This window comes from Chlorocebus sabaeus, chromosome 22, assembly GCF_047675955.1.
Source record: "Chlorocebus sabaeus isolate Y175 chromosome 22, mChlSab1.0.hap1, whole genome shotgun sequence".
NCBI lineage: Eukaryota > Metazoa > Chordata > Mammalia > Primates > Cercopithecidae > Chlorocebus > Chlorocebus sabaeus.
The window spans coordinates 25,218,281-25,506,638 of record NC_132925.1 but is presented as its reverse complement, the minus strand read 5'-3'; the positions used below and the strand labels follow the sequence as shown (position 1 = coordinate 25,506,638).

At 36.2% G+C, this 288,358-nt stretch overlaps 1 protein-coding gene across 4 annotated transcripts; it reads right to left on the bottom strand.

Annotated features, from left to right (window-relative positions):
• Positions 1 to 49,526: 49,526 nt before the first annotated feature.
• ALCAM (activated leukocyte cell adhesion molecule) lies at positions 49,527 to 259,275 on the bottom strand. 4 transcript variants are annotated; one of them, XM_073009696.1, is made up of 16 exons: positions 258,521 to 259,275; positions 106,697 to 106,797; positions 103,122 to 103,341; positions 95,484 to 95,548; positions 93,869 to 93,956; positions 92,714 to 92,896; positions 87,061 to 87,188; positions 85,365 to 85,497; positions 81,796 to 81,908; positions 79,329 to 79,464; positions 79,083 to 79,220; positions 76,396 to 76,524; positions 74,453 to 74,491; positions 74,047 to 74,164; positions 54,468 to 54,580; positions 49,527 to 51,954 (listed from the first exon to the last, which is right to left on the bottom strand). In XM_073009696.1, the coding sequence occupies exons 1-15, from the start codon at positions 258,591 to 258,593 to the stop codon at positions 54,493 to 54,495; spliced, it is 1,752 nt and encodes a 583-aa protein (XP_072865797.1). In that variant the 5' UTR covers positions 258,594 to 259,275; the 3' UTR covers positions 49,527 to 51,954; positions 54,468 to 54,492. The 4 variants fall into 4 exon arrangements, with proteins under 4 accessions (XP_072865797.1, XP_037859175.1, XP_072865798.1 ...); XM_038003247.2 differs by having other exon boundaries at positions 76,396 to 76,528; positions 79,087 to 79,220; XM_073009697.1 differs by lacking the exon at positions 74,453 to 74,491.
• Between the last annotated feature and the right edge of the window lie 29,083 nt (positions 259,276 to 288,358).

Below are 288,358 nucleotides of genomic sequence, written 5' to 3'. Positions count from 1 at the left end.
TCATGTTGGTACCCTGAAATCAGACATGCAGGGAGAATGTAAACTCCAAAAACAATAAGCACTACAAATCAAACAATAAACACTGCATCTGGGATTGTCTGACTTGGTTTGGATTAAAGGAAGTAACTGATGTTATACCATTGAAAAATGGTTTTGCCCCCCAGAGAGCTGTTTTATCACCAGCTCTGCAGGGTTCCCAAAATCTTATGAGTGTCTTAGGGTTCTACAAGAAGGAATATCATCTATGAGGTGTACACAGATTGATTAATACAACAGGTCTATAGGTAGCATTTCTACTTATGGAATAGAGAAGCCTGCCCTGGCCAACCAATTTTGAGTGCTAGATACACCAACACAGTCTCTGAAAATGAACTCAGTGCCCTTCAAAGTAGTCCTTTCCCAGTCTTCTGACCTCATACTTCCTGCGATAAGACTGAATTAGGAACACTATGAGAATGAGGGCAAGGGATTCTGTCATCTATAATGGAAATTATAGGACACTGGAAACACAAAACTCCAACATATGTGTCAAAACAAGCAGGATAAGTCCTTAGCAAAACAACTTTATAAGGGCAGGTCTCCATCTCACAGATTGTTTTAGTTTCTTTTTTGCAGATGATGTCTCACTATGTTGCCCAGGCTGGAGTGTAGTAGCCAGTCACAGGCATGATCATACTGCACTTCAAACTCAAACTCTTGAGCTTAAACTATCCTCCTGCCTCAGCTTTTCAAGCAGTTGGGACCATAGGTGCATATCATTACACCCAGCTCAATTTCTACTTCTGATAAAAACTGTGGAAGGGCTTACTCAACCATCAATCCACCCCCTTATTTGTGAGATTGGAAAACCGAAATCTCTATTTCCCAGACTTCCTTGCAACTTAGATTATTTATGTTAATTACATTCTGCCCATGAAATGGACTAGGTTAAGTTTTGGAAGTTTTAAGAGAGGCAGAGTTTGTGGAAAAGTGAGATTTTCCTGAAGCAATGTTCCAATGTCCAATGTCTTTTCTTTTTTCTTTTGTGTGTGTGTGTGTGTGTGTGTGTGTGTGTTAAAATTCAAAGCTTGAATCAAAACCTCAGGGTTGTTCTTCAACTCAGCTCTAGTAATGGCCTCCAATGAAACAGACTCTTGTGGGTCAGTCCTATATATATCTGGAAATCATTCCTACAGGCTAAGCCTAGAGCAGTCTGGCTGAGCCCTTCTGATAATTTCTTTTTCTTTTTTCTTTTTTTTTTTTATCGTTTAATTATCTGTGTCAAGATTTTTCTTCTGAATATAACTAGAGTCATTTCCGTTTTCAACACTGATAAGATATTTGGAGCAAGAAGTTAACACTTAAGAGTAAGCATCTGGGATTTTCTCACCTGGTTTGGATTAAAGGAAGTAAGGATGTAGTACTATTGAAAATGGGATACACAAAATAGATGGGGTACACATGACCAAATAAAGTTACTTAAATTATTGTCCACTGCCACCTGAAGTAAAGGTTAGGCTTTGTTAGAACAACAGGTTTCTAAAGTAGGCTTGTTTGGAGACAAAGAGGAATACAAAGTGTAAATTGGTCTGAAAACTTGTGATTGCAATCTATATAGGAGGAGGAGAAGAAGGAAAGATGGAAGGAATGGAAAAGGAAGTAAGGAAGAAAGAAAAGGCCAGGTGCGGTGGCTCACGCCTGTAATCCTAGCACTTTGGGAGGCTGAGGCAGGCAGATCACGAAGTCAGGAGATCGAGACCATCCTGGCTAACACGGTGAAACCCCATCTCTACTAAAAATACAAAAAATCAGCCAGGCATGGTGGGTGCCTGTAGTCCCAGCTACTCCGGAGGCTGAGGCAGGAGAATGGCGTGAATCCAGGAAACGAAGCTTGCAGTGAACTGAGATCATGCCACTGCACTTTAGCCTGGGCAATAGAGTGAGACTCCATCTCAAAAAAAAAAAAAAAAAAAAAAAAAGGAAGAAAGAAGAAGGAAGGAGTGAGAGATAGGAAGAAGGGGAGAGAAGGAATGAAGAACGGAGGGGAAGATGGAGGGAGAAAAAGAGGAAGAAAATAATTAAATCAAGGTTTTAAATTCTTAGCTTCAGGAATTGATAAGGACCAGGAGACTTTGTCACTACTCTAAAATGATGTCTTATCAGGATGATTTAGCTAAAACTCAAGGGCAAAGTCTGATCATGTAGGCTGCTGAAGCAGCTCTCCTGTGTATTTTAGGGCATTTTTTTAGATATAGGTGGGAATCCACAGATGGATTCTAAAGAATCTGAGTTCTCTGGCCTCCAAATCTATGGTCCTCCCATGTTAGCAGAAGCAACTCCTCTTCCTTGTCTTATGAGGCTGATTCTACTCTGTTTATAGATCCTGTAAGTCCTCACTTGGGGTCATTTCCTTGAGAAAAACAACTTTTCTTGTGACCCCACCCTCAATGTTATTGCTTTTTGTGTTACAATCAGACCTCAGCATGCCCAGGGGGCCCCAGAGAAAGTCTTCAATGGTATGGAATAGCTTTACAGCAAAAATTTTCAAGATTTTGCTATTTTCCTTGCAACAACATGAGGAATAGGCATCAGAATGGATCCCTGAGGTTCTAAATTAGGGAAAAATAATCAAAATTAGATTAGGTGAAATTTATAACGTACATGCATTTTCCAGAGATTTGTAAATCAGTGTGTGAGCTCAAGCATTTGAGAGTGCTTCTGACTCAAGGTTGTCTTATATGCAATGATGTAAACATTCAAGGAAGGTTTTAGTATATTGTAGTAAGAGGAATACAAAGATTTAGGAAGGTAGGAATGATGGAATCGATTTATTTTCTGTTACCCATTCGGCCTGTAATTATGTCTGTGATGGGACCCAGATAACACACTCTTCACCAAAGCACTCAGAAATGCAAAGTGAGAGATACTCTATAGATTATCATAAAGCTCTGTAGACACTGTTTCCTGTAGGCCAGCATTAAGGTGGGAAATGCTGACATATAAATGGTCTGACTTATTTCATTGAGTTAACGTATCTTAGAAATAGGACTGTAATAGTTCCATGTGTCCAGTTGGCTAGGGTTTGGTACCCTGTTATTTAGTTAAACACTGATCTTGCTGTTGCTTTGAAGGTATTTTGTAAGTGGGTTAACATCCAATATTAGTTGACTTTAAAAGAGATTATTCTTTGAAATCTGGATGAGCTTCTTTCAAAGAGATTATTCTTTGAAATCTGGATGAGCTTCATCCAAAGCCTTAAAAACATAATTAAGATGTCCCTGAGGAAGAAGAAATTCCACCTGTGGAGGGCAAAGTTGGCTCCTGCCTGAGAGTTTCTAGCCGGCAGTCCTGCCCTACAGATTTTCAGACTGACCAGCAACCACAATCACTTAAGTCAGTTCTTTGAAATCTCTCTTTCTCTCCTGCGCCTCTTCCTGCTGTAGTAGAAATCAAGTCCAGAGTCATAATCAAAATGCTTTTATAATTAGAAATCACTGGCAATATATTAAAATAATTGGGCAGAAGATTGTTGCCCTACAGATTTATGTAAAATTAAGACAAAAACAAAAACAAAAAAACTATAGGTTTGGCTTGTGTACACCTCACTTGAATTGCTATCGCTATAATGATTAGTACTTCTTCCCACTTTCCGGACCTGTAGCAATTCCAGACCACTTTTTCTACAGACATTTGAATGAAGAGATAATGTGTCCCCTTGACATTGCCACACGTATGTAATGTGAAGTTTCTTTGTGGTCTTTCCCAAATTGTCCTGCAGCTGTTTACCAAAGTTGCTGTCAACTAGAAAAGACAATACTCAGGCCCTGGGAAGCCAGAACACCATCGCTAGACAAGTCATACCAGGGGCTTAGGGCATAGGGTCAGGAGGTAAATGGAACAGCCTGAGTCCATGTCAGAATAGGCCTCATGAGTTTGTAAATACACGCTGAGATTATTTTCCTTGCTTCTGAATGCATAGTTGGTATACACATAAACTGTAATTAGCAGAATCCTAATAAATGGTCCCTGACCAATGAAGTAAAGGTTATTGAAAGAAAAGGGGCATATTTGAAGCCCCTAAAGCAATTGTTCTTCTCAGATCCAACACTGAATCTTTGAGGAAATTGCAGAAATGAGTACCAACATCAAAGTTTTGAAAAGATGCAGGAGTGATGTTATGGTTTACATTGTGTCTTCCAAAAGACATATATGCTGATGTCCTAAACCCCAGTATGGGACTTTATTTGCAAATAGGGTCATTGCCGATGTAACCAGTTAAATTATGATGAGGTCATACTAGTGTAGAGTAGGCTCTTAATTCACTATGACTAGTGGTCCTATAAGAAGAGGAGAGAGACAAAGAGAGAAGAACGTTATGTTAAGACACAGAGGTGTGCACAGAGGAAGAATACCACGTGATGTGCTAAGCAGAGATGGGGGTGGTGCACCTGCAACTAAGGAAAGCCATTCACGGCCACCACCAGAAGTTAGGAAGAGGCAAGGAATCCTCTATCCTACAGGTTTCAGAGAAAGCATGGCCCTGCCAACACATTTATCTTGGACTTCTAGCATCGAAATCTCTAAGACAATAAATTTCCAGTTTTAGACAAGTTTGGGGGTGTTTTGTTACCGCAGCCCTAGGAAACTAAGACAGGTGCTATTCTTTCACATCTTCATTTAACTTTTCTGTTTTACCACTGAAAAAAATAGATAGTTCTTGGAGAATGATGTTGGAATATCTTAACAGGTCAGGTAGTCACTTGAATTGGAACTGCTTTGCCAAACATGGACACCTGACTGGAGTAAATCAGCAAAGCATTTTAGCAAACTGACATGAAACTATTGAGATGAAAAATGATTTTTAAGTACCAACAAGCCAGGATTATCAGAATCAATTTTATTTTACATGAAAGAGTCAACAGTATATTTTCACAATCTTATGAATCTCTGTTAGCTTTCTGATTCTCTATCATGAATTAGTCAACAGGGATGTTGATCATGTTATATTTCCACAGCATATTACATTTGCCTACGACATTGAAATATCAGACTTATTGTACTTGGTAAGTATAATACGCAAAATATCTTGGGAAGAAAAACACATGCATGTTAATGAAGGATAAACCCCAAGAAAATTCTAGAGCATGCCAGTTCATTGAAATTTCCGGATCCCCAGTTTTCTGGGGCATGTCAAGTTGTACTCTCCAAGGAATGACCATTCCTGCATTTTGTACTACCAACCGCAGAGAATGGTTAAACATTTAGTGAGCATCATTGATTTGGGGTGTAACATACATCATATTTGTGTGTGCTCCTCTGACCAGTTACCAAGTAACCTGTACAACTTTATTTATGGCCTGGAGAAGGCTCCTTAACTTTCCCAGGTTGCATTCCAAATACCCTATTACTTTAACCTTAACACCAGCTTATCCAATGGTGCTTCAATTTTGTGTGTGTGTGTGTGTGTGTCTCTGTGTGTGTGTGAGATATTAGAATGTGGGGTGAGGCCTGTCAAAAACCTTCATATGAGTATTTCACAGTTTTTGAGCAATAAAATGTGTTCTTCAGTAGTTACTTTCCATTTGAGATACAGCTCTGGATTGTTCCTGGTCCTGGTGGAGACCAAACATGTGTTCAACCTAGGACAAGTGACCAGGAACTGAAAATACTCGTCTTACTTGGAGTGTTCTCTATTCCACTAAACCATATCTGGGCATGTGCAGCAGCAGCTCATTATGCAATGTAAGTGGTATATAGGAGATAAGACTTGAGCAGCTCCTACAGGCACATGAAATTTGCATAACCAAGTGATTGACACACACACTTAAACCGGATGCACTGCTCTTCTTGCTCTCATCCCACACTTTTGGTTTTGTAAGAAAGTTTCCTATGACAAGTTGACTGAAGAATAAAACTTGGGAGCCTGATTTACCAACGCCTTCCTAGGCTATTTGGAAGATTTGTCCGTTTCTAGAAATAAATCAGTATTTCTCCTGGCAGAGTTGTCTTAAAAATAGAAATTGTTTATATTTGAAACATGCCAGAATCCCTTCTTGTAACTCTATTTTGGATCATAAAACACACATATAAATTATCTCATAATTAATTTCTGCTTTGAAGATGTTATTTTGGTTTGATTTGTTTCTATAATTAAAGATGGGTAGCTGAAGTCCTGGTGCTTGACTTTGACAAATTCACCAATCACTCACAAGGCTGAAGGAGTCAGAGACACATGGGAGAATACAAAGCTTGGAATAAGGCCGGGTGCGGTGGCTCACACCTGTAATCCCAGGACTTTGGGTGGCTGAGGCTGGGGATCACCTGAGGCCAAGAGTTCAAGGTCAGCCTGGCCAACATGGTGAAACTCCGTCTCTACTAAAAATACAAAATTAGCCAGGCATAGTGGCACATGCCTGTAATCCCAGCTACTCGAGAGGCTGAGGCGGGAGAATTACTTGTACCCAGGAGGCAGCAGGCAGTGAGTGGAGATCGCACCGCTGCACTCCAGCCTGAGAGACAGAGGGAGACATATCTAATATATTAGATATGTGTATCTATATATTAGATATCTATCTCTATATCAATCTATATATATATCAAATATATATATATATAAAATTTCCAATTAGACATTTCAATTTTACCCCCAAAGTTCTAATCGATCTATAGTCACATCATTTCCCTTTCACTCTTTCAGCATCTAACTCTTCCAGCTCTCTTGGCTTTGTTATTTTTCACTATTCGACCATCAGCTTTTGCTATATCTCTCCCTTTGCACTTCTCTCTAGGTCCAGAGCAATGTAGCACTCATTCCCAGCCTCACCTTATGCTCAGCAAACAATACAGCTTCTGTATTTGCCATTCCTGTGAGAAATCAGTAAATAACTGATTATATTTCCCTACTGTAATTTTTTCTATCATATTTTTACCTTGCTTAGCTTCACATGACTAGTGGAGCAAATCTCCATGGACATGCAGCTATTTTTTTTAAATGTCTTCATTGTAAGTATATAGTTTATAGCCTTACCTCTAGGTATGGCCTCTTCATGACAGAATATGGCAAACTTTCTATTATTGTATAGACTAGTTGGGAAAGGCTAGATTATGTTGTAGTGATAAAGAAATCAAAGATCTCAGTGACAAAAAAAAAATCAAAATGTGTTTCTTGCTCCTTCTATGTGTCTGTAATTGGTCAGCTGGAATTTTGTGCTTTTTTTTTTTAACCACACTTTAGGACCCAGTCTGATGAAGTAACCACCATTTCAAACAGTGCTAGTCACAATGGCAGAGGAAAGCTCTAGGGATCTGACAGTAATAACTGAATGCTTAGGCTCAAAAATGACATAGATAAGCCAAGCATGATGGCACACACCTGTAGTCTCAGCTACTCAGGAGGCTGAGGCAGGAGGATGGCTTGAGCCTTGGAGGTCAAGGCTGCAGTGAGCTAGGATCACAGCACTGCACTCCCCAGCCTGGACAACAAAAGGAGACCCGTCTGTTTATTTTTAATTAAAAAAAAAAAGAAAAAAAGTGACGTATATATTCTGTTCATACCTTATCACCCATCCATAAAGAGACCCCAAAGTGCTCAGAAGTGGTAAACCAGAAACTTTTATAGACATTACTAGCAATTACTACACTGTGTTAATAACCTTTAACCGACTTCTTATCTCTTTTCCCCGCTAAACGCAGAAGTGGTGGTCTAAGGTTTCGGCACTATTTGTCCCTTGTTTACTAATTTTATTGTTTGCAAGCATATGTTGCACAAACAGCTCTTTTTACTCTGCCATCTATATTACTTCCCTTTAATCTCCAGTTTCCTTTTTCTAAAAATTATCCCCAAAATATTTTAGCTATGCCATAGAGGAGCCCAAAGTTGAAATGTGAAACTTTTCCAAATTCATTCTAAAATGTGGTTTAAAACCTTTTCTGCATAGAAATTGTCAGAAAATAATCAGCAGACTCTCAGTCTCTTCCACTCTATTATTCTAAGAAATGCTATGGTCTAGTCAGATATTGATTTGTGGTGGAGAGAATCCAAAATTAATTTTTGTTGCTTGCAATATTTAGTTTATCTGTAAGGGAAGTAGAAGTAATTTACGGCTGGATTATAGTTGATTACAAAACAAAAAAATGTTTCCCTTCTATTTAGTTTAGAGGTGATTGGTAGCTAGTATCATCATTTATTTATTTATTTGTACCAGAGCACCCCATTCAGATCGGCACATAGTAGCTGGTCTCTAATTATCAGTTAAATTGTATGATGAGACACAGTTTGATTTGTTTTTCAGAATGTCTAAGCAGACCAGCGGAAACAAGGATTAAACTATTTTTTGCAAAGGCCCCACACACCCCCAAATGTATAATTATTAGTACTTTAAAGTATACAACATACTTTTCATATGTAGCTTTACATTTCCTTCTCAGAACAACATTACACATACACCTTATTTTCTCAAATTTTAAAATGGAGGAAACAGATTCCCAGAAGGATTAAAATCACTTTTCCCATTGTCAGTGATAACAGTTTTCAGGGAAACTGGCAACAGGAATTCATATTTTCTGAACATAAATCCAGTATTTTTAAAATTAATAGCCTATTGTTGTAATTCTGGTAACCAGATATATTAGTTAGAATCAGGTTCGACTGCATGTAACAACAACAGCAACAGGATAGAAGTTGCCTTTTACTGACGTCCGTATTCTGAGCTGGGTGGTATTGAGCGGCTCTGGTGACACTATGGCACTATCAGGGACCAAGCTCCTACGTTTACGCCTCACCATCTTAGTGCATGGCTGCCATTTTCAGTATCATTTTATGTCCCAAGAGAGCTGCTGCAATTCCAGGGTCTCCCACCATCATCTCGGAGTTGAGGGTTATGTGAAGAACTGCAGAACACTGGTAAAAATGAGTCCTCCCAAACTGAGTCCGCTGTTTTTAAGCAACCGTCTCTGAAGATGCCCACAGCACTTCCAACTGCGTCTCACTCGGTCACAACTTAGTCACATGACCGCACCTCCACACCTCACTATAAGGGCTGCTGGAAAATCCGGGAAATAATAGTCTTTAATTCTGAGAGGATGTGTACTCAAGGTAAAACTCAGGGGTTTGTCATTAAGAAGAAAGAGAAAATGGATATTACATAGGAAAATGGCAACCTGAGCCACAGTTGAGTACCTGACTTTAATCTGAATTATTTTTCTCCATCTTCAGCTTCAGGTCAATAATAATTAAACGAGAGAATTGTTATGAAATTGATAATACTACATTTCATCAGTTCTGAGGTATAACTCTTCACACACACCTCTTGATGTGATGTCTTACTATCAACAGAATCTTAACAAAATCAGTGGATAGAATTTTTATTATCACCATCTGTCAATTGCCTTACCAGCCCCTGATTCTCTGTGCCTTAGATTTTATAGGTAAGTCTATAGGGACTGCCTATATGTGGGCTTACAAGAACCCTAGGACCTGAGCCACTCCAGACTGAGGTAGGACAGAATCATACACCTTGTCCTGCTTTGACATTTATTCATTAACTTACCATTCTTCAGTTTGCTTGATACTTCTAAAATATTTGCTAAGGGCCTGAGGCCAGGGCCTTTGCTGGACCCTGACATGCACCAGAGAATCATGCTGCTGTTGTCATGGATCTTGCATTCTTGTGGGGACAACACACCAGAGAAAATAAACAAATTATATAAAAAATATACCAGAAGCAATAAGTGTAAGGAAAAGTAGAGCAGGTTATGAGACAAGAAGCATGTCCATAAGAGGTGGGGGGCCTTTTAGAATCTGGAGTCAAAGAAGGTCTTTGTGATAGGTGACATTTGAGTAGCGACTTAATTGAGAGTGACCCCTGTACCTACAGGGAGGAAGGACATTCCTGATAGCATGGAAATTAGTATTAAGCTACTCTCTTATTTCCAGGATCTGATCCAGTGACCAGTGAGTGAGTTTTCTTTAATTAGGTCACATTATTACCAACATGATTTTATTTATCTGCCTCTTAAATGTCTACAAGTTTCTCTGTAGCCAGTCTCAGTCCACTTGCCAAAATACGACTGCTCTTAGTGGGCATTCAAAAGCCACATTTCTAGAACATGAACTCGTCAACCACTGTCTTTCACTATGCCCTCGTGCTACACGTTCCACTTGCCTGATTAGTCTCCCTCTTCCTGTGACTGATTGTGCTCCCAAGGGTCTGTCCCTGCCTAAAGTATCTGCTGAGTTTCTAATTATAAAGCTCTTTTTACAGCTGGGCATGGTGGCTCACGCCTGCTATCCCAGCACTTAGGGAGGCCAAGGTGGGAGGATCTCTTGAGGCAAGAATTTCAGAATCAGCCTCAGAAAATCAGCCTCGTCTCTACAAAAAAATGCAAACATTAGCTGGGTATGGTGGTGCGTGCCTATATCCCCAGTTACTCGGAAGTCTGAGACAGAAAGATCACTTGAGCCCAAGAGTTCAAGGCTACAGTGAGCTATGATGGTTGCCACTGCACTCCAGCCTGGGCAACACAGCGAGGCCCTGTCCAAAAAAATAAAAATAAAAAAATTGAGAAACAAATCTCTTTATACTACTTCTCCAACTCCGATCTTCTGAGTCCAGTCCAAGGTTGGCATCTAGAATAAAAGATAGTAGGCGTTTCAAGTTTTTTTGTCTGCACTTTCATAGATTATAGCTTGTGCTTGCCTTGAAGCATTTATTTCCAGAGGCAGAAATCTTTTATTGCAGGGAGTCCACAGGATTCCAAAACTTGGTCAGTATGATTACAGAAATACCATGGAAACGTTCTTATCATAGGTCTATGTTTATTCTTGAATAAAAGGAGATTGATATTTATATAGTTCATTGATATTTGTTGATTTTTATGTTTAAGAATGATGTATTATTTTAAATTCCATGAAGAAACGGATATTCTTTTTTCCAGTTTTCTCTGCTACAATATATGCAAGACGCAATTTATCTAATAATCATCCAAAAGTTTTTAACCTTATGATCTTTTCTGTAGATTAATGACAATAGCCTTCTAAACTTCTTGTTTCCAGTGTCTAACGTCTCATCGTAAAATACAGATCACTTCATATTTAGTACAGCATTGTTATGTTAGCTTTCGCCGGATAACAAACTACCCCAAAACTAGTGATTTAAAATAACAATCATTTGTTTAGATGAGAAAATCTTGGGTCAGCTGGGTGGTTCTTCTGGTCTGAGCCTGCTTTGCTGATTTCTATCAGTCTTTCATGCATTTGAAGCCAACTTGCAGATCAGTCTGTGACTGAATAGCTTAGGGTGGTCTCATTGGCTATCAGCCAGGACTACCAGGAATAGTTGGGTCTTGTGTCTCATCAACCAGCATACTAGCCCAGGCTTCTTTGCATAACTGTGGCAGGGTTCCAAGAGCAGCAAGCAGGCAAAGTCCCCCTGTTGATTCTTCACGCTTCCTAGTGAGCCACAGACCCAAACTAATCAAATGGTGAAGCCTGACTTCAAAGGGTAGAGAAACAGATATCGTATGTTGCTGAGGAGAGCTGCAAAGTCACATTAAAAAGAGGTGTGCATGAATACTGATAGCAGTTTTATTCATAATTACCTAAAATTTGAAGCAACCAAGATATTCCTCAATAGATGGATATATAAACAACTGTGATAAATCCAGGCAATGGAATATTATTTAACAATAAAAAGAAATGAGCTATCACACACCATGAAAAGACATGGAGGACTCCTTTTTTTTTTTTTTTTTTTTTTGGAGACGAAGTCTCGCTGTGTCACCCAGGCTAGAGTGTAGTGGCCAATCTTGGCTCACTACAATCTCCTTGTCTCAGGTTCAAGCGATTCTTGTGCCTCAGCCTCCAGAGTAGCTGGGACTACAAGTGCGTGCCACCATACCTGGCTAATTTTGTATTTTTAGTAGAGACAGGGTTTTATCATTTTGGCAAGACTGATCTCGAATACCTGGCTTCAAGTGATCCGACTGCCTCAGTGTTCCAAAGTGCTGGGATTTTAGGTGTGAGCCACTGCATCCGGCCAACATGGAAGACTCTTAAATGCTTCAGTGCATTTCACTAAGTAAAAGGAGCCAATCTGAAAAGGCTTCATATGTTGTGTGATTTCGATTAGATCACATCTTTTTTTTTTTTTTTTTTTGAGACGAAGTCTCACTCTGTTGCCAGACTGGAGTGCAGTGACATAATCTAGGCTCACTGCACGCTCCGCCTCCCAGGTTCAAACGATTCTCCTGCCTCGTCCTCCCAAATAGCTGGGCCTACAGGTGCACCACCACACCCAGCTAACTTTTTTGTATTTTTAGTAGAGATGGGGATCTCCTGACCTCGTGATCCGCCTGCTTCGGCCTCCCAAAATGCTGGGATTACAGGTGTGAGCCACCGCACCCAGCTGATTATATAGCATTCTTGAAAAGACAAAACTATAAGACAGTAAAAGATGAATGAAGGCCAGAGGTTTGAGGGAAGAAAGGAGGGATGAATAGGTGAAACACAGGGAATTTTTAGGGCAGTGAAACTATTCCTTCTGATACTTTAATGGTGGACACATGACATTATACATTTATCAACACCCGTCGGATGTGTGACGCAGCATGAGCCTTAATGCCAACTATGGACTTTAGGTAGTAATAATGTGCCAATATGGGTTCATGAGCTGTGACAAGTGTATGACACTCATATAAAATCATAACAGGAGAAACCACGAGTGTCAGAGTGTAGGGGGAGGAGAGGGAGCACCTGAGAAATCTTTGTATTTTCTGCACAATTTTTTATAAATCTAAAATGCTTTTAGAAAAAAAAAAGTCTATTTGAAAGGGGGGTGGGCAAGTTGTGTGCATAAAGGGGTGATGATAATTTTTGACTACTTTTGCATTCTATCACAGTACCTAAAAACATTCAAAATTTTCCAAACCTAATTCTCCAGATTCATCTCCTAGTCACCTCCCCTTGCCACTTGGTCCAGAGACCTAGAAATCCCAACCCGTTCCCTGAATACAGTTGAATTTCTGGGCCCTGTTGTGTTTTCTTCCCTTAGCTGGGAGACTTCAACATCTTCTTTTTCGTATATTAAAGTTCTTTTCGTTTCTTCTCCAGACTCCATTACTTTTTCCATGAATCCTGTCAGCACCCTATAGTCTAAAATAATTCCTTCTTCCTCTGCATTCTGACAACGTCCTACCAGTGCTGTATTATTTATCCTGGCTGGCCTTTTATTATACTCAGTTTTCACATCTGTTTCTATCTATTCTCCTTGAGGGCCAGTCCCTTGTCTTAATTTTCTTTGATTCAACTATAATGCTGAGCGCAGTGCAAGACACATAATTGGAACTGACTGAATGTTGATTGGAATTAGCAATTAAATTTAGAAACGACGTGGTAACAGCCATGGAAGTCTTGAATTTTGCCTTAGACAAAAAGTCTAAGTAGTTTGGATTTTCTGATCTTTCTTCACTGCTAATGACCCAAATGGCATTTTATTTGCAAGCTATAAAGAACACTGTGGAAGAAGTTATTAACTTACACAAATGATAACAACAGTATATGGTTTTATGTAAAGTATGTGGTAGAAAAGGGAATCAGATCTATTGCCTATAAAGACTATCATATTTCACTTATGGCTTGTGGTAAAGGAAAACACATATAAATTATTAGCTATTAGAACCAGCAGATTTCTACTGCAATTGACATTGCTGATATTATCAACATTGTACTAGGCATAGTTTCATATGAATGAATTAAGTGATCAATACAGTACCACTTGGGGGTACATTTTTCTTTATTACCATGACAGTTGAAAACAGTGGGGATTTTAGTTTTTAATTTTAATTGATAACTCAATGACCTTCCACCCAGTATTGAGCTATAATGGCCCAAGGTCTGCTCACTTTTTCAACATCATTTCTGTGCAATTGAAATAAAATGATCAATTAGTCTTGTAAGCACAGCATCTGTGTTTTGAGGGCAAGTTGAGAATGAAAATAAAAATCAATCTCCTGGATGATTCTCAGAGAGGCACTGGCTTTTTCCCTTCAGGAACGTTCCCATCTCTCAGCACAAGGCAACTGCCAGAGTTAGGACAAAAGTGACAGATATGTGTAAGTTCAGTATGGATCTGTGGTAGCGTGTTCACCTGGTAACAATGGATATAATTGAATGCAAATCTAATGCTCAATTAGTTGAGAAATACCCAGTAACCTAAGGAGAGTGATATCTAATTCACATTACACACCTGAAAGAGAAAGAAAGCCAGGACCCTAACTGTTTAATAAATACAGGATGTAACACTGTCACTATGGGGGGTTGAGCTGAGCTGAGTTGTGACAGGAACGGAGGAGAGAGAATCTCTATTGACGGGACTCTCTTTCCTCTTCAAAACTAGGTAATAGCTTCACATATTTCCCTGGGTTTTGTAATATATACTTGTCCATACCAATACTTGTAGGGATATCCTTCGTGAGTACTGTTTATTTGCAAAATGACCCTCAAGAATATATGTATTTTAAAGTACATACATAAGACTAATATAACTAAATAATAATCTATAGTAATAAACAAGAAATAGTCTGTAGTAATAAATAATATTCTTAGATTAATGGATGTAGCTCATTATGTAGGAGAAAATGATCAGGATCATGATGCGTGTATATTCAACTGGCTATCACTGTCCCATATGACAGCTCTACCCAATGGAGTGGAAAAATGCTCAAGCAAGATATGTCAAGTTGAAAAAGATCCATGGATTCACTGTCACCCCAAATTTTGGTTAAAAACATGCCCTCCTGTTATTTAGTTTCAAAGATGTAGACCAGAACTCATAAGATTTATTTCATCACTATCAACACCAGACGACCGTCCAAGCAGTCATCAGTATTCCTCCCACCTGAAACTCTCTCTCTCTCTCTCTCTCTCTCTCTCTCTCCCCCCCCCCACCACCCTAGTCCCAAGGAAAAGAAGGACAAAGTTTTTCACATCTTGAATCAGAGTGCAAATATTTACCTCATTTAGATGTACTGATTATTAAATGAGCCAATCTTTATGAAGTGCCTCACACATGGAAATCTCACAAAAATGCCTGCTGATGCTGCTCCTCCTCATCCTAGTCCCTATCATCCTCCTCATCCTTATTGTCCTTCTCTTTTTACTACCAATGCTACTGTGTCTGGCTCCAAAGTATTCTATAATTAGGTATTAACAATTATGCATAATGAGTCAGCTATAGTATACTGAAAGAAGCTGATCTTGGACTTAGACCAGCATGAGTGTGAAAGCCACTTGCTGACCACCACAAGAGTTTGGCTAACTGACTTTAACCTCCCTGAATGTCCATTTCTTTATCCATAAAATGGGACAGTAATATTTACCTCATAGGATTGCTGTAAGTAATTAATGTAATGTGTCTAGGAAGTAATAGGAGATTAACACATGTCAATGCTTTTGTCATTTCCTTCTAAACCTCCACTATGAGAGTCTCCACTCTAGACAAGAGGATGCCACACTTGAATAAGTGGGCTGTAGCCCCAGACATCATTTCTTACTCTTGAGTGATTGATGGAAACATGTTATCTCTTTCCAAGCAGCAGTTGCTGTTGACTGCCACACAAGTGTTCCCTGGAATGTGCTGTTAGCAGATAGTGATGCTTTATTGCCCCCAGTCAGCTGACCATTTCTCTGGAGGAATGAGGAGACCCAAATAAAGTGGGTGAACCAATGCTGTCAGCCAATTCAGAATATGGTTCTAGATGGATACAAATGGAATCACATTCCTGACTACACCATTTTCAGCAATTTTATATGCTTACACAGCCCTGTAAAGCTCAGTTATTATCACTGCACACCCAAAATGCCCTAATTTTTATCTTGATCTTTAAAGCCAATTATATTCTTAAATTTGTTTTGCAGAATTTCTTCCAGGATATTTCCAGTCATTCTGGATTTAAGCTATTGCACGTCTTTTAATCTATTCCCACAATTCCTTCATATTCTATCTCCCACCTGGGTGTTTCATGAGATTGTAAGTGAATACTAATATGAGTCCTTTACTAGTCCTTCAAAAAGGCAGAATAATCTTGGGAGCATGGGCATGGGTTTTACAGTACATTGTGGTGCTTATCTTCTATCTACATGGGACCTACATCAGTTTAGCCTCAATTGTCTCAACTCTGAAAAGGAGAGAGTAAAGCACACTGGTAGAAAGAATTATTGAAGCTTAATTGAATACATAATAGAAAATGGCTAGCACATGTTTGATGCTCAATACTTTGTGATACTCAGAATACTTTTACACATACAGACTTTCTTCATCTATCTTCTGGATACACCTTCTGTAAAAACTCTTACTCTGAACTTTTTGCACATTTTCCTTTTTAAAAAATGGCTACTTTTATTTTTTTTAATTGCTAGATTCTATCCTCAACTAGCTCTGTTATAAATAGAGAAAGGCAAATGGTGAGCAAGTGACAGTGGACACTTCTCCAGTTGTGTCTCTGTGCGTGGTAGTGGGACATGGGAAGAATGGAGCCTTCCTGGGGAGGAAGGGACCACACTGTGTCCTCACCTTCTGTAAGACCATAGGGGGCTTGACAAACAAGAATATTTCCTGGGCACCCACTGGGCTCAAAGCACCTGATTAGACCCAGTGAGAGATTACAAAGGAAGGAGAAGATGGGCCTCCTGCCTGACTGCTCAGCCAACCAGCTGCTTAGAAGCCTGAGAGAAGCAGGGGAGTCAGGGCTGGCTGGAAATTGTCACACCACAATGCATTATACTCAAGAGGAGCTAATTTTAAGCTGGCAAGTTGTTCTATCTGTTAGCACAGAAAATATTAATTCCTGGAGTAAAGGAATTGGGAGTTAACCAGATCCAGGGCACCCAGGGGGCCTTGTAAATCACAGAGCTGCTGAACAACCTGGAAACTCCGTTGAGAACAGTGAGAGCATGTATTCCAACCACAAAGGAGCACAGAAGCCTTTTGTAAGCCCAGTGAAGGTAGATGCTGTGCAATCAGTCCACAGAGAGGACAAAAGCTAGGACGGCGGTTACTATAAAGCCACCGCTAAAATTCTCCTGTTGTCTTTATTTACTCAACTCTTCCTTTAAAATTTCCTGATTTGTCACTGTCATTTGTGAATATTGCCTGATTAAAAGGAAAATCTGTTTCTCCAGAGATGGGGTTGGGAATAGATAGGGGAAGCATGTAGCCTGTAGAGGCTGAGCATACTCTTGGGTAGCTCTGTTGTTTAATCATTCCTCTGCCTGGCCAGAGAAGAACTCTGAATAGCAGGCTGTTCCACTTGGAGATAATGTGGAGCATGATTTCCCCTGCTGTCTCAATTATTTCTGAAATGCAGACGTGCAAAGACCAATTCACGTGCTTGTGTTTAGGAAAACCTGGGCCCTCCCAAACAGTCATGGGGGGCTTTGTTCTCCTGGTTTTCTTCTGTGAGTTTCACTCTCCAAAGGATAAATAGATTCTTGTAGAAACTAAACTGAAGCTGGAAGATTAATCCAGGTGGCTTACATGTCAATCACTTTATAGAAGCCTTTGAAGGTGGATGTGTGACAAGCATATCTAATTATTTATAATGACACTTTTATTACTCTGGCTCTTTTCTCCTAAGGATTTTCTGATTTCAGAGTACTTTAGAAGTTTATTGCTATTCATCACAGCTTATTTATTTAAAAATTGGAGTGAGATGATACGCAAATAAGCAAGCTGAAACTTCTTTTAAAATTATATTTTATATATGTTTCTATTATTACATTTTTATTTGCCAATAGCAAATCTTTTCCTTTTACAGTTGAATCATATTTATTCTTTCAAAGGAAAATTTCAAAGTTGTAACTTAATAATTAAAGACAACCAACAGATTCAATAATGCTTAGAAGCAACTTTAGTTGAAACTGTCTTTGCAAAAATTGTAACAGTGAGGCAAATCGAAACTGATTTAGATTCTTGCTTCTAACCTCACAAGCGAACGGCATTTGTTAACTTTAAAACAAAAAGGATAACAGTCCCTTCCTAAAACTAACCCCCTCTTTGCTTGGAGACCAAAACCAACTTTGTAAGACTTATAAAAGGCCATGAGGTTAGAGTTATGGGAGGGGCCTGAATTCTGCTAAGATGTATGCACAGTTCAATGATAACCAGCCATTGTTCCCTAGTTTGCCTTTCTATAATTGTTTGCTACACCAGAGGTCATTTGATTTGTAACTTCCCCTATTGCTCAGTTAGGTAACACCACTATTGTCACAACCTAAGATTGGTCTTTGAGATATTTTTCAGACTTTTGCGTTCTGGCAACTGACTGACTCTACTCAGACCAATAACTCATACCAAGGAACTGGCTCAACCAGTCCTGTAATGCTTACTTAGAAATCGACTCAGCGGGCCGGGCGCGGTGGCTCAAGCCTGTAATCCCAGCGCTTTGGGAGGCCGAGACGGGCGGATCACGAGGTCAGGAGATCAAGACCATCCTGGCTAACCCGGTGAAACCCCGTCTCTAGTAAAAAATACAAAAAAATAGCCGGGCGAGGTGGCGAGCGTCTGTAGTCCCAGCTACTCGGGAGGCTGAGGCAGGAGAATGGCGTAAACCCGGGAGGCGGAGCTTGCAGTGAGCTGAGATCCGGCCACTGCACTCCAGCCTGGGCGACAGAGCGAGACTCCGTCTCAAAAAAAAAAAAAAAAAAAGAAATCGACTCAGCATGCCAAAATAATACAAACCTTCCTGTGATTTCATCCCCAACCAATTAACAGCACCTTTTCCCTAGCCTTCTGCCAACCAAATTATCCTTAAAAACTCTAGCCTCTGAGCTTTCAGGGAGGTGTATTTGAGAAATAGATCCTGTCCTACTGCTTGGCTGGTCCTGCAGTTATTAAACTCTTTCTCTGCTCCAACACCGCTGTCTTAGTGAATTGACATTATCTGTGCAGCAGGCGAGAAGAATCCAGTTGGGTGATTACTTACTGTAGGAGGAAGAACTTCAGATTTTATACAAAAATACCAGGTTTAGTTTAGATGTGCTGCTTAATAAAATATTACTTAACTTTCACAGCCTTGTGTCTTTAAATATAAAACAAGGATGACATATACTTGACTTAATTATGGTAATAAGGATTGAAATGATCAAGTACATGAAAACTACCAAGTGAAAGAGTTTTAATAACTATTTTTCCCTGGATACAGAACATATGGAAACTAATGTTCACAGGATAGCTTCAAACAGAGGTTCATATTGGAGATCTATGGATAAGAATTCAAACATGAACTTCTTCAGGAAGTCCATGAGTTCCCTAAAATGATGTGTGAAACCGTGCACATGTGTATGTTGACTCTCTGTATTGCAAGTGACAGAAACTGAAATCTTAGTAACTTATCCAAGAGAGCTTAGGCCAGGCACAATGGTTCACACCTGTAATCCCAGCACATTGGGAAGCTGAGATGGGTGGATTACTTGAGGTCAGGAGTTCAAGACCAGCCTGGCCAACATGGTGAAACCCGTTTCTACTAAAAATACAAAAATTAACTGGATGTAGTGCCGGGTACCCATAATTTCTGCTACTCAGGAGACTGAGGCACAGGAATCACTGAAACCCGAAAGAAGTTGTGGTGATTCGAGATTGTGTCAATGCCCTCCGGCCTGGGTGACAGAGCGAGACTCTGTCTCAAACAAAACAAAACTAAAAGGAGCTTAAATAAAGTACATTGGGAAGCCTGGGTATCAAGAACAGGTGGAACCAGGTCCAGGAATACAGCCAGGTTGCCACTTCAGCCTAGTGGCTTGCTTTCCTCCTTCAGTAGGCATTATTCACAGCTGACCAAATAATATATGCTAGGAAACATAGATGATCACATCACTCATACAAGCGAGAGACTGAGGCTGATTTTCTGTCTTCCCAAGCTAAAAGTTTCAGGATAGGACACCAATGGTCGTGTCTTGATCAGAACCAATCACTGTGGCCAAGAGGCAAGGTATTTAAGATGATAGTGGTGACTAGTTGCAAGATATAATTAAATAAGATTTAAAAAGGTTCCCAGAAAGAAAAAGGTGCCTGGGTCTGGTCCTGAGGTGAAATATTATTTTGTGGGAATTCTTTCTTCGATTTTCAAATGTTTTCACTTATCACAGAAGGACCACATATTTATTGATCTGAGAATTAAAAGAATGTTCCCTGTTCCATTGTGGCAGATATCTGTTAAATTAAAGAAACACAATGTTTCTGCGATCATGTAAAAAGTTTTCATTTACCTCAGTCCTAGGATTATAAAATTCATGCAAAGTATTGTTTATTAATAACCTTCACATAATCATTAAACAAATTATTAATATTTAACAAAAATATTGTAATTGAATTGTACAAAACTCTAATAAAGTTTTAATAGCTCTCAGTGGGCATCCTAGGCTCAGTAAAGAAGGTTAATATCTGTAAATAGATGTCAATATTAAATAGCAATAAATGTTTACATTCTTACTGTATACACATTTATTTATTTTTGAGACAGGGTCTCCCTCTTGTCACCCAGTCTGGAGTACAGTGGCGTGATCTCGGCTCACTGCAACCTCTGCTTCCCAGGTTCAAGCGATTCTCCTGCCTCAGCCTCCTGAGTAGCTGAGATTACAGACATGTGCCACCATGCCCAGATAATTTTTGTATTTTTAGTAGAGACGGGGCTTCTCATGTTGGCCAGGCTGATCTCCAGTTCCTCAGGTAATCCACCTGCCTGGGCCTCCCAAAGTGCTGGGATGACAAGTGTGAGCCACAGCACCTGACCACCATATGCAAATTTGAGCTAGACACTGTCAGAAAAACAGTTGACAGCTTGCTGAAAACATGCTTGTAATTCGTGATGGTTCATTTTGTGTGTCAATTTGTCTAGCCTATGGCGCCCCATTGTTTGGTCATGTATCAGTCTCTACATTTCCTTGAAAGAAATTTTTAGATGTGATTAACTTTTTAAAAATCAGTAGACTGAGTAAAGCAGCAGATTAGCTTCCATAAAGTGACTGGGGCCCATCTAATTGTTTCAAAGTCCTAAGAGTAAAGACTGAGATTTCCTGAACAAGAAGCAATTCTGCCTCAAGACTGCAGCATAGAAACACTGACTGACTTTCCAACCTGTGAATTTTAGACTTGAGACTGTAACATCAATTCCTTCCTGAATTCAATTCCTCCATGATGCTAGCCTGCTCTACAAATTTTAGACCTATCACTTACAAGTTACCATAATTGTAAATGTTTACTCATTTTCCCTGAGTATCTTTCATGTACACATGAGATATGTATATACACACACAGCATTATATATAATGCCTTCTACACACACACATCACACACACACACACACCACACACACACACACACACACACATGCTTTTCTGATGGACATGATACAGGGTTGGTTATTCCCTTGACTTTGACCCACTTCATGGGCAGCAACTGGAGTGGCTCATTTTACTCAGCCTGCCACTGGCCACTCCTGGTGAGAAGGAGCGTGGGAGCAAGTGAGTGCGGGAACCAGAGCGAATGAACGCTGGAACCAGTTGGTCGCTCCTCTCTAGCAAGAGCAGGCTCTGTGCAGACCCCGCAGCAACGTCCAAGTCCCTGCTCTCTCAACACCCAGATTCTTGTCTGGTGTCCAGGAAGAATCAGGCCACAGGAACGGATTGAAGGGATTGCGGAGGATTTTATTGGGTGATAGTTCTCTGCGGAATGGGAGTAGGAAAGGGGATGGTGAGGGGGAAAAAGCCGCTTTTCCCTGAAGTCGCACCCTCTGAAATTAGCTCTATCCCTAGTCTCCTAGGCTCAGCCGCTTGTATTCCCAACATTCAGCAACTTGTATTCCCGCTGTTCAGCAGCTTGTGTTGCTCTGCCAGCTGGAATCTTTTATGGGCACAGGTTAGGGGTGTGGCAGGCCAAAAAGGTAACATTTGGGTAGAAAAATGGGGTCAGCTGTTTTCACTTAGGGCTGTGATTCCAGGTGTAAGGGTGGGGTTAAACTGGGAACCCAGCTGTTCTGTATCAGACATACACATATATAATATATAGGAGAACATACTCCTATATACTCTTTATATTTTATGTATTTTGCATTAGGGTTCTCCAGAGAAACAGAAACAGAACTAATAGGACATATATATGTATACATATACATATATATATCCATCAGAAAAGCGTGTGTGTGTGTGTGTGTGTGTGTAGAAGGCATTATATATAATGCTGTGTGTGTGTGTGTGTGTATACATATCTCTTGTGTACATGAAAGATACTCAGGGAAAATGAGTAAACATTTACAATTATGGTAACTTGTAAGTTTTATATATACACACACACATACATATACATATATATATATGTATACATATATATGTCCTATTGGTTCTGTTTCTGTTTCTCTGGAGAACCCTAATGCAAAATACATAAAATATAAAGAGTATATAAAATTAAGAAAAAAAACCAGTAACTCAAGAAGAAATGAGCAAAAGTTATTAAATTGTTTAACATAAAAAGAAATGCTAAATATATTTAATTTTGCTTAAAATAAGAGAAATCACATTAAAACTAAATTAAAATGTGTTTCTTATACATCAGAATGGCAAAAAAAAAAAAAAAAAAAAAAGAAAAAAAGAAAGAAAGAAAAGAAAGAAAGAAATGCCCAGTTATACTCATTGGTTGTGGGAAAACAGGACTCTCATACATTGCTGGTGTAGGAGACCAGAATATGCCACTCCAAAATATGCCTTTTAGCCATAAGGATTATTTTGAACAGATTATGGAAAGACACCGAAGACAGAAATGCCCTGAAAAGTGAGGTTACCCTTTTGTAGGGGAAATTTAGATTTATAAGAGAAATCTCCATTTGGAAGGGTGTGTCCTCGTCTGTATCAGTAAGAGAAGGATGATTTAAAATTCACTAGAGATTCTTATCCATAAAGAAGGCACAGTATTAAATCTGCATAACAAACTTATCCTTGCTTACTGTACTCTTCCTGATCACCTCCCCATAAACAGCCTCCCCATTCCTCTTTAATTAATGGGATGACTGTATTTTAGTCTGAACTCAAAAATTATCTCCTTGAGATTTACTCATTTTCCCCAGTGTGACGGTTAATACTGAGAGTCAGCTTGAATGGACTGAAGGATGCAAAGTACTGACCCTGGGTGTGTCTGTGAGGGTGTTGCCAAAGGAGATTAACATTTTTAACATTTGAGTCAGTGGACTGGAAAAGGCAGACCCACCCTTAATCTAGGTGGGCACCATCTCATCAGCAGCCAGCATGGCTAGAATATAAAGAAGGCAGAAAAATGTGAAAAGACTAGACTGGCCTAGACTGCCCAGCCTACATCTTTCTCCCGTGCTGGACCCTTCCTGTCCTTGAAAATGGAACTCCAAGTTCTTCAGTTTTGGAACTTGGACTGTCTTTCTTTGCTCCTTAGCTTGCAGATGGCCTATCGTGGGACCTTGTGATAGTGTGAGTTAATACTTAATAAACTCCCCTGTATGTGTGTGTGTGTGTGTGTGTGTGTGTGTATATATATATATATGACCAAACAACAGGGCACCATGGCCTAAACAAATTGACACACAAAATGAACACCACAAATTACAAGCATGTTTTCACCAAGCTGTCAACTGTTTTTCTGACAGTGTCTAGCTCAAATTTGTATATGGTGGTCAGTTGCAGGGGCTCACACTTGTAATCCCAGCACTTTGGGAGGCCCAGGCAAGTGGATTACCTGAGGAGTTGGAGATCAGCCTGGCCAACATGAAAAGCCCCGTCTCTACTAAAAATATAAAAATTATCCGGGCATGGTGGCACGTGTCTGTAATCCCAGCTACTCAGGAGGCTGAGGCAGGAGAATCACTTGAATCTGGGAGGCAGAGGTTGCAGTGAGCCGAGATCACATCACTGCACTCCAGACTGGGCAACAGAGTGAGACCCTGTCTCAAAAAGCAAACAAACAGAAAAAACAAATTTGGATACAGTAAGTATTTAAATATTTATTGCTATTTAATATTGACATCTATTTACAGACATTAACCTTCTTTACAGAGTATATATATGTATGTGTGTATATATACAATATATATGTGTGTATATACAGATATACAGATTTTGGTACCAGGAGTGCTTCCAGACGAACACAATGTTAAGGATGGAGTTCTTTTGTTGGTTTTAAGGTTTCTGGAGTTGGCTGCTTAATGTGATTAGATTAAAAAAATGTTAAAGACTCTACTTCTAATAGTATGGAGAACAATGATAGTCCTTGGTGTTAGCTGTTTAGAGAGTTATGCAAAATAAATGCATTTGACACTCCTGACTCACCACTCTTGAGAGGCAAGGAGTTTAGTGACTCTATCCATAATTTTTTTGTCCATATGTGGAGAACCAAGGAACATAATTAAGCTGGTTGGTTGCTCTTAAGTTCAGTGGAAAAAGTAATGGAAGAAAATGGTGACATTAGGGATTCTAACTCTTGGCTTCAGAAGCAGATACTAAGCCTCAAATCTGCTAAGATCGCCTGAGTGAGAGTCTTATCTCCTATAGAGAAAGAGTTGAAACTGGAAAAACAAACACAAACTCTTATCATGAAAGTGGCTGACTTGCAACAAAAGTTGCATGCATAGCCTTGCCAGGTGTCTACTGTTGAAGCGAGGGCATCAGTTGGAATAGAACGGAACCCTGCAACATGGAATGGGGATGTATGGGAGGACACTGATGAAGTTGGGGACACTGAGTTTGTGAATTCTGGTGAAACTTGTTTTGCCAGAAGAAACAGCTTCCCTGTCCCCAGTAGTGGCAACATCCCCTGTACAACCTGACCCAAGCTGCCATCAGCCTTTCCACCTTCGTCTGAGGAGATAAAACCTGTGCTGCCTGAGCCAGCAGTGATTGCCTCCTCTGAGGCAGTTGCCAGGCAAGATAATGTTGACTCTCCTTGGGAGCCACCCCCAACACCCCTGTTTGCTTCTAGACCTACAACTAGACTAAAGTCCCCACAGGCCCCTAGACGTGAGGCTGAGAGTGTAATCCATGAGGAGGTGCACTACACTCAAAAAGAACTGCTTGAGTTTTCTAATTTATATGAACAGAAATATGGAGAACAGGCATGGGAATGGATATTAAGGGTGTGGGATAATGGTGGAAGGAATGTAGAGTTGAATCAGGATGAATTTATTGATTTGGGCCCACGAAGTAGGGACTCTGCATTTAATGTTGCAGCTCGGGGAGTTAAAAAAGGTTCTAACAGTTTATTTGCTTGGTTAACTGAAATATGGATTAAAAGATGGCCCACTGTGAACAAGCTGGAAATGCCTGATTTCCCTTGATTTAATGTATAGGAAGGGATCCAAAGGCTTAGGGAGATTGGAATGGTGAACTGGATTAGTCACTTTAGACCTACTCATCCCAGTTGGGAGGCTCCAGAAGCTATACCCTTGACCAATGCCTTCCAAAATAGATTTGTGAAGGCAGCACCTGCATCTTTGAAGAGCCCTGTAACTGCTCTTCTCTGAATGTCAGATCTAACAGTGAGAATCATAGTCGCTCAACTAAAAAATTTAAATACAATGGGAATAATTGGATCCTGAGGTGGCAGGGGCCAAGTGGCGGTGCTCAACCATCAAAGGCAAAGTGAGCGTAGCTACCGTAATGGACAGCAGAGGCAAAGCAGCAACCAGAGTAGTCTGACTCATGTAGAGCTCTGGCATTGGCTAATTAATCAAGGTGTTCTTAAGAAGCCTACTGCATTCCTACTTAATTTATAAAAGCAGAAAACTTCTAGGGCAAATGGACAGAATAATAATTTGAAACAGAATAAATAAATAAAAACAGAATCACAGCCCCTCAATCAATTTCCAGACTTGATCCAGTTTACAAACCCGGAACCCCTTGAATGAAGGGGAGACCAGGTCCCCTTGGGGGAAGGACCCACTACACTACTGACAATTGAGGCTGTTAATCTTTCTCCCATCCTTCCCCAAGGAGATCCTGGCCTTTTACTAGTGTAACTGCACTGAGGAAAGGGAAATGATCAGCTGTCTTGGCGACTACTGGACACTGGCTCTGAGCTGATGTTGATTTCAGAGGACCCAAAACGTCATTGTGGTCCTCCAGTTAAAGTAGGGGCTTATGGAGGTCAGGTAATTAATGTAGTTTTCACTCAGGTCTGACTTACAGTGGGTCCAGTTAGTCCCTGGATGCATCCTGTGGTCATTTCCCCAATGCCAGAATGCATAATTGGCACAAACATATTTAGCATCTGGCAGAACCCACACACTGGCTCCCTGACTTGTAGGATGAGAGCTAGTATGGTGGGAAAGGCCAAATGGGAGCCATTAGAGCTGCCTCTACTTAGAAAAATAGTAAATCATAAACAATATTGCATCCCTGGAGGGACTGCAGAGATTAGTGCCACCATCAAGGACTTTAAAGACACAGGGGTGGTGATTTCCACCACATCCCTGTTCAGCTCTCCCATTTGGGCAGTGCAGAAGACAGATGGATCTTGGAGAATGATAGTGGATTATTGTAAGCTTAGCCAAGTGGTGACTTTAACTGCAGCTGCTGTACCAGATGTGGTTTCATTGCCTGAGCAAATTAACACATTCTCTTGGTACCTGGTGTGCAGCCACTGCCTTGGAAAATGCCTTTTTTTCCATTCCTGTCCATAAGGCCTACCAGAAGCAATTTTCCTTCAGCTGGCAAGGCCAGCAATACACCTTTATTGTCCTGCCTCGGGGTATATCAATTCTCTGGCTTTGTGTCATAATCTTACTCAAAGAGACCTTGATCACTTTTCACTTCCACGATGTATCACACTGGTCCATTACATTGATGACATTATGCTGATTGGATTCAGTGAGCAAGAAGCAGCAAACACACTGGACTTATGGGTGAGACATTTGCATGCCAGAGGATGGGAAATAAATCTGACTAGAATTCAGGGAACTTCTACCTCAGTAAAATTTCTAGAGGTCTAGTGGCGTGGGGCCCATTGAGATATTCCTTCTAAGGTGAAGGATAAGTTGCTGTATTTGGCTCCTCCTATAATTAAGAAAAAGGCACAATGCCTAGTGGACCTATTTGGATTTTGCAGGCAACACATTCCTCATTTGGGTGTGTTACTCTGGCCCATTTATCAAGAGACCCAAAAGGCTGCCAGTTTTGAGTGTGTTCCAGAACTGAAGAATAGGTTCTGCAATAGGTCTAGGCTGCAGTGCAAGCTACTCTGCCACTTGGGCCATATGACCCAGCAGATCCAATGTTGCTTGAGGTGTCAGTGGCAGAGAGGGATGCTGTTTGCAACCTCTGGTAGGTCCCCATAGGTGAATCACAGTGAAGGTCTCTAGGATTTTGGAGCAAGGCCCTGCCATCTTGCACAGATAACTACTCTTCTGAAAGACAGCTCTTGGCCTGTTATTGGGCTTTGGTGGAAACCGAACATTTGACTATGGGTCATCAAGACATAATGTGACCCGAACTGCTTGTCACGAACTGGGTGCTTTCTGACCCATCTAACCATAAAATGGGTTGTGCACAGCAGCATTCCATCATCAAACGAAAGTCGTATATATGTGATTGGGCTCGAGCAGACCCTGAAGGCACAAGTGAGTTACATGAGGAAGTGTCTCAAAAGCCCATGGTCTCCACTCCTGCCACCCTGCCTTCTCTCCCCTGGCCTGTACCAGTAGCCTCATGGGGAGTTCCCTATGATCAATTGACAGAGGGAGAGAAGACTAGGGCCTGGTTCACAGATGGTTCTGCATGATATGCAGGCACCACCTGAAAGTGGACAGCTGCAGCACTACAGTCCCTTTCTAGGACATCCCTGAAGAACCAGCAGTGAAGGAAAATCTTCCCAGTGGGCAGATCTTCAAGAAGTGCACCAGACCGTGCACATTGCATGGAAGGAGAAATGGCCAGATGTGCGATTATGTACTGATTCATGGGCTGTAGCGAATGGTTTGGCTGGATGGTCAGAGATTTAGAAGAAACACGATTGGAAAATTGGTGACAAAGAAATTTGGGGAAGAGGTATGTGGATAGATCTCTCTGAGTGCTCAAAAACTGTGAAGATATTTGTATCCCATGTGAGTGCTCACCAATGGGTGACCTCAGCAGAGGAGGATTTTATTAGTCAAGTGGTTAGGGATGACCTGTTCTGTGGACACCACTCAGCCTCTATCCCCAGTCACCCTGTCATCACCCAATGGGCCCATGAACAAAGTGGCCATGGTGGCAGGGATGGAGGTTACACATGGGCTCAGCAACATGGACTTCCCCTCACCAAGGCTGGCCTGGCTACAGCCACTGCTGAGGGTTCAATTCGCCAGCAGCAGAAACCAACACTGAGCCCTCGATATGAAACCATTCCTGGGGGTGATGAGCCAGCTACGTGGTGGCAGGTTGATTCTACTGTACCTCTTCCATCATGGAAAAGGCAGAGGTTTGTCCTCACTGGACTAGACACTTACTCTGGATATGTGTTTGCCTATCCTGCACGCAATGCTTCTGCCAAGACTACCATCCGTGGGCTCACGGGAATGCCTTATCCACCATCATGGTATTCCATACAGCCTTGCCTCTGACCGAGGCACTCACTTTACAGCTAAAGAAGTGCAGCAGTGGGCTCGTTCTCATGGAATTCACTGGTCTTACCATGTTCCTTATTATCCAGAAGCAGCTGGATTCATAGAACCGTGGAATGGCCTTTTGAAGTCACAATTATGATGCCAACTAGGTGACAAGTACTTTGCAGGAATGGGGCAAAGTTCTCCAGAAGGCTGTGTATGCTCTAAATCAGCATCCAACATATGGTACTGTTTCTCCCATAGCCAGGATTTATGGGTCCACGAATCAAGAGGTGGAAGTGGGAGTGACCCCACTCACCATCACCCATAGTGATCCACTTGCAGAACTTTTGCTTCCTGTTCTCATGACACTACGTTCTGCTGGCCTGGAGGTCTCAGTTCCAGAGGGTGGAACGCTGCCACCAGGAGACACATTAGGGCATCTCTCAGTATTATCATGCCCTATGATTAAGGTCAATGGGAATCTACAACAGCCCAGTCCAGGCAGGACTATAAATGGCCCAGACCCTTCAGGAATGAAGGTTTGGGTCACTCCACCAGGAAAAGAAAAAAAAAAAAACCCACAACCTGCTGAGGTGCTTGCCGAAGGCAAAGGGAATACAGAATGGGTGGTAGAAGAAAGTAGTCATCAATACCAGCTACGACCACATGACCAGCTGCAGAAATGAGAACTGTAATTGTCATAAGTATTTCCTCCTTCTTTTGTTAAAAACATGTTTGTTCATGTATACACTTGTACTAAGAAAATATCTTCATTTTATTTCCTTTTTCCTTTATCATATGACATGGTTTATTGACTTCATATCCGCATTTAAGTGTTGGTAACTTTACATAATAGCATTTGGGTTGGGGATTGGTGGATTTCTAGTTGTGTGAAGGATAGTTGTATTATGGTCATAATTATGACCTTGTTATTGTCTTTATTTGAAGATTATGCATGATCTCAGGAGATGTGTATGGGTTGAAGCTGACAAGGGGTGGACTTGTGATGGTTAATACTGAGTGTCAGCTTGAATGGATAGAGGAGGCAAAGTACTGATCCTGGGTGTGTCTGTGAGGGTGTTGCCAAAGGAGATTAACATTTTTAACATTTGAGTCAGTGGGCTGGGAAAGGCAGACCCACCCTTAATCTGGGTGGGCACTATCTCATCAGCAGCCAGCATGGCTAGAATATAAAGAAGGCAGAAAAATGTGAAAGACTAGACTGGCCTACACTCCCAGCCTACATCTTTCTCCTGTGCTGGACCCTTCCTGCCCTCAAACATCAGGCTCCAAGTTCTTCAGTTTTCAGACTTGGACTGTCTTTCTTTGCTCCTTAACTTGCAGATGGCCTATTGTGGGGCCTTGTGATAGTGTGAGTTAATACTTAATAACCCCCCTTTATATATGTGTGTGTGTATATATATATCCTGTAGTTCTCTCCCTCTAGAGAACCCTAACTGATACACTTGGGTATCTTTCATGCACACATGAGGTATGCATGTTAATGAATTTCTGTTTGTTTTTCTCTTGTTAATCTGACTTTTGCTACAGGGATTTCTTCCAAACAAGACTGCAGAAGACTGCAGGGAAAAATTAATTTTTCTTCCCCTACACTGTTGAGAATAAAAAGTGATACAACTCTGTGATGTAGTACTTAGTAATATCCAGCCAAATTGCTTACACATTTACCCTTTTTTCTTTTTTTTCTTCTTCTTCTTTTTTTTTTTTTTTTTTTTTGAGACAGAGTCTCACACTGTTAACTGGGGCTGGAGTGCAGTGGCCTGATCTCCACTCACTGCAACCTCCACCTCCCAGGCTCAAGCGGTTCTCCTGCCTCAGCCTCCCAAGTAGCTGGGATTACAGGCGCCGGCCACAAGACCTAGCTAATTTTTTCTTTTCTTTTCTTTTCTTTTTTTTTTTGAGATGGAGTCTCGCTCTGTCACCCAGGCTGGAGTGCAGTGGCCAGATCTCAGCTCACTGCAAGCTCCGCCTGCTGGGTTCACCCCATTCTCCTGCCTCAGCCTCCCGAGTAGCTAGCTGGGACTACAGGCGCCCGCCACCTCGCCCGGCTAGTTTTTTTTTTTTTTTTTTTTTTTTAGTAGAGACGGGGTTTCACCGTGTTAGCCAGGATGTTCTCAATCTCCTTACCTCATGATCCTCCCGTCTCGGCCTCCCAAAGTGCTGGGATTACAGGCTTGAGCCACCGCGCCCGGCCGCGACCCAGCTAATATTTTGTATTTTTAGTACAGACAGGGTTTCACTATGTTGACCAGGCTGGTTTCGAATTCCTGACCTTGTAATCTGCCTGTCTTGGTCTCCCAAAGTGCTGGGATTACAGGCGTGAGCCACTGCACCTGGCCACATTTACCCTTTGACACAACAATTTCACTTTAGGTATATATCTTAAACATACACTGCTTAAATAAAAAAAAAAAAAAAAAAAAAAAAAAGACTTAAAGTGTGCACAAGACCATTCACTGAAGCTCTATTTGTAATATCAAAAAATTGGTCATGTCAGTGTTGGTGCTCAGAAAGCAATACTCCACAATATGGTGGTTTTTTTTGTTGTTTTTTTTTTTTTTTTTCCAGGTAGACGGGCATGAGCAGGGCGGGAGAGGCATCTCCCCAAATCACTAGCAATGTCAGGTGATGGTTTGGCAATGATCACATTGCCTTTCTAAAAGCGATAAATTGGTAGCCAGCACCAGGGAGAGACCATTTCCTGATAGTCCACACCCGCTGCACTAAAATGTGAATCAACTGCAGATGCCAGGGAGAAGCAACTTCCTGAGCATGTACGTTAAGAGACAAAATGGTGGAGTATGACCTTCTGGGGACATCCCACCGGAAAAGGGAAGAAAGTCTTGGATGGGCATGTTTACCACTTCCTGGACAAGCTGCATGTGCTCACTTCCCAGGCGTAAGAGGGCACTGTGCATGCGGGCAGCTCACCCTAAGGGAAGAATCATGGGAAAGGGGCCGGCCTATAAAGTGCTAGGATCAAGGTTACACATTGCACTTGTTCTTCAAGTTGTCCATTTGGGTCTCTTCCAAGAGTACGTTCTTTTCCTTTCTTTCCTGTTCTAAAGTCTTTTAAAATATATCTCCACTCCTCATCTGAAACTTGCCGTGGTCTCTTTTTCTTTAGTGGAATTCTTCCTTCTCAGGGGGCAAGAACTGAGGTTGCTGCAGACCCGTGCAGATCCACAGCTGGTAACTTGGATACCTGTCACCAGTAACATTTTGACATGCTGAAGTGAAGAAACCCCAAAGTCTCTATAACCTTCCCCCAGCTCCCCACCATTTCTCTGAAAGAAGCTGAAGTTCCTTTATCTGTGTAAGATCCAGACTCACCAAGGAGAACAACTGTTTTTTCTTCCCCTCCCTATTATCTCATTATCTATTGCAGAAAAAAGCAAGATGTGACCACACCTGAGTAGATTCTTTTATGAGCATCTGACTGTCTCTGAGGGTTATTTAAATTCTGAAGAAAACTACTTACAAGTCCATGTCTGTTCCTGGATCCAATCTTTCTCCCTAGCAATTTATTACCTTTCCATAGAATTCCTCTTCTTCCTGTACCACAACCTACTTTATCAAGATCCAAGTCCCCATTCTTTCTGTAAACTCAAGATTGTATAGAAGCTTCTGTACCTCACTGGGAAGTTGGGTCTTCAGAGTAAAGGTTCCCATGTATGAACATTAAATAAACATGTGTGGCTTTTTTCCTATTAATCAATCTGCCTTACTTCAGTGATTTTTCAGGAAACCTTTAGGAGACCCAGAGCCTACGGGCCACACGTTGACCTAAAAGAAAAAGGCTGAGGCACAAAATGTAATTCAAAGAATTTACTTAAGTCAAAGCAAAGACAGCTGCCCAGAAAACTCAGAGCCAATAACCTTGGATATTAACTTTATTTCTCCTTTGTTACAAGCAAACTTTTAAAGGTTAAGAAAAGAGGGAGAGAAAGTGGGTTGATACAAAGTTGTTTGTTAGGAATTCTTATTGGTTTACAGAAATAACATGGCTTAGTGATTGACTACATACATTATTAGGTTATAGGGTGTGTGGTATAGTCTCTGGTATGGCATTATTAAGTTGTGGCAATATCAAGCTGTTTCAAGAGATGGAAATAAACACGGTTCAATAAGGTAATAGGACATGATTGCTATCTCATTTTCATGTCTCTCTGGGCCTAATAATTTAAAAGGACCTGCATTTCTCAGATAAAAGTTATTTTCTTTATTTTTAAAAATAACCAAAACAACCGATAGGGAACTGATTAACTCAGTCATGGTGTAATTGAAACTACCTTTGTGAAAAATACGACAATGTGAGAAATCTGACATAGCTGACTCCATCTTGCTTCTAACCTCACTCATTCTTTAGTCATTCTTGTCTTTACTCATTCTTGTCTTTACTCATTCCTGGGCATAGGCCAAGCTAAGTATCGGAGGAATTTAGTTTATATTTTGACTTTAAAATATGTTAATAGTCCCTTCTGAAAATAACCCTCGCCTTTCTTGGGGGCCAACACCGCGTTTGTGAAACTAACACATTGGCTACAAGGTTAGAATTACAGTTAAGCAGTCATGTAGCTGGAGGTCACAAGATTTGTAACCTCCCTGGTTGTTCCTATAGATAACATCATTATGGTAAGATCTAGTTCTCGTGTTTGAGGTGTTTTTCAGACCTTGCATTCTGATGAACCAGCTAGTACCACCCTGACGAGTAACACATACCAAGAAACTGACTCAACCAGTCCTGTTTTCCCCACTCAGGAACTGACTCAGACAAGAAGACAACATTGACCCCCTGTGATTTTATTCCCCAGCCCAACCAATCACAGTAGTCCTCATTCCCTAGCCCTCTGCCTGCCAAACTATCCTTGAAAAACCCCAGCCTCTGAATTCTTAGAGAGGCAGGTTTAAGACACATTTTCCAGCCTTCTGCTTGGCTAGCCCTGCAATAAATGAACTCTTTTCTCTGCTGCAACACTCTTGCTAGTGTCATTGCATTGGCTTTTCTGGAAAGTGAGCAAGAAGAACCCACTGGGCTGTAACATAATCGCAGAATGGGGTACCATGCAGCTGCAAAAATGATTGAGGCTGATCTCTACATACTTATATGAAGTGATTGCTGGAATATATTACTAGGTGAAAAAAGACAAGAGGCAGAATAGTATGAAAAATATGCTACCCTTTATATAAAAGAGTAGGAAATATGGAAACAAGAATATACAAAAATACATGTATATGTATGTATGTATCTGCATGTGTGTATATACATATATATGTGTATACATGTGTATACATACATAATCACAAGCAGAAACATGTATACACACACACATCCCACATGTATTTGTTATATTTTCTTCTTTTTAAACTTTTATTTTAGGTTCGAGGGAACATGTGAAGGTTTGTTATATAGGTAAACATGTTATTTGTTATATTTTCAAATAGAAAGAATTGAAGAATAACTAAAAACATCCAATATAACAGTTACCGATCAGGGAAGGAAGCAAGAGACAGATTGCAGTGCAAACTTGTGTTGTAATTTTGACATTGAAACCATGTAAATGTTTTATATAAGAAAAAATAAATAGAAAAAATTTAATAAATTTAATAAATTTTATTTTAAAAACAATAGAAATGAATAGAAAGAAAAAATAAATAGAAAAAATTGAAAACAAACAAATATAAACTCAACCATTGGATAATAACACAGAAAAAAAAGTTACATCACGTTAAAAAATTTCAAGTGTCAAGTTTTAGTAGAACATATATTGTAACTTTAAAACCATTATAGGTATGTTTAAGATAAAATGAATAAGTAATCACATTGATGTATTTAAGGAAGGAGATTTTCAGCATGAGAAAATTGAAAAGAGACACCCGTATAAAGTAAACTAGGTTAAATAAAAATCTTCAGTCTTGAATTTGAATGACAAATTCATTTTTTTCTCTTAAAAAAACTTTTGTTTGCTGACTCTGTTGCCAGAAAGTGCCCAGTAGCAAGGAGAATTCTTATGTTTTCTAAACATGATTTCCACTGAAATATTCTAGGAATTTTGATGAAGTAGCTGATCTTAACTAGGCCTAGGGCAAAAAATGGGAAGATAAACCTGGGACATCTTATTGTAAGTAGGAAATAAGGAATTTATCTAGACCAATGGTCTCATATAACAACAACAACAACAACAACAAAACAAAAACCAAATGGAAAGGGCTCCCTCCCATTGGCCTACAATAGGACAACTGAGCATCAACAATAATATACAAATCACATGACACACAAAATATATAAGATTCCATTTGTTTAGTAAGACTCTCAGGAAAAAAAAAACTTGTTGGTCTCCATTTGGGGCTCTCTAGATCCAATCTGTTTGCTTTAAAAATTAATAGAGGAAGAACCAAACATCCATTTCCTTTTCCTATGCAAGCTGTGTTTCGGGTAACCAAGTAATTAACTTGTGCATGCTCTTCTATATGGAAGAATCTCCTTTAATACATGCAGAAAGAATGATGGAATTAGAAAACGGTCATATTTCAATTACTGAATTATCAATGGAAGTCATCAGTGTATGCTGAACCATTAGTTAAAAGGTTAATGGAAATCTTCATGATGGAATGATCGGTCTGACAGAATCTCAAAGCCCAAATCTAGCTGTCACTAAAAGTAGGACAATCAAACATCATATGCCTTCTGATATGATACAAAGGAAACTAGGTATTACCACCTGTCGGGGATGTTTACCTAAATAATTGAAACTAAATCAACTTAAGCATCCAAATCTATCAGTTAACAGGGAATACAGAGCAACAAATGAGCTGAATACGGAATGAGAAGCAGTATTTGAAGTTCGACATGAGGAGGGAGGGTTGAGGGGGAAGGCATTAAAAGTAAGAACCAAACCACAGAGGCAAAGAAGTAGCAAATAATTTCTGTGGCAAGTAATAGGCATTGAGGCTGTGTTCTGGAAGTCCTTGAATGACTGGCTGAGAAATGTGTAAACATAAATAAATAAAATTAACAGTAACCACTTTTAAATGCTTTCTGTGAATGAGGAGTTGGGTTTCTTGTACTGACTTACTTACAACAATGCTTTGTGGGAGGCATTATTTTAATTGTTTTACAAATGGAGAACCTGAGGCCTCAGAAAAGTAAAATAGCTTACGCTTGGGCACCCAACACTTAAACACAGACGGTTTCAAAGGTTCAATGTTATTGCTTTCTCTATTGTAGAACTGCAAATTCACTGAAGAGAGAACAGTTGACTCTCAAACAATACAGGTTTGAACTGCACGGGTCCACTTATACACTGACTTTCTCTGCCTCTGCCTCCCCTGAGACAGCAAGACCCTCGTCATTCTCTGTCTACTCAACATGAAGATGACAAGGATGAGGACCTTTATATGATGATCCACTTCTACTCAATAAATAGGAAGTATATTTTCTCTTTCTTACCATTTTCATAATACTTTAATTCATACTTTCTTTTCTTCATACTTTCTTTTAATTCATACTTTCTTTTCTGTATCTTATTTATTGTCAGAATACTGTATGCAATAAACATAGTGTACAAAATCTGTGTTAATCAACTCTTTGTGTTATCAGTAAGGCTTGCAGTCAACAGTAGTCCACTAGTAGTTACGTTTTTGGGGAATCAAAAGTTATTGATAGATTTTGGACTGCATGGTGCAGACTAAAAATAAAATTCTAAGCCCCCCAACTGATGGAATGTACCCCTTTTCTCAGCCAAGGGGATTCCAAAAGAAAACTGAAAAGCTAGTTTAGGTCATCATGGGAAGGTGGGGTTGGACATGCCTCATACTCTGTTCCCTTTGGAATTCAGGCACAGTTGACTAACAATAACATTAAAACAGAGATCTTAAGACTGACAAAACAAACTCTCTGTAGCAATAAGATACCAAATTCCAAACTGACTTCAGTATAGCATCACAGGACAGATAGCAGGCCCTGAAAGAAATAAAACATTTTAACCCAAAATGTATTTCTTTTACATATTTTGAAATGGCCCTGCAAAGCTGTCTCTTGTGGGAGAAATTTACATTCTAAAGAGAGTCCCCTTCCCTTTTCAGGTCTTTTCCTGATCCTGAAGAGGTTAGCTGAGAATTCAGTACTGATTGAAAGTCTGAATAGGAAACATTTGCCATCTATTGCCTCTAAGGGCAGTCCCCTATGAGACTTCATTTACTTAATAAGAACCTTGGCCTCCATAGTCCCTCATCTTATCCCAGACACTCCTTTCTATTGATTCCAGGTCTTCAGATAGTAACTTAACTCTTTCAACCAACGGCCAATCAGAAAATCTGCGAATCCATTTATGACCTATAAGCCTCCCTTGTTGCAAGTTGTCCCACCTTTCTGGACCAAACCAATGCATACCTTACATGTATCAATTGATGTCTTATAGCTCCCTAAAACTATAAATCCAAATGAAACCAAGCTGTAACCTCACCACTTTGTTCACACATTCTCAGAACCTCCTGGGGCTGTGTCACAGGTCACAGTCCTCACATTTGGCTCAGAATAAATCTCTTCAAATATTTTACAGACTTTCACTTTTTCCATCAATGGTGGGGATTGGTGCCCTTAATCCACCCACTGTTCATGAGTCAACTGTATTGCTTATACTTTTCCAGCTACCGTGAATCATTCTTTGTGATTTATCCTTGGCTTATTTATTATATACTGTGTTTCATTGAGAATACCAATTGTAAGACTCACAATTGACTTATGTGGTAGGAAAGAAAAATGTTGTTAATCAAGCTATAACACATTGTTTTATGTATCACTTAGAATTTTTGTTTTCTGCCGATTGAAAGAGTTCTGATAGTATTGATACGAACAGGAGATGGAAATTCTGGGGAGAAGAGGACAGTTCCCGGAAAAGGCTCCACCCTCAAGCCTGAAGACCCGTGGCCCTAAATGAGAACAGGCATTCTTGTTTTCATGCCAAAAAGTTGCCTTTTGGTCCACCATGACCCCTATCCTGCACCCATATAAACCCCGAACTCTAAGCTCCAGAAGCAGACTAACAAGCCAGCGGACCAGCAGACACACAGTGGAACGATGCGGCAGAGAAAGGGAGAAGGGGAGGAACATCTGCACTCTGAAAGGGGTTCAGTTTGGGGTGGTCAGAGAGGAATCTCGCCGCTGGGCAGCCCAACTCCAGGAGAGGGTCACCTTCCCATTCCATCCACCTCTTCTGGCTCCCCGTCCATCCTGCTGAAAGCCACCTCCACCATTCAATAAAACCTCGCATTCATCCTTAGAGTCCGATTTTTCCGGGACACTGGACAAGAGTGCAGGATACAGAAAACTATCACACTGGCTCTCTGCTCTCGTGAGAAGGCAGAGGGTCCATTGAGCTGGTTAACGCTCAAGCCTTCTGTGGACAGCCAAGCTGAAAGAGCTTTGTAACACTGGGGTTGCAGGCACCCACCCCTAGACACTAGCAGGGAGCTGGAGCCCAAAGCCTCGCCAGGCCTCTGCACCTGCCATTCTGCATGCTCTCCCTAGGGGTTTGAGCTGCTGGGCAACCAAATAGGCGAGCCACACCTCGGTCACACGTCCTGCTAGGAGAATCAGGAAACTCTCCCGTTTCAGTATTATTTAGGCACTAGTTTTTAATTATACATATAATTACATACATATAATCAACAATATTAGTAAACTATGTTGGTTAACAATTGCTAGAATTTCTCACAATTCTGAGTATGACTCTTCCACATTGCTTTTCAGTTGACAGTCACCAAGGTCTACGCTTCTCCATACATTTTTCTTTGTCCAATTAACGGCCAAACTAACTAAAGACCATGGGTGTTGGGCTCTTAAGTCAGTTTTGCAATGATTTCAAGGGATTCTATCTTAGAATTTTGTTTGGAACTTGCTCAACCAGCTTGATCCATGCCCTTCTCATCTCCACCCACAACATTTGTATCTTATAGATTAAAAAAGTGTCCTTAATTTTCCTCCAACATTCTGAAACTTAATTTTGCAAGTTTTGATGCTGGAACTTTTGAATTTTTTTTTTTTTTTTTTTTTTTTTAAACAAAGTGACAACTATATTATGTTTACTGCCAGGCAAAGTAAGGGTTCATCAGCATAATTTGCATCTCAGTTATAGAGAAGGTAAAATATGAGAAAGAAAAAGGCAGACCTTGGCATTGCTGAATTATGATAGTTTAAAAAAACAATTTGCTTAAATATCATAAGCATGTGGAAAAAACTCATTAGAGTAGTGAGTAGATTGTTGAGTTACATGGTCTCCTCAGTTACTATGTGTTCTGTGATATTTCTTCCTCTCTTCCCCTGACTTCTTCCCTTTTTGCTTTACTTTCTTTCCTATGCTTATTTACTGAGGGTCTATCACAACAAGATATTTCTTTTTCTTTTTCTTTCTTTTTTTTTTTTTTTTTTTTTTTTTTTGAGATAGAGTGTTGCTCAGTCGCCCAGGCTGGAGTGCAGTGGCGCGATCTCAGCTCACTGCAAGCTCTGCCTCCCGGGTTCACGCCATTCTCCTGCCTCAGCCTCCCAAGTAGCTGGGACTACAGGCGCCTGCCGCAACACCCGGCAAATTGTTGTGTGTTATTAGTAGAGACGGGGTTACCGTGTTAGACAGGATGGTCTCGATATCCTGACCTCATGATCCACCCGCCTCAGTCTCCGAAAGTGCTGGGATTACAGGCGTGAGCCACCGTGCCCTGCCATGAACCAGATATTTGTAAGTATAGGTGCATGGAAGTCATTAGAAAATAAAATAAAGATCACAACTTTATTCAGCTGAATTTTAGTCTTAAAGAGAAGTATTTGAGTAATTGTAGGGAAAAACAAAGGCATTTTAGGTGAATGAGCTATTGCAAGTAAGTCAACAATGCTGAAATAAAAAAATATTTTTTCATACTATGGAATATGGACTCTTCAGAAAGTACTTTTCTGAACTTCTCATTTCTTATTTACATGAATAGATCGTGTGTGTATTTATATGTTTGCATTGCACTTTAACATCTAAATGCAGGCTGGGCACGGTGGCTCATGCCTGTAATTTCAGCACTTTGGGAGACTGAGGCAGGTGGATTACCTGAGGTCAGGAGTTTGAGACCAGCCTGGCCAACATGTGAAACCCCGTTCTATTAAAAATACAAATACAAAAAAAAAAAAAAAAATTAGCCAGGTGCCGGTGTCCTGGTGTATGCCTGTAATCCCAGTTACTTGGGAGGCTGAGGCAGGAGAATCTCTTGAACCCAGGAGGCAGAGGATGCAGTAAGCTGAGATTATGCCACTGCACTCCAGCCTGGGTGACAAACAAGACTCTATCTCAAAAAAAAAGAAAAAAAAAGAAAAGAAACAACAACAACACCACCACACACACACACACAAGAAACCTAAATACAGATGAAGCTACCTTCTATAGAATATCATGTATTCTTCAAGATGAACAAGAAAAACTGCCTAAAATGATGATCAGTGAAATGCAAAAAGGACACTAGCATGGAAAATGAAATTTAAATGAGGTTTATAAAATTATCTTGGTTATATTTCTCTAAGGTGTTGTTTGTAGCCTGGATGACCCTCTCATTTAGCACATGAGTTCTTGGTTAACCAAGTTGCTTTTGGAGTTACTTTACTGTCATTCAGTTGTGTTCTGAATTTTCTTTTTCCTCCTTAAATCCACGGAGTATATGAGTATATCATTCCAGAATTCAGAGTCATTTGGAACTTGAAGTATTTCTTTGGATTCTTCATGTGTGAAAAAAAATCTATTATTTGGTATGAGGGATATTTTTTCTTTTGCTTGAGATCACAGGCTAAAGAGCATATCATTTCCCAGCAATTTAAATTTAAATGAATTAGTGTGCTAACTTTGATTTGCCTCTGTTCCTTCACAGCCACATATAGCAGTTTGCATTAATCAAATTAATAATAAAGGGATTAGAAATTGCTAGCTTCTAAGGGAGGAACATGTCAGTGGTATTAAAAGTTGCATTTGGAATGATTATCCTTGCATATTAATTATAAGCTGCCTGGGATGCAGAGGAATTTCAAGGAAATGATAGTCTAACCATATGCTATCTTAATTTCAGAAAAGATCCTTTAAGAAACGAATTTCATTGTGATGTACTTTGTAATCAGCCCATGCATTAATTTAGATAGATGACCCCAAATCCTTTAAATCCACTGTCACTGGCAATAATTAAAAGGACTCTATAAGGCTGTTTACTAAGTTTTGTATCAGGACACAATGGAAGATGGATTTGTTTACAAAATTGAAATTGTAATTGAATACAATAGAAAGCTCATCTCATTAGTTGTAATGGCGATTGGATAATTTGTGCCATCCACGACTTGGTTTGTGTGTAAGACTTGAATAAGAGAAGAAAAACAGGAGGAAAGGTAAGAAAGAAATTACCACTAAGAGTTTTTCTCTACAATTGACTAATTTCTTTTGGCATTCTAACGGATGTTACTTATGGCTCCATAGTGCAGGTGATGATTCTTCCTTTGTTAAGCCTAGGCATAAAAGTAATAACATGGCAAAAATTAGCAATTATTAAATTTGTTGCTGTATTGTTCACTCAACGACTTTCAGTCTAAAGAACCAGATCCCCAAGAAAAAAGGGCCTTATTTTTAAGTTCCCTGCCCCTGGATGGGAACTGGCCCACTCATAGATAATAAACAGTTCTATAGTCACTTAAAATCACAAAACATGGACTCAATTCAATCAGGGTGTCTGACCTATTAATCAACAATTCAATCTTCATTGTAAGGTGTGGCTTTTCTTTTTTTATTTCTTACAACTAAGGCTTGGAGACAGAAGTGAGGTCTGACTGCTCCTTTTCTCCATTCCTGCCCAACGCTTGCTTTGCATCTGCAGCTTTGATTCTCTCAACTTGAAGCATGAGGAATGAGAAGGGAAAATAGTAGGGAGGTAGGAAGATTCTTGTTTGATGATGCCTTCAAAATCTCTGATCAGTGAGGTCCTTTAAAGCTCTTTCATTAAATTATTTAATTTTTTTCCTCCCAACATAGGATACCGGGTTATATACTCAAAATAGGCCAGGATCCAAAGAAAGCAAATAACTAAACTGAATTGAAAGAGGTGATGTCACCTAAATTTCACACTGTCAATCTTAGCTGTGCTGAGCCACCTGTGTCCACATTGTTTTCAACTGCAGTAGACAAGGATAAAGTAAGATGAACTCATATACATTGAGTGCCTACTATGTAGGAGGTAACTGTTGAGATGGGATAGTTCCCTTGACCCTCTTTGTGGGTGGGAACTGGGATGGCTTGTTTTACTCAGCCTGCCACTTGCCACTCCTTGAGAGAGGGAGCATGCGATTGCACAGCAAGTGTGGGAATCAGAGCGAATGTATGCGGGAATCTGCTGGTTGCTCCTCTCTGGCGGGAGCAGACTCTGTGAGAGACCTGCAGCAGTGTCCAAGCCCCCACCCTCTTGGCACCTGAATTCTTGTTCAGCCAGGAAGAATCAAGTCATGTGAATGGATTGAAGGGTAGTGTATGCAGAGGAATTTATTGGGCAATGGATGTGGCTCTCAGTGGAATGGGGAGTTGGAAAGGGGATGGTGTGGGAAGGAGGTGATCCTTACCTGAAGCCTCACTGTCTGAAGGTGGCCATGTCTATCCATAGTCTCTGATGCTCGGTTGCTGCTTCTCCACTCACTATTCAGCAGCTTGTATCCCCAGTGTTCAGAGCTTGTATTGCTCTGCTAGCTGAAGTCTTTTTAGGGGCACAGGATAAGGGTGTGGCAGGCCAAAAAAGCAACATTTGGGTGGAAAAATGAGGTCAGCTGTTTTCACTTAGGGCTGCAGTTCCAGGATTAAGGGTAGTGTTTATCCAGGAGTCCAACCATTTTGTATCACTGTGATCCTTTAGCCTATGACAAGCTTTGACATTGCCATCTACCCTGCTGACAGAAGCACAGATTTGACTTTAGCTAAAATGAGAAATGCTTCATATATGTGGAGATAATTTCCAGGAGTAACTAAAAGCAGTTAGGCTAGTATTTGCATAAAGATTAATATATTATACCAAATACCACCAGCAAGTGAGCAGCTCTCAGAAATTGCTCTCCCAAGATGGGAAAAGATACTGCTTGTGACTGTCATTAAAAAACAAACATAAAACAATTATTTTGTTCACTGTCTCTAATTTGGAACATATCCTTTCTGTTGAATTGGGTTTCTCTGCTATGTAGTAATCTAATCTGTACTTTGTAGTGGGTCCCACAGTCATTTCCCTTTTTTATAGTTTTACACAGTGTGTATTAGTCCGTTCTCATGCTGCTAATGAAGACATACCTGAGACTGGGTAATTTATAAATGAAATAGGCTTAACAGACTCACAGTTCCACGTGGCTGGGGAGGCCTCACAGTCATGGCAGAAGGTGAAGGAGAAGCAAAGGCATGCTTTACATGGCAGCAGGCAAGAGAGCTTACACAGGGGAACTCCCATTTATAAAACCATCAGATCTCATGAGGCTTATTTACTACTGTGGAAGAGTATGGGGAAACTGCCCTCATGATTCAATTATCTTCACCTGGCCCTGCCTGTGACACATGGGGATTAATTATTACCATTCAAGGTGAGATTTGGGTAGTGACCCAACCAAATTATACCATAGGGTTTTGCTCTGTTGCCCAGGTTGGAGTACATTGGTGTGATCATAGCTCATTGCAGCCTCAAACTCCTAGGCTCAAGTGACCCTCCTGCCTCAGTCTTCTGAGTTGCTGGGATTACAGATGTACACCATGACACCCGCTTTTTGTTTTTGTTTTTTTTTTTTGGTAGTTACAGTGTCTCGCTGTGTTTCTCAGGCTGGTCTTCAACACCTGGCATCAAGAAATCCTGCCACCTCGGCCTCCCAAAATACTGGGATTGCAGGAGTGAGCCACCATGCCCAGCCCCCATTTTCTCTTCCATGTGTGCATTTTATCCTTTAAAGAGTAACAAGCTCTGACACAATTAGTATTGCTGCATCCTACAGATGATGTAATTGAGGCTCAGGGGTTTAGGTATTATGCTCAAGGCCTCACTTCTAATAAATTGTAGATCCATAGTATTCATTTAGAAGTCCAATCAAAGTCTGCTTATTTCTAAAGGTATTTCTATTAAATCATCAAGTTCATCTGTCCCTCAAGAATGCCCTGTGCCATTTGGGAACACAAAAACAAAGTACGCCCGTCTGCCCTTTCATTGTTGCTACTGTTGCTTCATCCAGGATATGGTGGATAGTCAGAATCCAAAAGCTTGCAGGAAAGTGGGTGAGGATGTATGCATCTGTAAGTATGTTTAATAACTACTTCCCATGTACATATCATTTAAATAGACTATCCATATTATTTCCATCTCCTTTCCCTGAACCTTGTTGCTGAACAATTTTATAGGTCTAGAGAATAAGTGTCTGAAATGTGAAAACATAAGGAAAAGGTTAATGAAAGCAGTGAGAAAACTTTTTTGATTTCTTTTAGGACTGTTGCCGGTGATCTTTTAGATTCATGTCTCCATTTAGTGTCTGGACACCTGAGTGCTTGCTGATTTGTATGATTGTCCTAATGACCAATGACATGAATTACTGAAAACCTAATTAGGCCTTTTGAGCTCACAGTATTTTTTAAGAGACTCTGACATTTGGCGAGGAGTGCGGTGTCAGCAGAATATCTTGCCTGAATATAATTTCTAATTTGAGGAAAGGTATTGGCATGTAATTATGTGGGCACAAAGAAAGAGCAATTGTATGAACCCATCTTGAACGATGAACTTTGGGAACAATGAAAAAGGGCAAATGTGGCCCAGACCAGGCAAAACATATCACATGCCCAATCTGTCAAGAGACTTGTGTATGATTTATATACTTAACAATGATCTCTAAATTGCTACCTGGCATTACTACAATAGATTCTTATTTGTTGATACTAAAGTATATTCAATAGTATATTTCTATATGTTGAGGGTTCTGGGTGGTGAATGTTGGTCCCAGAAAGCTCAAGGGAGGAAGGAAGCATTTTGACAGCACAAAAGACTTATCAGTGGAGTTTTAATAAAATGTCCCTGACTTTTTATGGAATGACTGTTCTTGATATTATCATGACCAATGAGTCAATCAGGAACTCAGTTGCCTGTGAAAAGGTGTACTAGTTAGTTATTGTTACATAATAACAATGTAAAAGTGCAGTGGCTTAAAACGACAATTATTTATTATTGTGGCCCATATGTCTGTGGATCGTCTGAGAGACAGCTGATGCAGACTGGGCTTTAGTGACATTGGCTGGACTTGCTCATGTAGCTGTAGATGGGCTAGGAGCTCTGCTCCAGGCTGGCCTTGAATGAGGCACCTTATGTGGTACAGATCTGCTCTGTGTGCCTCTCAACCTCCTCTTGGCATTAGCAGGGTAATTTGCTTCTGTTTTTCTCATGGCAGTGACAAATACAAAAGGGCAAGAGGAAACGCAGTAGGCAGCTTCAGGCCGGGGCTCAGAACTAGCGGACTGTTACTTCCACATGATTTTGTTGGCCAAAGCAAATCATATGGCCCAATGTAGGATCAAGAGTTGGGAAATTATGCTCTGGCACTTTTGTGGAAGGAGCTGCAAAGTCACATGACAAAGGATATGGATATAAGTCAGGGCAACTAATGCAACAAATGGATCATCTAAGAAATGACAGGATGCTTTTGGGAAAAGCTTTTAACTTAAGGAGGCATCTTCTGGTACCTGCACAGACAAGAATGGAGGGAAAAGACTCACACTCTGGTAGCTTCCTCTAAGAAGCTGCTGCCTCCTCAGACCAGAGAGTCATCCCTGCCTGCCTGGGACTCACCTTAAAACTGAACACAAACTTCCCCCTTTTGTAGAAGCCCTGGGAGGGAAAAGGAGAGAAGAAAATGTGAGCCAGGGACAAACCCAACTGTGTTGACTGGTGCTGATAGTCACATGCTTCATCACACAAAGGCATCTTTTAGCAAATGCTCAGTTAATTGCTATCATAAACACATGTGATTTAAATCTGGAAATTCAAGCTGATTTGGAGACCCAAATCATAACTGAACCGCTCCCTATACTCGTTCAAGCTTCCAAACCTCAGCTGCTCCATTCTGGACTTTAATTTTTAAAATGGAATGCAAACTATTTTGGTAAAGCCCACTTGATTTTGCTCCCAACCACAGGATTTCCCCATTGGATCAAAAGCTTGGAAAAATCATTTTAAAGGAGAAACTGAGAAGCAGATTTCCCATTCAGAACCTATACACACATTCATATGCGATATCCAATAATAAGAGTGAGGAATGATGAGGCTGAACCAACAACAGTTGCCCCGCCCCTGTACTGGACTTTCTTTGGTGCAATGCAAGGTACTACTGGGCAACGATGCTGAAGAGACTAATGTAAAGTTCACTCCATCTATGTCATAGAAACTTCATGAAATCAACTGTATTTCTCAATCAATGTAAACCTCTGAAATGAACACTGAATACATACATTACTATTATTACCAGGACAACAAAAAACATAGTTAAGTGCTGTAGTGGTAACTGTGAAGTACATATTTGATATTCTAATGAGTTTATTTTATTACATTCAAGAAAAGTTAAACCCAGATTAACAGAAGAGTAACAAAGCCACTACAGGCAATCTTTTAATGACATTTCTCTGTAAACAGATACATCAGTTAGGAACATGCAGGCCGATTGATTTACTGTTTATGTGGTGTTGTTGCCAACGTGACCAAAAACCAATCACCTTTTCCACAGCTTGTATGCAGCTTTTAGTAAAAAAAAAAAAAGCTCTCTAAATTAAGAAATATTATAAAAAGATTACTACTTTTGTAGTAATTTAAAATATTTGCAGTAAATAAACCTCCAAATATTTCCAATAATCCTTCTTCTTGGAATCAGATTCAACAATAGGTTATGACTATTTGCTTTCAATTAAAGACTATTTTAAGGTTATTCATAGACAATTATAATCAAGCTAAGAAAAAGAAACTTAGTTATTACCAACAATGTAGTAGCCCAAAATTTCAGAGCAAACTTGGTTTTTAGAAATGGTTTAGCATACAAGGAATGATTCTAGTGCTTCCATAAACCTTTTTGTAACAGAAATATTCCATTTCCTTAATAAGTCATTCCGGGGAGAGTTGTGAATCAGTTTTCAAGCAGTAACCACATCTTATTTAACTAAACATGTGGTTTCCTTACTGATGAGAATTCAAAGAATTACACAGAGCTGTCCAAAACTGCTATCTCTGTGCAAGTGAACCTCTCAGATGTTATGTGAATCAAGCTGTGAATTTAAACTGCTAATTGAAGCTAAAATTTTTATGGTCTACCTGAGAAAGTACAATAAAAAAAAAAGATATTTTTGGGAAATCTTAAAATGTTACTTTATGAACTCCAAAATAGTCCAAATTGAGTTTCTGACAGTGTCCAAAGGTACTTTTTTTATTTTTATTTTTCCCTGAGACAGGGTCTTCTCAGTTGCCTAAGCTGGAGTGCAGTGGAGCAATCATCGCAGTGTCCACCTTCTGGGTTCCAGTGATCTACCCACCTCAGCCTCCCAGGTAGCCAGAACTACAGGCCTGTGCCACCCCACCTGGTTAATTGTTTGTGTCTTTTGTAGAGATGGAGAGATAGGGTTTCACCATGTTGCCCCGGCTGGGCTCAAGCAGTCCTTCCACCTTGGCCTCCCAAAGTGTTGGGGATACAGGCATGAGCCACTGTGCCTAGCCCCAGAATTTTCTTTTTTTAATCAAATACTGTACTTACTGGAGACTGTAGCCTTTGCTCTCTGATAATACATGGTCTTTCAAAGAATGAAAAAACAGTATTTTGAGCCTTTGTGATATTGAGGCTGTCACTTGTTTCTTGGTAGTATAGAGATTGTATGATTAGGTTTACTCAAACCAATTTTATTGCAACTATTGGGTCTAATGCACTGTTGGACCTTTGACTTACGAACGCCTCTCATCAAAGCATCATCAATATTTCCACCTCTTAGCTGCTTTCTATTTCTGACAAATATTTTGTAGTCCTTCAATTTCTTTTCTGTTAAGCAAATCCTATGTTCTCTCTTCAAAAAACAAAAAAAGGGATAAAATAGCCCACTGTGTGTGTGTGTGTGTGTGTGTTGTCTGCCTCTGTGTATTTGTGTGCATGTGCATGCACCTAATTGAAGATCTTTTCTCTCATTTAGGGGCTTGATCATTACAGGGCAAAATCTTTCCCAGAGATAGCCAGTAAAAAGGCATAAGATAAATAACTGGAGAATCAGATCTGCTTTTGGGGTCATGTGCCTGGGTATTCATTTTCCAATGAATATTTGTGCATGTTAAAATCAGTTATCAGGAAAAAATGTGAGAAGCAGAATTAGGATAAAAAGAAGAAATTGGATTAGAATGAGGATGAACAGGTGAAGATTGTGTGCTAAGAAAAAAATGGGCCCCAGTTTTCTGGCTTCATGTGAAAATACAGAGTATTTTTTAAAAAGTTTTAATGAAGAAGTCTACATAAGAAATATATATTCAGTGTTTAACTGAAGTATTTCCTATTGTGAAAGTATAATGTTTACACAGCCAAATATACTGCAGTAACTTTTCAAATAGGAGTTAGTTCAATTTAATTCCTTAGACATAAGATTAAAATGCAGCTAACATTTATGCCATCATTTATTGTTTTCAAAGCAGTTTTAATGTATGTCTTATTTATAATCATACTACCTTGAATATCAATGGCGCTAGTTGTTAGAAAAACAAATAGGTTATTTAATGCTAATCTATCTTTTTGTTAGTCTCTCCAAGTGTAGACAGATGTACGTTCTTATAATGGGATGATAAACAATATAATGAATCGAGTCTGAACTTTAGCAACTTGAGCATGGGTCCTGGCTCAACCACTCTGTATCTGGAATTGTGAAAAGGTTATTTGCATTGAGTCTTCATCTTTAAAATAGACATCACATCTCTCCTATCAGATAAATTCAATGAAACATTATTTAAAACATGCACCAATACAGTATCTGTCTCATAATAGGCACTTAGTATATAATGGCATATGTGATGTTTAAAAATATGATGTGGAATATATTATACATTCTAATAACATGTCTAATATGTTTAATCCAAATACTGTTGAAAAGTTATGCAATTTTGCCCTTCTGAATGATTTAAATATTTCAGAATAATCCTTTTATCAATGGTATAACCAGTCTATGTGTCAATTAATGTTTTCCAATTTTACATATTATGAAAAGGAGCATTCTTTAGAGGAACTTAGGGAAGTACGTAGACTGGGGCAAGGATTCAGATCTAGTTTGATACCCAACTTATCTACTTTGAAGCCAAGTGCATTTGGGAATTATGGAGTTCCTCTAAATCTCAGGTTTTCAGCTGTTAAATGAGGCGGATATTTAGTACTGTTTACAACTGTTAACTCTTAACCATTAATGTATGAATGACCCTAGCACATAGTACGGGCTCAATAAATGTTAATTTCCTTCTCTTATGTACACAGCCGGCTTTACCTTATTTTGGAGGGAATACGTTTTCTGAAAGTTCAGGCCTGGGTAATTCCAAATGACAATCGGAATAGAACGTTATTGGCAGAAGTGAACAAATATGAAAATGTTCTCTTAATTAAGGTCCTAGGACAGTTACCTGGGACATCCAAGAGTAAGTATGATCCTATCCTTGAAGACAGATGCATTATAGAATCAATCACTGGTGAAATCTGGGGACTAGCTGAGGTAGCCCACCTGACCTAGCAGGAAGGCGTGGGGAATTTTATTTTTCTGCACTCCTTCTCTGGAAAGATGGAGAGTCACAGTGAGTTTTTCACTATTTGATAAAGACCATCACTTTCCACACATGAACATTCTACTTTAGACAAGAGTCAGACAGCTGTGAGAGACCTGTGAAGACATATTTCAGTTTTATTATCTTTTAGGCATAGACGGGCATGTTAATCCATTTCCACATACAATTCCTATTATCACATACAGGGAGTGAACCTTGAACCTGCAAGACCTGTTTCCTGTTGCCAAAGAATTAAATGGGAGAGCCGAAACCTCAGAAGGTGAGGATTTGGAATTCTTTTTCTTCTCAGCATCTCCGTGCACGTGGAGGCCATTAAACGAGTAGGCTTTCCTCTTTATCCAGGCACTGATTTGATGGTAACAATGCTGACTCTTCTTTCCCCGGCAAACTTTCTGCTTTAGGTCCAGAGCTCTGAGTTTCTCATGTTCTGCTCTGGATGTTCTGACAGCTGTTTTTGGACTTAATGAACAATTGCAAGTGGAAACCAAGAAATAATTGTAGCATCACCCTCTCTTTCTATTGTCATGTTGCTTCTTTCTGCAAATATATCTTAGAAGTTAGACTTTAACCTTTGATCTCCCGTACCAAAAGAAAAAATAATATTTATATGGAAGTAATTTTATTTTAGTGTTTGTGATTTATTGTGGAGAGCAGGTGTTTAAAAATTTTAGAATTTCTTTAACAAAATTCTAAAGAGAAAATAAAAAAGAAATCACAGTATTTACAGAGATAACAGAATGGCTTAGCCATGCAAAACAAATAACTTTGGTTTTTTCCCCTTTTACTTTGGTTTAAATATTGACCAAGATTTAATTTTTTTTCCTGCCAAATAAAACTTCAATAAAAGTTTAGAGGCAAAATAACATATTTTCTTTTTTTCCCATAATATTTTATACAGCATTGAGTCTAAGAATATTTTATGCATTTAATTCATACCAATGCACTACAGGAAGCTTTTATTAAACGGAGTCACTATTGCCCAGACAGTAAATGGTTTACAAATGTACAATAACATATGTTTCTAAAGAATGCAGAAGTGGCAAAATATTATTCCTATTCTCATCTGACTTTAATTTTCAATTTATGTTCATTGCCTTCATCATTTTTTTATTTCGTGAGTCTAAGAAACAAACACCAGTTTTCCTTTTCCTTTCAAATAACATAGCTGTATATCTAGAAATCTGATGTTCATTGATCTTCCCTTGAAAGTTGTGTAAATCCTGGGAAAGAAATGACTGTGCAGTGTTTTCCCAGAAACCAGGCTTCTGCTTGAAAGAGCAAAGTTTAAAAGTCTAGTCACAAGTAGCCCATATCCAGTCTACTTCAAAAAGTTTCCATTTATACCACCACCCCAAAAATTTCCTCGAGCATAAAACATGTTTATAAAGTTACAAATTGGAACGTAACTAAAGATACATAGACATTTTATTATTACACTTTCATGTACTGCTTGATAAATTATGTATCAGTTAAAAACACTAAATTATCTGCAGGTGCATTCAATATCTGTAGGGTAGTTAACAAAAACACACACACAAAAAATATATATTCTATATTCTGTGGAAAATAACACAGCTTTGATAATGACCACTGTTAAAAACTCCAATTCTGATTGATATCTTTTTAAACATGAAGTAGGTATAATTTTAAGGCAGTGGATAACCCAAAGGATTTAACACCAATTTGTAATTACAGGGATTTACATTGTGATCTATGAAAATGGGAATGTTGACCATGATTTTTCCAAAGTGTCTCTCACACATGCTGTGTTTTTTCTTTTGACAGAAAATAATTTATTAGCAGGTGTCTGTAGAGGTAAGTGCTACCGAATTCTGTTTTATGTCTTTTTTAGAATAGGTAAAATTGTCAGTTTGGGAGTACCGTTATGTATGTGTGTCTATATGCATCTGTGATTTACTTCTGAGAGTCTGCTGGTGGCACATCAAAGAGTCGGCTCTTATGGGGTCTATCACTCTGACTCTCGGCCTCCCCTCCCTTGTGATAAAAATCACAGTTTTTGATTAGGGCAATGTGAGTGTCCCCAGTCTTCACAAGCTGCCACCTTTGGGTTTTAGGTGCTTGTGAGAAAGTTTGGGGCATTACTGATAGCAATCAGAATCAGAAATGTACCTGCTCAGATTATCCATATAAACAATTGAAATAAAAACATTACAATATACATCAGATTAACAGCAACTCCCAGAACAAAGCTTACAGTGTATAAAAATAGCTACGTAAAAAATTTACATAAAAGGCAAACCAAAAAGAAATCCTCAGTGCAGACATTTACGGAAAAAAAATTGAACCAAACACAACATATGACCTATTATCATGGCTGCCAAAACTTGGTCTTACTGTTTGTAATTAAATTTCCTTGTTTTACTTGAGATAATTCTCTAAAAACCTGTGACAGCTTGGTAGAATGAACTGCTTAATACTTGAACCATGAATTGCTGTCAATGTCTTTATTTATGTCTTAAATACAATCCACGTTCATGCTTCAATTGGTCTATATGATTTTTATCTCTGAAATGAAAAAAAAGCATACTTTAGATAAGCTGCCGTAGCAATAATTTTTTTTTTTTTAACATCAACAGACACTTTGTACTAAAAGTAATTTAGTGAATTACTTTACAGGAGGGCCTTTTATAAAACTCCATTGTCCCCCAGCCCATCTATAATCTCAGGCATTGCTGCATCCATTCTACAAATAATTTTTGGAATTATTCAGAGTGTTCTTTTTTTTTTTTTGTAAAATTAATACTAATCAAGAAAATATTTCATTGCATTTCTCTTTAGGTTAAAAATATACTCATTCCTTCAAATCACACTATTTCATGGGATGTGCCTTCAAGTACAGTTTTTCATTGAGAAGTTACTCTATACAATTTTGAAGAAAACAGTAGTTAAAATCTATGTTTACAAAGGACTGGGGAAAAGAACCCTAGAGAAGTGGAAAAAGCAAACAAACAAAAGAAGTCGTGTGGGAATGCTGCATACTTGACCTCCAATGAAAGGCAAGATAGAGAAGCAATCCAGTTCTGATTTCTTTCACTCCATCAGTTTAAAAACCTGGCTTTCAGGTTTTAAAAAAACAAGTCTTATTTCAATTATTCTATTGTTCTCCCCTGTGTGCATCCTTTTAAATTCAGTACTTTCCCACACCCCATTCTTACTGTGGGATTAACTTGGATGACCCACTCAAATTGTGACTTGTGGTTTATTTATAATGAACCCGAGGTTTACTGTGGCAGTCGGGGCTTTTCATATCATATTGGTAAGCTATAGTAGCAGTTATTCTAAAAGACACATTAAATAGTTAGTGCAAATGGCTCTCCTATTTGGTTGGTTTAAGGGAACACAAATAAAAAGAAAAACCTCAAATTGCAGGTGGCAATGCTATGGAAACATACTCCTTTTTGAGACTGTCTTAAAAATCACACACAGCTATTTTATATGTTAAATATATATAACATATGTAACAGACATATGCCTCTACATATGTGCATATAGATACATGGATACATATATACACATATACATACATATACTACCTATAAAAGCATATGTGTATATGTATACACACATGCACAAGTTTGTTAGACTTTTCATTAAAATGACTTGGGATATTGGCTGTATAAATACACTCACGCTTTTATTAAATCCCTAGATTAAATTTTTTTTTTAAATTTTTACATTTTGAGACAGAATCTCATTCTGTCACCCAGATTAGAGTGCAGCGGCGCCATCTCAGCTCACTGCAACCCCCACCTCCTGGGTTCAAGTGATTCCCCTGCCTCAGTCACCTGAGTAGCTGGGATTATAGGTGCTTGCCACCAGGACTGGCTCATTTTTGTATTTTTAGTAGAGACACAGGTTTTCACCACATTGGCCAGGCTGGTCTCGAAATCCTAGTCTCCAGTGATCCGCCTGCCTCAGCCTCCCAGTGTTGGGATTACAGGCATGAGCCACCGCACCCGGCCTAAAATTTTTATATTTTAAAATTATTTTCATAATCATTTATTTAAAGTAAATTTAAGGTATTAGAATCTGTTCTTATTGAACCCAAATACTAATTCAAAAAATAAAGCTTCTTTGCACTTAAAGTTTTTGCATTAAAATATAAAATGCTAATTGAATGTTAACATCTCATAGTTGGTTTTTATTATTCAGAGGATAATGATTATTTTGAGGAGGGAGGTGGGGAGACAGGTAAGTTTCCATTCTTCCAAAAACATTTTCTGAATCACAAAAGTTTCCTTTTGAAAAACTCTGTTCCTGTTTTGAGAGGATGTGGAGAAATAGGAACGCTTTTGCACTGTTGGTGGGAGTGTAAATTAGTTCAACCATTGTGGAAGACAGTGCAGCAATTCCTCAAGGATCTAGAACCAGAAATACCATTTGACCCAGCAATCCCATTACTGAGTATATACCAAAAGGATTATAAACCATTTTACTACAAAGACATGCGTATGTATGTTTATTGCAGCACTGTTCACAATAGCAAAGACTTGGAACCAACCCAAATGTCCATCAATGATAGACTGGATAAAGAAAATGTTGTACATATACACCACGGAATACTATGCAGCTGTAAAAAAGGGTGAGTTCATGTCCATTGCAGGGACACGGATGAAGCTGGAAGTCATGATTCTCAGGAAATTAACACAGGAACAGAAAACCAGACATCGCATGTTCTCACTCGCAAGTGGGAGTTGAACACATGGACACAAGGAGGGGAACACCACACACTGGGGCCTGGTGGGAGGTGGGAGGTTAGGGGAGGGAGAGCATTAGGAGAAATACCTAATGTAGATGATGGATTGATAGCAAACCACCATGGCACGTGTATGCCTATGTAATCTGCACATTCTGCACATGTATCCCATAACTTAAAGTATAATACAAAGAAAAAAAAACCTCTCTTCTTGTTTTGAAAGCTGTAATTATGAAGCATCTTAACGTAAAGGCTTTCATCTTTAAGGATGTTTCCTACTTGCTAGGGAATTATTTCTATGAAACTCATACAGACTACTCACCTGGACAACTAGGACAGTTTCTCTCTTAGGCTTCAGTTTTGTGATTGTTTTCTTCTAACTTTTTGTTTTCTTCCATATTACCGAGGTCCTTGTTTACATGTTTTGATGCAGTCCTGTAAGAGAAATAAACTTCATCACATTGACACATACATGTTCAACTTTTATGTTTAATTTTAAGATTTGAATTAATGTGTCTTTGAAAAGCAAATGTTTCACAGCAAACCACTAGGCAAAAATTTCATCTGTGAGCCTTGACTGATAACAGAGCACATTCTGCTGAAATAAGTTTGGTGATAGGTTTGCAGTAAATGTATGCTTAAAGAAAAAAAAAATCAATTATTTTGAACACAGACTATACAACACTTTGTTGCATCATGTTTTTAGCTAGGTTATTTTTCTCTCCACTTTCTGGGAAGTAACTCATTTGATAGTGTAAATTTTCTTTCTAAGTGAATTTTCTGCAAAAAAATTTCTTAGGACATTTCATGAAGGTCTTTTCCCTTTTGGTGTTCCCTATCATGTATCCCAGTTGAACCAAAGCCCTAAGTCTAACTTTATAGATTCTGTTTTACTGAATATATCAGCAACAAGATTATTGAGAACAAGTTTATGATAGAACATTGACAACAGAAGCTACAGCAACTCTAACATGGCTAGTTCTCAAATTATGGTCCCAGACCAGCAGTATCAGCATCCCCTGTGAACTTGTGAGAAATGCAAATTCTTGGGCCCTACACCAGAACTACAGAAACAGAAACAGAAACTGTGGGGATGGGACCTGCAATCTGTTAACTCCTCAGATGATTCCACTGCCTGCCACAGTTTGAAAACCTATGCCTTAGCAGCTACTATGATTACCCATGCCTAGACTCTATTCATTAAGACATGAAATCAGGTTTTCTTAATTACACAATTAAGGCTTTGTGGCTAACTAGGAGAAATCAGAGCAAATGGTAGCTGTATGTCCAAGAGTCCTTTCCTTCCTTCCTTCCTTCCTTCCTTCCTTCCTTCCTTCCTTCCTTCCTTCCTTCCTTCCTTCCTTCCTTCCTTCCTTCCTTTCTTCCTTCCTTCCTCCCTCCCTCCCTCCCTCCCTTCTCTCCCTCCTTCCCTCCCTTCCTTCCTTTCCTCCCAGAATCCAGAATAAGAGACAATTGCAGACCATTATAAGCCCTTGCAGGGCTTACACTGCCCAAAGGCTACTACAACCTGAATTCTCACATAATAGTTTTACATGCTATTGTAATTTGTACATAAATGGAATCATCTCACATGCATTCGTTTGTGTTTGCCTTTTATTTAAACTCAACCTTAAGTTTGTGACATACATGTATAATGGTGCATATGATTATAGATTGTTCATTCTCATTGGTCTATAGGATGTCATAGGGTGAATAAACCATAATGTATTTATTTATTTTACTGGTGATTGCTATTCTTGCTCTTTCTTTCTTCTGGAATTTCAATTTTATACATAACTTATACATTGTGTGTGTTTCCACATGTTTCTTATGCTCTTGTTGGTCTTGGTTGTTCTTTTTCCTCTCTGTGCTTTGATCTGGGTGTCTTCTATTGATATGTTTTCCAGTTTCCTTCTCCTGTGCTCTGTTGTGGCCCATTTGTGTTAAATTCATCCACTGAAAAGTTAGTGTTTAATATTATGTCTTTAGGTTCCAAAACGTCAATTTGATCCCTTAAAATCAAATTGACATTTTGGAACTGAAAGATTTCATTCTTTTTATCTTTTGAATTATCGCATTTCAATTCTCTATTCCTTTTTTTTTTTTTTTGAGTATCTTTTCTTACACATTTTCTTATATATTATTTGTAGTTATTTTCATTGCCTTATTTATTAACAACAATATTCAAATAATTCAGTTGTTTGCTTATCTTATTTACTTTTTCTCTTGATTATTGATTGTATTTTCCTGACTCTTTGCATATCTTGTCCTTTTATATTTCACTGACTTGATCAACAAAAGAACTGTAGAGACTCTACAGAACGCTATTTTCTACCAGATATGGCTCCCTCTTTCCTTTGTCAGGCCAAGGGGCTGATTACCACAGTTCTGTCAGGTAGTATTGACCTACGTTGGAGCCCCACTGCAATTTTAGTAAAACTTGGTCTACCTTTGGCTTGCTCCTATTCCTAAGGCATGGTTCTTTCAGGCTTCTAATTGACATCCTAGAAAGTATCCATTTCTTTAGCTCTAAAAATGTAGAGAAATCCAGCTTTTCCCTTCAAGCTCTTAGCTCAGTTCTCCATCCATCTGCCCCATGAAACACTGTGATGTGGGAAATCTTGTTTCTTTGACTTGAACATAAGATCTTTGAGAATAACAACCTTGTTTTATTTATATTTTATCCATAACACATAAGACCGTGACTAGAACATGGTAGGCATCCAACAGATCGTTATTCTATTAAGTTGAACTGACGTGATCATAAAATGTCTATTTCCTTCTACTATTCCTTAATATATTAGTGCTCCCCAATATGAAGTCCATACATACCCAGCTGCTTTTTTTATAAGGAGGTGGACAGAATACTACATTGAAATGACAGAACTTGAGTAATTGTTAATCCAACCTTTCCAGATAGTTCTGTACACAATTATATGCATAAACATGTCTTTGATTATTCTAATAGCTACTAACTCTATATTCTAATAACTATAATTTCTATAAATCAGTAAGAATTGTGGCAATTTTAAAAAGCCACATAATCCCCAAAATCTCTTCTCTCCTTTTTTTTCTTCCCCTTGTCTTCTCTCACCCCTCTAAATTTTTTCTCTATTCCATTCCTTCTTTCTTTTTCTACTTCTCCATTTGCTTTCTCTTTTTGTCTGTTTTCTTTTAAACTCATTTCATTAACTTTCACTCCTTTCATCTAAAGTAAGAATTATAACTTGTTTGGAGCAAGTAGACAGTGATAGATAAAAAAGTCAACATTCAGTAAGTAAATCCTAAAAAATAAAATAAAATAAATCAACAATGTAATACATGAGGACAGTGACTACTATAATATAATATAAATTGCATATAATTAATATAATACAAATTGCAATTTTAATTTGTTTCAACTTGCCTTGACTTGTATGGTAAGAATAAAGCCATATTCTCATTAAGTGTGCAAATGATTTCATAACCTTGAAATAAAGCATGGACTACAAAGAGTTATGTTTTGAGTAATACTGAAAAAAAAAAAAAACAAATTGTACTTTGTTAACTCTTATATTTATAACAATTATAAACCCTCAGAAAAGTACAGAATGAACTATTCTACTGTATTTGAGTGACAAAAATAAGATAGAAATTGAAAGAAAATTTTACATGACTTTTCCTCTGAGGGCACTTCTCAGCTTGGGAGGTATGGACTAAGTAGAACAAAAGCTGGAAATCAAGCGGGAAAAATCTTAGAAAGCAGACAGCCACAGTGTGGCAAGAATTCCAAATTTGTGTACATACTATGATAAGCTCCTTGGATGACCCTGTGAATAGCATATGTGGGAGAAATTTCAAAGAGCTTAGAGGGAAGCAATACCAGAAGGCTTAGAAACCTGATAGATCTTTAGGCACTACCCGCACAGTTTGGAGTTGAACTTCACCAAGCCAGAAGTGGTTAGTAAACACATCAGTCTTTGTACTGAAACTCTAGAAAAACCAAGAAAGACTATGTGTCAAAACTACACACAGGCTGGGCTCAGTTGCTTACACCTGTAATCCCAGCACTTTGGGAGGCCAAGGTGGGTGGATCACCTGAGGTCAGGAGTTCAAGACCAGCCTGACCAACATGGAAAAACCCCGTCTCTACTAAAAATACAAAAATTAGCCAGACATGGGAGTGTGTGCCTGTAATCCCAGCTACTTGAGAGGCTGAAGCGGGAGAATCACTTGAACCCAGGAGGTGGAGGTTGCAATGAGCCGAGATAGCACACCTTGCACTCCAGCCTAGGTGACACAACAAGACTCCATCTCAAAAAAACAAAACAAACAAACAAAAAGAACTAGACACTAGATGTTCATCCTAAGACAGACATGGAATACAAACTGTAAAATTAACCATCACAAGGGCAAGGTGACAGTAGAAAGCAATTAGCCAGTAACCTAATTGTCTGCTAGGAAAAACAACTCATATCCTTTAGAAAAATATAACAGAAATTACAATCTAAAACATATCACCCACAAAATCCATTATATAATAAAAAAGTTTCAATACATATACAGAATAGAAAAATGTAACACAAAGTCCAGAGAATGTCCTTAGGTGATGCAGATTTACAGATTTTGGAATCAGCAGGCAAGAATTTTAAGTCAATTATTATAATACCCACTCAATGGCTTAAAGGAAAAGATGCTAACAATGAGAGAGCAGATGGAAATATCAGCAGCAAAAAATGTGAACAAAAATAATTATATGACTGAAAACTAGAATATCGATATTGAATGATTCACTAAATGCACTTAACATCAGATTGGAAGTGGCACAAGAAAGCATTAGTGAACCTAAGGAAAAAAATGTAAGTTATAGGTTCTAGAAAACAGAGAGAAAGAAAACAGTAAAAAAGTGAGGAGATGGAGTCCGGGGCAGTGGTAAAAAAGGAAAAGTGAGCAGATCTTCGTGGCCTGTGAGATGACAGTCAGCAGGCTAACATATGCTGACATGTGTGGATTTGAAGTCAAATAGAAGAGAAAGAGAATGAGGCAAAAATATATTTGAAGAAACAATGAGAAAATTTCCGAGATTTGATGAAGTCCACTAACTTGAAGATCCAAAATGCTCAGGAGTCCGGAAGGAGGAAATGCAAAAAGAAAAACACACTCAAGTAAATCATAGACATACTAACCAAAAGCAAATATAAAAAGAAATATTTGAAAGTGCCACAGAAAAATTTCTCAGGAGAACAATAACATAAATAACAGGTGATGTCTCGTCAGAAAAAAACGCACACCAGAGATAATTAAACATCTTTAAAATGTTGAAAGGAAAAGTTTTCAACCCAAAATTTTACATCAGTGAAAAGATCCTTCACTTAAAGGGAAAAGAAAGACATATTAAATTAAATGGAAATAAAGTAGAAAAAAATATCACTATCAGACCTTTCCTAAAGGAAGCACTAAAGGAAGTTCTTTGAAGGGAAATAACACCAGATGGGAACTCAGATATATGAGAAAGAATAAAATAATATATATTGTAGATATGTAAAATATTTTAAAAGACAACTAACAGTTTATATGCTTTATATGCATATATACGTAAAACAGTTGATCTTTATAATATATGCAGACAAAATAGATGTGACAATAATAGCAACAAAGATAGAGGAAGTTAAAAGGGATTATGCTTCAAAAATCTTAGATTTTTAACATGAGTAGATTGTTTTGAGTTCTTAGTGTAATCCTTATAGCAAGCACAATAAACAAACACAAAGAGGTATAGTTAAAAGGCCAGTAGATGTATTAAAATGTAATACTAAAACTTAATTGAGTAATTCAAAAGAAGGCAGGATGGAAGGACAGAAGATACCTAGAAAACAGATCGGGAGGTGGTCTTACATGTAACTGATAATTAAATATAACTTGGTGAACTCTTCCAGTTAAAAGGCAAAGATTGTCAAACTGTACAAAGTAAGCAAGACTCTACAAAATGCTCTACACCAGAGGTTAGCAAACTTTTTCTTAAAGGTTTAGACTTGTAAATACTTTAAGCTTGCAGGACATGTGACTTTTCTTCCAACTGTTTTTAATTCTGCCATTATAGCGTGAAAATAAAATATGCTATATATAAAGAAATGGGCATAATTGTGTTGTAGTAGAACTTTATTTATAAAATTAACCAACAGCCCGAGGTCAGAGTTTGCTCTCTTACTCTACATGAAAGATGAATTTTAAATATAAAGAGATAATTGAAAATAAAAAGAAAAAGATATATAGATATATATGTACATACTACATATATACATGCCATGTGGCTATATTAACATCAAACAATGTAAAATTCATGGCAAGGCATATCACCAGAGATAATGAGAGATATTTCATAATTACAAAAGCTTTCATATATAAGGAAGTTATAACGATTGTAAGTATATGTACCTAATAAAAGTATAAAGTAAAAACTGACATAACTGAAGGGAGAAGTAAATAAATATGCAATCTTTAGTGAATAATTTGATATCACTTTCTCAACAATTGATAAGACGATTACACCAACATTTAATATGTATGATCCTGATGAAGTAAATAGTTCAGTTGTCCCTGGTATCTGCAGGGTACTGGTTCCAGGACCCCTCTTGAATACTAAAATCCACAGATGTTCCAGTTGCTTCACTGGGCTAGCTCTATTGCCATAAACATGTATTTTTAAGAAAAAGGATAAAAGAACAAGTATTTTCTGTCATTGGAAAACAGGTAGCAAAGTACTGTGATCTGTGTGATTTCTAAGAGAAAAGCCACAAGCCGCACTCGATGACAATCCAGGGTTTGTGCCTGGAAGTATTTTCTGGTGGTGCCAAAAATGAGGACCCAAGCAGAAAACAGAGTTTTCACTGAGTTGAGGAGGTAGAAATCACACTTGGCTGGAAGGAGATGATGAAAATTGCAGGAAAGAGGTAGAGTTATGCAAAGAAAACAGCATTAGAAATTTACATAAGCATTCCTTTGATTCTTTCTCCAAGTACTAATTTGGATACATCCATCCTAATCTAGTTTAAATCAAACTCCAAAAAAGTTCAGCTGATCCATAAGTAACTTGGCTAGCTGCCAAACAAAATTCAAAACAATATAACATCTAGATTTCCAACATCCAAACAAAAATTACTAGACATACAAAGAAATAGAGCAATGTGACCTATAATTAGGAGGAAAAAAGTTAATAAAACCCTACAAATAATTGAATTAGTAGTCAAGGATTAGAAAATAGGAATTACGAAGATTGTAAGAGTTTAAAGGAAAACATTAGTATAATAATAAGAGAAAGAGAAGATTGAAAATAAAGTTGAATATTTAGAACTGAGAAACACAGATCAGAAATGGTAATTTCATGTATGGGGTTACTGGAAGATCAGATATTGCAACTGAAATAAAATCAGTGACAATTAAGTTACAGACATAGAAATTATGCAATATGAATCTTTTCAAAAAAAGCAAACGCATTAAAAATTGAGACAGAGATCTGTGGGACAATTCCAAGAAGTCTAATGTATGTATACCAGGAGTCTTATGAAGCAAGAAGGAGGGTAAACAGATATAAAAAAATTGCTGAAAATTTTTCCAAATTTTCAAAAGCAGTGAAAAATAATATCCAATTACTTCTTTTTTCTCCAGAGATGGGGTCTTGCTCTGTTGCCCAGCCGGGAGTTCAGTGGTATAATTACAGCTAACTGTAGCCTTGGACTCCTGGACTCAAGTGATCCTCCCACCTTAGCCTCTATTTTATTTTTTTTCTTTCCAGACAAAGTCTTGCTCTGTTGCCCAGGCTGGAGTGCAGTGGTGTAATCTCAGCTCACTGCAACCTCTGTCTCCCAGGTTCAAGTGATTCCCATGTCTCAGCCTCCTGCATAGCTGGGATCACAAGAGTGTGGAACTAAGCCTGGCTAATTTTTGTATTTTTAGTAGGGACAGGGTTTTGCCATGTTGGCCAGGCTGGTTTCAAACTCCTGGGATCAAGCAATTTGCCTGCCTCGGCCACCCAAATTGGTGGGATTACAAGTGTGAGCCACCCACACGGCTGATCTCCTTGTGTAGTTAGGACTACAGGTGTGCATTACCACACCTGGCCAAAATCCAACTACTCCTCATTAAAAACAATACAATCCAGAAGGCAATGGCACATCTTTAAGGTGCTCAATATTCTAAGAAGTATCAACCTAGGAATCTGTACCCATGAAAATATCAAACAAAATTAAATGATAATGATAAGAACATTATCATAAAAATGAAAACTCAGAGAATTTACTGGCGGTAGACATGCACTCCCAGTGATGTCAAAGGAGGTTTTTCAGAATGAAAGTGATAGACAAAGGCTCAGATCCACTAAAAATAAGTAGAGTGCTGGAAGGAGTAAATAAGTAGATATAAAAGAAAGTTTTCTCATAACTTTTAATTTTTAAAACAGATAATAGACCGCAGAGCATAAAATAATGACAGTGTGTTGTGAGGCTTAGTACTTAGAAGTAAGATAAATAACAACAATGGCACAAAATACATGAAGGGGAAATGGAAGTGTATGCTTGTTACCTTCTTATATAACATGTGAAGTGATTTTGTATAATTTAAAAAAAGTAAGTAGGGGTAAGAAGATTTAAATAAACTGTCATTCGCCTTAACCTAATCCTAACTGACAACTATAAAACACTACATCCATAAGCCCCCAATAAGTTTTTTTTCAAGTGTCCATGGAGTATTCACAAGGAAAAACTGCATGCTAGGCCAAAAAATAAATCTCAATGTACTTTGAAAGACTAAAAGATTATGTAGCAGGTTGTGTTGACAAAAAAGAATTAAATGAGAAATATTTGGAATTTAATACAGGTCTAGTCACTTGACTTCAAGGAAGAAACCACAGAGAAACATTAACTGAATGAATAAGAAAATACAATATACCGATGTTTGTGGAATACAGGTGACAGTGCTGAGAGGAATTTATAATTTCAATGCTTGTCTTATAAAAGAAGAAAGGCTAATACTAAGAATCAAAATTTTTATTTCAAGAAATTAGAGAAAAGAGAGAAAGTGGAACTCTAAATAAGAAAAAAGTAGTAATTATAAGAGTAAAATAATAAAAAAATAAGTAATAGAGATAAAAAACAAAGCAAAAAGTTATTTGAGGTCATTATGAAAATTGATAACATCCTATAAAGACTAAGAAAGATAAAAGAAAAAAAATTAGCAATATCAGATAACAAAAAAGTGTTATCACTATAGAACCCATAGGCATAAAAGGGATAAAAAAATTCTACTTTTTTTTTTTTTGCAAAAATGTCAATAATTTAAATGGAATGGATAAATTATTGAGCAACCTGCCAAAACGTATTCAAAAAGAAGCAACCCTATATCCATAAATTGAAATTTGGCCAGGTGCGGTGACTCATGCTTGTAATCCCAGCACTTTAGGAGGCCGAGGAGGGCAGATCACTTGAGGTCGGGAGTTCAAGACCAGCCTGACCAACATGGAGAAATCCTGTCTCTACTAAAAATACAAAAATTAGCTAGGCGTGGTGGTGCATGCCTGTAATCCCAGCTGCCCGGGAGCCTACGGCAGGATAATCATTTGAAACCAGGAGGCAGAGGGGTTGCAGTGAACTGAGATCGTGACATTGCACTCCAGCCTGGGCAACAAGAGTGAAACTCTGTCCAAACAGGAAAAAAAAAAAAAAAAAATTACATTTTGTTTTGAAGCAAGTTCTCATGAAGAAAACTCAAGGTCCAGTTAGTTTCATTATTGAATTCTATCAAACATTTAATGAATTAACAAACTTGGAAAAAGAAGAGGATGGGGCCCCTTTATCGATCCATTTTATAAGATCCACGTTACTCTAGTACCAAAACTTGATGGGAATGTTATAAGAAAATTACAGACCAATATTCCTCATGAACATAGACAAAAGAATTGTTAATAAAATGTTAGTAAATAGTATCCATCAATATATAAAAATTATGACACATCATAATAGACTGAGATGTATTTCAAGAATGCAAGACTGGCTTACCATTCGACAATCAATGAATGTAATTTACCATATTAACAGAGTAAACAATATGACTATTTTAATAGATATGGAAGAATATTTGAGAAAATTCAATGATTTGTGATAAAAAAAACTACTGGTAATCTAGGAATAGTGAAAAAGTTATTCAACCTGATAAAGGATATTTTGTAGTAAAGAATTTGGCTTCATCCAAAGAGAGATCTGACCTTTGTTTTCAGTTGCTGGGAGCCAACATCTAAACTGTTGGAATTTTATGAGTTATATAAGCTTTCTTATCTATGTTGCTCCCTTAAATTATACCTGATAGCTTATGCTAATGAGATGTCTCAGGGCAGGGCCTTCTACACTAATCAGTCTTAGGGTGGGGTATAATGACACCAGAAAGGCTAATCATAGTTTAAGGAGGGAACTTTGAGCTACGTGATATCAGACTGACCTCAGGAGGAGACAGGCTGGAGGTTAAGTTCAGCCAATTAATCATGCCTGTGTAATAAAGTCTAATGAAAACTCTGGACACTAAAGTTTGGGTGAGCCTTTCAGGTTGGCCATACTCCATGCTTTCGTCACATGTCGATGCTGGTAGAATAATGTATCCCTGAGGACAATGGAAACTTCACATTTGGAATCTCTTAGACTCTGTCCTATTTATTCTTCCCTTGGCTGATTTTTAATGTAACATTTTCTTGTAATAAATATAACCAGGAATATAAAACTTTTAGTAAGTTCTGTGAATCTTTCTAGTCAATTATCAAACCTGAGGACTGTTTTGGGAAACACCAAAACTTGCATTTGGTGTCAGAAGTAAGGGTGATATTGTGTGTACTCTTCCCTCTTACTTTGTGGTTGGACCCTAACTCCTTGCAGGTGGAGTGAGAATTCTTGGGCAGAGTAGGTAATCTGGAGAACTATACCCTTAACTCTGCAGTTTGACTAACTCTGGGTAGGGATATACAGCTAGCATCATACATAATGGTAACTATTGAGCAATTTCCCCTCTAAGGTTGGAAACATGCAAAGACGTCCGTTCTGAACATTTCTATTCAGACTTGTATTGGAGCTGCCTATGAGTGCAAAATAGTGAGCAAAATAGATAAATGGTATATAGAATAGATGGGAAGGAGTAAAGTTATCCCCATTTGCAGATGCAATCATTGTTTACATGGGAATCTACAAAATAACTAATATAACTACTAACAAGGTAATTTAGTAAGATGTAGTATACATTTCAACATAAAAAATTAATCACATTTTCACATACTAGTAGGAAAAACTGGAAACATTACAAAATTAATTGCATTTATAATAGCTGCAAAAAGCATAAACATATAGGAATAAACTTTTAAGAACATATCAAGTATCTACATTTAAAATTTGAAATATTACTAAGAAAAAATTGAAAAGAACCAAGTAAATGAAGAGATACGTGATCACGGATTTGAAGACCAAATATTTGTAAGTTATCAAATCTACCCAAATTTGTTTGTATATTAAAAGCAATGCTAATGCCACAAAAATTTTTTTTGTGGCACAGAAATTTGCAAGTTGCTAAAATTTATATGAACATGTAAAGAAATAAGATCTCTGAAACAACCAGAAGATTATCACAGTTGAAAATCTCCTACTAGTACGGTAAGTTAAGTTTTGACATATGTGTTAAGACTGAAAGAATGTCCTTTTGACAAAGTGCTGCAATGGCTTGATAAATAGATATAGCACAACCAAAAATCAAACAAAATCCCACCTTTATCTCACACGAGACACCACATTTTAGATAGATCATATCCTTAAATGTCAAAGTTTAAAAGTTTCTAGGAAATAACATAGGAAAATACCTTTGCCACTTTGGGATAAGCAAATATTTCATATAGTAGACACAAAAAGCACTAACATAATAGGAAAAATTGATATGCTATTCTTCATCAAAAGGAATAATTTCTGCTTATCAAAAGACAGCATTAAGTACAGGACAACCAGGCTACAGACTAGGAAAAAATATTCAAATATATCTATACATGTCAAAGGATTTTAATACAAAATATGTTAAGAATTCTTACAAATCAATTACAGAAAGACAAATACCAATAAAATCATAGGCACAAGATTTGACTTGTTACTTCACAAAGGGAGATATAAGATAACCAATACATTTATGGAGCTTAAAATTATTAGATCTCAAGGAAACGTAAGTTAAAACCAAAACTAGTTATTAATTCACACCTCCTAGAATGGCTAAAATTCAACAGAATAACACCAGATTTAGGCAGGAATGCGAAGGAACTAAAACTCTCATATGCGACTGGTGGGAGTTGTAAGCCAGATGACTGTTTTGGAAATCTGCATGGTAGTTTCTCATAAACAAATGTCTGCTGGAAGATCAAGCAATTCCACTCCTATGTTTTTACCCAAGAGAACAGAAACATATGGCCAAAAAAAACCACTTGTATAAAAATGTTTATTTTAGCCATACTATTCAGAGCAGCCCAAACTGGAAACTATCCAGACGTCCAAGAAGAGAATGGATTTTAAAGATGTGGCATATTCTAATGGTTAAACACTATCAGCAATATAAAAAAAGAAGCCACTAATATATGTAACAACATGAATAATCTCAAAAACATGTGAAGGGGAAGAAGCCCAATATAAAAGAGTGCCTTCTCTATAATTCCATTTGTATGAAGTTCAAGATGAGGCAAGCAAACTCTGGTCTTAACAATTAGCACAGTGGTTTCCTAAGGAGACAGGAATGATGGGGTTGGACAAAAAAGAAGTCTAAGGGAACTTTCTGGGGTGATGGAATGCTCTGTATCTTGACAGGAGTAGTAGTCACTGCTATATACTGAACGTTTGTGTCCCCCTGAAATAGATGACATGATCATCACATGTTTAAACTATAAAGGTGGAGCCCTTATGAATGAGATTAGTGCCCTCATAAAAGGGACTTTGGAGAACTCTCTTGCCTCCTGCCATCATGTGAAGTCACAGCAAGAAGGCACCTCTATGAGCTAGAAGGTAGGCCCTTACCAGACACTAGATCTGTTGGTGCCTTGATCTTGAAATTCCCGGTCTCCAGAACTGTGAGAAGTAAATTTCTGTTTTTGTTTTTTTTAAAGCCACCCAATTTATAGTATTTCATTATAATAGCATAACAAAAAACCATAACCTGGCTGGCTTTAAAATATAGGTGTGTATATATATTTTATAATTTATAAAATATACATTATGATGGTTATTTAAAATTTTTCTCATTGGTACCTCTTTTTAACAACATTAAATATGAGAGAAAATTTAAATTACAAGATCATAGTAAGTTACCGTGTGAAGAAGCACTAAAGGTGACCCTTTAGTCTAAGCTGCAAGGCAGAGAGGGTTCTTAGCCTTGGGGTCTGCAAGCCTGGGTTTTTATCCTCATGTGTTAAATCTGAGCTGCAAGATCTTAGACAATCCCTCCTCTTAAGCATGCCCGTTCATCTATAAATAGGGGAAACAACAGGATTTCCTCGTAGAGCTGGTGTGAGGATAAATGTGATAGTGTATGTGAAAGCAGCTGGCAGGTGACATGCAAGGCGTCACCAAACTGAAAGTGACTCAGGGAGCTAATGGCCAAGGCCATAAAGCTACTGAGTAGCAGAAGAGAATTTAAATCTAAGTCTCAACTCCTCGTTCTGTGAAATTCCCTTAAGTGCAGTGCCTTCAAAAGGCTAAAGTCACTTTCAAATACATTTTCAGAAGATTTAAAACCTTTTTTGGTGAGATTTTCCCAATATTCTATACTTGTTTTGAGATCTCAAAAGGGGTAAGGGACTGCTTTGGGGGTATCCCCTAAGTATACCTTTAATTGAACCATGGTACATTGAGAGAATGGAGGAAGCAGGACAAGTGAAGGGGGATGACAGTGGTAGGTGCAACCAGTAAATCACAATCTGGTTGGTATCATTTGGAAAAGTTCAATAAAATGCTATAATAGAATTTTATATTTAGAAAACCAAAGCAATACTCACTTAAAATGATTCACATATAAAAGAGTACATGAGATTTTAGGTTTTCCAAGCAGGCTTTCAGTTTGTATAACAAATTGAAAACTCTCTTAGACGGGGTGTAAAGAATCCTTATATCTTGATAGTTAGAGGAGTGTTTTCTGTGAGCATGCCTGCCTTACACCACAGAAGGTACCAGAGCTGTTGGTATTTAGGACTGGCATTTTGGCAGTGTAGAGTTACCACTCCTGGCAAACTGGCCATTGGCACCTGTGCAGGTTATTTAGGGTCATGCCCAGGAGTATGGTTATTTTTTCCCCTTCTTCGGTCACAGCTCAGTAGGAGTCTCCCCTTGGGCCAAGTTTAATGACAAACTGGAGGAGGAGAGCAGGACACTAATCCCCACTGAGAGTTGTCAGCAATTTCTTGATTGAAGAAGGAAATAGAGAAGAATAAATAGTTGGTCTTATTACTACAACTTACAATTTTATAACTTTAGAATTTCTAAGACTCTACAAAGAAATTCCTCACTAAAATTTTATATCTTTAGAATTTCTAAGACTCTACAAAGAAATAGGGAATGCTTGTGTCCTCAGTGAAAACAGAAAATGGCTTTTCCATCTTGGTCAATAGTGAATATGACAGCCATTAGGTAAAAGGCTGGGGGATCAAATAAATGCAACTACACTGAATATGCATGAAAACAGGATGCCGCCTGCATGCACTCAGCATCACAGCTCAAAATGTTTCTTTAGGGCAGATGATGGGATACATACAGCTTGGTTCATGCCGGAGAATGGGATATTTTTGTTCCTTCACCTTTGGAAAACGTATTTAAAACAAGTGTGATCTTTTTTAAAAAAATAAAATGAAATGAATATATAGAGAGGACATTTTGAAATATGAACACATTATATTTTGATGCAAGCCCTTTCTTCCTTGAGGAAACTTTCAGGTCACACGCAGTAGAAGAGGAGAGGGCCATGGATGGTGCTGCTGTGTGAGTGGCCAGTGACCCTGTGATTGACTAGATGGAGACTCCGGCATTTCCACATTATTTCCTGTCAGTCCCCTCTATTATTTATGGTTTGATAAGATAGTGAAGTATATTCTTTTCTTCCTTCTGGCAGCCTGCCAGGTCATGGGTGGAGAAAGAGAGAGAAGTCAATGTTTGGATTAGTCTGACTTCTCAGACAAGTGGAGAGAGACAGGCTGCGTCAGCCCTGCCCTTAAGATCATGCCCTTTCCTCCATAGTAACAATTAAATGCCAGCAGCCAATCAAAGTCAGAGCTAAAATTTTAATTCCAAAAAAGTCCGGGTAAGGGAGCAAAATAGATTTGAAAATACTATATGGAATTTGGAATAAGATACTACTTATGACATCTTGAGCAGGTTAATCCCACTGAGACTTAGATACTACAAAATGGGGTTAATGGTATGTACATCATTAAATTGTTGAGGATTTAATGTTGTTGAGTAAACAACACCAAAAAAAGAGAAAAACGGTAGTTTCTCATGTAGTGATAAATGAGAAAAGTCACTTAAAATGTGCTGTAAGTGGTCCTCCAGCACTATCTTTTCAATTTATTCAGTGATGAGTCCCTCTTCCCTTATGAGAACATGTATTTGCTTTTAGCTGAGTATTGACTGGGAAATAGAATACAGTTAAAATCAACTTTCTTGCAAGATCGTGTTCCATATATTAAGGGACACCAACAGGAAGGATTCTAGAAAGGCTTAATTAACAATGTTAATTTTAACAATGTTAACATAACATTGTTTATTGAGGTTTCAGTGTTGTAGGCAAGTCCTCTTTAGCCCTTCAGCCAATTTAGGATTGTCTGTTTTCTTCCAAGAGAGTACTGGAATAATAAAGCATGGTATAAGGCAGAACTAACAAAGGGTATTTCTGACTTTTAGATTTCCAGATTATGTATATATTACACACTAATTTTCATGAAAATAGTCTTGAGTTCCATAGTTGCAAATGGTAAATCTCTCAGTAAGTTTCCAAGATTTACACAATGACTATTTTGAGATTACAAATGTTCAGTTAACACTTGCGTCCAGTTAGTTATAGGAAGTATGGAGGTCAGAATCTCTTAAACACAACCAATCCAGAGATTACGGTCTTAATGTATTTGTGAAGAAGTTTGTGGCTACATTACTCTACCTTTACATTTTTCCTTTAACTTCAGCTCTTTTAATTTTTCATTAGTTCTTGTACTATGAGATATGCAAGATAGGAATAGATCTTAAATAGGAACATTTATCTTCCTGTAGAACTAAAAACCATGTTTGGAGGACAGGGTGGAGAGAAATGGAAAACATAGTAGAAAGTAACCACTGAAGTATCTCTAGTTCTTCAGTGCTTTTCCACCTGTTAAACGACTAGATATAGGGTGGACTAATTAATGCCTTTTCCTGACTCTGATAGTTAATACCCTACACACATGGAAAAAAATCAGAGTCATCTATTCTCGTCATCAAAACATCTTCAGTTTTTTTTTTTTTTTAAACAAAAAATTTCCATTGGGAAATCATATGGATTAAAGCAGCCAAAGAGTCATGAGTCCTTACTCCTAAATGAATATGTCATTTCACAATAGAAAAAGAACACAATTGCTAAGTCTTTCTTGCTCCAGTTTTCTATTTTTGAAAATTATAATAAAAATATGTAGCTTCTATTAGTGGAATAACGAGTGAATGATGGCTGAATAACCACTAGGTATATTAACAAATGTACTCTTAAATTTTATTAGAAATAAAAGACTGTTTCTCTTATCTCTCTCCAGTGACTTTTAAAATTATCAGTGCAAAGAATTTAGCTAAATGTTGCTAAAATTTCACTGCTTTGCTAGTGTATCACAAAAATGGGCTTAGACATTCTTAACTTGAAAGATCTTATTACGAATCTGAACTTACTCTGAATGAGCAGTTTGAAGGGTTAAGAAGACTAATTCGTATTCCAAAAATGCTGGCTTATTTCAGAAGGCACAAGCAAGGAATAATTAAGAGGAATGCAAAGCACTTAGCGAACCTGAAGTATTCCACAAATTCTTAATAAAAAGCCTTGACGCTTTGGATGATAATGGCAACTTATTACTTTGATTACCAATAATATTAACTCTGTCAGAGTTAGTGAACTTTTCAATTAGGTAACAGTTATTTAGATGAATGGTCAGGTCAGGTGGTAGAAGTTGAGCTTAATTTAATGAAATATTTTAAAGGAAATGCTTGAGGCTTTCACCTAAAGACACCATGAAGCCAGTGTCCAGCATTTATTTATCCATGATTTTAATTTGGGGTTACCACACGAAGAAACAAAGGAAAGAACACATATACACACACAAATTTATTTTATTCATAGAGGGACAAATGGTGTCTGATGAAATACTGGATGTTGGTGGTGCTCCAAGAATTTAACATGTATTTGACCCTAATGTAGAGAATTATAGTTTGTTTTTTTTTTTTCAGCTAATTTTCAAGATACAGGGAAATTTTATTTTCATTATTTTAATAAATAAAATTACTGTTGAGTGAATCAGAAGTCATAATAAAATGAAGACACCCTAGAACCCAAGCTGTTGGATTTGTGAGTAAGTTATCACGGATTATAAAGGGAAGACAAGATTTGAATATCAGGAAACCTGTACACATAGGAGAACTTCTATAAAATGGATGTTGCCTCTGGGCAACTTTCTGTTTTTCCTTTCACTTACATAGCACAGGTCTTCCAACTTTTCTATAGATGCCATGGACACAAACCCATGTGAAGTGTTTATGGATAAAATGTTCATTGAGAAAAAGAACATATTTGTTACCAAGTTGTGATAGTTAATTTTATACGTCCACTTGACTGGGTCATGTGGTACACAGACGTTTGGTCAAACATTATTCTGGCTGTGTCTGTGAGGGTGCCTCTGGGTGAGATTAACATTTGAATCGCATCAGCAGGCTAAGTAAAGCAGATTGCCCTCCTCTATGTGGGTGGGCCTCATTTAATCAATGAAGATACGAATGGAACAAAAAGGCTTAGTAAGAGGGAACTTCTCTTTACCTGACCACTTGAGTTGGTACATTGTTTTTTCTTGCTTCCAGTCTGGGACGAAAACATTAGTTCTTCCTGGGTCTTAGCCCATCTGGGTTTCAGACTGGAACTTACACCTTCCTGGTTCTCAGGCTTCTGGACATAGACTGGAACTACACATTAACTCTACTGTGTCTCCAGCTAGGAAGTTGTCAGGAACTGCAGATCTTGGTACTTCTCAGCCTCCATAATCATGTCAGTCAATTTCTTATAATAAATCTTTCTTTGCACACACACACACACACACACACACACACACACACACACACACACACACTCTTTCTCTCTACTGGTTTGATTCTCTGGAGAATCCTGACTCGTACACCAAGTATTGGTGCGGGCTGCTTAAGACTAAGGAGAGAAAGCCCAAGATGAGGAGCAGTTGTGCTATAAGGTGAGAGTGGGCATCATATACATCAGTGACAACACACAACAGGAGAAATGTTTCTGCCTTATGTGGCACAAAATAAAGCACAATGAGAGAAAGTACGGCCTACCCATTAAACACAAAGATTCTAAAACATCACTGCCTTAAATCAAATAACAATTCTGTGCCTTCCAAGCTATGTAACCTTAGGAAAGTCATTTAGCCATTCTCTGCCTCAGATTTTTCAAATGTAAAATACGAATAATAATGGTATGTACTTTATAGATGTGCTGTGAGAACACGAGCTCAATACATGCTCATGATGCTATGTGACTTCACCATTTCAGAGCTTCTGCCTCCTTTGGATGGCAGCTCCATTTGAATATTGCTTCATTGGAGTTGGCATCTTTACAGGGTGAGATCATGGGTCCTGATTTAAATCTGATTTTTCTTTTGATTTTCTTTTAAATCAACTTTCTTATGTTTTTTAAAGGGGACATATCAGACATAAGGAAAATATAAAATGAAGTACAAAGTTCCATTAGCTATAGACATCCCATTGCAAAAATTAATTTACTCATTTATAAGATAAGGTGGTTTAAAACCTGTGTTTGAAACTAGCAGCATGCCACAGAATCACTAGTGAAACTTTGTAAAAGTGCAAATGCTGGAACCCCACCCCTATCAATTGCATCTGAATCTAAGGTTGGGAGTGAGATGATGAGAAGTGTAAGGCATGTGTGTATGTTAAGAATCTTTATGAGTTTATCAAATTTTCCTTATAAACCACATTAGATAATTGGTAAGGTTCATACTATCTGTAATATCACATAACTAATAATGTGTAATCTAACATCTCTAAAGAATTTTTAAAGTAGTCTTGGTACTTTAATCCATTTTTAAAAATTCAAGTTGACATAATGACATGTTTTTCTCTGAAATAGACTCTCATATGGATCAAAGTCAACTAACCAGAATATGTGAGTAATAACAATAAGATATTGCTACCTCAGTAGCAGTTTCATTGCTGGCCAGATGTGTCACTGCAAAGACCTACCTGGCAGTCCCTACAAGATAGATGTAGTAGGTACTTTTAATTAATCTTCTCCAGTCTCAACCAAAAGGTCTATGGTGGTTGACCTTTAGGAAGTATATGCTTTAAAAAATTCACTCAAGCACTGAAAAAATCAAATAATTGAATTCAGACTATTGATTGAGACAAATAAAGGGACACGTGCGAAACAGTATCCCAGGCCATGTCCCTGACAAGGGCAATGTAGTCAAAATTAGTTGAAACAAAATATATAATCAACCTGATTTGGGGGATACGTCTTCCTTATTGTATAAGTTATATGCACAACTGGAGTGAGCAAAATTAGTACATTGTATTTTCTCCCAGTGAAATTCAATGAACGATGAAGATCTTTTTTCCACAACTCACTTTGACTTCTTCATGTACAGCCAGTAGACGACACCAGCAACAAGGGCAGCAAGGAGGAGACCAACAACGATTCCCACAATGAGTTTTGCCTGGTCATTCACCTTCTCTCTGTTTTCATCTGCAACAAAGAAGAAAAGTCCATGCAATTACAGACAATGCCAAGGATTTTCAGAAAGTCAGTCTAGCTATTACTTTGTATTAAAAATGACTAAAGCTCACTACGGTAATTAACATGCAAACTTGTGATTTTTAAAGGGTAAAATTTTAGCATTCTTACTATCTTGTCTCATTTGGTATTTCAATTCAAGTTGAAATTGTGGACAGCTAAGAAAATTACTTATACCATGACACTTCATAAATCTTGAGCTGATAGTTAAGGAAGAAGAGTCGGCAGCATAGTACCTACCACTTATCTCGTCTGCCTCATCGTGTTCTGGAATACTTACTGAAATGAAAAATGTTATATGAAATTAAAAACAAAATTTGTTGATATATGAAAGTCACCTTTACCATTATAGTATGATGTAATAATACTCAAAGATAAAATGTCTATTCTACAACTAAGAGTAAAAAAAAAAAAAATCACACTTAATAAAGTATGACCTTGCCTACAAAGAAATTAATCTTGTTTTAAGGAAAGGAGAGGAGCTACAATTGCAAAGATATTAATCTACTATAGAAAATTTCATAACTGTTGGCCTATAGAATTAATCTGAAATCCATATTGATTTTTCCACTATCTACCACCTTTTAATAGTCATTCTTTTTTTAGGGAAACAAACAGGCACCTAGGAAGTCTACAGTGTGGTGTTTATCAACTTTTCTCAACTTTCCTGCCCTGATATAGGAGAATTCATTGTCTTTCTCTAGTGTCAAGGACTTATGACTAGAGATGTTCTCAAAGTAGTAGGAGTAGAGGTTCAAACTGACTGGGAATATCTCCGAGATTAAGAAGCAACATATATGAAGTTTGCAAAGCCCTCTAAATGACTCTGATAGTGCAATGCTCTTGGTCCATTTTAAGAATTACCACTGTGCTGAATTATTATCTAACATTAAACTTTATAAATAATCTTCAAAGTGCATGGGCATGTATCAGAACTGCCAGTGACATTTGATAAAATGCAGATTCCCAGACCTCTCCTCATACACACTAAATTGGCATCTCAGGAGGTGCTCACTGAATTTGAAAACGACTGTATTAAATGTTGATAAAGTCACTGCAAGGCCTAGAAAACTGAAGCATACCATTCAATGGGTTAACATAAAAAGAGAAACTTGTGTTCAGGAAGAAAGGGTAGGTTCTCTTTCTAGGTGGGACAAATCAATACTCACTGAATTGCATTCTGAGAAGTCAATGCTCCTATTTTAGAGTGAAATTTGTTTGGTTCTTTTCTCCTGTCAATCCATTAGGCCTTTATATTCCAGTCATAATTTGTGAGGGACCATTATTTTTTGACGATTATTTTCTCCTAGCTCTTGCTAATTCCCAGCTAGTGTAGTCCTAGCCTGCTAATGTCATATTCAGGTTTCCAACTGAATGAAGAATGAAAGTATGGCAGGTCAGTTAGCATCCTGTCCAGAACTGAGCCTCATTCTAGGCCAGTCCTGATTTAAGGTTGACAAAGCAATAGGAACAACTAGAAAATTGAAGATTATGGACAATTTCACATTAAATGACAATTGTTTTCTGAAGAAGCTGTTGTTGGTATGTCTGTATTACCCTGATTTCAACATCGACAGATTTTTCCACATTCTCGGAGATAGTTTCGCTTATCTGATTTTTGGCTATAGTTCAAATATGATATGACAAAAGGAACAATTTTGTAAACTAGATTCATGAATTCTAAAATCACTCTTGCTAGTTTGCTAGATGACTTTAACCATGTGGCATGCTAGTACCCTTATGTTGATAAGGGTAGGATAAATACCACAAAGGATTAAAAGGCAAAATAATAGATCAAAGGGAATTAAAAATTTAACAGATTTAAAACTGTCACAAAAATGTTTTAAGATGATCTTTGAATTACCTCCACTCTGAACATAAAGCATGAATTAAATAAGAGAAACGTATTTTTTGTTCTCTGTTGCTTTTGCGAACGATTCCTGTACAGGATAAGGCCTCTGACCCATAAAACATGAAATGATTTAACTGTCAAGACAAGGATAGTACAAGAATGGACACCAGGAAAAAAGAAAAAATAACCTTATGATGATGATACAAAATGCAAAATAAATAAATAAAACTTACCATAATGTAGTACAGGAAGATGGAATTGAAGATTTTAAACTAATGAAGAATAACTTCAAATTTTCTTACTTTTGTAATGCCAGAAATAAAATACTCACTAGCAGAGACATTCAAGGAGTTTACTGTTCTCTCCAGTTGGTTTTCTGCTGTGCAAGTTAATGTAACATTCTCTTCAGGGGAAATGATAATTTTACTATAATACCTGCCATTGATATAAGGAGATTCCTCTGTCTGGAAAAAGAAGAAAAAAGATGGGTTTAGAAATGAAAATGGATTAAAAAGCATAGGAAAGAGTAATAATGAATGTAATAGGATAGGTGTGGGGCTCTGTAGAGCGTTCTAGTGTTCAAAAGCTATGTAAGATCATAGATCAACACTCGTGTATGCGAATGTCTACAAAGGTTAGTAAATCCATAATGAAATTTCTGGGTTTTTGTGAATTCTAATAATAAAGTTAATTAAACTCTTATTTTTAAATAGAATCTCAGGTTTAGTCAATATTTTGGCCTGATGATACTTGTTTCAAAATAATTGGTGACTATCTAATGACCAATTTTCTGTCAGTAAATATATAAATTTAATTATTTTTAAATTTAGTCACTGTTCTTTATTGTGAGAATTAATTCCTTTATCTTAAACCATTATATCAAAGTACATATGTATGTATAATTTGCTCATGGGTACATGAAACCATTTTTTTCTGAAGTTTTCTGTTGTAAATACAGAGGATGGATGATTTTTCAGTGATTGCTGTCCATCTAATGTTTGTGAAGTGTTAATGAGGGTAATCACTGCATTTAATTTCTTCAAATATAAAATACAATTTACTTTAATCTCATCCCTAGGATTTGACTCCTAAACCCAACATGGTTGAGGCAAATGATGTACTTGCACTCATTTCTTGGTCAACTTATGAACTCATTCCCTACATTTTTCTCTTTCTATACTGTTTGCTTTCTCCTCAACTACATGGTAAGTGCCTTGAGGACAAGAGCTAGTCTCATGTTTTGGGTATCTTCTAGTTGCGAGGGGAGGAGGAGGGGCAGAGACATTTTGTAGTTGTAAAATAACAGATTCACCATAAATCTGAGAGGGAACAAATAAAAGATTATGGATACATCAGCACAAACCTAGAACAAGAAAAATAGCATATCACCCAGTGGGCCAGAATCAATCTTTCTCCTTGACAATGAAAGATGGCATTATTATTTTTACCCTCATAGTAAATTTACCTGCTATTTTTTCACTTCCTACTAGGAGTTTTCATCTGACTTTCTCGTTGAATCTTTGTTTTTGTTACTTTAAACTCTACAAATTACATTTTCTCATTTCTAGGATGGTCTTTTAAATCTTCATATCTTTTCATTAATCAAAATTTTACTGTGTGCTTATGTTTCTGTGTTCTATGTCTGTATCACCAGTACCTAAAGGTTCTTTTTTTTGCTGAATTTATCACTTAAATTGAACTAGAGAGCAAAAACAATTGAGTAGAAAAGAAGCAATCATTTTTGATGCTAAAAACAGATCTGCACATTGTCTGCAATTTAGATGGCTCAAGTCTTCATTCCAAATCAAGAAAACTGCATTTTCCTAAGTTTAAGGAGCCTAGAGCTTCTTTGCCTCCTCTTACATGCTTTCTCACTGTGTGTCCCCATCACACTTAACCAAATCAGGAGTCATTTACTTCAAGTGTGCCTACTCTTTTGGGGACTTTCCATACCTAGAGTTAAGCAGCTATATATGCATCACCTATAGTTGAAAGAGCCAAAATCCACTTTGCACTGCAAAACTGCATGGCATAAGCTGGGACAGTGGCCCAACTTCCCTGGACAGAGGAAGAGTGGAGATTTTAGCTTAAAATTAATTTGCAGCTCTTTGCTTTATATATGGCGTCTCGAATTTCAACTAGGTCAAAATCTGAGAAGAAGCACAGAAGATTCAAATAATCCAGTGGTACCTCTGGGTGCTCCTGAGAGGCCTTTACTGATTATACTGAGAAGAGGGAGACATGAAGACTGTTGTAGAGAACAATGGAATTAACAAGTATGTCAGCAACCCAAGCAGATTGGCAATTTACTGGGATTACAGTTCTGAAACCCTCCAGTGTAGGCCAGATTCTCATCTTTCTTTTAGGGGGAGGGTCAAAGACTTAATAGTAAGAGAAAATAACAGGTAATGTTAATAAATCCTTAACCCTTTACTATCACTAAAATAAAAAGGTATACGTAATAAGGTCTGGTTTATGAGCCTTTTGTTCAGAAGGGTACATCCTAGACACTATGTATGTAGCTTGCCTTATTCTGGCCTTTGCACTGCATAGGCATGTCAGACCACACATTCATAAGCAGTAACTGTTCTTCTCCACCATCCCTACACGAGGACATAGTTTTAAGAAGAAATACCCCTTAACGTGCATAAATTGAGCACAGTATTGGAGCCCAGTTATACTGAGATGCATGAGCTTATTTTGCAGAAAAGTGTATATCTTAATGTTTTAATCACTCAAATTTCAGGAATGAATGATCATGAAGTAATACCCAATTTATATTCTTTTAAAAACAGATACTGACCATGACACAATGGTTCCTCCCTTCTCCATGGCCCTGGGATAAAATTTCTCTTTGAGCCATGTTCTTCCTTTGGGAAAATTAAGAAGTTAGCAAAAGCTTCCTCTGAGCATGTACTGCAAATTTTATGGGGTAACAAACCAACCTACAGCGTAAGTTCGTGAAGAAAAAAAAAAACACATTGGACAGAGTGCAGCATGTAACAAGAAGACAAATACTTGCTTGGTTTATGACGCTTCCACTGCCAGTAATTGTCCATTGAATGGCTGGCTTTGGAAAACCTTCCACATGGCAGATTATTGTTTTAGACAGTCCACTGGGATCAGTTTTCTTTGTCATTTTTATTTGAGGTTTGCCTAAAATATCATTACAATTAAAATAAGATGTTGAACTGAGATCATAAAAGAAACCAGGTATAAAATTCTCAAAGAATAATTTGAGTTAGTGCCCAAGTATTTTATTACCTTCTACAATGAGAGTCAATGACTCTCTTTTCTTTAGTCCTTCAACCTCCTGCAGAGCAGTTTCGCAGACATAGTTTCCAGCATCCTGATAATGAAGACTAGAAAATGATGGGCTAGATCGAAGCCTGATGTTATCCTGATTAAATAAAAAGTAAATTACCTCATGTGGCAGAATTAAAACTCTCAATGTATTTATTAGATAATAATTAAGCCTAAAACGATTCTTCTGGGAATAATAAAAATGCAAACATATTCTTCTTAACTTCACATGCTTTCAAAATAGATTTCCTTTTCCTTTTGTAGTTTTAGAGTCAGAAATGCCAGATTTTTATTTCAGGCTCTTTCATTTACTGAATTTATAATTTGGAAAGTGTTCATAAACGTTTAAGAATCAAGTTTCATTGTTTGTGAAGTGGGGTAATAATATACCACAATTAAATTGTTTTGAGGACTTAATTATACAAATAATATATTGTGCTTACATTAAGGGGAGTTTTCAGTTTATAGTACCTACTCCTTATAGTACGTGTAGGTGATATAGGATTGACAGACATGGAGACTTGCGGTACCTAACCGATGATGAGCATACATGCAAGAAAGTCATTTTATACACTTATCAAACACATAAACTGTTGATACAGTTATCAACACATGGGACCTATTATAGAGTATTATGGCTTGAATGTGTTCCCCAAATTTGGTGTGGAAAACTTAATCCACCAAAATCACATGTTGATAATGTTTGGAGGTGGGGGCCATCAAAAGGTAATTATGATTAGATAAGGTTATCATAGTGGGGCCCTTATGATAAGACTGGTGGCTTTATTAGAAGAGGAATAGAGAGCTGAGCTGGCATGCTCTTGCCGGCTCACCATGTGATGCCCTCTACAATGCTTTTATTCCAATTTCTATGAACAAAGAAAATGTAACATTTAATTTTAAAAACTTGCCTGATATACAGAAAATAATCCCATTATGTCAGGAATTGAAATGCTCCTAAGCAGGCAACTAGGCATGATCCTAAGATTATGTGGTCTTTGTCCATTAGGATATTTTTTCCCACTCCCCATTAACTAACCAATAATCAGGGAATACTGATCATCACTATTTTGAATATATGAGCTGTTCATGACAGTTAATTCATAACAGTGATCGCAGTTGATGTAAAAACAGTGTAAGCCACAGTAAACTTAGTTTCTGTAGTCCTACAGTAAAATATGCAATGAGTGTTCAAACGATTATGAATTAGTCTAGTTGCCTAGAACTTCTCTAGCCTTGTGATCACTGATTACCATATACATATCATGCTAGATTGCAGCATAGGAAGTGGCACTTTATTTTAGTGAACAAGTTGTGATGAGGCTGTGGTTGAAAGAGAGTAAAATAAGAAACTGAGCTCACAGAGTAACACAACAAGTAACAGAGGATCGAGTGCTAAACGGGATCAAAAGGCAGGCAGTAAAGCAATACAAAATAATTTCATTAATATATTTCCATTAAAAAGAAACTCTAGAAAAAATATTTCTCCACAGTTTCTTATAAAGGTAATTCTTGTTAACTCCTATTTCAAATGGTATGTGTGTTTTCCGAACCCATCAAGGGTTAAGGGTTCTTGTCACATGTCATGCTCTGGTAACAAATGCATTGGGAGTTTGGATATACTAGCCAAGGGTTTAAGTGGAGGGATCACACACAACCTTTTCTTTTGGTGATAACCTTGTCTCAGATCGCCAATTATCAGTCACACTTCCTTATTCTAAAAGGATAGCCAATGGCCTACATTTCAGACAATTACAGGAGTATAAGCACTTGTTCAGGAAATACTGAATTAACGCCTAGTATGTTCTAGGTATTCTACCGTAGCTCAGGGATAAAAGGGATTCCTTTCTAGGAGTTCTTGATCCAGTGGAATCTGTTTTCAGAAACTTAAGAGTGGTCTCAGCTGCAGAGAGACAAAAAAGGTGTCTTACAAAGCATAGTATTTATACTCAGTAAGGCCTGGCCTTGAGTCTCTGTCAGTTATGAGCTTTCTGATTTCTTTTCCTTCAATTTTTTTATACGAATAATGTGGGAAAATAATAATCCTTGTATTTCACAGGGTTGTTGTAAATATCACATAAGGATAATGTGGGCAAAAACACACTGTGAATTGTTAAGCCATGTGGTATATAACTATGTTTGTATGTGCACACATGTGTGTGGTGTGTGTGTATAATTAGTATATACACATAATTGACATAACACCCCAAACTAAGTTTCAGAACACCAATTATGGATGTCACCCTGTTGATAAGCACCTCTAAAATTTTATTGTTATTTTATTTATCTTATCAGAAACACAGAGGGAGAGCGAGCCGGTATATAAACACAACCATGAATGTATCTACTTGAATACAATATAAAGTGCATAAGAAACCTAGAAATAAATCAATCCAAACAGCAGGGTAGTGCCAAAAATATTACTTACTTTCATCCATACCACAGTTGCATTCCTGCTAGCGGATATTGTGCATGACACGGGTAGGGCATCACCAATCTGTCTGGTCACTTCTCCACTTGGGTTTAAGGACAAATCCAAATCTGTGAAGCAGAAAATCTGTTCAAAATGCTAACTCTGAAATGTAAAATAGTCAAAATATTTTGGAGAAGAAAAGATGAAAGAAAATACATTTCTTCAAACTGCATTTGAACATTCAGAACTGATTTATAGGACTGAAATAATTGGACTATAGCATGATTAGCCTGGTTTTTCAAGCCAGCTTTGAGACTAGTTTAGACAAGAGAATGGTCAATCTAATTGATTATCCATTTATTTACAGTTAACATGATTGATATTTTGAGGGGACATAAATATTCCCCTTGGGTCTATCACCTTAAGAAAAAAAATCTTAAGTCACTTCTGGAAGAAAATAAAGAAAGATGATGACTAGGTAAATATTACATAAAGAGATAGTAAGGCATAAATGTTGGAAAATCAAGCATCTTTAGACAGCAGGCGATAAATCGAAATACCATGAGATAGTAGTTGTGTTTCTTCAGAGAAAATTGACTATAGTAGCAGATATTTTTAAAAAGTGCGATTCCATTTCTCATCCAGTTGATGGAAAACAATTTTTATAAAAATTTTACTCTCATAGTCTGATCTGTATAAGAAAATTTCAACTCAATTGAACAAGTATTTATTGTACAGCTACTATGTCCCAAGCACTGATGAGAGATGCAGCGATAAATAATGAGCTTACAAGTCAATGAGGTAGAGGTACTATGCTAACTATAACACACAGTCCATGAAATCAGCACCTAGTAGCAAGCCTGACACTGATTTGGAGTTCAAGAAATATTTGTTGAAAGATGAAAGGCAGGCTAGAAACAGAGGTACAGACGAAGACTTAATGGAAGTATAGAGAACAGAGCCAAACTGGGTTTCAAAGCAGTAATAAAGGCTTTGTAAAGGGAACACTATATGTTCGTGGCCTCAAATGATTGAGAAGGACTTTGATAGAGGAAGATGTAAGGAAAACTTTGGTCACATAAGAAAAGGCAAAAAGATGCGAGAGCTTGGCAGATTTTGTAATGGTGAGTAATTGGGTATAAGTGATGACAACTCATGAAAGTTAAACTCATACAGTTCATTGAGACTAGACTGAAGAGGACCATGCTTGCCACACTGGGAGTTGTGTCTTTGTTCTACAATATGAAGACTTGCCATTACACTCCGCGTTTCTCCTTGATTTTACATGTCATAATTGCAATTTGTTGACTGCAACATCATTTTTAAAGTTCGTCTCTCCTATCATACTGAAAGCACCATGAGGGTAGTGATTGTGACTTAGTTTGTCACTGATATAGCCACAGTGCCTGACACATGGTAGACTCTCAAACACTACTATTGAATGAATGAAGGGAAGGAGCATGTTTTCTCAGTTTCTCATTAATATTAAACCATGTACCATCATGTAGAAAAGTGGAGTTTCCTCAGAATATTTGGGTGAATTGTATTTAGATAAAAATTTTATTCTGGATGAGTTAGAAGTTTTTGTTAGCTGGATAGCTAATTTTCCAGAGAGGAGATAAACAATTTTACAGGACAATGATGGACTTTGTAAGCTCTGATGAAGACTCTATGTGTGCACATATTGGCAGGGAAATAGTAACTTTCATCAGCAACTAGGAATTTGTAGGCTGTGAGACTTGATGAGCAGTCTATTCTGCAAACATGTGCAAGAATGGGCTGATGCTTCTCTACCCACACTTCCTTTAGACATGTTTGAAAAGGAAACAAATCTTGTTTCTGGAAAATAAGCAAGCAATCAAAGATAAGTGGGTAAAAATAGGATTTTTATGTTTCCATATAATTTAGAATCAGATGTTGATTTACTTGAAATACTTTTTTTCAGCTTTTGAGGAGCAATAGAGTCAGCAATAGAGTTAAAATCCAATGTTAGAGTCCACCTGTCAAAACCAAGATGCATTTAAATCTAATTAAATGCACTAAAATTCAATTAAACTTTTACACACTTTTGTTTAATTTCCCCCCATCACAGCTAAACACGTAGGCACTATATGGCTGCAACCAAGTCTTTTGCTTTGTCAGTCTGCTATCTATCCTTCCCTGCCTTATCTACAAGCAAACAAACAAGTGCCCTCTTCTTTTAGAGACCGTGTACCTTGCATCTCTTAAAAATAAGCATGTCACACCATCTCTGAGGCACTAGATTATTGATTATTGACCCAAAGACATCATGAACAATGATAATAGAGAGCTATTCCACATGTGGTTCTGTCTGCTGGCTATATTCTCTCTCTTCATTATTTTATTTTATTTTTATGGAACAGGACTGGATAATATTGTTATACTGGAGGCTACTGCTTTCTCTGTAACTAGCCCCTGGTGGTAGACACATTCAAACCTAAGCAACATAAGCAAGGAGCAAATGGAGAAATGGCCCAGCTGTGAGCATAACAGTCCACTGTTTTTACAGGGCTCCCAAGGGAGCACTCCCAACATCAGACAATCAGAAGCAACCATCTGGTTGCTTTATTCCCCAATGCACCCCCCTCTATCTCTCTCAAAATTTTAGCTCATATCCCACATGTTTTTAAAGTATTATGAGTCAAATGAAAGAGTTAGAACTATGTACTCAAGACAATTTCTAAAGTCTTTTTATACTCAGTAGGATTGTAGTGGACAATGTCTAGAGGAAACCTTATTGAAGGTACTGTTGAGTGCAAAGGACTTATTAGGAAGTTTGTACTATACCTCCAAGCAAGACTGACATTTGCTCAAAGCGCTCTGAATTCTAGTGTCACCAGGGTGTGGTATAAATTAGTTTACTGTTTCCATGATTCATCAGGTACATCAATAATATGGACTGTCATGAATTAGAACATAAAGAACTCAAGTTAAGTGTCTGGTATTTATGTATGTCTTTTTCTGTTACACCGAAGCAAATATAACTTTTGGAGTATTTGGAGATCAAAAGCAAATTGAGAGTTATGTCCACAGTGATTTTCAAGAAGTTCTGTTTCCAGAAATTTCCTGTCCCTCTATATAGAGTACATTTAGCCAATAAATAACTTCTAACGATCTCTACTTCCTGTTCCCAAAACTGAGTCTATAGTAACTTTGTATTGCCTGAGTTTGGGTGTTAAATTTATTCTGTAACACAAATGATAATGCTGGGTCAACTGCAAAGCTGGTGTACTTCAAGAACATGGAAATGTTTTCTTAAAATATGCGGAGTTGTTCCTTTAAGGTCCATATGAATATTGTTTATTGACACCACAAATTGAAGACACTTAGAAGATGGAGATGTACCACTGCCAAATGTTGCGGTTATCAGAGCCATGCAAGGTTTCAATATTGCAGTGCAAATCTGGATCAAAGTTGAGCTTATCCTGATGCTCTCTCTACCGCATCTATTGCAACCAAGTTATTTAAGAAAGATATATCTGCAGTTTATTTGAAAAGATAGCTACATTAAGCTATTAGAAGCCTTTGAAGTGAAGCTGCTGATGAAGAAGTAAGTGACTTACAGTGAACTGTGATGGCTGTTGAAGCAATCATGCTTTTTTTGTCTATCAGGGAGCACTTGTAGTCTCCTGTTGCATTGCGCCTCACATCTGTCAGTGTGTAAGTATTTGAGCTTCTTATTCCTTCGGGCTGTCCCTTTTGATAGAGGCAAAATGTCAGATGATTATACTTGATCGCTACAATGAGAACAGTTGTATTTCTTGATGAAGATAGCATTTTATCAGGTAAGATTAAAAAAAACGGAATGTGTTTCATTGATCACACAAAAATAGTACAGTTTGTGTTACCAACATCTGATTCCTGGGCAAATAATTGATATTTTGGATCTAAGGAATTTGAGAGCTGATTTATTTTCTATTGACGACATTTATTTTATTGACAGCATGGCTTTTGCTCGAGTTTCAAGTACATTTTTAAAAAGTCCAATGCTTTATTTTTATATTTATGCCTTATGTAATTTGATAAAAATATTTGAGGCAGCTTAAAAGGAAATATGCCATATATCCAGATTAAAAGAAAAAACACAAAAGGAAGGAAAGAAAGGAAGGAAAGTAAAAAGGAAGAAAGGATGAAATGAGAAGAATGAGAAAGAAAGGGGAAAGGAGGAGAGAGAAGAGAGGGAAAAAAATGACAAAAGAAAAAGAAAAGAAATTAAGAAATTAAGAGTAGGAAAAATATAGATGATGTAGGAATAATATATGTTAACAAAGATATTCAGTAGATATTATTGAAAAAACTGAGACACAAATTTGGCTCTGTCATCCCTGATAGCCAAAGCGGAAACCGAACTAGCTTCAAATTTTCCTTCGCAAATGAAATAAAAACAGCAATTAATTTATCAGGAGAAACAAAGTTTTCTGTCAGCATAAAGAAATTACTTATACTAGTCTTTTGAATAATGTAGTGAATGATATTCTTAAGTACTAATGAGTACTGTGATAGATGAAATTTGTAAGCACATCCCTGCAGTAAATGTAACATTGAGTTGCATATGGCTTCCCTCAATGCGAAAGTGATGTCAAACACAAAGCTACAGGAGTGCAAACAGGCATCCTCAGACAGAGCTCTCTCCTTGTCTGTTTCCACATCCTTATGACATGCAGAGCACATCCAAGACGAATTTTCCAAAGTATCCTCTATGCATATAATTTCCTTCAACTATGATATGGAAAAAAGTTGAGGAAATGGCATTTCAAGATTATACATAATGACCAAAAAAAAAAAAAAAAAAAAAAAGAGCCATAGCATTATCCTAAATATAACGTGCAACAGAACTATCCCTACTTCAGAGGGTTAGAGGTGTGTTCGGGGCAATGCTATGGGCAGATTTAGAATCCACATCAGTTCATTCACTGTCTTCAGTTTTCATTTTGTAGTTATCTGCTTCTGAAGAGCAGATTCTTACAGTTTATTTGGATAATTAAATTTTAAGTTTTTGCAATTGTGGTTTCCTGTGGTTGACTTTTTTTTTCCTCTTTGTCCTTGAAATCTCTCAGCATTGAGAAAAAAGGCAAGAACACTGGCAGGTGCAGAAAAAGCTTCCACATGAAATTTTATAGGTGGTGTCTCTTGTCCCCAGCAATAACATTTTTTCTCACTTCCATCTATCCATGTAAGAACAATTCTTCATGTCAGCCGGAAGTCAAACAACAAGATAAAATGATAGTCATTCAACTCAAGTAATACTTAAGCACTTACTGGTAAGTAAAACAAAAACTCCTCTGGGGGAGGATTGCCATTTCCTAAGCATTTAAGAGTGACGTTATCCCCTTCTTTGACGGCAGTTTTTGGTGGCAGCACTTGTATTGTCACCTGCTCTGTAGGATCTGTAAGAGTTACAGACACAAGTTAACCATTTTTGTCAAGTACCGCATTGCTCTGTGCATACAATGTAAATGACTAAATTATACATAATTTTCTCAAGAAGCTAGTAATGGTAATTGCTTAAATATACCTTTTTATAGAAGGATTGAAGCTAATAGCTACTTGCTATACAAGTACTAATCTTAGTTAGGGCAAACTACAAAGAAAACCTGTTACATCAAAATCAATTTCTTCTTAGCAAAATGTCTTTAACTGAGGTAGGAATGGTGGTAATTATTTTATGTATAAAAGACCATAGGAACAATCAAACTGCATGGCTTTATTATAGGGAAATTTAATTATATATTATACACATCATACAGTTTGGAAGGACAAAATTCAGCTAGCAAGCAGCTAAAGCTATTAGATACCACTGTACTCATATTGCATAATAATACTTCACATGAAATAAAAAGGAGACATGAGTTAACACCAACAAGGATTTCCTGCATGCAGAAGAGAAGATCTGCTTAAAAAAAGATGAATCCTATGAACTGAGGGAGACCCTTGACACAATTGACAGGACTGTAAATGTATTATAATTTTGTCCTGTTCACTGGAGCCAAGATGCAACTTTCATTCCATTTTGGTCATATTTATGGAGAAAATAGGGCTAAAGGGTATGCTTCAGCACAGGCTACTGCTCAATAGTAGAATGCTAATGAAATTGAATGCTGGATACAGTGAACCATATCTAGCAAACAGGAAATAAAATGAAGTGGTGCTGGCAGTTAGAAATGATCCACTGACGTATCCATTTGTTATATTGCTGGATAATACAGTGAATAATAAATTTTGAAATCATATAATGCCAAGGTATGTTTTACAGAATGTTTTCCACAAGACTTAATAATTATTGAGGCATGTGTCTATATTTCCAAGCTGGTGACACTAAAAATTATCTATAAAAACCTACTTTTTTCTTATTAGCTAACAAATGAAATGAGTAAGTTATACTTTTGGAGGCTTTGTTCTATGTCTTGCGGTCATTTATTTACCTTTCTATAAATAAAGTGCCGATAAAAAAAACTTAAAGGGTTGTTACAGAAGGTTGTTATAGAAGGTTGTTACAGATTGCTTCTTTGCCTTTTCTCTATGCTTGGGCATCTCTGAATATTTGTCCAGTGTATTCTGAGGTTAAATGGTGATTGATTTAATATACTTCATATTTGTTTTTCTGGATTTGCCTGAAGTAGTTTCCTAACCAGCAGTTCCCGGTGAGGTTGAAAAGTGAATACAATTTGGTTTTGGTGCCCTGCTGACCTTCTGTTTCTGGGCCTCTCTTGCTTTCTTACTTGGCCTTTCTCTGACTGGTGTTCAGGTTTGGCCTGTGGCATGTCACTGCGGCACATCTCTGATCAAGGCTGACACAACAGAACAGCCCGGGATGGCCATCTCCGACTTCTTTCTCTATTTTAAAACTCCACTTCTCTGTGTTCCCTTTTCAACAGGCTCTGTTTTGTATTAGAGAGTCATCAAAGGGTTAATGTAACACATTTGCATTTTGACAGTAACTCTGCATGTCCACTAACATGCTTACCTCAAAATTAATGATCTCTTGCTCTGCCTTTGCCCCGACTTTGAATTTTACTCTGCCCATTAGTAAATCATCATTTTGCCCATTACTCTGGCTTTCTCCTTTGCCTTCTCTTATCCATTCAGTCACCATGTCTTGATGATTAATACTTTACAATATATTTTGGGTCTGATTCTCCCTTTCTATTCTCACTTACACTTCCCTAGTCCATGTCCTAATTAACCTACACCTGAAGCAATGCCATCAAATTTCACTTGGTTCCTCACCTTGAGTCTCCTTCCTTTTGATCCTTTCATATATATTTCCTCTGAATCAGTTTTCTGAAGTAGCGCTTTGAATATTACAATGATACTCAAAATCTGTTACACATTCCCAATATATAAAGATTAAAAATAAAAATTCCTTAGCCTGGTATCCACAATTTGGCTTGAACCCAGCTCAAGTGAGAGTCTTATCTCTTACTCTGCTACATAAACCCCTACAAAATAACTAACACTGTCTACTGAAATTTTCTTTTCAGGTATTTATTTATCCTACAGTCCTTCATTTATTCATTTGTTTGGCATTTATTTTGTGCAAGCCTTAAGTGCTGGAATTATAAAGTTTAAAACCCTGCCTCAATGAACGTTTCCTCTATTTGTAAGTATACCAAACTTAATAATTAGGAGTATGACCACATAAAACCTGCATGTGACACAAGCATAGGGATCCTGGTAGCCATCGATACAGGAGATTAGGAAGCTTCCTGGAGGAACTGACCCCGGAGCTGGGTTTTGACACATAAATGGGTGTTTGCTAAATGATAAAGGTGGGAAGACGACAGCATATGCATAGCCATGTAAGTATTACTCTACAGAAGGAATCAGGAAAGAAGAACAGACCACAGTGGATACAGGCAGTGATGAGGGCTGAGCACTACATAGGACCATGGCTAAAACGAACTCAAGTCATACTGCAGTGTGGGGAGGGGGAAGGATATTAATCTGAGAGCTCTGGGGAGTCACTGAGAAATTTTTGTCACATTTGTGTTTTAGAAAAATATTTCTGGCCTCAGGTTGGAAGGCAGTTTATTTGGGGGTGAACAGAGAATGGTGGGCAGACAAGATAAATACTATTTTGCAATTCATTGGAAAAATACTACTTTGAAATCCATTGTAGAAATACAGGCAATGAGGAATGGTGGCATAAACATAAGCAGTGTCAGAAGGCAGAAATCAGATAAAAACAAAGATTAAAGAGCTAGATTCTCTAAAACCTCATTCCTGATTGAATAGGGTAAGAAAGGAGTGGACTGGTACATTTTTCTCAAGCTTTCTCAATATGAATTTGCCAATTTTTTTTTTTCTTGAAATGGACTCGTCTCTCCTTTCCATTTAGCACTCTCCTTCTGTTCTCTGAAGTCTTCCTAAAGCAGTGGTTCTCCACTTGTAGTCCTCAGATCAGCAGCATTAGCACCATCGGGGAATTTGTTACAAATGCACAGTGTCAAGCACTTTCCCACACCCACTAAATCAGAAACTCAAGGCCAGAGTGCAGTAATCTGTACTCTAAAAAGTTCTTCATGTTCTTCTGATGCACACTACAGTTTGAGAACCACTGTCCTCGGGCACCTGAGCCTTCAAGACTCTTCATACTGAGTTCCTGAGGCTTTTACCCTTACAACCTTGCATTGGCAATTTCCTTCTGATGTAGGTGTTTTGCTTCTCTATTGGAGTAGTACACTCTTTGAATGTGAGGACTGTCTTAAACTGCTTCTTCCTGCTTCGCGTTTTCACCATGAAGCTCAGCACTGCATACACTGTGGCTTCTTAAAAGCCATGCCAAGTGCACCTTACACAGCCTGCATGATAAAATCATTTTCTTCGCATCCATTCAAGGATTTCTCTGTCTACCCAACTCTGTATGCCTCACACTCACAGATATTTCTGTTTCTTCTGAAGCCAGTTTCCCAATTCTTATTACTTATCTTGATGTTCTCTCCTGTCTTGTACACCTACACTTACACCAATATGGTTCATTTCCAATTGGATATTTCTAACAGAAAGAATTCTGGGCCGGGCATGGTGGCTCACACCTGTAATCCCAGTACTTTGGAAGGCTGAGGTGGGCAGATCACCTGAGGTCAGGAGTTCGAGACCAGCCTGGCCATCATGGTGGAACCCCACCTCTACTAAAAATACAAAAATGAGCAGGGTGTGGTGGCACGTGCTTGTAATCCCAGTTACTCAGGAGGCTGAGGCAGGAGAATCACTTGAACTCAAGAAGTGGAGGTTGGAGTGAGCCAAGATTGTGCCACTGCACTCCAGCCTGGGCGACAGAGTGAGACTACATCTCACCCAAAAAAAAAAAAAAAAAAAAAAAAAAGAAAGAAAGAAAGAATTCTGCCTTCACCTAAAAAAAAAAAAAAAAAAAAAAGTTTGATTTTAGATAAGCTATACATAATGATATACTAATTTCTTGGATTTAAATCAAGTTGAAACTTACTTCCCAAGTTTAAGGCAAAACTACTTTTTAATATTAGGGCAACTTTGGAAGAATTTCACCTTTTTTCCCGTGTAAGATATTGTGCCCTAGGGAACCTAAAAAAGAAATGTAGGTGAGGTGATACTCTCGAAACGCTCAGCAGGCATTCTTGGCTTTTCTTTAAAATAGAAGTAGAAGAGCTAGGTTACTCTAGAACACATGCCAGTATCACAAAAATTTTAGATAAATTAATAATAATAAGGAGAAAATCCTTTATTGTATTTTCCCCCCAAATATGTTTTTTTTTTTTTTAGACAGAGTCTTGCTCTGTTGCCCAGGTTGGAGTGCAGTGGCACTATCTCGGCTCACTGCAAGCTCTGCCTCCTGGGTTCACGCCATTCTCCTGCCTCAGCCTCCCAAGTAGCTGGGACTACAGGCGCCTGCCACCTCGCCCGGCTAATTTTTGGTATTTTTAGTAGAGACGGGGTTTCACCGTGTTAGCCAGGATAGTCTTGATCTCCTGACCTCGTGATCCGCCCACCTTGGCCTCCCAAAGTGCTGGGATTATAGGGGTAAGCCACCGCGCCCGGCCCTGCCACCAAATATCTTCAGCTCTATGTTTATACTGTGATAATGACCATATAGCAATAATAATGAAGTACTTAATAATGACAATTTAATGTGTGATGTAGTATGCTATTTTTGATTTGTGATTTCACTTACTCTCTATAACAACTCTATCAGTTAGGTATTACATTTTTCCCATTTCAAAGTAAGAAAACTGAGATGTAGAGTAGTTAAGCTACTTTTCAAGAAATGGTAATTGATAATGCTGGGACTAGAATGCCAGCATTTTTGCTCCTAATCATTAGACTATCTTGGCACCTGTCTTACAAGGAAAGCACAGCAATGGAGAAAAAGATTCTATTCTAATATCTACAGCTAATTTAGGGCAAGGCTCTGTGCCTCACTTTACTAACTAACATAATGAAGTTAAAACAGATGACCATGAAGATTCCTTTGTAGACAAATACTCTGTTTCAAATACATGATTTAGTTAAGTAAAATGTCTTGTAATACAACATCCTATCAAACTTATGCAATTGATCTCATTATTAAAATAATTTTTTTCATTAAAATGGTAATCTCTTATTTAGAAAGCCAGTCAGTCGTAAGTCTATATTTGTCTGTCATTCATCCAGAAAATGATCAGTTAGAAATCTTATCTAAAGGAATTTAGTGTGTAGTGGAATTCAGAAGAGACAGCTATAGATAAAAAGTAGAGAGTGAAAGGTATTATAGGATAGATAAATGTTTATTCATGCTATGGTCTCCTAAAGAGGAAGAGATTATTTGGGTGCCATCAATTTGGGGTGCGGATTGGAAGCAGAATTCAAAGAGTAATTGGATTGGGACCTCAAAGATTGATAGTATTTGAATATTATTTCTAATACATTAAATAACATAATTATATATTGAATAACTTACAGTAAATATCAAATACTGCCTGTTCAGAATGAACTGTTTTCTGGCCAGATGGTCCATAATATGTGACAGAGCAGGTGAATGGCATTTGTATGTCAGCCTTGGTTGTCTTGTACTCCAGGGTGGAAGTCATGGTATAGAGCTGAGTCACTGGGTCCATTTCTTTTTTAAAAATTATGACCACCGCTGAAGAAAATAAAGAACACTGATGATAGGGTCTTTCATCTGACAATCACAATCCTTAACGAAACAGCACCACACCTTTGAAAAGTGTTTTTTTTTTTCCTTCTAACTGTATTTAGCAGGAGAGAAAATTGACATATAGTGAGGTTAGATGTCATTTCAAAACCGTGAATCAGAGACACGGAAATAGAATCCTGGAATCCTATTTCCCACTCACTTTAATTAACTTCTAGTCATGCCATATACAGAAATTATTTTCTCTGCTCTTGATTCTTCTGTACAAGGGCTGAAAATGGTGTTTAAAAAATCACGTATTAATTTAGTACATACTTAAAGTAACAGAGCATAAGAGTCACAGCTCAAAAGAGGGCAACATATTTAGATCCTGAATAGTTTAAAGTGGGGGTCTCCAGCCCCCAGGACTGGTACTGGTCCATACAGCAGGAGGTGAGCGGTGGGCAACCACAAGAAGCTTCTTTTGTATTTAGAGCCACTCCCCATGGCTCACATTACTGCCTGAGCTCCTCCTGTTAGATCAGCTGTGGAATTAGGTTCTTATAGGAATGCAAATCCTGTTGTGAACTGCACATATGAGGGATCTAGGATGCATACTTGTTATGAGAATCTGACGCCTGATGATCTGTCACTGTCTCCCACCACCCCTAGATGGGACTGTCTGCTTCCAGAAAAACAAGCTCAGGGCTCTCACTGATTCTACATCAGGGTGAGTCGTATAATTATTTCGTTTTATATCACAATGTAATAATAATAGAAACAAAGTACACAATAAATGTAATGCCTGTAAATCATCCTGAAACCCTCCCCCCACCCCGATCCAAAGAAAAATTATCTTCCATGAAACCAGTTCCTGGTGCCAAAAGGGTTGGAGACCACTGGCTTAAAGAATACCTAGAAAAAAGAAACTCAGAACAGGTCCTCTGAATGTACTCCCTGTCCCCCTGCCCTCATACCCACCTCCTTCAAGGGGATGTAGCACTTTTCCATTCCTGTACCATGTGATGTTGCCATCTGGATAACTGTCTTCTGAAACACAGTCACCCAACTGCAAAATAAAAAGGCAATATTACTACCTCAGTTCAATCAGGGGCTGTCAATTTGGAAACTCCAGAAACTCAGGCAATGCAGAGTTATTCCAAAGGTTTCTTGACCGGTTTATTTTTCAACACCGACAAAAGACTGAATATATGCTCTCTGGTATAAAAACAACGTCTTTTTAAGACATTTTTAACAATTGTATTTGAAAATATAGTTTTGACCATTTTGAAATGTGCAATAGATGGTGTCACTATTATAAAATCACATTCATTTGAAAGCATTGCCAAATTCATTTTGACACTGTTCATTTTTGACATTAACCAAATAACATTACTCTGTTAACATTGACTATTACCATGAATCATAGATCTTCATATGGAAGAATAATTTGGTGTTAAAATGGGGCTGCCTCTCCAGTTTCATACTACATATATTTCAAGATGATATATATTATCATGCTCTATAATTCCCCTCACTTTCTTTAAATGTATATTAACTTTAATATTTGGTATTCATCAAATAATTTTATGCAGTAAAATTTAATCTGACGCAAAGAATGTAGGACTTGGGTTTCCACCTCCCAGCAAAGGAAAACTTTGGTATTTTCATTAGATTATTATTCAATATGGAACTACAAATTTGTCCCCCACTTTAATTCCGCTTCCCTTCACACATCTGCTAATGCGTTGATCAAATCTGATCTCACCTCTTTATTTCAATCTTTCAATAGTTTAATTTGCCAACAGAATAAAGTCCAAACTCCCTATTTAGTATGTAAGATTTGTCATGATCCAGCTTTTCTTTGCCTTTCCAGATCGATCTCTTTCAATCCTTTCTTGCTTTCTGTCTTGGCACCCAGTTTCATCAATGCCAAAACTTGCTGTTTCCCAAACACACCGTTCTCTTTCACATCCTATTATTTCATATTGTTGGAAAGCCCTTTCTACCTTTGGCTTGGCGAAAATCTATTCAACTTTCATCATTCTCTCTCTATATTTTTTCTACACAGGGTCTTGCTCTGTCACCCACAATGGAATGCAATGGTGCCACACGGCTCACTGCAGCTTTGACCTCCTAGGCTCAAGCAATCCTCCCACATCAGCCTACCGAGGAGGTAGGACCACTATGCCCAGCTAACTTTTCAATATTTTTTATAAACAAGGTCTTGCCATGCTGCCCAGGCTGGTCTCGAATTCCTGGGCTCAAGTGTTCCTCCCACCTTAACCTCCCAAACTGCTAGGCTCACAGGCATGAATCACGCCAATTGGCTTCATCCTTCTATTAATCCATCAATTCAAATAAGAAAGACTCCTCTTTTCAGAAACGACCCCACCTTCCTTGCTGTCCCCTTGGTCACCTGAGACTGTGAGCGTGTTGTACCCTCTGTGCCTTGTGCATAATTTCTGATTGGTAGCTGCAACACTGTCATCTCCACAAGAGCAAAGCCTATCTCATTTGTCCTGGAATGTAAGGTCAGAAGAAGGCACTTACAACACTGGGCTAAATAAAGGTATTAATGAAAAACAATTCTTACCTTTTTTAGCTGCTCTGTTTCGAGAAACAGTGCTTTGCTTACAATTTCAGGTTTAGATGGTTGCTCTAAAGTTAAGCAGAGAAAGATTTTAAGTACATACGTAAGAAAAATGGGACTTCTGTGATTTGATTTACAGCAGAAACAATTCATTTACTCAATACAGAAGAATAGGCAACAGAATAAAAATAGATTTCGTTATACAATCTGGACTTAGGGAATCTATAGGTCTATCCCTTTCAAATATTTACTATCTTAAATATTATTTTCAGTGCTTGTAATTCCTTTGAATAAAATATCAATAATGCTTTCTGAATGCTTTATAAATAGTGAATATGGATTTCATAGTGAAACAGGGAATAGGATATATTGCCTCTAATTGAGTACCATGAGCACTTCTTACTTATCAGTAACTTCCCCCTCATTAAGTGAAGACATTAATGTACATGAAACAGAATCACAAAGGGACTTGTTTAAAATTCAGATTTCTGAGCCCTATTTGGCCTACTGAATCAGAATTCCTGAAAAACAAAATCCCATAACTCTACATTTTAAACAAGTTTCTAGGGGATTCTCAGTCACCATAAAGTTTGAGAAACACTGTTCTAAAATCATGGGAAATAGAAAGCAAGTTAAGGAATTTATAAACCCAAATTTCTGAAATATCTCTAACTTTACCTCTTAAGCCAAGTCACAATATGAAATTGTAAATGTGAGAAAATCTTTCAAATGTGGAACCTGAGATGATGGACAAAAATATTTTAAATATAGGAAGTTCTAAGAAACATAAATTTTAATAAAAACTTCAGGAGCAATTGATTAAAAGTTGCAGTAACAATTTATTACTTAAACTGATTTTAAGTTATTTTATTCTTAGCTGCTATTTTCTATCAATGATGGATTTTGCGCTTTTTAAATAGCTCCAACAATTCGTTTACACAAAAAGTATATTGCCTCATTGTCACTGATTTTTGTGAGTCTCATGGACCAAAATTATTTTATTTTCTTATAAACAAATGTATTTAAACAATCAGCTACTTTTTCTTTTATAGTCTTACTGTTTACCAACTAATACTTTTAATTTTGATTACCAAAGTAAACTTGGCTTTTGTATAATTATTATTCAATTTGTAGTTCAGTTATTAGACATGTTACCTCCCCAGATCATTATAGAAAACAAGGAAAATGACAAAATGTCTCTGGGGTAGCAAAATGAATATCTTTAGACTGTATGAGAAACAAATATAACCTTCTTTAGGTTAATATCTAGTTAATTTCCCCTCATATATATGTTTTATATTAGATATTAGAATAACGAACAAAAATAATAAATCCTCCCACGTGTTAAACTCATGTACTTTATAAGAGGGCCTACTTAACTATTAATTCTAGAAATATAATTCCACAGGTACAATTTTCACAGTGATGATTTCTAGTTTCCAAGTACACTGATTGGGAACAAAACATAAACAAGATAGAACAATAGAAAAAATAAATCTAGAAAAATAGAAAGACACAACAGAGGCGATTAACGTTAACACAAACTAGAAGTGACACCTGACGACCTGATTAGTAGGATGGTGACCATAAAATGATAAAAAACTGATCAAGAAAAAAAGCTTCTCAAAATAGACACCAGTTTCTGGGAAACATATTGTGTGGGGGTTAAAGTCTTTCACGTCAGAGTAAACCTTGTCATTATCGCTATTCTAATAGAATGTTATTAATGTTCATAATTGCAACTCTGAGTTATTGATGAAACACTGAATCTTATTTGGAATCCATGTCTTAAAAAGGCAAATATATCTAATACATTTGAGAGAAGGATGCATCTGAAATATTTAAACAAAAATAAAATTCTTGGGGTGTAAGTAAGTAAAAGTTTTCTGTAAACTGAAATCAGTTATTTAGTGACACCCTCTCTGAGAGCTCAATAGATGTAAAATATGCAGTTAATTTATGTGGCTAATCAAGAATCAAAATGAATGAAAAAAAGGTCAAGACATTCTTAGTTTCTCCTTCAAGAGTATTATCCCTGGATTAAGTGGTGATATTCAGCAATTCTCCCCATAAATTTAGGTTCTAAATACACAGATTTGGTAGGTCGCTTTGCCAAGTTTCACTACGTTCCAGTTCACCAAAGTAAAATATCAAGACTGTTGAGCACATACTCTTTCTCTAATAGAAAATGTATACCTTTACTTTGCTTTATAAACCCTGTGATGTTTTATCGATGCACCCATAATCATAAACACTTTGTATTTCGATCTTTGGTCCTTTACTCCTGGTCATATGTGTTTTCTTGCCATAAATGCTTTATAAAGTTCTTTATTTTTTCAGTGAAATGAAACTGTAGCAAATCTAAGGAAACCCGATGAAAGGATGTTTAAAGTTTAATCCTGTTTACATTACGATTCATCTCTCTATTTGGAAAAGAGGGTCACAGTGAGTATTGTCAATGTAATGGTAATACTTATTTCATTTTCCTGAGTTATTTTCTCCTTAAATGTTTGTTTCGAGCCCTCTATATTAACTATGTATCTTGAATGTAATTTTCTTTTATATTAGGTTGTAACAATTGATGGGTATTAGTTGGAGGACGATAAAAGAGGACATGTACTATTTTAGCAAAATTGCATATTGATTCCAAAGTGTTAAAAAATAGTCTATGTGAATTATATCTTAACATGACTCAAGGATTCATAACCAAGGACATAATTGAAAGGAAAAGCAATGCTACAAATTTACTTGCATCATTAAAGTAATTTAATCAAGGGTAAGGATTTAAGCCAAATTTTGCTTCTGAATCTTCTTGCCTGAGTTTCTCTAAATCACTCAACTTAATATTTATCAAATGGAAAAATCATGCCTTGTTTATTTTCTTTTTTTGCTAATCTGGCTATCTTAAGTAGTTAGAAGCTATAATAGGGCCACACTACAGTAGTTTAAAATTATAGAATAGGGAGATTAAAAATATCTTACCAGGTTTATTCTAAATCTGATAGTAGTTTACAAGGTGTGTGTGTGTGTGTGTGTGCATGGATGTGTGTGTTAGAGACGGAGGCAGCTGATATTCATGGCAACATGTAGTGTGTGCCAATATCTTGGCAATGATATATAATGCTAAGACTCAAATGATTTTTTAAAAAATACTTTTGTTTTAAGCTCGGGGGTACAAACGCAGGTTTGTTACATAGGTAAAGTTGTGTCATGGGGGTTTGTTGTACAGACTATTTCATCACGTAGGCATTAAGCCTAGTAGTACCTATTAGTTATTTTTCCTGATCCTCTCCCTCTTCCTACCCTCCTTCCTCTGAAAGGCCCCAGTGTGTGTTGTTCTCCTTTATGTGTCCATGTGTTCTCATCACTTAGCTCCCACTTACAAGTGAGAGCATGCAGTATTTGGTTTTCTGTTCCTGTGTTAACTTGCTATGGATAGTGGCTTTCAACCAAATAAATTGTAGGGCTCTCACTAATATCCATTAAGGGCTGATCATATATAGTGAAAAGTTAAGCTACATGTAATATTTAGTGCCAATTAAAACATTTCATAAATAGTGCCCTTACTTTTCCCTCTACTTCTTTTTGTTTTATATCATCCTCAGAGTTATACAGGAGATTTTATAGCTGGAGAAGAAAGAAATTGTGGTAAGGGGCTGGGGAGTGGTCAGAAAGAAATATACTGAGATAGATAGCTCCTTTTGTTCTAATAACCAGACTATTGCTGGTAAGAGCTATGAACATTAGACTTCAGAGAATCTAAAAATCAGCAAACTACTAAAATGTATATTTTTTGGCATCCAGCTAGCTCATAGCAAGGTGAGAATGTAGTGAAGAAGGCACAACTGCTCTGTGTCACCCACAGCGTTCTAGTATTACTATAAAAACCCACACATAGGATAGTTCAATTTAGTAAGAGAGGAGAGCAAGTGAAGGCAGATGCAAATGGTCGTGTTGACTCAAAACTGCTCCTCCCAGTACTTTGTCAGCAATCACCCCTCATAAATCATGAAGTACTTCAAGCAAACTACTGTGGGCAAAAGGTATCTTTTATATTTAAATAATCAAAATGAAATATCTGGTGTAGATCTCATTGTTAAACAGATCATTTTCTGCATCTTCGCCCCTCGACACCCCCCAAAATTTTACTTTTAAGTTGAATGACTTTTAGGAGGATGGTGAAAGCAAAGACACTTAATTCTGATAAAGCAGTTGGAACAGTATTCAAATGGGAGGAATCCAAATAAAAGTTCTGAAATACCTCTGTGCGAAGTCACAAAACCCGGCCCATCATCCTCATAAGACCTGGTGCATATGTACCACAGAGCAGACTCCGCATCCCCAATACCACAGAGAACCACCAGAGTAGACTAGACTTGCAATTAGCATGGGGTGTGGTTTTCAAATTTTTTTTAGAGCTGGAGCCACTCCTCCCTTTTTTTTTTCCATGAACAAATTATCATGAAAAACTTTGAAATGTTGAATAGACCGAAGTCTCATTTATCAGGTAGAAATAGTTCCTCGCCTTCCTCAGCTGTCTTCATTAACTCCTGAAGAAGATCCTAGCAGCAGAATGGGAAAACCTCCCGTCTCATCATCGAAAGTATTCATTTTACTGATGAGGAGTGAATCTTAGCCCCAGACTGGGGAGGTGACTTGCCCAAAGTCAGAAATTGGCACCAGATCTCACAAAGTAAGGTCTCCTGGTGACCCGCTCAGTGACTGCTCCATCTCACCACTAACAGCCTTCTGGCTCTCTGGGTACCCATTGGACTTCTAGACCTTTTTCACAATCACTAGAATGAATCTTTGGGCACCTTTAAAGGTTGACACTTGCTTCTGAATGGTTTTATTAACCTCAAATGTGCACTAAATAAAAACACAGTTCGATTTTGATGCCATTCAACTAAAATAAAAAAGCTGATTAGTGGTGACTAAGAAAGCCACTTTTTTGGATTTGAGCTGATTTATAGGTATGGTTTCTTGCATATGAGGAATAGCTTAAAATTAAACAAGCAAACGTACATTAAAGATAGCAAGGTCATTCGCCAGGGGCTCTAGTTTGAATAAAAACAATTTGACTTAGCTCTCATATGAGGATGGCAATCAGCAGCAGCCTGATCTGAGACTGGCTCCCATTAACCACACTTGATTCTATGGTACACGGTGCACGTTGCTAGGTGATTCAACAGAGGGAAACAGAGGACTGATTGATGGGCTTAGTAACTCTTAAGTGACTGCAATATATACATGCAGATCCTGTCACAGCTACTTTTTTGCTTCACAGAAAGTGACCCAAAGTAAATTCATTCAAAACAAAACAAAACAAAACAAAACAAAACAAACAAAACAAAACCGAAGCCCCTATATGCTTTTTGTAAACACTGTCTTTATAGTAAGTTCTGCTGCTCATTTTACTGGATTCGGAGGGTCTCACGATTTCTAGTATAAAACACCATTTTCAAGAGTGTGTAACTTGTCTATGTAAATTCTCCCTGGCCCACATCCTGGAATGCAAATTCTGTTTCTGAGAATCACTTTGTTTTCAACAACATCAAAAAGAGAAGGGAGTAGGCGGGTGCTGGCGGTAGGTGGGGTGTGAGTTTGTTTTTACAATTATAGAAATTCCCTGTATTCCAAATCAGCTTATAAATTTTGTTGAATTAGGCCAACTGATTTTTTTCAGATTTCTGAAAAAATCAGATTTGGGCTGATTTATAGGTATGATTTCTTGCATATGAAGTATAGCTTAATGCTTTTTTTTTTCAAAAAAATGTTTTGATAACTATCACAAACAATTCTTCCAAATGAAACCAAATGAATTTTCTCAACTCCCTTATATACTACCATCTCGATGTAGGAAAATTTTAACACCTTAAAAATGAAACCTGACAATGACAAATTAATACACATAATCATTAGAGTGCTGCGACTTAACCTCTGCACCTACTGCGGTCCATTTTTGATGACAGGTTATATTATGACATTATAACTTTCACCAAAAACCTTTTGGATTACTCACTTTAGAAAAGTGTCCTGAGCAGTGCACTATTCATCTTTCTAATAACGTGAAAGCGAAATAGAAGAAAAGAAAAGAAAAAAAAAAAAAATACATGGGCCACTGGCAAATGTAGGATGCAGACTATTTGGGATGTTTTATGGAAACAGGCATGACTGCAAACACTTGGTACTTGGTTTGATTCATAAAACGATCGAGAAGTGTGGATGGTTTCTGGAAAGTGCCTTCTAAGCTGAAAGGTAATTAACTGAAACATGTAATATGCTTTTACAAGGTTCTTCTGGGGAACAAAGGTTTCCTTTGATAGTATAAGCATGCTTTGAATCTGCATCATGAGCCCAGAGGAGCTTTGAAGTCCACATAAATACTTGAGGGACAGACCTACTTAGTTGCATAGGCTATTACAAGAGAAACAGGAAAAATCCATAGTTACTTGCTGCAGTTGGAAGGCCCTCTGGGTTCCTTTCTTCCCTATTTATTTTAATAATTTCTAGGCGCTGTCAAGTTATCAGAAAACAGAGGGGGAAAAGTTGTAAAGTGAAACCTTCTTCCCTAATTAAAAAAGACTGAAAGACTGGCATTCTGAAACTTTAGAGACCTGTTTCTTTCCCTGTAGTGTCTAAAATATTGTGAAGTAACAGAGGTGGGACTTTTTATTTGAGTTTTAAAAGATGAAATGCTTTAATTATAACTTCTCGAGTCATTCATTTGCACAGCTGTTTGCACAATAACATTAACTATATGCTATCATTATGCAAAGTAATTTTGTCATAGTGACTATAATTATTCCAAGTTTCTTCTACAATTTTCTCTTCTTCCATCCCTACTCTACTTTCTCCCCTTGGTGTATCCCACATAAGCATTCAGGGTGTGGTGAGTTTTTTAAATTTTAGGATAATTTTCTAAACCGAGTGAATACTTTTTGAAATCTAAATCAATAACTAATCAATAAAGGTCAGGATGGAAATGTATCTATATCTCTAATATATATAATATATAAATTGTTTATATGGATATATATAGGATACTTATATATGTGGATATATATAAATGGAAAATTTAGATCTCTGTTAAAATGTAGTTTGAATTTGCTTATATTTTATGTTATGTATGAAAATGGCAATTTCATATGGTTCAGCCAAATACATGTGTATGTATGCATGATATACATGATTACATATGTATCATATATCTACGTATGTATCACATAACACTTATTTGTACATGTCAGTAAAAGTTAAGGTCACTTTTATCAGTAAGATCGCTAGTTATCAGTAAGATCGCTAGTTATCAGTAGTAGTTGATAACTTAACTAGTTATCAGTAGTTAAGATCGCTAGTTATCAGTAGTAGTACTTCATATCATAGTTCACGACATTTTCACATGACAAAGCAACAGAGAATATCATTTTAGTTCCTCACTGCAAATCTCCTATTTGAATTTCATACTCTTTGTTTTCTTTGCTGATATTATACACGAGCAGAATGAAGATCTCCTTAAGTCCCCTTATATAGATACCTGCTATAGAGACACTACAGAGAGTTCAGTCTTCTTTCTAAAGAACATGGTCTGGTACTGGCCATCGATCCCACTTAGCAGTGACACTGCTGCAGACTACTTACTGAACACCTTGACTATTGTAGGTGCCTCAAACACGTTGTCCTCAGTTACTAGCATGCACACAAATCTCTTTTCATCACTGATCCTTGCATTACTGATAGACAAAGTGTAGTTTTCTGAGAGGCTCAATCTGTCTTTGTATTCTGGTACATCGTCGTACTGCACACTTTTCTTTGTAGAGGACCTGAAGGCAATAAATACAGGGGAGCCATCGGGCTTTTCCTAAAAATTAAAATAATAATACATTTTAAACACAAGCATATTCAGATGTTTCAGGATTACATTCAAAATAACAACATTTCCTTGGCCATATTCTACCAATATCTATATTTTTTGTCTACGAAGAATAATTTTGTATACAATTCTCACGTAAATATTTGATTACAGAAAATTCTTCATAAGAGAGAGCTGTAAGATCTTTTACAGGTATCAATTTATATGAGTAAAAATGACAGGGTAGAGCTCTAGGAATCTGAGATTTTTTTTTTTTTTCACCGAGAGGATAGTTTTGAAACTTACATGGGTTGTATATATTTAATATAAAATAAAACATACATAAATGCAAACAAAGGTACAAAATGATGTTCAGATAACCATCACAGCAGGCATACACTTGAGCTGCAAACACTAGTTTGGATATTTTGGGCAATTATCTTTGGAATATTCTTTACTTTAATCCACATAGTTTAAATGTCCACACCTCTAACCAAAACTGTTGTAGCTGACCTTTATACATAGAATAGTTTAACCAGTCTTGATGGAGAAATAGTACTTACCCTTGTAAAATGATTATGTCCATTAAGGAATGAATCAGATTAACTAACACAACCCATAGCTTTGCTGAATCTTAACAATGAGCTCAAAAGGCTTTCATACAAAAACTTATCACCAAAATAAGATATACTCTGCACACACAATTATGCCAAGACATATAATGCATTTCTTCCTCTGGTCACACAAAAATTCTCTCATCTAATAAGCAATTTAATCGAAAATCAGGGGCAGTCCCTCCTTTATGTACCACACAAGACCTTGGAGAAAATTAAATGTGATACATGTTATAGTCCATGAGAAATTTTAAGATTCCAAGGAGGATTAAGTTTTAAGAATTAATAATATCAATTACTAAGTTAATACTGGAGTCCAAAAGTTTTATTTGCTTAAATATCTGAATATATCGATAACATTCTTCTTAACTCTTTTAGATTTATCACAGGTTTACAATGCAAATCCTCGTCTTAAGTCATTCCTTCATTATGCAAAGTATATTAGACCACTACCTTATTCATTGCCTTAGGCAATAAATAACAGTTACTAATTTTTGAGCACTTAACTATATGGCAGATTTTTTGGGGGGCTTTCTATGCAGTAATTAGTTTAATATTCATAACAGCCTTATAAGTTAAACTTAAATATTAGCCTCATCTACAGACTAGACGATGGAGGGTGAGTTTGGTTAAATAACTTCCCGAGGTCTTGGCTGGGAAATCTTAGCAGAGCAAAAATTTGAGCTTAGAGCTTGGTCTTATTATGGTTACACTGCACCACTCTTGATAGCCTTCAATCCCTCTTCTGCACCAGGCACTATGACAGATAATGGTGAGGAGGTTTCAGGAGTAGGGCTGGGAGGAATGAACAGGGAGCTATGATCTCCATTCATAGGGAATTTACAATATGATCCAGGAGAAATCAGGTCATTTCTTCTCTATGTTTACTTCGGCTAATTTTTCCAAAACTTTATTTTGTCTTGTAGGTGGTTACATTAAATTAGAGCATATTATCTTATTTCTGCAAATCAAGATTGACTTTAGGGCATATAGTGCCTCAAATGTATCTCAGTGTATTGCTGAAGTCTTTTGCTTACCTAAGAATGTGAAAATTGCCATGATTGTTTGATTTCCAGTGCCACTGTGCCAGTTCAGTTTAGGTGAACCCTACTCCCTGAGTGAATGCTACTCCCTGCGTTATAGTTAGAATTTTCTATGATCATAAAAGTTTGCCATCACCTGACTCCATTTATTTTGGCAGCAAATTTGATTGAACAAGTGCATTATGTGGTAGTCTCCTGGGCACTTGGAATTTTGAGGGCACTAGTAGACTCTGTCCTCAGAGGCCTTAACGTCAAATTTCCACATTTATAGGAAACCGGAAATAGTTCAAAGTTACCTCGAGTGAGCTAGATACTAAATAGAAGGAGGCTACAGAGAAATGCTATGCTGCCTTACCACTTTCCTTTCCTTTCCTTTCATTTCCCACTCACACGAGCATAGTATGGTTAGGATTCTGCAGCATCACAGACATGAGTTCACTTTGTTGAATGATTACTACACGGCAAGTACTAGGTAAGTATTTTGATATCAGTTTCTTCAGGTAATCTCACAACAACACTATGAGGAAGATATTTTTATCTCATTTTATGGATGAAAAAATAGGGATTAATTCATCTGTCCAGAATCTCACAGTGAGCACATTGTGGAACTTGCTGATTTCAAAACCTATATTTTAAAAGGCTGTGCACCCCTTGAGTGCAAGTTTAAGCACATTTCTTAGAGTGTGTTCTGCAGAATGTTTGTTCTTGGAGATATCTGAGGAGAAAAGTTCTGTGGTCAAATAAACCTAAGAAATGAATCAAACTATGGCCCTCAGACAATTCTTAATGCATTTTACGTATGAAAGGCTCTGAGAAGTGGTGCAACAAACTTTTTGTAAAGTATTTGACCATCAAATTCTTTTCCTTTGCAAATACCTTTTAACATTTCAAGGAGCTAGGGGAATTTTGCTATTGTGTCCAGGGACACAATCTACTTGAAGTTTGCAGATTGTCCTGAGTCTCCTGTGGTCCAGCACTAGGAAATTGTACCACACAAACATTTTGCATTAATATTGATTAATTAAATTGAGATATTTTATTAGCCAAAGTTACGTAGTCATTCCACATCTCCCTACCAGGATCTCTACCCTCCATTTCCAGACCCATTTGTACCTTCATACCTGAGAAAATTTGATTTTGCTATCTGCAAGAAATATGGGAAAAAATCAACATTGTTAAATATAAAAACGACCTTTTATAAAATGTGTTATATATAAAAATGTGTTATATATCAACACATTTTTAAGGCTAAATGTCAGAATCAAGCTTGTAATACTGACGATTAATTCTGAAATACTGTCTAAGGGCTCTATCTACTGATCTATCTTGTCTCTGCAATAACCACGTCAAATAGAACATGAGCAAACAAAGAAAGGTTGCCATCCTCCACTGAGTTCAGTCCTATAATACACTTATTTTATTCTGGAACTCTGCCTTTTTCTTTGCCTCTAACATGTAAGGTGGAATCTTTCAGGCTAACACATTCTAAGAACTATGGGTTTATTTGCTTTATTTTAAAATATCATTTGTTATGTAAGATAGGAATTATTTTTTGCCATATTCCACACATTAATTTTACCTTCCTACATTGGTACTCACAGTTCAATATTGCATTCAGGTTAATTTGAAATTCACTGTTACTCACAGAAAGAATTTTATTTAAAAGAACAAGGGCAATTAACCAAGTCCCAGGTAGGTCACACTTACATATTTCCATTTGCCAAACATGAGATTCTGAGGTACATCAAGTCGGCAAGGCATGATAATGGTATCTCCATATGCTGAATTTACAGTGTACCATCCAAGACCTTTGGTGGGGGGGAGAAAAAAAAAAAAGAAAAGAAGAGAGAAAGAGAGAGAGAACAAAATTTTAAATGTTTTCTTGAAATGACAAATAACTTCAAGATGCATGTCGATGAAGGTCGTCATCTGCTATAGTTTTATTTTAAATGGTATGCAAAAGGTATGAGACTGGAATACATTTTCCATTTAAAAATTACCACCTTTCTATTTAGCTACTGAATCTTTGAATCTTTGAATATTACACAATCAAAATTTGTAGATCTCCAATTTTACCAGAGAACAGATAAGTGGTACATTCCAAAGGAACATAGTGGAATCTGCAGATGAATTATCTTCTTCACTGTATTTCATAGAAATAATTTCCACCATATTTTACAGAAATGTGGGACTATACAAAGACTAACACGACTACAATTCTCAAAACTAGCTTTAACTATGTTTGTATTTTTCATTTGAAGATATTATCAAATTTTTCTTCTGTAAAATTCAAAAAAACTATTAAAAACTGATAATTAATACACATAAGACCACAACTGAATTTTATTTATAAGGGGAAAATGGATTATTCTGTAGTAGTATAAATTAAAATACTAATTTTAATTTTGTATAAAATATTAGCATAGTAAGAATTTACAGTGTGAACATTCTTCATAAAGTGCTATTTACAAAGTGATTATGTGAATTTTTGGAAGACAATATAATTTAAACCACAATTTTGTACATACAGAAAACTTCTTCATCTTATTTAATTCTATATTAAGAAAAATATAAATAATAAGTAATTAAAATGTGGAAAGAAGCAATTTTTGCATATGAATGAAAAGTACTATTCAAATCTGGATATATTTATGAGGGTTAAAAAACTCAGGCATTTAAATTGGCAATAGTACTTGGGAAACATTTCAATTTTTTTAACCTTATTTTACTTACAACAATCTTTAAAATTTAGAACTTTCACAACTGAATGTCTATTAAGGTGTATCATAATTGAGTATAGAGTGTGAAGGGGCTATTTTAAACGGTAGAGAAAAAAACAAACAAATGATATTTTGTCCACCAGGTGGTGCTAAAATGCAGAGCGACAGCAATCTGCAACACATAAATAAAACCATCTTCTGACTTTCTGAAGAAACAGGACTGGGAGAATACCATCTTTCGATTGTTATCTATCAATCACCACGTATACCAAAATTTCATTGAAGGCTCAGAATTTTGCACCAGTGGACAAAAACATAACAAAGAACACAGACTTCATGTAAATATGCAACATAACAACTGGTTTTCAGCATTTTTAACATTGTTAAGACACAGAATACAAAATACACAAAGCGAGAATGCATTTTCACTTACTATTTGCAACATGAGGTTTACTTCAAATTGCTTATCATATGTTCAGTCTCATAGTAACACTTTATCTCAATTTTAAAATTGTTTTGTGTTCTCCATACTGCAATTATAATCCCTTTTAACATCAAACCAAGCATAAGACTGTACATGAATAATTTTTTTAATTCAACTTTGTTAAAATAAAAATAATGGAGGTTTAGACATGTGGCTGCAGACATGCAGACTAATAACATTCAGGAAATTGCTTTATTGCACATTACATTACTTGTTCTCTGTGATATTTGGCTCCTAGATGTGGAATTTCTGCTGTGTGTATTAAGACTTGTTCATACACTTCACGGGTGGAGGTCTGCAAAGCCAGGGAAACCATTTTGTAATTTCATATTTTGTTTCCTCATCAGCTTATAACAAGTCACTTGAATATGTAATAATTTTGAGAGGATCTATCTCTATACCTTAATTTGTGTCAGGGCATGCACCTGTAATTGTCTCCTATTATTTGAAATCATACCTTCCTTTGGCAACTAACAGTGCTTTCATGATTGGCCAAGGAGTGAAAACACTTTACAGAGCTTAGGTACCAATGAAGTGAATCCTTTGCCAGGTAAAGGGAAATAGGAAAATTCCTTTTCCAAGAATGTAATGCTCTGCCCTTTCTCACAGACCGTTTTTCTTTTCTCTTCCCTACAGAACTTTAATGTGCTACATATACATCATATTTTATAATGAGTCTTAAAGCTGTATGAATTTCAAGTACATAGTGTATTGGTATGATGAAAGCACAATCAGAACAGGGAAGAGATTGTGTATTTTTAAGCTTTGTATCTCCAAAAACAATGTCTAGCATCTGATGGACACCTACTAAAATGACTCGAGTTCTTTCCATTTTGGTTATCAAATTAACATGTTGGAAAATCAGAGAGCAGTTGACAACACCGGAATTTTGAGAATTCTCATTTCTGTCACGTTTTCTGAAGCCATTCATATCTTATCTGGGGTGTGTAGAGAACTTGGATATTGATTCTGGGTGGCAATCTCTGTCTTGAGAAACAAACAGCAAACACATTTTATGGGAATTCATGGATGGAATGACAAGAGAGAACATTCTCCCTTTCCTTGAAAGAGAAATTAAAAGTTATCTGTGCTCCCTCATTTGCAAATGATACCATGAAATGTCTCTTTCCTCACTTGTGATGACCATAAACTAAACACTTCAAGTATCAGAAATTCATGAATGGCGTCTTTTAATGACAGCTTCAAATCCAAATCCAAATCCTCAGACAGGAAAGAACTCTGAAGAGCAGAACAAACACAAAGAAATAAGGTACCACACTGAACAGAGGGCAGTAAGTAAAAACCCAACAGTTATAGACATAAGTATCTTCCTTTCACGGGCCTAGGGCACAATGAGTGGCAGTAAGTTGGGCTGCATGTTAGGAGCCATAATGGTGCTTATTTTAGAATCAGTTTTCAAGTCTGCTATAATAATCAACTTCTCTCTTCTTGTAAGAGTATATTAACTCCCACGTTCATCTGATAGAAGCACTGAAGGCCTGCATCTGTGGGAGAGCTAAGATCTTGTGCCCCCTAGGGATAAAGTCGCTACAAAGACCATTGTGATTTGGTAATAAATTATGTCCTAATTTTTAGCGATGTCTTAATCTTTGAGACGAAGTGTCAGCGAGACCCAAAGTACCTGTCAACTCGAACGATTCTGTTTACACTTTTCATAGAAGGAAGAGCTTTTTATCTTTGAATTGCCAAGTCTAAAAATTGAGTTTAGCTTACTAGAATTCCCTTGCAATTTTCACCCTCTAATATTTATTAGTTAAATTATTCATGGTTTTGTAGCCTAGAGATTATCGGGCACTACTGGAAATATAGAATGCCTGTGACGTCCTTCTTCAAAGAGGCTAAATGTCAAGTGTAAACCAATGTGTGAGAGCATAAGTGTGTTCAGTATGTGTTATAGCTATGTATATAAGCACAGGTCAAAAGAAACCTTAAATTGGACTAGAACCTTCTGTATTAAATGTGTTCTATAAATTTAAGACATTTTTATGACTTATTATTACTGTAGCTATTAAAATGTCAACATACAATAAGACAGAAAATGTGTCATACTTGAGAAGCAGTGTGTAATTATTTAAGCATTTTTAAATAGAAGGTTATTAACCAAAGGTAAAGAACAATAGAATTAGAAAGGTTACATAGAAGTATTAATGGAAATTCAATGCAGTGAGAACAGGAAAAGAAAAATCTCTTAATGAAGCAATTCTGATATATAGACTCTCAGGCAAGTGACCATAACATATAAGCTAGTTACAGTAATATGTTTTGTATAGAAAATGATTTAAAAGAGGCACTGAAAGCAGACTCAGGTAATGTTTTGAAGTTAGCTAAACATTTTATTTCTAATTGAAATAATAAAAATGTAATTTTGGCCGTTTTGGTGACAAATGCTTTTTTCCATAAAACTAATTGCCAGATTCAGAGGAATCATTCTCTTTGCATTCCTGACAGATAGACATTTGAATTGGGGTAGATTAAAATTCAGAATCTGCTACCACATTTCAAGCAGAAGAACATCAAATAATATAGAAAATGGAATGGTAATTAGACAGTCTATTTTCACATGCTGTAATTTAGCATGGTTAATTATTATTTATTGCACCAATACATTAATAGCATCATCATCCTTAAAAGAAAATTTGAGCTCTAGCTCTGCTCAGTGTCATAAAGGGGTTAACAGCAATTACAATGGACCCAGAACTTATAAGAACTAAATGCCAGTTTCACAAAAATTTTACAGAGACTTACTTGAACAAATGAACTATCACTGAGGAGGTAGACAGAAATGAGAAGTTTATCCTTAGAAATTACTTTCATTTTTTTTTTTTTTTTACTAATTTTGACAGACATGCTAATGCTTCTATTTGTTTCACTAATGAATTAGGATACGTACAACTCTAAAGAAAATGTAAGTATTTTGTAACACTAGTTTATAGTGGTGTTTCTCAACCTGGTCACTAGACCAAATGAGTCTTTACTGTGAGAGTGCTGTGCTGTATACATTACAGGATGTTTAGTAGTAGCCTTGCCTCTACCCATTAGATAACAGCACCACTCTTCTCCCAGTTATGACAGCCAAAAAGTCTCCAGGCATGACAAATATCCAATGGGAGGCAAAATTGCCCACCAAACCTTATGCAGTTGAGAATCACTGGTTTAAACCTTCAGCCACTGGTTTCTCACATGTGATTAAACTGGGTTTCCAATAAAGGAACTTTCAGAAAAATAGAATCTTAGCATAGGACTAAATAGTCACTGAATACAAGTGAAGGGATAGAGGCAGAAATGGTACATGATAGTATCTGGTTATTATCAAATTTGTTTGCCTCACAGAAACATACTAAGCCACAACGAGGGATTAATTCCTGACTTCAGGAAGTGGATTCCCAATCTCTTTACAAAAACGACAAAGATATTTTATTTTAGCAAGTCTATTTCCTGTATCACAATCAAGTATAAATTATACATACTGTATACATATGCATACTGTACTTTCTAAACTATGCATTTCACATATATTGTATTTAATCCGATAAAATATCATAGTTCTACTGATAGAGTGAAAAAGATATTTTTTCAAACCTGAGATTTTATGATTCAATCACACAGAGTTATCTCCTCTCTCAACTTCTCCCATATTTTATTGTATAAACAAGAGTTTAAGATTATCATCAAGGTCATAAGATACATAAAGTAAGTTATCTGTGTGTGCATTTGTGCATGTGCGTGTGTGAGATACAAGGGGCTATAACTGCCAAGTAATTTGGAAGGGATGCTGAGTGAGAGAAGTTACCTGATGAAATCTAATTTCATTTTGTGAAACAGAAAGAAGGGCTTTTTCTCCTTTCTTTTTCTTTGTTAATTTTCCTTCAACAAATGGGGGTAGTTGGAGGCCAATTTGGGTCTGCTGCATCTGAGGTAGGGATATGTTTGTTCAAAATTCATTTTCTGCATTGCCTTTCTCAAGTGTTATACATTATAATGTAGACATAATTGAGTACGGCCTACAAATAAGACAAATATAATTATTCCTTCCTCTTCCCCCCACCACTTCCACTGTGGAATAATCTTCAGGGGGAAAATGCCCATGTTACTAAATTATAAACTACTAGTAGTACCCAGAATTATGTTTTAAGATAGGTACTCTATTTTACCTCCAAGTTTGATACAATATGATGCTCTAAATATTTATCTTTCTATTAAACTATGAGCCAATGTAATAATCTATAGGTCATAGAAAGAATTACACAAACAATAACATTTTAAAAATACATTATCGATATTTACATTGCTGTGCAGAAAATTACCTTCTTAATTTACCTTAGTCTGATAGTTTGTTATTCTTCAAGTATGAAATGATCTATGAGGCTGGATGAGTCACAGTTTCACCCAATTAGTTTAGGCTTTACCCCATCTCTACCTAATTTTTATGGTTCCTTCGTCCCATCCACTCTGTTCAGATTCCTATGTTTCCTTTAAGGCCTATCTCAAAAATCATCCAATCATTCAATCATGCATCAAGTATTCACTGGACACCTGCTACAGGGCAAGTTTTAGGTGTGCTTTGTGAAGAAAATGTGTAAGTAAAACACCGAGGCCTTTTCCTTAAGAAACAAGATGAAATCAGTGTGATGTTTTTGGTTGGTAAACTAAATGTTGTGGGACTGTATAGAAAGAAATCCCAGCAATGAGATTGAGGATATTGGTAAAAGCTTCTTGGAGGAAATTTCATATGACCCCATCGCTGAATTGAGGTTTCTATAGATGGGAAGATAGGAACTACCTCAATAGCACAGTGCGTGAGAGGCACTGAGTGACGCTTGGTTTTCTCTCTTAGGGCAAACTCAATTTTTATTATAACAATTCCTACAGAGCAGATCTTTGATCTTCATAAGGAACATGTCCTAAGACTGGCAGTTTTCCCAAATTCATAAGCGCACATAAAATTTCTCTAATAAAATGCAATAAAATGTTAGATCTCTATTTTCTCTTTACTTTCATCATCAACACTAGCATTTGAATTCCTTTTGGGGCCATTTTAAAATTATAAGCAAAAAACTTATTGAGAAATGATCAAAAAGCAACAGAATTGATTGAAGTTGTGAACCTTATTTTTATTTTTTGAGTTGCCTCATGAATTTTAAATCAGAGTATGTGCAGATTCTACTGCACTCATTAGCATTTCTTAACTTGAGATCCAGGAATGAACTTTAAGGCATCTACTATACTATGCTTTGAAATTTTAGGGAATACAGCTACAGGGTAGTGAGAGGGGAGCACTGTGGTGATTTGAGATTAGTGATCCCCAAAAATTGTCCCCTCTTAAAATTGTCCTCCCAAAAGCTATTTTTGCTTTACAAAACATTTTAATGGAATATAATATAGATGGAAAAAAGTACACAGATCTAGACTTACATTTGAAATGTCACTAAAAGCACTGGGCTTTAGGGTTTCCTTGGCAATGATCCTCGCGTTCTTTGTTCTGAGCAGGAGACTGAGATTCCACATACTTGACTACAATGAAACCCCTGTGTTACCAAGTCATCATTCCTAAATGATGAGTATTTTTGGCTGGGCTATGGGGTCTATGCCAACATGCTAAGGCACAGTCCCTTAAGTGCTGATGAACTTAAATAAAAACATTTAAAAATACTTCATGCTCTGAGTGCGTGGGAAGGGGGTGCTTTGTGGGGGATGAGCAGAAAGATTACAATGAACCAAAAAATCTAGATTTTCTATGTAGAAAGAACAATTGTCTCTATTTTGTTTTAAAGTAGATTTTCATAGTAAAGAGGACTAAACAGGAGAAATGTTTAAGCATGTTTTTCTTTATACTACATATTTTGCTCAAAAACATGTATGTAATTAATAATTTATGTTAAATGAAGTTCCTAAAGTTGACTATTTCCTACTATCATACTTCTAATCAGGATTTGAGGCTAAGTCTTTAAGGTGCTCATATAAGGAGAGTCCTTCACTCAGATAATTAGTCAATACAATAAAAATAGCCAGCAAAGTATGATTTTCCTTCTGCTCCCCTCTCCCCTTATTCATTTTCTCAATTTAGTTCTTGCTAAAGAACTAAAGTTTCTTCAATTTAGTCTGGATTCTGATCCGGTTGACTTCATTTGGGAACTAGCTTAACTGGAGATGTAGAAACTTATATTTGAAATACCAGTTATATTAATTCAGGTTAACTAATGCAAAGAAAAGATGAATACATTTAGATTCTATTGCTCTGTACATTTTTGGAGCATGAAAGTCTAAGTTTAACTGTTTCAGAGTATCAGTTCTACTTAAATGGAGAAAAATTACACTTTCCTGTGCATTTTACCGCATAAGTTGTATTGAAATTGTGAATACAATTCAATTATTTTAGCAAGAAGAAGAGTGTACTGCATTCGTAAAAATATTATCAACAGAAAGGCAGGCATAATGCTTTCCAAAGGATCTTAATTAAATCATCTGAAGTAATGGAAAGTTTGGGAGTTTAGAATGAAGTCTGTCTTCAGAAAGAACTCACAGTTATTGTGACATTATTAAATTTGTTTTTTGCAAATAGTTTAATGTCATGACAACAAAAAGATCTCTTGATTTGAGAAAATCAAAGCTGTCTTTGATAACACTCCCAAACTCCAAAACAAAAAATTTCTAATTGCCTTAATATTCCTCAAAATGCTTTAGAAAAAATACATCACAAAGACTTTTAGCCAATAAGATCATCGTTTTCACAGAAAGCGTCTGTCAATAATAGCTTACATGAACTGTATTGCTTTAGCATTCAATAGTATTAGAATTACTGACTTACAAAATGTTGTGTTATAATTGAGGTAGTGAATTACCAGGGATAAAAAAGGGAATTATTAGGGCTACTAAATGAGCAGAGTAGTAGATTTCTGCTTCTGAATTGGTTGAGTGATCTTGTCCAGTATTCTAGTTTCTGGTATATTCCACATTAAGTATCTAACCTCATACTGAAAAATGTTTATATCAGTTGAAATACTTTTTGCTCTTTTCTTCACATGAATCACAATTAGCATTGCTTATGTCTCCTGAGGATATAGATTTGTACAATCAAACATGGTAAGTAATAAAGGTTAAAAAGGTATTTAATAGGTTTTTCCACATATTTGGTGTAGCTTGCTGGCTGATTTCCGAAACTTAGATTTGTGTAAATTCCATGCTTTTAATTGACAGTTCCCTGGAGGGGTTGCAATATAAGTTAAGGTCATAGGAAGAAAATTACGGCTTTCTATGGCATTTTGTCCTTTCTTTAAGAAGTGAAGTTAGCTTACTATAAGATCAGTTTTCCAGCTTTGAGGAGAAAGGAGAGATGGAATGTTCATCCAAGATACATTTTTGAAAGAGACTAAAAGCACAGGAAAGAGGAAATTAAAAATAAAACAAATAGTCGTATACAGTTGGGCAATCAGCATAATCTGATATCTGAAGATAAAATCATCTTTCTGCCTTAAGAGATGGCGTGTCACCTCAAGGACTGAGTGAGAATGGAGAGTCACAGCCATTGTAGCTTGCCCACAATGGTAGCCCAGTGGGGTAACTCTGGAATGCATGAACTTAGAGAGTCATACTGACATCTATTAATATTTTAACAATAACTTTTCATGTGTTCCATTTTTCCTGACAGTCATTCTTCTTAATTGAAGAGTGGGAGGAAAGATGGGAAAAAGAACAAGATAATTTAGGAAGGCAGTGAGTAGAGATGAGAAATATAGGAAGCTGTATTGAAAGGTAGTTTTATCATTTCTAAGGGTATGAAATCTACATCTGAAGGTGTCTCCAGTTTTGAAATTTTCCAGTACTTCCAAAGATTTTAACTCTTTGAAAACTTCATTTTATATCCCAGAGGCCAAATGTAATTTTTTAATGTCTCATATTTATTCCGCAATTTAGGAAATGGTTAAATGAACACCCCAGAAGAATTTTTGGAAGGCTAACTATCATGAACAAGGTGGCAAAACATAAACAAAACACTGGATAAGGAAAACAAGTTCTTACAGCAGGCCAATGGCACCTATAGACTGATTGCACAGGAACTTGAACATGTGGACAGTGTTACTAAACCCTGACATGAGCGCCTCTTCTGAGAATGTGCCTGCATTCCGTTGGTTTCCCACACTTGGTAATATTTGCATCCCGTCTCACCTGTCTCTGCTTCTCCTCTTCACATCTTTAGTTAAACATTATTAAATAAGTGGTTAATCTATTTTGTTTATTATTTAAGGGAAAAAAGTCTCTGTGAAGTCGAGTGGACATGAAAATGTTCCTCATAGATCCTCAACTGCTGGGAACATAACTTACCCAACTGCTGCATTCCGTCTATTACCAGATTTGGGCTAAGATTACAATTTTACCAGCTATTCCCAGCTAGTAACTGAATGCAACAAGTATACTAAGACAGGCAAGTTTCTTGGATACAAGAGACTCCTATGAGGGCTGACTATAGATCACGGATACCCTGATTCCCTGATGAAACTTCCTCAGACTGCATGACAGTCTAGAACGCTTCCACCCAACCTTCCTGTCCTCTCTCTTTCACTTGGGACCATCTTTACTCTGCAGTATGCTTATTCTCCACCCCTCACCCCGCCCCACCATCTTCCTCCTCATTTTTTCTCGCATAAGTGTTTTTCCTAATACATTCTTTGTATGTTAAATCCATTTTGACATCTGCTTTTCAGAGTTTCCTAACATCTGGGGGAAATTAGGCAGATCATAACCATATTGACCCACTGACATTAGTAGACTATGAAATTCCAGAAAATAAAAGATTTCAGTATGGATGTGGTGAAAAAAATCCCGCCTTAATTTAGTAAGGGGTTAGTTAAAATAAAAATAAAAAATATACAAAAAATGAGCTTAACATTGATTAAAGACTTAAATATAAGACAAACCATAAAACCCTTAGAAGAATGCACAGGGGAAAAGCTCTTTGACATTGGACTTGGTAATAATTATTTTGGGTAAGACACCAAAAGTACAGGCAACAAAATTAAAATATGCAGATAGGACTATATTAAACTAAAAAGCTTCTACACAGCATAGTAAACAGCCAGCAAAATAAAAAGTCAGCATGCGAATAGGGAGAACATATTTGCAAACTATATACCTGATAAAGCGTTAATATCCAAACTATGTAAGGAATTCATACAACTTAATAGCAAACAAAACAAAACCCACAGAGAAGCAGATAAAAAAAACAGGCACATGACCTGAATAGACATTTTTCCAAAGAAGACATATAAGTAGCCAATAGGTATATGAAAAGGTGCTCAACATCACTCATCATTGGGGAAATGTAAATCACAATCACAATGACATATCACCTCATGCCTGTTAAGATGGCTCTTACTGAAAAAACGAGAGATACCAAGTATTGGTGAGGGTGTGGGGAAAAGGAAATCCTTGTACACTCTCGGTGGCAATGTAAATTGATACAGCAATTATGAAAAACAGTGTGAAGATTCCTCAAAACGTTAAAATAGAACTACTATATATTCCAGCAATCCCACTCTGGGTATATGACTAAAAGAAAGGAATTAATACTGAAAGAGATGCCTGTACTACCCTGTTCACTGCAACATTATTCACAATAGCCAAGATATGGACCCATCCAAAGTGCCCATTTATGGATGAATGGATAAAGAAATTGTCTATATAGATATAAACACAATAAAATATTACTCAGCCTCTACAAAGGAGACCCTGCTATTTGTGACAAAAAAGGAACCTGGAGAACATTATGCTAATTGAAATAAGCCAAAGAAAGACAAATGCTACATAATCATACTTACATGTGGAATCTAGAAAAGGAAAATACACAGAAACAGAGAGTGGATGGTGATTACCAGGGGTGGGAAGATGAGGGAAATGGGGAGAAAGGCTGCAAAGTTACAATTGTATAAGACACACAAGTCTAGAAATGTAAAGTACAGCATGATGACTGTGGTTAATAATACTGTATTATATACTAGACATTTTCTAAGAGAGTGGATTTCAGGTACTCTCATCACACACAAAAAATGATATCTAGTGAGGGGAGGGATATGTTGATTTGCTTAATTGTAGCCATCATTTCACAAGGCATATGTATATCAAAACCTCATGTTGTATATGTTACATATATATAATAAAAGATTAAATAGACCTAGAAATACATTAAAGCAATTGGTAATAATACTGAATGTTTTTATGGCGTTTTATAGTTTGAAACATTCTTTTATATACATTGTACATTTTTTCATTTAGGCTTCACAAAAGTCCTATATGATAAGCAAAGAAACCTGTATGATGTACATATATTATTATCCTTCATTTCACTAATAAGAAACTGTTCTGCCTGCAAAGTCAGGAGAATAAGCTGATATCACGAAGCCGGTACGTGATGGAGCTAGAGCTCAAAATGAATTCTCAGCTCAAGCCCAATTCTCATCACTATTGGATATACAAAAAATGATTCCATTTCCTTATTTCATTTTATATTGTGGATAATTCAAGAATATCATTTGGAAAGTATTAAAATGCTTTCCATATTTAGACAAATATTTTAAAAAACATATAGGTTAGGACTAGAAAGAAAATGAACTAACATATTTTATCACTTCTTTCTCAATGGGATACTATGTAGCAATTTGGCACTTGCTCCCTGGAAAAAGAAGTCCTGTCCATGGCAGCTGTTCTAATTTTCAAAATAAAATAGAAAATCATGAATATTCAAGAAGATAGGCATCTTTCAGATCAGGAACCAGAAGTCTAATGAGACTTTTAAATGTAGGTGGGCACTCAGGTTACAGGCAGAGGAGCCCTATATGCATTTCTAACACCAAAAACAGCAGGGGTAGCACAATAGACCTCCAATAAATGGGGAGGGGGGAGGGGGGAGGGATTGCGTTGGGAGTTATACCTGATGTAAATGACGAGTTGATGGGTGCTGATGAGTTGATGGGTGCAGCACACCAACATGGCACAAGTATACATATGTAACAAACCTGCACGTTATGCACATGTACCTTAGAACTTGAAGTATAACAATAAATAAATAAATAAATAAATAAATAAATAAATAAAAAACGTACTGAATGACCAAAACGGCAAGGTTGAGATTAAAGTCTTTCTAACTTAAAGACCTGTGTCTTTCCTCTCTATCAAAAACACTTATCACAATTACAACTTTTCAAATGAGTTGCAAATTTATGTCCACGCAAAAACCTGAACAAGAATGTTCACACAAGCTTTACTCATAACTGCTAAAACTTGGACAAGATGTCCTTCAACAGATGAATGAAAAAACTGTGGTAATCCAGACAATGAAATATTATTTAGCAATAAAAAGAAATGAGCCAGCAAGCCATGAAAAAACACGAAGGAACCTGAAATGCATACTGCGAAGTAAAAGAAGCCAGTCTGAAAAGGCTAAATACTGTAGGATTCCGACTATATGCCATTCTGGAAAAGGAAAAACTATGGAGATAGCAAAGAGACCAGTGGTTGCCAGGATCTCAAGGGAAGAGGAAAGAATGAATAGATGGAGAACAGGACATTTTTAGGGCAGTTAAATTATTCCGATATGATAATGAATAAACATTATCAAATGTTTATCAAAACCCATAAAATGTACAACACAACAGGCAAATCGAACGTAAGCTAGGGACTTTAGTTAATAATAATGTATTAACATCGGCTCACCAACTGTAACAAATGTACCACACTAATGCAAAGATGTTAATAATAGGGGAAACTAGGGGCAAGGGGGTGAAAGACAGGAAATTGTGGGTGTATATAGGAGCTCTTTACTTTCCACTGAAATTTTTCCATAAACTAAGAACAGACAAAAAGAGTATATTAATTAAAAACAACTGATACACATCATTTTTTCAACCTATGCAATATATTCTACATTTAGACAGTCTCATCTAAATTCCACTGCTATAGGGAGAGGGAAGGACACAAACATCTTCAAGGGCAAAGCTTTGGCATCCATTAGCAGAGGTGATTCCAGTCTAGGCAGCTGAATCCCCAGGCAGATTTCAGCAGGTGCTGACTTTCCAACAGCACCCAAACCACTGATGAACAAGAGTGTCCTGGGTAGCTGTGTTGAGGCTTAGCAATTGCTGTTTTATGATTATGTTTTTCAGATATTCCCAATCCCACTGAGGTGTTAATACATTTGGTTCATCTTTCCATTTTAAAAGAGACAATGGCTTTGATAATTTGTTCATGGTTACTGCTTAGGGAAATAATGACTCTCAAAATTCCCCTAACTGAATATTATAATATTACATCTTTGGCTCTGCTATTTTTAACAGCTTTTAAAGACAATAGTGCCATTTGGGTTTAAAAAAATGTTCACTGTTCCTACTCATTAAAGGAATACTAGGTTATATAGATGAACTGTAAGAGTCCTAGCAGGGCTTCAGATTATATCATGTATTTGGTTTACAAATATCATTTGGTTATGAATCTATAACTGAAAGAACTCCCAATGCTTGCCCCAGGAAGTAATTAATTGGAAACCAAACAAACAAACCAAATGGAAAAGACTGAAATGTTTTGTGTTACTGTCTGAAAATCCAAAGGTAATTTTCAATTTTATTCCCACTTGAGACCTACAAAAATATGCTATAAGTGTGTGTTCTTCAGCTACAATTCTACCTCTCTCTGTATTTACAACAGGTGATAAGAACACTATGCCTGGAATCCATTTAAAACATTTTCTTTATGTCTTGTGAATTGCAGGAAGCCTCAACATGCAAATATGATTATTAGTACATGTTCAATTAATAGGCATATATTAAACACACCTTAGGTAAAGAGCATCATTTTAGAGAGTTTGTTATGTAGAAATCCATAAATTTGTGTTTCTAATTTTAAAAACAGGGAGCTGTTCTACAAAGAAAATTTCCAATACAAAATCTTATTTAACAGTCACCAAGGTAAATACATAAGATCAATAAAAATAACTGATTATGCTTTGCTACAATTATACTTCAGAAAGACACAGTTATGGAAATTTTCTATTTGTTCTAAAGCCTTTGTAGCTATGAGAATATTTCGAATGATTTATATGGGAAAGCCAATGAAATCTTTTGAAAATGAAAAAAATTAAATATACCTGAAGAATAGTGTAGGTTAAATCTTTATCTAATATTGTTGTTATAATCCAGACTGTAAAATATATATGCCAAACATCAAGAGCTGCAAGGTTCATCTCATTAGAATTTAATAAGTTATTTACTATTGACCTGTGCCAAACAGTCCTCAATATTTTTTCTAAGAATATTTTTCTGTGAAAATATTTTTATTTTTAAAAATAAAATTTCCTTCATCTAAAAGGCTCTGATTCATATTAATTCAGATAAGTGGGACATAAAACTATTGATTGGCTAAAATAGCCAGATATTATATTCCTGCTGGGCATACGATATGGTTTGGATTTGTGTTCCCGCTCAAATCTCATGTCCAATTATAATCCCCAGTGTTGGAAGAGGGGCCTGGTGGGAGGTGACTGGATTACGGGAGTGGATTTCCTACATGTTGTTGTCAAGATAGTGCGTTCTCATGAGAGCTGGAGGTTTAAAAGCGTGTGGCAGCTTCCCCTTCACTCTCTTCCTTCTTCTCTGGCCATGTAAGACGCCCCTGCTTCCTCTTCACCTTCTGCCATGATTGCAAGTTTCCTGAGGCCTCCTCAGCTGTGCTCCCTGTACAGCTGGTGGAACTGTGAGTCAATTAAACCTCTTTTCTTTATAAATGACTTTGTCTCAGGTAGTTCTTTATAGCAATGAGAAGACGGTCTAAAACAACATATAAATGTAAATAAGCTACCTCTTCCAAGGAGATACAAATCCAGAAGATAGAAATGAAACACAATTAGCAGCAGAGCGTAGCAATGAAGGCATTGTTTCTGGCCTCAGACCCGGTCAGGACGAATCAAGCTCTGCTACTAATAAGCTAGGTGACTTCTAGTGAGTTACTTAGCCAATATGCACTAATGTGTCCCAACTATAAAACTGAGGACAATGACAGTGATACAGAAGGGAAATGCTGGGAAGGGAAGAGCGTGGTCCCTTTACGTGATACAGAATGGGGAAGGGAAGTGCTGGGTAGAGGAGGGTGTGGTCCCTGGCTAGGGCTCCGCCCCCAGGCCTGTATCCCCAGACCTAGGTGAAGACAGGCATTTTTGTTTTCCTGTCCAAATGCTGCATTTCCCAAGACCACCCTGGCCTGCCATGCCCCCATCCTTGGCCTATAAAAACCCTGAGACCCTAGCAGGCAGACACACAGGTGGCTGGTCGTCCGGAGGAGCACATCAGTGGCGGAACACACAGGCAGCGGGACTTCAAGAGGAATGTATTGACAGGCACCAGCAGGCCGGCAGGCCGTGAACTTGCAGAAATAGAATGAGGCAGAGTTTGGCGGGGGCAGTTGAAGGAGAGGCTAGGCTGTTGAGTGGCCAGACTCCAGAAGAAAACCTTCCCACTTTATCCCCCTTCTGGCTTCCCCCATCTGCTGAGAGCTACCTCCACTAAATAAAAGCTTGCACTCATTCTCCAAGCCCATATGTGATCTGATTCTTCCGGTACACCAAGGCAAGAACCCGAGATACAGAAAGCCCTCTGTCCTTGTGACAAGGTAGAAGGTCTAATTAAGCTGGTTAACACAAGACGCCTATAGACGGCAAAACTAAAAGAGCGCCAGACACTGCCATAGGGTCAGAGCCCCATAGCCTGCCCATCTGTGTGCTCCCCTAGAGGTTTGAGCAGTGGGGCACTGAAGAAGCGAGCCACTCCCCCTGTCGCACGCCCTGTGAGGAGGACAAGGGAACTTTCCCCTTTCAATAGTATCATGCTCGTAGTGTTATCATGAATATACTAAATTAATAATTATAAGTTGCTTTAAAAAGTGCTTTTCATACAGTAAGTGCTGAAAGTTATTATGTCTCTTTGACTTTTATTTATTGGAATAATAGAGATTACATGCCAAACGTTGCAGGAGCAGAGGAGGGATTGATGAATAGGCTGGAGAAGGCTTTGCTTGGAATGGATATTTATATTGAATCATCACAGATAAGAATTTCTTCAAGTGGGAAGCAGGATGAAGGAAACTGCTTGCAAGAGAAAGGCTGAAGCAGGGACATGATCATGTTCAGCCAGTGTGGCTGAGGTTTAGGGGCTGTAGGAGGTGATGGAAGGAAAGGCATCTGGGAAAGAAGCAATGGGGGTGATACTTTGAAAGCCTTATATAATAACTTAAAGAATTTGGACTTTATTCTGTAAAGAATGTGGAGTCGAAAAAAGGATTTTTGGTTCATTATAAGGATGGCAGTGTGGTGGTCAGATTTTTGCTATTGAAAATTATCTGTGACAGCAGTATGAAGGCAAACTAGCTGGGGAAGGGACTCGGGGAAGGTAATCGTGTTAAAGTGTTTAGGTTATGTACTCATAGTGAAGTGGGGCAGTGGGAATGAAAAAAAGAGGCACAGTGAAAAGGAGACAGGAGACATTTCTAAAGTAGAATCGATAGGAACCTCAGTCAGTTTGCTACATTTTTCAACTACAAAGTTCACATTTCCCAACATAACTAAGTACACAGCTCACATGAAAAACAGCTAATACCAAGTCTCTGTAGAAGCATATCATACACTATGTGTGAAATCACACACTCACTAGGCAAACAGGAAAGCTGTCGTTTTGTGTTAGCTCTTTGGAAAAGCTTGAGACTAAATAAGTAGAACAGTCCAAAGCAAATATTAACTCTGGTGGTGTTAGGTGCTTGGATTTCTAAACGCAAATTGTTAATGCAAAATGCATTTTGGCCTTAACACATGTGAGCCCTTTTTGCCACACACTATAAACTACAGAAAGAGAAAAACCCAAAGTTGGAACTTAAACAGTCCTAAAGAAATATTGTTGTTTGTTTTCTTAAAGCTTTGTGCTTACCAATTTGAGCTTGGAAAAAGAAAATGCAAAAATAAAATGTTAATAACAAGTCCTGTAAAATTGTGCTTTTTAATCGTACTCATTTTTCTTTTTAGGAGAAGTTTCTGAATTTATTTGGGAATCCAGAAGTCTTTCTGGAAACACTGATGAGCAGATCGAGGACCTCATGTAAAGCTGTGATACAAACTACAAAGCCAATTCTAGGTGATAGTGTGACCAAAGATAGTTGCCAAAGACTATGGCTGTTAACTTTGGTTACTAGTGAATTTCAGTTTTGACTTGACATACAATGCTTTCCCTGCACAGGGAGGCAGTGGCAAATATCATTTATATGTCTTCCAAATACCTCTTTCAAAAGTTATTGGTAACTGAGAGATAGCAGTCTCTGATGTTCCTGTCTTTCTTTCCCAGCTATACAAAAGGGTAATTGAGCAAACTGTGCCCTGATCTGCCGGGAAGTCAATCCATCCCACTAACCTGCAGCTGCCTGGCTGATGGCCTTTCTCCTATTCACCATTCATTTGCTTTTCTGTACTCTCCTCAAATGCCCCGGCTCTGGGAAATCATTTCCAAAAGCATGGCCTCAAGCCCTGAAGAACATGGACTCTGATAACCACCCAGGTCTTCATTCTTATAATGCTCTCTGCCACTAATGTTAGGTAGTAAATGATAAGATACCTTTTTAAAAAATTCAGCATAAAGTATCTGTTTTATAACTCATACTTGAAAGAACACTAGTGTACTGTAAAGAGACTAGAGAAAACAAGGTTCTTGTTTCATTTTAACCTCATTGTGACCTTGCTTTCTTGGGCTTCAGTTTATTTATGCATAATATGATATAAGACAAGGCTTAAATAGTCTAGGATTCAGATTCTCCAATATGAGAAAAAGCATACAGTTAATTTTCAGTTGGAATTTCTAGCCCTACTACTTTTATGCCTGGACTGGCAAAAAGAGAGTATGTCAGATTTCTTATTTTCATCTTATAATTTAATTTGCTGTTGGAGTTTTCAATGAATATTTTAGTAACTTGACATTGAACAAACTTTGATTTTGGTTTCTAACTCTATATCAATTGATAAGTGTTTTTAGCTGTAACTTGAGTTTGCTTTAGATTGGTTGCCACTATCACTTAAGAATTATTAAAGACTTTTATTGCATTGCCTCAGCATGTAATATGTTTTGAGTAGTGGCATGCACCATGATTTATATCTTTCCAATGCTACTATCATAATAAGCTTGTGAGCTTAGAAGCCATGTTGCATGCAGGAAATTCTGATCCAGGCATAGTACTCTTTCATTTAAATAGGGAAAAAACTGAATTAATATTATTCATCTTAATTACTACCATTATGGGTAAGAAAAATTAACTACATTTCAAAATTAAAGTAACATTTTATGTATTCAAGATCATTCAGATATGATTTTCTAGGTATTTGAAATCTAGATTCTTATACCTTATAGATTTTTATTTTTAAATTATTTCAGATAGAGAACATATGGAACATTTGGAGCATCTTGCATACTCTTCTGATGTCAAATAAAATTACATGTCAAAATACTATTACATAGTGCTTAAGATTTCACTTTCCAAGTACATCATCTGTTAAACCAAATATTATTCAGAATGTAAACATCTCCTTGATAACTGTTATTTCTATAAGCACATACTATGCTATAATTCAGTGAGAATTTCAGGAATTACTGAACTATTTCAACCAACTTGCCAATACACTAAACAGCCCCACCCCAAAGAGGATCTTGAAATTCCTGTGCTTTGTTTACAATAATTTATCTTTTCTCTCACTATTCCTGTCAGTTGTCAGTCACTCTCGCTAATGATAACATCCCACATTTGCACAGCACCTCAGAGCCTGCGAAGCACTCACCCATTTACTGCTCCCTTCTGTGACTGGCTCATACTCCCTTTCCAATTTGCCACTAACGTGCCAGGCCTTTGAAAACAACATAATCAAACTTTAAAAGAGATTCGATGTAAAGAGTAAACAGTCTCTGTGAGAGGGGCCCAAGGAGTTTCCTTGTGAATAAAGTTTGGTTCATGGACATCAGCATTTACTTTGACTGCTCAAAACCTGGGTGTTTCCCACAGGGCTGGGCTCTGAATGGTTGAGTTTGGCAGATAAGAAGACTCTAGCTGTAGGAAATATTTCTGTTATTGCCCTTTTATAAGGAAATGTTTAGTGATTCTAGGATGTATATTTGAAATAAGTGACCTTAGAGATAATTTATTGCAGTCACTCATCCTATAACTAAAGAAGCTAAGGACCAGAGAATTTAAAGTGTGGAAGATAGAACTGAGTTAAGGAAATGACTCTTGTGACTTAATCCAATATTCTTTTTATTAACACCCCATCATGTATTTGTTCTAAATAGTCTTGGTATTTTAAAGATACTGAGTTTCTGTAAGTTTGTCACAGTGATATGAAATGGAGATAATATATTTCAAGTGCATTACTATAACATTCAATGGAGCATGCAATAGAAAATTAACTTTCATATATTAAATTTTAAATATTGTATCAGTATTTTCTCCATAGTTGCTGAAGTAGGAGAGGAAACATTTCAAAAGGGAGATCTTTTAATGTCATCTAAACACCCACCACAAACAGAGCTTGCATCATAAAAATACAGAATCCTAAGAAAAAAAAAGAAAGAAAAGGAAAAAAGAAGAGAGATGGTGAGTGAAAGAAGCTAGGAAGGAGATGAGAAAAGAGGAAGAGGAAGGCAGGCAGGCTTACAGGAAAAGTTTGCCGTTCTTTGTATATTAATATAAGTATGGCAATTTTTTGTGTTTGTATTGTGAAATAATGTGAAAACTGTGGTGGTAAATCAAGTGTAACACTTAAGAAATAATTTGGGAGACATTAACTGATATGAGCTCTAAACAAAACCTGCAGTGAGGACCCTGAGTAGTCTGTGATGGAAGCCCATCTACTGCACACTGACCTTCTACAAAGAGGCTCTGAAAACAAAGTGGTTGTTAGGTGAGGTAAATTGAAATAAGAAAAGATAGCAGATATTACGTTAAAAGGACCCATATTTATTAAGGGTATCGCAATTCTGAAATCTAATTGTGAAACGCAGTTCTCCCTGAGGATTCCTACAGTTAATTGGAAAGGATGAGAGACAATGTAGAAAAAAGAGGTAGCCATATTTGAACTTAGATCGTTTTGGGCAAGCTGTCTGTTCTGTCTAGAAATCACATCTGCTTTCCAGCAGAGTACCATGAGAAAATGCTTTTGGTTCTGTTTGCCATCCCTGCTAATGTTTACCCTACTTAAACTTGATAGACCAATTACATCAAACAACTACCTCTCCGCCCCAGCAGATTTTAATCAACAGAAATTAATTTGTATGTAGAAAGACAGACATGAACTGATTTATAGAATATAGTTTTAAGGCAAAAAATATTTATTTTCTTTAGCAAGGTAAGATTAAAGGACTCTGCTGTACATGACTGAAAATGAAAGCCATGTTAAAGTTACATGATATTTTTGGCCTGGAATTTGCAAAGAATTTGTAAAATAAACTTTATTACTGGGCCTGTTTACTAAACTGGCAATATTATAGTATGAAAGAGTCACCTAATTTCTTCCTTTTTTGCTACAACTTAACATTCTAGTTTGATCTTTTGCTTTAAATGGTAATTCACTTTAAGTTTTGGTCTCTTCTCACCTAAAGTCACTTGCTCTTAAGGAATATAAAATATATGTATATTTAAAATTATTTTCTAGTTCTTAGATATTAAAGATATGGGGTTGCCACTCCACAGGGCTTTGAAAAATTCTACTTTGCTTGAGTTTTTACAGTGATGAAAACATTATTTCTCTTTAGTAGGTACATTTTAATCACTGAACGCAGAAAGTATCTAGTGATATTTATACTATTGTAATTTGTTGTCATTCATTTGCCTTAAGAAAGATAAGTTATATCTTTTGTATTGCTGAAAAATACATCATTTTGGACATATATCAATACAATAAACAAAACTCTGAAATACATTAATATTTATATAATTTCTTCAAGAATTTTCTCACACTGTTTTAGCAGTTCGTGATGGAACTAAATCTATTAGAAAAAATACTAAAGGCATTGTACAATATTCATATTACATTCTCGTATCCGATAAGACAATGGGAACTTAGCAAGGAGTCAGGGTCATCTTAATTGTTAAACTAAAGTTTTCATTTGAACTTCTGTTTTATTATTGGATCATCGTGTGCCCCTGAAGGTTTTTATATTGGAATGTTTTACTAGATTCCTTAACAGCCATTTGCCTCTCTTGGATAGTGGAGCTCCAAGCACAAAACTTTGAAGTATTATAAAAAGCAGAACACTCCAGGAATCTTTACAAATGGAACACGACTAATACCTTATACCCACATGATATCAAGGCAGGTAAAAGTATATTATACTAATAAAGAGAAAGATAATTAAAACACACACATGCACACACACATACACACACATTTGGCAGGCTGACAAACAAAACATGGTGGTGTCAAGGATACCAAACTCAAGACAAATGTCATTATTCTTCTCTATGTAGTGTTGAGACCTGGGTCCTGAATTTCTTAGCACATTATTCACATGTTTACTTTTTAGAAGACTTCCCACTTATGCTGACATTTCACATTGTGTTTTGTGTGACCAGAAACTACAGAATACATAAGCAGAATACTATAAAGAGTGGGGGAAAAAAACAGCAGTTTGGAACTCAAATGTCCTGGTTTTGAACCCTGACACTAGGCTTCTTAACCATAACCACTGTACCTCCCTACTTCACAAACTGTAAAGCAGGGACAATCATGTCTATCTTTCAGCATTAAGTAGATAATGAATGTATGATATCAGTAACTTGGAACATGGTGGGTTCTTCACAAAGCATAATCCAATTTCCACTTTCTTTTCTTTCTTTTTCTCTTTTTTTTTTTTTTTTTTTTTGAGATGGAGTCTTGCTCTGTCCCCCAGGCTGGAGTGCAGTGGGGCGTTCTCGGCTCACTGCAAGCTCTGCCTCCCGGGTTCACGCCATTCTCCTGCCTGAGCCTCCCGAGTAGCTGGGACTACAGGTGCCTGCCACGACGCTCGGCTAATTTTTTTTTTGTATTTTTAGTAGAGACGGGGTTTCACCATGTTAGCCAGGATGGTCTTGATCTCTTGACCTTGTGATCCACCCGCCTCAGCCTCCCAAAGTGCTAGGATTACAGGCATGAGCCATTGTGCCTGGCCACCCAATTTCCCCTTTCAAGCAGTAAGAATCAAAAAATTCTGATGGGCAACATATGGGTTCAGTGACTATATCTTCTAAATGCAAACTTGGGACATGATCTTCCACGTATGAATGCACTTATGATGACAGCAGGACAAAATATTTGAAACTATGAATGCCACCACAAAACCATGATGGGCATTTATTATGCCACAAGGAATGTAGACATCAGGAGAGTATCCGAGTACATTTACTTTTAAAGAAATTGTATTTGCTAACAACCCATGTTGTTTCACTTAAAAAAATAATAAGCAAAGCTAACTAGTGCACAACACACATCCAGTAAGGCATTTTCTCTGAAGAAATTACATGCATTATACAGTTCATGTTATTGTGAGTTGTAGTGTTGGCCAATTAGGAAATTTATACAAATATGAAGGCAAAAAGAACTTCCTTATCCTAAATGGCTAGGGAAGTCTTCTCTTTCTCCTCTATTTCCTCTTCCTATATAGTATTTAAAGAAAAAATATTTTTTTGTCTTCAGTATATTCTGTGACCTTTTAAAAATCCTATTTTCCTAGTAAAATGCTTCATAGCTTTTTAAAGAAACTAAGAAGAAAACATTCTTATGGTTTTGGGGGTTTTGGTGAGAATACACTTTATATGAATTCTTTTCCTTAAGGGTACCATAAACTTTCTATTCTGCATTGATTAGATTCAAAAATAGAGTAAAGACATTTTTTCTTTACCTGCTAATAATAGTTAGAATGAGGTAATAGGGTGAAAGAAGAGATGGGAAGGTCTATTTAGTTCTTTCCATATTTGAGGAATAATTTTATTACACCTCTTCATTGCTCTGTTTTGTCTCTTTTCTGTATGCTCCACCACACACACACACACACACACACACACACACACACACACACACACCCCTTAATTGACTACCAGAATATCTAACTGCACCAATGCACTAAGTAGAATGAGAAGTAATTTCTTCAGGATGGAACTCTTCTATTAATAAAAAATGACCTCACAATTCACTTAAAGATAATCTTATCTACCTTAGTCACTCTGTTCTGTTAATGTGCCTAACATCGAGAGTGTCAAAAGACCTTGCAGAGAACCAGTGAATGAGAGGGGGCGTGCTGAGTGACTTCTGGGGTGACTGGTACGACAAGTCCAGCAAAAGCAAAGACAATGAGGGAGATACAAAATAGGCATTTCCTCTTCAGTGACTCAGGAGGACAGAAAGCTTTTGTAACAGCCTGTTTAGTGTTAGCATTCAAAGTATTAACTTTCCTTCCTCTTTCCCTCCATCCTTATCCCATTTTTCTCCTTTTCTTTGCACACTACAAAATAAGAAGCAAAGCTCTCTGTAAATTCTTGTAACAGAATTGACTTTTCTGGGGAGATGACTTTAGTCCATTCTGAATGGCTTTAAGACAACAATATAAAATATTATTATATAACAAAGATATATTAAGCATTTTGGTTCCATATAAACTAAAAGATTTAGCTATAAAATTTTTACCTAATTTGAAAATTTAAGATATATTCCTCTCTGTGAAAAAAAGTATTTCATTATAGGAAACTACAATGTATAGGGAACTTGAGTATTGTTATGCTCTGTAATGTTTCACATATGAAGAAGGCCTTTTCTGCTCATATTTTTTTCTCATATGTCCCTTAAGCTTTTCTGATAGCAGAAAAATGAGTATTTTAAAAATCCACATACTTCCAAAAACAGTTAAAGTGAAGCTATCAGCATTTTTGCTAAGCACTTGAAACTTACAATGAATGGAAATATTTGGGCTTTGAGAACAGTCAATTGTTGAAAGTTAAGAAAAAACAAGAGAGAGAAAGCAGAACTAGTTTAGTTTCCTTTTGTAAAACATCCATATGCATTATCTAACGGAGACCCTATTCTACAATACTGTGATTTTCAATTCCCTTAACTTTTCTTTTACTTTTTAGGTAGAACCATCAACCTGTTCTTCTTTAATCATTAATTTGCAGCCAAAGGTAGTAAATGGCACTTTGATCTTGTTTGGTAATTTTAGACGTAAACGGATTCTGAGTACATGCTGTGTAAAATGTATTATTCCACTCTGCTTTGCAAACTTAAGTACAACCTCAGGTTCTTCATACAAAAATAAGTTCTTATTTATGTTGCTGTCATCTATTTTAAAACTTATTGTCTCACTGTCCCATCGCCTGAGTTTGAATATGTCATTTTTTTGAACCAGGACTCTATACTCTATCTTTCACAGATTCTCTTTCTGTCTATACCCATCTTCATGGTTTTTTTTTTTTTTTTCCGTTTGTGGAACAAAACAAATTTAACCCTGTTCATTCTTCTACTGCTCATCACACTGAAAAGTCCTGCTTGTACTGCAGTTTTTAATCAAAAAGTTTCCGACTTAGAGAGAATCTGAGCTACCAGCAGCCCCTAACTGGTTTCAAGGGCTTTCAGCACCAAAGAGGAAAACAAGGAGCTAAATTACTTTCTGGTTGCTCCAGATTTCTGATATGGAATGTGGTATCATATGCAGTGCCAAAGAGTCCACATAGCTTTCACAAGCTCATCACCACAGATGACACAGATTAAGTGGTGTTATTTTGGTAAGGAGTTTATAAAATGTTCAAAGCTTCCAGGCAGAAAGATCTCTCTCAGTCTGTATGAGTAAAGAGAAAGTTATGCTTAGATGCGCCAAGGAGAGAGGAGGTATCTGGGAGTTGCAATAAGAATAAGATAAATGGGGGCATCATAAGAGTAAAGAGAAAACACTGGGCCAGGTGCAGTCATTCACACCTATAATCCCAGCACTTTGGGAAGCTGAGGCAGAAAGATCACTTGAGACCAGGATTTCACAGACCAGCCTGGCCAACATGGCAAGATTCCATCTCTACAAAAAATGAAAAGATTAGCCAGGTGTGGTGGTGGTTGCCTGTATTCCCAGTTAGTCAGGAGGCTGAGGTGGGAGGATCACTTGAGCCCAGGAGTTCAAACCTGTAGTAGGCTATGATCATAACATTACATTCCAGCCTGGGCAACAGAACAAGACCCAGGCTCTAGAAAAATAAAGAAAGGAAGGAAGGAAGGAAGGAAGGAAGGAAGGAAGGAAGGAAGGAAGGAAGGAAGGAAGGGAGGGAGGGTGGGTGGGAGGGAAAGAGAGAAACAAAGTGAGAGAGAAAGAAAGAAGGAAGGAAGGAAAGAAAGAGAAAGAAAAGAAAGAAAGAAAAAGGAAGAAAAGAAAAAAAGAAAAGAAAAGAAAAGAAAAGAAAGGAAAAGAAAAGCAAGCAATCATTATTGCCTAACAAAATCAGCAGGATGTGTTTCTTAAGAGGGAGCAAACCTTGTTTTCTTAGGTGAATGAGTTCCTGCTTAGGCAGAGAAAAGAGAAGAAAGGAAGGGAAAAGAAAGAAGGAAGGAAGGAAGGAAGGCAGGCCCATTATAAAACAAAAGATTCATTGTTATATTTTACAATATAACAAGCTAGTGATGTCACATTTTATTTTTCCCTTATAAAATACCAGGAAATAACTCTGATTAAAGGAAGGTTGAAAACTCATGACTTTATACTGAATATACTGGATTAAAGAAAAAAAAAAGAAAATTGATGACTTTAGAAAGAAAAGTAAGACTAATTTTACACCAAGTATATAATAGCTTTTTTTCTTTTTCACATTGAGCCCATATATCTCACAGAGATTTCCTCATTGACCCTTCTTTTCAGCATGCAGTTAGTAAAGAAAAACTAGTTTCATTCTATGGTAGAGGAAATGAAAACAGGAAACTCTTAAGTGGTTTTGAGATACATGTTTTCTAATGATTTTAAGCACATCATCTTTATCCAACCAAAGCAGTCCTGGGATCAAATGCTGGCTTTACTATTTACAGGTGATGAGCTTGAAAAGCTACTTAAAATATCCTAAACCTTAATAATAATGGGGATAAAAATGGCCCGTATTTCTTAGAGTTGTTGTGAGGTAAAAAATAAGCTAATATAAATTACTTAGCAGAGAGCCTGGTACATCAGAAATTTTCATTGCTACTGTAACAAATTATCACAAACACAGTGGTTTGCACAATGCAAATGTATTGTCATATAGTTCCTGGAGGTCAGAAGCCTGACATAGGGCTCACTGGGCTAAAATCAAGGTGTCAGCAGATTGTTACTTTCTGGAGGCTCTAAGGGAGAATCCATTTTCCTACCTTTTCCATTTTCCAGAAGCTGCATGCGCTCCTTGTCCTACTTTCTGCCTTTTTTTCCAAAACCAGCCACACTGTATCTACCTCTTCCTCACTGCGGCCAGGAAATGGCTCTGTTTTAAGCCCTCATGTAATTAGGTTGAGCCTAACTGGATAATCTATGATCATCTCTTCATTTCAATGCCCTTAACCTTAATCACATCATAAAGTCATTTTGCCATGTAAATTAACATATTTCAGGTTCTGGGGAATAGAATCTGGACATCTTTGGGGAGGTCATTACTCTGCTTACCAAAGCCTAGCACATCAGAATGTGCTCAATAAATGCGATTATTATTATTATCACCATCATTACTATTTTATTGACGTAAGCATGGTCATACCCCTGTAGATTCTTATAACTTAGTTATTATTTAGTGACTGAGCCTCTGAAATTTGTCTGATGAGGACTGAGAGATCAAATGATGGGAAATGATTTGCAGAAGGCTATCTGAGCAGTTAATGCTGATTTTGTGTAATTCATATCTTCTGATACAACACAGTGCTTTTCTCACACTACAGTGCTGAGAACAGAACTATAAAATGTACACCTAATATTTACATATAAGTTGAAATTTAATTTGTATCAAACCTAAAATATATCTAGCTAAAATACTTAATTTGCACAACTGAGAACATGAAAAAAATCAAAACAATAATTTTTCTATTTTACATATAAATGCTCTTAAAAATCCATTAGGTAGAATGCTTATAATGGCTAAACTATATTAAAGTCAGGTTGGAATTAAGTTTGGAAAAAGTGAAATTTTAGAGCACAAATGTTATATTTCTATGCTTATCTTTTTATTTGCTTTTCCCTTTTTTGTTTCTATAGTTCTGAATGAATATACATGTTCAGTAGGAAAAATTAATACCCCAAAAATAAAACAACTTTTCTCATTTCTAACGTATGACAGCATTACATTGCTAACATATTATTACATTTTTATCTTCCAAGGATTTCCATATTAATTCAAATGAGCTACCCACCAAAATTATTTGACATATGTTGGGTTATAGTTTGAAAATGTCTATCCATATACCCTGCTAGATGGAAATAAGCACAGACTGATTATATCTTGCAAATAAAATTTAAATAATCAAAGAAATCACTCCTAATCATTACATTTTTGGGCAATTATGCATTCTGTCTTTTTACTTTGGCACCCCATCGGAAGAGGTTGCTTCATTAACAAAAGAATTGGTAGTATCTGACCAAAAATCTGTTCAGCAATGAATTTAGCCATTTGAAATTTCCATAGGTGATATTTCTAGTTTAGATGTGATATAGTTTCACTGTATCCCCAACCAGTTCTCATCTTGAATTGTAGTTCCCATAATTCCCATGTGTCATGGGAGGGAACCAATGGGAAGTGATTGAATCATGGAGGCAGTTACCTCCAGACTGCCATTCTTGTGAGTCAGTTAAACCTCTTTCCTTTATAAATCACCCAGTCTCGGGTATGTCTTTGTAGCAGGGTGAAAACGGACTAATACAGTAAATTGGTACCGGATAGTGGGGTGCTGCTGTAAAGATGCTGAAACATGTGAAAGTGACTTTGGAACTGGATAACAGGCAGAAGTTGGAACCAGTTGGAGGGTTCAGAAGAAGACAGGGAGATGTGGGAAAGTTTGGAACCTACTAGAGACTTGTTGAATAGCTTTGACCAAAATTCTGATAGTGATATGGACAATGAAGTCCAGGCTGAGGTGGTCTCAAATAGAGATGAGGAACTTGTTGGGAACTGGAGCTAAGGTAACTCTTGTTATGCTTTAGCAAAGAGTCTGGTGCCATTTTGCCCCTGCCCTAGAGATCTGTGGAACTTTGAACATCAGAGAGATGATTTAGGGTATCTGTCAGGAGAAATTTCTAACCAGCAAAGGATTCAAGAGGTGACTTGGGTCTTGTGAAAAGCATTGTTTTATGTATTCACAAAGGTATGATTTGGAAGTGGAACTTATGTTTAAAAGGGAAACAAAGCATAAAAGTTTGAAAAATTTGCAGCTTGATGACGTGATAGAAAAGAAAAACTGATTTTCTGAGGAGAAATTCATGCCAGCTGTAGAAATTTGCATAAGTAATGAAGAGCCAAATGTTAATTGCCAAGACAGTGGGGAAAATGTCTCTATGGCATGTCAGAGACCTTTGCGTCAGCTGAGCTCATCACAGGCCCAGAGGCCTAGGAGGAAAAAAATGGTTTCGTGGGTTGGTGCCAAGGTCTTGCTGCTTTGTGCAGTCTTGGGACTTGGTGTCCTGAATCCCAGCTGCTCCAGCCTTGGCTAAAGGGAGTCAAGGTACAGCTAAGGCTGTGGCTTCAGAGGGTGCAAGCAGCAAACCTTGGCAGCTTACATGTGGTGTTGAGCCTTCAGGTGCACGGAAGTCAAGAAGTGAGGTTTGGGAACCTCTGCCTAGATTTCAGAGTCTGTATGGAAATGCCTGGATGTCCAGGCAGAAGTTGGTTGCAAGGGTGGGGACTTCATGGAGAACCTCTGCTAGGGCAGTGCAGAAGGGAAATGTAGAGTTGGTACTCCAAACAGAGTTCCCATTGGGGCACTGCCTAGTCGAGCTGTGAGAAGAGGGGCACTGTCTTGCAATCCTCAGAATTGTAGAACCACCCACTGCTTGCACTGTGTGCCTAGAAAAGCTGCTCAATGCCAGCCCATGAAAGCAGCTAGGAGTGGGCCATACCCTGCAAAGCCACAGGGGCAGAGTTGCCCAAGGTTATAGGAACCTACCATTTGTATCAGCATGACCTGGATATGAGACATGGAGTCAAAAGAGATATTTTGGAGCTTTAAGATTTGACTACCTTGCTGTATTTTGTACTTGCATGGGACAAGATAATGTTTAGAAACCATATCCTAAATCATAATCTATAACCTGCTTTTTTCCCAACCATTCCTCCCGAACAACACACACACAACACACATGCACACACACACACACACACACACAGCTTCAAATGTGAACAGAAAATATACAAAAAATAAAGAATCGTAGAACACACGTGTGTACTTAGGAAAGAAAAATACTTTCACTTCTGTTTTCAAAAGTACTACAGGCTAAGAGGATTCAGTGGTACAAAGCAAATCTGAACAGATATCTTTATTTATACACCAGCTTCTTTCCTTAACAGGTAAAGCTATTTTATTCAGCATAGTCACTTGACATCATTCTTCTAGTACAAGGCATCAACTGAATGCTTGTAAAAGGGTAGGAACAGAAGAGAATTGAAACAGTTGGTATTAAGAAAATGTGAGATAATAAAACTTGTCTGCAGTGCCTCAATAAGGAAGACACTTGCAACCTAGAAACTCTCCACAAAGAAAAACTTCTGCAAGAGAGGCCACTTTCAGCCTAAGACATACTACATTTTTTAGCCTCACTTCTCCAAACTTCTTAGTTACTTTGCTAGGTAAAGAAAATATCTTAAAATGTACATTGGAATCAGATCTGAATGGTAGGAACTAATAGCAGCAGCACTAATTCTACTTTCTAAAGTGTTAGTGGCACGACTGGAATGTGATAAATAACACAGGTGAAAATCAGTAAATGGTGATATAGATGAACAGGTTCAAGTAATATATAAAAAAGAATATCCAGATCAATTTTATATTTTTAACAGGAATACTTTTTTTCTCTATGTCAGGACAGTATTCAGAGAATGTAGCTTACATTTAGTACAATCAAATCTATTGAATTATGCGTAAAGTCAGCATAAAAATGTGTATTTACACTGGTACCTCTGCTATGTATTTTTCCCTGGATGATACAATGTCCTTGATGAAAAAAATTTCAAAATACCTAAAATATACCCATTTAATTATATAATTATATTAACAAAACATGCTTTGACATTTTAGATGGCAATTTTTCTAAAAGGCATTGAACACTGATTTATCCATCAAACTTGATAATATGTTGAATATAATCTATCCTATTTTTGATGATATATGATCATAACTACTGTCCTGTATTTAAGAGAATGAATCAGCTCATATAAAACTAGTTCTGGATAACTATCATTATCAATAGGGCCAAAAGTCTAACTTTTGACTGAACGATTATGGTATACATAAATTTGCTTTTTTTCACTGTAAGTCATCGGAATATAATATATACTTGGATATGAAAGCAAAGTGGTACTTATTGATATCAAATGGGAGCTTGTTAGAAATAAAAATCGCAGCACCCCACCCTCCAAGACCTACTGAATCCAAATTTTGATAACATTTGCATATGCTTTGTATCCACATTAAATTTGAGATGCATTGATTTTGAGCATAACACTTTCCAACAAAAAACTCTCCAGGGATGAACTTCCATTACTAGCATCTGTGAAGTCAGGGTTTTATGTTCTTAGATCTCAACTTTTCCCCTTAATACTCTTCAGTCCACCTTCATGGATGTCTTCATTGTATAACGTACTCTTAACTAAAATTTTCTTATCTTTGTGATAAACTCTCGTGCTTTAAACAAGTTTGTTACAGACAAATGGATCCATTATTCAACTTGGCTTAATATCATGAATTGTAGGTTTCTAAATCCTTAAGGAACACTATAAATCATCCAGGTTCAATCTAATCTTGCATTTTGCAGAAGAGAATACTGTAGTCCACCAAGGTGAAATGACTTGTTTACCACAGTAATCAAGCATTAACATCCTGTATTCTATCTTAATCACAGGTCTGCATATTCATTCATTCCCTCCTTCCTTCCCTCCTTTCTCCCCTCCCTCTTTCTCCCTCCCTTCCTTTCTTTCTTTCCCTTCTTCCCTTCCCTTCCCTTCTTCCTCTGTCTCTCTTTTACTTTTTTTTTCTGTTGAAATTCATGTATTCATTCTTTTCCCACACATTAGTGTAAAAGCTCTTTAATAGATTTATTCTTTCTTTAGATTCCTCTAAAATGTCTTTATCAAAATTTGTAATAATGTTCCCATTTATTTTTGCCTCACAGTTCCAGCTTTGCTACTGTACCTGTGTCTAAATTAAAGCTTTATTAGTTTTTAATCAGCTCTCCTGGTCTCCATTTCTGCCTGGATTGGCCTTTATATTCAGGCCGGTGGCATTCTGTTCAAGCTCTTTCACCACTGATGGCTGTATTAGTCTGTTTGTGAGGCTGGGTAATTTATAAAGAAAAGAGGTTTATTTGGCTCACAGCTCTGCAGGCTGTATAAGAAACATGGCCCCAGCATCTGCATCTGGTGAGGGCCTCAAGCTGTTTCCATTCATAGCGGAAAGGGAAGGGGAGCCAGTGTGTGCAGGGATCACATGGCAAGACAGGGAAACAAGGGTTGGGAAAATTGCCAGACCCTTTTAAATAAGCAGTTCTCCCAGGATCTCACAAAAGTAAAAAGTCACTCACAGCTCCCAATCCCCAGAGAGGGTATTCATCTATTGATGAAAAATCTGCCCCCATGACCCAAACACCTCCCATTGGGTCCCACTTCCGACATTGGAGATCATATTTCAAAATGAGATTTGGAGGACTGAAAGATCCAAACTGTAACACTAGCTCAATCTAGGAACTCTCATGCAAGCCCCTTGGTCATTGTTGGCTCAATCTGGGAATTCTTCTTAAACCAGTAACCTAACCTTTCCCTAGTATATAATTAGCTCTCCTGAGCTGGTTTTGTTTTCTTGCTGAAAGTCTTTGTAGTCTCATTTCTGGGGTTAGAATAAAAAACTCAGTTTTACTTTCTACCCTTTCTGATCCTACACTTACTCTTAAGAGGTACTAATGTTAGCCATGACAAAGTCATAATTGCTAGGAGAACATAATTTCTGGTGAAAGAAAAAGAACTTGATAGCTCTTATGTTTCTAGTCCTCCTACAACTCTTAGATTACTTGTCCATTTTCAATTTTTTTCTCTATTCCTCCGGTGTAGCTGATAGAACCTGAAGGCAGAAACATTTCATTTTCTTCTCATAAATCTATGACATAAACTAGGGAAAAGGAAACATGGAGTTGGCTCCACAAATTTGATTTCAGTCGTGGCCTTATGTTAGATGTACACTCCTTCTATTAGAAGCAAGTTCTGTGCAGCTAGCCAAGAGCAGAAACCACATAAAGATTAAGAGTAAACCATAATTGGTAATAAAAAGTATTAATTTACCTGGAATGTCCATTGGGCATAACTCTTCCCATAAGGATCTGGGAAATGGATATGGATGGGAGAATAGAATGGGAAGGATCCTTGTTATCCAAAATGACAACAGACCCCAGAAGTTTTTCATGGTTAGTTTTTTTAAAAAATAGTTACTCCAACTCCAAAATTTCCAACTCTTGCATCTTAACTGGTTTCACCAAATAAAAGCTTGTTTTTTACAGAGCTTGTAGACAAATCTCTTGCCAAACTAGGCAAAACTCCTCTTCCTTCACTAGTAACCTATTTTGAATCTTAGCCTAGAAAAGCATCTAAATATATATATACACACACACATATATATAAAATAAATGTCTTATGCTCTGTGCAGAGATAGCCGAAAAAATAATCACTGCTAAAAATAATCATTTAAATGCAAGTATTTATTTTCAAAACATAATTCATCCATTTAAAGTTGGACCTTAAGCTAACCAATTTGAAAATTACTGTTGAAAGATAAATGGAAGCTATTTCTTGAATCAAGTTTTCCATCTATATTTTTATAAATATATTTGGATTGGTTAACTGTAAGAAGCTGACTTTCCTATATGTCCCCTATCTAGTGGATTAATTTAACTGTCGGTATCTGCATTCTGTTCTGTGGTAAATTACACAGTAAAAAACCAGTATAATTATAATGGAAGCATACTTGCTAAAATGTATAAGTTGAAAATGTCAAATGATATAAAACACATTCTCCCCTTTTTAAAAACAAATTCCTCCTAACATGGACTGTATTGTATAACTTGTTCTCCTCCTTTAAGAAAAATTACTGAGTTACAGTTAAGTACAATATAAAGATAAAACTGAAGTTTGCTGAATGCCCATTTGGAAGGTAGAAAATATATCAAGCCTTATAAACTGGTACAATAGTCTTATTCAGAGAGCAGCAATTTATGTGAAAATTCAGTAAGTGCTACAACACCTCAAATAGCTGAGTACAGTAAGCATCCATTATGCATGAAAGCATTTTAAAACATCAAGCTGCACTTTAGAAATATCTATCACTATATTAGGCTCTTCATTCAATAATTTGGACTAGTGTCTCTCCCAGTAGGACTATCACTAATGACACTGCCCAGTGGGATGCCATTTTATGCCGCATGGAAGGATCAATGCTTTCATCTGAAAACATTAAATTTAAAAGGTTCAAGGTTACTATAAATAGGTTAACCATTTTAATGATTTAGTTAACAGTTATAGAAACAACTGTTTAATTCAAAAAGTTTCATAGCAATAACTTTCTATGAAGAAATCTGATCTTGCTGTTATTTTGGCAGTTGGTAAACCACCAAGACGAGCAAGTCCTTGCTTAAATCTGATTTTAAGAACTATTCTTTTTGGTAAATTGATGTAATCTGTGTCCATTTCTACAGCAGAGTCAAAGCTTAACTTTGCAGGCCATTATTTTCATACATATAAATTTGTGCTTGTACTAAATTGACTTTACAAGCTGTTGAATTAACATATGTAATTATTCAGTGATTAAATCAAATACTAGGCAGAAAAATATGAAGTAGTCATTTTTGAGACAAAAACGAACAGTTACAGGCAATGTCATATTGCTTAATCCAAAACCAAAGCATGTAAATATATAATTTCATTAATATGATTTTCATACAATAACACAGATGATTATAGTAATAAATATTTACTATGTGTATATTTATTAAGTAAATGAATAAATGACAGTTGATCAAACTTTTCCACATATTATTATAGACCTAATGCCAAAACTTAACATTTCTGGGTTAAAATATACCTGGTTAGATACCTTTTTTTGCATTCTGGGAAACATTCATATTTTTTGGTTATGCAGTGGACTCTTTCTCTCTATCTCACACATGTGGCTGTGCGCACACACACACACACACACAAAATGCAGTTCTGTCTGGAGTCTCAAAAATAAACTAGATTATCTACTAGCTTTGTTTCAGGACTATAATAAGATTTCTTCCAAACATAATCAATGCAGTACTCAAAGCAAAACAGAGGCCTTTTTTTTTGAGCAGGAGCAGTTTGTATGTGGGTGTTGATGCCAGCCATTTGGACAAAACATCCACAGGCATCTTTTCATGATGCATTAAGGACGCAAGATTTGGTATTACCAGACTATGCCTACTTTTATTTCTAGTCCTTTATGTAAAGCATAGTGTAGTTTATTTTCATAACTTGAGATTTGACAGATAAAAATTGAACAATGAATAAAAGATTATTCTATTTTAATTTTTGAACAAATATTTATGGGACCTACCTGAATATTTTAGAATGTTTTCAAGATTTGCGTTATTTCCTATTCCCCACCAAAAAAAGAATTCTTCCAGACTTTAATCTTGTCTATGGGCTCAGTGAAAAGTATTTGCTTTCCTAAGGTATGAGCATGTACTGGTTCACTAACTTCCCAATTGTTTTTCTGGCTGAGAAAAGCTTTTATTCTGGTGGCACATGTCCACGACAGCTGTTTATTCCACATGTTTCCATTGAAAGTATATTAACCTGAGCAAATGGGGATAATTATCACAGTGTAAAAATGCCTTTGGATGTTCATGATTCCTCTTCTGTCCTCTCCTTTGATTGGCCTGACCCTCGTATTACTATGTATTAATATCCTTAGATCTTCATGGTACCAAGGACATTCTGAAAGTTATCTATGTTGACTTTGGCTGAGAAAGCTTGAGTTTTGGTAAATATTTTTCAATTAACTATGTAGAAATCGATCAATAGACTATTTCCTCCCATGACCATATGTATTAATATTGACTAGTAATAATTTGATTCACAGACCTTTTGGTCATCTGAAATTAAATCACTGAGATTTAAACCTTTTTTTCTGTAAAAGTCTGGGTATGCCAGCATGCCATTTAGATTTAGCTGATGAAAGGGAATATCACAGATATCTGGATCATAGATATTCTTGATGTGATTTCCCAATTTATACATATATGCATATAAATATATATATAAAACAAAAGTTATATATAAAAGTATATATAACAAAAGTAATTCATCCAGTAGAGCAAAAATGGAAACAGTTACTTCGTAACTTTCCTAGTTGTACTATTTCAGTATTTCCTCACATGGCTGATTTTCTAATATATAATATGTATTTGATATATAATGGCTATGTTTGTCTACTTTTGTTAGGAAATTGCTTCTGACCAAGAATGCTTTCCATTATACCTCTAATACTGTATGTAATATATTAGTGTTAGGAGACAGCTTTCTGATCACTGTCAAATATCTTCATTTTTATAAATAAAGAAAAAATATGATAAGGGGACAGTAAGAGACTTGTCTAAGAACACATAACTTGTTAAAAAGTACTTGTCACTTAATTGGATTTTGTATAATCCCAGGCAAGTTAAGCTCTGGCATTCTATACATAGCAAACTATAAATCTGATAAAAATTGTTCATTATTATGTGTAGTTCATCTCATCCCCTTTCACCCCAATGTAACTTCTGTTTACATGTGTTCTATAATACACATTCCTTGTTTGATCTCCATGGTATCTTGATCTCCTGCATGATCCTTCTCTTTCTCTGACTGCAGCTGTTTAGATTATACCAACCACATCCTTTTGTAGAGGGATCTTTTAAAGACTGTATATCCAGCTTTGGCAATACTCCTATGATCTAGCCCCACATTTGCAATTGCTCACAAATCCTTTTCACCTGGATGTTTCACAGACATTTCACAGGCACAAACAGAACTAATTATTTTCTTATTTTTCTCACCCTATCATCCATAAGCTTCTCCTTATATTTTCTATTTAGTTACTAATTTGACCATCTATACAAGCAACAAAATTGGGCACTTGGGAGTCACCTTGGAGTTCGCTACTGCTCTCAGCCACCCACATCTAATCAATCACAAAGTTCTCCTAGTATCTTTCTTTTACTGATATCTGTTATCTGTCCTCCCACCCTTTCCTCTTTTTATCACAGCTCACTTTAATGCCTAACACATACTAGGCACTCTGCAAATATTTATTAATGAGTAAACAGGACAGAAATGAGTAAATGATGACTAGGAAACAGCTTCTCCCCTCATTTACCTTATTGTGACAAAGAAATAATACATGATGCCTGCTATCTTCCAGCAGTGGGCATATATGAGAGGTAAATCCCCAAGTTGGAAGTCAAAGAAATCTTTCTGAAAAATGAAAGCCTAGGTAAAATCTAAATTTATTTACTCATTTGTAATGTAGTTGGTTTTCTACTAATTCCCTTAGCTTGAGAATCAGGGGGAAAATTGGCTGGGGACAAAGGGAAATTTAGTTGTTTCTATGAAGACCAGTCTGGCTTCCCTTCTCCTCAGGTAGCCATGACCACTTACATGTTCTTGGGTATTATTTTTTCTGAAGCACCTCAGATCTTTGTATTGGAAAATTACTGACTCACAGAGAAAGACTTGAATCCACACATTCTGAAATTTGTGATTTCAGTCACAAATCCCGAAACAATGAACTAGCAAATTACATTGCTTTTTAATATAAAATTTATAGAACAACATCATTCTAACAGATGCTGTGTTTTAATATAAAGTATAGGCTGAACAAACACACTTTATCAAAAGCTATAGGATAAGCTTCAGTCTTACCCTTCTTGTGTGGTGTGTTCCAGTTCTGGCCTGGTCTCAGACATGTGGTATCATTCAAAATGAACAGAACTGTCTGGTGGTTTTTATATTATTTATTTGTTCTGAAATGGACAACTATACTAAAGTAATGATAGTAAAAATAATAATAATAATTCAAATTTTCCTAATATATTCTATGGAAACAAAAAAAAAAGCTCTTACTTGAGATTTTTGAAAATTTTCTTTTAAAATATGAATTAAGGGCCAGGCATGGTGGTTCACACCTGTTATCTCAGCACTCAGAGTCCAAGGTATGCAGACAACTTGAGGCCAAGAATGTGAGACCAACCTGGGCAACATGGTGAAACCCTATATCTACAAAAAATACCAAAATTAGCTGGGTGTGATGGCACACACCTGTAGTCCCAGCTACTTGGGAGGCTGAGGTAGGAGGATAGCTTGAATGCAGGAGACAGAGGTTGCAGTGACCAAAGATCACGCCACTGTACTCTAGCCTGGACAACAGAGTGAGACTCTGTCTCGAAAAACATAAAATAAAATAAAATATGCGTTAATATTAGTGGAAAATGATCAGGTTTCAAGTAATGTTTCTTGGCTCTTTTGTTAATTTATTTTCCATTAAGCTTTCTTTTTAGGGTTACTTGGTCTACGGTTATGAAATCTATTAAATAATACTTTTGTTGACTCTCAAATTACCTGATAAAATTCAGTAGATAGTGAAAAAGTGAATAAATTTAATTCTCATTTTGAAGTTAAACATATAAACTATTTATCTTTAATGAATTGGCCAAATAGTTCAAATAACACCTTTATGATTTTATAAGGAAAAAATTAGGAAATACCTAAGTAACAGATAAAGAAAAAACATAACTTAAAAAAAAATTCAACTTATTTCTTTTCCTCCAAAAAAGAAAACCTCTGATTCCTAACTCTGTCTTAATTCACATAATGTAGTATGTGGAGAAATTCAACCAACAAAATGTCCTCAGTTTGGTTCCCTTTTGTAAGGACACCATTTAAAACCTGTATTTATGGACTTCTTGTAGAATTAGTCTTCTTATAAAAGATAAGAAAAACTTACTAATTTAAAATTACATACCATCTTTCATGTTTATTTTACTTCTTTTTAAGTCATTTTAATACCTAATATTACATTTTTCACTTGGTGACCTATAATCAGCACTACATACGTTCTGTGCTTCAAAACAGAAGTGTAAAAACTAAGCCATCAATTCCATCAGTGAAAAATGAAATTGCAGTTGTTTTCCAGTATAGGAAGACAAATAGCATTAAGCTGTGAATAATCAAAGTCTCCCCTGGTTCTGCTTGCAGTCAGTGAGTAAGATTTAAAAGTTGATTATAGTCTGTAGTTATGGACTCAGTTTTTGGTTTGGGAAAACAAAATATTTTTATGTGTCTTATATAGGAACCTAGTCTAATGGCATTTGCTTCATTAGCTCCATTAAGCAATCTGAGTCCACCAATTTTTTCCTTAACTTTCTGGCTAAAAGATACATTTCACTTTTCACCCTAAGGCTGCTGATGGTTTCTATTTTTGTAAACAGTGCTAGTAAAAAAAAACAGAACAAAACAAAAAACTTCTTATATCCCAAGGTTGTGCTACTTTTAGCCTCTCTGGGGGTCAACAGATAGGGCAATGAGAGGAGTTATGCACTGTCACAGCCTGAACAAAATCTCATCAATCAGACAATAGGGTTTTACTCTCTAGTGCCTTCTTTCCACGAGAGCGGAAACAAAGGAAAGAATCCCCTAGAAAGCAATTCTGCTGATTTACTTTATGAGATCAGGACAACAAACAATAGTACTTATATCTCTAGTAAGCATTTCCCAACATGGATATTGTTCTCAGAAAATAATGTTTATGTGAATTTTACGTAAATTTTACAAAGCGTTCAAAGTAATAGCAAATAAAAGCTTAAAAAAACTAAAGTCAAGTTTTCTGCTATGGATGGAGAAGAGAAAAGTTCTCACCCCAAGATCTGTTTTGCTACACGTTGGCCTAGCATGTCCCTACAACAATTCCAGATGACTGCCATGTTGAAGCCATGCTTTGGAGGGACTTGCATCTGAGCACTATGATTTTCTGTTAAGTCAAAGGTGCAGAATTCTGCTTCATTCTCAAACCACCTCTTAGAAACTGTTTCAGACTTCACAATATAAACACACCCCACTCAGAAACATACACACCTGACACACAATCACTCCAGTGACAAGAGCTTTTAAAAACACCAGAAATGTATTTATTTATTTTTTGAGACAACATCTTTCTCCGTTGCCCAGGCTCTGGAGTACAATGGTGCGATCTTGGCTTACCGCAACCTCTGTCTCCCGGGGGTCAAGCAATTGTCCTGCCTCAGCCTCCTGAGTAGCTGGGACTACAGGCACGTGCCACCACGCATGGCTAATTTTTGTATTTTTAGTAGAGACTGGGTTTCACCACGTTGGCCAGGCTGATCTCAAACTCCTGACTTCAGGTGATCCACAGAAATTTGAGGACAATGAATGAATAAACGTTTAAATTATTCTTATTTCAACTGTGTGTTTTTTGGGGGGCATCATTAATTTGTTTGTTAACAGATTATGCCAAAATGTGTATATTCAGATTGTTTGGATGGAAATTAAGGAATGTAAAGATTCTATAAATAAAGGTTAACCTATTTTTTGTGTGTGTGCTTTGGGTGTACGGAGTGGTAAACTGGTCACAAATAAATTGAATTCCCATAGTACAATATATGGTTGAAAGCTTTGCAGATACACACATTAGGTGTAATTGGATTTGAAGGGACTGATAAACACCATGTAAGTTCATAGGGAATGGCTATTTAATTCAAAATCTCAACAGCGAATTTTCCAAAAAATCATAAAACTGACAAGCAGATGTGAATGAACTGGCAAGTTGCATGAAGGCGTGCAGGCAGAATAAATAGTATACGATGGTCATTATAAAGAATGTTAACAACCTAAGGCAGACTGCATATGCAATGTTGGTATACATATAATTTCTGTCAAGTGGTCTAAAAGCATATGTCCAAAGCTCATTGTCTCTCTTTCTAGAAAATAATGCAAAAAGCCAGAAATTCATATGTTCCACTCTCTTTCTGCTGTGCTCCAAGCATTTTCATGTCATTAAAATATTAGCAATTTAAATATTGTATTCTATGTATAATATTTTAGGAGTTATTTTGATTATTTAAACTCATCAACTGAAAAATAAACTATCTCCATTCACCATGCTGACTTTTGCTAGTACCAGTTTTAGATAGTTATACTTTCTGACCTTATCCTGCAGTATATATTTGCCTCATTTTGGTAAGGTTTTTCTATTAATAACATGAATGACTAGAAGAGAAAATTATCATAAGTCATAAATATTGCATACACACAAACTACAAGAGAAGAAATGTTTTTTAGTTTTTTTAAACCAAACAATGAAAATTTTGAAGTGAGATAGAATATGAATTTTATTTAAAGAAGAGTTTCCTGTGATCTTACTGTGAAAATACTTATTATTTTAGATATACTTCTATCAAGCTCTATTGTCTTTTTTCCTCAATCTGTTATAGACTAGACACAATATATTCTTTTAAAAAACCTGTAAATGTTCAGTGACTGGCTTGATGATACACCAATAAAATAGAAGGGTGATAAGTGGCACTAGGAAAGTTATACATGTTAATGCTAGAACTTAAAAACCGAACCAATCTGAGGTTATTTATTATAAGCTCAGAGAAATCTAAATCATCATTCATGCCGCCCATAAAATATTTATTTCCAAAAAAAAAATCACAATCTTGAGATTTCTTCTCAAGTATTCTTTTAAATATTATAAATGGATACAAAGTGGCTAAAATATATTTGCATAGTTTAGTTTTTTGTTGTTGTTTTTTGTTTGTTTTTGAGACGGAGTCTTGCTCTGTCGCCCAGGCTGGAGTGCAGTGGCATGATCTCTGCTCACTGCAAGTTCCGTCTCCCTAGTCCACGCCATTCTCCTGCCTCAGCGTCCCGAGTAGTGGGGACTACGGACGCACACCACCACGCCTGGCTAATTTTTTGTATTTTTAGCAGAGACGGGGTTTCACTGTGTTAGCCAGGATGGTCTCAATCTCCTGATCTCGTGATCTGCCCGCCTTGGCCTCCCAAAGTTCTGGGATTACAGGCGTGAGCCACCACGCCCGGCCCAGAGTTTAGCTTTTACCTTTAGTAATGACTAGATAAACTCTTATTATACCGATCATCTCACAGATAACTATAAACACAGGAAAAAATGTAAGAAACAACTGCTCAAAAGCACTGAAATGTAACCAGTGGAAGATTCTACAGGGTTGTCAATTCTCGGAAGAAGAGAATTGCACTGGTGAGTTTCTATGTGTGTTTGTGTATGTGTATGGACTGCACTGGGAGTCATGGAGATAACTAAAAACTCTGTTAAAAAATCTTGACTTTCTGACTTGAAGAGGGGCTACCTCAGCTACTAGAAATATTGCAAGGGGGAATCCTGGAGAGGAGAGAACTATAGAGGCAATGCATAAAATTCTGTAAATAAACTCTCCCCAGATTTCTGTCTGAACCCCAAATCGTATATGCATGAACAGACTCCAAGCAGCCTGTATAAGATTAAAAGAACATAACAAAAATGTAAGCTGCTGCACAAGAATAGCAGCCTTGAATCCAAGTTAATTGGCTGTTACAACAAATACACAAAATTCAACACTCTTGAGATCAACAGATTAACAGAATCCTAAGAAGCGGTAACAAAACATTGACAATGTCAAGGATACAATAAAAAATTACTAGATAGTAGAAGAAACAGAAAAATATGAGCAATTTTCAGGGGGAAAAAATCAAGGGAGAATGATCCAAAGATAACACAGATGTTAGAATTAGCTCACGCTATTTAAAAATATTTACCATACTAGTCTCATGATATCAAGGGAAAAAATGGCTTATAATGAATGAATATAGAAGATATATTACAGAGAAATGGAAATTATAATAAAAGAACCAAATGGAAGTTCTATAAGTAAAAATTAAAATATCTAATATTGTATATTTGAACTTAATAGCAGAATAAAATGACTGAAGAATCAGTAAACTTCAAGAGAGATAAAACATATTATGCCTAAAAAATGGAAAAAAAAATAAAAAAATAACAGTGCTTCAGGAAGCTGAGCATTGATATCAAAAGTTGTAACATAAATGTCTTCAATCCAAGAATGAGAGTACAGAGAGAATGAGGCAGAAGAAATAATGGCCAAAGTTTCCCCCAACGTGGTGAAACACACAAATTTATAGATTTAAGAAGTTCAGTAAACCCCAAGCTGTTTAAGTAGAACAATGCCAAACTTAGGCACAGCACAGTCAAACTTCTAAAAAACAAAGACAGAAAATATTAAAATGGGCAAGAGAAAATTGACCTATTACATAGAAGAGAATAATCAGAAACAATTGAGGCAAAAAGACAATAAATCAACATCTTTAAAGCACTGAAAGAAAAATATCAATTCAGCTAGAATTATGTATTCAACAAAAAATATTTTACAGAATGAAAGCAAAATAAAGACATACACAGATGTCTATAAAAATATACCTATATTACTAGAAATGCTAAAGTTAGTTCTTCAAACTGAAGGGAATTAATACCAAATGAGCTCAAAACTTCTGAAAAAAATGAAGAGCACTAGAAAAGGTAAAAATGTGGCTAAATATAAAAGGGAATTTTCCTTTTCAATTTTTCTGACTACATATACATTTGTATTAGTTCGTTTTCATGCTGCTGATAAAGACACACCCAAAACCGGGAAGAAAAAGAGGTTTAATTGGACTTACAGTTCCACATGGCTGGGAAGTCCTCTGAATCATGGTGGGAGGCAAAAGGCACTTCTTACATGGTGGTGGCAAGAGGAAAAATGAGAAAGAAGCAAAAGCAGAAACCCCTGATAAACCCATCAGATCTTGTGAGACTTATTCACTATCATGAGAATAGCATGGGAAAGACTGGCCCCCATGATTAAATTACTTCCCCCTGACTCCCTCCCACAACACATGGGAATTCTGGGAGATACAACTGGAGTTGAGATTTGGGTGGGGACACAGCCAAACTGTAACAACATTTGAAACGTTTTAGACATGGTACTTAAAATGGGAAGAAACTGTATATGTCTTTGGAGACTAAACGAAAGAACAAAGTGAACAAATGATTTCTAGGTTTCTGGCTCGAGCAACCAAATAGGTGGATATGCCACTTACTGAGATGGTGAAGATGGAACAGGCAGAAATCTGTTAAACAAGATGGAGTACTTATTGGGATATAATAAATTTTAGGCAAAAGCTATGAGACATTCTGAGGAAAAATTTAGGTTTGGACATGAGTGAAGTGTTTTGGTTTAGAGGTATATATTTGAGCATTATTAACACAGACATGACAATGGTAGTCATGATTGTGAATGAAGAGAGCTGGTACAGAAACATATACGGGAGGCTCAAGGAATTCCTGCATTGGAAGGGTAGGTAGAGGAATGAGCAACAAAGGAAACCCAGGGTTAGGAAAGAAACCAGTACTGTACCCTATGTTGGATGACAAGAACATGGTGTTTCAAAGAAGAAATCATCAACAGCTTGGAATGCACCAGAGAAGGCATGAAAATGAAAACTCAAAAATCCCATTGGATTAGAAATATAGGCCATTGTTGGTCTTAGGAAGAATCATTTTCGTGGAGGGCTGAAACTTGAAATGGATTTAGACCCTCAGGAGAAAGGTATGCATAGAAAATGAGGATGTGGGAACAGAACAGCAGTTATAGATAGCTGTTTAGAAAAAAGTTTGGGTGTAAAAGAGGAAGGAAGAAGGTGATAGAAGAGCTGGGGAAGGTAAAGTTATGGAAATCTATTTTTTTTCTTAAATTGGACATTTCAGAGTATGATGGGAGCCAGGATCCAGTTCAGAGGGAAAGGGTGTACATAAGCGTGTAAAGTTCCTGAGAAACTGGGAGAAGCAATGACAGATATGAGTTACTAGTTTTAAAAACTAGCCCAATAATCAGAAACAACATTAAAAAGTGTTTTTCCTTAAACTTATTCAAATAATCAAATGTTTTGCTGAGCATGAAATTTATAGTTACATTTGATGCTAAAAAAACTTTACTACCAAATTATGTGTTCGTGATTAAGTCTTCTGTGTTTAAAACTTATGTGCTAGTTAATGAAAAGTTATAGATATATTTTGTCTACTCAGTAAAGACCATTTTAAAGGGAAATGATAATATAGCCAGCAAATTAGTTTCAAGCAAGCACACAACTGAAGCAGATGAACAGAATGCATATTGCAATTTACTGTTTTCTTTTTCTAGATTTACCTGACTGATTTCTCCTCAGAGCAACCAGAATATTTTTTAAATCTCATTTTAAATTTTGCTAGCATATAAACTAAATTCACATGGAGGATATTATATAGAGTTATCTGTACCATTTTAAAATGCATTCATTGAGGAAACTATAAACTTAAAACCTTCTACATTAATAGACTATGCTTGACAGTTTAAATTCAAAATGCAGGCTTCAAAACAACCCCCCCACCCCCACCCCTCAGCCTATTGACAATGTAAGCAAATATCCTCAAGGAGAAAAGTAGGTTAGAACAAGCCTTGCCAGGTTTTCAACCACAGCAAGGACTAAATGGGTGACGCTGGCTATATCTACAAGAATATGGCAGAACTATTCGAACTGTACGATGAGATGAACCCACCAGCCACATCTCAACCACATAGTTGTTAAATAACTAAATTTTTTTTTTGCTCAAATTGAGCTGCTACAGGATGATTTTTTGTTGTTTGTTTTATTCATTTTATTTTATTTTTTGTTTGTACAGGGATAATCTTTAACTGGAAGTTGAATAAATATACTAACTGGAATCAGTAAAGCATTTTATATGTGACAAAACAAACAACAACTAGTAAGCCAATAGTGGTTTAAAGACAGTAATTCTTACAAATTATAATAAACTATTACAATTTTTAATTTAAAATTATAGTTTGTTCACTGTCAATGACCTCAACTTTCTTCATTTTCAAAGTAGTAGATGGGTATCACTTACTTCCATACGTAAAAGAAGAAAGAGATTGCCCTTGACTGTAAAATGATAATAAACCTTCTTTTATTTCTCTCTCTCTCTCTTTTTTTTTTTCCGCAAGAAAAGGCTTAAGTCTGAATATTTTTGTTTGTCAGTAAAGGCAGAGCTTTTTAGCAAATTAGACCAATAATGAATGTACATAAGGTTGTGGTAAATCTCTTAAGTATTACCCTCATGTTCTGGGGACAATTTAATCAGACTGAACATCCTCTCATCCCAACCAGAAAAAATACACTCTCATAAAATTTTTTATATAAAACCTCAATCTAGTCTAAGAATTATTTTATGGAAGAAGTCAGACCACATACGTAAACATACAAAGTTGCTTCATGCATAACACGGAGAGGATTGACATGCATAGTGCATATCAACAGTTCTATTCAGTGCCTGATTACATCTTTAATTCAAAATTACGGGAGGGCAAGTAACAGAACAGCATCAAAATTCTTGTAACAAAGTCTACATAATCTATTTGATGTTGTTGGAAAAACAGCATATGCTTTGGGTAATTGCTAAAACCTCAAAGGATACTTTCCCAATTACTGAGAATGAAACCAAATGCTACAAAATATAGCTACTACCTGTGGTAGTGATAGACCCACAGGCACTGATGGAACCACAGGTACATATTCATAATGATGGAGTTGTTAATTATGTAGTAGTTGACCCTTAAAAGCATGGCTCAACCTTGGCAGTAACCTTTTGAATAATTAGATGTGACAGACACAAGAAGGCAGCCACCTTAACTTTAAAAAACAACTCTCTGGCTCCCCCTTATTATCAGCAGCTCACATAGTCTAGTGGCTTAATCAACCTAAATACCTTTCTAGGACTTCAGTGGGTTAGAGTGGTGTGGAAGATGGAATGTGCCATGAAATCCTGTGGATGGGAGCCCTATACGCACACTCCTTAGTCATAATGTGCTTTGAGAGAAACTGTAAGCATATAACAAAGGAATTCACTAGGGCCAGACTGCAGGGTTTCTGAGCTGTGGTGTGTGTTAATCTGAGATTTATAGTCATGCATATTGTATGAAACCTGTCATAATACTTGTGTAATTTTTATCCAGCTATGCTCACCAGTTTGTATTTAAGCCTAGGGTAGGCAGATAGCTGGATTTATAGAGGTTTGGGTTTGCTAAGTAAGAAAAGTGAAAGAAAAAAGGGACAAGAGAGTTATAGTTTGTAAGGATCTAACTATAATAAAAGACCATGGGAGACAGGCTGGGGAAGGAGGAAGTAAGAACATGCTGGTAGAAGGCAGCTGGATGTTTAAAAGCAGGTATTTTCTTGTAACAGCAGGACTTTTTGAAGTAAGGTAATTAAAGTAAGCTAGACATATATGTTGTTGTGGTCCAAAAATGGGCTGTTTTAACCCAAAATTAAAACTCTTATTTGGTTAAACATGCTTGAACTCCACTTCTGGCTCTACTATATTAATATATTTTCGTATTAAAAGAGAATAGTTGTTAAAAAATTACTATGGGCCCACCTTATTAGTATTATCTTGTATTTACACAGCACCTTATATTTTACTAATTATTTTTATACATTATTCCATTTAATCACCCTAATTACATTTTGAGTTAAATATTTTTATATTTATCCTTATTTTGCAGATAAGAAACTTGAGGAATCTTGAGAAGATCAGACAATAGTTGGTGGCAATAAAATATCACTGTACTTGAGAATGTGTGTTCTAGCTCTCACTACGTGAAATATAACCTTTGGTAAATTACTCAGTGTTTTGATTTTTGTCATCTCAATCCATAAAAGAATGCTCCTTGCCTGGAACAAGAAATTGCCTGAAAATGATCTTTGCATGTTTACAATCCTATTTGCTCCTCAATTTCTAGATCTGAAAAACAGGTATATTGTCACATTGTTTTTATTTGTTCTAGACAGAATAAGAGGAAACAAGTTACAGACATTTAAGTGGATACAACAATTAAGAGGGTGCTAGCTGCTGGTGTCCTGCTTCACTGCAGAAATGATAACCTTAGGATTATCAAGGCAACTTGTCTTTGTATTAATTCCAAAGGGGTATGTAATGTCACGTGAAGCCCTAAAAGATTTAAACTGTAGAATTTAAAGCTTTCCCAGTCTGTCTTCTTCCATAAAGGGAAGCAATTAGGGAAATGGATTTTCAGTTATTAGTGATTCCTATGTATACTGCCTTTCCCAACCAGAAAAATTCAAATAAAGAAATTAATTCATAAAGGAATGAGCATCAATAGCACTGCCTAAAAAAAAAAAAAAAAAAAAAAAAAAAAAGCTAGGGCTACATGAAGGTGATAATCTATTTAGCCATAAGAAATAAGGAAATCCTGTCATTTGCAGCACGTGGATGAACCTGGAAGACACTGTGTTCAGTGAAATAAGCCAGGCACAGAAAGAAAAATACCGCACAATCTCACTGACAGGTAGAATCTAGAAAATTTGATCTTACAGAAGTAGAGGGTAGAATGGTGGTTACCAGAGGCTGGGGTAGTCAGTGGGAGAGAAGGTTAGGAAGACGCTGGCCAAAGAATACATACTTAGAATTAGGAGGAATGACTTCAAGAGATCTGTTGTACAGCATGGGGACTAGCGTTAATAATGACATATTGTATTCCTGAAAAATGCTAAGAGAGTGGATGTATAAGGGTTTGGGACCCAAAAATGATAACTATGTGAGGTAATGCATTTGTTAATTAGCTCGATTTAACCATTTCACAATGTATATATACTTTAAAACATCATGTACATGATAAATACATGTGATTTTATGTCAATTTAAAATACATAAATTTGAAAAACAAAAAGTTGTTTTTCATGATTAATCCAATGATATCACTAAAAAACACAAAATGAATTCTTTTCTTATTACATTGCAGCTGATCAGCTCCAGCACCAATTTTGTGAGCTATCTCAACATAACAGACTTCACCCCATAAGATGACGAATCTAAAATGAAGTCAGACTTACGTAGAAGTTCTCCACACCATCAAATTTGTCTTGCTAAACTTGACCCCTTTTATTTGGACCCGTTTTCCATTTGTGCACCTTTTTGTGGGATGACAATCAGGCTTTTTACAACCAGGAAGTTCTTAGAAAATGACATTTTTCCATCCCATAAATTTCCTTTTCCTATGTTTACTTTTTCTTTTTCTTTTAACAGTTTGATCAGACTGGATTTAAATTCTGGCTTCCAAAAAAGAACTATTTAGTTACTGAACAATAAAAAATTTTATTCCCCACACTTTCAACTTTGATCTGTTCCACACTATAAAATCTTCCAAGCAATATTCAAATTAAATGACGATAAACCAATAAGTCGACCCACATGTATAAGAATAAATGGCTCTCCTATTGTTTTCTTTCTCCTTTACCCAGTCTCATTCTTTTTTGGCAGTTGAAGTTGAGTGTAAGGACAGGAAATTAGCATAAAAATAAATGTAACCTTTCACAGAGTAGCTTGGAGGTTTAAAAAAGTATACCCTAACAAATAGTGCAATGCTCTGAAAATGGGATGTTCTGACTCATTAAATTTCCTCATGAATTTAAAGTAAACTAGGGAGGAAAACATTTTTAAAATTTCATTCCTTATTAAAAATATTTTGAATATGATTGAATCCCCTTCTCGGCTTATTAAGTATAATCTATGGAAGAGAATGAACATATTTGATGAGTTAAATTGTGCAACTCAGAATCATCATTATAAAGATCAACTCTTATTGTACACTTATAGGCTGTCTTAGGAGTTAGAACTGATTATTTTTAATCTTCAAAAAATGCCACAGAAGGTTCCTTTGTGAATAAATCCCGTTTATCACTCACTTTTTCTCTTTCCTTCAAATCTGAGTGTTACAAAATGCTGATGAACTATAGTTAATCCCACTTGTAATAACTTTATACCAACTTTTTAGGTACAGACCATTTTCAATTATTAAGAGGTCAATTATTTTAATTATAATTTAACCCCTAAACACTTGTAACTTCTATGAACATGGTTGTTTATCCTATTAATTAAGCCATTGTTTGACACCAACATATTCAGTATTTACTGTGGCACAAAATAATAATTTACCATATGTGTTTTCTTGAGTTACCAAGTAATGGCATAAACTCTTTCTCATCTTGGCCTTTATACTTGATTGCAGCCTTCTGAGACTTTAGGTAGTAATTGAAAAATGCATGCCTTTCAATTTAAGTAAAAATTGTAGACAGAAATTAAACCCATAATTTGCTGAATAGTTACCAGGTATCAACCATGCTAATACGTGTATATGTGTACATATATACATATACACATATATACGTGTGTGTATATATATCTGTTTATATATGTGTGTGTATATATGTATATATGTATATAAACACACACATATATAAACATAATTCAGCATACCATACATGCACTTATATATTATATTAATATACAATATAGCATACATATATATGCATAAATATTGTATTATTAATATTGGTAATGCCCCTATGAGGTAAGAATTATTATTTCTGTATTTATAGATATGAAAACTAGGGCTCTGAGAGGTGAAGTAAGCCAGGGAATTTAAGTTCCAATATGAGATTATGATTGCACTGTCAGCTAGAACGGCAAGAAAAAGATTCCTTTAGGACTAAAATCCGGTCCTAAATGTTTGATAAACTGGGATAATATGAAACAAATTTGAGGGATATTAAAAGGACATATTCCAGAAGGTGATAACAGCAGTTTAAAAGTTTGGAGTGGAGTTCTGCTTTCAAGGTTCCAAACAGACCAACTTCCCTACAGATACAAATTCTAAACTACAAATTGTGGAATGAATATGTATATACAATACATTTGGTACAAACATTTATTTATTTATTTGGTCCTCAGACAAAATCCTGTAAAACCAAGAAACTCACCCAAATTACCCATGGCCATTCCTTTTCTAGGTTTTGACTTTCAATTTTTTTTTCTACTTTCTGTTTACTTTTGGTGTCTCTCCATTGCCTTCAATTTATATAAATAATGGTCATGGTGTTACTGGTTTAAAAGAAACAGAGTTTGGAACCACCACAGCACCTGGAAAGTGAGGAGAACTGGAGAGAGAAGAGGGACAAGTGCTGTGTGTAAACTCTGCCTAATATCTAGCAGAACTCTGAACTGTGCAGTACAGACTCTTAAAATACTAAGGCTAAAACATCTGAACAGAAATTTCAACTACCGCCTACCACAGTGGTCACAAAGTATTGAATTGATTGCCTTATTAAACAAACAAGTATCAACAACAAAAAAACTCACAACACTCATTGGGGGCATATAACAGAATCCAAAGTCTCTACAATAATTCAGGATATCCAGTGTATGATACAGAATTGATACACATATGAAGAAGCAGGACAATGCTCACATATAATGACCAATCAAAAGAAACTGTAAACAGGTAATGACCAACCAAAAGAAACTGGTTCTTTTGAGACCTAAATGCTTGAATGATTATGCATGGATTTTAAAGCATCTAACTATGCTCAAACATTAGCATTCATGCTCAAGATTAATAAATAAATAGCACATGAAATCAGAAAAATAAAAATCAAAGTTCTAGTGCAGAAAAATACAATACCTTAAATAAATGTTGCAGCATTTGTTCAAATACGCATGAATGCATATAGACACGCTACTTCACATTTTAAATACAAACATATCACAAAACTGAACTGAACTGAACTGAACATTATCTTTGTGTACTCTTGGTCATTGAATATGGACATGTGCAACCTTGGTAGTAAGGAATTCTTTTTCAGAAAGGGAATAGAAATGGCAAAGTAAATTATACCAGCAACCTTTCACATGTACTGCCAACAGGGACATGAAACCACCATCTTCTTCAAGATATATGTTAGCTGATTTTTCTGCAATGCTGACAGGCTGAAAAAAATGATGCATATTCTATATTCTTCTATGACAAATTAATATTAATGAATGGATGCTGGTCAAAGCTGTAGATACAGTCTGATCATTAAAAGAAGAATTTACTATTTATCACTTGGAAAGAATGTGGACTGTCAAAGCCATGCCATCAGATCTCAGCATTACTATTGAAGAAACTAATGAACCACTGATTGATTAACCAAACTTTTTACTAATTTATTTTTATTAAATGGCAATTAACAAGGTGGATTTATTACATATTGTATAATTATTTATCCTGGTTTGTAGTAGTGCCAGAGAAAGAGAACAGCAAAGCCAAGAATTTGATAATAGATTGTCTCATTATTTCTTGACTAACTTGCAGGTACATGTTTAGTCTGAATCAGACGCTCCCCTATTGCTACACTCAAAATGTGTTCTTCCACATCAGCACAACTTATTATAATTACGATTTTATTGCCTTCATCCCACACCTTACCTAAACTTCTTGACAGTTGATATAAATTACCACTTCTTATTCATGGGGCAAAACACAACAACATTGAAGGGATTCTTCAAATTTGATTCCCCTTTTCGGATGTCAACAAAACTGAAATACTGAACATGAGAAATGAAGAATGAGGAAAGAAGTTTTATAAGTGTTTGAAGGCAATAGTGGCAAAAATGTATAGTATTACATGAGCCACAGTGCTATTCTGCAAAATGAGATACCTCATTTTAATTGTTTTTAAGTGTAATTTTAACTATGTACACTGCAGATACAAAATAAGTTTCAGGGTTTAAAAATCATCAGAAATTAAAGTTAATAAGAACCAACATGAAAATGTAGAAACCCCTAATCACTTCTGATAATTTTAAAGTATCTCCAGACCTCATTGAAGATCCTATAATATTTTTCTAATTAAGTACTTGTCCCAAAAGTTTAGGAGTCAAATAAACTCAGAATGCCATCTTCTAATTAAGATTACAATATGAGAAGTTAACAACTCATTAGGAGTACTTAAAAAGGGGAGCCATATAGTCAAAATTTCCCTGTGTGCCTCTCACATTCTCCAGGAGTGAGGCTCTTTTAGGCTAATAATGTTCAATACCAGCAATCCATGTAGAGACATTTCTAGGTTAAAGAAGATCAATCCATTAATCCTGTACTAGATGAAAATATCACCCTTTGTGTAAAACCATGTTCACGAAATAACTATTTAATTTGTAGGCTGACATTCTGAAGGAATCTACCCACAAGTGCAGCAACTCTTACTAGATAAACATTTCTGTTCTCAATAGAAATGATGAAAGAGAAACTAATATTTACTTAGCACATAGTATATTCCAGAGAGGTTTCTAGGCACTTTTCTTACATTGCCTATGTAATTCTCACCAGAGTCCTGAATATGTATTATACTCATTTTAGAAATGGGAAAACTAAATTTAAAGAGATTAAATTACATCTCCAAAGTTACACAGCTATTAAATGGTAAAGTTGAGAATTAAAATCCATTCTACACAGTTGCAAAGTCCCTTCCCTTTCTCTTCTACCCGCAAATTGATAAAACGCCATTTTGCTCTATAAATCAGTTTCTGACAGCCTTACTTAATGTAAGTCATTTCTGCAGAGCCTGCTCGCCCTGTGTGGGACTGATAAAATCAAAAGCCTAACTTGTTCAAGCTGTTGAGACTAGACACTGAGTCTCCTTGAGAAAAAAATCCAACATCCAGATTTCTAGCATTGGAAGCTAAAAGTCAAATATCTACTTGCTCATTTGAACTGGATCTAGATAGAATCAATTCAGGTCATTTGTCACTAATTAATACGTGCTGAAACAATGTTCTAAACATTCAGGGTTATAAATGTCTCAGGGATGCCAGAGCACAGTCACCTCTTGATTAAGTTAGATGGACAAGTTAACCTTTGGGCCACATCCTGGCACATGAAAAAGAATGATTTTGATAACTAATGAAGCTAGAAAGAGAAGATTTTTAAAAAAATATCCAGAAAGAACAAATGGATGTAAGAAAAGCACTGAAACACTTCTTGTACAAGGAACAGAATCTTCTGAAAATATGCAGCCTTAATAAATCAGTAATCGTTAAATAAAAATGTGAAGATCGCACAATGTGAAAGAATGCTTTTGCCTGATCTCTTGTCTCTGATTGCTGAAATGGCTACTATTTGCACTTAAGCGTGTAGTGACACTGACCTATTCATCCACACTTTCTTGGAGAACATTCAGGACGCACAGAAAGACACTTATTAGGTGGAGCAAGCACTGAAAATTAGGGGAATCTAGACCCACAAGGACAGGAGCTCCTCCAAATTGCTGAGCAGTTAAGAAGGCATAATCATGGAGCAGGGATAATAAGTCATCATGTTCTTTGAGCTAGAACTTAAGGGCCAAGAAATAAATGGTAAAATAAATTTGAAAAATAGATCATTTTAAAATAGAAACTGTGTATAAGGACTGCTTTCAATGAAAGATGAACGCAAAATTAATGTTTTATGGCGTAGATGACAATTTAGAAACTAGTATTACTGTTAGCGAAGTCATTGTAGAGCTGTTTCAGAGGTAACAACTCTCTTTTTCTTGCTGTACCGTTCCTCGTATTTAAAGTCAGAACCTATTTACCTCTGGCAATGCACAGGGGTCTAGATTTCTGGTCAGATTTAATCTGAAATATAGATACTTTTGTGAAGGATTAAAAACTGTAAAAATTTCAAATTTTTCGAAACAAGATTTCATTAAAAAATACACACTAATGTTTATGTACAATACCAGTAGGAGTAGAAACTTTAAAAAACCAGTAGGAGTAGAAGAAAAACATTTCCTAAAGTTGCTGAGGATTATCAACCATGATAGGTTCAAGCAAACAAGTTAATTCTTTAAAGCTGGGAAGAGAACTGAAGTATGAGCTAGACAGGGCTACTTTCAGATTTTATGCTAAAACTGGTAACAAACTAGTCGATCCACAAATACTCAGTGAGCAGAAATGTGGTATGCATAGTAAATGCCATTCCTTCGATCCTTACTATTCTCTCTTTTTCTCTGCATATTTTTACTATGGCTTTAATTATCATTCCACAGCTCATCTTCTGCTGAACCCATCTTGCTCATGACTAATATTGACTAAATCATGTCTTCTGATTCTTCTGAACCTACTCTGACTGCTCAGAATTTTCTGAAAAAGATCATGTAACAGTGTTGACTGACACCACTATGAATTTATGTTTGCACACCTTGTTACCTTCAATTCAGAAAAGATGTTTTTACTCTTTCAAAATCACATCGTTGTATGCCTGCTTTTGAATCTTTTCGCTCTTTCTTACCACAGATCTTTTTCCTTGAGCTCATGAACAATATATGCAAGCTTTTACTATTTTGACAATACCTTCCTTGCCTCTTCTAACTTCTAAGTGATACTATTTTTTCTCATTTATTTCATTATCACAATATCTAAGTATATACCCTATTATTTCATTTATATGAAATTCAGACTAAGCCAATTTATGATGATAGAAATGGAAGCACTGGTTTTCTATGGGCCGGGTACAGGGGTGATTGACTGGAAAGAGACTGGGTGATGAAGATGTTCTATCTGTTGCCTAGCTTGTTGGTTACGCCATTGAATGCATCTGTCAAAATCTGTTAAATCCTACCACTAAGATCTTTATGCAAATTATATTTTAAAAATATTCTTCAAGGATCGCATGCATACTAGTATTTCCTCTACCAAACAATTGTCTTATACTTCCATTTCCTGTCAACTAATTCCACCATAATATTATCTGTAGTTAATTTTGCAGAGACAGAGTCCTCACATTAAAATACTTTTAATCAACAAATGCAGTCTTCTGGGAAGGATTACACCTTGCTAAAACTTTTCTGTTTTCATGATAAAATACAGTTTTCTATACAGTAGAAAATATACTATATTATTTCAAGAGGCCCCAATGCAATAAAAAGTTGTTATTTGTCCTAATATGCTTACACATATGAAGGAGAAAATATAAAGGGGAAAGTAGGCTCCTGACTCAAACACACTTACAATCTCTTTGTGGATTGAGATTGTCCTGCCTTGAGTAACTAAGAGTCACCTGTACATCTTTGCTAAATAGAAAACATTTCTTTTTAAAGTTTTCACTTTACCCCCATAACTAAACTCTTTGTATATAGAAATTTTATCTGTTTGGGAACCAGGATTATGCACAATATAAAAATATTAACCTATAAATATTTTAAAAATGTGATCCATTAAATTCCATATCATAGTCAAAAATTCCTTGAAATGAAGCTTTTAGTAAAAGTTTTAATTTGTAAAAAATCATAATTTTACCAATACTATCTAATAATATAGTTGGACAAGAAAAAAAAGCATTTGACTAGCTAAGTCATGATTGTCCCCTGTCCCATGCACTATTTCTCTCTCTGGAAGTTGACAGATTAGTTCTTTGAGAGCAGCAATTATTTCATAGTCATTAAATGTGAAATAACAAGTTGCACATTTCATTAATCTTGCTTGTGGTGAACAGGATATCTGTGCAATATAAAAACCTTCTTTATGAAAGATGCAAGTTTTATAAATTGTCAATCACCCATATAAAGTAATCTGCAGTTTCTAGGAAATTGCATTCCTTCTATTGACTAAGGCACTTCAGGGAAAATACTTCTGTAACATAACAAAATCTCCCAGATTTCCAAATAGCTTTATTATGTCTCTGAATCCACAGTCTCACTACCCTACAGTTAAATTTTATAACGCATTCACTGGGAAAAATGTAGTAGACATCTGTGTTACCTTCAAAAGTCGACAAAAGATCATTTAAAGTAATTGCCAATTTTAACCTTTCAAGAGAATTAGTCTAGCCTTATGATGCAGGTCGTATCCATTGAATAACCCTCTTTTTCTCACATCACTCCAAATTCCCAATTCTTATAAACTGCAAAGCAAAAATTTAACAAGAAAGTTTTATTGTTCACCAAAATGCCTTAAGAAAGCATGTTAAATTTTTCATTGTAGAAAATTCTGTCTCTAAAGTTATGTAACTTAAAGGGAGCTATAACATTTAACTTATTAGTCTATAGATGAAGGTTTACTGGACACAGAAATAGACAAATTAGGAAATACATTTGTGAAGATAAAAATTCCATCAGAGCAGGCTGTAAAATGTATGCAAGAGCAACAACATTAAAGAGAAAACCATCTTAATGGCTGCTAGCTGAGATAACGTTGTGCTGATGCAGTAGAAATAGGACTGAGGGAGGTGAAATATTACTGAAATTTCAGTACTGGAATGGTCCTTTGGGGTATACCTTTTCTAATCCAAATTATTAAGTGAATATTGATTTGTATCCCTTTTCGTGACTGAAGTATGGATTTGTGAAAGGTGCACAAGAAAATAAGGTTAAAATGTATTATATTTGTTATGTAGTACGTCAGCTATGAAAGACTAGCTTTTAAAAATAATATCCAAGATACAGATTTAAGATGGTCATGCTGACACTTTATTTTTCTTGTAATATGGATCTGATCTCTCTCAAGTTAAATTTAGAGAGTGCATAGCTAATATTCTGTATGTCTTGGAAAACTGCCTGGATAAGAAGACTGTGAGAAACAGATGGAAAGGTTAGGCCAGCAACATAGTATTTTTCGAACAGAATGTCACTATGCAATGAAAGCTTTGTAAGTACATATATTGTATTCAGTCACCTAGGCTTTAACTAATCCCTATGGCATGGCTTTCAACTCTTTGATGATGTTTTAAAAGTAATATTGAGTTTGAAACATCAACTTAGATGTTTTATTAACTTTCTGTTTTATAATTTACTTTGCTATGGGCAATAAACACTTGAATAAAGTTTCTCTTCCCAACTAACTCATATTCAGTGGTTAACAGTATAATTATTTTTAAACACATAACTTTGGACACTGTCAAGTATGGGTCCTTTGATACATAATGTACTTCAATTGTACACCAGACTGACATATTTTTAAAAGAGCATAAAAGCATTTGCTGAAACTAGAAATCCAAACTAAAAACAATATTTATGCATGTATATTATTTCTTTATACAATGAAATGCTACATAAAATGTATAATCAAAGATTTGGGGTGACACCTATCAGTTTCACCCTCCTCAAAATAGTTGTTCTTTTTCTCTTTTCTATTCTCTCCAAATCCACATGCCACCTTATCAAAGGGCATAAGAGCCAAGGAAACAAAGTATAATAATATTACTTACATTGATTTTAATACTTGTCCCTATGATAAGTATTCATTCAATGGCTGTTGAATGAAATGTGTTCATTAGCTGATCAAATTACTATTTTAGGGTGGCTACCCATTTCTAAATTTTTATTAGTTTTTGATAAACAAGATATTGTTTAATACTCATATGCTTCTAGAAATATTGGCACAACTATTTGCTCCTGATACAGTATGTCCATATTCAAAATTTGATTTTTTACTATATTTCCCCAGGATTATGAAAATTCTCAAATAATTTCCTTGCCTTCTAGAATAATTAAAGTGTATCTAGTTTGAATGTTTATGTAAAAAAGCTGGAGCTGACCTGTTTCCCTATGTGGGAGAGCAGGTACACAGCATTAACAGATACAGTACCTTACACCCTAGACTAGTGCTTGGCATACAGTAGGTGCTCAATAAATATTTGCTTAATCAATATTTCTATGTATCCCTATTTTATCCAGGATCAAATAGGAGGTGGTAGAACAAGGAAGGTAAAACAATAAACTAGTAGTTAGGAGAAATGGTTCTAGTTCTTTCTGTGTTCCCACCAAGAATAAGCTACTTACTGTTTTTTGTTTTTTGTTTTTTGTTTTGTTTTTAGCATGCAAAGGGTTTATTAGAGAGTGCCCTTGGGAATCAACATCTGTGGAAGGAAACAGAAGGCAAGAAGGCATCAATGGGCAAAGAGAAGTTGGACTGCAAGGCAGCCTCAAAGGAAAGCCTCGATGACCTTACTGGGAATTCTGAAACAAGAATGACCCGTCAGAATTTTTACAAACTGGCAAAGGGGCCAGGCCCTTACATTTTCCCATCAATTGGTCATTGGATGTAGGCCACCTGCAAAAGAGGCTCTACCTTGGACAAACTAGCTCTCTTTAGCAGAGGCATCTTTGTAAGGAGATGACAGCTGTAGACTTTCTGCAAGCAGCACTCTCAGCAGCTGCGGTATTAGTTTTTGATTTCTTTTTTTTTTCTTTTTTTATTAATTTTTTTTACTATACTTTAAGATCTAGGGTACGTGTGCATAATGTGCAGGTTTGTTACATACGTATACTTGTGTCTCAAAGTATCATCTCTATTTCTCCCTTGTTTATTGCCAATGATAGCCACTCATCCCTCAAGTCTCAGGCAAAGACCTACTTCTTCACAGAATTTTGGTTAAACCTCAACCAACATTGATCTCTCCCTTTCCAGAACACTTACAAGTTTATCCATTGACACTTAATTTTATTTAGTTTGACTTCCAGTTATGTAATGGCTTAGACCACTCTTCAATTTCTTAACATTTTACATGTCTTTTATTCCCAATAAGGCTTTAATCCAGAGGTCTCAAACTTGTATCCTGTGGGGCTGAATTTGCCTTATATATGTGTTTTATTTGGCCATCACAAAATTTCAATTTTTAGTTAGTTGCAGATGTTCATGTGACATTGACTGAACAAAAATATAGTTTTCCAGTTTCTTTTGGAAAAACACCAAATTTGGTCACAATGGCCTGCATTCTTCTATCAACCAGAGCTTAACAGCTACTGCCCCTTTTGTCCAGGCACAGATTCCTATCAGCGCCCACCCTGGTTTTGCTTTATGTATGTATGTTCTCTGTCTGGAACATGTGAGATATGTGAGATTTTAACCCCTGTGTTATACTTCATAGTAATACATTCACCCTAACACACACACTACACACACACACACACAGACACACACACTCCATATTTACTTGAAGTCTCTAAAAAGTACTTAAGCTTCCATCTATATATCTCTTAGGCATTTCATATTCAAGATGTTTAAATTGAAAACATATATCTAAATTGTCAATTTATCATTTTATTTCCCATATATCAGTAAAGTAGAAATCAATGAAAAGGAATGTGAAAACTACTCCTCCTTTAATTCCTATCTTCACTAATAGCATGTTGGGTAATTAAAAATTGAAAAGCCATTTTCACTTATTTTTCTACATCTCTGTACCCAAATATTTCCCAAGTTCTGTTGAATTTACTGGCAGAGAGAAGAGTTATGATGGGAGAAGGGGTATTGATTTCCTTCTCTGTTTCTTTTGCCTCTGCCCTCAGAATCTTCATTTAAAGAAAGTGTACCCTTCTCTTCATGAGAGTGCTCATCCTCGAAATTAACGGAATCCCACCAGGAAGCCATTTGACTTTGACTCCAGATTCCAAACACCAGAGTCAATTTACAGTCAATAGTGAAAGAGTTGTTTTAGAGTGTAAATTCACTTTTGTAAAGCCTATGAAATAGCACTTTGAAACATTTACAGTGATCTAGGAGACAATTGGTGAAATGTTTTGGCACCATCAAGTCTGGCATGCAGCCCTCAAGACAAGCAGCATTTCAACCTATATCCTGAGTTGACTTTCTCTATTAGAAGCACTGCATGTGAGAGAAACAGGAAATCTGTGCAGCACTTTTAAAGCAATGCGGTGAATTATAAATTAATGAGGGTTCAGTATGGGAAGGGAATAACATTTGCAGAAGAGCGGATTTCATAACGACAAAAGGGAAAAAAGGTTTCCCTTAATAAAACATAACCTTTCTGCATGCACAATCAATTCTCAATTAGTCATACCAGAGAGAGTATCCACCACATACTGTCAAAACTGCCTCACTTTGACTGCTTCCTTCCCCAAACACAGTTCTGATTCTGCTTCCTCTCACCTAAGATGCTTCTTGAATTAATGTTTCCAGCAATTTTTTTCTGTACTTTTTTTGTCATCAAAAAATCCAAGTTTTTTTTTTATATCTATGGTACTTCTACTGCATTATACAGCTTTCCCTTCCACAGCCTGGTGTTCCATCTCTATGCAAGTCTAATTAGTCTATTAGAGTGGGTTAGAAACCAGAAGAGAGCAGGAACTAAGAGGAGAAATGATTTCCCTAGGAAGTTCTGTAATTCCTTCTTTAAACATCTTTATTAATCACAGAGCAATGATGTCATCATTTTAGAAGTTCAAACAAACTACGTGGAAATTTGTTGGAATACTTTCAATTCAATTCAATAATTATGGATTGAGTACTTACTACATGCTAAGCATTTTTCTAGATATCACATCAGTAATAATTCCCTGATCTTCAAGGGCTTACAATCTAATCAGAAGGGAAAGCAGAATGCAATTTTGAAAATAAACATGACACACAATAGGGCTTGGACCATGGTAGTGCCATCAATTTATTGCCCACCTAAAGGAAGCAAGTAATAAGTCAGTAATTTCTTCAGTAGACATTAGCTGAACATGTACTATTTGTCATAGACACAAGATGAACAAGATAATACACCTGTCTTCCCAATCCATTAGAAAAAATAATTCAAGGACACAAACAGTTACAAATACCATGATGAAACTTATCATTAGGTATAGAAAATATGGCTATTTGAGCACCAAAGCAAAGTCTCCATCTCTGCCTAAGGATGGGGAGAAGTGACGAGAAGTCTTTACAGAGGAGATGAGTCTTAAAGGACAAGGAGAGAAGAATATTTCATGCTGAAGCACCAGAATATGCAGAGAGTTGGAAGTATGAGAGAATAGTCTGCATTCTGGAAGAGTTCATACTTCTGGATAATGAATGTACTCATAGGCTATGAGTGGGGGAAAGCTGGGAGTTGAAGCAAGAAGAGACAATCCTGGAAAGATTTCATATGTGTTGTTAAACACCCAACACAATGCATGACACATAATAAAAATTTGTGTGAATAACTGAGTGAGAAAAGAATTTGGCTTTTATTCCAAGGCTGTTAGGTATTTATAGAAAGATTTGCATTTATGAAAGGTATCCAAAAGGTGAGTGTAAAGGTTGGATTAGAGGGTTGAGATTAATGACAGAGGGACCAAACAGGGTATTTCTGCAATATGCCATGTAAGATGATATAAGCCCCCAAATAAAAAGACAGCTAAACAACAGGAGCAGAGCTATTTTAGAAGTGAAATGGTGTAGATTGTCGAATAACTGGATGGGGAGAGGTAGAAGAGCTCTCAAGGAAGAAAAGCAGGTTTAATATCCAACTTAACCATCTCATACCCATCAGAATGTATTCAGTTAGGTCTATAGAGGTACACCATATTTTTACTTAGATAATTTTAAAACAAGCTTAAATATCTAGTTTACAAATCTAACTGACACTACAAATGGAAATTTTTGAGTATCTAACTATTTGGAGAGTCGTAAGAAGTGATAGCTAATAGCTTAATCAAGGAAAAAGACAATATCAAAGACAAAACATCTAATTAGAGCAGCCTTTATTTCTGGCATGATTAAAACCATTTTACATTTCTCTGCATGCTGGAGTAGGATCTCTCTTGGCCCAGGTACAGGTGCATGCCTGCATACCTTACAAAAGTCAATGCCATACCCAGTTCCATTGACAGGAAAGTAAACTGCTCCATATTTAAAGAAGCAATATAGAATCACTGTTCTCAAGATAAATTAAAGTAACCTCAAATTCATCATTGCTTAACACATATCAAGTATTTGGTTGAAATAATAACTTCCTACAGTTGTATAATGATTTGCAATACATCTATCCTGCTAAAATGTATCTCTGAATGAAGTGAGTTCCCTAGTTGCAGGAGTTAAGTTGCACTGTGTTAGTTCAACTATAAAGCTGGGTTTTTTTTCCCTTGAAGTGTGTGTACAGTAGGAAAAGCTATAAAAATAGCTCTAAGAAACTAGTTTTTTAGACTTATAATGAGCATGTTTATTAGGAGGAGCTCCACTGGAAAGCTCCATTGAGGAGCTTTCAACACTATGGAGGAGAAAGATAACTAAACATTCAGGATATGGATGAGGGAGTTTTGAACATTGTTTTCAAAAAGAGTTAACCAGGTGGACAGTGGTGGAAGGACATTCCAGATAAAACAGAGAATATGTGGGAAGTTGTGGAGACCCTGGAAAGTTTTGTTCAGTGCCAGAAATGGTTCTGATTCTTCTGCACCTTTGATCACAAACAGGTACAGTTCATTTGACATCTCCCTGTTTTGGGGGTTGCTAGTCATATGTGCCTTCTTCCAGCATATGGGCAGCAGTTCACAACATGTACTTTGTGTACTAATATCATCTCCAGCTTCGTCTTATTCGTTCTACTTAATTCATCAGTGTCCTGATTTCTTTGTTTTCTTAACATTTTTTTAAAAATCTTTTTTTTTTTTTTTTTTTTAAACTTTTAGGTTCAGGGGTACAAGTGCAGATTTGTTACATAGGTGAACTTGTATCCTGGAGGTGTGTTATACAGATTATTTCATCACCTAGGGATTAAGCCTAGTACCCATTAGTTATTTTCCCTGCTCTCCTTCCTCCCACCCTTTTCCTTCTAATAGGCCCAAAGTGTCCCCCTCTATATGTCCATGTGTTCTCATCATTTAGTTACCACTTATAAGTGAGAACATGCAGTATTTGGTTAAATGCCCATCAACGACAGACTGGATAAAGAAAATGTGGTACACATACACCATGGAATACCATGCAGCCACAAGAAAGAATGAGATCATGTCCCTTTCCGGGACATGAATGGAGCTGGAGGCCATTATTCTTAGCAAACTAATACAGAAAAAATCTTTTAAGATGTATTTTTTAAGAAATATTAAGTCCTTTAGCATAAAGCAGAACATAAATAAATAACTCTAATTGGGGGTGGAGGACTCACAGTAGTAGTACAACACATTACAACATAGGCAAGTAATCCTATGCGGGAAAGAGTACGTAGGACAGCATCCAGGCGTAATTACTAGTCATGATGATCACTCCTAAGTTACTAAGAAACATTTCAAACTTTGCATGTTCTACATAAAAACGTACATTAATTTAAAATCTTCTAATCATTTTTAAATGGTTAATTTTGAATGTACAAACCTTCAGATAAAGAGAAAACTTGCCTAACTAGAGGGTTTTATTTTCTTTTTTACCTGAAGACTATGGCTTCATCATACGCAGAAGCTTTTATGCATTTGTCTTAGAAACAGCCATTTTACAAAATATAACATAGCCAAAACATCTATGTATCAACTCTACTGTTCGTATTAAGAAGAAATATTAAGAAGAAAACGTCACCCTTCTGTACTTGAATGAGTTTGGGTCGAATGTTACATCCACATGTTAAACGATAAAGAGGAGTCCAAGGAAACTCTATGTAGTTGCTTGTAAGTTTTATTTAAGCTTGAATGAACAATTATCACACAAACTATTCATTTTTTTTCTGTGACTACATAGAAAAACAGCAGGAAAGGAAGCTTTGTTCCTAATATAACATTGAAATCATTTTTAAGGGCTCAATTTTGTGATTAACTTACTGGCGTCAATTTACATTTTGTCATTGACAATTTGTAACTTTTCAAGCCATTCTGATGCAGGACTGGGGAGCTTATCCCGCAACTGTTCTTGGCTGTGTCCAGGAGAGAATTCAAGGACAAGCTGGTGGTAGGGTAAAAGAAAACGGTTGTATCAAAAGCAGCAGTGTTACAGCTCTGGCAGTGTTAACAACTCTTGTGACTGCTCCTGCAGAGCAGGGCAGTGTGCTGAGAGTAGCAGTTCAGGGCAGGTCTGCATTCACATTTACACCTATTTTTTTATTGTTTTGTTTTGTTTGAGATGGAGTCTCGCTCTGTCGCCCAGGCTAGAGCCCAGCGGCGCGATCTCAGCTCACTGCAACCTCCGCCTCCCAGGCTCGAGCGATTCTCATACTTCAGCCTCCCGAGTAGCTGGGATTACAGGCCTGGGCTGGCTAATTTTGTATTTTTAGTAGAGACGGGTTTCCCCATGATTTCCAGGCTGTTCTCCAACTCCTGGCCTCAAGGGATCTGCCTGCCTTGGCCTTCCAAAGTGCTAGAATTACAGGTGTGAAGCCCGGCCTATGCTTACTTTAATACAGCTCAAGGGGTGGTTTATGCAGAAAATTCCCGGAAAAGGGTAGTAACGTATGGATCATTGGGTTATTACCACGGAAAGGCGGTGGTCACTCCTAGGCGCTGCCATTGCCATGGTAAACTGACATGGCACACTGGTGAGCATGCCTTCAGGAAAGCTACTTCCGCCTAGTCCTTGTCTTAGTTAGTCCTCAATTGTGTCTGTTATCTAAGCCCCGCCTCCAGAGTTGAGTCCTGCCTCCTAACACAGTTCCGTCTGTACTTTTATGTTTGTTATTCGTGTGTACCATTTCTACCTTGCCTGTTTATATTTTGAACTTATTATCTCTAATAAATGTTTTCTTATACAAATCGTAACTTGGTAAAATCTGAGTATACATATAACCAAGCTTATACATAACATTGTAGAAGTATTTATCAAAGACAGGTGTTTGCCTTAACCTCTTCCAGTAATTCAACAAGAGTTTCTTTACATAAGCCATTCAGTTAATCAATTTTAATGAGCATCTAGGCCGGGTGCAATGGCTCACGCCTGTAATCCCAGCACTTTGTGAGGTCGAGGCCGGCGTTATCACTTGAGGTCAGGAGTTTGAGACCAGCCTGGCCAACCTGGTGAAACTCCGTCTCTACTAAAAATACACACACGCACACACAAATTAGCCAGGTCGCTTGTAGTCCCAGCTACTTCGGGGGCTGAGGCACGACAATCACTTGAAACCAGAAGGTAGAGGTTGCAGTGATCTGAGATCGTGCCACTGCACTCCAGCCTGGGGACAGAGCGAGACTCCATCTCAAAAATTAATAATAATAATAATAATAATAATAATAATATTAAGAAGAAGAAGAAGAAGAAGAAGCATCTACTATGTGCCAATACTGTTCTAGGTGCTATTGAGAGGTAAACAATGTTGAATAATTTATTTGTAACCTCTGTTTCTAATTAGATATGACTGGAACACAGGCAGACCGACTCAGGGTCAACTTCCTAAAACTGTGATCTACTCAAGTCTCCCCTGTGTAAAAACGAAGTTAATACAGAGGAAAGCATGCGGGGAGATGGGGAGAGATAATATTCTGATTACATATTTCAGTACCCAGATCTACCAGATCTAGCCATGTCTAAGGCCATCTGTACACTTGTACTTCCTAGTACTTCATGCCAAGAAATTATCTCTTTGCTTAAAATACTTTGTTTACTCCTGGTTACCACTAAATGAGACCTACCTAATAATCTTTTGGATAATTTTGTGCAATTCATCACTGTGGGTAGGAATAAATTAAGAAGAGTATCATTTGGTAACAGTACTAATTGACAACAAAAGCAAAACACGTGTCAAAAAGCTGCTAGAGTTTTCAGAATTATATTTTTAAAAATTATAAATACAATTTTATCTCCCTTTTAATAGAATACGTGTGCTCTCTTGAGCAAGTAATTTAATCTCCTAGGGTCTCAATTTTCTCCTCTGTGTAATGGGGAAAATGATAGCACATAGGATGATTTGAACACAAAATTGAATAAAATAATAGACATATAGAATTTAAAGTTGTATCCTGAGGTCACAACTTTAGTTTGTGTATCTCTCAGGATACAAGATAAGTGTGCAAAAATCATAAGCATTCATTTACACCAACAGCAGACAAGCAGAGAGTCAAATCATGAATGAACTCCCATTCACAACATCTACAAAGAGAATAAAATACCTAGGAATACAGCTAACAAGGGAGGTGAAGGACCTCTTCAAGGAGAACTACAAACCACTGCTCAAGGAAATAAGAGAGGATGCAAACAAACGGAAAAGCATCCCATCCTCATGAATAGGAAGAATCAATATCATGAAAATGGCCACTGCCCAAAGTAATTTATAGATTCAATGCTATTCCCATCAAGCTACCATTCACATTCTTCACAGAATTAGAAAAAACTATTTTAAATTTCATATGGAATCAAAAAAGACCCCATATAGCCAAGACAATCCTAAACAAAGAGAACAAAGCTGGAGGTATCGCTCTACCTGACTTCAAACTATACTACAAGGCTACAATAACCAAAACAGGATGGTACTGGTACCACAACAGACATATGGACCAATGGAGCAGAACGGAGACTTTAGAAATAACAGCGCACATCTACAACCATCTAATATTCGACAAGTCTGACAAAAGCAAGCAATGGGGAAAGGATCTCCTATTCAGTAAATGGTGCTGGGAAAACTGGTTAGCCATATGCAGAAAACTGAAACTGGACCCCTTTCTTATACCTTATACAGAAATCAACTCAAGATGGATTGAAGACTTAAATGTAAAACCCAAAATTATAAAAACTCTAGAAGAAAACTTAGGCAATACCATTTAGGACATAGGGATAGGCAAAGACTTCATGACAAAAATGCTAAAAGCAATTGCAACAAAAGTCAAAATTGACAAATGGGATCTAATTAAACTAAAGAGCTTCTGTACAGCAAAAGAAACTATCCTCACAGTGAACAGACAACCTACAGAATGGGAGAACATTTTTACAATCTACCCACCTGACAAAGGTCTAATATCCAGAATCTTCAAGGAACTTAAACAAATTTACAAGAAAAAAACAAACAACCCCATCAAAAAGTGGGCAAAGGATATTAACAGACACTTCTCAAAAGAAGACATTTATGCAGCCAACAAACATATGAAAAAAACCTCATCATCACTTGTCATTAGAGAAATGCAAATCAAAACCACAATGAGATACCATCTTATGCTAGTCAGAATGGCAATTATTAAAAAGTCAGGAAACAATGGATATTGGTGAGACTGTGGAGAAATAGGAATGCTTTTACACTGTTGGTAGGAATGTAAATTAGTTCAGCCATTGGCGATTCCTCAAAAATCTAGAACCAGAAATTCCATTTGACCCAGCAATCCCATTACTGGGTATATACCCAAAGGAATACAAATCATTCTATTATAAAGAGACATGCACAAATATGTTTACTGCAGCACAATTTACAAACGTAAAGACACAAAACCAACCCAAATGCCCATCAATAATAGATTGGATAATGAAAATATGGTACATATACATCATGGAAGACTATCCAGCCATAAAAAGGAATGAGATCATGTCCTTTGCAGGGACATGGATGAAGCTGGAAGCCATCATCCTCAGCAAACTAACACAGGAACAGAAAGCCAAATACTGCATGTTCAACTCTCACTCATAAGTGGGAGATGAACAATGAGAACACATGGACACAGAGAGGGGAAAAACACACGCCAGGGCCTGTTGGGAGGTGGGAGTGAGGTGAGGGAACTTAGAGGACGGATCAATAGGTGCAGCAAACCACCATAGCACACGTATACCTACGTAAAAAACTGCACGTTCTGCACATGTATCCTTTTTTTTTTTAGAAGAAAAAAGAAAAAGATAAAAAAATGAAAAAAAATCTATTTCACTAAGATACTGGAAGGGACAAATCTTGCTTCAGAAACTAGAAGCAGAAACTATGAAGGTAAAATTGAGAATATGAGTAAAGCCACAAACCAGAGGCAGATAATACAACTTGTGGTGTAGACACAAATCAAGGACTACCCTGAGATAAACAAATGAAAAAGTCAGGACAAGAGTGATGGGAGTGTATATCGGGTGAAGTGGGGACCTGGAGAAAATGGTAAACCAACACAGTGTCCTAAAAGCTTTTAAATTATGCCGTTCAAATCTCAAGTATCCTTGCCAATATTGCTTTATACTTGATCTGCCAATAACGAAGAAAGCTGTATTAAAATAGTGAAGGATTTATTAATGCCTCTTCATAGATCAAACCGGTTTTGTTTACATATTTTGAAGCTGTACTATTCGGTAAATAAAAGTTTCCAATTGTTATGATCCTAACAAGTTGAACCTCTTAGCATTATTTAGTAACTCTCTTTATCTTTTTTTAATGCTTTTTTCCCCCTCAAAGTCTGTTTTGTTTTGTAGACCTGCTTTCTTTTTGTTAATATTTTCCTGACATATTCTTTCTAGGCTTGACATTCAAACGTTTTGTGTTCTTGCGTTTTATTTAGTTAGCCTCTTGTAGAAAGGACATAGCTGGAGTTTGTTTCTATGTGGTCTGAGGGTCTTTGTGCTTTAACAGGCCAGCTTAATCCATTTTCCTTCTTTCTCTTTCTTTTCTTTCTTTCTTATCTCTTTATCTTCCTTCCTCCCTCCCTCCGTCCCTCCCTCCCTCTGTCCCTTCTTTCACTCCCTCCCTCCCTCCCTCTCTTCCTCCCTCCCTCCCTTCCTTCATTTCCTTCTGTTCCTTCTTTCCTTCCTTATTTTCTTCTTGCTTCCTTGCTTTCTTTTTCTTTCAAGATGGGGTCTTGCTATATTGCCCAGGGTGGTCTTGAACTCCTTAGCTACAGCAGTCCTCCCACCTTAGCTTCCCAAGTAGCTGAAATTACAGGGTTGCACCACCATGCCCAGATTTGATTTTCCTTTATTTTGATTACTTACTTGTTTGGATTTATTTCCACTCTCTTATTTCTATTTATTCTTTCTATTCATTCTGCCTTTCCTGTTTTACACTCATCCTTCCTACTTCCTTTGCATTGACTGTATTTTTTCTCTTCCCCATCCTAATTCTCCCTCTACATGTTCAGAATTGATTAAAGCTCTGTGTCATTCTTTTGAACAAAGTTTAAATAGTATTTTTTTTTCTCCAAATATACCTTGACCTCAGGATGCCTTAAATCTGATCTCCCACTCTTCTAAATTTACATACTACTTTTGTCCATTCTAGGCTCTTTGCCCCCAACAGACATCAGATATTATCATTATTTAATACATTAAATATTTTCTTAGTTTTCTCTACAAATTTACCAAAATACATATTCACTATGTATCCTTGCACACTCCATCTATTCTGTCTGAGACATGTAGAAAAAAAGAATTTAAAGTTGCGCATGGCAAATTAAAAGTAATGAAGTATACGACAAATATTACTATTATTATCATTAGTTTTCTCAAAGAGACTTATGGCACTCATACAATTAAAGAAACAACACCTTATGGTTTCATATGTATTTTGCTTTGGAAGTTATTTACGGTAACATGATTGATTCAAAGTGTATTAAATCCCTCTTAGAATGCTAAGTGTGTCTATGTGAGGTACTAGGTGAAAATGAAAGTTGACCTTGGACATTGAAAAGGTAAAGGAGGTGGTATGAGATTTGTGCTGCAACTTCTACCAAAATGTCCCTGCTCTGGAGAACAAAGGGAGTAATGCTGAGGAATTATCCGGAGTATCAGACAATAGTAAGAGAAAAGGAAGAAAAGAGAAGTAGAAGAGCGATATTTCAAGCTTATGAAACAGACAAGGAAATAACTCAACCTATGATTTAAGTCTTGGGGTATCTCAACTATTTCTTGAAAGGCCTACTCTATGCTATGTACATAGCACCTTCAAACTGGTAAGTTTTCATGAAACTATTATTGGAACTATTATTAATAACATTATGGAAGAAATAGTGCCCAGAAAGTAGTAAACATATAGCACATTTTTTGATTCAAAGACACATATGAATGTGTATCTATTATGCTTCCTTTGTTAGTAAGAGATGTGATATAGAGCATAATAGACTAGTTTAAGTTTAATTAGCAGGACATTTTAAATCCATCATTTAGAAAAAGAGGAGAAAACAATCTGTTTAATGAAAGTAGTGTACTGCTGTTGAAGTATATAAACTGTGCCACCATTCTCTTGGTGGTTTTCCCCCTCTATTTCTCATTAGTTTCAACTCATTAAAATTTTCTGACAAATGTAAATTCTATAAAGCTGATTGGTTTGATTAACCTAATAAAGAAAAAAAGCCAGCCACTTATCAACCTTCACTTGACATTGACATAAAGTCTTTACGTGGCACAGTTCCTGGATTTTGTCATTTGAAATGGGACGAGAGATTGCTATTAGGATGAATAGGGTGGCAGTGCAACAGATTAATTAAGCAGCTCTCAGGAATGATATTGAAAGGTAACTGATTAATTGAACATTGAAGCCATCTAATCAAATAGTGAAACAATAAATATGTTTCTTCAGAGATAAATTATGCATTCATTAGCATATTCATTTATACAGTTAACTCGTTATGTGCTTTTCGTTTTGCCTAATTGGAAATAGCCACCCGCTACAGATTGTCTTTCACTTCATTCTAAAAATGCCTGGAGAACCTGCCTGTATTTCTTCAAGATTTGAATAACTTATTTATTAAATATGCAAGGTTTTTGTTCACAAAAAGGTGAAAAAATTCACTAAATCAATGATTTGTCATCTTATACAACCTTCAGCCAAGCAGACCATACAACAGCACTGAAGATAAATCAGCAAGAAACTCTTTTAAGCTGAGCCCAGAGTTTAATAAGAACATACAGTTGAACAATCATTAATGCCAAGGATCCATCAATATATGTATATGTACATATGCAAATATGCCTTTTACCATGTAGAAACATGTTTGTTTGTTTGTTTTCCATCTGAGCCTACAAAGAAGATGGTCACTTCACAACTATGAAGTTTTAGTAAAATAAAGAAAGGATCTGAAATCTCAGGGCATCTGGGGAAGATAAATTCAAAGAGCCTAAAAACAGTTCATTTATACTCAAGCTGTTTCCCTTTCGCCTAAACTGAAGCCCTGCCCCCATTGTTGACACCCGGGCAGAATCCAGTTGCCACAGCTGTGCAGCTCAATGAATAGCAAGAGTCTGTTCCCTGTGCCTGTGGATGCTCATCATCAAAAGATGTCTGTCACCCTCTTGTCCATAGGCGAGTTCCCTGCCAGACTGGAGGAGCATAGCTTCACGGGGGAAGGGCACGAAATCCCAGAGATAAGAAACATTGCCTTGTCAGCATGTGAACCTGGCAGCTTCTAGTCCTAATGCAGAGTCCTGACTGAATTCCTGTGTCAGTGACTTTCTTACAGAAATTTAAGCTCTTCCTAAGGCAAAGCTCTCCAGGAGAGAAGCCCTGTTAATACTTCTACTGCCACAGATGTCATGTGGAAAATTGGATGGAGCCATGGTTACTCATCGCTCTAGGATGGAATTGGCTAAAAAGGCAGTATCATGTATAGAGGCAAGATGTTACAGAGCTGTTGGCTGAAAAAAGATTAGAAAGATTACTGGAGGGTTTTTTTTGGGGTTTTTTTTTTTTTTATTGGAGACTAAAATATGCAAGGGACATTCTTTTTAGCTCAAACAAATTTAATTATTTTCTTTTAGCTTGAAGTTTTAGCTTAAATGAATATCAGATCAGTTACTACAGTAGGGTTAGTGACTGATATTCTTTAGGGTTTTATAAAGGGTAGAAATGTGATAAAAATCATACATGAAAATTGCTTTAAATTGAAAAGACAAAGAAGACCTCTAAATCAGTACCAAAATGATTTCAGGACTTCTTCGAAATAATTACAGTTCAGGTTCAGATGAACTTTAAGTAACTAATGTGTTTTATTTTTTTAAAAAAACAGGGTTTCCACACCATTAGAAATCCATAATCCCAACTGCTTTTTTGTTGTTGTTGGTAGTGAAACCATATATCAAGGTTTCATGTTAAACACATTCAATTGCAGAAATCTAGAGATCTATATGAAAACAATACAATCAGATTTACTAAACCTCTAGCATCTTCCTTTTTATATTTTTGGCCTACTCTTGAGAACATTAGAAAGAAAAATAGGTATAGCCTTTTATTTTCTTTATGTGTTTATTGATAATAATGTCATGAAGGAAGATTGAGCCTCATTCCACTGCCAGCATTATTTGATAACAAAGGCAAAGCACTTGTCAAAAATATGCTACCATTTCAGAATTATATTTACAAAGCTATAAACACAAACTTATCTTCCCCCACCTTTTTAATCTGAGACAGGTTCTTGCTCTGTCACCCAGGCTGGAGTGCAGTGGCATGATTATGGCTCACTGCAGCTCGAGCTCCCTGGCTTAAGCAATCCTCCTGCCTCAGTCTCTGGAGTAGCTGGGTGGTAGCACCCCAGGTGCATGCCGCCAGGCCTGGCTAATTTTTTAATTTTTATTTTTTGGTAGAGTTGGCATTGTACCTATGTTGCCTAGGCTGGTCTCAAGCTCCTGGGCTCAAGTCATCTACCTGCCTTGGCCCCTCACCGTGCTGGGATTACAGGTGAGAACCACAGTATCCGTCTTGGCTTCCTCTTAGCAGGACAGGTGGTGATTTACCTTTAAAAATACAATCTCTAAAATTCTGAAATTCACTCCTGCACTTTGCTACTCTTTTTCATCTTCTCTTCTTAGCTAAGCATTCTAATTTTTTTTTAGTGTTTAGGATACATTAATTTTAATTTTTAACTCTCTTTAAGTTTAAAGGGGTAACATATAATAAATGTATCACATTTCCCTTTACATTTTCAGAAATCTTAGTATAATAAGATTTGCCATTTTTGAAAGTTTGCTTTTAAGAGATACATAATAATAAATATATTCATGGGGTATACAGTGCGATGTTGTGATACATGTATACATTGTGTGAAAATCAAATCAGGGCATTTAGCATATCCATAACTTCACACTTCTATCTTTTTCTTTTTTTGTGGAGAGGACATTCGAAATCCTCTCTTCCAGCTATTTGAAACACACAATACAATACTGTTAACCATAGTCATACTACTGTACAATAGAACACCAGAACCTATTCTTCCTATCTAACTGTGACTTTGTACCTGCTAACTCAATTTCTCCCCATCGTCCCTCTTGTACCCTTTCCAGCTCTGGGAGACACTATTCTACTGTTTAGTTCTATGAAATCAACTCCTGTAGATTCTATATGTAAGTGAGATAATAAAGAAGGCCTTTGTCTTTCTTTGTCTTGCTTGTTTCACCTATCATAATGTCACCACCGATGTTGCCGCAAATGACATGATTCCATTCTTTTTTTAGGGCTCAATAGTATTCGTGTGTGTGTGTGTGAGTGTGTATGTGTGTGTGTATACCAGATTTCCTTTATCCATTTATCCATTGGTAGATACTTAGGTTGAATCCATATCATGGCTATTATGAATAGAGCTTCAATAAACATGAGAGTGCAGCTATCTCTTCAACATACCAACCTAATTTTCTTTGGATTTGTACTCCATAGTGCAACTGCTGGATTTTATGGTTGTTCTATTTTTAATTTTTTGAGGAACCTACATACTGTTTCCCATAATAGCTAATACTAATTTTCATTTCCACCAGCAGTGTATAAGAATTCCCTTTCTCCACATCTGCCAGCATTTGTTATTTTTTGTCTTTGTGATAACAGTCATTCTAATCAGAGTAAGGTGGTATCTCATTGTGGTTTTGATTTGTTTTTCCCTGATTATTAGTGATAATGACATTTTTTCATATACGTATTGCCATTTGTATATCTTCTTTTTGAGAACTATCTACTCAGGTGTTTTGCATATTTTTAAATTGGATTAATTGGATTTTTGCTATTGAGTTGAGTTTCTGATATATTCTGTATATTACCTCTTGTCAGATGCATAGTTTTCAAATATTTTCTCCCATTCTGTAAGTTCTATTTTCACTCTGTTGAGTGTTTCCTTGGTGTACAGGAGCATTTAAGTTAGATGTAATTCCATTTTGCTATTTTTACTCTTCTTGCTTGTGCTTTTGTGGTCTTATCCAAAAAAATCCTTGCCCAGACCAATGTCATGAAGCATTTCTCCTAGGTTTTCTTCCAGTAGTTTTATCATTTCAGGTCTTACATTTCAGCTTTTAATCAATTTTGAGTTGATTTTTACATGGTGAGAGATAGAGGTCTAGCTTCATTCTTCTGCAGGTGAATATCTAGTTTTCCCAGCACCAATTATTGAAAGACTGTCCTTTCTTCATATGTATACTTGGCACTTTTGTTGAAAATAAGTTGGCTATAAGTGCATGAATTTATTTATGTGTTCTCTACTCTGTTCTGTTGCCCTGTGTGTCTGTTTTAACGCCAGTACCATGCTGTTTTAGTTATTATCAGCTTTGCAGTGTTTTTTGAAATCAGGTGGTGTGATGCCTCCAGATCTGTTCTTTTTGCTCAAGATTGCTTTGCTATTTGGGGTGTTTTATAGTTCCATATGAAGTTTAGAATATGTTTTCTATTTCTGTGAAGAATTTCATTGATATTTTGATAGAGATTGAACTGAATCTGTAGATTGTTTTGAATAGTATGGACATTTTAACAATATTAAGGGTTCCAATCCATGAGCACAAAATATCTTTCCATTTATTTGTGCCTTCTTCAATTTTTTTCATCAATGGTTTTCAGTGTTTTAGTGTATTGATCTCTCAGTGGAGTAATCTTTCACCTCCTCGATTAAATTTATTCATAAGATTTTTTGGTAGTTATTGCAAATCAGATTATTTTATTGATAATTACTTGTTCGTGTATTAATTAACATTTACTGTATCTGAATATTCAGAAATTGAATAGTGGGACAGCCTTGATTCATCTTATTTCTTCAATATTAACTTCTCCAATATTTTGTTGTTGCTCTTTCAGATCATTATAAATAGCATTATTATTATATTGTATAGACTAAGGTAAATGAAGTTTACTTAAATAATTTGTTTTGTATATCATATATCAGATAAACTGTTGATTGTCTCCTGGATGTACTTAGAATGTATGAGTCATTAAACTTATATGCAAATTTGTTTCTAGGGATGCTTTCAATTCTCAAAAGTCACTGCTCAGATTTGTTAAGACAATCCAAGTTGGTGTCATTATTTATTATCATATAAAACTACCTTAGTGATTATTTAACTAATTGACTGCTTTTCTTTAAAAAAGATAAAAAGAAAAAGGGAGATGAAGAGCATGAATACTCTTTCATGTTTTACACAAACTAAAATAGTATTATTAAGCATTTTGGTTCTAATTGTGAAGATAATCACCTTGCAAACTACCCTGATTCAGAAGTCATGGTATTTTACGTTAATTTTTTTCATATTCAAAACAAATTTTAGGATGTATTTTGAGGTCCTTTCAAATTGATTTTATATTATGTTGGTGACATGGTTTGGCTCTGTGTCCCCAATCAAATCTCACTGCAAATTGTAATCCCCATAATCCCCATGTGTAGAGGGAGGGACCAGGTGGAAGGTGATTGTATCATGGAGGTGGTTTCCCTCATGCTATTTTTGTGATAATGAGAGAGTTGCCATGAGATCTGATGGTTTTATATGGCAGTTTTCCTTGCTCTTGCTTGTTCTCTCTCCTGCCACCATGTAAGATGTGCCTCCTCCCTTTCCACCATGATTGTAAGTTTCCTGAGGCCTCCCCAGCCACGTGGAACTGTGAGTCCATTAAACCTCTTCCCTTGATAAATTACCCAGTCTTGGGCATTTCTTTATAGCAGTGTGAGGACGGAGTGTAATACAGTTGGTCAATATTCTTCTTACTAACAGAAAATTAATTGCAGTATCAGTGTAGAAGGAAACATAACCACCTCCATTTTGAATATATTATAAAAAGTGGCATTTCTAGCTCTATGATGACATACCATGCATTTTTTAAAGGGTCCTTAAAGAAGCTAAAAGTGGTTTGCTTTTATGTGAAAGGTATAAGTTCAGCACTTACACTGTGCTATAAAATTACCCTAGAATTTCTTTGTCATATAAGAAACATCAGTAAAACTTCAGTCTATGTTTTTTGGCATCGTAACAGCAGCCCTCTAAAATTGGGTGTGGATTGAATGGAAGTAGGCATTATAGAAACATTTGATTCATTTCTCTAATACTGTAAAAGGAAGAGAGTTTTGAATACAGTTCAAAGAATGAAAGCTATAACTGGCCTGATTTAAAATTATTCATGTCAGCAAGTTTATATACAGAACCATTTGAATCTTGCCTGTGCCTTTTTAAATGGAAACGAAATTTAGTTCTACATTTGTCCATTGTTTAATAAGATGTGCCTACCTGTATATGTTTTATTATCATTTAAAAGAAACCATTTTAAATTAGATATATATTTTACTAGTTTAAAAGTCCATTCTTTTAGAAAAACTTCAGTTATACTTTTTATTAATGAATTCTTAAATTCTACTGTATATCTCTTATTATTATTCAATGTCTTTTAGATACCTATGGTTTTATTCATTGATTCTCAATTTTTTTTTTTCAGCTTTTGGAAAGCTTGCATGCATAATATACTCCAGTCAGGCACACTGTGCCTTGCAGAGTATGGTTTTCAACACAATGGAAATGAATAGAACAGGGAGGAGACATAACAGGATCTGGAGAAAGCTGGGGAGTTGGGAATGCAGTTAGAAAAAAATATATATCTCTAAGGATCGTAATTTAGCCCCTGGAATATAGGCATGTCCTCTTGAGAGAATTAGTGATTCAATGGAGAATGTTTCCATTTCATTTTCCAAATAATACACATAACATGTCGTTGATATACTTGATATTTTATAAAGGGTGCACCTAAAATAGAAACAAAATCTTGGCTGGGCAAGGTAGCTCATTGCTATAATCCCAGGGCTTAAAGGTAGGTGGATCATTTGAAGGTAGCAGTTTGAGATTAGCCTGGACAATATAGCAAGATCCCCATCTCTATACACAAAAAAAATAAATTAGCCAGGCATGGTGACCTGTAGTCCTGTAGTCCAAGCTACTCAGGAGGCTCAAGTGGGAGGGACCCTTGAGCCCAGGAGTTCAAGGCTGCAGTGAGCTATACTCACCATACTTCACCATGGGCAACAGAGAGAGACCTTGTCTTAAAAAACTATATATATACACACATATATTTTTTTTAAAGTATAGATATATATTTATATAAAATATATATATTTTTTAAAGTTCAAGGAATCAGTTTTATTAAATGTAGTTTCTACTTCATATAATATTTTAATATATTAAATGTCTCTTCCAATCTATAAACTAGGAATTTACTCATTTTTTATGAGTAACTCTTGCTCTTTTTAAAAATCTTTTTTCTCTCAAATATTTGATACTTTTCTCACTAATCCTAAGAAACAAAGTGAAAATGTATTTTAAGTATTCACTTAAAGTAAAATAAATATGTATAAAACTTTACTTAGCTAACATCCTTTAATGCCTTAATATATTTTGAAAATAATAGTTTATTTTACTTGAGCCCATATGATGTCTAGGAGGTGACAGGGCCCTAAGTGTGTCCTGATACCTCAAACCTGAGGGAGAAAAAAGAAGTATAAAGGCCCAAGATAGATTGGTTCTAGTTTCATTCTAATATAATAATCTCTACTTAATAATATAAAATCTCATCCAACCTCAAACCCAGCATTGACACATCTCCAATTGTTTACTCTTCCCAATAAACTCACAAATGTATATAGAAAGAAATAATAAGCAGCGGTGTGCATTAAATACCTTTGGTTATTATTTTAAAACAAATGTTAGACTATTTTTTTAAACTGAAAATAGACTCTTAATGCTATTTGAAAGGGATAGCTGCAATGATCTATGTGCAAAGGCAACACTCTTGGAATGAACAAATTGCCACTCAGAGTAACTCCTTGAAAAAATGCAGCATCCACTTAGATATTTAAGTAGAGCTGAAATTCTTAAAACATCAATCTTGTCAACTAATTCTTTTATCATCATATCTAAGTATTGAGAAGAAATGTTAAGCTCTTATTTATAAAACTTATAAAGAGGATTGGAGTTCATTACAGGGGAAAAAGAATGTTTTACAGAAGCTTAGATGATGTGCTGAAAAACAGACATTGCAAGGTGAATTATGAAGGGTATGGAATACTATTTCACTTATTGATTACAGGATTTATAAGAAGCAAGTTGGGAAGGATGCACAGCCAAGGTCAGTTGCACCTTTAAACATAAGTTCACACATTACTGATGAACTACAGTTCCATATGTTTCCTACTAAAAATCCGTGAAGCCTTTTTCTTTCAATTGATTAAAAGCAAAGGAAAGTTGACAAGGGAACTAATGAGCTATACATAATGAATAAAGTGGCAATGTTCTCATCTAGTCAATTTTCCTTTTTATAAAACTGGGAGCAGAAACTTGATTTAATGCATTGCCATAGACTCTGAACCAGTAACTTAAGCCATAGTAGCAACTATTCTGTTGAGAACATTTAGTTACCATAGTTAAATAAACTGTCCAAACATGAAAAACTGAATTAATTGCCTGATTCAGAACTAAAAAAAAAAAAAAAAAAAAAAAAAAAAAAATGTAAACCCACAAGAAAAGTTATATATTAAGAACTTTCATATTTCCTTTTATTCTTTTTTGGTCCTGAAGTGCCACTGGCCTTTGGCAAATGCTCTGTTAATAACCAAGTGATTGTGATTGATGTGTAGAATCAAGACATAAAGTCAGGTTTTAATTTCTATTAGCTCAGGCATTCTTGGACGGAAGTTCTAACTCCTAGAAATACCCTAGGTGAAACTAAAAATCAGTTGAAGTTTCTTTTCAGTGCTTTTTCTCTGCTCTAGCCTCACCCTTCTGTACGGTTTCCATGCCCTCCTTCCTTTCCCCAAGCAGATTCACCAAGACCCTAAGGGCCAGGACTACCAGAGTAACTCACATCCATCCTTCAATGCCTGAAAAATATATCCTGGGGCAGAAGGTCAGAGATAGCCTAAACAGAAAAGAAATTTGTTTGTTTATCCCATGAGGTAATTAATGATTAAGTGTTAATCTACTTAAATTTCCTGACTGACTTGCTTCTAAAAGACAGATATTATCATAAAGGGATCTTGATTAGTGACAAGAGGGGTCAGACTGCTAACAGATTCCCCAGGGCATGTAGGAGATAAGAGGTCAGCACATCTTTAATGACTGCCAAGCACTACACTGACTTTTTTTTAAAGAGAAAGTTTCCCATTTGCTGGGCCTTAGCTGAGTCCTGAATCAGAGACAAAAACGAGATACTCTCCAATTCTTGCCGTTGAGAAGTTATAACTTGGAGGTTTTTCTCTGAGTCCACCCTCCCTTCTCCAACTTCATCACGACCTCAAAATTTAAGCAAAATAAGACAACCCTGAAAAGGCCTTTTGTGCTACTCTAGAATGGGCAGTAGATAATGAATATTTTGCTTATCAACAATAGAAGTGTTCAACCAATGTTTTCTTTGTTTTCTCTTCTCAAGTGCTACCTCCTAGAAGGAGAGAGTTCCCTTCCTGGTTCATGTTCTCTTGACTTCCTTGCCCCTCATTTGACTTAGATGCTATGCCTTTGTATCTCCATAGCGAAACTTCCCCAAGATGCTTTCTCTAGTTCTGACTTGGTTTTCTCCTGGTCCACTCAAAAGTTTTAGCCTGATCATGTTAATTTTCATTGATTAGTAGAGTTCCTTGTAAATACTAAGTGGGCTTTACATATTGTTGAACGGATGGCGTGAAAGTGATATTTTTCCTTTTATAAAGTGTTTTCTGACAGAATTCATGATATTCACAGAATAGAACAGAAAATATCTCTATAACTACACTTTTCCTCTTACATTATAGCCAAATATCAACAACAGTAATGACAATGACAACAACAAATAGAACAATGTCTGCATCACAGGGATTTTTGACCTCCAAGAAATGACTATACCTTTTGCCATAACCTTCAGCCGGGAAGACTCCTTCAGAAATATAAATAGGCCACAGAAGTTAACTCCCTCTGCCTTGTGATTGAATTCATTCTGCTCTCTGAATACATGTATCCTGATCTCAGTGCACATGACATTTTAGATTTCAGATCAACACTTGCTTCAATTTTCCATTTTAGAATGCTAAAATTTCAAATTTTCATATTGAGCCCCAATTATTCACATACCCAATTCCCATAATATAAGGCACTTTCTTTCCAAAACATCGTAAGCTTACTTCAAAATTAGACTATTTCTTTATCTGTATCATAGTAACTCTAGTTTGTAGAGCACTTACCATAAAGCAGGAGTATTCCATATGACTTTCTATATATGAAAAATAGAAAACCAACACAGGAGGGGTTTTTTTGTTTGTTTTGTTTTGTTTTGTTTTTGTTTTTGTTTTCCCCCCCATGCTTATTGGTTAAAAAAAACAAAAAACAAAAAACTGAGGCCTATGTCAATTGCACAAGCCATTCAAATAATGACTGCTCTGGGATTCTAATCCACTCTGTGTCATCACCACTATGGAACTCTGCACTCCGTATATGTCTATAACTTAAATAATTAAATAGAATTTCTTTTGAGACCTGGTTACACTTCACTCTAAATTAATGATTCTAAAATTCTTTGAATCCTGACTAGTGAGAAATACAAATCCGCTGTTATTAATCCTAACTCTCTAACTCATTACCCTAGCTACTAGCAACTGGGAAGCCATAGTTTCTGCTTCCAATTTTGATTCCTCACTGTCTAAGGCCCCCCAACCATCTCGGTCTGGCAGGAAGAGCAAATGCTTTCACCTATTTTGCAATTGCCATTACCATCCTGATTCCATGTACCTTCGTCTGTTGTACAATAACTTTATTTCTGCTTTTTCCTTCCTCCCTTCTTTCTTCCTTCCTTCTCTCCCTCCTTCCTTCCTTTATTTATTTACTTTTTTAAACAAGATCTCACTCTGTGGCCCAGGGTGGAGTGCAGTGCACAATCCTAACTGACCGCAGTCTTAAACTCCTGGGCTCAAGAGATCCTCAGCTTCCCAAAGTGCAGGGATTACAGGTGTGAGCCACCACATCTGGGCTATGTCTCTATACAGTATCTGTAGCAACATGATTACTTCATCACAGGGACAAGTATTTGACATTTTTGTCATTAGTCAACATTTGCCAGTGACACTTGTAAAATTCAAGTATTGAGAATTTCAAGAAAATAATAAAACCAGCCGGGTGCGGTGGCTCAAGCCTGTAATCCTAGCACTTTGGGAGGCCGAGACGGGCGGATCACGAGGTCAGAAGTTCGAGACCATCCTGGCTAACACGGTGAAACCCCGTCTCTACTAAAAATACAAAAAATTAGCCAGGCGAGGTGGCGGGCGCCTGTAGTTCCAGCTACTTGGGAGGCTGAGGCAGGAGAATGGCGTAAACCCAGGAGGCGGAGCTTGCAGTGAGCTGAGATCCTGCCACTGCACTCCAGCCTGGGCGGCAGAGTGAGACTCCGTCTCAAAAAACAAAAAAAAAAAAAAGAAAGAAAGAAAGAAAGAAAATAATAAAACCTACATACCTAATAAAATGTTTGCATAAAATTAGATAATTCATTGTCATATAATTTTGATATCTATTCTATGGTGAAACATTTTCTTTTAAACGTTTATCGATTAAATCCTCCCTAATAGATGCTGAATAAATACGTTGTTGAATTATAGAGATTTTTAATGTTTTTCTGAGATGTTTTAAAAGCTTAACTAACATTTAAAAAATAAAATTATTTGTGTCCCTCACGTATAAAGATAAGTAAAATGCCAAAGAGTCCAAATTATGAATAATAGATTATGTCAGCAATATGGGGGAATTATGTAAAAAGCAAACATTTTAAGTACAGTATAAAGTTGTATAGTATAGTACAAACATATAGTATAGACTATATACTAGATCAGTATATGGTCTATGAAAAATTAAGGATTCTCCATCATACCCAATAGCAGAAGATCAATAAGTGGACTATCAAGCTCATACTTTAAGGAAGATCACATTCTTCTTAAAGGACATGACAGATGTGACTAAATGTTTAGAAAGCAAAGGCTATTAGTGGGCAACAGAGAGCAAATTCTTGCTTTCAAGTTGATTTTACATTATAGGAGTGATTGTTTAGACTTATTTATTTACAAATAAGCTTTGAGTTTAGGCTACACTGTTTCCTTTAAAATATATATGTGGCCTAAATTTAAGATTGATAAAAATATACATTTTCCTACTATAAATTATGAGAGTTTAGGAATCTCTTCTTATTTATAGCTATAAAATAAATTGTTTGTGATTTGTATAGAATAGTTTAAGTATGGTATTTTGAATACATTTAAAATTTTAAAAGGAGTTTTACACCATTGTAATATATTTTGGGGTAGATTTCAAAAGAAAAACTTTTCCATGTTAGATTATTTTCTTTTTCTTCTTTTGGAGGAAAAAAATGTACAATCAGACAGAGGAAGAAGCTATTATCCTAGAAAGATGATGTATGTATTAAGACAGCAGTCTCCTAAATATTATAGCTAATTGGATTTCCCTACCATCTATGTACCAAAAGGTTCATGTAATATAGTTGAATTAATCAGAATATCTTTATGCATTAAGTTTTTCTTCCTTATTAATTATTGTGGATGAAATGTCCGAAAGTTTTAATCTAATTTTTGCCATGAAGTCCTATTATTGTCATAGAAACATATAGTCTTTCAGAAATTGGGAAAGGCTTATAAAAAAACAGCTAAAGGTTTCTCCAAAAGGTATAGGAAAAATAATCAAAGCAAATAATTACTTATAATAGATGATATAGGTTTAAAAATATATAATTACATTTTTAGAGATTTCTGTTATAGGCAACACTCAGTTTTATGAAGAATAAAAAAATCTTAAGCAATTTTGAGCTCCTCAAAATTACAGAGGATGAAAGTAAGAAATTAACTAACCAAGCAAGCCCAGTCTTAGACCATATTTAAATCCAAATCATTCCTACATAATGAAGTATTATACACCAATATTTTTGCCAGAGGTCAACACATATGCTGTCTCTCCCACCAGATTAAGAGTTATATAAGGACACAAGTTTTTTTGTCTCTTTTGTTCACAACTGTATTCTCAGTGTATAGGACATGTGGTAACACTTTAAATACAGTTGTTGAAAGAATGGTCCTTCCCTTTCTGACTCTCTTTTTCTTCCTCTTTGACTTTTGTTTGTAGTGGATACCTATTGCTTGTGACAACCTAGCAGTCATTCACCCTTCCGGGAATGACACCCTGACTGTCATTGCATCATCACTCCTCCCCAGTACTCAATTTATGCAGTTCAGGAAAGTTGGCTTCATTCCCCACTACAACCCTGACCAGCTCAAGAGATGTGCACATGCTTAATTTGGCCAGTAGAAAGAGTCCATCTTACTGAAACATAAGATTGATTTAGATGGACATGTGAACTACACTAAACTAAGAAGACTCAGTTGAAGAACTTTTGCTAGAACTATTAATTTAAAAAACAGCTGGACATGGTGGCTCACGCCTGTAATCCCAGTACTTTGGGAGACCAAGGCGGGCGGATCATGAGGTCAGGAGACGGAGACCATCCTGGCTAACATGGTGAAACCCCATCTCTTCTAAAAATCAAAAAAAAAAAAAAAAAAATTAGCTGGGCATGGTGGCAGGCGCCTGTAGTCCCAGCTACTCGGGAGGCTGAGGCAGGAGAATGGCATAAACCCGGGAGGTGGAGCTTGCAGTGAGCCAAGATCTCCCCGCTGCACTCCAGACTGGGTGACAGAGGGGGACTCCATCTAAAAAAATAAATAAAAATAAATAAACCAAAAAAAAAAAAAAAAAAAAGCTGTTTACATTGAAGTTGTGGAATGGATGAATTTTAATCCCTGCCATCCTAAAATACGCTGGCAAGAAGTTTTCCAAATGAAATCAAGACAAGGGAAAACCAAACTTTGGCTCTGTGTCCCCATCCAAATCTCATCTTGTAGCTTTCATAATTTCCACGTGTTGTGGGAGGGGCCCGGAGGGAGATGATTGAATCATGGGGGCAGGTCTTTCCTGTGCTGGTTCTTGTGACAGTGAATGGGTCTCACGAGATCTGATGGTTTTAAAAACGGGAATTTCTCGGCACAAGTTCTCTCTTTGCCTGCCGCCATCTGTGTAAGATGTGACTTGCTCCTTCTTGCCTTCAACCATGATTGTGCGACCTCCCCAGCTACGTAGAACTGTAAGTCCACTAAACCTCTTTTTCTTCCCAGGTTTGGGTATGTCTTTATCAGCAGCATAAAAATGGACTAATACACAAGTGAAGCAATGATAAGATGAGCATTTTGGCATCATACAGGCTCTGGATTCTAGGCCTGCAGCCAGTCCTACCCCATTATTTCTAAGTTTTATGTGACCCAATAAATTTCATTTTTATGTAATCTAGTTTGAGATAGAGTCTTATTACTTGCTACTGAGTCATAACAAATGCACCTTCCAATACCATTTTATCGATTACTTATGGCCCTATAAAGAGCAGAAATGAATAGCACTGTGCTGACATTGAGTCATATGATAGCAATGGAAAGAAAATAGTGACAGTCATAGTGTGCTCTCGGAAACGTCCAGCAGGGTTTGTGTCCTCCTTTTATTTACTCAGGAAAGTACTCAGATTTAAATTCAGAAGCAGTAAGAGTGGATTTTATTTTACTGTTAATAGCTCTACACAACACGTTTTTTGTTGTATTACATCACTGGTTGCTTCAGCACTGCTGACTGTAGGTATGAAGTCAGTTATAATTAATTTTATATTTTTTCCAGTAATAAACAACCATAAGCATGGTTTAGAAACAGAGAAAAAAATACGTATTTTAGAAAGTGATCATGTATTAAATCATATAAAAGCCTAAAATGACCTGAGGAGTCATTAACCTGCATGCCCTTGTTTTACAGTTGAAGAAAGTTAAGGAATTGCCCGATGCCATATCATTGATGAGTAGCACAGGCAAAGACTATAATATAGCAAGCCAAACAATGATTTCACTTATTTTCATACAACAGTTTATCTCCAGAGACTGGCTGTTACATCACATATATAAGGATTTTAAAATATTAAGTTTAGAATGCCTTTCACATGCAGAAACTGGTTGACAGTTTACATATACATGTATAATCACTGGGAGGAATGGCAAGAACTTTCATTAGGTACTCAACTAAATACAACTTCATTAAACGATGATTTCACGAGCACCTTCAAAATTCCAGTATAAACTTAACCACGAGTTAAGAAATAAACTGCTTCATTTCTAGAGAATTAACTGTCTTTAAGTCAATGGAACATAATTTATCTAATGCTACTTTAGTGTCCTGACAAATTTAATTTATCCCTACTTACCAGTAAGAACAGGTCTATGAATTTAGTAATTGCCCAAGAGGATAAAAAGGCCAATGTAGAATACATTTACATACATTAATATATACGATTTTTAGTGAAAACACTCAAAATCTGAGGAAAAATATTATCTTATATTTTTGATGTAAGGGCAAGCCATTTTAAATTAAAATCTAATTTAAAAGAAACATGTTAGCAAAGCAAAATTTTAAGTGCAAGCATATTACATCCTAATTTACCATGGACTACAGAAAACTGAGATAATTAGTTAGGATGAAATCTTATGTATTTGAAATTTCCCCCAATATTATACTTTGTTTTTCTGCATGTTTTCTCACTCAAATATCAATCATAAAATATTTTATAGTCAAACTAAATGATCACAGAATGTGACAAATAAAGAGTGCTTTAAAGTTCTTGGATGAAAAGCTTTTTGTTAACACTACACATTATTAGTTCCATAAATACCAAATAATTTAAAAGGGAAAGTCACTTCATATGGAGAACAGACAATATTTTAAATATTTTAAAGTTGTTATGAATAATGAAATTCTTAATGTCAAGGATGCCTTTGTCTTATATTTTTTGACCAGTCTTATTATTAAGCCCTTTCCATATATCCACTAAGCCAAGGCAAGTTCTGATTGGAAAACTGCATATTGAACATCCATTTATCAATTAAACCTTTTTCTCCTTTATTAACTTTGGCTTCAGGATTTTGGCACCTAGAATGGTGAAAAGCATCTGGCAATAGCAGAAAAATTAAACTAAGAACAGCTCTTAGAAATTTATCGCACCTTGTAGCCTGATTATTATAGCCATAAGCAAGAGTTTTCATTGTTTCTGAAAGGAGGGACAAGTGGTATTTAAGCTAAAGTTTAATATTTGCAATCCTGGTTGCTTTCCTATGTGACCATTTCTTAAAGTCTTCTGAACAAAGTTCTCCAGCTTAATATACCTGAAAATCTTTTTACCATTGATATTAGTTTGGAAAATTGGTTATATCAAGTTGGCTAATATATGCTCCTGTTAAGTTTCACAGAATATGATTAGAACAAGAGTGTATATAAATCCCTGTAATAACGTACTGGTTTGTGCCAGTCATTTGTTTTGCTCAAACTCTGTAGGACAATTTCCTTTCTAGTATGCATTTTGCATTCTATTATGCAAAAGAAAACTGTTGGAGTGGAGTACTAAGTAAGTAAATGTAAAAGTGTACATCTTGGAAGGCAGGGATATCAAAGTATTAGTAAGGAGCTTGTTATGTGCGAAGCACTGTGCTAAGTTTGACATTTTGTGTAACATTTAATTCTCATTAAAACCCACACGAAACAGACAGATTATTTCCTTTTTACAGATAAGGAAACCGAGGATCAGAGAGATTAAAAAAACAAAAACCTTTTAAACCAATTTTACCAAAGAGAAAATCGGAATATCTACTTAGAGCTCCCTGGATCTGAAGCTCACATCTTTTTCAAAACAAAGTGTTACCTCAAACATAAGCAGCTTTCTATGGGAAGTGTAATAGAAACTGCTTCTTCCAGGATTGTATTTAGAACCTGAGATATGAACATCGAAGTTTATGTTTAATTACATTTCATACATTATTTTCAAATGTTTTAAGAAAAAGGGGAATTATTTCAGTTGATTTTATTTGAATTTTTCTACAGAAAAAAATAGGATTTGGTAAGCATGAATTCTTAAAGGCTTAATTTAAACAAATCCTAAAACAAAAAATTTGCAAGTTGTATATTTTGCAATTGTCAATAACTCTATTTGAAAGAGCATTTCCATGGAGACCTCATTATAAGTAAGAGTTTATGCTTTACTGAGTATTCTCTAAGAATAGATTATTCATATGTCTAATTCTGTCATAAATGTACGTGGAAGAGATGTATAGGCTTAGCTTATTCTTTCATTTTTCAGACCTGTTCATTATTACAGTTCAAGTTTTGCTGCATGAAATCCTCATTCATATTGGAAACATACTCTGTTAAAAAGCATTTGTTCAATAAGATTTCATTATAATCTAAGGTGCGTGCAGAATTGAAAAGTAAATTACTATCTTATACTTTTAAATGATTTGGTCGTCAGTTTGGGAAGAACAGCTTCTGAAATATGACATCGTTAATGATAATGCTGCACTTCCACTCACTGTCATAATTCATAACAAAAACAAGGTGAAAACTGATTTCAAAAATAATAAACACACACCCATGAGAGCTTAGACACGTTCCTTTGTATAGTTATGCATGGTAGATTGATTGCTTTAATGGTCTCTATTCTTTACCCTTTCCTGTAGACACTATATTTGCCATGTGACTTTGCAGTTTCCGGCACCACAGAGTCAGTCTATTTCCCCACTTCTTGAACGTGGGCTCACCTTATGCTGTGCTTTGGCTACTATAATGATAGCAAATGGGATACAAGTAGAAAGCACTTACACATTTTGCTTACTTGCCTTTGCTCATCGCCATGAGAACAAGTTCAGGCTGTCCTGCTTCATGATGAGAGGCAATCATGGACCAGGGCTGAGTTGCTCCACTTATGCCATCTGAGGCATTACTAGCTCCAGCTGACTCCTCCCGTGATGACTCCACCTCGGCCATATACACATATGAGTGAGCCCTCCCCAAGTCAGCCAGACTTAACCCAGATCAGCTTATCCCCACAGACTCATGAGCTAAATACATTTTCATTGTTGCTTGCTGCTAAGTTTGGTGGTTGTATATGATGCCACATTACTGTGGCAATATCTAAATTATATACCATGTCTCCTCTTTTTTTTGTTTCAAAGGATATAAGTAGGGATTTGCAATTAGAGATCAAGTGCATCTTAATAGAGTATACTTTGCATTTTTAAATTAAAAAATAGCCCATGAGCCTATTTCTAAGTTTAGGTTCACATTAAATTACCATTAACATCTACTATGTTTCTGGCATCGTGCTAGGAACTTCCAACCATAAGTAGTTTAAAAGATAATGTCTGAAACTATTTGAGCAACAAAATAGAGTAGTAATGGACTATAATTCATAACATAACATAATATCCATATTCATGAGTCCATACTGATAGGATGATTAAATAAATTTTTAAATGGAAGAGAATACATAAGTCTCTCATGCAGAGTACAAATCCAAATAATTTAAGCAGATGCTCCATGCTCCACACTCAAAAAGCTGGAGGATATTCACTATTTGGAAAGAGCAGCTTCTGGAACATGAGGTGTGAGCTTTGCATAGTGACTTCCTTCTGAAGACCACAAAATGAAAAAAGGGAAAAAGCGTTAACTTCATAGTGGAGAAATATGGCAACACCAAATTAGCCAGGGGATCAAGGACAGTAGTAAATCATGTCAACGGTAAGCACCCTTGATTTAATGTGATGAGAATGACATTTTGCCTCTGTTGTTTTCCTCACAAAAACCTACAACTGCTATCCCAATATTATAAGAAAAATGTCAGACAATTTCAAATAAAAAGACAGGCTACTAAATACCTGACCAGTATCCCTCAAAACTGTCAAAATTATTTTGAAAAATGTAGTTTCAACAGCTGTGACAGCCAAGAACTTAGAGACACGATGACTAAACATAAAGTGGTATATAAATGTCACAGAAAAAGGACATTAGGTAGAAACTAAAAAAGAAAACTGAATAAAGTATGAATTTTAGTTGATAATATATCAATATTATCTCATTGTGATAAATGTACTATAAATATGATATTAATATAGAAGAAAGTGGGTATAAAGTATAAGGAAGCTCTGTACTAGTTTTACAGCTTTTCTATAAATTTAAAAATATTCCAAAATTAAATTTCTATTTAAAAATATAGTGTCCATGAAAATGTGTTGGTATAGTGTGTGTTTATTAAAATTATCATACATTGTTCTACTGCATAGATTTAAAGTTGTGCAGGACTGGTTATAAACAATCTTTTTGTTTATGTATTATTAATTTGTTTGTTTAACTTTCAAGCATAGTTTTAAAAAGCTCAAAAGTGTCTAATTTTCCAAGCATTACAATACGGAAGTGAATTTTAACAAAATGCTAATTTAAGGTAGATCAATAATAAACCAATACTATCTCATTTTTAAACATAAGATAAGTTTTGTAGGTGAAAATAATTCATTTTCATTCTAAAATGTATTTAAATGAATAGCTGCATGCTATTTTAATGTAACTTTGAAAATAAAATGCAAGTTGCATAATCAATTGGTGTTCATTACATTTTCTAAAATTATTATTAAATATCACTTCTTGTCACATTTTCTCTGAAGAAGATTAAAGGTAGGGTCACAGGGATACCAGCTGTTTAAATACTCTTTTTGTTTACAGTGTTAGCTTAATAAATAACCAATTTGTTTAGCAATCATAACCTTTATCCAGCTGAAAAGCTTTCATGGAGATCCCCTACACATGGAACATCATTTTTTAAATACTAGGTCATTACCTTTAATAATTTGATACTATAAATGTTCAAACTAGTTCATATGCCTGTGGCTTAAAAAAATCAAAATATCCAATGGGCTTTGGTAAGCAGGTCTAAAAGATAAAGGAAGCAGGTGTAGAAGACATTTAATAAAACATGCTTCTCATTTTTATTCCTTTTCTGTTTGGTTTCTTGGGAATCTCTGTTTGACAGTGAACTCCAGTGTATTTGCTTTGGGCAGATGCTTTTATTCTGAGTCTACTGATGTGGCAACCAAAAGAAGGATGACAGAAAGTAAAGTTGAAACCTAATATTAAGTTTTCAAAGCAAAATAGATTTTTTGCAGATGTAATTCAAGTTTAAAAAATCTTAAATGGTGACAATAATTATTATCTAAACGGGCATGATATGAAGGCATAGATTATAGATGCTGACCATAGGTTATAATGAATCATATTGAGTTTGATTTTTTTCCTGTAAAAAGGAATATCAAGATAAATTCATTGAGTGTGTTTCTTTTGTGCCCAATACGACGGTTTTATCAAAGGTTAATGGAGAAATGTAAGATACTAAGGCATAAAGATTAAGGATTCCTTTTTTTCTTTTTTAAAGGGCTTATGCATACTAATTCCAGTCTAGTAGCACCACATTGTTTTTCTTGCATGTCCTCACAATCACATTTTTCAGTTTTAATATAGTTTTCAATATATTTACTTCAGTAGTGTTGATCTAACTTTGCTTTGGTTAGTGGTTCATACGACAACTACCATGTTTCTATAGGAGAGACAAATAGTGAACTTATTAAGCGATATGTAAATGCAGTGTTCTTGAATTACCTTCTGAAAGTGACAATTCTGAAACACTAGAGGTCAAGACTGTAATGTCTATTCTTTGCACTTTGCTCAATATCTAGTTTCCTCATTCATGAAATTGGCACAAAATTAAATAATAGTATTGTACTCATTTCTAGTATTTATAATATATCCATTATATACAGTATTTTAAAAATATAGAGTACTCAATCTCTTCCAGGGTCAGAAAAAAGAAATATTATGATATACTAGAAAGATGAACTTTTAGAAAAATCATTTCAAGTTAGCGGTTTAGGGCTATAAGGGTGAAAATTAAAGTTAAAAGATAGAAAGAAAATTGTTGATGTGCATGATTTTCTTTTTAGACTTTATTGTTTCCAGTCTGGTTAAACTTTATGAGGATCACTGTTCTATAAGAAGGATATTTTAGCCCTGGAAAATCTGTAGTTCAAAACATCTAAGCTTCTAATTCTAAAATTGCATGATAATATTTACTCAGTCATGGGGTATTTACACAGGATATAAGAGTAGTGTGGTACCAACAACACATAGCAACACCCAGCCTTTCCTGAGATTCAGATATTTAGTTCAGATGTTTCATGATTACAAATGAGCAATGAAAAAATAAATTAAACACATTTTTTTTTCAAAATTTTTGTGTGAGTAGGAGCCAAATATATATTACCTCAATCCATCTTATTTCCTATTTTATTTTAAAAAGTATAATAGGTTGTCTCCAACCTTGAAATGATTTTTCTGGTAACTTTCTCTGTATATCATTTGAAGGTGTTTTCCAATGGTAGGAACTTTGTGCATATAGTGGTTAGGTTTTCAGAAGAGCCTATGGAAGCCAAAGAAGAATATTAAAAAGCACAGATGAGTTAGGTTATGCTGAGCCCAAATGAAGTCCAGAGTATATCTAAAAATCAGAGAAACTCTATGAACCTTCCCCGCCCCAAAGACACCTAAACTCTACCTACAATTTCACAAAGTAAAAAACATTGTGCAGCTCATTTAAGGACTATTGGAAGTTTAGGGGTTAAGAGCCCTTCTCCTAGGCAAGGTACCAGACAAGGGGGAGGGGGTGGGATAGGTGAAGAACCCAGTGGATACTGAAAGAGACTAGAGCTTCCTATCTGCAGGTTCCTTTCTCTTTTCCTCCCCCTTTAAATGCTATCTTCAGCCCATGGTGATGAAACAGTGGGGACGGGGCCAGAAGTGGCAACCATGGAAGTTTTAAGGCAATCTATGAGTTTGCCTTTCACTGCCAACTCTTCTTTCCTTTCTCTGCTTCTCAGCTGTTCCTCCTCCCTTCTCCTCTACCTCTTTATTACAGAGGAACAAAAGCAACAGTAGGGGTAGGGGCAGTTGCAGCTTGTCAGGTAAAGAAGGAGCACAGGCAATGAGAGTCCTTTCCTAAAAGGGTGAGAGAGATTACCTTGCCCCTCATTCTGTTCTCCTAATTCCCTGACTTCCCTCTCAACATATACTCTCATCTTCCTGTGTTTTCTTTCTCTCCATTTTACCCCGGGCATGGGATTTCTGAGAACCAAAGAGAATTCTTTGGAAAGGTAAGCAGTGGTGACAATAGGAAAAGGATTTCCTTTCTTTTCCCTTCCTTCCCCAGTCCTTAAAAATCCCGTCTCCTAGGACAGAACAGTCCCACTTGGCTTGAGGAAGACAGATTAATCTCCATGTCTCCCCAGAAAGATCATTGTATATAAAGTATAAGACTGCCTGTATTTTGTTAAGTTGTGCTTTTATTTAATCAATAATAAAAAGCATGTAAAAATAAGTTTAAAAATTGTTTCCTATGATTCCTTTTTGTTGTTTTTTTGGGGGGTGGGGGCAATCATTGCCATGTTTATGTCCAAAGAAACAATATAAGTTATATGCTAATTTACATTTTACATTTGAAGCAAGTGGTTATTTTACATTGGCCAGACTTCCTTTAACATATTCAAGGCAGTTATATTTTGGAGGAAAGTTCCTTTCAAAACATATCATAACATACATTCTTGAACTCTGTTTGCCAGCTGTTAGGTTCTTTCCTCCATTTACTGTTAATTCTAAAGTAAACAAAAAGCTATAAATAATCATCATTGCCAAAGTTGTAGTGGCTAGGGATTGGATCTAAATCTTATTGATTTCTGGATGGGCTTAAGAATTTTATGGTATTTTGCTCAGAAATGCAGTCTAATTCAGAAATATCCTAGTTGCATAGGAAGTTAGCAATCTAATTTGCATAAATGGAAAGCAAGTTCATTGTTTTTCCTCCTGTCGGAATACTGAGGGGCTTCCTTGTGAAAAACACTTGAAGAGATATTTGTCAATGGGTACAAATCTACAGTAAGATAGGAGGGATAAGGTCTGGTGATCTATTGTACAGCAGGATGACTACTATGATATATAATACAATCATGTATTATATATTTTAAAATAGCTAGAAGAGACTTTTTTAATGTTCTCGTCATAAACTATAAATGTTAAAGTCATTGCTATGTTAATTACCCTGATTTGATCATTACAAAATTTATACATTTATCAAAACATCACGTTTTGCCATAAATATGGTACATACCATAAATATGTACAATTATTATATGTACATTTTAAAGAATATAGAATGTTCTATTTCCAAGATATTATTAAAAGAACTTAGGTACCAACAACCTTAAAAATATAATTAATATAGAAATGTGATTCTTTTTATGTGACACTAGGTAAAAAGATCATTTAATTTAACCTTCTAATTTTACCAGTTAGAACACTAAGGCCCAGAGAGCTGAAATGACTTGTCCAAGGTCACTCAGCAAGTTAAAGTCACTAAACGTAATTTGAAAAATACCCTGACTCTCACCCAAATTAAGTACCCAATTCACAACTTTAGCATGTGGAATATAGGCTAGACAAAATGGAAAAAATAAAGCTTAGTTTTGCTGTGACCTAAAGCTAGCATTTCTTCTACTGAAGGGATAGGTCTCCCATGAAAGCTAAGAATAAACATGAAACCAAGTAAGCATCTCCATTTGAAAGAGCGCCTATTCACTTTTTAAGAGATGAACAAATCACCAACCACACAGCCAGTTCGGTAAAGATTATTGCTCAAGTTTTGAAAAAAGATTTTGCCCTTTCAATAATCATGTGATTGATACCCCAACTCTACAGAATCTACTCCACTTTAAAGTAAAAAAAAAAAAAAAATTAAAATAATGCCAGTGAAAATCCCTAGTAGCGGTGGTATTAATATTTTTGCCATCTACATATTAGTGGCTACTTAATTTATGCCTTCTTGTTATAAGGTTCTGCATGGTACATTTAAAACATAAGCTTACAGTTAATTAGAAGCTAATTAAAAACTTTCCACTATAATTTTCTGAGCATGCTTTCATCTGTAGTTTTACAGGAGTAATTATATGATTTTTACAGTGCAATCTATTTAATTTTTGTGATAAATTATTTTTTAAATCATTGCTGGAGAATGAAAATCATTTCTCCGGGATCAGAAGTGTTTAGCGAAGGCAAAAAGCATAAGACATCTCCAATGCAGGAGTATCCTTTGAAAGACTCAGAGATTCCACTCTGGAAAATGAGGAAATTTTGCCTCCCATGCCCTGCTCAAGCCTAGGTATATTCTCACACACACACACACACACACACACACACACACTCACAGAGCAAATAGAACCAATGTATCATCAAACATATGGCACAGCATAACCTCAAGTAAATAAAATAATTTTTCATAGAGATTCACACTTATGATAAAAGAACTATAAAAGAACTCAATAATAAGGAAGTACAAAACAAGATTTCAAAGGTTCTGAAATTTACAACTGATAACTCTATTGTTAAGACAACCTGAGGCATCTTTGAGCCCTATTGTCGTCATCTCTAGAATGAGAATCAAAATAGCTAAGTGGCACTCATAGGCTGGAGGCAGTGTAGTGAAATTGAGAGTAAGGACCTTCATGCAAAACACCCCAGAGTTCAAGTTCTAGTTCTACCACTTACTGCATGGTGCTAAACACAAGGGCAGACACATAACATGTATTCAATTTTGATTTGTTTACTAGGTGAAGGACACCAATCTCTTAAGTTAGAAAGTAAGTTACTCTTTCCTCTTATTCACCTACTATAGTCTATCAACATATCATTTGTATCTCAGAAATATCTATGTTTGTCTAGACATGGTTTTATTAGCTGACACCATTTTAGTCTGGCTGTGTGACCTCACACCTAGATTCCTACAAAATCATCCTCACTTCTCTTGCTAACCTTGTCCCCTTCCAAACAGATTTATCTTTTCCTGCCATCTTAAGACCTATCTAAATACAATCAATGTCTTCAAATGTCAACTTCAGCAAATTCCTATTATAATGTCTGTCTTTTAAGATTGTCTCTAAACTGGTCATCCAACTATTCAACATTACCTACTCACAACTCTAAAATCAAGAGGGGTAAATTCTCAGTAGACCACCAAAAAACTTCTCATTCCAACACCAATATGCTTATGCTCACAATATTTATTTTGCCTGAAATGTCCTGTCATCAATGTAATGGAAAGAACATGATTCTGAAATTCAGACCATTCTAAGAGTTCATCTGAATTCTGCTAATTTCTTAGATGTATAATTTAGGATAGCATGGCTCCTTGTGAAATGAGAATAATAATAATTACCCAACAGGCTTATTGTGAGGATTAACTGAGAATACTGTAATTAATAATATCTAGGATGTGATACCATAACATGGCTCAGGCTTCATTTTATTCTTTATACATGTATTTATGTATTTGATAACCACAAAAACCCCACAAAGTAGATACAATTTCTCAGATACAAGGAAATTACAAAATGGAGAACTGAAGTAAATTCCTAATAAATAATATCTGGCTTCTAACCTGACACCTTCAACCACTAAAAAAACCCACATATCTAGAATAGTGGACATGGCACATGCACCAAAAATGTTAGTGAATGAAAGAGTACTCTGAAATGTTAATGAAAATATACATTAAAAACATACTAGTTAGATGTCCCCCAGTTATTCAAATAAGGGTAGCTTATTTAATTCAAGGGAGAATAGTCATCATAAATCTAAGTTACTGACTATATGATTAGGCTGTTTTCTCTAGCTGTGTTTCTTTTCTGTAAAATGTGTGTGAACTCTCAACTACAAGCTCAAGAGTTTATTAAACTGGTGATTGCTTTGAACTTTAAATACTGAGTTCCTTATGTTATAGAATGAGAAAACTTCAATTTATAGAATAAAATGACAGATGTGTGTGTATGATTTTCTAGTGAAATATTTGAAAGTGTTGCATTACCAACAAAAGAATTTAATACTCATCTAATAGAAATCTTAGTCATTAAAGAAACAAACAGAGTCCTGGAGGAGAATTAGACAGAAACACACTGAACAGAATTTCAGGAAGACCTGATTATATGATGTTTGCTTTTTAAATTTTTCCCTGAAAGAACAGACGTTAAAAAATCATGCCTAGTAACTATGATTAACTATTACCCAAAGTTAAAGAATTATTCAATATTAAATTTCCAGGATAACTGATTAAGCCTAATGTTTTTGTTCAGTCGTTGGCCCTGTGTGTTCTGCAATAAAAGAATCTGTACTCAAATGAGACTCCATAGACATGCTAATAGTCATTTGTCACAATATTTATTGTTTTCATAAGCCCTGAAAAAGTGCATTAGATATTTTTATTGAATAGTATGAGGGAGAGGATTTCTCAAAGAACCAAGGATATTATAGTAGTGAACTAAAGACATTATAACACAATGTTTATAATAAATGATTGCCATAAAACTCTTACTCTAAACACTTTGATTCACCATCAACATTATAGGAATGCATCTCTTAGACAACATTTCTATTTCATCTTGCTCTTTCAAACAATGCACTAGTGACCAGCTGTTTCTTTCACTGCTAACAGTAGGAACTTACATTAGAAGATTCCCTAAAATTATATGACATAACTATACATTATGTTGTAAAATGAGATAACTATACATTATGTTGTAAAATGAGATGGCTACTATATTTTCAAAGCCGAACTAGTACAACTGATAGTTATGAGTCTAATCATTTCTGAAGAGCATGTTCAGTTGTTCAACTATGTCATTCCCCAGAGTAATGACTACACTTGCTTTCTGTCCATTAATGCTTTTCCTCAATCAAACATTTTGTATCCTCCTGATTCTTCAGGAAGAGGTTGGAGAATAAGCTCATCTGGCATAATTTCATTATTATCAGTGGCTTGAACACAGGTTGTTAAAAAAAGCTGTTCTATCTTATTATTATTGAATATCCTGCTCTATAATACAACAAAGAAATCCAATACTGTACCATAATGACAGCATTTAGCATGTTGCACACATTAAATGATTACGACAGCCCCATAAATTAAGGAAAGGCACTATTTTCTCCATTTATCTTCGTGAGCTGGAAGAGTACATTTTTTGCCCAAGGCTATAAAATATCTCAGGGGCAATGCAAAAAATCAGAAACATTAATTGGCATACAAAAAGTGCATTAGTTCAGGTAAAAATTCAGGAGTAAAAAAAATTTTCTGCCTGAATGCATTACCAGTACCACTGGAAATAATGCTGGACTCATTAGTTGTTTTAAAGCACTTTTATCCAGTCATTATATGAAAAGACATGTGCACAGGTATGTTTATAGCAGCACAATTCAGTTACAAGGATACGGAACCATCCTAAGTGCCTATCAACCCATGAATGGATAAAGGAAATGCGGTATATATACACCACGGAATACTACTCAGCCACAAAAAGGAACGTAAAAATGTTTTTACTAGCAACTTGGAAGAAGCCAGAGGCCATTATTCTAAATGAAGTCACTCAGGAATGGAAACTCAAATACTGTATATTCTCACTTATAAGTGGGAGCTAAGCTATGAGCATGAAAAGCATACAGAGTAATATAATGGACTCTGAAGACTCCTATAGAGGAGATTGGGAGTGGGTTGTGGGATAAAAAACTACATATTGGGTACAATATACACTACTTGGCTGACTGGTTCACTAAAATTTCAGAATTCACCTATGTAACTCACTCATTTAAAAAAACAAAATCACTTGTACCCCAAAAGCTATTGAAGTAAAAAAAAAATAAACACCTCAAAAAAAAGTATTTTCATCTTAAAGAGGCTAAAATTGTTCAACATTGAGACCCTAGAAGTGGAACAAAATGCTTTAATCTCATCAAAATTTTGACTCAACAATGAAAAAAATTCTTTCAGAAGTTTTCTAAACTACAGTGCTTCTTCTTGAGAGATCAACTTTGAATGCCATGTATTGGTCACAACTGTGGAACCTAGGATTTCTATGGGTGACGAGTCTTAATCCACATTTCAGGGTGGTTCTTTTCTATCAGAACCATTTGCTTCTTAAGCCCTTATCAGAATAGAAGAGGCTGAGGAAAAGACTAGATATTATTAAAAGTAATCTACTTGTGTTCTTATTTTAAAAATAGGGAGAGAAGCAATTCTTTAAATTACCAACTTTGTTGGCATTTTATAATAAATAAAATTATGAATAGAATATGTGGTCATTGAAATTTGGTATTTTCGGTGTTATGTTCATCACAAAGAATCAATTTGCTATGGACCAAAAAAGAACCATAGCATAAACGCAATCCTCCTTTTCTATCAATGTTGTAATTTGTCTCTTCATTTCTATATGTTCCTCTCTTATATTTAATTCAATCAGACAGACAATTGGTGGTGATTATTAACTATATAAATGGAACCACTTGCTCATTCTCTGTGAACCTATTTGTTTATCTCTACAAAGATATTAACAACTCTTACCTGAGAGGGTTATTACTACTATTAAAGAAGATAGTATAAGTAAAGCATCTAACTCCTAAAACAGTGCTTTAAGTACTGCCTGAGGAATAAAAAGAAATGTTTACTATAGATCATTTTCTCACAGGTTACCAACGCTTAAAAAAAATTGCCCCGGAGTTAACTTTTTACCAATCCATAATTGATTTCCTTGCTTAAAATACAACCAAACTGTGTCTAAGTCCTTGAACACTCTTCTTCAGAGATTACAAATCTCCCTCTTTTTACTTTCCTCTCTTCAGTAAATATACCTTCTGCACCTCCACCAAGATATACTGTTCACTCATTTATGTTCCCATAGCAATATCTCCATTATAACCCTCAATCTCTGTGCATTATAATTAGATGTGAATATGTCTGTCATCTCTGCTGCTCTGTGAATCATACAGAAAATTTGGTTCTTATTTGTTTCTAGATCTTTAGAAGCTGGTAGATGCCTGGAATATGGGAGACTTCCTCTAAATGGTGTCTGAACTGACTGGACTAGGAGTGGCATAAATAAATGTCCTGGGAGCTAAGGAAGACATTATGACAAAAGTTATTCTTTGATAGGACACATAATTTCCAAAATTCAGTAATATAATTCCAAATAACCTCATCTAGCAAAGCAATTCATTCAGCTTCATTTTGTAGTTAGCATATTTTGGCTGATGTTGAGATGCAGCATTTCTTCACAGCAACATTCTCAGACGCAAAATTGGGTTCATTTTTAGTAGATAACAGTGTGTAGAACCTGTCACTTTCTTTAAAAAGAAAAACGTTGAAAAGTGTTCAGTGCCTACATTAGTAATGTTCTTTACTTCATTTGCATAATTCTATATTAAAAATACTGAGAAGACCATTTTTTTAATAAAGGGGAAGAAGAAAGAGATAAAGAGAGAAAAGTAAGAGAGAGAGGAAGAGAAAAATCAAAGGTGGCTCTTTTCAAGACGTTAGATAAGGCAACCATCTCTCTATGGTAAAATTGAAATACTAACTTCTAGAAAAAATTTAAGTGTTTAATATTTGCTATTTTGTCTGACTTTAAAATAAGAAATAACATTTGCAATTCTGCAAAAATTCCAAAACAGTTTTTGTATTTGTGTTTGTCTACATAAAAAGGCTTTATCTCTTTCACTGACCCACCCGTCTTCCATATATATATCCAGATAGATAGAACAGTGAAGCTAGCTGTGCCAGGCACACAGTAGGCACTCAACAAGTATTCATGCTGGCAGATGGAACTGAATTTTATGTTTATTATTTGACCTTCTTCAGAATGTGAATCATGTGATATTATAATTACTTGTAGGTCACTATTATTCGTTCATTCTCCAGGAAAATTTAATTTCTTATAACTACCTGCTTATTTTGGCCATGACATACTGTTAAGTTTCAGATAAGCAGCAGCTACTTCAATTGGAAAAATAAGACTCCTTTGGGACAACTAATACTTTCCAGTCTGCCATATTTTTAAAAAATTCCTTATGGGAAATTTTATTACTATCTATTTCAAGGCTTAACAACATTTTGCTCTTTATATTCATTTTCCTTCTTTGCCCCTGGACTTTCCCTGTCAAAATGACCCTTGAAACGTTGTGCAGTTATTATGTTCTCTGTGATGCAGTTTGGCCCTTTCTTGATGTACTTCCTCATTTTCCCATTAGTGCTCTAGAACCATTAGTGTTTCCCTGACTTCTGCTCTTTGTTTTCACGTTTCTTAGTTATGTCTTACATAGTCTGAATGTACGTTTCTACACTATTTTCTCAAATGCAGCAATGAAAAGAAGTGGCGTCAATCTGACTATAACTCAGAAATCAAGTTGTCTGTTTAACTTATAGACATTCCAGAATTATTCTTTAAATTCAATTCTTTTGGCCTCACTGTAGAGTTTCAGGAAGTAGATGAAGAGCACCTGCTTTAAACTATAATATTACATTATTTTTAAATTATGGGGGAAATTTATTATTTTACATCATAGGTATTATATAATAATTTTTATCCTATATAATATAGCATCTTATTTTAACAAGCTCTAAAAATGAGAGACCCCATAGATGCAGTGGTATTTGGAGGCAAAGGAAAATGATACTAAAAGAAAGTAAGATGTATCAATTGCTCAAATAAAGCACAGAAAATGAGATTTGATAAGGAAGGTTTATTTGTAAGAAAGTAAGAAAATGGGAGAAATGAAGGAGTAGGTAGATATGAAATTCAGTGAAATGTTTTGGGGTTTGGTGTGAAAGTAACAGAACTCAGGAAATTTCCATTTGTGATCAGTAGTCTTTTTTTTTTTTTTTTCCTACAGTGAATATCTGGAAAATGATAGAACCTGAAGATAAAATTGAATAGCTATAGTGTCAATCACTGCTTTTGTTCTATATTTTTAAAACCATTTTTCACCCCTCATTTTACTTTGGTCACAGTCTTCTAATGTAACCACTCCACTACCCCACATTCTGAGGGAAATGCATCAAATTAACTTAGTGACAAGACAAACCAACACAAAATGACACACACCAGGAGAAAAACATATCCAATTCTTCAACCATCACAATCCTCCATTTTATAACACATTACTCTATAAAGTGAATTTGAACTATCATTAACTGTTTTTTTAAATTTTTCTTTGCTTTAAATCTCATGGTAGTAAACACTGATTGAAAGAGGCACATCTGCTTGATCTCAGATTCAGGGAGAAATGGTGCCATACTCAACCTCTCAGCTGTTTCTTAATATAGAATTAACTTCAAAGCTTTTAAGAATTTAAATTCTTGCTCCAATACTAACCAACACACACTGTGCCCCATGTGAAAAAAAACGAAATCTAATTTAAAAATGGACAGCTGGTGAAGATTGCATTTTAATATTCCTAAAACCAAAAGAGTTACGTCTTCAGTGCCTTTGTTCTGTTTTACCTTTACGTGTCCAGTAAGAGACATTTTAAAAATACACAAGATTTGCATTAGAGCTTATACTTGGTGAATTTAAAGGCCTTTGTAAGAAAGACCACAGCCATACATTAGTAGGAGGAAATGAGAATGTAACAAATTTTTTACTCAGGGTGAGTCAGCATGAATTCCTTTGGCCTCACTGTAGAGTTTCAGGAAGTAGATGAAGAGCACCTACTTTAAACTATAATATTATATTATTTTTAAATTATGGAGGAAACAATTTTATCCCTGAAATAATTCACATCCCTGAAATCAATCAGCAAAAGGACAATTTTTTTTTTTTTTTCTGGTACTTTTACGTTTAGATCACTGCATCCCCTCCTCAGATTATAGGGGAAAAAAAGAATATTCATTCTTGAAAAAAAGGGGCAGTAAGTCCTCCACTTCTAGGGACACTAAAATGGTTTGTCATCAATCACTCCAAGAATATTGACAAGAGGGACCAAATTATCTTCTATATGTCTTAAGAGAAGATACAATAAAATGGCATGAATGCTTTACACTATACAATGTTAGTACTACTACTTTGGAAGAACAACTTTATAAATAAAGAAAAAAAAAGAGGAAGTAAAATTTGTAGAAAATATACTCTATGTTAAGTGCTTTACCCATGTTTCCTTATTTTAGTATTATAAGAATAATGAGGAGACTATAATTATCTTACAATTTCCTGACTGAAACAAAACAAAATCAAAGAAAGAAGGCTAAAGAACTTGTTCAAAGTACCAGAGGTAGCAAGTGGCCACGCTGGGATTTGAGCTTAGGTCTGATTGGTTAACAAAGTCTAGCATCTTCTCACTATAGTTTATTCATCTAATTCAACAATTATTTATACAATATATATAATATAAAATATCTATTTTCATCTATGTTATATATAATTAGACCAAACTGATGAAAACAATGGAATTGTCTCTATTTTCAAGGAACTTAAAAATTAAATACCAGACCCTGAATAAGAGAATATAACACAGAGAATGTAGTGTAGAAGTATAAAATTCTAGAAAATTTAATAAGTCAGCAGTGGGGTGAAATGGGAAGATATCAGGAAAGCTTCTGGAAAAAAGTCACTAGACCTGAAGAGTAAGGTTACCCAGTGGAAATAAGAGCCTTCCAGGAGGAGGAAATGGGGTGTGTAAAGGTCTTGGGTGGAAGTGGAATGGGGGACATTTTTGAAAATAAGAAAAGTTCAGAAAAGCCAAAGCTTGAATACGAAGGTGATAAAGAGGAGATGAATGACACAGGGGAATTAGGCAAAGGATATGTCATGCAGGGCTTTTATTATAGCTCATATCAAGGATTTTAGACTTCATATTAGAAGTTATGAGAGGCTATTGAAACATTTTAAACAAGAGGTAATATGATCAGACTTAAATTTCCAAAATTCTCTCTAGCTCTATTATGAGTATGAATTGCAGAGTATGCAAGGGAAATATAGGGAGATGAGTTAGCTATTTCAGTAACTCAAGAAAGAAATGACAGTGGCTTGAACTTAAGAATATGGCAATGCATAGAAATATGATGAGTGAAGATGTGTCAATGATAATTCAGGACATTGGTCTAAAAATTGGTCGAATGGTGGTAACATTGATCAAGACTGGGAACACAGGATGAGGAACAATATGGAGCAATTACATAATAATGGTTACTATTATCAGTAATAATAATATGAAATTGCTGAACTGTTACTGTGATCCATACACTGAGCTAAGTATATTATATGTATTATTTATGGTATGATTTTCTATATAATTTTCTCACAACACTGCTCTGAAGCAATTATTCTTATTATCACAATTTTATAAGTAGAAAAATTAAGAACTGCAAAGTTTAGTAAATTGACCAATATCACATAGTTAGAATGTAGCAATGCCAACTATACAGGGTGTAGGAAAACAAAGTGTTAAGGAGAGATTAAATGTTACATTTGGAAAAATACAGCTTAAGGCACATTAAACTCTTCCCTTAAGGGTATAAAGTCTTACAGAGACATCCTAATGACTGAGTATTATTCAATGTAAATAGGGATAAGGAGAGTCTACACACATCCTTAAGAGAAAGAACAAGGTCAAGTTGAGAATGACAGATGCAGCAAAGAATCAGGAGCCAGACAGAAATGAATAAAAATGGGCTGAATTTGGGGACAAGGAGGAGACTTGGAAGTCTGCCCCAAAGAGCATTATCCAGCATATCTTCTTTGTCTTAGCAAATAAATTGTGCATGTCATACCTGGTTGTCTTAAATTATAGAGATACAATGGAGAATGTCAGTTTGAAAAAGCCAAAAACAAAACAATAAACTTTCTTAGGGCCCAAAATATTTCAGTTTCTCTCTGTTTTAACTATACAAGCTGCATACAGCATGACAGCAAAGCCTAAAAAATAAATTATCTTTGTACAGCATAATGATATTCATTTATGGTTGCATCAAAGCAAGCCACTGGCGAAAGTATAATGAACATACATATTTTGACATAAATTTGTAGAGGTAACTTGCAAAGAAAGAGGGCACAGAAAGAAAAAAAAATATTTTAGGAAAAATACATCACTTCATCAGCAATAAATAAAAGGTTATAGATTCAAAAAAAACTAATTTATATGTGACCATTTTGATACAACATGCTCATTCTTATGGTTTCCAGAAGAGAAACAATACATGTTTCTTTGGCTGATATTAATGTGGCCTTAGGGCTATCAGGTTGTTTTCCTTTAAAAGAAAGCTGTTGTCAGTGAGACAGAAATGTTTATTTCCTATGCAAAAGCTAATGCTGGGGATTTATTATTTGTTGATCTCAGCTTATCTTTTACTTTACACAATTTTTGCATTTCTTTTATTTACTGCGCTTCCAAAGACAACATGGAGGCATCTATAAGATTTATTTGTATCAGGGAAACCGTATGTTCCATAGTTGTTCTTTTTGAGGAACTTTTTCTCAACTAATTAATCCTTAAAACTCTCTGAGACCAAAATGATGAAATCAAGTAATTCATGTTTTACAGAGAAAGCAAATTTAGGTACCTCTCCTGGAGTCTTTCAGTAAATAAGCACGGGAAAATGGACATCTATCAACTCTTCCAACATGTGCTCTAAAAAGGACTATGCAGCATGTTCAGGCTGGTAGACTTACTAGTCATTTGAAACACTATTTAACAGAGGAGCCCAAACTATCCATGCTGGAATAGATCTCTTGAGTCAGCTCTATTTTCACAGCTGAGGCTTTAGGTCAGACGATATCTGCTTTTTCCCCTTATCTTCACATTAGCTTCCTAAATGCTCTCCCAGCTTTAAACTCACTCTCTGCAGACATATCTTAAACAATGGCATCAGGATTATCTTTCTCAAATAAAAATTGGGTTTTTTCATTTCCTTGGTCAAAAGCCTTTGAGGTATTCCCAATATATACAAAATAAGATCACACACCTTTGCCTAGAATTCAAGTCCTTCTTCAATATAATTATAAGTTATGCTTTTAAAATTTATTTCCCCCATATTCTGACCCTTAGCTCATTTTTCACAAATAAACATAACTGCACATACATGTAAGCACACCAGCACCCTACATTTCAGTACTCTGAACACACTCTGAGCTTTGTCAAATCCAAGTCTTTCTTTGTTCTTGCTGTTTTCTAGAAAGCCTTTATACTTCATAGCAGCCTTCTCTTCCTTTCTAGGTCACTTGCATAAGGAGGCTTCCCAATTCTCTCCATTAAGACAAATCTGTATTCCTACTGTATCTCACAGTACTTTATTTTTGTTTTATGTATTTGAGGCAGAGTCTTGCTCTGTTACCCAGGCTGAAGTGCAGTGGCATGATCTTTCCATCTTCTGGACTCATACAATCCTCCCACCTCAGCCTCCTGAGTCCCTAGAACCATAGGTGCGCACCACCGCACCTGGCTAAGTTTTGCATTTTTATTTTTTTATTTTTTTTTAAGGATGGAATTTCATCATTCTATCGGTTTTGCCCAGGCTGGTGTCAAACTCCTGGGTTCAAGATATCTGCCAGCCTCAGCCTCCCAAAGTGCTGGGTATACAGGTATGAGCCACTGCACTCAACTATTTACTCATTTCTTCATATACTTTTACTGACAATCATAAATTAACCTCTGTGTTTATGTCAATCACTGGATTTTAAGTCACTAAGTAGCAGAACTATATCTAATTTACTAACATTTATCATCCCCTTTTGCCAGCATTGAACATGATGTTTTCCATATAGTAGGCATTAAATTTGCTAAATGGAACTAAATAATGTTTGATAAATAACATCATGGCACATGACCATTTTAGGCCTAACTAATTATTTATTCTTCCATTCAGCGAGTGCAAAACTTTAGTCAAAAATATTAAACATACTATTTTATAATTACCTTATTTTGCATTATTTAATAGAAAGAAAGTGTAATCAAAAGGAGGCCTCTAATGGACAAACACACATTGCAATAACAGCAGCTGTGGACACTTTACTTATTCAGTATTAAATCTGTTCTATGTCAACTATGGAAATTCTTGACATTGTTATATCTGTACTTCCAAGCAACCTATTAGTTAGCTATCAATGAGCTCATTTTACAGATTACAACTGAAGTTCAGAAATGGGCTAGGTGACTTATCCCACATCCATGTACTATGCACTAGAAGAGGAAGTAGAAATCAAGTATGTTTGACTAGAGTCTGTGCATATTATAGGCTATAGCACAATCACCTAGGTCTGTAAGATTGGAATGATGTGCAAATGTGTAGAGAGAAGATGGAGACACTATTTTGTATTCTTATTTACAAGAAGATGTATACAGAACATCAAAAGAAATACTGTACAAATATATCCCTCTATAACTGTCTAACCTATACTATTTAACCTAAACTTTATGGTGTTATCACATGCATTTTAAATCATATATAATAATTACAAAATGTTATCTCCACTGACACCTATCAAACATCAGTCACTATATGAAGCACTTAATTCACAAATTAATTTAATCCTCACAAGGACACTGAGGTAAATAATATCATTATACACATTTTACAAATGAAGAAATGGAGAACTTACAGATGTTACTAACCTGTACAAGGTCATATGTCACTATGCTAGTTGGTGGTAGAACTTTTATTTAGAACCAGGTCTACTTGAATGGCAAGATGTATTTCTTAACTACATACACCAATTAATAGAATCCAAGCAAAACTTAAGCACCTAAAAATGTTAAATTTAGACAAACACTTAATTATTTTTTGTTTATTATATGATGAGTGATTTATCAGCACAAGATTTATGATCATTTACTTTAAAATCTTTCCTTGAGAGAAATTCTATTTAATATTCCTATTAACATACCCATCAGTTCTTATTTTGTATCTAATATAAAATGTTAAACCTATTGGATGAACATTATCTATTTTATATTTTTATTCACACGTTCTCCAAGTATTTTCCAAAATTAGGTGGCTAGGAAAACTTTTTCTTAAGCTAAACAAAACGTCATTTGCTTTCTGCTCATGTTGACTTCTGGGGCTCAATGTAAGTCATTTTTCTTCTGAAGAGCATAACACTTAAAATTGTAAATCATCTCATGTGTAAAAGAAACAATATGACACTTTCAACATTCCGATTCTGAATTACAATTCTTCCACTTCCCAAATGCAAAAGTAAAAATACAAGATTAATAATTTGCATAAAATGAAGTCCATATGGATTGCTAATTTTACTAGATTTGAGTATAAAATCATTCTCCTTTATTTTACCTCTAACAGTGTTACAGTGAGAGGAATACATCTGCTTAAATTTCAAGTACTGCATTTCAAATTAATTATAATTATATAACTCAAGTATTATCTATCATATCAGTGCACAATGAGAATAAAGCACATTTGTTTCTAATTCTTTTTGACCTTGATGTTCTTTTGTTTCACCACAGTCTTCAAGGTTATTGAGACAGAATCCTGAAGGAAACCGATGTCCTAATTATTTGGACACAGATCTGTTTCTCCCATTCTAATATATTAAACATTTAAGAATTACCTTATAAAACCATAGTCCTGAAAATGACTCTAGAGGTTTATCCCTTCTTTCTCAGGGTTTTACTTATATCATTTTATCCTGATGCTATTAGTCCTGGCATTAAATGCCTCTAGGGGAAAAGATTCCATTTCCTCCTTCAGCAACCTGTTTCAGTTCATAAAAATGCCCTTACCAGTATGAGATTTTTTCCCCTTTGTTCCTGTTTACAATATAAATTTTTTATATGTGATTAAATCATTTCTTATACTTTTCATCTTTAGAATAAAAATATTCTCCTCCTTAATTTCAGGTTATACTTCTTTTCTCGGTTATGGGATCCTAAACACAGAGGACTGTAGAGTTTTCTCAGCGTTCTCTCCACCATCAGAAGCTTTCTATGGCAGCAGGTGCCTAGTCACCTGAGGATTTCTGTTGTCTTTTAAGCTGGAACAAGTCCCGTTCAGCTCTCTTCAAATGACTACGCAGCATCTCTGAACTTTCAGCACTGCATACCTATTCTCCCTTTGGCCCTTTGCTCGTTTTTGATGAGTAATATTCTCATAGACAGTATTCCCTAAGATGGGAATTGCCCATGTTGTAAGGAGCGTTATGAAAATTAAATGAATTGAAATGTGTAAAGAGGTTAGAACAGTGCCTGCCACATAGTAACAGTTAATAAAATGCTAGCTAATGCTCCTGCTGCCATTGTTACTATTCCCACTATCCCAACTGCTGCTGCTGCTGCTACCACTTCTACTGCTACTATCACTGCTACTGCTATTTCTACTGTTACTTCTGCTGCTGTGGCTGCTGCTATTACACACTGAAAAATGTACTTTCTTCTACCAAGTGGGACATCCAGAAGTGAACTGAAATGCCTTAATATATTGAGGATCACTTCCTCCTAACTCCCAGTTCCTCTTAATTGCACAGTTGAGCTGGGTTCTCCCTGATCAAATGATCTCTAACACAATTGTTATCCACTTTATAAAGACACTGCAGCAAATTTATACAGATCAGGGACTCTAGGTTCTCTGGCCCTTCACTCTTCCTGAGATCTTTCTGACAGTCTGTCATTTTGTAAGAGCTGCATTAATGTTCTTCCATTACCATGAATAATTGAAAGCTCATCTAATAGAAATATCTTTCAATATTATATGATGTTTACTAATTCCATTAATGGGTTAGGAGAAGTACGGTACACACAAGTATAGAAAATTCTAGGGATAAACCAAATATGGAATTCCTTAAAAAGGTCTATAATGGGAAAAATTACACTTTTTTCTCTGTAAGTTGATGTCAAAGGGTGTTTTGAATATAATTAACATTTCATAACAATTTTTACTTTCAAAGTGCCCCACAATCATTTCTAATATTGATTTTTCATAGAAACCCTCACAAAAGAGTACTGCATTCATCAAACATTTTTTCACAGATGAAGCAATTTAAGAATGGGTCAAAATGTGATTAGATTTCACAGTCTCTGAGTTGCTAGCATGCTGTTAAGTCAATTGAAGCCTGCCTGCCTCAGAAAGGTAAACAGAATACATGAGTTAGCATTTAGATTTACAAATGTATCAACAGTGGATCACAAAACAAGTTAGCCAAGCCTATATCCCTGGATATACAGACAATATGGTGGTATTACATAGTGGTTCATGTATGTGTGTATATTTGAGAGTTTATGTAGTACCACATAACTACATAAAGACTCAAACATACACACATACATGAACATGAAATGGACATTAACTCTTCTGACTTACTTCACCTTAAAGCAATTGTAATTTTCAGATAGATTTTATGGTAGACGTCATGGCAGACACTACCTTTTTTCCTCTAATGTAAGACGATTTGTCTTCGTGGTTTTTAAGATGGCCTATCCAACCTGCCTTTCCCATTGTGCTAATTCTGGGTGACCCATATTGGCAATCTTGGAGACAACCTGCAAATAGTATGAGTAATCAGGTGGTCCTGTTATAGCATCAAAAGATGACTATGAGAGTAAAATAAAACCAGTATTGTAAAGATACAAGGGCCAAATTCAAGTTCATGTTGGTACTACTATTTTTAAAGATAGGGATAAATGTCATGATACATTTTCCCAAACTCACAGAATGTACAACAGCAAGGGTGAACTCTAATGTAAACTATGGATCATGAGTGATAATAATGTGTCAATGCTGGTTCAACAGTTGTAACAAAGTACCTCTCTCATGGAAGATGTTGATAATGGGGAAGGCTATGCACATGTTGGGAAAGGGGATGTATAGGAAATCTTTGTTACCTTTCATTGAGTTTTGGTGTGAACATAAAACACCTCTAAAAAATAAGGTCTATTAGAAAATACAGATCAATCTGGCCCATACTCATTGTTTAGCTCCTATTGGCAATATATGATACAATAATTAATTGATTGTTAGGACAGGAAATTTCTTTTCTTGTTATTTTTATTTTTTTTTTTACTTTCTACAGGTTTTGGGGAACAGGTGGTGTTTGGTTACATGAATAAGTTGTTCAGTGGTGATTTCTGAGATTTTGATGCAGCCATCACCTGAGCAGTGTACACTGTACCTAATGTGTCGTCCTTTATCCCTTGCCATTTCCCAGCCTTTGTCCTGAGTCACCAAAGTCCAATGTATCATTCTTAGGCCTTTGCATCCTCATAGCTTAGCTCCCACATATGAGTGAGAACATATGATGCTTGGTTTTCCATTCTTGAGTTACTTAACTTCGAATGATAGTCTCCAATTCTATACAGGTTGCTGTGAATGCCATTATTTCCTTCCTTTTTATGGCTGAGTAGCATTCCATGGTGTGTGAATAACGTGTGTGTGTGTGTGTGTATATATATACATATCACATTTTCTCTATCCACTCATTGACTGATGGACATTTGAACTGGTCCCTTATTTTTGCAATTGCAAATTGTGCTGCTATAAACATACATGTGCAAGTATCTTTTTCATATAATGACCTCTTTTCCTCTGGGTAGATACCTAGTAGTGGGATTGCTGGATCAAATGGTAGATCTACTTTTAGTTCTTCAAGGAATCTCCACACTGTTTTCCATAGTGGTTGTACTAGTTTACATTCCCACCAACAGCATAAAAGTGTTCAGTTTTCACTGCATCCATTCCAACATCAATTATTGTTTAATTTTTAAATTATGGTCATTCTTCAGGGCTGAGGTGGTATTGCATTGTGGTTTTGATTTGCATTTCCCTGATAATTAGTGATGTTGAGCATTTTTCCATATGTTTGTTGGTCAATTGTACATCTTTTTTTTGATAATTATCTGTTCATCTCTTTAGCCTGCTTTTTGATGGAATTGTTTTTTTGTTCTGTTTTGTTTTGTTTTTTCTTGCTGATTTATTTGAATTCTTTGTAGATTCTGGATATTAGCCCTTTGTCAGATGTACAGATTGTGAAGATTTTCTCCTACTCAGTGGGTTGTCTGTTTACTCTGCTGACTGTTCCTTTTACTGTGCAGAACCTTTTTAGTTTAATTAGGCACCAACTATTTCTCTTTGTTTTTGTTGCATTTGCTTTTGGATTCTTGGTCTTGATGTCTTTGCCTAACCCAATGTCTACAGAGGTTTTTCCAAAGTTATCTTCTAGAATCTGTATCGATTTAGGTCTTAGATTTAAGTCTTTGATCCATCCTGAGTTGATTTTTGTATAAGGTAAGATGAGAATCCAGTTTCATTCTTGTACATGTGGCTAGCCAATTATCCCAGCACAATTTGTTGAATAGGGTGTCCTTTCTCCACCTTATGTGTTTGTTTGCTCTGTCAAGGATCAGTTGGCTGTAGATATTTGGGTTTATTTCTGGGTTTTCTATTATGTTCCATTGTTCTAGGTGCCTATTTTTATACCAGTATCATGCTGTTTTGGTGACTATGGCCTTATAGTACAGTTTGAAGTAGGGTAATGTGATGCCTCCAGATTTGTTCTTTTTGCTTTGGCTATGTGGGCTTTTTTGTTTCATAAGAACTTTAAGATTCATTTTTCTAATTCTGTGAAGAATTATGGTGGTATTTTTGATGGGAATTGCGTTTAATTTGTAAATTGCTTTTGGCAGTATGGTCATTTTCACCATATTGATTCTACCCAACCATGAGCATGGGTTGTGTTTCCATTTGTTTCTGTCATCTATGATTTCTTTCAGCAGTGTTTTGTTGTTTTCTTCGTAAGGTATTTCACGTCCTTAGTTAAGTATATTCTTAAGTATTTTATTTTATTTTTTGCAGCTATTGTGAATGAGGTTGAGTTCCTAATTTGATTCTCAGCCTGGTCACTGTTGGTATATAGCAGAGCTACTGATTTGTGTACATTAATTTTGTATCCTGAAACTTTGTGAATTCATTTACCAGTTCTAGGATCTTAATAAGTCTTTAAGATTTTCTAGATATATAACCATGTCATCAGCACACGGTGACAGTATGACTTCCTCTTTGGATGCCCTTTATTTCTTTCTCTTATCTGATTGCTCTGAATAGGACTTTCAGTACTGTGTTGAAAAGAAGTGGTGAAAGTGGGCATCCTTGTCTTGTTCCAGTTATCAGGGGGAATGCTTTCAACTTCTCCCATTCAGTATGATGTTGGCTGTGAGTTTGTCATAGATGACTTTTATTACCTTAAGGTATATCCCTTCTATGCCAATTTTGCTGAGGGCTTTAATAATAAAGGGATACTGAATTTTGTCAAATGCTTTTTCTGCATCTATTGAGATGATCATGTGATTTTTGTTGTTAATTCTGCTTATGTGGTGTATCACATCTATTGACTTATGTATGTTAAACAATCCCTGCATCGCTGATATGAAACCCACTTAATCTTGGTGGACTATCTTTTTGATATGGTGTTGGAATTGGTTTGCTAGCATTTTGTTGAGGATTTTTGCATCTATGTTCATTAGGGATACTGCTTTGTTGTTTTTGTTGCTATGTCCTTCCCTGGTTTTGGTATTAGAGTAATATTGGCTTCATAGAATGACTTAGGGAGGATTCCCTCTTTCTCTATCTTTTGGAATAGTGTCGTTAGGATAGGTGCCAATTCTCCTTTGAATGTCTGATATAATTCAGCAGTGAATCCATCTGGTCCTGGACTTTTTTTTTGTTGACATTTTCTTTTTATTACCATTTCAATCTTGTTGCTTATTATTGGTCTGTTCAGAGATTCTATATCTTCCTGGTTTAATATAGGAGGGTTGTATGTTTCCAGGAGTTTATTCATCTCTGCATTTTCTAGTTTATGCACGCAGAGGTGTTCATAGTAGTCTTGAATGACCTTTTGTGCTTCTGTGGTGTCAGTTGCAATATCTCCTGTTTCGTTTGTAATTGAGCTTATTTGGATTTTCTCTCTCCTTTTCTTGGTTAATCTTGTTAATGGTCTATCAAATTTATCAAATTTATTTATCTTTTCAAAGAACCAGTCTTTTTTATTTATCTTTTTATTGTTTTTTGTTGTTGCTGTCATTTCAATTTCATTTAGTTGTATTCTGATCTTAGTTATTTCTTTTCTTAGGCTGAGTTTGGATTTGGATTGGTTTTTTTTCCTCCAGTTCCATGAGGTGTGACTTTAGATTCTCTATTTGTGCTCTTTCGGGCTTTCTGATGTAGGCATTTAATGCTATGAACTTCCCTCTTAGCACCACTTTTGCTGTTTCCCAGAGGTTTTGATAGGTTGTGTTGTGGGAGGTCAGGTCTCACTAACAGCTGTTTTAGTACTGACTGAGTGGTTAAGTTAAATATTAAAAGCCAGTGTCCTTATACAATGGCTGGGATGTAACAAAAGTCCAAGAGTTTTGCCTAGGACTTTCCTGGGCCTTAAAGCATGATAAAATAATGAAGGAATTCTTAATAAGACCCATTTAGGACTAAAGTTTTATTATGGATCTGAAGAAACTTCCCAGGCCTCCACAAACAAGTTTATTGGGGGTCTGAAGGAACTCCTTAATCCTCCATGATTTAGCAGGAGACAAGATAAGGGTAATTACCCCAGCATCTGGACCCATGTAGATTAAGTAAGACATTTACTGAGGCTCCAGAAGAAGGTCTTCGGGACTCAGACCTTAGTTACAGATTAAAAGAAGTTGATCACTATGTCTTTAGATGAATGCACACTTACACATAGACATATAGCCTAGAAAGTATATGAGCTATGGAAAACTTTGTAATTTTGAATTGGTCTAGTGATAATTTGCAGGCCTTCTCCTTGTAACTGGTTACAGAAATTAAAACCCCCTTCCTCCCCAGTTTATCTGCATCTCATTATTGGGCTGTGAGAAATAACAGCCCGACCCTCAGTTTGGTCTGGGAACAGTGTCACTATTATCATTCAGTTAAAAGAATTTTTAAATTTCCATCTTGATTTTATTGTTGTCCCAATGATCATGGGGGAGCAGGTTATTTAATTTCCATGTATTTGCATGGTTTTGAGGGTTCCCTTTGGAATTGATTTCCAATTTTGTTCCACTGTGGTCTGAGAGAGTACATGATATAATTTTGATTTTCTTAAATGTACTAAAGACTTGTTTTTTGGCCTAATATAGTCTATCTGGGAGAATGTTCCATGTGCTGATGAATAGGATGTATATTCTGCAGTTGTTGGGTAGAATGTTCTGTCAATATCTGTTAAGTCTATTTGTTATAAAGTATAGTTTAAGTCCATTGTGTCTTTGTTGACTTTCTGTCTTGATGACCTGTCTGGTGCTGTCAGAGGAGTATTAAAGTCCCCCACTATTAATGTGTTGTCATCCATCTCGTTTTTTAGGTCTAGTAATAATTGTTTTATAAATTTGAGAACTCCAGTGTTAGGTGCATATATATTTAGAATTGTGGTATTTTCATGTTGGACTAGTCCTTTTATCATTATATAATGTCCCTCTGTCTTTTTTTTTTTTTTTTTTAGATTAAAGTTTGCTCTTGTTGCCCAGGCTGGGGTGTAATGGTGTGATCTTGGCTCACCACATCTGCCTCCCAGGTTCTAGCGATTCTCCTGCCTCAGCCTGCCGAGTAGCTGGGATTACAGTAATGCACCACCAGGCCCAGCTAATTTTATATTTTTAATAGGTTTCTTCATGTTGGTCAGGCTGGTCTCAAATTCCCGACCTCAGGTGGTCTGCCGGCCTCAGCCTCCCAAAGTGCTGGGATTACAGATATAAGCCACCCTGCTGGGTCCCCTTTTTGTCTTTTTTAACTGCTATTGCTTTAAAGTTTGTTTCCTCTGACATAAGAACAGCTACTCCTGCTTGCTTTTAGTATCCACTGGCATGGAATATCTTTTTCCACTCCTTTATCTTAAGTTTATGTGAGTCCTTTTGTGTTAGGTGAGTCTCTTGAAGACAGCAGAAGCTTGGTTGGTGAATTCTTATCCATTCTGTCATTCTGTATCTTTTAAGTGGAGCATTTAGGCCATTTATATTCAATGTTAGTATTGAGATATGAGGTACTATTCTATTCATCATGTTATTTTTTTCCTAAATACCTTTTTTTTAATTGTGTTATTGTTATATAGGTCCTGTGAGATTTATGCTTTAGGGAGGTTCTATTTCGTTGTATATTGAGGATTTGTTTCAGGATTTAGAGCTCCTTTTAGCAGTTTTTGTAGTGCTGGCTTGGTAGTGGCAAATTCTCTCAGCATTTGTTTATCTGGAAAAAACTGTATCTTTTCTTCATTTATGAAGCTTAGTTTCACTGGACACAAAATTCTTGGCTGATTATTGTTTTGTTTAGGAGGCTAAAAATAGGACCACAATCCCTTCTACCTTGTAAGGTTTCTGCTGAGAAATCTGCTGTTAATCTGATAGGTTTTCCCTTGTAGGTTACCTGATGATTTTGCCTCACAGCTCTTAAGATTCTTTCTTTTGCCTTGACTCTAGATAACAATGACTACATGCCTAGGCAATGATCTTTTTGCAATGAATTTCCCAGGTGTTCTTTGAACTTCCTGTCTTTGGATGTCTAGGTCTCTAGCAATTCCAGGGAAGTTTTCCTTGATTACTCCCTCAAATATGTTTTCAAAACTTTTAGATTTCTCTTCTTCCTCAGGAACACCAATTATTCTTAGGTTTGGATGTTTAACATAGTCCCAAACTTCTTGGAGGCTTTCTTGATTTTTTTTCCATTCTTTTTCTTTGTTTTTGACAGACTGAATTAATACAAAGACTTGTCTTTGAGCTCTGAAGTTCTTTCTTCTGCTTGTTCAATTCTATTGCTGAGACTTTCTAGTGCATTTTGCATTTCTCTAAGTGTATCCTTGATTTCTAGAAGTTGTGATTGTTTTTTAATTTATGCTATCTATTTCACTGAAGAATTTTCCTTTCATATCCTGTATCATGTTTTTGATTTCATTGAGTTGGACCTCACCTTTCTCTGGTGGCTCCTGGATTAGCTTAATAACCTTCTAAATTCTTTTTCTGGCAATTCAGAGATTTTTGTCTTGGTTTGGATCCATTGCTGGTGAGCTGATATGATCTTTTGGGGGTGTTGAAGAACCCTGTTTTGTCATATTACCAGAATTGTTTTTCTGATTCCTTTTCATTGGGGTAGACTATGACAGAGTGCAGATCTGGGATTCAAGGACTGCTGTTCAGATTCTTTTGGCCCACAGGGTGCTGCCTTGATGTGGTGTTCTCCCCCTTCTCCTAGGAGTGTGGCTTCCTGAGAGCCAAGCTGTAGTGATTGTTTTTGCTCTTCTAGGTCTGGCAACCCAGTGGAGCTACCAGCTCTAGGCTAGTACTGGGGAGTGTCTGCAATAAGTCCTGTGACGTGATCCGTTTTTGGGCCTTACAGGCTGCTCTGGTGAAGGTATCAGGGTAGTGAAGTGGACTCCATAAGGGTCCCTGGTTGTGTTTTTATTTAGTGCACTGATTTTGTGTTGGTTGGCCTCCAGCCAGAAGGTGATGCTTTCAAGAGTGCATCAGAGCTAGGCATGGTAGTTCACACCTGTAATCCCAGCACTGTGGGAGGCTGAGGCGGGTGGATCACCTAAGGTCAGGAATTCAAGACCAGTCTGGCCAACATGGGGAAATCCCTTCTCTACTGAAAATACAAAGATTGGCTGGGCATGGTGGTGGGTATCTGTAATCCCAGCTACTTGGGAGACTGAGGCAGGAGAATCACTTGAACCCAGGAGGCAGAGGTTGCAGTGAGCTGAGATCGCACAATTGCACTCCAGCCTGGGCAACAAGGGCAAAACTCCGTTTCAAAAAAAAAGCGCATCAGTTGCAGTCCTATAGAGAAGATGCAAACTTGCCCTAGGGACACCTGGTTAAGTATTCAGGTTTCTCAGACAGTGGGCAGGGCTATAGGGCTCCCAGAAGATTATGATCTTTGTCTTTGGATACGCTGGCAGGTAGAGGATGACCACCAGGTAGAGGCAGGGATAGATGTGTCTGAGCTCAGCCTCTCCTGGGCAGGGCTTGCTGTGGCTGCCATAGGGGATGGGGGTGCAGTTATAACTCCAATAGAGTTATATTCCCAGGGTGAGTATGGCTGCCTCTGCTGAGTCATACAGGTTTCCAAGGAAGTGGGAGAAAGCCAGCAGTCACGGGCCTCACCCTGCTCCCATGCAGCCTGAAGTCCTAAAGGCCGGTCTCACTCCCACCATGCCCCACCAACAGCACTGGTGGTGACCAGGGCTGAGAATTTGCCCCAAACCGCGAGCCTCCCCGTTGAGAAAGCAAGCTGCCTCACAGTTTTTCAGCATCCCATGGAGCCTACAGCAGTGATACAGTTCCTTCAAAGGGTTTGTGGATTCTCTCGGCTTTACTGATATGTTCCTGCTGTAGTTCTTGGAGCAATGGTTCACAATCAATCTCCACACACTGCTCTGTCCGTCCAAGTGGGAGCTGCAAGCTAGTCCTGCCTCCTATCTACTATCTTCTAGCTGCAATAGTCGACATTTCTAATAATATGACAAAGTATCTAGATTTGGCACATTTCTTGATGGACTATTTCCACTGAGTATAAATGAAATCACTATATTATCTAAGAGTAAGCTGTTTTATTTACTTTCTGTATAAGCCTTATCTTGACATCTATGATGGGGGGATGTTTAGTAAAGCTTCATAATTGTTATTTCTATCACTCACTTTGCTTCCTGTTTGTCATTATTCACTATCCCAGGTTGCTATTTTTCTTCTCTGTTTTTTTCAAGGGGCGGTTCGCAAGCATGGCTACACATTAGAATCACTTCTAATGCTTTTAAACAATACTAATGCGTAAGCCCCAAGTCTAGAAATTCTTATTTAATTGTCTGTGATCAGACTTAATTATTCATATATTCAAAAATTCCAAGATGATCCTAAGTGCAGTCAGGGCTGAAAACCACTGATCTAGAGGAGTTTACTTTGCTTCAGAACACCTAAGTCACGTGGACATATCTTAATAATGAGAAAGACAGGGGTCATTAAAAGGGTTATACTATGGGAGTGGCAACTTTACTCACTTTTTTCGACTTAATATGAAGAAGTCTTTCTAAAAGAGTCAGAATGATTTAAAAAAAAATTTAGACACACTACAAGTTCTACAAAGGCAAGGACTATATCTATCCTAGGGATTATTGTACTTTCAGGTGTTGGTAGTTCTGTGCTGATAACATATAAACACTTCATAAAAATTTACTGGATGAATGAATGAATAAACAGCTGCACTGAGAGCAAACATGAGCTTAGTGGAAAATACAGCATGTTTCTTATGACAATGCTATCTGACTATAAAATTATCTTCTCCTGAACATTTTGTACTGCTCCTCTACTGTGTTGCTCCTGTGTCTCAGCCCCTAAAGAAATTTCCCAGGTAGCTGTGTATAGGAGTCAGCAAAGTTCATAAGATTCAGTGGTGATCTTTCAAATACTAGATATAAATTACAGAGACAGTACATAATTTCAGTTTTCATTTATTGTCTACTTATAGTTATTTCTATTTCACACAAAAGGGGATCATCAACTACTAAGGTGTGGGTGTTCCTTGTGGGATCAGTAGCCAATTTGTAAGAAACGATTAATGCTTGTAGCAGTTCCTTATTATACACTAATCTAGGTTCAACTTGCATGGAAAATACACTTCTGGTATAATCCTGATTGTCCAGAGTTTGTTTGCTTTTCCTTTATAATATAGTTTTGCTTTTCTTTAATAGTAAGAGTCTTTAGTAATAGTTCGATTCTTGAGTGCCTACTTTGTGTACAAACTGCTTTAATACCCATTTTTAAAATTTAATTATGACACTAACTTTATAAAACAGGTATTACCTTCCCCATTTTACAGATGGGAATTAAAGTATCAAAAGACTGAAGTAACTTTCTCAAAGGCAAATGGCTAGCTGGTAACTGAGTAGAAATTTAATTCCTGGTCTACTTAACCCCAGTTTCTGAACAATAGATTAGTTTCTCTTCTCTTCCCTCAACCAACAAATCCCACCACCACCCCCAACACAACTACCATCATTCCATCTTCAGGGAATCTTACACTTGAGTGTTTCATATTTCTTCATTTCTGTCTAGAAATAGTTCTTTCTCTTTATGTATGTCCTGAGGGTCTTTTACTCATCTCTGAATCTGAGACTAAAAAAAGTTTAAAATTCTTATTATTACTGTATTACTCTTCCAAATTTATAGTATTCTAGAATGGCAGTAATAAAATCATTATATAAGTGCAAATGATACATTATGCTTAGTCTATTAAAGTTCTCTTTCACAGCATCAATGAATAAAATTAAAATTTATTTTAAATTTCTTTTAAAATATTTCATACCCGCAAAAATGAAGATATTAGGTTTCTGCTTGTTATTTATAAGTTAAAGGACATATTAAATGATGTTTGCAGCAGATTTTTTTTAAAGGCAGTTTTCAAAACCTAATAGTAAAGTATCTGTTTTATCAATGGCAGGTTAGAAGCTTTCAAATACTTTACCCACAAACATACTATAAGAACAATACTTTATCATTCTTCTTAATGGTCCAAACAAGGGCTATCTGCTTTTCTCTTTCTTCCTGTGTATGTTTAAAAACATCTGTGCCATTTTATCAGCCTTAACAGGACAACATAGTTACCCCTTCCAACTATTATGCTTATAACCTCAATTATTTAAAAACAGGTAAGGACAACTTATAAAATCTGTATATAAGAATAAAGGTATTAACAACTCAGTGGCAGAAAGTAGGTGATGATAGGGATGGGTTAAGGAAATTTAGGACAAGGTTTGCTACTTTTTAAGAACAGTTTTTATACGAAGGGATGTAGGCTGTCTGCTAACCAAGTTAATCTTAGCCAGTGGGTAAGAATGCTCTGTATTCTAAGGCCAATGGTGACTGCTGAAAAAGAGCCAGAGTTTTCCAAACAGAGTGGCTCTTGTTGTCTTTGTGTGAACTGACTGGCTCTTGGACTTTCCAGAGAGGGTAGGTTTTCATGGTTTGAGTGGTCAGAAAAGGATAGCCTGAAAGATTGGTCCAAAAGCGTAAAACCATCAGGATATAACATTAAACCATTAAGAGATTATGAAATTAGCATTAGTTACAGTAACTGGATATAGTCTTCTGCTTATTTCATTCACTTTTTTTCATATTGAAATCTGAAAAGAAATTAAAAGAATTGTAGACAATAAATCTAGGCCTAATATGTGTATTTATATGCAACAATGTACATTTATTGCCACTAAATATTCCCTCTTAACTACTCTGAATTGCTTTAACTAGTTATTTGACATATGGGTAATAATAAAATTTATATTCTGCTATAATATGACATTGTAATTTATACTTTCAAACTTACAAAGTTTAAAAGGAAAGATGAGTATTGTAAACATACCAACAATCACTACACTAGCTTTTAGAAAGCCAATAGGCATGCAATTTCCTCTGAAGCTAAAGTGTAAAGAAAAAAAATAGTCAGGTCAGCAAATATTTACTGAAATTTGCTGGGTACTATGACGCATACAGAAATGATCAGTGTCTGAACTATATCTGAATAATTTCTGTTAAACCTGAAATGCAATTATTTTTGAAATGGAAAAGACCACCAAACTCAATTAGCATTTTAAAAAATGACAAAAATCAGTTGCTATCTGTGTTTTAAAGGAATTTCAAATATGCCTTATAAGAAATTCACATTAGGGTCTGCATTTCTATGTATTTTGAGTAAACTAACCAAAGTCACTTAACATTCACAAGGAAAAGAGATGAGAGTAGAACAAAATAAAAGAAGTGTGTGAATGTAGTAAAAAAAAAAAAATCAAAGAAAAGAAAGAAAAGAAAAAAAAAGGCTTATGAGTCCTAGAAGGCTCAGAAGACTTTTTTTTTCTTGCTCTTGGCAGAAGGAACAAAGCAACAAGCAATCTCCAGTGCTAAGAAAAATGTAGACATGAATTAATGGTGATTAGAAATTGGTAAATATTACCAGCTTCTTTATAAATGGCTCTCCTAAACATGCTATGGTTAATGGTTTAGGGTACAAAAGACATGACCAAAGCAAAAGCCATAAAAGAGGCTTTTATACTAAGGAAATAATTTATACAATAAACACAAGTGTAGTCATTCCAGCTGGCATGCTGCTATCCATCTTAATTATTGCAATAAATGAACCACTGGCCATCACATTTAAAAGACTATGGAAAACTGGATGGTTACCAAAAGATCAGAAAGAAAAGCTTTATGTTAAAATAAAGTGATGATTAAATTGAAAATCAGGCCATAATGCTGATGATACATTTTCACTGGGCTAAATAAGGTAGCATTGTCTTTGAAAATTATATTTACTTGACCTCATACATTACTCAATAATTTAATAAGCAACTACATAATTTGTGCACTATCCACACACCAGATTGTATTTACAGAAAGCATTTTTTCTACTGAAAAAAAATGAAAGAGGGAGGGCTGTAGTGGGCATGGGTCAGCACAGCACAGGCTAATTGAAGTTCTGGTATATAGACAGCACTGCCTCCTCTAGGACAGCTGTTCTCAAAGTGTGGTGCCAGGACCAGCAACATCAGCAACATATGGGACCCTTTTAGAAATGCAAATTTTGAACACCTCTTCAGAAATAGTGAATCTGAAACTCTAGGTGTAAAGCCCAACAATCTATGTTTTAACAAGCTCTCCAGGTGATTGAAAGGCACTTTCAAGTTTAAGAACCACCATTCCACCAAAACAAAAGCTTCATAGGACCATGTTTTGTTTACTGCTGCATCCCTAGCATCCAACTTAACACAGTAGCTAACCAATGGTAGTCACTCAACAAATACTGGTTGAATTAATTAGTTAAGAAAGCTTTTATTAAAAAGTGGATTTAAAATGATATTCTAAACCATTATTTTACATATTTTAGTGCTGTCAAATAAATAATTTCATTTATCAAACAGAAGTTCAATTTTTTAAAAAGCTTCATTTTATTGGTTCAGTTCTTATTTGCGCTTAGTCAAATTATATTTGGAAAACAAAGTGTTCTTTAAAAAGGTATGTGACAATCATTAAATAAATAGTTTAGAATTTCTGAATGAGTGGTTAATTTGTTGTGTTTTGTTGTTATTGAAAATTGGAGGGAGGGTTATTTGAGGAAAGATTAATCATGAAAAATGGAATCTACTACCTATTCATGAATATATTATGTTATGTTAAATAACAAGAAGTGATAGCTGTAAGTTTAAATTGATATGTTTAAATCTATTATCTCTATACCTGGTATAAATTATTTTTTAAATTTCATCACCCATTTAAACTTGCAGTTATCACTTTTTGCTATTCAACATAACATAATGTACTTCTATAATTTTGAATTACAAAGCAACTGTAGCACTTTGACTAGGTTTACTTCATATACACATGTGTACAACTTGCAGAAGATACAGTATTTTTCAAAAGTAATGTTTACAAGGAATAAACAAAAATCAAAACTTAAAACAATAGTATAATATTTATCTGTAAAGTTTAAACTCACATTGCCAGTTAGATAAGGGAACAAATGCCAAGAGAAAAATTTATTAATCTCAAAAGGCAGAGTAATGGCCTCATCATTTCACAAAGCACAATTTCAGGAGACACACTTTATTGTATTTTTTTGTGTGAATTATAAACTTTAGTAGAAAATGGGAAATAGGGCAAAGTAATACATTTTAACTGTAGCACACCAATTGATATAGCCTCACAAAAAAAGGTGATTTTTAAAAATTAGTTCAATTCATCTACAATAGGAAACCTGTCACTATAAGCTGAAATGGGATAAAAGTCCACAGATAGTTAACACTTTCATGCCACCTAAAGGTATACATATGCTTTTCATGAAAAATTACTATCTCACATGGTAACATTTAATAAAGGAACTATAAAATTGCTAAGAAATGAATTCAGAGGCTATGGTCTTTGGAAAGGTATGGTAACCTTTAAGAGGGCAATCACGTTTTCCTAAATACTACTTGCAGAGTTAACCATGCCAATAATCACTGACACCATGAACATCAAGGACAGACAGAGGACTGGGCAGCAGGGAAGCTATGGTTACACCATATTTTTACTGTTAGATAGTAGATACTGCTGAAGAATGTCCAAAACTTCACTAAATCCACCAGAAATTAATTCTACTTAAAAACTCAATTTGTACTAATGCCTTTATTCATCTTTTGTTTCTACCTTTTAGGAAGAAGCCTAGTAAGTTTCTGGTAATTTTGTCCCATTTCTCAGTTTTGCATCTTTCTCCAGATTTGAGACATTGCACAATGAATTCTTGTGCTTTTCCAAGTTCAGTTTTACCCTTTGAGTCTGATCCTTCTTTCCTTTTGGCCCCCACAGATATTCAGATCTCTTTTATTTCAAACATTCTCAGGAAGATCATACCTCCTAGCTCCTAAACCTCCTATTTCTCTCCTTATGATCATCACTAAGCTCCATTCTCTGTCTTCATTGTATTCCAGTGATTTGCACAGCTGCCACATCCTTGAATTGTTGAATATAGACACAGTATTTTACTCATTTATTCAGCAGCACATTTATAACTTGCTTATGATAGGTGTCTAATAAATGTTAATTTAATTAAATTAAGCAAAAAATGCTATAGTAGGCAATTATTTTGCTTGTCCAGTCTGCTTTATTAGCACATCCCAAGGCTTCTTGAAATTGCACAGAAACCTGTCAAATTTCCCTCCTCCAATCTTAGTTGGCTGGTCCTAAAAGGACACCTGACCCAAGCTAAGCCAATCAGAAACTTTCCTTGTGACTTCAGAACTAGGCCAACTATGTTTATTAAGTGGAGGAGAACTGAATCCAGGAGATATGGGCTGCCATATGGTCTTAGAATCAAAATGGGATAGTCTTCAGAAAGAGAGAAGGCAAATGAAAAGAAAGAAGAACTGAGGAATTGAGGCAGACAGAACTGACAGCCTTCATGCCCTTAATTTAAATTCGTTCTTGAGATCTAAGTCCTAGCTTCATTACAGAGATGCATATTCTACTATAGCTCTGTTACAGATATTTCTTGTGCCCTCATTATATATCTCCCATGTTTGCTTAAGCTAAATCCTGTTGATTCCTGTCATTGGAGTAAGATATCCTAAATAACATGGTGTCATAAGTCATATTGAGTTCATTGCTTTTAACTTAATAGTAAAAGAAAAGCATATTTTCATGGGTATAATCTAAAATGGAGAGCTGATGTAAAAGAATCACTTGACACCAAATAGAAAAAAATGTGTCACATAAGGATACATAGAGAACAATTTAGTAAGAAAACATCTCTGGATATAAGAAATAAGAGCTCATTTTTCGCTGTGAATTTCTCTATTTCTGTGTACTCTCCAAGAACAAAAAGTTCTTAAATCTTCATATTATACTTTATAGGATTACAGTGACACTGTATGAAACACCATCCTGAAAAAGTTGCATTGAAGATTGTTCAACCTGAAGAGTGAAAACATATTCCATTGTGGTCACTAAATATATATTTTAATGGAAAGATCTTGAAAGGCCCAAAAAACTGCTAAAAAATTTTAATACCAGGAATCCTTTGTTAATAAGTTGGCAGGGCGGTCATTTGATGAAAAGTCAAATCATACATGTTGATTAACTTAAGATAAATTTTGAGAATAAATTTATGGTATAAGGTACATGATTTATTTACTGTGCTTACAGTTATAAAGTTAGAAAATACTCCATGAAATATGATCATTATTACCTTGCTTGCATTTTATTTCATTAATTATAAAACTACAACTACTTTCCACATTAGTAGAAAAAACGAATACATACAACCAAACCTTACAAGTCTGCTGTAATGGACTCAGAAAAAACAAAGATAATTTTTATAAGCTACTGAATTATATAAAAAATTTCCCAAAATATAGTCATTGGCTTGCCATGCTTGTTTTATGACTGCAGTTAATATTAAAATGGAAAAAGAAACCACCTTTCTGCCTAAGCAATTTTGCAAATGTCAATAAATCTATAGATTGCAGGAGAAAATTGGAGTTGTATAGTACTAAACACAATGTAATTCTGAAATTAAAAAAATATTTTCAGGAGTAGTTTATGGAATATATTACATGTCTTGTGTTTTCCTAAAAATAGTGAAAACTTCTTAAAATTTCTTTGGGATATAGTTCTGTTTTATAAAGCCAAACTAGCTGGAAAGAATCTAAAGAAATCCCTGCAGTTTTGGTAAATGTAAATAACAACAAAGAAACAGAGATATTTCTATGGGCCTGTTGAAAAGAGAACCAGAGATTCAGAAAAGCCTAGGCATGTGGGAGGAAATGCAGTCATTTCCAGATCATGACGTTTGCTCTGCAGGAGATAAGTACCTCAACATGCTTATGCTTCCCTCATCCCGTGCATGTCACTTCTGGGTACTTATGTATGTCCTTCTTAGACACAGACATACATAGGTAGTGAGTCATATGTCAGGGAAACACGTAGCAAAGTAAAATGGGAAGTAAATAAAATCAACCGATTGCTTTATATTATTCTGTATTTTATTGGTGGATTCAATTGTCTAAGAATGAAATTTTAATATTTTCAACTTTAGGAGGCTTACAGGCTGTTTTCATACTTAGTCAAAGTATATAGTACTTGGCTACTAGTGAAAGTACCATAGTACTTGAATACTGATATGGACCTCTTGAAATAATGGACTCGAAATATTTTGTAAAAATACACAGGCAAAAAATAACAGTATTTTGATATTATTGGCTGCTTTTCCAAATTTGCAATTATGCATATTTGAGTTAGTTTAAAATAAAATTTAGATAATATGAATTCCAAATCATGTGGAAATCTTACATGTGTCTTCATGGAAATAAATAATAGGGCTTTTTGTGTTTATTTGTTTTGTTTTTCTGTTGATTTTGACTTATAATGCAGAATTATGGTTAAGAAGATACCAGACATCAAATAATCCTAAATCTGGACACTGTATTTCATTCATGTAGTATATTTTACTTCTAAACACTGCTTTCCAAATGCTGGTTTTCCAAATGTCTCAAGTCAGACATAAGATTAAACAATGTTAAATTTCTTTATACCAGGAGTTAGCAAAGCTCATTTCTATTGTGAATTCTAAGAGTGAGTGTAAGAATATACCATTCCAAAATTAATTTGGTTGTGGTCTAATTATTTGGATCACAAGAATTTAGGAAATACTTCTCCAGAAATACTATGCCACAGCTTTTAAAATAATCCATTCTCTTAAGTGTGGTTCAACAGTCTTGAGTGTCAAAAAATTATTATTGATACAAAATTTAAATTCTTCTTATGGTATGCTTTCTTCTCACACTTGCTTGCCATCCATCACATGTATAAATTTATTTCTACTGAAGAATATTTGCACTTCTGTTAACTATATGTTTGGGTGATTTTTTTTTTTTTTTTTTAGTAGATATCCTCTAGGCTTACATTGTTACATTTGCGAATCACTTCAAAACATCAAGCAAGAAGCAAACTATGCAACTTCATCTTAAATGTGATTTAACTTAAACATAGACTAATATTAAGAATGGCAATAAAAATGAAAGATCCTTTTAATGCCAATATGTTTGTAGGTTTATTATAACAAATAAGAAAAAAATTCACAAGCCTAAGGAAGGGGAAACAAGTAACACATAAAAATGAGTACAACTGTTATCCTAAAGTTTCATAGGGACTATAACCAAAATTCCTAATTTCTCAATTCATAATAAATAAATTACTATGTGAGAAGATGTATCTTGTCTACAGTTTTGGTAGTAATACTGTTGTTACAATAATTTTGTACTACAATCAAACTAGAACTCAAGATCAAGAAACTCACTGAAAATCACACAACTACATGGAAATTGAACAACCTGCTCCTGAATGACTCCTGGGTAAATAATGAAATTAAGGCAGAAATCAAGATGATCTTTGAAACCAATGAGAACAAAGAAACAATGTACCAGAATCTCTGGGACACAGCTAATGCAGTGTTAAGAGGTAAATTTATAGCACTAAATGCCCACATCAAAAAGTTAGAAAGATCTCAAGTCATAAACCTAACATCACAACTAAAACAACTGGAGAACCCAAAGCAAACAAACCCAGAAGCTAGAAGAAGGCAAGAAATAACCAAGATCAGGGCAGAATTAAAGGAGATAGACACACACACACACACACACACACACACACACACACACCCTTCAAAAAATCAATGAATCTAGGAGCTGTTTTTTAAAAATAATAATATTAATAAAATAGACTGCTAGCTAGACTAATAAAGAAAAAAAGAGAAATCAAAGAGACATAATAAAAAATAATAAAGGAGATATTACCACTGAAACCACAGAAATACAAACAACCAACAGAGAATACAATAAACACCACTATGCAAAGAAACTAGAAAATCTAGAAGAAATGGATAAATTCCTGGATACATACACCATCCCAAGACTAAACCAGGAAGAAGTGGAATCCCTGAATAGACCAATAGTAAGTTGTGAAACGGAGGCAGCAATAAATAGCCTACCAAACCAAAAAAAAAAAAAAAAAAAAGACCAGGACCAGAAGGATTTACAGCTGAATTCTACCAAGGTACAAAGAGGAGCTGACACCATTTCTTCTGAAACTATTCCAAAAACTGAAAGGGAGACACTTCTTCCTAACTCATTTTGTGAGACCAGCATCATCATGATACCAAAACCTGGCAGAAATACAACAAAAACAAAAAGGAAAACTTCAGGCCAATATCCCTGATGAACATTGATGCAAAAATCATCAATAAAATGCTGGCAAACTGATCCTGCAGCACATCAAAAAGCTTATCCACCACAATCAAGTTGGCGTCATCCCCAGATGCAAGGCTGGTTCAATATACATAAACCAATCAATGTAATGCATCACATAAACAGAACTAAAGAAAAAAAATACACAATAATTATCTCAATAGATGCAGCGAAAGTCTTTGATAAATTCAGCATCCCTTCTATAAACCAGGTATTGAAGGAACATACTTCAAAATAATAAGAGCCATTTATGACAAACCCATAGCCAATATCCCACTAAAAGGGTAAAAGCTGGAAGCATTCCCCTTGAAAACCAAGACAATACAAAGATGCCCTCTCTCACAACTCCTATTCAACATAGTATTGGAAGTTCTGGCCAGGGAAATCAGGCAAGAGAAAAAAATAAAGGATATTCAAATAGGAAGAGAGGAAGTAAAACTGTCTCTCTTCGCAAATGACATGATCCTATATCTAGAAAACTCCATCATCTTAGCCCCGAAGCTGATAAGCAACCTCAGCAAAGTCTCAGGATAAAAAATCAATTTGAAAAAATAAGAAGTATTCCTATACACTAACAATAGACAAGAAGAAAGCCAAATCATGAATGACTCCCATTCACAATTTCTACAAAGAGAATAAAATACCTAGGAATACAACATACAACGGATGTGAAGGACCTTTTCAAGGACAACTACAAACCACTTCTCAAGGAAACAAGAGAGAACACAAACAAATGGAAAAACATTCCATGCTCATGGATAGGAAGAATCAGTATTGTGAAAATGGCCATACTGCCCAAAGTAATTTATAGATTCAATGCTATTCCCATCAAACTACCATTGATTTTCTTCACAGAATTAGAAAAAATACTTTAAATTTCATATGGAACCAAAAAAGACCCCATATAGTCAAGACAATCCTAAGCATCAAGAACAAAGCTGGAGGCGTCAGGCTACCTGACTTCGAACTACAAGGCTACAGTAACCAAAACAGCATTGTACTGGTACCAAAATAGATATATAGACCAATGGAACAGAACAGAGGCCTCAGAAATAACACCACACATCTACAACCATCTGATTTTTGACAAACCTGACAAAAACAAGCAATGAGGAAAGGATTCCCTATTTAATAAATGGTGCTGGGAAAACTGGCTAGCCATATGCAGAAAATTAAAACTGGACTGCTTCCTTAGACATTAGACAAAATTAACTCAAGATGATAAAGTATTAAATGTAAAACCCAAAACTACAAAACCCTAGAAGAAAATCTAGGCAATACCATTTGGGACATAAGCATGGGCAAAGATTTCATGACAAAACATCAACAGCAATTGCAACAAAAGCAAAAATTGACAAATGGGATCTAATTAAACTAGAGAGCTTCTGCACAGCAAAAGAAACTATCACCAGAGTGAACAGACAACCTACAGAATGGGAGAAAAGTTTTGCAATCTATCCATCTGACAAATGTCTGATATCCACAGTCAGTCTGCAAGGAACTTAAACAATATTACAAGAAAAAAAAAAAGTCAACAACCCCATTAAAAAGTGGGCAAAGGATATGAAGAGACAGTTCTCAAAAGAAGACACTTATGCGGCCACAAACGTATAAAAACAAAGCTCAACATCACTAATCATTAGAGAAATGCAAATCAAACCACAATGAGATACCATTTCACCCCAGTCAGAATGGTGATTATTAAAAAATCAAGAAACAACAGATGCTAGCAAGGCTGTGGAGAAATAGGAATGCTTTTACACTGTTGGTGTAATGTAAATTAGTTCAATCATTGTGGAAGACAGTGTTGTGATTCCTCACAGACCTAGAACCATAAATACCGTTTAAACCAGCCATCCCATCACTGGGTATACACTCATGGGGATAGAAATCATTTAAGATACATGCATAGGTATGTTCCTTGCAGCACTATTCACAGTAGCAAAGACATGGAATCAACCCAAATGCTCATCAGTGATAGGCTGGATAAAGAAAATATGTTACATAAATACAATGGAATACTATGCAGCCATAAAAAGGAATGAGATAATGTCTTCTGCAGGGACATGGATGAAGTGGGAAGCCATTATCTTTAGGAAAGTAATGCAGGAACAGAAAGCCAAACACCACATATTCTCACTTATAAGTGGGAGCCAAACAATAAGAACACATGGACACAGGGAGGGGGACAACACACACTGGGGCCTGTTGAGGGGGTAGGGGGAGGGACAGAATCAGGATAAATAGCTAATGCATGCAGGGCTTAATACCTAGGCGATGGGTTGATAGGTGCAGCAAATCACCATGACACACGTTTACCTATGTAACAAATCTGCACGTCCTGCACATGTATCCTGGAACTTAAAATAAAATTAAATATAAAAAATAAAAAATAATACAAATTTTGCACTAGTAGTTTATTTTTAAATAATGTACATATTATAAATATTCAAATCAGATAAAGTATATACTTAAAAAATATGAAGACTTCCCTCCTATCTCATATTAGCAAGCCTCCCTTTCAGAGATGACCATTATTAAGATTCCTGTGTGTTTTTTAGGAAAAAAAAAATCTGTATATATGTGAGCATACAAGTAGGTATATGGTTTTGTGTGTTTCAAAACACATTCCATTTTAAGCAAACATACCACATACTGTTTTGCATATCTTTTTTTCTCACTTTCATCCCTGTATTTTTAATAAATAAGGATAAAGAAAATTGTAGTGGGATAATTTTCTACATAACAGAATTTTTTCCTCTTTTCTATTTGAATGTGTCATATCTGTCATATTTAGTACACCGTATTTTCCACTTTTCTTGTATAAATAATAAATAGCTAACATTTCTGAAGTCTTTTCTACTTGCCATTCACTTTGCTCATCACTTTCCAAAAATTATCTCACTTTGTTCATTCAACAAAGAATTCATATAAATACTATTATTCTGTTCATTTTACAGATAAAGAAATTGGCTTAGAGATTTTACTTGCCCACCACTTAAGTTACTTGTTTCAATTAGTCTTTCTTCCATTTTTCTTTCATAAGATCCTTAACATACTCATTCAATCTTTACTGTCTAAAACGTGACTGTAATTTCATGGCTTTGAATCCTCAAGAGCTAAAGATCTACCTGGTGTGATTAAGACCATTTGGAATCTAATTATTAAGTTCAAAATATACCAATTATATATTTTTTGAAAGAAAGAAATATCTGGTTTCTTGACCCTAGTAAGTTTTCCTAGAAAAGTATTTCTATAAGCAAATATTTAGTGAAGCTTCAGGTCGAACATCCCCAAAATAAAAAATCATAAACAATTTGAACCAGAAGGAATCTTAAATTACAGTTTATTCCTATTAAATTACAGATAAGAAAAATGTTGCTTTTATTACTAAATTTATCAAATTTACCATCTTTCTATACTAAACTAAGTTTAAAGAGGCAGCAGAACATCTCTGCCTGGGGTATGGTATCTGTATAACATTTTGTAATATTATAAGAGGTAGAAGTCCCTGAGTCTTCCTCCAAAGTAGTATTTCAAATTGGAGGAACTAGCTTTTTCCTTCAGCAGTTGCATGCTGTGTTGTTTTTGTTGTGGGACAGTTGTCTGCGGAGATGAGGAATCATGGATCAGTGTTCTCATCACAGCTATTAATTCACCTTTTACCTCTTCCTTCACAAGGTCTTTTCCCTTCTTTACAACAACTGTATTCTATAGGTTTAATCATTTTTTTTTCTCTGAACCAAATCTAATTTCTCTATATTATAAATATAACATTATATTCTCCTGAAAAGTTTGTTCAGTGTTAAGCAGAGGAGAGTATGTACCTCCTTGTCTTTATATTTTCCACACTCTGTTACTGCTTGCTTATACTGTAATGCATTTTTATTCCTATGTCTCAATTATTTTATTGATGGTGCACGGTGACTGGGAAATCTCAATCTGCAAAATGTTACATGCTTAGTGCTTCATTATGGATACTGATGAGAACAAAAAAGTGCAAATTTTTAAAGAAGAGATAATGCAAGCATCATTTTTATTTGGCAGTAGAATAAAGTCTCACAATCACATAGAAGGGAGCCCACTCAGTTGTAACCTAATGTCGTCATTGTACAAGCAAAGAAGCAGAACAGAAATATGAAGTGATTAACAAAAATCTCAGGGCTGCTGGTAAAGGTAGGACTGGGTCTCCTGTTTCCTTCTCCAGCCTTTCACATCGCTCTACCACTGATCACTACTAAAAGCCCTCAGCGAGAAGGAAGTTCCTGGTCTCAATTATTAACTTGACAATGATCCTGGTAACCGTTACTGATTCAACAGTGATGAACCAACGTTCATTACTAAATATTTTTCCATTTAATCACTAAATAATAGAGTTAGTGAAGCAGACTATTTACATAGAATCTGTTTTCTTAAATTCTTTCTTGTTGTATTGTATGTGAAGCAACTATATTTAACAATGTAGGTGTGTAGTGAACAAGTACAGACAGGTTCTGCTGTGAGAATCAATGTTATTTTTTTAAAAAGTTAGTACCTTCTGTATCCTTCAAACATCTAAAGAGAAAAAGCTAATAGATTGTGCAATATTTCCAGAAGGCAAAGTAACAAGCAACAAAAAGTAAAGTAAAAGATGATCTTATGTTTGAAATGTTTCTGAGCTTTGTTTGATGGTTTCTTGATTGTGTGTATGAGTGTGTGTGTGAGGGTGGGAAGGATTATTTATTTTATTAATAATAATAATAAATTATAATAATTATAATTAATTATTATATTAATTAAATATATTATTTATTTTTATTTTATTTTATTTTTATTTCTGCCTTCCCTTCCCTGTAGCAGCAACCTCATTTGGAAGCTCAGCCTGTGAGACTACTATATACTGCTGTGGAACATAGAATTAGTCCTCAGTTACTCTAAAGATTTATCTTGTGGAAAAAATCTCAAGATTTCTCGGATTGGAGAATGACCTGCGGTAAAAAGAAGAGGCAAACTGAAAATCTGCCAATTTGAACTGTCACCAACATTCACTACAATTTTACGTAGGGTGAGACTGAAACTATTGGAAAAATAATGTTTGTTGGGTAATTTGCTCATGCTACCTTTGATGGGTGCTTTCAGATGAAAGAGTTAAGATCAAAAGAATAACATTCCAAACACTGGGGAGTATGCTTGGAAAAGGAATATAATGATACTCGTTATCTGGTCTTTCCTGAATTAGCGCTTTGCATCTAAACATGTATGCTTCTTTTAAATACACCTAGCTTGATGGGAAAGAATATACTTTCCACACAAATTTAATTTTAAATGAAAAAACCTTCAATTCACTAAGGAAACAATTACATATATATGTTTACTGTGGTATAATGACAAGCCCAAGTCTAGACTGTCAGGGAGCAGGGTCTAATGCTGGGGACCCACGGGGAATACGGATAGGAAGGTAGGGTATAGAGAAACATCTTGCACAAATTAGGCATTTTGGGTAATGTCTACAGCCAATGAGAATGGATTTAATTGGGCTCTATTTTTGAAAACAAAACAAAGAAATCTGTAACTAGAACCAAATCCATTTATGTTGGCCTTGAGTATTTCTATTCAATTGGCCCATGCATAAACCATTGTGCAGTTGATTCAAAACAGATGTAGAGGCACCTGTTCTAACAAAAGACATTTTACTGATTCACTTCTGTCTTCCTAACTCTGCTTTTCTAATATTAATTTCTTCTTTCTTCAAATTTGTTTACCCAAACTTCCCTTTTCAGAATTTGAGAAGTCACCTACTTGTTTCTCTGTTATACTCATTTCTTACTTTTAACTTCCTCTATAGTCTTGGAAGGTCAACTCTTCGGGTGAAGAGAAGCAGAAGCTCAATGCCCAAGTCTTCTTTCAGGCCTATCAATGCCTAAGTTTAGAGCAGATCATTCAATAGTATGTGCTCCATTCGCCCATGAGGGAGTAGTTTTGAAAACACTGTTTTTCTAGATTCTCACTGGTTCACTTATGGAACTGAACCTATATAGACAAGTCTTCAGCACCCACCACAGATATGAATATATTCAGATGCATTCAGTTGAAAGTCAACATGTGCATGGCATATATATATAATTGTACTATTAAGTAATATTCTTTAGACTATTTAACTGAGCTTTAGTTTCATTATAGAATTAAGGAGACGAATACAATTCAGAATTCCTAAAATTTAATAAAGAACCATAAATTCACATCTGCTGTTGTAAAATTTGACAAACATTGTTAAATTTGGACAAAAATGCTCTGGATTTCAAGACATCCTTGCATCAGAATTTCTCTGTAGGAAGTTTCTTTCCAGCCATTGCTCTTCCCACTTCAAAATAAGAAATTAACTGAATGTTAGTTATTGAGCAGAGTTTCAAATTTGGGCTTACTAGAATGTATTACCAATTAAGTGTCATGGCAAAGCAGTAAAGAAAATTTATTTTACATCATGATGCTACTGGTCCACATAAACAGTTTGTTGTAATTTTAAACAGCAAGTTCCTTTTCATGCTGGCTTTTCATCTTATCTTTCTTTCCTCTCTGAAGAGAGGACCACTCATTCCTCTCCCCCTTTCTCTTCAGTACAAGCTGCTCCTTTAAGCTTCATTTGTCCTCCAGCTTTTACAGAATACTCTCTTTTACTGGAATCACATCTTTTATTTTAAAACTTGGCTTTTCAATCTAATCCTATTTACATATACTAAAATAAGGCTTGTTAATGATGAAAATTATTTCACCACATTAACTCTAGATTCTATTTCCATGGAAAATTGAGAACTCTATATATTTTTATATGTTTGTGGAAAGATTATTTTGTTGGGTGACAACATCATGAATGTGAAGCCTAGATTACATGCCAAGAATCCAGGAACCAGACAGTATTTGTCTTAGAAATGGATGACATTTTTTCAAGTAATAGAAAAGATTTGTAAAAAAATTGTCATGTAGCCTCTTGGATTAATCCAGAATCTTAACTGATCACTGATAGGGCCCAACTAGGTTTATATATTTCAACAAAGAGAAAATCTTGCTTACTTGGCTTTATTTGATAATGCCTTTGCTCTGGCTACCTTTTGATACATAAACTACACTGCATTCAAAGTCCTATATTTAAAAGGGTGAAAGTAAGATTACAATTTATAATTAAAAAAATTAAAAAGAGTCACAGTTTTTAAACTTAAAATTGGTTTACAAATATATTAGCCATTCTTTCGTAAAGTACTATTTTACATGGAATACAGCAGGTACTTAATAAATGAGAGTCAGTGATAATGTGTTGTACTTACATTGGTTTATCTGGACAAGTATTTTAAATAATATATTAGAAAAGTCTTAGAATTTCTGGGCAAGAATTCAGAAGACAGCTTGCCTCGGAGACCAAAGAAGTAAAAATTTACTAACAAGGTGAACTGGGAAGGTGATATGGGAATTGGCAGAGTAAAATCATGATATAGAAGTTAAAATTCTGAAGGACGGGGAAGGATCAAAAGTAAAGTAAGGAAATAAAACAAAGCTTATAAAAAAGGACTTAAGTTGAAAGATTATAAGAATTTAAGATTATTTTGTCCAGAGCAGAGACACCAGACTTAAAACTATTAAGTTTTCAGCTATCAAATACCATTGAATAATGAGATCTGTGATAAATCCAATTCTGCACTGTTTTTATCAGTAAAGACCTATTTCTTAAAATGATATGTTAGTTTCAAGAGCACAAGGTTTATTTTTCAGTACAAATGAAACATCATTTGAATTTATATAATTTTGTTAAGTTAGTAACTGAATTTTAAAGTTCTCTTTCAATAGTCAATAGTTTTGTAAAAATAGTACCAGATTTTCTCCAAATTTTATCTAATATTTTACTCTTAACAGCATTCAAGACACAGTCCACAGTACAGATGTGTTTTCAGTGGTACAAATATATTAAATACTGCCTGCAGTGACTGATCAATCTGCTTATGAAGTCTTTCCTATATTATTTCTGCTAGATTATGAGAAATGCCCTAATCCAAAGGTTTAATCTACTAATTAAAAATAGAAGAACTAATATTATCATTCATTCACTTTTATTTTGAATGTACGTCTACAATTACCCCGTGGGAGAAAAAGTAGTTTTAGTATCTTCACAAACCTACAGTTTTTAAAATAAATTAGTTTAAATAAATTTATATAATTCTCAGGATGATCTCACATTTAATGAACAGACTATGTTCAATATCTATGGAAACTCAAGAAGAGTACTTATGTTAACTTGGATTGGCACCCAGAAGAAATCTAACTTTATTCCACTTGTTTTAACACTCAATTTGCATAGCATGGGTAGAACAAAGCAAATTCTTCTTAGGACCATATTTTAGCAGAGTTGTCACTCCCTCAATTTTTAAAAGAAATTGAACAATTTTCTCAGTGTAGATATTTCCTATTCATACAATATTATATGTCGTTGTTTAAAATAGGCTTCATTAATAATTAAGAAATGCATTTTGGACTATTGCCTTTATTCAATTGTCATGTATGTACTGAGAATGTACTATGTATCAGTAGACTAAGAAATCCAACTTTCACTAATGCATTTATTCAATCATCATGTATGTACTGAAAATGTACTATATATCAGTAGACACTGGGTAGAAAAAAGATTAACTAGACACACCTCCTGCCTCTGAGAACATAAAAATCCACTAAGGGAGAGGGACAAGAATAAATAGGCAATAAATGAAATGAACTCTGGAACTCCAGAGGACAAGCACCTTAGAGAGATCAGAGAAGAATTTCTGGAGGAGATGGCATATAAACTGTGTTCTGAAGGATAGGGATACAAGTTATTCAGGCAAAGAGAGGGTGATTGGAGAGGGTGTGAAGGAAAGGGTGTTCTTGAATAAGACAGAGACGTGAATAACAACCCATCCAGGAAGCATGAAGGGCATGGCACATTTAGAAATATGGCTAGCACATGGAATTCCAAGAAAAATTGTTCTGAGAAATGTAAGAAAAATTTTAAATGCTATACTAAAAAGTTACTATTTTACTCTGACTATATTGGGAAGTGTCTGAAGTATTTGATGCAGACCAGCTATAAGAGTCGATTCAGATCTTATGTCACTCTGATGGCAGAGGGGAGAAAAGATTAGAAGGGACTAAACAACTTTGAGAAATACATTAGACTATGTTTACTTTTTTTGGTTTCTTAAAATATGATCACTGGGCTCTATTTTACTCTTGTATAGATTCTGAATCTACAGAGTCTACATAAATGTCTTTGGAGCACACTCACTTTTATACTCCTAAGTTACCTATGGCCTACTTACACTAATGACGTAAAACAATTGCTTTCAGACACTGTAAACTATAGGCTGCAAAGCATCTCATTTTTAGCTTCAAATTCACATTTAAATTTATATTTCAACCTCAGGATTGCAATGCAATGATGTTTCATTATCAGATGGGAACGATGATATAATGAATATGATACTAACAATTAATAGATAAAGTCTTGGAGTTTGTGAATGGCTTATTTGTTTTATAGAGTGAGTAGATTCAAGGTTATGCCCAATAAATAACATGACATCACTGTCATTCGTATTCTATTTTTTGAGTGGAAAGAGAGGTAGAGTTGAGAGGAGCTACAGCTGACAATTTTGTAATTCTGAACTTGTGGCCTCTTTTCTTTATATGTAATATCTATGTGAATCAGTTGGGTGTATAATCATATTTTGGGGAAATGGGAAAGATTAACTGAGATTTAATTTATTTAAACACTTGAATAATACTAACACCTCTTAAGAGCTCACTATTGACAACCACACTGTTTAATGAACTTTATGTGTATTAATTCATTTAACTTTCACAGCAATCCTACAAGATAGGTGCTATTATTCCCATTGCATAGATTAGTACAGAAAAGGGTTTGAGCAACTTCCCCAGTGCCACCCAACTGGGAAATTGGAGAATGGAGACACAGGTTTCAAAACTATACGATTTGGCTACAGACACCATATTCTCAAACTCTAATCTATAATGGAAAGTAAGCACAATAAAATGGGCACTTACTTTAAAAAGTATTTTAAATTGTGATTTGTTAAAACTGTGATGAAGAACCCACAGGCCTTTATCACAAAGCTCCCTTCCCAGTATGACCATCATGACAGATAATCTAATTTCAATATGAGATGTTTTAAATCTGTTTGTATGTTGGCAATTCTTAAATATGGCAGACAACTGGATCATTTTGTTTACTGATATAATTTTAGTAATAAACTAGGAGGTCTACTATGTGATATTGTACAATATTCTATAGAATGTAATAAAATCGTTTCCATTTCAAATTTAAAAATGAGGCTCATCATTGAATTTTTTTTCTTAATTAGACTTCAGGTAAAATTATTGCTCAACACTGATTCAAACATACAAGTGTGTGTGCATATTCTTCTTCTAAATCAAATTATAGTTGTGAATCTTAGAATTTTTGAGCTGTGAAGAAATCACATGGTACAATACTTCCATGAGAAAAATGAACCTCATAAAAGGTAAATGAATTGACAGGGTCATATACAGAGTGGATAATAACTCCCTTATGAAGAAACATCCTAGGAGATGTCTTATAAAATTGAAACCATTTAAATTTTTTAACCATGTGAGTGGATTTGTGAAAAAAATCATAAATTTTTGAACAAAATCAACCCAACAACTTCTTTCATTATAACAAAATTAAAAGGTAAAGTAATAATAGATAAGATGATGAATATCAACTTAGCTTGAAAATACAATTTGGGGTTATCTAAATCAAGAGAATATATAAGAAAATAAAAAAGAAAGAAGACCATTTCCATGTGTGAGTATAGACCATTTCCATGTGGAAATCTATAACTATTTGGTTAAAAATCTAGGCAGAGTAATTTTAAAAGATTTTCTCTACTATTCAAATATGTAACGGTTTTAACTGAATAGCTACCACAAAATTAATATGAAAACACGCATTATTTTATCATTAGAAATAAACTTTGTTCTCTTTTGAGGCCTTGGTATATTAAAGTATGCTTCTCAAGAGTATACCTACTTTAATCATGTCTAGTGATTTATTATGCAAAAAGTTCAAACAACTAAGAACTGGGGCTTTAAAATACATATTATTGTAGAAGCATTTTTTGAATTATATGAATAGAAAGAGGATACTATTCAATTTCCAAAATATCCTTAATATTAAAATTATAGGTTTTTAATAATGTTCACTATTAAATTAGAGGTCACTGGAAAAATCATAATAAATGGAAGGATCCTACAGTGCTCATAAAAGGAAAGTAGTGGAGCTCCCTCTATTGAATTATACTTGAGAAATAATGTATTTAAAATCATAATTTTATTATCAAAATGACTGCATGATAACAATTGGAAATTTTTCTTTCTAAGGTCTAATATTTTCAGATTACAGAAACACATATAATAATGTCAATTTCTGAGAATAATATAGCACATTACATATGTCTTTATAATTTTAACACTTTTTTTTCTTTTTTTTTTTGTTTGGGGAAAATTACATTTTAAAGCTATAATTTTCAATTATGTTCTTTTGTTTTTCCTGAGATGGTAAAACTGAAAGGTTACTTGACATTGGTTGAGATTATGAAACATTCTAATAAAATATACTTTCCAGTTTTGTTATGGAAGCCCAAAATATATTCAGATGGAACTGAAATGTTTCTCAATCAGTAAAATGAAGTATTTCACAAGTTTTTCTGAAGTGAATAACTAACATTATTATGTTACTGAAAAATGTGATTCATGATAATTATTTGGTTGGGTGTCTACAATGTGCCAGACACTGACAAACATAATATAAACTCATTACCTTTTTGAATATTCCTACCAAATGAACTTAGTAATACTGCTATCCTCAATTAACAAATGAAAAAACAGACAAAAGCTAGAAAGCAAACCCGTGCTCTGATCCATAGCCCAAGCTCTTGAGCTCTTATATAAAGAAATCTGTGCTATTCATTGACAGTCTGGAGTCTCTGAGCATAGAGAGTTCACGAAGAGCAAGCAGAGAATAGGTCTTCTAATACCACGGAGATACGGCCATACTGTCTACCATCAAATCAGATGAAACCATCTGGGTGGAGAAAGGTTTTGTTTTAATAAACAGATACGTATTTACCATTCTAGTATGATAAGAGAAGCTATTTAATCTTATACTAAACAAGCATTTGTCAAGCAGTTCAAATCATTTTCAACCAAATACTTCGGATGGATTCTAGAAAATTATAACCTCCAAACCATACCCTGAAACCCTACTCCTTTTTCACTGTTTTATAATTTCTTTAGAAAGGAGACATTTTCTAACAGCAAAGAGGAAAACAGCTGAGGGGATAAAGGTTTTGTTTTAATGAACAGATACGTATTTGCCATTCTAGTATGATAAGACAAACTATTTAATCTTACAGTAAACAAGCATTTCAAAAAAAAAAAAACTATTTGAGAACTAGGCAAGCATCCATTGAGGCTGGGTGGAATATGGGGATTTGTGTAATGGAGTAAATCCAAATATATATTACATTTTACTCTTAGATCTGACATCAAAACCATTATTCATACTTAGACCCATGACCATCTCTGCAAAAATATAAAACCTATACCTTATAATTACCATAAACATTCTTCTTAGAAAGTGTCATACCTATCACCAGGTAGGGAAAATGCTTGCAGAATAAAGTATAAGCGCCCCAAATTTGAACATTTAAAACTAAATACCAGGTAGAAACTGCTTTATTCATGAAATTACAGTATGTGCATACAAACATTACCGCCATTATGAATATTTATCATTTATTTAAAAATATTACTTTCAGTATATACCATATGGTTTTGGCAAAATCATATACATACTGCTGTTTTCTATATAAAAGTGACTAAAATAGATTTTATTCCTACTTTCCTTAATGGGTTAAAAAATTACAGACTGAAAAATATTTACTGGCATTGATTTTTTAAAAATATTTGTAAAATATTGTACTTTTTATCAGTTTATAAAAAATTCTGACAAGCTTTGTTGGAGGAATTGTTCAAAAGACGTTTTACTTAAGCCTTAAACTTGCTGGAAGAATTTTTCAAAATATGATTTACTTAAAAATAACTGAAGTTTGTTTAGTAATGACTATTATACAGGGTTTACAAAGTGGCATTAGTCAGACCACCCATACAATGTATACTGTACCTACAACGGACTAATACAAATATTTGGAAACCATTTCTTTGTGTTGAAAACCGGTATTAAATATACTTTTGACTCAAATGTGGCTGCCTCTTAATCCTGATTGTACAGAGTATGAATCTTACAAAATGGAAGAAGTGATGGCTTATAATTACACAGTTTATGTTCTAAAAGTTAACAATCTTATGTGGAAAGAACAATAATAAAAATTCATGGTAAATACTGTCTTTTCCCATTTTTGGCCCAATCTCATATATAATAAAGTTAGGCACCAATACAGCTTTAGCCTTGTATGCGAGTGTGTATGCCTACTACTCCTATAATTCTAACTTTTCCAATAAGCTTTAAATAAGTTAAAATCAACTGATTATACTGGCTAAAAAGAGGAATATAATAGTAAAGATTTATGAAGAGAGTTTAAGAAAGAGGCATTCTGTTACTTTTTTGGGGATGTTTTTTAAAGATGTGTACTCTTTGAACAGTAATTTTAGAATTTCTTTCTAAATGAAAAACAAATATTCTTTGACTCAGTAATTTCACTTCCAAGACATTTTACCAACAATTGTCACCAATTGCTTATATGGACAATAACACTTATCAGGATGTTCACGGCTCTTGTTTGTAATAACAAAAAATTGGAAGCAACTTAAACTTCCAGGAACTTGTGAAATGGTGAAATTAATGATGATAGTACAATAAAATCCAATACACCCATTTTTAAAATGAGGTAGAGCTATATGTGCTGCTATGAGACAAATTTTTAATCTCCAAAATGTACTACTAAGTGAAAAAGGAAAGGTACAAAATGATGTATATCATATATTTCCACTTTATTTTTTAAGTAGGGAGGTATACATACAAATATTTACTAATATGTGAATATTTCACTAAGACAAAGAAATCCTGTTCTAGATCCCACAACTGGCAACTCAATTAGGGAGATTACAAGAAAGTATTTGAATAACTTCAAGAAATCCTTGGTTTTTGCCTCAACTTTCAAAACTTCTTTAGTTTTCCTGAAAAGAGATAGGCACATTTTCAACTCCAGGAGTTAGAAACCATGTTTCTTACCACCTTAGCATCCTTAGTCATGTTATTTCCTCAGCCCACATCCTTTGCTAGATTATTCCTCAGCACACAGCTGAGATATCACTTCCTGTAAGACCTTTTTCTCAGCTTCTCCTAAACCCCAGACTAGATCTGGCCACTTTGTTGTAAAATGCTATTCATTTGTTCTTGTGATATTTACCAAAATTTCTAGCAAATAGTTATAAAGTTAATTAATTGATATCTGTTTCCCTGAGAGAACATAACATCTTTGACTGACAGGATCTTGAATGTAATTAGTTTATTTCCATGTCCCTAAGCAAAATGTATAGTACATATTGAGCACTCCATTAATATTTGTTGAAAGCTGTTATATATGCTGAATGATGAATTGACATGCGTTTTAATTCTGGATTGGCCAACAATGTGACCTTAGTCAAGTAGTGAAGTAATTTTTAGGTTCTTTACAGGTCAAAATCTTTAATCTATGAGTCTAGGCACAAATGAAACTGAAAACATGTCACTAGGAATTGTGGTTAATTTGCTTCTGGATTTCAGGTAATCTCTTAACCTGTGTTTTCATTTATTTCAGCTCTCAAATGGGGGGCTAAACAAAACGATCATCAAAAGAACATTCTCATTTTTCCAACAACCCTTCTTTTACCATAGTTTAACTTGTGACAGTAAATTGCATGCCTCTAATCCTTCAGAATTCATTCTCTCTCCCTCTCTCTGTCTCTCTTTCTTTCTCCCTCCAGCCCCCAACACACACACACTCACACACACTGAACTTTCCATAATTTAACTCTGGGGAGAGTTAAGGTTTTAACTCTAAGTGACAGTATTCTTATTCAACACTGCTTGAGCCTCTCAAAAGGTCGTATGTTTTGCCCAAGGATCTAGAAGGTGAAAATTGTTAATGCAAGGTCAACGTTTCTGCAATAAGTGTCTTTGCTGTTGTCACACCCTCGACTACAACTGTGTCCTAGCCATACTGTTGGTTGCCACATCAGGTCACCTTTTCTGACTGATACCACTTAGTTTACATGTACAGAAGAACGCTGGGACTTCCTTCAATATCCCTGATTTTTTTAAAGAACCAAATTGGTAGTGTGATTACTGAGAAATCTCATAGAAAAACAGAATGGAAGTTGTACAATTTGCTGCAAAAAGAATTCAAACTCATACTGAAATAGTTCTTCCCTAAATAATGCCGTAGCTAAGTGTAGCTCCCAGGTGAATTTCAAACAAAATTATTCCCTTGGCATCTGAGGTCACCTTAGTTTCCATTCCAAACCATGGGATCTTTAATGTTTCATATCTACAACATTCTGGAATTCTAGAGGCTACAACCTCACATCATCTTTCTTTCTTATACATGACATGAAAGGGGAATATAACCCGTTAATGATATTTCACTGTAGCTGATAATTAAATTGAAATGGGTTAAAAATATATACTTGGTTAGGATGAAGAGTGCATTTATTACAGTGAAGTACTCCAAGACATATAGACAGATGAGTTACAAATTACTGTGGAGCCTGTATAATATATTATCCAAAATGCACTTCTGAAAATGAAAAAGGATGCCATTAATAATTGTACCAGCACATGAGGCATAAACCAGGACGGTCTTGGGTACACCAAGATGTATGAATAGTCAACCTACTAATAATGTGCATATTAAGCAAGATAGCACCAAAAGATATAAAAGAAAGAAAATAAATGTCTATAGTAGGTAACACAGAAGTTGACAACAAATGACACCATAGGTGTCACCTGGGGAATGGTTAGCTGATTTTACCTCAAACAAGCTGAAATTGGAAGGGTTCAATGTGTAGGTTTCGACCCTGAAAGCTCAGAAGCTTCTTTTGGCTCCTTACCATTTTCCCATCTTTTAGGGATGGATTCTCACTAGACAATCTCATAAACCAGCTTATTGGTATACATAAGAGCAGTTATTGCCAAGGAAATACAATGCTTCTCTTCCAGCTAGTGCATCCTCTGACTGTAAATTGGCTATATAAGATGTTACATTGGGCCGGGTGTGGTGGCTCACGCCTGTAATCCCAGCACTTTGGGAAGCCATGGCAGGTGGATCAGCTGAGGCCAGGAGTTTGAGACCAGCCTGGCCAACATGGCGAAATGCAGTCTCTACTAAAAATAGAAAAAATTAACTAGGCATCGTTGTGGGCACCTGTAATTCCAGCTACTTGGAAGGCTGAGGCAGGAAAATCGCTTGAACTCGGGAGGCAGAGGTTGCAGTGAGCAGAGATCGCACCATTGCACTCCAGCCTGGGCAACAAGAGCAAGACCCTGTCTCAAACAAAAAAAAACAAACAAAAAACAAAACCTCACATTATAATTAGAAGATTTCTTAATGACCATGAAATCTCAGCATGGGAAAGTTTACTATATGACTTGAATATTCAGAGCATTAGGTTTTTAAAAAAAAAAAAAAAAAAAAAGACGGAATTACACCATGTTGGCCAGGTTGGTCAGTCTCGAACTCTTGGCCTCAGATGATCCACCCGCCTCAGCCTCCCAAAGTGCTAGGATTATAGGTATGAGCCACTGAGCCTGGTCCCAGAATTAGGTTCTTAATAATGAGTTTTATCTATCTTAACAAAAAAGCTATACACCTGTTACGGAGACTGCGCAAGTCATGTCTGCCAGTTAGAGGGGCCACTTACTTTCACCATAAAAGAAAGTGTTCGGATTCATTAAGTATAATACCATCAATAACCATATTTGGCCCAACTCCTCTACTTTTTCTATGTTTCTCCAATAACCAAAGCCTTTTTCATCCTTAATCACAGGTCCTTTACTAATATACATGTTCTTTTCTTTTTGTTTTTCATTAATACTACCAAAGTGCCATCAGGTCTTGATGGCTTGTCCCACTCTGCTCTTTCATGATGGTTTTATTTTCCAATTCAATTATCAGTGAAGATATTATATCCCCAACTCCCAAACTTCTTGAGAAAATTTTGTAGTAATCCATGAATGTCAGGTGCTGCCATATGGAGTTTAATTCTCCACAGATGCATTGCTTCTACTCTACTTAATGCAAAAAAAAAAAAAAAAAAAAAAAAAAAGTGAAGCAGCTTCTAGGTGTCAAGTTCTTGACTAGACTTGAGGATACATAGACAAAGATAATATTTGGTATTCAAAAAATTTATGTTCAACTGAAAAAAAAAGTCACTAATATCATAATATGATGTGGTAAAAGCTACAGCAAAGACAAGTACAGGGAAAAGGAAAAGGGGAAAGTTAAGACTCATTTTAGTCATTATCAACATTCCAATGTTGATTCTGCACCAAAGGCAAGTAAGTACAGGAAAATTTTTTTTTTTTTTCCATTCACAGTTCAAATAAGGCAGCCTAGACTCTCTAAAACTATACAGATGGAGAGGATAAAAATCTACTTACATCAATTTCTAAGGTGAAAGTATATTTGAGATTTACCTCCCTCAAGAAAACATCGTGTTGGAGGGCTGGTTGATATCTTAATCTACAAATTCAGTTAACTTCTCTGGTTAGAGCTTCATGATAAGTTAAAGTAATCAAAAATAAAGTCTTTTTTATTACAAATTCCAATCTTCTAAACAATGATGGATTTGATATTACTTGTTTTCACTGTTTACAGTAGCCCCATAATCCATGATAAGTAGCAATTTTTTTTCTAAAAGCAGGTGTGTGAATATCCTACTGGGGAGACAATCTACCTGGCTGCCAACCCAACTCATATCATGAAAAGGGGATTGCTTTATTATTCATTTATTCGTGGAAACTCATATGATGTAATAAAAAACTTGCTTCAGAAAAAGGGCCAGGTGAGGGTAAAATTTTTCTAAAACTTGAAATGTGATTTTGCAGAGCTAAACAAATTATTCATAATGGAAGTGTCATTGAGCAAAGGCCAGAAGACTACAGCAATTGCCATGATCATAGTATGTTTTCCTGTGAATGAACATCAGGAGTCTATAATATTTATATGATCTGAAAAGATTGCAAAGGTTGAGTTTCATCTCATAGATGTTTTTCGTCTTACTTGGGCCAAGATTTTCCATCAGTTCCTTAACTGATACAGAAAAGAGCTAAAACAATAATAATAACAGTAATAGAGAAGCAAATCAGAGAAGTTGGACAGCTGTCTAATTTCTGATTAGCCTATACCCCAGCAGTTTAGTTTCATTGTATTGAAGCACTATGAATTCTTAGACCAGAAAAGCATAGACATGTTCATTGAAGTACCTCAACGCAAAGTCAAATTAAGTAAGCCTTTGGTTAGAAGCTGTTTTGGATTGTGCACAACTCTGATTCCCTCTTCATTTGAATGGATAATTGAGAACTGACTGGATAAGTAAGAGAGGAAGCATTAAAAGCTAATTTCATTCTTGGAACATAGACTACAATAATGGGCTATGATAATAGGTTAGCATAAAACAATTACTGAATACCACAGCACATTTGGAACTAGGCCTATCTGAAATATATAAGGTATTCCATTCAATAACAAGGGAGAAAAGAGAATGTAAAATTTATTATTTAAGCAGAGAAATTAGCTGCATGAAAATATCAGTAACTCCAAAAATATGGTAATGTCTTATGTACTATAGGGAGACTGTAATAATTGTAGGATTTAACCTTACCAAATAGCCTGCAATATCCTCTTCTTGAATATAGAATATCTATTTTAGTCTTGAATTTACTCTCCACAAGGAAAGGAAAATTCTACCCTAATAAAAAAACTAATCAAAAGTGTAAATGGATTTTTTCCATTTCTTATTGAAAATAAACTAAGCTGAAATCCAAAAGTAATAACCAAATAAATGTTATGACCCACCATTCCCGAGAAACCATTATTTAGTGTTCCAGTAAGTTAGTTCATTCTTCATATGTCACATACATGTGTCACGCACATAATGTGTAAGAAATGAGATGAGCCTTTGTGAAAACTTAACAATGAAGAATAAAAATAACACCTAGTGAGAAATTACATTTAAGTTTCTATGTATACATTGAGACAGAGAGATACTCTTCTATCATAGCTATACCTAAGTGGATCGTCCGCATATCTGGGCTGTAAATTGCATGTGTCTACTTGAGTGAATACCTTTAGGGAGCCAGAACTCTTTGATGGTGTTTTATTCTAAATAAATGGCCAGAACAGAAAGAAGTGTGTTTGGAAATGTAAAACATGGTGATTATAAAGCATTGAAAATACTATCTGACAAACTGCTGTCATCTGACACCAAGTAATACTGACAACTTAGGTGGTACTAAGTTTTACAAAGGCCCATGGTTAGTGGCATGAAAATTTGAGGGAGAAAAAGAAAAAAGAGAGAGAGAGAAAAAAAATATTTCCATTATTTTAATAAGATGATAAAAGGGATAATTAAGTGGAATAAATTAGAGTGTTATTCTATTAACAATATAATAAAACTCTTAATATAGCATGTTTTACTTAAAAAATTTGAAATGCTGAGCAAGGGAATTCTAATCTCAATCAGAACCATGCATTGCACAGAAAGAAAATTCACAGATGGGATATGAAAAAGAGCAGAAAAATAATTTTCCCAAGGTCACAACATTCTTACATGACATAGTTAAAAACTCAACACATGAATACTGACTACAATATAAAATTTTTCTAATAACACAAGACTATTAAAATGGGTTTTTATTAATGTTCTTCTTTTTGATAAGTCAATGGTAGACATGCATTTTCATCTGAATGTCTATTTAAAAAGATAAGCTAGTTTGAGTTTTCTACAAAGTAAGAAAAGGTTTGGAATCTGGTAAGACAAGATATTTTGGATTTCTACAAGTTTTAAAACAAGAGAAAAGTATTAGTATTTTCTATTTCCTTCTGTCTTGCATGTACAACCATGTTGCAAATCAACTTCTCTGTTGAGCAACTTTAGGATGTACAGTATGAGGCTTTGTAACATGAACATTTAAGCATAAACCATCATTTATATCTCATTCTAGGTACTATGTGTGCAGTTTAAATAGGGGCAGGCTTGCAGGAGGGATGGGTTACACTAGCAGAGCTTTCTGAGGCCTACTATCCTTTCCTGCTTTTGGGTCCTCTTTTCCCAGGAGAGTGAAAGGCTAATTTCTCTCCTTCACGCTTTTTTTTCCCCCCTACTAAGGCTGGGAAGAGTAAGCATAGATGTTATCAGGAATTTTTATCATGAATTTTTAAAGGTAGAAAAAAAAAGAAATTAGAAATTGGGGTCCACTGATACTTTTCTAGTAATACAATTTATATGAATTTTGTCTAGACTGAGATCCTTAAAAAATAGTGTTGAAAAATGACTGTGCCTGCCTAAATTGGTTTTTTACCTTAAGACTTCAGAAACAAAGAGTTTTTGAGCTGGGAGACATTTCAGAGTGTAGGTCTTTAGTCTTGTCTTTTTGTTTTATATGAGAAAACTGAAGCCCAAAAAGGTTAAATGATTTGCTTAAGTGCCTGAAGGTAGATGTCCTGAAGAAAGCCTAGAAAAGCAATTTACTGCAAATAATACTTCATTAAATTGTAAATTGCTATTGGATTAAATCAATCCTTAAGGAAAAAAATAATATATATTGGCTATTAAACAGTTTTCAGTTTTTAAATTAATCAATTTTAGTAGTCCTACATCAATAGTCTTTGAAAGGACATTATATGAGTTGATGCTTTCCCAAGTCCTTTTGAGATCAATTGATATGTTTCAAACATAATATCCCACTGAAGAAAGCTTTATGGGTGCTCATGTCTTAGGATGAATGTTATGTCAGTGAGTAGTTATGAAAAATCCCATCGAGGGGTTCACACAGATGACCCAAGTGAAGAGTTAACTGCAGCGCCCCACCTCCTTGTTGTAACTAATCCAGAAAAGCCTTTTTTTTTTTTTTTTTTTTTTTTAAGCAATACAAAATGTCACCACAGGCTGACGCTCTTTCTACAAGAATAATGAGATTATTGCTACCTCGGATGCTGAACACACATTTCATTGCCTTTATCTCTGAATTCAGTTTTCGTTTTCCTCTCCTTTCAAAACAGGTAACGTGGCACGCCTAAAATATATCAATGACTGTGTAGCGACTACAGGCCAAAAGACCCGGGGAAGCAGTTTCACAAACTCGAGTTTTTGACCTCTGCAACTGGACACACACTATTAAAACTGCTCCGGAAATGAAGGGTGGCCGGCGGGGAAGTCAGTTACCCCCCTCAAATGAAGCCAGCTATTGGCACCGCATCCCCACCGGGCTCTGTTATTCAGAGGGCTCCGAAGGAGGCGCACTCACTGTCCAAGACTTGCTTCCTCAGTGTAGACACGGCGCCTTTAGTGCTGTAACCTTTCCCTTTAAAACACACTGATACTGCAATGAGAATTTCGGCAATGCCAGCTCGGTAATTCACAGAAACCACGGATCTGAGGGTCCAGGGCATCGGATCCTCAGATTCACGGTGGCTGGCTGCGGTGAGCCGGGGCTAGCAGCTCGCCGAAAGCGCGCAGCTCCGTGCCCCCTGGACACACGAGTCTGTGGCGCCAAAAGAATCACCGTGCAGGCGGTCTGAAAGCGCAACTTTCCCCCTTTTAGCAGTTAAATGTGTAAAAAAAACCTATCCTGCGACGTGGCCCGCCTGTGACGGCACAGAAAAGGAAACTGGGTATGTGCGTGTGGTCAGGGGTGTGGACGTAGGTGAGATTACATTCTCCAAGTATCGAGAGGGTTAATCGGAAACCAACTCTGGGCGTGTGGACGTTTGCATCTTACAAACCGACATCACCCTTGTCCTCCCTTCTTGACTCATTCCCTGGCTCCGAAGTGTCCTTTTCTCTATCGGACAGTGGCATCTCGAAAAAGTGAAATCCACACTGTGCCAGGCCCAAGGGGGGTCTCGCCTTTCCATCTACCTCCCCAGCGTTGTTACACTAGGACACCTGCTTTAAATCCGGTTGAACTGTGGTTTCACAGTCCCCGCCCCAGAACCCGAGATTTGTCAGAGAACGCAGACGCCTTTTTTTTTTTTTTTCCCTCAGCCTCAGAAACATCAGGTGAGCTCATTACCTCACCCAGAAATGTAACTTTAATAAAGAGATCTGGAGAGGGCACTCCTCCCGCCCACACACACAGCAACGGCAGCAGCAGCAGCTCACAAACACTTGTAATCTCTTCCACAGGCTCTGGCCCCCAAACCCCTCTCCCTGCCAGTTCCTGGGAGAGATTCAGAGGCCTTCAAACCTCTTCTGTGACCTGAGCTTGCCGACAGCTGAAGGGATGTGCACGGATAAAAGGAAGTGAGGTTTTTCTTTGATAAAAACTAAAGAAAAAGCTAAGAACAAACAGGCCAAAATACCAGGAAGTAGGAGTTTAACTGGCAACTGTCTACGCAGGGATAGAAATAAAAACTTCAAAGAAAAAAAAAATCCCCCACATTTTCAGTTTAGGGGAGCAAAGGAACCTGCTGCTCTGTCAGGCAACTGTGAGCGCACAGAATACCCCGTTAGGAACAACTTGTGTTAGCCGCCAGGCGGGTCTGAGGATACCAAAGCCAGCGGACGTCCCCGAGGGTGCGGAAAGGGATTTCCCGCGAGATATTTTAGTTGTTGGGAATTTTGCCTTTTTTCCCCCCAATCTCTCTCTCTTCTAAGACTCAGTACAGAACTGAGAACTGAGGTTCTATGAGCAGGTCCTGGAAATTCACAAGCGTCTCACTGAGGTGTCTCCCAGACCTAGCTACTAATTCCTGTTCAGGCTGTGTTATCTGTCTGCGGTCACCCTTACACTCACCACCCGCCCAGACAATGGACGGGGACCGGAGGGGGGAACGTTGAAACCACGATTTGAAGCATCAGTAGGTTTCTCAAGGTGGGCGTGGGGGGGAGGGGGTGATTAAAATCCTCTCCTTCTGTACCCCTCCCATCCCTTCCTCAGCTCACCAAAGGGGAAGTTACAAGGGGATTTATCACGAAAAAGTGCCGGCAGTTATTTCATCCGAGAGCTAAGCGAAAGAAAAACTGCTCGGGGCGCAGTGACGTGGACTTGGATACCCAGAGACAGGAGGAACTGTCAGAGGGCGAGAGTCCGCCGCCTAGCTGGGAGTCGCAGGGACAAGCGGAGAGCGTCAGGCGAATCCTGCCCACGGGCCCCTGCAGCCACAACCCCGGAGCCCCAAGTTCTTGGAGATTCACCCAGTTTCCCCAGCTTCATGCCCAAACTTGAGCCAACCAGCCAAGCCCAAACGTGCGGCACAGGTGACCGAGCCCGGGGACAGCTCTGTGCCGGGACAGAGGTCCCCTTACCTCATCCACGCGCCTAGGCGCACTGCCTCGGGGGTGCGAGGCTGGGACGGGGACCTAGGAAACTGCTCCAGGCCCACGTCTGTCTGGGGCTGCTCCCAGGCCCTTGCTCACCTGGCCTGAGGACAGTGGCGGAGATCAAGAGGCAGAAGAGCAGACGGCAGGAGCTGGCCCCCTTGGATTCCATATTCTTCCTCCTTCTTGGAGGGCCACTGACGGAGTCCACGCCGCAGGAGGGGGCGTCGTCCCGGGCCCCGCGGTGCCCGCGCGCTGGCGGGTCCCGACGCAGGGGCAGCGTCTTCTCCCAGACACACCGTCCCCTGGGCTGTGGCGCTGCACCTTCGGGTCTCTGCCGCACGCAACTTTCCACCACGCAATGCCCCCAACTCCTCCTCCCTCCCGCTCAACACCAGCCCACTGGCCCTTCGGCTGCTCCTCCGGGGACAACGACCTTCTCTTTCCAGGAGACACTTGAGTAATTCGGAAAGGTGTAAGCGGTTCTTTTCGCTGGTATCTTCTTTTATTTTCCTTGTCTTGGGATGATAATAATAACGGCAGTGGCAATGTGCATGAAACGCCGGGTGCTAAGAAGGACTCGCAGGAGGCAGCAACGGGGGGCAGCGGGTCTCCTCAGGTGGCAGCGGTGGTAGCAGTGGCAGCGGCAGCGGCGGCGGCGGCAGCGGTCTCCGGGCTGCTCTGAGTAGAGGGACTGGAAGGCGTGTGTAAGCTGCCTCTTTCCTCCTCTCCCCGCCTCCTCCCTCCCTCCGGTCTCCTCCCCACTTCCCCGGACGCGGCGCAGAGCAGGTGGTTGAAGCAAGGATCCGCAGCCTAGAGGCGCTGCAGGACTGAGTCCGAGCACTGAGCCCAGCTCCGGGATCGGGGAGAACCATGTGCCCTGTCCTAGCGTCCGGGTGGGCGGGGTTTCACCGCGGCTCCGCCCCCAGGTCCAGGTCCGCCAATAAGGAGAAAGCACAGGAGCCGCGCGCGCCCGGGAGAGCCCTGGGACTAACACTTTCTGTGATGTTGCAGCGCGGTAGTGATAAGGCCTTTGGCTTCCAACGGCCCACCCACCCTCGCTGAGGTTTAAAAATCGACTGCCCTCTTCCTCCACCCATACGCCCATCTCACTGACTCATTCCTCAGGGATTTTTCTCCGCCGTGCTGCTGCAGCCTTCTGTCCTGTAAAGACAATAGTGGGGCAGGGCGGTGGCGGTGGGGAGCGAACTTTGGGTCCAAGAGCCGTAGTGAAGGGAAAAGGAAAGGGCAGGAGGAAGTGGCAAAGGTGGAAACTTGCTTCCTGGGAGTTAACTGGAATAGCTACTGGTTGGCAGGGGCAATCCCCGTACTGGACTGATTCCTCCTGTACTTTTCGAATCTCTCTGCTCCCCCTGCTCACTCCCACCACTTCCCTCACCCCCGGCTGGCATAGACTTTGTTTTAAAGGAAGACCACGTGCGTCGACCGCCCGGTACCAACCAGAAGATACTTGTTTTTCCCGGGGGAAATTAAATCCGGAATTTCTAAACCGTACTTTGTCATACGGATTTTCCCAATGTCTACAAAAGCCCTCTAGAAAGCTTGTCACTTTTTTACTTTGAGTTAAGCGGTGATTTTAAGTTACAGACAGAAAATTATCAAATTATTTCAGATTAAAAGCCAACTCCGCCTTGGTCCGTTCTCGAAAACCAGGCACTCCAGCAGATGGACAGGCTTCTCAGGCAATTTCTAAAGATTGAACCACCTCCCAGGCGGAACATCGGGAAGCTGTGTCGCTTTCAATTCAGGCAGAGAGCATGAAGGGATATTTTCCTCTAGAACGCCGGGGTGGAGCTGTCGGAGTCCTAAGTGGCTCTAAATCAGGGATGCAGGATCACAACTCTCATCACCAAAGAATAATAAAATCTTGGTCCCTGAAGCACTTCGCTGGGGCATTAAATAGCCTTTCGTGCATCACAGGGTCACCCTTTTGTGAGACTGATCCCCAGTAGAGGATGCCAACTACTAATCGTCACATACTGCACTTTCATCAGAAGACTGCGAGTTACCAGCGAGACTGGAGACTCGCAACACACACACACACACACACACACACACACACACACACACACAGGTTTTTAAAAGTATTTATCTTTTAGTGCTCTAAACTATTAAGCCCCATCTTCAGCTGTAATTTTTCTCAAAAGCCTGCTTGTCCTGTTCGTCCAGTTCTTCTTACATTAACAGTATTCTAGAGTAGAACTCTTATACTATATATTTTTTTTTCTCTCAAAATAAGTAGTTTCTCCCACTCGGTTTAAACATTAACATTTCATTTGCATCTTGTGAATCAACAGGAAGGCTATCGCTAGGAGGCAAATGCCTTTTAACTCTATATTCCATGAGCTAAGTTTGGCTGAAATGCTAGCATTTCCATGGACTCCTTTATAATTCCTTTAGGGAATTGTTTTCTTTTTCACTGTAGCTATAAGTGGAGTATATTAAAATAAATCGTCCTAACAATATGTTTAACCTAGGCCCGCGAACCCTCTGTTTGACCTCCTCTATTTTGCAGTGGGAGTTAATACAGCCTAATTGTTTAAAAGTAGATTTGCAAAAGGAAGACTGATTTGGGCTCTGACACTAACTGTATGATTTTGGTCAACCCATTTAACCTCTCTAAGCTTCAGTCTCCTTTCTTGTAAAAAGTGGTAATAGTGCTAGCCTCATGGGATTGCCGTGAGGATCAAATGAGATCAAACACACAAATACGTGGAATTCTGCGGGCAACTGACAATACAAATATGTCCATATTATACTCATATACATAAACATGCATATATATATATATGTGCATATGTATAATATATATTTGAATGTGTAGTCCATTGTTTCCAGAATTGTTTTTAGAAAGGAATGTATCCTAGTTTAGGAAAATGCCTTGATAAACCACTTGGAATAGTAACTCCAAAGGCTATTGGTCATAAAAAAATAATGGTGAAACTGCTCTATATTAAACAAAAGAATAACCATTAAAATAGAAATTTGGCCTGGGAGTGGGGGCAAAGGCAACCACACAAAGCATGAGTTTAAAAATGTTCAAAGGTTGTTAGATCTATTAATTAGCAACACTTACATGTTAGAATATTCTAAGCAATTTATATGAATTAGATGTAGTCCCCTCATAAAAAGTTATTGAAGGAGGTGCTATTTGCATCTTCATTTTACTCATGAAGAAACTAAAACCCAGAGACTTGAAGCAACTTTTCCAAGGTCACGCAATGATTCATAGCAATGGTAAAGCCAGGGTTCTACCCTAGGCATTCTTATTCTTGAACTGAATTCCAGTCTACTTTGCTCATCGCTATCCACTTTGCTTATCAAGAATGCATAACAATAAGTGTATGGCTTTTTTGGTGGGGTGATTGATTTAAACATAAGTTCTCTCATCCTTTCACATACATTTTCATTAAGGAAATTTACTAATGAAGCAGCACACCCTATCTGCATAGGCCAGGTACAGTGCATATGAGATGACAAGACCATTTCTAAACTGAAATAATGTAACATAAGCAAGAGCTCAGAGTTAGAAATAAACATGAGAATGTAAGCTCCACAAAGTAATATAATAGAATTTATCTTTCAAAATCTAGTCAATGTGGGATTGGATCCATCTTACTTAATTCTTGAGAGGAAGAGTGTTTCCAGCTACATGTAGATCACAGTCACTTTTGTTACAATTGAGAATACGTAGTATTCCAATAATATTTATTGTATAGTTTAGTCATGCATCAGAGCATCATAAGGGTACATCTTGCTGAAAGGGAAAAATGAATAACATTTATCCAGGGGGAAAAAATTTCACGTTACCTGGGACATTAGAAGAGCTTTGTATTTTAAGTATAAAGGAATTCATCATCAATCAGGATGATATGCTCAAAGCAGTGACATGGTACCAGAGGCAAGTTTCCTACTTAGGGTCTGTTGAGATCAGGACTCAGGATTCCCAAGGCTCAGGCCAGGACCCCTTTCCTGTACTAAAATTTTAATCCCATCAGTATGTGACAACATAGCCAAGTCAATTGTGTGTGCATTTGAAGAATGGAAGTAGTTTTTCTCCCCCCTTATTAGTCACCACAAAATCTCCACTGGAGATGAAATTTCAACAAAGATAGTTTTGGAAGCTGAAAACATTTGTTCCTACCACTGTATATCATTGTGTTTTGTTTGCCTTCCTACTCCTTGAACAAAATTGTATACAATTCAAGCGCAACAAATCTGATTCACTCTTCTCTCCTTCAACCCTCACCTACAGTGAGTACATGTTCAGCCATGCTTTAAAAATAGATTGTACACTTGATAAATTTTTGTGAATGAATGATAAGTGATGAGAAAAAATACCTAATAGAATACAAACCTTCAAATAAACTTACAAGGGTTCATGTTATGAGAAGATGAAAGGGGTATCCATTGGGTCTTCAATGATTGGTCTAGGCAGACTAAGGTTTAGGAAAGGCAAAAAGAATGAGTCAAGTCCTAGTCAACAAGGTGATAACTTTGAAGTATAAAGTGAGGAAACAATCTACGGGAGAAAGACTGTACTAAATTATGTGCCATCAATTAGAATAAAACAAAATGGCCCATGCTGAGCACAGAAACCTGATTAGTAAAGGTTCTAAGTGACCAGGCAAGGGCTTAGGCTAATGTACTGATGACAAAGATTGAAATAAAGGCCTAAGTGGGATTTATATTAAGTCTAGGAAGATACACAATTTTAAAGAGGCACAGAGATTACATCTGTATAATATAAATTTCTGTTTTTTTCTAGACTCCAAGTTTTTTTAAATAAATGATTTCTAATGTTATTGCATTAAATATACATGGAGGACCTCTGGGTAGATCTCTTCCTGAGTCCATTGAATTTTACTGTTTAATTTCAATTGTTAACCGTGACGTCTGTCAATGAATTAATACAATTCTGCAACTCACCTTTTCAATAATGCTAGCTAATAAAGACATATCACTGAAGCTCAGGAGAGTAAAAACTTTCAAAGTCTATGATAAACATTATGTTCTTATTTCACAGAATGTTCAGTCTGGGTACAAAAAGAAATGCATAGCTATTTCAGTTGAACTAGAAATCCACTTAGTCATTTTCCTTCCTGTCTCAGACATGAGGAATGAAGAAATAATTTAGCTATGCTATTTGACTATGAAACTTACACTATATAAAATGAATTTCAAAAACTCTCAGTGTATTAAAAACTCATAATTTGTGGGTGATTTCAGTAAGTGCATAAATGTACATACAAAAAGTGTAACAGTCTGGGTTTACCCCTTAACTTGAAGGTTTCTCTTCTGAGTGTTCCCACTTTCAACTGAAATAAGCAGTTCTTTTAGTTTTGAGTAAGTAGAAAATGACTCAAGGTATGGTTATTTAAATGTTTGACGCTTTAAAAGAAATTCCAACTTGAATTATATGTTTTCAAGAAGTTTCCCAGAGTTATCTCTAATTTCTTGGATATATATTGATTACCCATTTTGATCTGCAATAGTTCTATTCAGGAATATGAGTGAATATATAATGACTATAAAAATATGAAAATAATATATATTTGATTTTCTAAAGCAAAAACGTCACCTTGGATCTAATGGATTTCTAGAAAGTCAAATTAATTAATTAATTACTAGGCCCCAATTATCCATACTATTTTCCCCTTAAGTAAGATAGTTAAGCTTGCAGGAAAGTATTAACAAACAATTGTTGGACAAGTGTATGCTTTTGCTCCCTAAAGAGCAAAAACTCTTTATTATTGATTAGCAAAAAAAGAAGTATTAATAACATGGAGTCAAGGATCATTGATCATATACTATAAGCAAGAACTTTCGAATTGTAATACTTTTCAGGGCCTTAGAAGTATCTTAAGTGAACTGTTTTCAATCTTTAAAAGCAACCCTTTTTCTTCTAATATGGGAATACTCTGAAGTCCAGTTTTATAGTTACCCCTTGTTCAATTTATTCAAATCATGGTAGTCTCCTCACTGCTCCTAAATGTACTTTGCCTACTCCAACCTCAGTGTCTTTGCACTTCCTCTTTCCACTCCTTGGAACTCTTTTCCCCAAGCTATTACTGTAGCTTACCTCCTCATTGAAGCCTTCCATAAACAAGTATTTAAACTGTCAGTCCCACCCCAAATTCCTTTTCCTGCTTCATTTTTCTCCATAAAGTTTATCACCATATAGAATAATATCCATTTAACTCATGTAGTTTGATTATTGTCTGTCTCTCTACCAGAATGAAATCTCAATGAGGGGCGGAAGTTTGTGTCTGTTTAACATTCTTCCATATGTTTAAAAAAATAGTCACATAATAGACACAGGAGACTATTGGATTCAAAAAGTCAGGTTCATGAATACATGAATTATTGCGCAAGGTAATTAATGAGCTGATAGAGGTGGGGCTGTTTGGGCTGAATCTTGATAAGAAGCCTGAGGTTTCACCTCCTCCTGTAGACACTCTAAAGGTTTCCAGGACAGTTAGATAAACCACTGGAATAATCTAACTACCTCATATAACATATGAGGTAAGTAATTGAGGTCCCAGGAGGCAGAACACTTAACCAAAATTAACATAGCTATGGGTACCATTCTTGTTTAAATGCAAACTACTTCTTTCAAGTAGGGTAAATATACAAGATACCCTATAACTTTTAAGTCAAATTCTTAGGATAATAAGAAGACTGGATGCATATCAGACACCATTAATCAATTTCAAATATGGCACATTTATCCAAACTCTTTTCAGAGCAAACATTCTGAATGATGTTCTGTATAACATTTCACTAAGGCATAATTATGGATGCAGTACCAATATTGCAAAGTCTACAGACTTAGTTAAGTATTAAAGAATTTAAGCCTCAGTGTTCTTTATACTTTGTTCCTTACCAGGTGAATTTGGCAAAATTATAATTCTAAGCAATGTATTCCACAAACATGGATGATTCATAACCTATTCAGCTCACAGTGCTATAGGACAAATATTTAATTTAATTTAATGTCCAGCGTTTTAACATTACGTGGAGATGTTTAATGTGTTTACTTTTCTTTGTAAGGGAAAGAAATTCACTTAATAATTGTACCTCAAGGTGAAAAACTTGTGAGAAAATGCAATACATATAAAACAGTTATATAAGACAATGCATAAAAAGATTTATAAACATGTATGTGCTTTCATTGAAATCACCAGAATTCTGTGATGTGTTCTAGATGACAAGGAGGTAGATGAAATTATTTCAGACCTTGGCTTCTGGTTTTAAAATGCTGTTAAATCTAGTTAATTGATATACCTCATAAGGAAAATTATTTGTCTTATTATGGAGAATGGCATCCAAGTTTTAGAGTGAAACATCCTGTGCAAGAGTGATTAATGTATCCAATTAGAAAAGAATTTCTAACTGGTTGCAGTGGCTCACACCTATAATCCCAACACTTTGGGAGGCTCTCTTGAGTTCACGAGTTTGAGACCAGCCTGGGCAACATAACGAAACCTCGTTCTTACAAAACCAACCAACCAAACAAAAAATTAGCAGGGTGTGTTGGTGTGCACCTATAGTCTCAGCTACTTGGGAGGCTGAGGTGAAAGGATTGATTGAGCCCAGGAAGTGGAGGCTGCAGTGAGTCGTGAACTGTGATAGTGCCTAGGCAACAGAACCAGTCCTGGTCACACACACACACACACACACACACACACACACGCACACATAGAATCTACAAATGGCATACTTCTCAAGTAATTTTTCTAGAATCAAAGACATTTCAAAAAGTGCATAGTCCAAGTTTATTCCTTGGATTTTTCAGGCCTGAGGCAAATATCGAGGCCAGGATTAAATGAACACTAGATGTAACCTCTGAAGCCAAAGGAACTCCAAGGAGAAGCTTGAGATGCACATAAAGAGTGGGAATCACATCATTTAGCCAGACTGAGAAGGTGGGCCTTAGTTACTCACACCAGTAGCTTTGTCCCACACCAGAAGCTGAGTCATCTTCTATTCTCAAGCCTTCCCTCCTACTGCCTCCAGCTCCTCAGATCTTCCCAGAAGGACTCAGAAAAACTCCCAAATTGCTCTATCCTGAGGTAGCTCTACCCCATCTGCATAAATTCCCTCTGTGAAATTTAAGTTGAAATAACTTTTCCTAGTGATGATTTGTCCTTCCAGTTTGAAAATGATCAACATCTCTTCTCTTCTTTCTTTTCTTCCCAATTTAATGCCTTATCTTTGGCCCGTTTTGTTAAGACTTACCATGTAGAATTAAATAATAAAGCCATGATAATTTATGAATGAAAGAATGACCAGTGAGTATATTGTGGTCTGTGTGCCAATGAAAGAAAGAGATGTTCAAAGAGAGATGAGTCATAGGTCAGAGAAACAAAAATAGAGTAAATTAACGAATCTTAGAATATAGGCCAAGAAAGAAATTTAGTTCTTAGTATTTTCCCATTACCTCCTCCTCCCCTCTTTTCTTAAAAGTTAAGGAGACATTATTTTAAAAGTTAAGGAGACATTATTTATATGTATTATCCCAGCCAGCCAGCAGGAGTCTGTTATCAGGTAAGGATTTTTTTTTTCTATGGTTTTTGTAATGGAAGTAACAAAACCCAACTCTACACAGCCTAAGCAAAAGAAACAAAGAAGATGGGGGCCGGACGCGGTGGCTCCCGCCTGTAATCCTGACACTTTGGGAGGCCGAGGTGGGCGGATCACCTGAGGTCAGGAGTTCAAGACCAGCCTGGCCAACATAGTGAAACCCCATTTCTACTAAAAATACAAAATTAGCCAGGCATAGTAGTGTGCGCCTGTAATCTTAGCTACACGGGAGGCTGAGGCAGAAGAATTTCTTGAACCCAGGAGGTGGAGGTTGCAGTGAGCCAAGATCGCACGCACCATTGCACTCCAGCCGGGGCAAAAGGAGCGAAACTCCATCTAAAGAAAAAAAAAAAGACCGATGAGGAGAGGACTTACTGGTTTAAATCACCAGGAATTCCAGAAGTGTGTATTTGTTTAAGCATAGCAGGAGCCAGGCATTTGAGCAAAGTTGTCAAGGCTCTTTGTCCTTCTTTCCATATTTTAGCTCTACGTGCCTTTGGTTGTCTTTATTTTCTCAATTTTCCTTGCTATAGCCGGGCTTCCTCTCTACTGAAAACATGGTTACCTGAGGATCTGAGCTTATAGCCACAGAAACTGAAATCCTTAAGAAAGAGAAACTTCATGGAAAAGGTTTGATTGGCGGTGCCCATTTTTTGAATAATTTACTGTGAGCAAGAGGATCCAGTACCGTGATTGATCAGGTAGTCCTATGTCCACCCCTGTAACCAGGGAGCAGGAGGGCATCATGTATGACAGCACCTCAAAATCACAGGGACAGAAAGCCATTCTCCAGTGAGCACACAAAAATGACAGACATCCACTTCATTTTCTTCATATTATTTTTAGTTGATTCTTAGGACTAGGCTTTTCCATTCCGATTGTGCACTACAGGACCTTTTGATTAGCAAGGGGGAAGGAAAATAGAAATATACTGCAACATGGGAAACCTGATTTTATTTTCATCCTTTCCTATTTTAAAGGGCTAGATTATCAGCTCAGAGGGAAAGAGTGCATTATTTGCAGGTACCAGATAATGTTTTTTCTCCTTACTATCCTATGCACTATGTAATTATGTGGGGAATAACAGAAGCACTGGTGTTGTTTTATACTTAGAAATATGTGAAATAAAGTGACAAAATAGATATCTGAGGTATTTGAAAATACATTTATTTCCCCTAGATATAAGGTCAATATAAGGTACACTCAAACGATTTGACAATACAAGCAAGTTTTGAAGGTGAGTTACTCTTTTAAATTTTATTATAAAATTTTCCATCAACATGCCAACTTCATCAGTTTACTGTTGTCCTTGCTATCAAGAAACAAAAAAGTAGATTAATAGCCAGAAATTCATATCGGTTAATCTTTTAGATTCAACTATCCCTGATTTCAGTCTTTGAGATATGTTTTCAGTTTTTGCAGTCATCAAAACAAGTGCCTGCAAACATTTTCAGATGAAATAAATCAATATTTTGGTCTTCTTCTTCAAGAAAATTGCCAACTCTTAGGAATGGTCATTTTAAGGAAGGAGCTGCCCTCAGCCAATCCTAAATTATTCTTTTCATTTGATCTAACCACACTTAGTTTAATCTGTCTATCTTCTTCAAATATAATTATTTGCAGAATAATTCAGTCCCCACTCCAGCCTTTATTCATTATCCCAGCTTTCTCCAAAAATTACCTACTCTCCCACTTTGCCTCTACAATATTGCTCCAGCATCTCTTCCTCCATGGTACAATTGTATGCTGGAGGCTCTCCGGAACTGATTGTGCACATCTCTTCTCAATGCAGCCTCCGGTGATGTCATCTTGGCAGCTTGAAATCTGCCACTGTGGCATTATTCGTGCCCTGCAGAAATTGGAAATTGTCAAATACTACAAGTAAAGGCTTTTTCTCTGCGTGCTGGTTGTTAAACATTTATTAGCACAATACTGTCCATGGAGCTAACTTTTGTCTTCACTGGCCACTCTAACAGCAGCAACATAGTGCATAACAGCCTGAGTTTGGTGTCAGATAAACTGGAGTTTGAGTTCTGGCTTACCTACTTAGAATTTGTGTGACACTGAGAAAGTTATTTCACCTCTCCAAGTCAGTTTTCTCAAATAAAATAATACATGCAAAGTCACTGGGACAGGAAAGTGCTGATTAACCTTAGTTGTTTCTCAGTAGTTCTTAATCCTTCATGTCTAAGCCATAGAAAGTTTCGATTATCTATGGCTGCAGTTGCATGTTATATTTGCTCTCTCCTTCACCATTAAAACCCCTCAAGTTTTAAAAAAGATCATCATCATATTTTGTTTAGTGTGTTTGGTAGGCAATGAATCCATAATAAATTCTGCTTTAGGGCATACTGGTAGAGTAAGCAGACAGTCAGGCGTGTGTGCCCAGTGATGCTTGAAATGCATCTAACAGAGTATAAAGACATCAATGACTAGTGAAGAGAACAAGAGATTAAGAGTAAGGGTGCCTAAATTTCAATCTTAGCACACAGCATATAAAAACTACACAAATTCCAGGATTAGATAACTATAATTTTAAATCCCCGTTCTGTCTCTATCTGTGTAGCCTTCATCAACTTTTTGACTTTAGCTTCCTCTTCTGTTGAGTGCAGTTAAGAGTAGCTTTGTACTTACCCTGAAAAGTCGTTATGTGGGTCAAATGTATAAAAGAATGTTTAATGTGTGAATAGTAGTCTCTGAATAAAAGGTGGCTATTATTTTTCCACTAGTTGATTGCTTGGTTTAATCTTCCTAAGCTTCATAGACTTTAACTATACCTATAAAAGTAAGAGTGCTGGTTTGGTGCTCTCTTAAGAGGCCTCCTTGTTCTGAATGAAATTCTTTGTACCTAAAGCCTTTTATTCTAGAAACAGAAGTCTTAATGCCAATATTCTTTGGAAAGCAAAAAATCCCTTTTTTCCAGTTCCACTACTCCCAGCCCAGGCCCTCATCACCTCTCATGTCTATACAGCAAGTTTAAAACCAGTGTTCCTGCCATCTGGCTCTTCTCTTTATTCTCCAGACCTCCCCTGCTTATCTTAACACAGACAGACAGACAGACACAGACAAATTTGATTATGTCACTTCCTTTCTTAAAAATCTCTGCTGGAGTCATTTAATCTTCACAATGAAAGCTACACTTAATAGCAAGATCTATACAGTCCTTGACATTCTTGCCCCTAGTTGTATATTTGCCCCTTTTTGGTTTCACAAAACATATCACAACACTCTGTCATGAACTTTACGCTTCACTCACTGTTTTCTAAACATAACATGGCAGCCTTTCTCAACTGTTTAATTACATATGTGGTTCCCTCAGCCTGAATGTACCTCCCACTCCCATCCCTTTGACTGGGTTACTCCCACTCATATTTCAAGACTCACCTCACATGTCAAATTGTCTGTTAAGCCTTCCCTGATCCCCCCAGGCAGTGTTAGTCACTGCTGCCACTGTATTTCTACAGCTTTAGCACTTATCTCTTTGATATATTTATCTGTTTACAAGTGTGACTCCTCCACTAAAACAGTGACTCCTTAAAAGGGATGTACCACAAGTCTGGAGTCAGACTGTCTGGTTTACAACCCCCTGCATCAACACATTAGATGTTTGAGTTTGAGGAAGCTTCTTAGCTTCTTTAATCCTCAGTTTTCTCACCTACAAAATGGAACTAATATGCTGCTGATCTCAGATAATCCTTATAATATTGAAATGAAGAAAATGCATGTAAAGCTCCTACCTCAATGTCTGGCATATATTAAGGGCTTAGTTAATATTACAAAAAATGATGATGATAAAGATGGCTATAATGGAAGAGATAGTAAAGCAGGGGGAGGAGAGAAGGTGATGCAATAGAAACCTCATTTGTCTTTGGCACCTTGGCCTCTTTCCAATGTCTAGCCTGTAGTAAGTGCTCAGTGCATGTTTGCTGAATGAATTCTTGTGTGATACAACTTTACAACACAACCAAAATGTCAAATTCCAGCTCTTCTCTCATATCTGATTCAATGAAGTTGAATTAACTTTTGGAATGCCAGAAACTCAAGTTCTAACAAAGAGGAGAAATTAGATCAGGAAAAAAGAATACGGGGGAGAGAAAATGGCAAGAGCTGGGTTTGAGGTGCAGAATATAAGTATACAAGTCAAACTATTCTCTTTCACAGCTTTGCCTCAGCATTTTGGTGGTTTTTATTGCTGGGGACTGAAATAGGCTTTAAAGAAAAGAGTGAAGATGTGCAGATTCCAAATCTAGACAGCAGCCCCATCATAGGCACCAACCCAGGGTCTAAAGACAGTCAAAGCAAAATTCCTTTGATGTGCTCCCAGAGCCTGCAGGCAAAATAGCAACTCAGCAAGGGGTTGGAATGCAAGTGGCATGGAATGAAAACGTGTTTTCCTGTTACAGGGTCGAGGAAGGGAAGGACAAACCTCATCAATTAAAAAAATCCTTGGATGGAAAGGATTGGAACATTGGGAGTGGAAGTCCACATTAGCGGAATAGTATGTTCTGAAGGCATTTGAGCAGATGAAAACCTGATACACGGGACATAAAACCTGAGGAAGATTATTTCATGGGTACGGTAGAAACGGTGTCAGAAACGGTGTCGGAGAGAGTAAATTGGGCAAGGGAGAAGAACGGAGGAGAGGGAGAGGGAAGTGCTGCTGAACTTATTTCAAAGAAGAAGAAGAAGAAGAAAATGATCTCTTGTTTTTCATTAAATAATAGATGCTCTCCAGGCCAGAGTCGCGGCTGATTCTGTTTTGCGCTCAGTGGAGGAAAAACCAAACCAAAAAACAAAACGGGAAAAGATGAGCGTTTCCGTTTCCTCCTCCCTTCCTCCAACCGAGGTCTTCCTTCAGCCCCAGGGCCCGCGAGGGGGAGGCCTTTTTCCTCCGCTGCCCGAGACTTGCGTCCTTCCGGGGCCCGGAGCAGCCCGAGTTGCGTTTGGTCCCGAGATTGGACAGACAGGGAAGCTGGCTCAGCCTCTCTCTCCCTGGTTTTCTCTCTCCCTGGTTTTCTCTCTCCCTGGTTTTCTCTCTCCGCTTCCCTCCGCTCCTCTTCTCAGCGGGCACTTGCTCTCTCGCGTATCTCCGAACCCGGCGGTTCGGAGCAAGGGCCGTTGATACTTCTGGGGGATTGGGAGGCTTCCAAGTGGTACCCCAATCCTTCCTCTACAAGGAACCGTGTGTTTATGAGCGGAGAGTGATTTCGATGGCCGAGGACCCTGGTCCTGCATCCCGCGGAGCTGACCCAGGACCGCTGGGTGGGCGGCGCTCTAGCCCTGCGCGCGCTGTCTCCCGAGCCTTCCTGGAGGAGGCTGGGGCACCACCCGCCGCTGGGAAAACTATGGCTCCTGCCTTGTATAAAGGAGATCTTGGTCAGGTTGTGGTCCACGCAGATCGTCCTGGGATTCTGTTCCTCCAAGTGAAAGGTCAAAGTTCTGCCTTGTTAATAAATCATAAGCCGCTGACTCATTTCAGGGAAGTGGACAGACTGACTTTGGTAAATGAATGTCACAAATATGTTAAACAAAACTAGCAAATACAGGCCGGTCTCTGGCCATTATCGTTGGCAAGGCGAAGTCCAAGGTTTTCCCATATATTTTCCTGCGGATATTCCTCGTACCTTCCACCCCAATCAACCTGTATTATAAATGGCACTGTATTCTTGATAGTGTTGTTTAGAAACGATGATTGCACTTAAGTCAACAATCTAAACCTACATTAAATTAAATACAACTGTTTTTAGTTAAAAAGAAATCCTCAGCAATCAAGAATGCATAACTTCACAAAGGCTAATAATTGAATTGCTCCTCTAGAAACTGTGAACAGGGTTGTGAAATGCATGACTACAGCTGAGTGGATTGCACAGTGAAAGGTCTGTTCAAGTCTTAGGGCTTCTGGGGGAGTGTTTTGTATTTAGGTAAGAATGCTGATCTCTGCACAATTGATACATAGAAAGTAATTGAATTGATGTGGGAAACAAAATCATAAGAAATCCTTTGGCAATATCTGAAAGGTAGCGTTTAATTCTCTGTCATTCAAGAAAAAGGAACAGTTCAGCTTTCAAAATGTATCCACATTATACAGTCAGCCAATAAAGTATAATCCCCATTCAAGCTATTAGAGTACAACATAGGGTGACAGTGGGATTTTTAGCTTGGTTAAAGCAAATAAAATACTGTAGAAGGAATGAAATCAAACTTGTTGAAACTTGGATTTGCAGAAATATAAGGCAGCTTGGAGAAGATGAATTCAGGTGGAAAATGACCTTTTGATTATGTTCAGGAAGGCATTAGAATATCAGGAGAAACACTGGAAAGGAGATTTATTACCATAAGCACAGTTGACAAGTTCCATTTTGTCAAGTCTCTTGGATGGAGGAAGGAAACCAGCATTTCAGGAGGTGATTAAAAGAGCTCTGCAAAGTCTTCAGTAATCCAGGGAGACCCAAATACAGAAGAATTCTGTTGCCCCTAGTCTATTTAGAGACTCGAAGAACCCTATTCTTGGGTTTCCATGACAGATATGCTTATTCCTTGTCAGAAAGTTTGTACTAGATACGTTTCATGAGTTATAAGATGGACTGGACCAACATATGTGTGTATCTTACTTTAGATAGAAAATTTCTCCCATCCCCTCTTCCTTATTTCTCTTTCTCTGTATTTGTATTTTTACATAAGTATATGTGTATACATGTGTGACTATATATGTATATATGTATGAATATATAAATATAAATTTATATACTCTTTGCATATACTCTTTTACATTTTGAAGTCTGTGTTCACATTCAATGATTCATTGGAAACACACATCCACTTTTTTGTGGTCAACAGGTCTAATATTAGAATTTCCATTTTAAAGATGAGGAAATGAGGATAAAATAAGAGAAGTGATGTGTCTAATGTCCTTTTCATTTTGCTACAAGACCTTTCACAATATTTGTGATTCATAAGCATGAATAAATTCACGTGAGCCTCAACACATTCCCCTTTCATGACCATTTTCCTTCTCTTCAATTTACATATTTGGTTAAAATCTTGTACAATTTCAATAATTCTGCATATATACCAACTTTCTTTGGTTTATTTTTCTCATTAGCCCTTATGACTATTTAATATACCTTAAATTTTACATATTCATCTGTTTTGTGTGTGCCTTTCTGCCACAGAAAATACACTCAAAAATATAGGAAATTATTTTTAGAGGTAATTATTTTTAGGGGTAGGGGAATACTATTTTCTGCTGTGCCTCCAGTGTCTAGAAAAGTGCTTCACAAATAGTAAACACTCCATAAATATCTGTTAAATCAAGCTGTGCATGAATGACTCCTTACAAATTGTCCATTTGGATCTAATTACCATCTTTCTGCCAATGCATTCTGTAAGGAAAGAGTGGTATTAATTACTTGCAAGAAAAACAAAATAAGCTCATTGCTAGACTCTTGATACCTGATGGGGAAAATGAAATTCTTTATTTGTTTTCCTTAGTTCTTTCTGACTATTAACAAAATACAGTGTTTGGAACCTCATGTGACACGGCCAAATGATGCTTCTGCTAGGGCAAGAAAATTTTTTATGAGTCTCATGTCTTTACTGTCTCCTACTCCCCATCACCTCGCTCTCATGTGTATGTAAACTTCAGGCAATATCCCTTGTTTACGACCAGCCAGGAATGTATTTTTCCTGGACCAGTGCCTTGCACTTACAATCTTTCCAGACTTTTCCCTTCCTCATTAAGTTTTACCTGTCCCTTTTCCCATTTCTTCCACTGTCTACTTTCCTTATTGTTTTAGCTTCCAAGTTAATATATTTCAATTTTGTTAGAATCAAGTAGCCTCAGAATTGGATGGACACACAATACGGTTTCTCTCCCAGTACAGCAAATCTTTTTTTACAGGATTGACAAGTGAGAAGCAGTCGGGGTGAGAACTCACTCTCTGGACACAAGACAGATGTGCTTTCTGCCTTTTACAAAGGCAATTATTTAACCTTTTAAACTTCAGACTCTTCATGTAGAGAATAATGACAAAACAGTTTTCATCTCCTAGGGCTGCTGTGAGGGTTAAATGGGAAAATACAGTCAGAGTGCATGGAATAATTCCTTGTCAGTAGTAAGCACTAACAGATATTAATTAATACTGGTAACATCCTTGATACATTATCTTTCGGATTCCATTTCAGTGTCATCAGTATCGGGGAAGGAGACCACTACTTTCTTGAGTTAATCAGTTCTTTGTAAGACAAATCGCCCAACTGCTATTAAGATTCTTTGTAATAGCCCAAATCTATTTCCTTATAACTTCCATCCATTAGTTCTTGGTGTTTACTTAGAGAAATATAGACCAAATGTGTGTCATCTCTTTGATAGGTCAACGTTTAAGATTTTTAAACAGAATTATTATGGCTTATCAACATCTACTCCATTGCAACCTAAGATTTCCCAATCACATCAACTGCTGTATATGTGTGTGTGTATATATATATATACACACAAAAATATATATATAGTGGTTTCCCACCCTGACACCAACCTGACTGCTCCTCTTGTGATAAACTCCAGTTTACCTATGGGCCTCTTCAAGAGTAGCACTGAAATTTAATGCAGGAACCTAATTGTTATCCAACGAGTACAAACCACAGGGGAGATATTATCTCTCAAGTTCTGGACATTGTATTCTTAATGGAGGCTGAGATCTCATTAGATTTCTTAGCAACCTTGTCACACAGTTGGGGGCATGTCTAGCTTGTCAACCAAAAGTTAGAACTCCATGTCCCTTTCACATGAATCACTGATAAACTAGCCTGTTCTGTGCATGAGTAACTAAGAATGTGTCTAACACCAAGGTCTAGCATTTTTTCCCACTAAATCTCACTAAGGAAACTTCTGGAGACAATACCTTCAACCTGCTCTTCACAAACTTTATTTTTTCCTTTCAATACTTATGAATGATGATATTCACAAAAACTACAAATGCCCATAGGCACACCCATGATTATTTGGAATTCTCATCTGCCAGTTGTAACTCCACCCTTTACTCTTCTGTGGAAAAAAAGCATATCAGAACTCGAATGAATCAACTAATGAACTAAATTCAAAAAGCAATGGCCTACAGGTTTTTGAAGAACTTAAGTGAAAATCTCTATTATATTGGGGAAGAAAAGAATTTCTTATGCATTGTCAAAACAAGAAACAAGGCACAAAAATAAAGAAGAATCTAACACATTTGACTTCATTAGGATAAAAACATCACCAATATATCATAAAGAGAATGAAACATATTTGCAAAAAATGTAATGGACAAAAGACTAGCGCATTCACCCAAATTATAAAGAACTCTTCTAAATTACTAAGGAAAATATAATCAAATAGAGAAACGGCCCAAAGACTAAAACATGTACTTCATAGAAGAAGAAATCAAATCGAGCAAAAATCACGTGAAAAAGATTAGCAGTCCGGGAAATGTAACTTAACACTCAGTGAGATAGCATTTGACGCTCACTAAAATTATAAAGATGAAAATGACTACTAATGCCAAATGTGAAGGAAAAGTTACAATAATGAGAACTCACGATCTGCTGATGGGTATGGTTTTATTTAACATAACAAGAGTTCCAAGTGAATGGTCCAGTTTTAGAAGTGGCTTCTTCTACACAGTCATTCAAGGATCAATGATTCTTTTATCACATTACTTGGTCATTTTTTAGGTATTGTCTATTTTTGCATGTTCTATCAGCTGGATTGCAGGCATGTCTGTGTCCCAGAGTATGGGAGTGGAGAGAGAATACAGAAAGTATATATCAATTTTTTAAGGCCTAGACCAGAAAATGTCTTACCTCCTTTTCACGAGACTCCATTAGCAAGAACTGAGTCACGCGGCCACAAATGACTGTGAGAAGACTTGTAAATGTCTTCTCCAGCCCTTTATTTTTATGAAATAAGAGAGGAGCAGATAATAATGAGCAATTCTATTCCTAGAGATTTGTTTCCAAATGTGGACCAGGAGTTGTTGTTTAAGAACAACATTCTTAGAACATAGAAGCATTGTTTTTGTAACTAAAAAACCTGGAAATAATTCAATTACCTGTCAACAATAGACTGAATAAATGAATTGGGGTATATAATAAAGACTATATATAGCCATGAAAATAAGATAGTGTTATAAATCAGTATAGATTAATGCTGTAGCTATGCTCAAAGATAAGTAAAAAATATACACAGGATGATACCATTTGCATAAAATTAAAAAGGGAAAAATTGGACAATATAATATTTAAGGATATCTATATGGGTGATAAGCTGAAGACAAGTAAGATAATGAAACTACAGAAGTCAGGATAATGAGTCACTGTCTTTTGAGAGGAAGGCAGGAGGTGAGACTGGGAAAGGCACTCAGTACAGGCTTTCCCCTATTTCCTACTTGGAGGTGATGACATCAGAGTATTTCCCGCATTTTAAAATGTACAGATATGTTTGCTATAATTTTCTGTGTATATATTGAACAACAAAACTTTTCCTAACAAAACAAATTTAAAAAGTAAAAAACTTTAAAAATCGTATATTTTCAGTATATAAGAAGCTACTTGTGACATGCAATTGGCAACACAAGCGTCAAGACAACATAATTGTTTTCCTACAGGATGAATTTGGAGTGGAAATTTCAGCTATTCTGGGCCCTACTTCGGTGAAGATATTTTGGGGATATTGAAGAATGGGTGCTTCTTCCATCACATGATGCAGGCTCCTCCTTTCTGTCTTCCATCTTCTGGGTAAGTCAATTCATTCTGTGCCCACTTGCATGCAAATCATACAACAGTGAACAAATGTATTCAAGCATATAAGAACATTTCCGATTTTAAAAAGTAGCAAGCTACAATGGACTGAATGTTCGTGTCCCCCAAATTTTACATGTTGGAATCCTAATTCCATACACAATGGGATTGTATTTGGAAGTGAGGCTTTTGGGAGGTAATTAGGTCATGAAATGGAGCCCTCATGAATGAGGTTAGTGTCCATACAAAAAGGACCGCAGAGTGCTCTCTTGCCCTCCTTTGCTACGTGAGGAAATAAGAAAAGGGCAGTCCACAATAGGAAGAAGGCTCTCCCCAGGACTCACCACACCAGCACCCTGATCTTGAACTCCCAGTCTCTACAACTATAACAAATATAAATTTTTTTCTTGACTTTAAGCCACCCAGTCTGTGGTACTTTGTCATAACAGCTCAAACTGTGACAAAATCATATGTCAGTGTTCTCATCAATTCCTTCAATGCAGCAGAGTGATAAGAGTATGGTTCTAGAATCAAGGTGGCTGGGTTAAGATCTTGGTTCTGCTCTGTCACCACAGACAACCTTCTTAAGATAGCTAAGCCTCCATTTCTTCATCTATACAATGATAATTTAAATAGTACCAACTCTGCAGGGCTATTGTAGGGAATAATATAATATATAATGATTTTACACGTGCCTATTTCATAGTAGGTGCTTTAAATGTTGTTAAAAAGTACAACAATAGAAATTCTTTTCAGTTAGCAATTGGTTAATACAAAGATAGTAGAAATATCACATACTGCATGGCCAAATATAGTCTTAAATTTTGTGCAAAAGCTAGTTCTAACATGTGGTAGCCTTGGTATGTAATGGGCACTCGATAAATATTAGCTCCCATTTACTTTAAGGTATTCAGAAACTTTGTCCTGTTTCTTTGAATATGTTATTACCTATGAGTCTATTAATTAGAGTGAAAAGTTATAATTAGGACATAGGCTAGAGAAAGTCAATATCTCTATGGTGTTGTGAGTTTTTGTCTTAAAATTTTTGCTGTCTTGGAGTTCAGACTTTTAAGTGGTCAATGATGTAAGATAAAATTATGTAAAATTAAATGGGATAACTATTTGTAAGTTTCTAGTACTGTAACAGCATGTTATAGGAACTTAGTACAGTTAACTTTTTTCCTCATTTGGAGTTGCTTTAGATACTGCATAAAACATTGTAAAATATATCCTTAATATATTTTTGTCTTTGGAGTTTGAGTCTGATTTTTGGAAATAGCTAAAAGCCACTCAGAGCCAAGTATGGTGAATAATGTGAGTGAACAAGTTGTATAATACCATTTTTGGTAAAAAATGAGGTATTATAAAATTAATGAGACTTTTTCTTGTATGGTTTATAAACTGGCTCTGAAGGCAATTCTAAAAAGATGTTCCACACATAGTTTAGGCAGTGACAGTATCTTTAGAATAATTTTAGAGACTGCTTTTTATCTTGTCAGGCCATGTTGACATCAGCCATATGCAGTATAGCTATATTAGTTATTAAAGTATTGAAATAATTCTCTACTTATTATTAAAAGCCTTTGTCTTGAATTTCCCTAAATATGATTCCTCCAACCGCACAGCTGCTTCAGCCTCTAGACTAGGTTAACCTGTGGTATGCAAGGGGTCTCTAACCCTGTTTTAATACTACAGCAGTATTGATTCTGATTGGGATGTAGAGCTATTCAGTTTGCTAATTATTTTGAATGTTACTACTGCCTGTCATATTGTCTCACCAGCAATTTTATTGCCTTGGCACTACTCATTTGGATGTCAAGCATGGGCAGCTTGAAAAACATCAACAACAATATCTTTCTGGGATGACTAGAACAGAAAATTAGTCGTTCTTCTCTGAAGTACCTGATCATGGTAGAAATTCTGTTCTTAATCAGGTGCTACATGAAGCAGATTAAGACTTCATATACCTCATGTCAATAAACACATGCTTTGTCACTGCAGGATAGACAGAAAATGAACCTGAATACTTCTAAAGTTATTTCCAACAACCTCATAATTGTTAAAGCATGCTAATTCCAGTGATAATTCCATGGGATTTACAGGTATGATAACAAAAAAAAAGTAGAATAAATTCCTTGATGCTTATAAGGCAGATAGTACAGATCAATCAAATGTAGAGATGTGGTTGGAAAAAAATCTTTACAAATCCATTTAGACATTTATGGTCCATTTACTTTCACAATTTTCAGTTGTTCTCCATTGTACTCATTTCGTTGATATTTTTATTGGTCACAAAATGGTGATTGCTTTATTTTTGTCATAAAATCCCCACCTTACTGACAATTTTCGATTAGAGTTTCACTTAGCATTAATTGAAATTGCTAGCTATTGACATCATGTGATCATACATTCAGGTTGCTGCAGCAGTTTACCTACAAAAATCCCAAAGAAGTCTTTTAATGAAGTTAACACTGTATTATAAATGGCAAGTTCATGACTTTTTTTCTGTATGTTTTAATGTTGGAGGTGGGGCCTGATGGGAATTGTTTATATCACTCAGTTCACATGAGATCTGGTTATTTAAAAGTGTGTGATACCTCATTCCCTCTCTCCTGCTCCTGTTCTTGCTATGTGATGTGCCTGCTCCCCCTTTGCCTTCCAGCATGATTGGAAGCTTCCTGAGGCCTCCCTAGAAGCAGATGCTGCTATGCTTCCTGTATAGCCTGCAGAACTGTAAGTCAATTAAACCTTTTTTCTTATAAATTACCCGGTCTCAGGTATTTCTTCATGGCAGTGCAAGAATAGCCTACTACAGTGAATAAGGGAACTATCTGGGTATAGAAATGACATTACCGAAGTAGTTTCATCAGTTAAAATTTTGGAACTCTTGGCTGCAGGGCCTGTGGTAGCCATGCCAAGAGTGGGGTTTAAAGCAGTCAAGGGCCCTATCCCTCCCCACTTAATTTTTAACTTGTGAGAACTAGATGGCAAACAATATGCACAGGTTTGGGGTCTCTTTTTTTATGATCTCTCTCATTTTAACAAAAAGAGATACTTTACAAGCTAAGGAATGAAACACTGTGACAAAAATGCCCAAGTCCAGACTGACTCTTTCCCACAATGCTGTGTTTGAAATAGCTGGTGTAGACTAATACAACACGGAGAAATTAATGGAAACAGAAAGATTATTTTATGTATATTGCCATAAAGGCAATAAATAAATACTTTGCTTGGCTTAGAGTCTTTGTTACAAAGTCATGGAGCCCAGGCAATAATATGGTTCTCAACACAGCAGCATGCAGAAGTACTGTGAAGCACTATGCAACTTTGCTGGTTTCTTCTCTGGGATACAAATTTCATGTTTATTTTAACAGGTAATGGTTTCATTACTGAAAAAAGAATCAAAGCAGAATTATATTAGTTATGTATTGCTCTGTAACAAATTACCCCAATACTTAGTGTGCTTAAAACAAAAGTAAACATTTGTTATCTCCCTGGGGGCCACAGTTTGAGGGTGGCTCAGCCGTACTGTTCTGACCCAGGGATTCTCATGAGACTGAGTCAACATGTTGGCTGGGACCACCCTCAGATGGAGGCTGGGCCTGGAAGATTTGCTTCCAAGATGGCTCACTTACATGCCTGGCAAGTTGGTGGTGCTTGTTGGCAGAGGCCTCAGTTTTTCCTGTGCTGGCCTCTCTTTTGTGCAGCTTCACTTTCCTTGTGACATGGCTGCTGGTTTTGTTCAGAGTGAGCAAACCCAGAGAGGAGAGATGGTAGAAGCAATGATTTTTATAACTTTGCCTCGGAAGTCACATTCTGTTACTTCTTCAATATTCTATTGCCAAACAGATCAGTCTTATCACTCATTGTGGGAGGGAACTATGTAAGGACATGAATACCAAGAAAAGATTACAGCCCAGTGCGGTGGCTTGAGCCTGTAATCCCAGCACTTCAGGACGCCAAGACATTAGGATTGCTTATATCCAGGAGTTCCAGAACAGCCTGGGAAACAGAGCAAGACCTCTTCTCTACAAATGACATGTGCCAGTAATCCCAGCTACTCGGGAAGGTGAGGTGGGACTATGTGTACATGTAGTCCCAGCTACCCAGGAGGTCTAGGCTGCAGTAAGCTGTGAATCATGTCACTGTACTCCAGACTGGGCAACAGAGTGAGACTCCATCTCAAAAGAAGAAAAAAATATATATATATAATTTTGGGGATCATCTTGGAGGCCAGCTACCACAAATATGAAAAACTTCAATGTAAATAGCATGCACTCAAGGGCTGAACAATGGTTATATTTTGTCTTCAGTTCTCCATCTTCCTTATAGATTTCATTAATATTGTATCTACTAACATGACCTCATTTAATTTCCACCACAAAGAACTGAAAGCAAGACAGATTACTGATCTCATTTTCACATGAACAGATGGAGGCTTAGAGTGATAGGTAACTTATACATACTAGATTACACATCTAATAAGTGATTGAATTAGGAGTCCAATTCACTGCCACTCACTGATTTCTATTTAACACAATGCAATAAAAGACAAATAAATTGGCAGACTGCCACTATTTAAGTAATAAAGTATAAATAGAAAATGAGGTGGAGTTAGAGGGTTTATGCTCATGTCGTAGATACTACTCAGATCTTGCTTGAATTTCTCTCAAAATTAACAACTCTAGCTGTTAACATCTGAGCTAGACTAGTTTCCAACGTCTAAGCAGTAGCTTTGTTTGCTACAAACTTGATTTTGCCCAGTTCTTAGCATCTTGGATACCAAGACACTCACTTAATTTAAGTTTATGAACAATTGATAGATGTATCAAAATTCTAGGTAATTGACTTACATATGAAATATAATTATCAGGCCAATTAGGTATTTGCTTTGATCTAACTAGCACATTCTGCCTCTCTGTAGGAAATTATTTAGTTAATTCTGTTAGCTGGTATAATCTAGATGATGCTACTGTGACAATCCCCAAATTTCCTGAAAAAGACTGATTTCTTGCTTACGTATGTTTAACCCTTATCATCAGGGTAGCCTCCTCATTGGAGTATATCAGGGAAATATGCAGATGCAGACCCTATGTCCCATGCTCTCTGTGACAGATTCAGGATTTCTGGGGTCTAAGGCTTTTACTGTTTTAGATGCACTTTTAAAGATGTATAACGGCCGGTCGCGGTGGCTCACGCCTGTAATCCCAGCACGTTGGGAGGCTGAGGCGGGCGGATTGCCAGATGAGGAGATCAAGACCATCCTGGTTAACACGGTGAAACCCCGTCTCTACTAAAAAATACAAAAAATTAGCCGGGCATGGTGGCGGGCGCCTGTAGTCCCAGCTACTCGGGAGGCTGAGGCAGGAGAATGGCGGGAACCCGGGAGGCGGAGCTTGCAGTGAGCCGAGATGGCGCCACTGCACTCCAGCCTGGCGACAGAGCAAGACTTCATCTAAAAAACAAAACAAAACAAAACAAAAAAAGATACTTAACACAAAATTACAAGTTTCAGTAGCTTCACAATAAATCAGCCTCATGCTTGAACGATTGCCATGTCAAGGAAGAGGAATATGGTGAATCACATACTGACAATTGCAGCTTCAATCTAGAAGTGACACAGTCCAAATTCAAAGTGGATTGGGAAGCACGGTTCTACCATGTATCCCCGAGGAAGAGAGTTGAGAATATTTGATAAACAGCACTAATGATCACCACAGTAATCAAGAAGCAGAGGCTGGAGAAATACATGATTTAAATACGTAGTAGCGCCATCTTTTATACTTCGATGTGTCTACTCATACAACATGTCATTAACTACCCCTCCAATAGTCTACAATCACAAGTTAGCTTTCTGATATCTCTGTTCTAAGGATTGCACAAAGATGGGTATAGGCAATGCTTGTTTCAGGAATTTTAATTTCTGTATTTTTTCAGTGATCAATTATTTGTCAGATTAATGCATTCTTTCATAAACATGATATTACCTTTATCAAGGTATATGCTGGTTTAAAAAAATCTTTTCATGTGACTTTGCATATAATCTCTGTTTTTATATATTGCTTTTCCAGTCTGTTGCAAAATTGTCTTACTTTCAAATTCGTGAAAATGTACTACCTAAAATACCTTCTGGCATTATTATAATGATGCCCAGAACCCAGTTTAGTAAGTATGATTGCTCTGAGTGTTGGTTGCTATTATGAGGGTCTGAAATAATCATTTGAATCAGGTTTTAGTATAAAGAGAAAGATGTTTATTTAAAGTTGCGTTTTGGTTTTTGATTGGATATACTGGCACAGTAGAGTACAAAGAGAATATTCACAATTGACTACTGTTTGTGAAACAGAAAATAATTATATTTTATCATGCGTTAATAATACCTATAACATTATTTGAAAGACAAATCTTTATGTTTACTTGCAATTAATATGAAAGTATGTTAAAAATTAGATATGTGCTTATGTACATGAACATATTCATGTCCATCTCTCAAAGCAATTCTAATAGACCATTTGTTTTTCTGATATAATTTCTGTGCTCAGCTCTTAACCATCTACCTTAACAGAAGAGGAGCTGTGGTTTGGATACTATTCAAAAGAATGACAATAGTAATCTTAAAATGTGTTTAGTTCCTAGTAATGTAATAAGAAATGGTGATTTATATTAATGCTACTTAGCTATGACATTTCATAGCATTTTTTAAAAGATAATTTACTTTCTCTATTGTTTGAATTATACTGAACTTTCAATTTCTACCACAATAAAGGGAAGACTTGGCATACATTACATTTAAAAAAAGGTAATGTTTAAAATGTAACGAATGTGCTTCATGCTAGACACCGTGCTACTTTATGTGTTTAATCTCGATGAAACTACCTAATGACTCTATGAGGTAGATCTAATTTTCTTCATTTTATTGATGAAGAGGGTGAGACTTGAGAGGTTAAGGAATTTGGGATTATACAGCTAATAAATGATATAGCAAGCCAACCTCATTCAGAACTTCAATATATTATTTCATTAATTACACTTCCGTTGTACTCTTCAAATCATGAATAAATGTGTGGCCAGTTAGAGAGAGGTAATTAAGAGCCTTGTACAATGAGAAAATGGTTCTGTCTAGATAATGTACAAATGGAATTGATTTTATGTTTAAAGAAAGCAAAAAAGAAAGAAACAGAGAACAAAAAACTAAATATATAAGCAAAGAGTGCTCAAATATAGTTAATAGTAAACTAGTCAGAACTTAATTTTCATTAAAATTAAAATCCTATTTGAATTTGTTCCTAACTTTCTAAGCTATGATTATAGAAGCCAACTATTATAACATGGGAGTAAATGTAGCATCTGTGTTTTTGAGATACTGCCTGTAATTACTGGTAGGGATAGGGATATTAGAAAAAAAAAAAAAAAAAAAACTCAGAAGATTTATTGCTGATTCTTTATGAATGGAGAACTAAGTACAGATTACTTAGAGTTTGCTTAAAATATCAACGAATTAATATTATTGTAGATTGTTTATTTTTCCTGTGTTCCTCATACTAATGCAATGAAAAGTATTTAGAAGGAGTAGGGAAAGAAGAAGAGAAAGATAAATTGAAAACCACAAGCTATATTTCACAAAAGTAATTTCTCTCCCAACCAACCCTAGTTTTTTTTATTTATTTAAGTGCCTGCTAGTTGGTTTCCATAATTTCAGATATTTTGTGGTAGAATATATGCAAACTGTACTTTATTCAAATATTTATTTTACAAGAATATGCTTAATGCTATTAGCAATTCATCTGCATGTATTCCCAGTGTGTTTGAGATTCAAGTATGAACACATATAAAAATAGTGTCAGATGACTATTAATTAATTGTTTAAAGGATCTTTTCCCTCTTCAGACAATAATTATTTGACAGATTATATGGATTCCCAGTTTGCAGTCACAATGTCTTTTCCACTGTGCTAATGCTACCCATAGCTCATGTGTCATCTTCCTTCACTTCTTTCATAGTCCATAGTGTCTTACTCTAAACTCTTGAAGCATGATTATTTGTCATATTCATTTGTGTCCGATTTGTTTTTTATTTAAATTTCATAAAATTAAACAGGGTTAATTCATAAACAGGGTTACCACCCTTCAGATCACAGGAAGTTAATTGATATATTGAATGTATACTTTAAAAAAGTACTCCCTGTTGAGGCTTGCAATTAATGTTTGTTGAATGAAGTAACAAAAACGTGGAAGTCATTTAGCCAACATAAAGCCACTTCAGAACTTTTGTTGATGTTAGGCACTTTAGGCCAGTAGAAAAGAATAGAAACATATATTAATTTATTAAGGATATTTTTAACCAGAAAAATTATACGTTAAAAAATAGTAAGAGTTCTTTGGCACTTTGCCTCTTACAAAGCAAACAAAAAGGTATGTGGTAAAAATAACCAGAAAAATTATTACTGAAAGAAGACAGCACAGGATTGCAGCATTGGTAATTTTTGCTCAATGTTCCATAAAATACAAATGCAGATTCTTTTAATAAAAAAAGTAAAAGTGGAAAAACACAAATGTCAAACAAATTATTTATGTCAAGCTTGAGCGTTGATGGCTATATGACTCCCTGCACATTATTAAATTAAATCACTGGTTCATTTTGAAAATCCATTTTCTAGTTGGTTCAACAGATGTTTACTAGTCAGTTTTAAATGGAAATGCATATTAAAATAGTTCAGATTATTAACATGCAATACAATTTGTCCAAAGATGGAAAACACTGGATAGAATGGCAATCTCAGTATGTTTCATTGAAAATAAGACTTGAAAAGAGTATTAGCCACTGTTATATATGAGTGGGGAATGAAGTTGGGATGAAAGTCTTGTTATTTGCCAGATACTTTATAAGTGTTTTTGCATATAGTCACTCATGGTGTCTTTCACTGGTTAAAGTTAGTCTCATGAGATGTTACCTCTCTCTGTACTTCTGGGTTTTTCCCTGGCATCTACAGGGAAGGGCAGCACTTAATCTAATCCCCAAAGTAGTGAGAAAAACCATCATTTTCAGCTTGACATTTTGTTCGTTATGAATTTTTGCATTAACATTGATGTTTGGATATATAATTTGGATTTTAAAAAATATTGCTTTAAATTATTCTTTTTACTAATTACTGAGTGTATTACAGTCTCTTAAATTATGTACCTAAAGCAGCACCTCACTTGCCTCACTGAAGTCTCAACCTGCCAATGCAAGCTTATATTCCCACGCGTCTGGTTACTCAACACAGCATGAATTTAAAGTGTACAATTTGCATATCATCAGATGCAGGACCTCAAAGTCACCAGGCTCCAGAGAAAGTCAGAACCATTCATTTTTAAAATTTCTTCACTTATTCAAAAATAAATTCATTCATTCAACAAATACATATTAAGGTACTGTGTGCCAGTAAATGCTTCAGCAGACAGTTGCAAAAATTATAAACTAAACATATCAAAATACATAATTTCTGTTGTGATGTCCTACAGTAATTGTTTCCTGGAAATTTGTATTGGTATATAAATAAGCTGTTTGCCTTCAATCATATATATATATATATATGAAAGACACCATGAGTGACTATATGCATATATATATATATATATATATATATATATGAGAAGTAGTTAGGTCATGAGGGCTATATGTGCATATAGTCACTCATGGTGTCTTTCACTTTCACCAGTGAAAAGAGAGCGAGAGAGAGAGCGTGACGCATCAGTTCCCTTTTAAAAGTGGCAAGTATGTCATGTAATATATATAACATGAGAAATATAACAGAAATTCTGTTCTGTAGAGTCATGTAATATATATATGACATACTTGCCACATTTAAAAGGGAACTGATGCATCATGCTCAATTCTATACTTTCACATGACAATTACCAGCTCATAGAAGAGTATTGAGAACAGTCTATATAGTGCCCTACTTTTAAAACATAGCTCAACCATCTTTCAATTAAAAACAATAAAACATTTTGGTTGACAGTAAGCCCACATTAAAGTATAGACTCTATTGCAGGATTTTATGCACTATCTTCTACATTTTTCTTTATACACGCTAGGACTTCTATTAAAATGTATGTTTCTTTCAGTGTTTGTCTTAGTCCATTCCTGCTCCTGTAACCAAATGCCTTAGACCGGCTAATTTATAAAAAGTATACATTTATTGCTCACAGCTATGGAGATGGGGAAATCCAATATTAAGACACTGTCAGGTTCCGTGTCTGGTGAGGGCCCAGTCACTGCTTCCAAGATCGTACCCTGAACATTGTATCTTCATTTGATGGGAGCATTAAAAAGGGATGAACACTATGTGCAACTTCTTTTACAGTGGTATTAATCTCATTCAGTAGGGTAGAGCCCTCATGACCTAGCTACTTCCTAAAGGCCCCAACTCTTAATACTATTTCACTGGGCATTAAATCTCAACATGTTAATTTTGGAGGGAGACACATTCAGACTACAGCAGTTTGGATATTTCTTTTATTCTTCACTTTTTAAAAAATGTACATGTTACATGAGAGAGAACTTGAATTTTTT

Bases quoted from the DNA above. Each gene is read 5' to 3' on its own strand.
- ALCAM (XM_073009696.1), bottom strand. From the start codon at position 258,593: ATGGAATCCAAGGGGGCCAGCTCCTGCCGTCTGCTCTTCTGCCTCTTG. The intron at 93,957-95,483 runs GTAAGAATTGTT...TTTATTTTGCAG, and splicing joins AAACAGAGCAGCTAAAAAAG to TTGGGTGACTGTGTTTCAGA. The intron at 85,498-87,060 runs GTAAGTGCTTAA...CTCTATCAAAAG, and splicing joins AGTTTTTGTTTTACTTACCA to GGACAGCCCGAAGGAATAAG.